Source organism: Engystomops pustulosus, chromosome 6 (genome assembly GCF_040894005.1).
Source record: "Engystomops pustulosus chromosome 6, aEngPut4.maternal, whole genome shotgun sequence".
In the NCBI taxonomy this organism is placed as follows: domain Eukaryota; kingdom Metazoa; phylum Chordata; class Amphibia; order Anura; family Leptodactylidae; genus Engystomops; species Engystomops pustulosus.
Genome location: NC_092416.1, coordinates 184,818,057 through 185,096,342, shown reverse-complemented (window position 1 = coordinate 185,096,342; position 278,286 = coordinate 184,818,057). Strand labels below are relative to the sequence as shown.

Sequence of the window (278,286 nt, the reverse complement as noted above, 5' to 3'; positions counted from 1 at the left end):
CATATACTGCAATACTTCTGTATTGCAATATATGGCATTTTTGCAGCACATTCATTACAATGAGCCACTGGCAGATGCCAGATAGTCTCGGGTCAAACGAAGACCCGAGGCTACCATGGCAACCGATCGCCGCCCCCTGATGACGTTCGGGGCGCGGCGATTGTAATAAAGATGGCGGCGCCCGCGCGCCGCTGTCTTTTAAACGCCGGCGGCGACTTTGCCGGCGGCGTTGAAAGGGTTAATAGCCGCGATCGGTGCAAGCACCGACCGCGGTTATTAGCGGTGGGGGTTTGCTGCAATATGCAACAACCCCCACCTCTGTATGAAGAGGACTCAGCCCGTGAGCCCTCTTCACACATCCCTTATACCTCTGCGCCGTAGAGCTACGGCGCAGAGCGTTAAGGGGTTAAGGGCGCATTCACACGATGCGCTGTGTTGCGTTTTTGAATAGTTTTTGACGCATTCCAAAGGGTTCAGCCTGGATCACATGTTAAAGTAACATTGCGTTTCCATTGCATTTGCTAAAACACAATGTTACTTCAACATGTGATCAACGCTGAACCCTTTGGAATGCGTCAAAAAAGCATAAAAAAAATGTGATGCAAGGCATTGTGTGAATTCAAATGTATGAGGAAGAGATTAACAAATTTAGCAAGTATTATGATTCAACAGATTTACCAAATAATTTTCAAAGATTTAATTAGATTTAAATTAATTGACATTAAAAACACTATTTTTTAACACTGGGTGGATATGTGGACTGGGTGACTTTTGTGGATGTGTTTAAGGCCAGAGATGGATATTTCAACCCAAAAGTTGGGATCATTATCCCAAATTGTAATAAAAGTAGTGATGAACATGCTGGAAGAGGTTTTTCAAGTAAAAAAAAAAATCTGAATACAGATTCCAAAATGGCAATAGAAAAGGGGTAAAATGTTAAGACAAAGAAAAAAAGTTTTGTGGAAAAAATAGCGGCTCACCTCGGCTCTACGTCGTGCTCCTGGAGTACGTCTGGACCTTGACGTGGTATCACATAGGGAAAAAAAACAAATTCACTCCGGCACCGGCGTGGCTCGTTTAAAATCTTGTTCAGTCTTTATTTTCTTTTGTTTAAAATATAAAAGATGACAACCCAATGGCAACACCGGTCATTACAAAAGTGCCTACGCGTTTCAGGTGCTGTACGCACCCTTAGTCATGGCACAAATGCAACTGTAAAGAAGTTAGGAGGATATACCAAAACCCCAGTGACGTGGTCGGTATGTTTCCGGTAAACGCCCTTGTATTTGGTTAACCCTAAAATTACCAACATATAAAATAAATGCATAACGTTTTTGTAAAAGATCTCTAAACATAAACTCATATAAGAGGACAATATTCATGCGACTAATAATTATGAGGTTATAAGAGGAAATAGAGATAGAAGATAGAAAATAGAACTCAGATACTAAGTCGGATCTCGAACTGTCATGTGATACCGGCATGTAATACTGTCATGTAATACTGCCGCGATCATGCCGTAACGGCCTTCCATGACGTCGAGGCGAGAGTCACGAAGGATCAACTCACCGCGACATCATGGCTGGACAACATAGGTGAGTTATACCCCAATTAATAATTATATCGTTTAAGACGATATAAGACATAAAATGTTGATGGAAATATGTGTTAGGAGGAAGGGGGGAGAAACATAGTTGTCTTCCATTGCAAATTGCCCAATAGGTATGTGAATGTATATTACATATCATATGGAATGTAAATTTAAATTTAAATAATGCAAAGGAGGGATTTATTCAATTTATTTGCTTACATTATTATATTTTGATTTTGAGATTTATTTTTTTTATTTTTTATATTTTTTATATTTTATTTCTTATTATCATGTAATAGTAAGTATTTTAATTTTGAGATTTATTCTTTGTTTTTTATTATTATTGTGTAATAGTAAGTGTGGGGGGGAGCACGATCTGCATTCAATAATGAAACAAGAATTCATGTTTATAGTTTAATCCTCTAGGTACTCGTGTGTCCAGATAAAAGATCCAAAAAGCTTCTCTATCTCTTAATGCTCTATGTCTATCTCCACCTCTTTTTGGTCCCTGGACTTGTTCAATAGCATATGTTTCTAGGCTTGATGTGTTTCCCTGATGTTTTTCCAGAAAATGTCTAACTGCACCAGAGATATTTTTTTTATACAATTCTTTCTTGTTGATATCTCTGAGATGCTCAGTAAATCTCTCCTTAAATTTCCTAATAGTGCACCCTATATACATCAAATAGAAAAAGTGAAATAAATCCAGCTCACCAATCCTATGGTCTGTGACCAGCGCACGGGTACAAGAGAATCCCCATAGACACAAGGCAGCGATGCAAAATGTGGAAAGACCAGCGCTTCAGGAAACAGTAGTGGTATATGGATAAAAAGATTCCTTTATTCGTTCCTCTTTAAAATCCTGTCACGGCAGTGTGCACATACAAGGATACACGGGGTAAATCCAACGCGTTTCGCTCAGATGAGCTTAGTCATGGATACATTAACAAGAAGATCTTACCTCTATTTAAACCTCGCGGGGCTATCGGGCGTGTGACGTCACGACCACGTGACCGGACCACATGACGGGCACAAACCGTGACAGCCACGTGACCAGATCATATGATCGGGACGATTGACATCCCAGCAAAAGAACCGCGAGGTAAGTAAAAACATGATCAAGTTAATTAAAACCAACCTAGAAAGGGGAAAGTAAGGAGAAACAACAACGTGTGCTTGTATTACACTAATACATATTGTCTAATATCAAACGTAAGAAAAAGTATATGTGTATATACATAACACATTACCTCCTGGAACCTCATAACATATATGCTGTAACTGAACATAGATCGCTCTCAGTGCCCTATTACTTGTTGTTTAAAGAAAAACATATATGCAATGGAATGTGTGTATGATTGATGTTTTTGCTCTAGAAGGCACCGTCTCATGCTCAAATATTCAAAAAAGAAGGGGATTACAATGGATAGCACCACAAATATTACAACAGCGACCTAGTGACGGGGATTATGATGAATGCCATTATAGAATGTAACCCATTGAAACCAGATATAATGCAACATTAATATGTGTAGACAAGTTTTAACTCTGAATTACATTTAACATGTATGATGCTGATTATCGGGATAGTACATTGTGAATACTTGCATCCAAACCCAGACACCCGCAGCTTAGTACTTTACCGATCCTGTTATAACATTAAGCTAACATTCAAAGAATTATGGTTAGCAAAAAGAGATATGAAAAGATACCAAATGATATTTCTGGACCTTTTAATAGTACAGGATTAGATCCTGTCTTAGGTTCAGTCCGAACGGTTGTGTGGTTTTTAAAATAAACATCCAATAGGTTTCCCTATTCATCAGTTTTTTCTTATGATCTCCACCCCTGGTCGGTCTTTTCACCTTTTCTATACCCATCCATTTAAAGGAACTAGTGTCCCCATGGTGAGTATCTCGGAAATGTTTGGAAGCCGCAGAGATATTAGTTAGATTAACATTTCTAATGTCCGAAAGATGTTTTCTGATCCTTACTTTAAGTGGGTTTGTAGTGCATCCTACATACTGTTTCTTGCAAATGATGCATGTAATGAGATATACCATGTAGGAAGTATTGCAATTAATGTATGTTTGTATTTTGTAACTTGTATTCGTTACACATGATGAAAACGTGTCAGTTGTTGATAAAAAGCCACATGATAGGCATCGCGTGTGACCACATTTGTGGTTACCCACATGGTGCAGCCAAGAATAATTGTTAGCATTTTTCTCAATGTATGTAAAGAGGCTTGGGGACACCATTGACCCAATAGTGGGGGCTTTTTTGGAGATGAACCGTACTCCTCGATCAAGACAGGTTTTTAGATCATTATCCTGTTCTAAAATGGGCAGGTATTTGTTAACAACTTTTTTGATTTGATGGAACTGATTGCTGTATGTGGTAATAAATGAAATAGGGGTCACAACCTCTCCTCTTTTTTGCAATGCATTGTGTGGTTTGTCTTTTAAGAGTGTGGACCTTTGTATGTTGTTTAATCTTTTTTTAGCAGAGGACAGGATCTTGGGTCTGTACCTTCTTTCTGACAACCTACGTTCCCAATCGATTAAATGTTGATTAAATGTGGTATCTGTGGAACTGTTTCTCCGGATACGAATCAATTCCCCAAACGGAATGTTGTCCACAACGTGTTTCGGATGGCACGACGTGGACAACAAAATAGTGTTCCCTGATACCTGTTTGCGGAAGGGGGATATTAGAACTGTATCCTCTCCTGCTTCCAAAGTGACATCCAAAAAATCTATGCTTTTACCCCCGAAATGGTGTGTGAATTTTAAATTCATCTCGTTTGAGTTCAAGTAGGAGGCAAAACTTTCAAATTCTGAGGAGGTATCATTCCAGATCCACAGCAGGTCGTCTATGTAGCGGCCAAACCACTCCACAGACGACCTGTGTGGATTACTGTCACAAAAAATATAATGTTTTTCCCATTGAATCATATATATGTTCGCAAGGGAGGGGGAAAATTTGGCCCCCATGGGGGCCCCCTCCACTTGCAAATAATATTGATTATTGAACATAAAGAAATTGTTTTCCAAAAGGAACTCAGTAGTCATTAAAATGTATTCCTTTAGTTCTAAAGAGTACGTGCTAAATTCATTCAAATGTTTCGCCAAGAAACTAAGGGCTTTTTTATGTGGAATAGATGAGTATAGAGCACAAACATCACAGGATGTCCAGCTATAAGTGCTCTTCCACTTAAAATTTTCGATTTTTTGGAGTAGGTTTTTAGTGTCTCGAAGGTAGCTGGGTGTGACCCAGGTTAAAGGTTGCAAGTAATGGTCAAGCCAATCTCCCAGTCTCTCCCCAAGGCTCCCTATGCCGGCAACAATAGGTCGGCACGGCGGGGGAAAAACCCCTTTATGAACCTTGGGGAGAGAGTGGAAGATGGGCATGACTGGAAACTCAACATAAAGAAAATCCCTAAGTTTTTCATTCAAAACTCCTAATGCCAAACCCTCCTCTAAATGTTTCATCATGCTAGCTTGGCAGCTTTTAGTCGGATTTTAAAGAGGAACGAATAAAGGAATCTTTTTATCCATATACCACTACTGTTTCCTGAAGCGCTGGTCTTTCCACATTTTGCACCCTATATACATCACATTGCAAATATTGCATTTGATAATGTATATAATGTATTTACTGTTGCAATTGAGATGTTTTTTGATATGAAATGTCGAGGAACCGTCCGTATTTGTGAATATTTTCGTATTTTTCACGTAGCCACATGTTATACACGGATGGGTACCACATTTATAAAAACCCTTGGTATTAAGCCATGCGTGGGTTCTATTTGTTGAGGGGTCACGCAACATACTGGGAGATATATGATTACCCAGTGTTGGTGATCTCCTTGACACTACCCTACATCCTTGTTGCAAAATGTTGGCCAATTTTTCATCTTCCATCAAAATCGGTAGATTTTTTTCTATGATATGTTTGATCTTGAAATATTGGTTACTAAATTGCAGTATCACATAAGGAATATCTGTGGATGTATTGGGTGGAGTGTCCGTGGGTTTGCTATATAAGAGTTGTTAACGGTTTCTTTTATTTGTTATATCTCTAGCTCTACCCAACATCCATCCCGGGTAGTTTCTCTGTTTTAGTCTACGTATGATGTTATCGGCTTCGATATCGTAATAGTGGGTGGTACTGCAGTTTCTTTTGGCTCTAATAAGTTCCCCCACCGGAATGCTTTTGACGGTGTGTAGTGGGTGAGAACTATGAGCATGGAGGATGGTGTTGCCAGACGTCTCCTTACGATGTGTATGTGTCTCAATGTCCCCCATCTCACCAATAGTCAAATGTAGGTCAAGAAAAACCATCTCACTGTCATTGACACAGTGGGTAAACTGTAAATTGAGGGGATTGTTGTTAATATACTCGATAAACACCGGTATGGCAGACACATCGCCCCTCCAGATAATCAGGAGGTCATCGATGTATCTGCCATACCAGTGCATCGAGCCTAAAAACGGATTGTTATCGGTATAGATATATCTCTCCTCCCAATAAGCCATGACCAAATTGGCCAGCGAAGGGGAATATTTAGCCCCCATTGAAACCCCACAAATCTGTAAATAATAAGAATTATTGAAAGAAAAAAAATTATGGGTCATAAGATACCATGTTAATTCCTTGATGATTAATTTGTGATTGGGTTCATACGAGGTATATCTATCCAAATGATGATTTAATGCCTCCATAGCAACCAGATGAGGTATGCTGGTATATAAGGAGACAACGTCACATCCCACCCAGGAAAATTCAGGGGACCATTCCATCATATCCATTGATCTCAAGACATCTCTTGTGTCCTGGATATATCCCGGTATTCTCTTGACTAGTGGCTGGAGTTGTAAATCCAGCCATTCACAGGCATGTTCATTCAAGGATCCTATGCCCGATATAATTGGGCGCATAGGAGGGGGATTAATTTTTTTATGTACCTTAGGGAGGGCATGTAATATGGGCATAGTGGGATGGGAAACCTCCAGAAATTCTCTTTCTTTAACGGGAAGCACACCCAGTCCAACCCCATCCTCCAAAATTTGTATTAACAACTTGGAATACATTTTAGTAGGGTCCCCCGACAGTTTGACATACGATGTCTGGTCATCCAGCAAAATTTGGACTTGGTTTATATATGTTTCCAAATCCATTACCACCACACAGCCGCCCTTATCTGCCATTTTTATGACACGGGACGTGTCCTCCTCGAGTTCTTTTAGGGCCAGACGCTGTTTGTGGTTAAGATTAGATTTGATTTTAGAATTGCTGGAGGAGCAGGCATCATGCAATTTTTTTAGGTCTCGTTCGATAACCTCTTGATATCGGTCCATAGATAAAGTTCTGGACTGGGCGGGATAAAACTGGGAATTAGGAATGTTAAATTTTTTTACATTTTGTTGTTCAATTTTTTGACCCAGTTCATCCAGCTCAGCCAGAGCTAATATTGACAATTGTTCAGAGAATTTAAAGCCTGTGAACATGTTATCCTGATTAGGTGTAACGGATGTTCCTGGTTCATGACTTGAAACAGTGTCTCGTTCAGATACAAAGAAATGTCTTTTCACAGTGAGACCCCTAATAAATTTATTTATATCCTTCAGTGTACTGAATAGATCGAAGTCTCTGCTAGGAGAGAAACTAAGTCCGAGAGATAGTACACTAATCTGATTTTCTGTGAGGGGTTTACTGGAAAGATTCAAGACATCTATTTCTTCTTTGTGTTTGCAGTTTGTTGACTGCGGAGTGACCACTGCGGTGGTGGGGGTGGATGCTTTACTTTTCCTTCGTCCGTAAAATCGTAAAATGTTAAGGCTGAGTAAAATAGGCCCAGGACACACAAAGATAATTTCAACCAAAGAAATCTGGATAGCAATCCCAACATGTCATCAGACAAGTGTTAAATTTGATGGCTGTCAGACAAGGGACCACCCTACACTTAAAGGGGGGGAGGACAGAAACGGACAAAAACAGACAAAGCAGAAAACCTAAAATATGTGTGAGCCACACCCTGAGTGCATGTCGTGAGACTAAAATTGTGTCATAGTACATGAAAAAAGTACAGGGTCACACAAAAAAAACTCCAAAAACACCACAGTAAGGTGACCCATAAAAAATGCAAAATGTAATGTGAAGAGATAAATATATTTAAATATAGCTTAGTGCTTATAGAAGCCTGAGAAGAGCATTAATACTATATGGAGCCTTGGATGCCAGATGGTGTCACGGGTGCTCCTGTGACCCATGTCCTGGGTCGTAGGTGCACCCGTGCCCCTCTCTGTGCCGCAGCATTCTCCTAGGCTCACTCACCAGTCTGCACTCCTGCTCTGCTTCCGGGGGTCCAGCGCGTGCGTCCCCGTCTCCTAGGGTCTGCGCGCCGGCCCCTGAAAATTTAAAGGGCCAGCGCACCTTTAATTGGTTGGCCACTCCTGGGCTTCTAATAAAGCCTGACCTCTCCCTTCACTCCCTGCCAAATCTTTGTGCTCTGTGCCTTTGAGAAAGTGTTACCTGTCTGCTTGTGTGGTTCCCGTTGTGACCTCTTGCTACGTTCCTGACTTTGATCCATTGCCCCCTGTCCTGACCTACCGCTACGTCCCCAATTCTGATCCCGTGCTGCCCGTCTTGACCTTCTGCCTGACAATGACTCCAATTTTGCCTGCTGACTCTGTACCTCGCCTTCGTTGCCACCACGGGCAAAGTCACGCCTGTGGAGCAACCTGGTGGTGCAACGCCGCAGCAAGTCCAACCCACTTTGTAGCGGGCTCTGGTGAAAACCAAGTGCCACTTAGACTCCGCTCCCAGGTGTTGGCTTACGTCATTGTCTGTCGTGGTCCTGTGGATCCACAACCCCTGGTTCCTGACAGATGGAATATACACAGTGGACACAGGAGAATGACCCCCACCAATCTCTGTCCATGTGCTAGCGCCCATATTTATCATACGCCAGTGCTCTTGAAATATTCGGAAGGTGGCTGCACCATGTTTTATTTCTATGCCAGGTAGGACATAGACGCAGCCAAGGACTATTCATCTGTGTAAAGTCACTGGCTGCAGCGAGCTCGCCGACCCACTCCCTTGCCATGTGCTCTATAGAAAACAGCCCCAGGATGAATTTATCAGGCAGAGGAACATATATAAAACAATTACTATGGCTACAATATATGTAAGGTAATAATAAGTGTCATAAGTACACAAAAAGGTTAAATGCACACATGTTTTTTGGCCGGGCAGAGCAGTTGTGCTGCAAATCGGGGCAGGAATAGGACCTGCTCTATAATTTGTGGTCGCCCAAGCACACCATTTCTCCCTGCACCGTGCATAATAGAAGTCAATGGGGCTGTGAGCTAGCTGCGTTTTTGAGGCTAACCCATGGACGTGGTATATACGGTCGTGTGCATGAGGCCAAACACAGACATTGAAGCCATATAAATAATAGCAGACTCCATGTACAGGGAGGGGCCATAGGATGAGATCAGTGACCGGCAGTGATGTGCTGATTATATCAGGATCGGTAGACTCAGAGGTGACTAGTAGAGATGAGGACCCGCTGTTCAAGTTTGAGGTTTGGCCACCTGACCCAGACATATTGGTGGCCGAACAGTCAGCCCGATAAATGAACTCCTCTAGCAACTAGCCATGACTACGATTGTTTAGGGGTGTTGCAGGGTCACTACATAAGACTTCATACAGAGGAAGGATGGAGGTGACAAACCCAACCTGGTCAATACATTGTTCTAACATGGAGGACATATACACTGAGAGATTAGATTATTAGAGAATATTAGAAATAATGCAGACAGATTACTTATCATCATTTCATCATGTGACCTCCCTGCCTGCACTTCTCCTCTCTCACCAGTGTGTGGCGTACATGTCCACCCAGTAATGGCTGATATCTGTCCTCAGACACTGTCCTCCCTATCACACAGCTCCAGCACACCGGGAGCCATGAAGAAGCTGCACTATAGAGGAGTTATATGTGATGTATCCGCCATGTCTACAGTCAGTGCATGGTATCACAAGCCCCACCGATACTAATGCTAAATAAATACACAACGACTTTTTGGAACAATTTTGGCTGCGGCGTTAATTATGAGTTACATAAATAACTTAATAAATAATCAATTCATAAATAAATACTCATTTAAATAAATAAATAATCAATTAAATAAATATTCTTTAAAAACCACCATAACAATTCCAACTCATGTAATAACTCTCAAGTTAAAATTAATAAACCAGTCCACCCAGCAATGACTGGGTGACTAAATCCCACTACTAATTACATAATACATAAAATAAAGGGAGGGGGGGGGGGGGCGGGATGATAACTGTTTCTTCTTTTCTAGCTGGACTTGAAGAACTCTCTCCAGCTTCACCTGATGAACTGCTGGACCAGGCAGAACTCCTTTCATTTATCACCTTCTGTGTTTCCCGCCTGAAAACAATTGCCAATCAGCTGTTCAGTTCCAGATGTTTTGCCCAGCAACTGGGAGCTTCCAAAGAAGACTGTACCAACTACTGTACTAGGGAAATAAAACTTCACATTTACCACAGCAACAGCACATACCATTCTTATACTATCTCTATTAACCCTATACATACCTAACTCCTACAAATCACTGAAGCTATAACTCACATATACTAGCTAATGACAGAAGGGGGGAGGGGGGGCTGTGATACCATGCGTCCCCCAGCTTACAACTGGGGGCCCCTTATCAGGAGATGGAGCCAATGCATGAGAAGACAAGGTGACTACAGGAAGTCATGAGGTAAGATTTCAGCCATGTCTACAGTGTGTGAGGTAAAAATATCCCCATATAAGATTTATCAGCCATGTCTACAGTGTGTGAGGTAATAATACCCCCATATAAGATTTATCAGCCATATGTACAGTGTGTGAGGTAATAATACCCCCATATAAGATTTATCAGCCATATATACAGTGTGTGAGGTAATAATACCCCCATATAAGATTTATCAGCCATGTCTACAGTGTGTGAGGTAATAATACCCCCATATAAGATTTATCAGCCATGTCTACAGTGTGTGAGGTAATAATACCCCCATATAAGATTTATCAGCCATATGTACAGTGTGTGAGGTAATAATACCCCCATATAAGATTTATCAGCCATATATACAGTGTGTGAGGTGATAATATCCCCATATAAGATTTATCAGCCATATATACAGTGTGTGAGGTAATAATATCCCCATATAAGATTTATCAGCCATATATACAGTGCGTGAGGTAATAATACCCCCATATAAGATTTATCAGCCATATATACAGTGTGTGATGTAATAATATCCCCATATAAGATTTATCAGCCATATATACAGTGTGTGAGGTAATAATATCCCCATATAAGATTTATCAGCCATATATACAGTGTGTGAGGTAATAATATCCCCATATAAGATTTATCAGCCATGTCTACAGTGTGTGAGGTAATAATACCCCCATATAAGATTTATCAGCCATATGTACAGTGTGTGAGGTAATAATATCCCCATATAAGATTTATCAGCCATGTCTACAGTATGTGAGGTAATAATACCCCCATATAAGATTTATCAGCCGTGTCTACAGTGTGTGAGGTAATAATACCCCCATATAAGATTTATCAGCCATATCTACAGTGTGTGAGGTAATAATATCCCCATATAAAATTTATCAGCCATATATACAGTGTGTGAGGTAATAATACCCCCATATAAGATTTATCAGCCATATCTACAGTGTGTGAGGTAATAATATCCCCATATAAGATTTATCAGCTATATATACAGTGTGTGAGGGAATAATACCCCCATATAAGATTTATCAGCCATATCTACAGTGTGTGAGGTATTAATACCCCCATATAAGATTTATCAGCCATATATACTGTGTGTGAGGTAATAATACCCCCATATAAGATTTATCAGCCATATATACTGTGTGTGAGGTAATAATACCCCCATATAAGATTTATCAGCCATATATACTGTGTGTGAGGTAATAATATCCCCATATAAGATTTATCAGCCATATATACAGTGTGTGAGGTAATAATATCCCCATATAAGATTTATCAGCCATATATACAGTATGTGAGGTAATAATATCCCCATATAAGATGTATCAGCCATATATACAGTGTGTGAGGTAATAATATCCCTATATAAGATTTATCAGCCATATATACAGTGTGTGAGGTAATAATATCCCCATATAAGATTTATCAGCCATATATACAGTGTGTGAGGTAATAATATCCCCATATAAGATTTATCAGCCATATATACAGTGTGTGAGGTAATAATATCTCCATATAAGATTTATCAGCCATATATACAGTGTGTGAGGTAATAATACCCCCATATAAGATTTATCAGCCATATATACAGTGTGTGAGGTAATAATACCCCCATATAAGATTTATCAGCCAAATATACAGTGTGTGAGGTAATAATATCCCCATATAAGATTTATCAGCCATATATATAGTGTGTGAGGTAATAATACCCCCATATAAGATTTATCAGCCATGTCAACTGTAAAGTGTAAAGTAATAATAACTCATAGGCTACATGCACACGATCGTGTGACCTGGCCGTGGCCAAGCAGCCACATGTACGGTGCATCCCATCCCCTCTCCATAGAGATACACTGCGCACGGCGGCGTTACATGGGGAAAGATTGGACATGTCCTGTCTTTTCCCCTTGTACAGAGTGGTACTCGTGCGACACCTTAATGCTCTGCGCGGCCATTCCCATCTATGGGGGATGTACATACGCCCCCCAACAGTCCTGTGCATGGGGCATATACTGTAAGATAATTTCTCCAATTTATGGGAAGAGATGATAGATTGTTGCTGCAAAAGCATGAGGGTGCATCAAGATTATTGTCCTGCTCTTCAAATGTATCTTGTGTTATATAAGGATCGCTCATTTTAAACTGTGAAGATATCAGATGTCTCTCTCAGCTCCTGGAATGGTCATCTGCAAAGAATACAATAGATTGTATAATATAATCTTAACCATGGCTCTGGTTAGAAAGTTGAAATGTACTCACCTGGGCGGTTACCTGTAGTCAAGACTACTTTACGTCTCTCTCTTCTCTCATACATCTCTGGAGCAGTAATATTCCTAAAATCTTCACCCTGATACAAGAGCTGAGAAACAAATATTATAAAAGGTCCCCAAATGGAGGGAAATAAATATCATGAAAACCTAATATGACCTCAAAGGAAGAGTTGCCTGACACTGAATAGACTGCCATAGCTGAAGGTCTCCATCATAAATCCATCATTTTATTTATTACAAACAGCAACCCCTAAAGTCAGAAACTTACAGAATTAATGTTTTTTCTACTTTTCTGTAGCTCATGAAATGGCTCCATTGGAGAAACAAAAAACAATGGGGCAGATTTACTTACCCGGTCCAGTCGCGATCCAGTGGCGCGTTCTCCGACGCTGATTCGGGTTCTGCCGAGATTCACTAAGGTCGTGCGCCCGATGTCCACTAGGTGTCCGGCGGAATTCACTTCCTCCATCCCGGTGTATGTGAGTGCTATTTTTACGGAAAAATCTGATCGCGTGCGCCAAAATCCCGGGGCAAATCGGAAAAATTCGGAAAAACGAGATTCGGACCCTTTGTAAATGTGCCCCAATATATCCTGTAGGACAAAACTGGCTGTACAAGGGAGGAATAACACATTTTAAGATGGGTTTTCTCCTTTTATCGTTTGTGAAAGTGTGAATTTATTATTTATCACTGACAAAATTAGACGATTTAAAATTTTAATTCCATTTTTCAAAAAAATATTTTGAAGCTCTCAAAGGGTTAACAAGCTTCCTAAAAGCAGGTAATAAACTTGGGACTGCCTGTATCTAATGTGGGATGTGGTTATTGCTAGTATACAGTCTTGAGGGTCGCAGGGGAGAACGCTGGGACTTGTGGTCCTTCCTCCCATGCTTCTGGTGCTGCTAGCAGCGTTCTGCACATCTTCACCTCTCATCCACTACCAGCGGTCTCTGGCTCACTCTCCAGGCAGCGACTGCTAAGAGCTTGCGCTGTTTAGGGGTTGTGTTCTGGACTTCTGGGAGTTGTGGTACCTCTGCATGGTGCATGCTATTGTGCTTTGTTGTTTTGCACCATGAGGGGTTAATTCCCAGAAGTTGTCCAACTCCTATCAGGTTCTGGTTCTGGCTGCATAAATTGCAGCTTCACTAGTCACCTGTGCCAGTGTTTGAAGTCCCTTAATCGCTTGCTCTCGGCTTATAGGTTCGACTTGCTCTGTGTTCTGTATTGTTGTGATCTCTAGTTTTTGAAGTTGACCCTTTTGCTTCCTGATTTTGCTCTTGACGTTCCTTCTCGTTGTGACTCCGGCTAGTTAACTACTCTTTTGTGTTTTATGTTTGTTAGTCTGTTCGTGTTGTTCCCTTCCCGCACTTAACTAGTGTATTCCGAGTCTTCAAGTAGTTGCCCCACGGTTTGGGGGAGAGCTCAGGGCACACTATCCCCTGTCTTCAGTGTTACCCAACCCTAACAATAAGTTTATTGTAAAATTACGGCAAGATTCCAGACGGATACCACGTGCCTGTTAAAAATAGTAAAACAATGTAAAAATGAAGCCAAACTGATGGAAGTTGGACTTGAAAAAATATCACTTTACACGTTCATGTGCATCAAGCCTTTTCTGTTTAACAGGTTTTAAAAACGCTGTAGGATGTTTTAGAAATGTCAATGCTTTTAAGAACTTGTTAATCTCTCGTAAGGATTGTTCTAATTGCTTGAGTATATACAGTACTTAATTTTTATAAAAGAAGGAGCGAAGAAGCTAATACATTACAGAAACATTCACAATGGAAGCTGGTTTTTAATTTTTTAGTTTTCTCTGTACTATATTAAATGATGCACATAAATCCCATTGTTTTACATAATGTTTGGCTAAGACAGAAGTGTTTCACGTAAAGCTTCTCCAGCAGCAACACTTGACTCCTCCCACACATGGGGCTGGTCACATGACTATGACATCATCACAGGTCCTGTCACATATATCTAGGGCACAGCTCTGCAGGGGGAGGTGGGTGTGTAGTCACCGGTGTCTGTCAGGATAACCGGGGGGCACATTCATCGGAGCTGTGCAAAGTTTTCCACTTATTCCTTATCCACAGGAAAGAGAATAACTGGCTGATCAGTGGAGGTACAACAGCAACTGCATCACGAGAACAGTGGTAGTGCCAGTAATCTGGGGAATGGGGATCCCGTTCTCACTAACGGGAGATTTATCGATTCCTGGAAGCCCCCATCTCTTGATAGGTGGGGGTCTAGCAGTTTGATCCTCATGTGATAGGGAATAACTTGTCATCTTGGTTCAGCTTTCGAATCTTATAACTGTTGCAGCGCTGCCTAATCCGTGTGCGCTATAAAAATAATAATAATTATTATTATTATTATTATTTTGAGGTCAAAGTTGGTAATAATTTGTAGGTCACAGATTATGTCTGTGCTCATTAGTCACCCGCCACCAGAAGCCGATTCAGCCCTCTAGACCAGCAGGAGGGATTTTGGCCCTGAAGGCAGATCGACACGAACATTAAAGCTCTTGATGTAATTCAGTTTTATGATCATGGAAGAGGATGAGTAAAGGAACAGGAGCTGCCATACTCTAGTCCTCCTACAACAGTCTTCTCTGACATCATGGAGACTACAAATGTTTACAAATTACCCAGTCATCGCCGTATGGCCTAGATGTGCTCATGGTGCCATTAAAGTGTTGCAAGACACCTTTTCACAGTTTTTTTTAAAACATCAGCGACTGGTTATTTCCAACTATCGTTTACATGGAATTTACCACTGGCTAATTTTTTTTGCATTCAGGTTCAGACAATGGACAAAGACAGTAACAAGATGGTGGAGAGAATCTTCCAGCTCACCCTAGAGATTCTCTTCTATATTACTGGAGAGGTGAGAGATTGTGATGAGGTCACATTACATCATTATCTATGGGAATAACAGATGATAGGACTGGAGAGGTGAGAGATTCTGGAAATGTATGGAGGGAGATTTATCACTGTGTCTCTCCATAACCAGGATTACACAGTAGTGAAGAAGACCTCTAGTGGGCGCTGTCAGGCCCCTGTGTATGAAGGACGGGGGAGAACCCTGAGCCCAATCCCGGCTCCTCCACCTCACCCCCTGATACATGATGACATCAATGAGCAGAAGATCCTAGAAGTCACCCACAAGATGATGGAGCTGCTGACTGGAGAGGTGACACTGCTGGGAATGCTGGGACATTATACAGTAACGCTATGAAGGGATCTGGGTGATGACGGGATCATTGTGTGTGTCAGGTTCCTATAAGGTGTCAGGATGTGGCTGTCTATTTCTCCATGGAGGAGTGGGAGTATTTAGAAGGACACAAAGATGTGTACAAGGACGTCATGATGGAGGACCACCAGCCCCTCACATCAGCAGGTAATAGACAGGACTAAATCCACACGTACTTTCATTATCTGTATGGAAAGAAGGAATTCAGTCTCTGGATGTTTCCTACAGGTAGATCCAGTAAGAGAACATCACCGGAGAGATGTCCCAGTCCTCTTCTTCTACCACAGGATTGTTCAGAGGAGAAATATGTCCCACAGGATCATCAGGTAGATGGAGATAAGAAGTAATGACATCTTCTCTGATCAGTAGTTTTTTTCTGCCAGGTCATATTTGGTTATTTTGATAAATTATTGATCTTTTCTTATCTAAGATCTTCAGTGTGACTTCTTTTAACATTTTATTCAGGGTGAAGATGTGAAGAATATTACTGCCCCAGAGACATATGTGAGGGGCGATGAGCGATGTAAGGAGGAGATTCCTACAGGTAACTGCCCAGGTGAGTAGTAACCACTAGATAAAGCAGAGACGAGTGATAACACAATACAGAACATGGAGACATAGACTAAGAAAAGCTGGAAGGTGGGAGCTATGAGGGTCAGGAATACTGCTCACCAGGACCTCGGAGGAGGAGACTGAGATGTTACATCAGTAATAATACAGAACCTTATGGTAAGCAGGAAAGTCATAGCCACCATGGGCAGACAAGAAATGCTGCATGTACCCGGATTGCTGAACTACAGTGTTCAGAGTTTTCTTACCACCATCAATGTTGCATTATATAATGTGTTTTATCCTTCACAGATGGCAACACCAGGAGCTCAGAGGAACATCTGATATCATCACATGTTACAGCAGGTGATGGTTGTATCACACCAGATACATCTGAAGATCATGAGAATATCCCAGATGTATCCTCCGACCTTCACACACAAGATCCACCATCTGATGCTATAAGTTGTGTCCTTTCTACTGAATCATCAGGAATGGATAAGAACACAAAGTCATGTTTAGAAAGTGGGGAACATTTTGTTCTTAAAGATCTTGTTATACATCAGAGAAGTCACACAGGAGAGAAACCATTTTCTTGCGTAGAATGCGGCAAATGTTTTAGTCAAAGTTCTTATCTTGTTAGACATCTTAAAATTCACATAGGGGAAAAGAAATTTTCATGTTCAGAATGTGGGAAATTTTTTTCCCGCAAGTCGGCTCTTGTTGTACATCTGCGAAGACACACGGGGGAGAAGCCATTTACATGTACAGAATGTGGGAAATGTTATAGTGTTAAATCAGCGCTTACTATACATCAAAGACTTCATACTGGGGACAAGCAATATTCATGTTCAGAATGTGGGAAATTTTTTTACCAAAACTCAGATCTTGTTATACATCAGAGAAGTCACACAGGAGAGAAGCCATTTTCATGTTCAGAATGTGGGAAAAGTTTTAACAAGAAAACAGCTCTTGTAATACACCAGAGAAGTCACAAAGGGGAGCTATTTAAATGCCCTGAATGTGGTAGATGTTTTTACCAGAAATCGGATCTTGTAAGACATCAGAGAACTCACACAGGAGAAACTCCATTTTCATGTTCAGAATGTGGGAAAAGTTTTGGATCCAATGCAAATCTTGTGAGACATCAAAGAACTCACACAGGAGAGAAGCCATTTTTATGTACAGATTGTGGGAAATGGTTTGCTCGGAAATCAAATCTTCTTAACCATCAGAAGTCCTCACACAGTGGAGAAGCTGAATTCATGTTATGAATCTGGGAAAATTTTACCCATCAGATCGTATCATTTTAATAATCAAAAAAGTCACCCAGGACAAGTATGATGTCATACAAGAAGAAGGACAGTTCCATTTTAGGACATCTACCACCAGGATGAAGGATTATAGACCAAGCACACTTACATGCTGGTTTGTGCCCCCTCTGTCAGGTTCTGCTCTTATTTTAGGTTTTTAGGACCTTGTTTTTACGAAAAAAAAAAAGATTAAAAAAATTAAGCAAACGAGCTGATGGGGTTCAGGCTGTATAGATGTCAATAAAGTCTGGAGCCCCTGGCAGAATTTTTAAAACCATTAAAATAATACTTCATCTTGGTGTTATATTTCCTTTAACTCAAGTATTGATGTTTTGCCTTAAACTGAATTGTAATCCACTCCATGAATATTATGACACATGATGGTGATTTTAAAGGAAATCTACCATCATGGATCTATCTATTAAGGTAGATCCGGTGGCAGGTCTATCTAAAGTATAGTAGGATAGCCCTTTTAATGGCTAATCCTTTAGTGAGCCAGGACACAAAACATGCATTCATGTAGACTTGTGTGGGAACATGACATTAGGTTTAATATTCCCACAAAGGCAAAATTCCTAGAAAATTTACATATTTTGTAATTTAATGTTTTTTTAAAGTCTCCATCAGTTCTTCTTATGTATAATTTGGTTGCCTGTGGTTTCGACCATAAACTCATCCTGACTATGGTTGTGTTGGTCTTCCTGTCTTGTTGGAAATTTCTTAATTGAAATTCACAATTTGATCTTCCGAAACATAAAGACATTTGGATAAATGTGGGTTTTCTGTTCGTGGAAAAAATAAATAAGATGTTCTCTTAAAATAAAACCTTACCTATTTTTGAAGACCCTAACGAGGACTAGTCATCTGCCACCCCAGCAGTAGAGCATCCAGATGATAGCGGCACATGAGTAACATATAAGTCCATTGCAATATTTCTCCCCATCAATGTGGAACATCGAAATTGATTTAAATGGGTTGTCCACCTGGTCAATCACAGCCATGCCTAGTTGCTTGGGGCATAAAGCTACCTGATTGGCTTTGGAGCCCATCGATCAACATATCCGAGTTGGGTGGAGCTGCCTGAACAGAGGACACCTTACCTTAAGTTCACGTCTGCTCATCTCTAGGTATAACAGAGAATTTTATCAGCAGATTTTTTCGTAGAAATGTTTGCTGATCACTCGTCCCTTTTGCTTCTTGGTAGAGTAAACTACTTGTTCTTTCGTCTTCCTTTCTTTCTTTAGACCTTGTTTTCTTATCTTTTATCTAAAGATTATTATCTTTCCCTTTTCTCTCAAAAACCGAACTTGCCTTTGTAATTTTCTCACTTCTCTCCCCATTGGCCAGTTTGTCCAGAGGGGAGGAATAATGAGCATGACCTACCAAGATTGACGGCTCCTCTTAGCTAAGGTTGGTTGTGCTGTGGTAAAATTACAATCAATGAAACAGAATACAAAGGTTAACAAAACCAACTCGATATACACAGAAGATGGAACTAAAAATAATTTTTTTGAAATAGCAATACTGTTTAAAAAGGGGACACTCCATTCCAGCAGAAGACCATGCAAGTGGAAAAAATGCTGAATAGCCAAAACTGTTTTTTTGGCACAGCTGGAATTAGTGGAAAACTATTTAAGAAAAACATGCTAGAACAACCGTGACACGGGTGTGCTCACTGTGCTGAAACTGGGCGCCATAGGACTAAATGTTTGTGTGAAAGAGGTATAACAGGGTTGACCACCAGAATTGAATGGAAATAAATTTTTGAGTCTTATGAGAGACCAGTCTGCATTTCATGTACTTTTGGTAAACCAGAGCGACAGTCACCAAACAAGACAGGTCTTTGATACGTTGTCCAACTGGTCTGTAATTCTGAATGATGGTGATAAGGCACATCCTTCACATTTTTCATATCCAGTCTGAAGTGTAGCAAGAAGTCAGAGCACAGAATTCATCTTACTTTGCCTTAAGAAACTTATTTCCCTTCAGGGTTGAACTGAGACAATGTGACACCAGCACGAACAATACATGCACGTGTAATGACATCAGGTAACTATATCAGGATGTCATCAAGATGCATCACCACGAAGAGGAATTTCACACAGTTTCGGGATTTTACCATCACTATAGAGTCAGTTCTACCATTGCCAAAGACAGGAGGCATCCTGTACACCTAGAGGAGAGGAGGTTTTACCATCACCATAGACAGGGGGCATCCACTGCACCAAGAGGGAAGGTGGTTCTACCATCACCATAGACAGGGGGTGTCCTCTATACCTGGAGGAGAGGAGGTTTTACCATCACCATAGACAGAGGGCATCCTCTGCACCGACGGGAGAGGAGGTTCTACCATCACCATAGACAGGGGGCGTCCTCTACACCTAGAGTAGAGGAGTTTCTACCATCTCCGTAGACGGAGGGCATTCTCCACACTTACAGGAGAGGTGGTTCTACAATTACCATAGACAGGGGGAATCTCCTACACCTACGGGAGAGATGGTTCTACCATCACCATAAATGGGCATCCTCTGCACCTGGAGGAGAGGAGGTTTTACCATTGCCATAGACAGGGGGCATCCTCTGCAGACCCGTGCCTCTGTGCCCCCCCCCAGCTTCCCTCCCTGCATTACCTGCCCCCATTCCTGCTCCAGCAGCCCGGCGTGTGCGTCCCTGTATCGAAGATTTAAAAGGCCAGCGCACTGCTAATCGGTACAGGCCATTTCCAGGAATTTGATAAAAGCCAGCCTCTCCCAGCATTCCCAGCCAGATCTTTGTGCCTAGTGCCACTGAGAAAGCTATTCCATGTGTTTTGCTGTGTTTCTGCTGTGTTTCTGACCCCGGTTCCGTTATTGACTCTGATCCCGTGCTGCTTGTCTTGATCTTCCGTTAAGTCCCCGACTCTGATCCTGTGCTTCCTGTTTCGACCTCCTTCCTGTCCCGACCACGACCTTGCCTTATGATTCTGTACTTCGTTTTGGCTGCCACCGCTGACAAAGTCGCGCCTGTGGAACAACATGATGGTACCATGCAGCAACAAGTCCAACCTGTTTTGCAGCGGGCTCTGGTGAAAACCGGGTACAGACTCCGGTCCTAGGTGTCGGCTTACGTCATCGTCCCTGGTGTTAAAGAGGATCCATGTCAGGGCTCGGGGTGAGTGGACCCTCTGGACCACCGCGGAACATGGTACTAGCTGACACCTGGGACCAGAATCTAAGTGGCACCTGGTCTTCACCAGAGCTGCGGCAGGGTGCAACCAGGTCGTTCCACAGCCTGTGGTGGCAGCCAAGTTTACAGTACTGAATCGTAGTCCAGGCTTGTTGTCAGAAGCAGGCTTGTAGTCAAGGCAGGCGGCAAAGATGCAAGATCAGTGTACAGGTCCGAAGTCAGCAAATAGGATAGGAATGGGAACACAAGAACGCAAGACAATGGAAACACAGGAACACAGAGGGAGGTTTCGCTTCTTGAAAAACAGCTCAAAGATTCGGCAGGGAATCATGGGAACAGCCGGCGTTTATGGAAACCCAGAAGTGCCAGCGGCAATCAGTGGTGCGCTAACCCGGATGGGAGCAGGCGCGTGGAGAGGTGATTGCAGGCCGGGGGGAGCCGCACAACGGAGAGGGGCACGGGTTTGCCTGCAATCCGTGACATGGATCGCGAGGGCACCAGTGACAGAACACACGCCCCCCCTTCGGCCTCTCCCTCTTCTTTGTCCCAAGAAACCTCCGGTCCAGAATATTCTCTTTTGGCTCCCAGGATCTCTCCTCAGGCCTGAACCCCTTCCAATCTACAAGGAAGAACTGTTTACCTCTCATGGTCTTCATGTCCAGCACCTCCTTAACCTCAGAGACATCTGGGGAGTCAGCCTCAGGAGGAGGAGATTGCAAAGAGAAGCGGTTCAAGATAACAGGCTTCAGGAGGGAAACAAGGAGTTTGGGATGCGCATGGATGAAGGAATGTGGAGTTTGAAGGCCACTGGGTTGATGCGCTTGATAACTTCAAAGGGACCGAGGAAGCGGGGGCCAAGCTCGTAGCTTGGTATCTTCAGCCAAACATATCTGGAAGATAACCACACCTTGTCACCCAAAGAGAAGACAGGCGTGCGTCGCTTCTTGTCAGCTGAGTCTTGGTGCAGTCTGTGGCACGGAGAAGAGACTGGCAGGTCTTGCACCAGATACTCTACCGCCGGGACATCGGAAGGAGTAGACAGCGGAATAGGAGGCTGAGGGATTCATCCGTAGACCACAAAGAAAGCAGCTGCACCAGCAGACCAAGAGACCAAGGAGTTATAGGAAAACTCAGCCCAAGGAAGCAAATCAGCCCAGTTAACTTGACAGGCAGAGACAAAGTGGTGGAGGTAAAACCCCAAAGTCTGATTCACCCTTTCTACTTGACCATTCGACTGAGGGTGGTAGGCAGAAGAAAAGCAAATTAACTTGCAGCTGGTTACACAAGGAACGCCAGAACTTGGACACAAACTGGACCACTCAGTCAGATACAATGTGCAGCGAAAGTCCAAGCAGTCAGAAGATATGCTTGAAGAACAAACTGGCAAGCCGTGGAAAAGACGGAAGACCTGCAAGGGGAACAAAATGGGCCATCTTGGAAAACTGGTCCGTCACCACCTAGATGACAGTATTGCCAGAGGCAATAGTGGCAGATCAGTGACAAAGTCCATTGCCACGTGGGACCATGGGCGACTGGGTATCGGCAACGGAAGTAACAGTCCAGCCGGTTTGAGACGAGAGGCTTTGTTGCGGGCACTGAAAGAGCAGGATCCCACAAAATCCTGAACATCTTGGACCAGACCTGGCCACCAGTAGTAGCGGGAGATGAGAGCCATGGAGCATTGCCCAACCTTCGTGAAGAATGTCCCAAAGACAGGAGTGCAGGTCTGACATACGTCTTGTCAGAAGGTAACTGACGAAGATTCATGGGAGCGGCTTCAAAAAGTTGTTCAGGAGAGATGATATGCTGAGGAACAGGCTCCTCTCAAATGACATCCGAAGCATGGGACAGTGCATTAGTCTTGATATTCTTGTCCACAGGGTGGAAATGGATCAGCAGGGATTTAGGCGCTGGGCTGTTTGGAGGTAAAGAAGGTTCTTGTGGTCTGTGTACACACAAATGGGATGGAGAGCTCCCTCCAGCAGATACCGCTACTCCTACAGAGCCAAGTTTAATAGCCAACAGTTCTCTGTCCCCAATAAAATAATTCCTCTCTGCGGAAGAAAAGGTCCTAGAAACGAAACCGCATGTGAGAGTGTGGCGCATAGGCCATTTCTGGGTGAGCACAGCTCCAGCTCCTACGGAGGAGGCATCCACCTCAAGATGAAAGGGTTTCTGTCTCAGGCCTAGTGAGAACAGGAGCCGAGGCAAAAGCGGACTTCAACCTGGAGAACACCTCTTCTGCTGCAGGAGACCAGTCACGGGGATTGACACCTTTCTTGGTAAGTTCCACGATGGTAGACACCAGCATGGAAAAGTGTGGAATACACTGCCGATAATAGTTTGCAAAACCCAGGAACCTCTTCATGGCTCACAGGCCTTCTGGGCATGGCCCCTGTAGAATTGCAGACAATTTTTACCAGAGCCCGCCACAAAGCAGGTTGGACTTGTTGCGGCGTGGTACTACCATGTCATTCCACAGGCACAACTTTGTATGGTAAGGCAAGGTCGGGGATAGGGAGGAGGTCAAGACAGGCAGTACAGGATCAGAGTCGGGACGTAGCGGCAGGTCAGGACAGGCAGCACAGGAGCGAGGTCAGGAACGGAATCGAGGTCACAACGGGAAATCAAGATAATCGCACTGGGCAACAGACAAGCTTACTCTAAGGCTATGAGACACAAAGATCCAGCAGGGTGTGCAGGGATAGGCTGGAATATAAAGGATTATGGGAAGTCGCCAGCACCAATTAACGATGTGCTGGCCCTTGAAAGCTCCTGAAGACCTCACGCAGATGCCCTAGGAGACGGGGATGTGCGCACACAGATGCCGGACCGGAGGCAGGAACGAGGACACATGGGTATGAGATCTGGGATGTTGGAGCACACCGTGACCCACAACAGTACCCCCCCCCCCTTCGGCCTCCCCCACTACTTGGGCTGGAGGAATCTCTGTAGGAGCTCATGGTCCAGGATATTGTTCTCGGGCTCCCAAGATCTCTCCTCCAGCCCGGACCCCTTCCAGTCAACCAAGAAGAACCGCTTACCTCTCACCGTCTTCATGTCTAGGATCTCCTTTATTTCAAAGATGTCGGTGGAGTCAGGAGCAGGAGGAGGTACTTGCCAGGAGAGGGGGTTCAGGATGACAGGCTTGAGTAACGATACATGGAAGTAGTTTGGGATGTGCACGGTGGGAGGAAGGCGCAACTTGTAGGCCACTGAATTGATGCGCCTCAGCACCTCGAAGCGACCCAGGTAGTGAGGACCAAGCTTGAAGCTGTGAATCTTCAGCCGGACGTATTTAGAAGACAGCCACACCTTATCACCTGGAGAGAAGACTAGAGGAGACCTGCCTCTCTTGCCTGCCTGGGTTTGGGTGCGGGCGGACCCGAAGTATAGACTGCCATTTTTGCTCCCAGATGGACTTGAGATCTTGAACCAATTCCTCCACGGTAGGAGCATTAGAAAGTTCAGACAGAGGAAGAGTTGGGTGTGGATGTTGTCCAAAGAAAACAAAGGGAGCGGCGCCGGCAGATTCTGAGGAAGACCTTGCATGCATGTATAGGATATAACAGATACACAGAGTCCAGAGAATTGTATGAGAATTCAGCCCAAAGTCTGGTTGACATCCTCCACTTGACCATTAGTCTGCGGATGATATGCAGAAGAGAAGTCCAGTTTAACTTGCAGTTGACCTCAAAGAGAAATGGAAAACAAACTGGACTCCATGTTCCGAAACAATGTGCAGGGGAACTCCATGAAGCCAGAAGATGTGCCGGAAGAACAGGCTGGCAGGGCAGACCTGGTTGAGGAACAAAGTGGCACATCTTAGAGAAGGGATCCGTTACCACCCAGATGACTGTATTAACGGAAGAAGATGGGAGATCATAATAAAGTCCATGGCTATGTGAGTCCCCCGGCAACTGAGTATAGGCAATGGCAGGAGCAGACCTGCTGGCTTGAGACGTGATGACTTGTTAAAGGCACATGAAGCGCAGGAACCCACAAAATCTTGAACGTCCTTGACCAGATCTAGCCACCAGTAGTAACAAGCAATAGATCTCTGCACCCCAGGGTGCCCAGCCACACGAGAGCAATGTCCCCAAGTTAGTATCCTCTTCCAAAGAGCAGGTCGGACATAGGTCTTGCCAGGAGGAAGCTGCTGTATGTCCACAGGAGCAGCAACAACCAGTCTTTTCAACGGAACGATATGATGAGGAGCCGATTCTTCCCCAACAAAATCAGAGGCATGAGAGTGGGTATCAGCTTTGATGTTCTTCTCGGCTGGACGGAAGTGAATCAGGAAGTTGAATCGAGAATGGAAGAGGGACCCTCGAGCCTGATGAAGATTGAGACACTGAGCAGTCTGGAGATACAGGAGATTCTTGTGGTCAGTATAGATATAGACCGGATGATGAGCTCCTTACAGAAGATAGCACCATTCCTTCAAAACTAGCTTTATGGCCAGAAGTTCCTGATTACCAATGAAATAATTCCTCTCTGCAGCTGTGAAGGTCTTAGCGAAGAAGCTGCGGGTGAGGGTTCGGCTTTTGGGCCGTCTCTGGGTGAGAACGGCTGCAGCACGAACGGATGAGGCGACAACCTCCAGCTGGAATGGCTTCTCCATATCAGGCCGTGTGAGAACTGGGGCAGAGGCAAAGGCATTTTGATCTGGGGCTTAAAATTGCATCATGGCTTTTTTGTGACCAATAATATTCCCAGGGTAATTTGAGTGAATTGTGGGGTTTTCAAATCTCTGTGACCACAGCAACATGAGGTAATGTACAGGAATTCTCTTAGTAGGACTATGGTCTGAGGAAGACCTTGCATGCATGTATAGGATATAGCAATCTCCAAAAGAGCAATTGAAACAGAGATGGAGAAATGTTCCAAACTCCTCTAAGTGAAATTTAAAGTAAACCTGTAACTGGTACTGAATATACAAAACCTACTTAAAGAAAGGAAACCAGATTTGCACAGCAACTTATTACCAAAAAGATTTATTAAGTATGTACTAAAAATTCATACAGAAATTAATTTGTACAAAACAGACATTAACACACTGGGAGATGACCAGCTGACACTGGAAAGGAGGTAAAAACATCAAGGAGGCATGGAAGATAACGGGATATTGAGGTAAGTAGAATCAATCTAAAGTGCCAGCATAAACATTGTAATATAAAGGTAGTAGTAATTGATGAAATCATCTATAGCGATTACCTGGGCACTAGGAATATACAGCCTCCAAGGTGGATGCATACAGCGTATCACCATGTAATATAAAATGCATGCAGCATACTGCCATGTAGTATATAATGCATACAGCGTATCACCATGTAATATAAAATGTATGCAGCATACTGCCATGTAGTATAAAATGCATCGAGCGTGCCACCAAGTAGTATAAAAGATACAGAATACCACCATGTAGTACAAATGCTGCATATACATACAGCATATATACACATAAACAAACAGTAGATACAGCATATACACACACAAACATATATACACATATATATATAAACATATTACACATATATATACACATATTACATATATACACACATTATACATATATAAACACATATTACACATATATATATATATATATACACACGACGTGCGGCCCGGGAGCTCAGTGCTGGCCGGTGCCGCCCCCTCGTTGAGCGGGAAGCACGTGAAAATGGTTGTGCGTGAAAATCCCAGTAGATCAGCAGATTCTGAAATACTCAGACCAGCCCTTCTGGCACCAACAACCATGCCACATTCTAAGGCACTCAAATCACCTTTCTTCCCCATACTGATGCTCGGTTTGAACTGCAGGAGATTGTCTTGACCATGTCTACATGCCTAAAGTTGTCGCCATGTGATTGGCTGATTAGAAATTAAGTGTTAACTAATTGCCGCTGGTCTTTCCCCCTCAAACTATTTAACCCTGCCTCTTCCTGTTACCCTTGCCGGATCTTTGTGCCTTGTGCCTTTGAGAAAGCTGTTTCTGATGCCTAGTGCTGTTCTTGAGATTTCCCGTTGTGACCCTGGTTCCGTGTCTGACTACGCTACTTTGCCGCCTGTCCTGACCTGTTGCTACGACTCTGACTACGATCCTGTGCTGCCCGTCCTGACCTCCTGCCTGTCCCCGACTACGAGTTTTCCTGCCGATTCTGTACCCCGACCTTGGCTGCCACTGCGGACAAGTCACGCCTGTGGAACGACCTGGTGGTACCACGCCGCAGCAAGTCCAACCCACTTTGCGGCAGGCTCTGGTGAAAACCGGGTGCCACTTAGACTCCGGTCCCAGGTAGTGGCTTGTGCCATCGTCCGCAGTGGTTCAGAGGATCCACAACCTCTAAGCCTGACACTATTTTTTAGGCCTTTTAAAGTCACTTGAAAGCTGAGCAGGTCCCGCAAACACAAGAAAACTATTTCAAAATCCCCAGGATACATCAAAGCATCCAAAGTTATAACCACTTACAGCGACACAAGGCAGATTTGAAAAAATGGGACGTTTCAGGAAGGTGAAAAATAACCAAGTCATTAAGGGTTACAGACCCCTCTATTACTGTAGAGGAAGCTAATTGAGAGAACACCCTAGAAAGGAAGGAAAGTTGGGACAGTATGAGGTGCACATATGTTACGTATATGATACAAATAGTGTCTTGTTGACACATTCTCAGGATACAGCAGGAAGGTGAAAATGCGTTAACCATCTAGTGATGAACGACATCTTCCACCCATCACCTCTTCTCACTTGTATAAGATTACAACAGAAATCTGAACTTTAGCAACATGTCCTGGAAAATGACTCCTCCCACACATGTGACTAATCACATGACTATGACATAATCACAGGTCCTACCTGTAGCCTTTCCAACAGCGAAGCCAGAAGCTTGACTCCTCCCACACCTTGGGCTGATCACATGATTATGACATCATCACAGGTCCTTTCTGCTCTCACATATTTATGCTGCACAGCTCTGCAGGTGGAGGTAAGTGTATAGTCACCAGTGTTGTCACAGGATTACTGGGGGACATTTATTGTTAAAGTTTTCCATGTGACCTCCATTCACAAGGGGGGGGGGGATTGGGGTTCTGAGAAAGAGAGAAATTATTTTCTGTGTATAATCTCCGCCTCCTCGACTCCCGTGGATAGGACCTAAGTTTAGTTTGTGGGAAACCCCCTTTAAAGGCTTAACAAAAACATCACACATAGACTAAAGTCTAGTAGAGATTGATGCAATTGAGGATACTTTAGACCCAGACTTATTGGGGCACATTTACTAAGGTTCCGCGGAGCGCATTTTCTTCGGATTTCCTGATGATTTCCATTTTGCGCCGCATCGCTGGGGATTGTGTCACAGGCGATCGGATTTTGGCGCATCGGCACCGGATTGCACGAGACAGAAATCGGGGGGCAGGCCGCCGGACAACCCGATGGATTCGAACAATGCGCAAGATTTAACATTTGGAAATGTGTCGCAAGACACGCACTTACAAGCACCGGGAAGAAGAAGGTGAACTCCGGCGGACCTCGGCGGTGAAGCAACGGATGCAGGAACTGGGGCGCACGATCTTCATGAATCGCGCCAGACTTCATCCTCGTCGGACTGTCCGAATCGGGGATCGCGACAGGACCGGGTAAGTAAATTTGCCCCAATGTCTAATGCTGGTATAGACACTAACATCTTCAAAGCACATTCAGTCAGAGGTCCTGCTGCAACTAAGGTACTAGCAAAAAAGGTACCGTTGGACATGATACTGACAGAAGCTATATGGTCATACAAACATACATTTTCTTAAGTATTATTAGAGATTTTCCTAATGGGAAAGACTGGAGTTTACGAGAGCCACTACCAGGTGTGTGCTAATCAGCTGGTGCTGGGTGGCTGCTTCCCGAAGAACAAAGATCAGTCTGCAGGAATCTATGATCTGCAAACTACATTTGTTTTAGGGACAAAGGGTAAGAGTTCTGCAATTAATTCCCTAGAACAAATGCAAGTCATATATTTCCTGCAAACTGAGATTATTTTACAGTAACTTCAGAGTAAGAAAGTATTGTTTATGTTGGAGTTTGTCAAATTAACTATATGCTTATTTTCATTAAGGTTCAGACAATGGACAGAGACGGGGACACGAGGGTGGAAAGAATATTCCAGCTCACCCTAGAGATTCTCTTCTATATTACTGGAGAGGTGAGAGATTGTGATGAGGTCACATGACATCATTATCTATGGGAATAACAGATGATAGGACTGGAGAGGTGAGAGATTCTGGAAATGTATGGAGGGAGATTTATCAATGTGTCTCTCCATAACCAGGATTACACAGTAGTGAAGAAGACCTCTAGTGGGCGCTGTCAGGCCCCTGTGTATGAAGGACGGGGGAGAACCCTGAGCCCAATCCCGGCTCCTCCACCTCACCCCCTGATACATGATGACATCAATGAGCAGAAGATCCTAGAAGTCACCCACAAGATGATGGAGCTGCTGACTGGAGAGGTGACACTGCTGGGAATGCTGGGACATTATACAGTAACGCTATGAAGGGATCTGGGTGATGACGGGATCATTGTGTGTGTCAGGTTCCTATAAGGTGTCAGGATGTGGCTGTCTATTTCTCCATGGAGGAGTGGGAGTATTTAGAAGGACACAAAGATGTGTACAAGGACGTCATGATGGAGGACCACCAGCCCCTCACATCAGCAGGTAATAGACAGGACTAAATCCACACGTCCTTACATTAACTGTATGGAAAGAAGGAATTCAGTCTCTGGATGTTTCCTACAGGTAGATCCAGTAAGAGAACATCACCGGAGAGATGTCCCAGTCCTCTTCTTCTACCACAGGATTGTTCAGAGGAGAAATATGTCCCACAGGATCATCAGGTAGATGGAGATAAGACTTCAGGACATCATGATATTGCATCTCCATCGTCTGGTGACGTCTTACAATATTTGTTCCTCAGTTTGTGTATCAGGATGAAGATGTGAAGAATATTACTGCCCCAGAGACATATGTGAGGGGCGATGAGCGATGTAAGGAGGAGATTACTACAGGTAACTGCCCAGGTGAGTAGTAACCACTAGATAAAGCAGAGACGAGTGATAACACAATACAGAACATGGAGACATAGACTAAGAAAAGCTGGAAGGTGGGAGCTATGAGGGTCAGGAATACTGCTCACCAGGACCTCGGAGGAGGAGACTGAGATGTTACATCAGTAATAATACAGAACCTTATGGTAAGCAGGAAAGTCATAGCCACCATGGGCAGACAAGAAATGCTGCATGTACCCGGATTGCTGATATCACACAAATGTCCTGTGATACATCTTCATATTATATAATTATTTATCCTTCACAGATGACAACACCAGGAGCTCAGAGAAACATCTGATATCATCACATGTTACAGCAGGTGATGGTTGTATCACACCAGATACATCTGAAGATCGTGACAATATCCCGGATGCATCCTCGGGCCTTCAGCAAAGTCACACAGGGGAGAAGCCATTTTCTTGTGTAGAATGTGGGAAATGTTTTGCTCGGAAACCAAATCTCGATGGACATTTGAAAATTCACACATTGGAGAAGAAATATCCATGTTCAGATTGTGGGGAATGGTTTTTTGACAAGCCGGCTCTTATTGTACATCTGCAATCTCACACGAGGCTGAAGCCATATTTGTGTGTAGAATGTGGAAAATGTTTTTGTTCAAAAAAAAAACTTTCAAGACATCAGAGGATTCATAAAGCAGAGAAGCCATTTGTATGTTCAGAATGTGGGAAAGGTTATAGTGCTAATTCAGATCTCATACAACATCAGAGAACTCACACTGGAGAGAAGCCATATGCTTGTTTAGAATGTGGGAAATGTTTCACCTGGGAATCAGGTCTTGTTATGCATCAGAGAATTCACACAGGAGAGAAGACATATCCATGCTCCGAGTGTGGGAAACGGTTTATCAAGAGATCAGCTCTTCTAATACACCAGAGAAATCACACAGGAGAGAAACCATATTCATGTTCAGAATGTGGAAAAGGTTTTACTTTGAAAGCAAATTTTGATAAACATCTGCTAATTCACACAGGAGAGAAGCCATTTTCATGTTCAGAATGTGGGAAATGTTTTACCCAGAAAACAAATCTTAAACAACATCTGAGAAGTCACACAGGAGAGAAACCATATTCATGTTCTGAATGTGGGAAATGTTTTAGCAGTAAAACACAGGTTAAAAAACATTTGAAAAGTCACACAGGGGAGAAGCCATTTTCATGTTCAGATTGCGGGAAATGTTTTTCGGAGAAAGGTAATCTTCTTAGACATCAGAAGTCCTTACACAGTGGTAAAGCTAAATCCATATTATGAATCTGGGAAATGTTTTAGACACTAAGTTATATAAAAAAAAAAAAGTTATTTTAGTTTTATTTTAGCCTTCACCAATGACCCTTTTAAGCACGAAATCAAATGATAACAAGCACCTTGTTACTTGTTTTAGCTACAGATCACATTATGTTACACAATCAAAAAAACTTGCCCAGGTCAAGTATGATGTCCTACAAGAAGAAGAGACAGAAATGTGTATTATAAGTCTATATAATAACTGTGAGATCTGAGAACTTGGCACCAATCATCAGCAGACATTTACTTCTAAAATGTATATTTGTGTTTGAGCTGATCTGTAAAGCCTTAAGTGATATTAATTCTGTGTGTGTATAATATGCTGTGTGTGTCTCTCACCTGCTATTTCTGTATATTACACTGTAATGGCGGCTCAGCCATGGGTCCATAGTCGTGTTTAAACCCCGGAACTATACCTTGAGTGTAGATTTTTGCCCTTTTACCTTCCACCAGCTGTGGCACTTCCTTGAGTGGCATCAACTCCACCTCCTGCTCTGACCTGTGTCTGGACTGCTAGTGTCAGGACTTGGGATCAGTGAACCCCCTAGACCGTGGGGGATGACCCTATCCGGCACCTAGGACTGGAATCTAAGTGGCACCCGGTCTTCACCAGAGCCCGCCGCTAAGCAGGATTGTCACAATCCAGGCTCGAGGTTAGTGATAGGGAGGCGGCAGAGATGCAAGGTCTAAGGTCAGGTCCGGGGTCACGACAGGAGCTCAACGGATAATAGGAACAGGAACGAGGAACAAACAACACTGGGAGACTTTCACTAAGGCAATGAGCTCAAAGATCTGGCGTGGAAAGTTGGGAGCAGCCGGCTAAAATAGAAAACACGGAAGTGCCAGCACCAATCACTTCTTAGTCTGAAAATATCTTTGGAGGAGACTTCAGTCCAGGATATTCTCTTCAGGCTCACAGGATCTCTCCTCAGACTCGAACCCCTTATATTCTAGACGGAAGAACCGCTTACCGCTCACGTTCTTCATGTCCAATAGCTCCTTGACCTCATAGATATCAGTGGAGTCAGCCTCAGGAGGAGGAGATAGCTGAGAGAAGCGGTTCAAGATGACGGGTTTCAGGAGGGAGACTTGTAAGGAGTTCAGGATGCACATAGTGGGAGGAAGGCAGAGTTTGTATGCCACTGGATTGGTGCGCTGAATTACCTCAAAGGGAAAAGGAAAGCGAGGACCAAGCTTGTAACTGGGGATTTTCAGCCCCACATAACTGGAGGATAACCACAACTTGTCACCTGGCGAGAAGATGGAGACAGGTGGCAGAGGTAACATCCCAAAGTCTGATTCACCCTTTATACTTGACCATTTGACTGTGGGTAATAGGCAGAAGAAAAGTCTAGATTAACTTGCAGCTGGTTGCACAAGGAACGCCAGAAGTTGTTCAGGAGAGATGATATGCCGAGGGAATCGCTCTTCTCTAATGACATCAGAGGCATGGGAAAGGCCATCAGCTTTGATGTTCTTTTCTGCAGGACCGAAATGAATCAACAGGTTGAAGCGAGAGAAGAACAGCGACCAACGGGCTTGCCTGGGATTCAGGCGTTCAGCTGTCTGGAGATACATAAGGTTCTTGTGGTCTGTATACACACAAACAGGATGGAGAGCTCCCCCCAGTAGATATCACCATTTCTCCAGAGCAAGTTTCATGGCCAACAGTTCTCTGTCTCCAATAGAATAATTTCTCTCAGCAGAGGAAAAAAATTTGGAAAAGAAACCGCACGTGAGGGTTCGGCCCTTAGGGCCTTTCTGGGTGAGGACCGCTCCAGCACGTACGGAGGATGCACCCACTTCAAGATGAATGTCAGGCCTAAATAGAACTGGAGCAGAGGCAAATTCCGACTTCAACCTGGGGGAGAGGGGGAGCCTTTTCAGCCACTGGGGGCCAGGCACTGGGATTGGCACCCTATTTTTTGAGTGCCACTATTGGAGATACCAGAGTAGAAAAATGCGGAATAAACTGCTGATAGTAGTTCCCAAATCCCAGGAATCTCTGTATGGTTCATAGACCCTCTGGGCGTGGCCACTGTAGAACTGCAGATAGTTTAGCAGGATCCATCTGGAGATCAAAATATCCATCACTAGTGTTAAATGCTGTTTTCCATTAGTTTCCCTTGCGGATACGGTTGAGGTTGTAGGCTCTATGAAGGTCCAGCTCAGAAAAAACCTTGGAGCAGCGCAGGCGATTAAAAAAACTCAGTAGTCAAAATCAACGGCAGGGGGTAGCGGTCTTTAACCGTGACCTTATTCATCCCGCTATAATCAATACAAGGGCGGTGGGAGCTGTCTTTCTTGGTCAAGAAAAAGAGACCTGTGCCAGCCAGAGAGGAGGACTTGTGTATGACTCTGCAGGTTCTCTTTAATATACTCGGAAATGGCAGCTGTCTCTGGAACTGAAAGAGGATAGACACGACTTCTAAGAGGAGAGGCACCTGTCAGGCGATCCACAGGGCAATCACATGGATAATGCAGTGGCAAAGTCTCTTTGGCAAAGTCTTGTTTTTTGGAAAAATCATCAGCAAAGTCCCAGTAGCATGCAGGTAGACACTCCAAGGATTTGGAAGTCACAGAGGAAGTTAAGATGGCTAGAAATGCTACCATGCAGCGTGACTAGCATTTTGGTCCCCAACGCAGGAGCTCCCCCGTTTTCCAATTAAGGACTGGAGCGTGGGGTTGTAGCTATGGAAGACCCAGGAGAAGAGATGAGGTGGAGCGTGGCAAAACATAGGACAGTCTTTCCTTGTGAAGAGCTCCAATTTGCAGAGAAATGGGCTCAGTGCGGTACTGGACCGGACAGGATTTGTCCATTGACTAAAGATATGACAAGAGAGGAACCACAGGATTATGATGCTGGGAGACCAGGGAGGCATCCACAAAGTTCCTTGCACAACCAGAGTCCAAAAAGGCTGACACCTGCATAGGAGTGTGGGTTCTGATGCTGAGGAGTACAGGAACTGTTAGGCTTGGAGAAGCTATATTCTTACCTAGGGACGCTTCTCCCAACATTGGGGGCGGACAGGACAAGCCCCAATGAAGTCCTTAGGACTGGCACAGTACAGGCATTCTCCTGACAACTTCTGGAATGTTCCCGGATGGAGAGTCGGGCTTTGTTCACTTGCATAGGCTCTTCTGCAGACAATGTGCCGGTGGCTGAAGCAGCCTTTGGAAGCCAGGAGCCTAGTGAGTTAGATGTCGAAGCAGGGCTTGTGGATGCTCATGATGTAACTACTCGGCATGCTCCATGAACCGCACGTCAATCCGAGTGGCCAGGGTGAGGAGATCACTCAGAGCAACTGGCAGGTTTCAAGTGGCCAATGCATCCTTAATTTGAGGAGACAGTCGCCAGTTAAATGTTGCAGACAGGACCGCATCATTCCATGAGAGCTCGGAAGCCAAGGTACAGAAATGAACAGCATACTCGCCTACGGTCGAGTCTCCTTGACGTAGGTTCAGCAGCGCCGTTCCTGCTGAGAAGGCTCAAACAGGTTCCTCAAACACGGACCGAAATTCCACCAGAAATGCAGTATTTGTAGCCGTGACTGGATCGCCTCTGTCCCATAGAGGAGTAGCCCAGGCCAGAGCTTTCCCGGAGAGGAGACTGAGGATGAATGCCACTGTGGAGCATTCTGTGACAAACTTGGAAGGCATCAGTTCTATGTTTGGCGTTGGTTAAACTGCTGGTAGACAAGCCAGGTTAGCAGAAGTAGTCGCAGGAGCTGTTGCTGGAGTAGTCGCTGGAGCCTGACGCAGGTGCTGAGTAGCAAGCAGCTGTTGCAGAATGGCGGTAACTTGGCCAAGAAGCTCTCCTTGTGAAGCAATCTCCTTGTGACTGCTGGGCTACAACGCTGGTAAAATCAGCCAGTATCGGAAGTGGCGCCTTGGCAGGGTCCATGGCCAGATCTTACTGTCAGGACTCGGGGTCAGTGAACCCCCTGCACCACCGTGGGAGATGACCCTAGCTGGCACCTGGGACCGGAATCTAAATGGCACCCGGTCTTCAGCAGAGCCCGCCACAAAGCAGGATGCGTGGTGCCACCAGGATGTTCCACAGGTGCGACTAGCCCACAATGGCAGCCAAGGTCGAAGTACAGAGTCACAATCCAGGCTCAAGGTCAGTGACACGCAAGCAGTCAGGGCAGGCAGCAAAGATGCAAAGTCTAAGGTCAGGTCTGGGGTCATGACAGGAGATCAACGGAGAATAGGAACGGGAAAGAGGAACAAACAACGCTGGGAGACTTTCACTAAGGCAATGAGTTGAAAGATCTGGCGGGGAATGTTGGGAACTTTTGATATGTTGTAGGGCATGTAATTTTAAGCCCTTTTGCAATTGGATTAGTTACCCAAATCTTGCTCCTTCCTCTTGTATTCTGCAGCCTTCCCCCTGTTGTTAGTGACACCTTAGATTGCTGTTGCTAGGCACATTCTGAGCTGCTGACTACGGAGGGAGAATGAGACACGCCCCCCTCTCCCTGCTCACAGCTGATTACCTCATAGCTCAGTACTCCAGCACTCAGTAACTGTGCTGACAGGAGCTCTAACTAATGTAATAACCAAACACCTACACTTATCTCTCCCTCAGCACAAGGTGCAGATCAATCACAATCCCCCCTCACCTCACACTCCACAGCAGGAAATGGCAGGGGAGACTTTGCAAGCCTTCCAGCTGTCCCCTCATGTGCTGTGCTGAAGTTTTACTTAGGTAGATAGATAGGATATACATAAATACATAGATCGATATGACTAGATAATAGATAGATATGGGATAAATAGATATGATATAGTGTGATTGGTCAGCAGCGTGTGCTTGTGATGAGGTGACAGGAGTCACGTCCCGCCCCTCCATTTTGCTGTTTGTAGTATTTTGAGAGCTGGAAACCACAGTGTCTATGGGCCAAAAAAGGTACTAAATGAGGACCGAGAGGCAAAATACTTTGAGGAATAATTCCCAGGGATACCTGGAGCAGAATTATGTTTTTTAGTTTTTTTTGCTCAGAATGACAGTTACACTATAACTATCTTTAGCCCAGCATGTAAGGTCTGAAACATTGGTGCAGCATTGTGCCCCCACCTAAACTTTAAGGTTGCCAGCCTGTCAGCTCTTTAAGATGAGATAACAAAACTCTCCCTCTCATCTACGCTACAAACTCTAAAACAGCATACATAAACTTTTCACTCTAAGATTTCTCTCAACAGAAATCTGAAATCGATGGAAATATACACCTTTGCCGGCTTTTATTTCAGACATCTATCAAGATTCTTCAGGGGTGTTCAGCTACTACAAAAACCAGTTGTTTTCTACAACTATTATCTTCAACCAGCCATTATGGCTGCCAACAGTGTAGTTATAGGCAATTAACTTCAGGGACTTGAAAAAATCACATTCTCCACGTTATTGCACCAGGGCTCAGACAAAAGTAAACTGTTCTAAGTTGTCCACCGCTGAAGGATGATTGTGTCATCTCTAACCACCAGGTACAGGGTTGTGACTAGTGACATGGTGTGGGGAGAAACTGGGGGCACCTGAATCCACCCCTCTGCTGATATGGAGTTTAAGAGGGTGCTGGTCTGTTTCCTAGACGCCATATTTTTTTCATTTTTTACAGGGAGGAAAATACATAGGGGCACATTTACTAAGGGTCCTTCAGACGCGATCGGATTGTGGCGCCGGCTTTCATGCGACACAAGCCGTGGCCGTCAGACAACCCGACTGATTCGGACAAACCTCTGAATCTAACTTTAAAAATTGTGTCGTAAGACACGCACTTACATGCACCGGTAGAAGATGGTGCACTCCGGCGGACCTCAGCGGGGGAAGCGACACATGCATGAAATTGGACGCACGATCTTAGTGAATCACGGCAGCTCTGAATCCTCGTCGGACATTCCAGATCGGCTGTGTCAATGGGACGGGTAAGTTAATGTGCCCCATAAAATCTCTTTTTCTCAAATTCTCTCCACATCAAAAACTTTGAAATGTCCCTTATCACCCGTCTCTCTCTTCCACGGGCCCTCTGAAGGATTACTGTCACTATGTCCTGGTACATCAAACCCAGAGCCTATAAGTGTCTGTTGAAAATCTAATCAGCTTTCTCACTTGTACATTCAAGGGATCATCTGATATATCCAAAGCCTTTAAAACTTACTAGTTCTTTCTTTTCACCACAATGCTACCAGTCCTTATGTTCCATTATGTCAACTTTGCACTTTTCCATCAGTCCTAATTAACTCTCAACAACCAACTGTCTACTTACATCAAGCCAACATTCTGTCTTCTGTCCCTTCATGTGAGAAACAATCTGAGTCCCTTGTCCGCAGCACACTTGAATCAATTTACTCTGTTCATTACCTGTGTCTAAAACTACAATACCGTTACAGGGATGCATCCCCAAAGACTCAGCAGATGCTGACACCTCGATTTATTGAACAAGAAACAAAGAAACTATATACCAGAGATTTTCTCACAAAGGACGCTACACCAGGTGACTACCTGACTAGACTGACTCTATGCCAAGTCACTGTCTTTCAGACTCTGATTAAAACATGTTGAAGTCCTTCACTAGTTCTCACAGTCACAATCCAACAAGGGAGTGGAAAGCAGACCTGGCCAGGGCAGGTCTCTCACAATCTATGGGCAAAACCAGTCCCAAAAAAACACTATCCCAGACACTATGATAATCTGACAATCACCAACAGAATACCTCCCACTCTAGCACTGCAGACATGTAAGGGCTACTCCTTCCCGTCTCACAGCTTCAGCTAACATCACAGATTGTCTGACTGTCCGTTACTGTCTAATCACCTTACAAGTGGTCCTTTGCCACAATTAGGGAGAAAATATCAAGGACACTTGAGCTTGTAGCACTCTCTCCTATTCAACAGGTACAGCTTTTATTTGGACAACTGGAAGGTCCAGCTGCTGAGGAAGTACATTCCTGGCTATCTGCAGACAAAACCAAAGTATAACAGACTTTGTTTCTATGAGTGACGACAGAAACCAGGTGAGACCCTTAGAGACTATACTTTGGCCCTCCAAACTGCTTTTAGTGGCCTGCGCCAAGTGGATTCCCTAGCCATGTATTCATGAGGGGGCGGGATTAGGGGCGGTGACTGTCTGCCATTTCTGTACCTCGCCTTGGCCACTACTGCGAGCAAGTAGTGCCTGTGGAGCGACCTGGTGGTATCCAGCCGCAGCAAGTCCAACCCACTTCGCGGCGGGCTCTGGTGAATACTGGGTGCCAAATAGACTCCTCTCCCAGGTGTTGGCTTATGTCATCACTTGTGGTGAATTCGTGGATCCACCACCACCGACCCTGACAGTAAGATCTGTCAAGGTACCTCTGCCTGAAGAAGCTGACCTCGGCACCATCGTGGCTCTGCAGACCCAGCAGATTACCAGCAGCTTAACCAGCTCACTGCCATGATGCAGCAGCTCTTAGCCGCCCAGCAGCAGCGAGCAGTCCCTGCTGCACCTCCCACTACAGCTGCTTCCACACTGCATTTGTCTATACCATCCAAATATGGCGGAGACGCCAAGTCATGCAGTGAACGCAGAAATACTCATAAATGTTGCAGGGAAGCTTTCTCAATGGCGTAGGCACAAAGATCCGGCAGGGTTTGCAGGAAGAGGCAGGCTTATATAGAATTAGTGGAGATGACTAGCACCAATTAATGGCGTGCTGGCCCTTTAAATATAGAGAAGCCGGCATGCGCGTCCTAGGAGACGGTCCACGTCCTCCATCATGTTGGGTCTACCATGGTTGCAGCTCCATGCACCCATTCTTAACTGGAGGATGGGGAGATCCTTCGGTGGTGTCCTGATTGCCAGTCTCGATGTGTAGAGATACCACATCCAGTGCCAAACTTGGTTTCTTCTGTGGCTCCCAAGCCCCTGGAGGATCTTCCCATCTGCTATAAGGACTTTTTTGACGTCTTCTCGAAGAAGCAAGCCGAGACGTTGCCGCCTCACTGTCCCTACAACTGTCCTGTGGATATGCTGCCGGGTATGTCCCCCTCACTCTCAATTCCAGAAACCACAGCCATGTCGGACTATATCAAAGAATACCTGCAGAGGGGATTCACAAGTAGTCCCGGTGCAGGTTTTCTCGTTGTGATCAAAATGGACGGGTCACTCCATCCATGTATTGACTACCGCGGTCTTAACAAGGTCACAGTTAAGAAGTTAGCCCTTGCCGTTGATCATGGAGCTGTTTGACCGACTTCGTGGGGCCAAGATCTTCTCCAAATTGGAGCTATGTGGGGTCTTCAACTAATCCGGATCCGCAAGGGTGATGAATGGAAGACAGCGTTTAATACTCGTGATTGGCATTTTAAGTACTTAGTGATGCCTTTTGGAGTCTGTAATGCTCCCGAAGTCTTCCAGAAATTCCTCAATGTGTAGTGGTCTACCTAGACGACATCTTGGTGTTTTCTCCAGACCTCGAGACCCACCAGTCTCACGTACGGCACGTTCTTGGCTGCCTACGGACTAATTGTCTCTGCATCAAGCTAGAGAAGTGTCTATTTCACCAGCATACCCTTCCTGTTCTCGGTTACATTATCTCAAACAAAGGTCTCCAGATGGATCCTGCTAAATTTTCTGCAGTGGCAGCGTCCAGAAGGTCTACGTACCATCCAGAGGTTCCTAGGTTTTGAAAATTACTACCCACACTTCTCTACTCTGGTGTCTCCTATCGTGGCGCTCACCAAGAAGGGCACCAAACCCCGCCAACTGGCCCTTAGTGGCTGAAGAGGCCTGCTCAAGGTTGAAGTCCTCCTGTTCTTGCTAGGCCTGATACGGAAAAGCCCTTTCATCTAGAGATGGATGCATCTTCCGTAGGTGCTGGAGCGGTGCTCACCCAGAAAGGGGCCAAGGGTCGGACACTTACCTGCAGCTTCTTTTCCAAGACTTTTTCTCCCGCAGAGAGAAATTATTCTATTGGAGGGAGCTCACATGTGGCCTGCGTGTATACGGAGCATAAGAATCTCTTGTATCTCCAGACAGCCAAGCCCATTGATCCACTTTCATCCTGCAGAGAAGAATTTCAAGGCAGATGCTCTCTCTTGTGAATCTGATGTTAGTGGGGAAGAATCGACTCCTCAGCATATCATCTCTCCTGAACGATTGGTTGTGGCCGCTCCAGTGGACCTCCGGCAGCTCCCACCGGGCAAGACGTATGTCCAACCTGCCCTTCGAAATCTTGACTTGGGGACATTGCTCTCGTGTGGCTGGGCACCCTGGGGTGCAGCGCTCTGTAGCCCTCATTTCCCGTTACTATTGGTGGCCAGATCTGGTCAAAGACTTGCAGGATTTTGTGGGTTCCTGCACTTCCTGTGCTCGTAATAAGCCATCATGCCTCAAACCCGCTGGTCTCCTGATGCCGTTGCCGATACCCAGCTGCCAGTGGACTCACGTGGCCATGGACTTTGTCACAGACCTTCCATCTTCCACTGGAAATACCGTCATCTGGGTGGTAACCAACCGGTTCTCTAAGATGTCCCATTTTTTCCCGCTACCAGGTCTGCCACCTGCTCCTTGCCTCGCCAGCCTGTTCTTCACCCACATCTTTCGGCTGCATGGACTTCCATTGCACATCTGGCACCTCGCCTGCTGCCACGGGCTATTCGCACCTGTGGAATGACCTGGTATTACCCTGCCGCAGCAAGACCATCCCACTTTGCGCCAGGCTCTGGTGAAGACCAGGTGCCACTTAGACTCCGGTCCCAGGTGTCGAATAGTACCACCTCCTGCGGTGGTCCAGAGGATCCATGCATCCAGAATCCTGATCACGCAGATCAGGAATCGGCATCTGGAGTCCTGGTTCTTGGGAGAAGCGTCCCTAGGTGAGAATAAAGCTTTTCCACGACTGAACATACCTGTCCTACTTAGCTCTGGAAGTTTAGTGCTTCTGCCCTCCTGCATTCTGGTTCTGCAGGAAACTTTGTGGATGCTGACCTGGTCTGCCAGCATCATATTCCTGTGATCCATCTCAGTGGGCAGATCCTCTGTAATCCGGTCCGATACCACACTGAGCCCCTGTGCCTGAAAGTTGGGGAGTTGCACAAGGAAAGACTGTCGTTTTATGTGCTACCTCGGCCTATGTCCTCCGTTCTACTCGGCCTTCTGTGATTGCAACGTCACGCTCCTGTGCTCAACTGGCAGATTGGAGAAGTTCTTAGTTGGGGACCGGAATGCCCATCACGCTATCTGGTGGCACTTCATCCTCTTTCCACCATGTCTTCTCTGGTGTTCTCCAAGCTTCTGGTGGGTCTCCCCGTTTCTTATATGGACTTTGCTGATGTCCTCTCAGAGAAGCAAGCAAAGACGCTGCCACCGCACCGTTCCTACAACTGCACTATAGAACTGTTGCTGGGTACATCTATTCCACGCTGTCGGGTGTACCCACTTTCTGTGCCTGAAACAGTAGCTATGTCAACCTATGTGAAGGAGAATCTGCAGAAGGAGTTCATACTGTCAGGATCGGAGGAAATGGATCCTCTGTACCACCGCGGACGAGGATGTAAGCTGACACCTGGGACGGGAGTCCCGTTTTTAACCAAAGCCTGCCGCAAAGCAGTTTGGTACTACCAGGTTGTTCCACAGGTGCAACTTTGTCCATGGTGGCGGCCAAGGCGTAGTACATAAACGTAAGGAAAACTCGTGGTGGGGGACAGGCAGGAAGTTGATATAGGCAGCACAGGATCAGAGTCGGGGACGTAGTGGTAGTTTGGGACAGGAAGCGCGGAATCGGTGTCAGGAACAGAATCGAGATCACAATGGGAAATCAGGATAATCTGGAACAGGTAGGAGGAGTGAAATGAAACCGCAAAAACGATAAAGGGCTGTGACAGGAAGCGGTTAAAGGGGAGATCCTTCTCCTTTTTAATTTGTGTTTCTAAATGCCAGTGTTCAGGAGATGTATAAATACGTTTGAAGTTGACCACTGTCATGACGTAAAAGAACATCCTTGCGGCAATCTGCCACAGTAAAAGCTGCCATATATTTACGTGGAGCGCTACAGGTTAAACCCTGTGGAGGTTCCCATAGATATTACCATTTTTTCTATGAGAACAGTTGCATCAATAGCTCATGGTCTATTATCCCAGTCTTCATAACACAACTGAAAGTATGCAGGAAATGTCCCTATGGTAACAGTATTTTTCCAGTGTTCACTTCAATGTTGCATAAATATAACATATGGCCAAATAGTAAAAAAAATATTGCATAGCCTCTTTTCTCCTCCTACCATTTAATCTTTGGCGCGCAGCTCCTCGTAGCTCCGGGATGCGCAGAGCACCGGGGACTCGGACGCCGGGGGACTCCTCGTAGCTGCACGCCGAAGATTAAATGGTAGGAAGAGAAAAGAGGCTACTATAGCCGCGATGTGTAGCCTCATGTCCGGCTACTCCACGCCCCAGTAGCCGCTTAAAAAAAATTTACATATCCCAGGATTAAAGTTTTCTAAAAGATAGCCGGGACGTCAGGATTAGCCCAAAAAAGGGCTATCCTCACGTCCCATTCATCCACCTACCACCCGATCTACCTTTATAGGTAGAATCGTGGTGGTAGGTTCCATTTAAAGGGTTGAAAAACTTCATAAAAGTTGTTTTACATACGTTGAGGGGTGAGGTTTCTATAATTTAAATTTATAGGGTGTTACTATTATTTAGGCCTCTCAAACTCACTTGAAAGCTGAGCAGGTCCCTCAAACACAAGAAGACAATTTCAAAATCAACAATCAACAATTTGAAAAATAACCAAGTCATTAAGGGTTAAAGACCCCTCTATTACCATAGAGGAAGCTAATTGATAGAACACCCTAGAAAGGAGAAAAAGTTGGTACAGTATTAGGTGCACATATGTTACGTATATGATACAAATAGTGTCTTGTTGACACATTGTCAGGATACAGCAGGAAGGTGAAGATGCGTTAACCATCTAGAGATGAACAACATCTTCCACTCATCACCTCTTCTCACTTGTATAAGATTAAAGGAAGATCTATCCTGGTCACAACAGAAATCTGAACTTTAGCAACATGTCCTGGAGAGTGACTCCTCCCACACATGTGACTAATCACATGACTATGACATAATCACAGGTCCTATTGCATCCCCAGCAGTGAAGCCAGAAGCTTGACTCCTCCCACACATAGGGATGATCACATGATTATGACATCATCTCAGGTCCTTTCTGCTCTCACATATTTATGCTGCACAGCTCTGCAGGTGGAGGTAGGTGTGTAGTCACTGGGACATTTATTGTTAAAGTTTTCCATGTGTCCTCTATTCACAAGATAGAGAATAACTGGTTAATCCTTGAGGGTGCAACTGCTGGCACTGACCGCTCACAAGAATTTTTGGGGTGCCAGCAGGGGTGACCCTAAACTTTCTGGAGGTAGCTGAGCATTATTCTCAGCAAAATACACTTGAATTGTTGGGGGTCCTATTTTATTGAATGGGGAAGGGGTCCCAGCAGTCTGACCCTCACAGGTTAGGGAATAACTTTGAGGGAACTTTAATATTGGGGGGCTGAAACAAGATGACAACTTTCTGACCTGGAGTGACCTCCTGACCGGTATTCACCTTCTGAGGTCAGAGTTCGTAATAAGTTTTAGGTCACAGATTATGTCCGCTCATTAGTAAGGCTGGGTGTCATTCGCAACCCGAAGCGAATCCAGCCCTGCGTAGCCGCCCACTAGGCAAGAACATGAAAGCTCTGTATGTAATTCGCTGCTTCTGTCATAGACATAGGAGGAGGATGAATGCAGGAACAGGAGCTGTCTTGCTCTAGGCTTTCTACACCAATCTTCAATGACATCATGGAGTGTAGACTGTTTATAAATTATCCATCCTTTGTTGCCTAAATTTATTTTGTAATGGAATCATTAACAGTTGCCAGATTTTGTGGCAAATGGGGCTGTAACCAGGGCGAATACAAGGTCAGGTGGATCAGAATGAAGGGGGATGTGTGTGCTCCTCCCATCTCCATAGAAAACTGAGCGGCCATGAACCTCCCAGCTCGGTCATGGTGCAGTGAAACACCATGTGACTTGGTGCCATAGATCTCTATGGGGGCCTTGATCCAGTCAAAAAAGATCCATCTCAAACATGGCAAAACTGCCTCCAAATAAATTAATATACAAAATAATTACAGAGAAATCAGTAACTGTTGGAATATGCAAAATTATGTTGCGACAATGTAAGGATCTCTGTGGAGAAAATGAGAGCAGATTCAGGACTTTTGGAGAACATTCAAATGTCTTGAAATGGCTCTTGAGTACATGTGTTTTAAGAACAGGAACAGATTATGAGAATTTCGTGGGTGAAGGTCTTTTTCTCTATAAAATTCAGTGGGTCGTTTGGGTGGCCATGGGCCCCCTAGAAGCCTTGACTATGGGCTACCGCCCAAACCGCCTACATTATAATCCACTACTGCACGTATTGACTCTACACCACAGTAGGATTGGCCAAGACGGTAGTGGAGGTGGTATGGGGATGGGTTTTGTGTTTGTGTATATAAAATTGTATATAGAGAATAGTTCCTTTCGTACCCTCTAAATGTACACTTCCTTTTAGTTCTTCGTGAGGCAGCCATCCAGCACCAGCTAATGGGTGCCAGCGGCTGCCTCCTGTTGATTCCATCGACGCACTGAAAGTGGCAGGTTAATGCACTTCAGCACCTCTTATGGACCCAAGAGGACCAAATTTGTAGCTTGAAATCTTCAGCTGGACGTACCTAGAAGACAGCCACACTTTATCACCTGGGGAGAAGACTGAAGGGGACCTGGGTTTCTTGTCAGCCTGGGTTTTGGTGCAGGCGGATGCCAGTAGTAGAGATTGATGCGTTTGCTCCCAGATGGACTTCGTCAGATGGAGATTTTGAACCGAATCTTCCACCACAGGAACAACAGAACGAACAGACAGTGGGAAAGGTTGGCATGGATGTTGTCCATAGATAATTAAGTAGGGGGAGGCCCTGTCAGAATAAGAGTCCAGAGAATTGTATGAGAATTCCGCCCAATATAAGAGGTTAGACCAATTGTCTTGTCGAGTGGAAACAAAGTGCCGTAGATAGCAGCACAAAGTGTGGTTGACCCTCCCACTTGCTTGTTAGACTGTGGATGATAAGCCGAGGGGAAGTCCAGCTAAACTTGCAGTTGGCTGCAAAACGAATGCCATAACTTGGAAACAGAATTGACACCTCGGTCTGCAATGATAAGCTAAGGAAGTCCATGAAGCTGGAAGATGTGGAGGAAGATCAGATTGGCAAGATGAGGAGCTGATGGCAGACATGGCAAAGGAACGAAGTGGGACATCTTAGAGAACTGATCAGTGACCATCCAGGTGACGGTATTACCGGAAGATGGTGGAAGATCCGTAAGTCCATAGCCACGTGAGTCCATGGGCAGTTATCGGCAGTAGCAGGAGCAGGCCTGCTGGATTGGGACGTGATGAATTATTTTGGGCACAGGAAGTTTAGGAACTCAAAAATCTCATACATCCTTGATCAGACCTGGCCACCAGTAGAAACGAGAGATGAGAAACAGATTGTTGCACCCCAGGGTGCCCAGCCACGTGAGATCAATGTCCCTAAGTTAATATCCTCTTCCGAGGAGCAGGTTGGACGATATGTCGAGGATCCAGTTCTTCCCCAATTACATCAGAGGCACAAGAGACGGCATCAGCCTTAACATTCTTCTCAGCTGGACGAAAATGGATCAGGAAATTAAAACAAGAGAAGACAAGCGAGCCTGCTGTGGGTTGAGACGCTGAGCAGTCTGGAGATGTAGGAGGTTCTGGTGGTGTGCATAGTTACAGACTGGATGGCAAGCTCCTTCCAAAAGATAATGCCACTCCTCTAAGGCAAGCTTTATGGCCAAAAGATCCCCTATGGAGTATTTCCTCTCTGAGAAGGCTGAGAAGATTTTGAAGAAGAAACTGCTAGTGAGAGTTGCCTTTCTGGGTGAGAACAGCTCCAGCTCCTACCAAGGAAGCGTCAACCTCTAGCAGGAACGGTTTCTCCGTATCAGGCTGTGTAAGAACAGGTGCAGAGGAAAAAGTAGACTTCAACTTGGCGAATGCTTTTTCAGTTGCCTGAGGCCAGAGTTTAGGATCGGTGTTCTTCTTTGTCAGTGTCACAATGGGAGACAAGAGACTCTTTTGGTGGAATTAGGTGATTGGCCTTAGACGCCTGAGAGCTTGCTTTACATGGGCCTGATGGGACTTGAGGTCCATGGAGAACACCAGGATATCGTCTAGATATACCATGACACAGGTATAAAGCAAACAAGCAAATGTCATTGACAAAATCCTGCCATGTCCATATGGCATGACAAGGTACTCAAAGTGCCCGTCACGAGCATTGAAGGCGGTCTTCCATACATCACCTTCACAAATGCGGATGAGTTTATACGCCCCATGTAGGTCTTATTTGGTGAAGACGTTGGCGTTGCTAATGCGGCAAAGAGTTCCATGATCAGAGTTAGTGGGTAGCAATTCTTCACCGTAATCTTGTTAGGGCTGCGATAGTCAATACACGGATGGAGTGAACCATCCTTCTTGTCCACGAAGAAGAATCCAGCACGAGCAGGGGAAGAGGACTTGTGAATGAAACCCTTTAGCAGATTCTCCTTCACATAGGCTGACATCGCTGCGGTTTCAGGCACAGACAATGGGTACATCCAACCTCATGGAGGAGATGAGCCCGGCAGCAGCTCTATAGGACGGTGCGGCAGCAGTGTCTCTGCTTGCTTCTCTGAGAAGACATCAGTAAAGTCCATATAAGAAGCTGGGAGGTCCACTAGTGGCTTAGAGGACTAAGAAGAAGACATAGTAGCTACAGGATGGAGTCTCAGGAGATATCGAGACTGATATTCTGGTCCCCAACAAAAAATTTTTCCCAGTCTGCAAGTTGAGCACCGGTGCTAGATGCTGTAACCACGGAAGACCCAAAAGCACGGAGGACGTAGACCAGGAGAGCACATAAAATGACAATCTCTCCTTTTGCAACGCCCCAACTTGCAGACATAGAGGCTCGGTGTGGTACCGGACCGAATCACAGAGTATCTGCCCACTGGCGGACAAGATGACCAGGGCAGCATCCACGAAGTTTCCTGCAGAGCCGGAATCCAGGAAGGCAGAAACTTGAAATTAGTTACCTGTCCCAGAGCTGAGTAGAACAGGTATATTCAGGCGTGGAGAAGCTTTGCCGGTCATTTCTGTCCCAGAGGAAAGTGACCCAGAGCTTTCCCCGAAAGAAGACTGACCATGAAGGCCACCTTAGACCATTCCGTGGCGAACTGCGAAGGCATCAATTCAATGTGAAAGGAGCACTGTCTGATGAAACCACGACACAACTTGACGTCTGTCATACTTGGGCAACATGGATAATCGCAGTCTAGGTTCTGCAGTAGGTAGGGTTGCCGCAGTAGCGGGAGGTGACGCAGGAACCAGATGCAGCTGCTGGGTAGCCAACAATTGCTGCAAGACGGTGGTTAGCTGTCCTAGTTTCTGGCCCTGCATGACAATTTGTTGGGACTACTTGGCCGCAATGGTGGAGAAATCAGCCAATTCAGGTTGCGGAACCTTGGCGGGATCCATGGCTGGACCCACTGAAGCACCACAAGCAATAACGGGAGTATAAATGGCACCCGGTTTTCACCAGAGCCCATCACAAAGCGGGTTGGACTTGCTGCGGCTGGATATCTCCAGCTTGCTCCACAGGCACGACTTTGCTCGCAGTGGTGGCCGAGGCGAGGTGCAAAATTGTAAGGCAGAGACGGAGTCGTGGACAAGCAGGTGAGGACAAGCAGCACGGGATCAGAGTCGGGGATATAGTGAAAGGTCAAGACAGGCAGCAAAGGATCAAAGTCAGGAACGTAGCAGGAGATCACAATGGAAATCAAACAGGCAGAAGGGAACAGATTTCTCACAGGAATAGAGCACAAAGATCAGGCGGGGTTTGCAGGAAATGGCTGGCTATTTATTATTCCAGGGACCAGGCTGCCGTGGCCGTGCTTGTGGTTAGAGGGGTGCATTTGAGCTCTTTAGAGCTGTAGACACTGTCTCTCAGGACAGCGGGTATAAAGTTGGCGTGCCTAATGGCGCTAGCCCTGGCAGCAAGAACGATGGAGTAAGCATTGATCCATATTAACGAACCGTGGTTGTCACAGACACCGGGAGGTTTCCATGTGATCCTTAAAGGCAGAACACAAACATCACACATAGACTAAAGTCTAGCATAGATGGACTTAATTGAGGATACTCTAGACCCAGACTTATGCATAGTCCTTGCAATGAAGAAATATCTAGAACTGACAAAGCCCTCAAGGGGAAGTATTACAGAACTGTTTATCACATCTAGAACCCCCGATTAGCAGATCATCTCCGAACACTATTAGGGGTTAGGTTCTTGAAGCAATGTCTAAGGCTGGTATAGACACCAACATCTTCAGAGCACATTCAGTAAGGTGATGTGCAACCAAGGCACAAGCAAAAAAGATACCATTGGACATGGTACTGACAGCAGCTAGATGGTCATCCAAACATACATTTGTAAAGTATTATTGAAGATCTTCCGAACGGGAAAGACTGGATTTTATGAGAGCCACTACCAGGTGACCAGGTGTGTGCTAATCTGGTTGGTTGCCTCCCGAAGAACAAAGCTCAGTTTACAAGAATCTACGATCTGCAAACTGCATTTGTTCTAGGGATAGAAGGTAAGAGTTCTCCTTACGGAGAGTCACTTTCACTTTCAGTGCGCCAACGGAATCAACAGGAGACAGCCGCTTGCACACATTAGCTGTTGCTGGGTGGCTGACCTATTCCCTAGAACAAATGCAGTTTGAGATTATAGATTCCTGCACACTGAGCTGTCTCTGTCCCTTACACTCAACCAAAACATTAGAACTAATGGTGAATATAGTTTATATATGCATAAATATTATTGCACAGTCTTTTGCTTTGCTACTATTGTCTCTGTCCCTTAGTTTATCTTTTATGTATATTTCCCTGTATTGTATCCTTAATAAATTCCCTTTCAAAGATCCAATAATTATTGTTAATTTAATATTAACTAGTGCCTCAAAGCCAAGTAGTAATGTTCACATTTAGAAAGTATTATTTATATTGGAGTTTGTCAAATTAACTATTAGCTCATTTTCTTTGCATTTAGGATCAGACAATGAACAGAGACACGGACAAGATGGAGAGAATCTTCCAGCTCACCCTAGAGATTCTCTTCTATATTACTGGAGAGGTGAGAGATTGTGATGAGGTCACATGACATCATTATCTATGGGAATAACAGATGATAGGACTGGAGAGGTGAGAGATTCTGGAAATGTATGGAGGGAGATTTATCACTGTGTCTCTCCATAACCAGGATTACACAGTAGTGAAGAAGACCTCTAGTGGGCGCTGTCAGGCCCCTGTGTATGAAGGACGGGGGAGAACCCTGAGCCCAATCCCGGCTCCTCCACCTCACCCCCTGATACATGATGACATCAATGAGCAGAAGATCCTAGAAGTCACCCACAAGATGATGGAGCTGCTGACTGGAGAGGTGACACTGCTGGGAATGCTGGGACATTATACAGTAACGCTATGAAGGGATCTGGGTGATGACGGGATCATTGTGTGTTTCAGGTTCCTATAAGGTGTCAGGATGTGGCTGTCTATTTCTCCATGGAGGAGTGGGAGTATTTAGAAGGACACAAAGATGTGTACAAGGACGTCATGATGGAGGACCACCAGCCCCTCACATCAGCAGGTAATAGACAGGACTAAATCCACACGTCCTTTCATTATCTGTATGGAAAGAAGGAATTCAGTCTCTGGATGTTTCCTACAGGTAGATCCAGTAAGAGAACATCACCGGAGAGATGTCCCAGTCCTCTTCTTCTACCACAGGATTGTTCAGAGGAGAAATATGTCCCACAGGATCATCAGGTAGATGGAGATAAGACTTCATGACATCTTCTCTGATCTGTGGAAGTTTTTTAGAGCCATAGAAAATTTTATAAAATTGTCTTATTATAATATCCCATCTCCATCGTCTGGGGACTTCATAAGTGATTTCTCTCTCAGTTTTTGTATCAGGATGAAGATATAAAGAACATTACTGTCCCAGAGACATATGTGAGGGGCGATGAGCGATGTAAGGAGGAGATTCCTACAGGTAACTGCGCAGGTGAGTAGTAACCACTAGATAAAGCAGAGACGAGTGATAACACAATACAGAACATGGAGACATAGGGGGTCATTTACTAAGGGCCGGAATCGCTATTTGTCGTCGGGTTTTCCGAATATTACCGATTTGCACCATTTTTCCCTGAATTGCCCCAGGTTTTTGGCGCATGCGATCGGATTGTGGCGCACCGGCGCCGGCATGCATGCGACGGAAATCAGGGGGAATGGACGTCAGAAAACCCAACGGATTCGGAAAAACCGCCGTATTTTTTAAAAAAAATGTGTCGCTTGACACGCGCTTACTTGCACCCAGCATAGGATGATGAACTCCGGCGGACTTCAGCGCAGCAGCGACACCTGGTGGACATGGGGTGCACTACCTTAGTGAGTCGCCGGAAGGCCTGAATCCTCAACGGAAAATGCGCCGCCGGAGCACGACAGGACCGGGTAAGTAAATGTGCCCCATAGACTAAGAAAAGCTGGAAGGTGGGAGCTATGAGGGTCAGGAATACTGCTCACCAGGACCTCGGAGGAGGAGACTGAGATGTTACATCAGTAATAATACAGAACCTTATGGTAAGCAGGAAAGTCATAGCCACCATGGGCAGACAAGAAATGCTGCATGTACCCGGATTGCTGATATCACACAAATGTCCTGTGATACATCTTCAGAGTTTTCTTACCACAACCAATGATAAGGTTATATTTTACAATCTGTTTTATCCTTCACAGATGACAACACCAGGAGCTCAGAGGAACATCTGATATCATCACATGTTACAGCAGGTGATGGTTGTATCACACCAGATCCATCTGAAGATCATGACAATATCCCAGATGCCTCCTCAGACCTTCAGCAAAGTCACAAAGGGGAGAAGCCATTTTCTTGTGTAGAATGTGGGAAATGTTTTGCTTGGAAACCAAATCTTGATCGACATTTGAAAATTCACACATTGGAGAAGAAATATCCATGTTCTGATTGTGGGGAATGGTTTCTTGACAAGCCGGCTCTCATTGTACATCTGCAATCTCACACGTGGCAGAAGCCATATTTGTGTGTAGAATGTGGAAGATGTTTAAGTTCAAAAGAAGATCTTGTAAGACATCAGAGGATTCATAAAGCAGAGAAGCCATTTTTATGTTCAGAATGTGGAAAAGGTTTTAGTGCCAATTCAGATCTCAGAAAACATCAGAGAACTCACACTGGAGAGAAGCCATATGCTTGTTTAGAATGTGGGAAATGTTTCACCTGGGAATCAGCTCTTGTTATGCATCAGAGAATTCACACAGGAGAGAAGCCATATCTATGCTCCGAGTGTGGGAAACGGTTTATCAAGAGATCAGCTCTGGTATCACACCAGAAGAGTCACACAGGAGAGAAACAATATCTATGCTCCGAGTGTGGGAAAGGGTTTATGAAAAGATCAGCTCTTGTATCACACCAGAAATGTCACACAGGGGAGAAACCATATGTATGCTCTGAGTGTGGGAAACAATTTATCAAGAGAGCAGCTCTGGAAGCACACCAGAGAAACCACACCGGAGAGAAACCATATTCATGTTCCGAATGTGGAAAAGGTTTTACTTTGAAACAAAATCTAGATAAACATCTGCTAATTCACACGGGGGAGAAGCCATTTTCATGTTCAGAATGTGGGAAATGTTTTAACCAGAAATCAAATCTTAAACAACATCTGATAATTCACACAGGGGAGAAACCGTATTCATGTTCCGAATGTGGGAAATGTTTAAGCAGTAAAGCACAGGTAGCAAAACATCGGAGAAGTCACACAGGGGAGAAGCCATTTTCATGTTCAGAATGTGGGAAATGTTTTTCTGGGAAAAGTAACCTTGTTAGACACCAGAAGTCCTTACACAGCGGTAAAGCTAAATCCATGTTATGATTCTGGGAAATGTTTTAGACATCGAGTTATTTTAAGTTTTATTTTAGCCTTTACCGTAATAAATAATTTAATGGAAAACATTTTTTGAATGTAATCTTTTTTTAAAACTTAATGAGAACTAGAAAGGATTTAGTTTTGGTGAAGCTTTATTTTTGGATTACACTTTTAAGCACGAAATCAAATGATAACAAGCTCCTCGGTGTGCCCCAGGTTAAGATTTGTCGGCATATTGGATGTAGAATCGGACAATGATCTCCACCCATCGCTGAGACTGCGACACATGTGGCCGGATCACATTGGGGCAGATTTACTTACCCGGTCCATTCGCGATCCAGCGGCGCGTTCTCTGCGGTGGATTCGGGTCCGGCCGGGATTCACTAAGGTAGTTCCTCCCACGTCCACCAGGTGGCGCTGCTGCGCTGAAGTTCCCAGAGGCCCGCCGGAATGCACTGAAGTTCACCGGCCTATTCCTAGTGAAGGTAAGCGCGAGTCCCGCGACACTTTTTTTTTTTAAATTGGCGGTTTTTCCGAATCCGTTGGGTTTTTGTTCGGCCACGCCCCCCCCCAATTTCCGTCGCGTGCATGCCAGCGCCGATGCGCCACAATCCGATCGCGTGCGCCAAAATCCCGGGGCAATTCAGGGAAAATCGGCGCAAATCGGAAATATTCGGGTAACACGTCGGGAAAACGCGAATCGGGCCCTTAGTAAATGACCCCCATTATGTTACACAATCTAAAGACTTGTGGCCAGTCTGGTGTCATACAAGAAGAAGAGATAGAAATGTATATAATAAGTTGTATATATATATATATATATATATAATAATTGTGAGAACTTGTTACCAATCACCAGCAGACGTTTACTTCTAAAATGTATATTTGTGTTTGAGCCGATCTGTAAAGCCTTAAGTGATATTATTCTGTCTGTCTCTCACCTGATGTCTCTGTATATTACGTTGTGATGGCGGCTCGGCGGGCGTGTGACTCTTCCTCTGGTGTTTGCCCTTTCTATGTGACTCCGGATCTTTCTGTATCATTAGCAGTGCTGTCATTATATTGACATTGTACCTTTTTCTACATATGATTTTATCAGCATGGCATAGACTGAAGTTTTGTTGTTTGGTCCCAACCGTTCGCTGGGGACATGATTCATTTTAGTTTTCAGAGTGTCTTAAGGGGTGCAGGAGGAACTGTTATGACGACACAAACTCGTTAGCACATTTGAAGAATGCTAAGCTCGTTGCCCTTGATCGGAGAAGGAAGGCTCGCCATTCAACGAAAGCAATACCACATCCAGGGTCTGGGAGGGAGAACAACAACGCTGATGCTCTTTCCCAAAACCCTGTAAGATTACCGACCCATAGTGGTGACAAAGGGCTAGAAGACATTCAAATCTCGAACCTCAGTAGAGCACTATCCTTGAAGAACGGGGATAGAGTTGGGGAAGATACTGGAAGATTATGGTTCAATAAAGGTTTATTGTCAAAGGACACTGGAAGATTAGGAGAATGTCCAAAATAGCTGCCTAGACATATGGAAAGTGAAAGATTCAGAACTAAAATCTGTCCAAAAGCTACTAAGCCATGCTTAACTCAAGGTCAGAAGCTACTGCAATTGTGGCATAGTCTAAGTGTTACCCAGGTACTCCTGTGCCTGTCTGTACATGTTACACTCCTTCCCCTAGGCCAGGTTCTCTACAAACAGGGGCCACCAGATATAGTGCTCAGAAGGGGGGAAGGGACTTGTAGGGGAATAGTTTGTGATGCCAGTCGGCATATTCGACTAGGATGATGAATAGAGGAGTGTCGGCATCCACGAATCCTGTCGGGAGTGGCTTCAAGCAACATTATATCACTAATTCTCTACAGTTGCTGAACCTCTGGGCATTAGGTCTAGGGTTGTTCGCCATGGAGGCCAAACAACCAACTCAGTTTGCCACTGGCCATACAAGCTACTCAGGGCCTACGGACTGATACCCTGTTCTGCAGCTGGTCCGGGTAAGAACATCCCATGCCTATACCAACGACCCTCCTTCCTATCACTCAACAGAATTTTTGGTTTCGTTAAATTACATTTAGATATTTTGGAAAGGGGCTACTTCTGAGGATAGAGAGTAAACCACGTTGTGGATGACAGCGAAAAACCACCAAGCTAACTTGGTCTCTGGGCACAGTGCAGAGCTCTCAGACCATATTTTTTCCTGTGTCAGCTGCTTTTTAAACACTGTTTTAAACACTGTCTTACTGCCATTCTTGTGAATGATTAACTATCTTCAAAGGAGTGAAGACATAGGGTTTACTTACTAAGGGATGCGGCCGCACTTTAGTTGGATTTACAGACATTTTCGGGGATTGCATGGCTGTGACAGGTACTTAGCAGGCGATTGTATTTTGGCGCAGCCGAGCCGGCTTTCATGCGACAGAAATTCGGGGGGCGGGCCATCAGACGATCCGACTGAATCGGACTGAGTGCGGGATTTAACATTCAAGTTGTGTCGCAAGTCCAAGCACAAACATGCACCAGGAAGAAGAAGGTGAACTCCGGCAGACCTGAGCGGGGAAGCGACACATGCAGGATATCGGCTGCACAATCTTAGTGAATTGCGGCACAATGCATTATGCACGGACAATGCACTTTTATTGAACTCCTCCGGACGGGTAAGTTAATGTGCCCCATAGTTCTTTGCACTCTTCTGGGGGCCCAGTCTTTTGCTAACATATTATAGTACACTAAACATAGTTCATAACCAAAGAACATTATTTGTAATAAATATTATGGTACACAATAATCATTACTCTGTTATTAATATATCAGAACTTAAGAGTGTGTATAGCGAACTGGGGTTTGTTCCTGTGTGCTACACCGGGGTCTGCGCAATACTGGAAGGCCAGAAGACTTGCTAGTACTCTTATGACTCACCACAGGCCTGGCAGGCTTGCTGCTAGAGAGAATCACAAGTCTTGTAGTTGCGAATCTTCCCAATCTGGCATAGGTAGTCTGTCCTCTTTGGATGGTTCTGGGGTGTCAGGTAAGGATGGCGGTGGAAACCACATCAATGGCACTACTACAGTATTTTTAACTTGTGTCCAGGAGCTTTGCAAAATCACCTAATACAGTCATAATTCTTTTTTCAGGCTCCATTTCCTGAAAGACTTTTCTTCTTCTTCGATATCTCCACACAACAGGGCTGGACAAAACTTTAAATTATTAAATTGTGACACTGTAGTACATGTCTTGCCTCCATCTTTAAAAATAGAACTCTTATTGTCACGATTGGAGGGTACAATGGTATACAGATGAGCTTCCCACTGATCATCCAACCTATCGTATCTTCTTTTGTTGCTAAACTGTGGGGACTGCTCAAGAGAGGACCCCCATACATGTACCTTGCTGAACTCCCATTTCACTCCTTGGTTCTTAAAACCATAAAACATCCAAAGCTGCAGAGAACCTGGCACACTTTAAAAGGCTTGAAGCATCTGCCTCATCCTCCTGTAACCAGACGGCAGTCACCTACACAGACCTCGGCTCCTAATTTAGAAACACAAAATGTCCTTCTGGGTATTGAGCAGTGCCAAACGGCCCTTAAAGTAAAGATTGATGAGGTTAAGGTGGACATTGCTCTGATTAGGCAAGATGCCTGTCAAGAATGCCAGTCACGCCGGCACTCACAGATTTAAAGGGCCAGCGCACCGCTGATTGGCACTGGCCACTTCCAAGTTTTCCGTAAAGGCTGGCTTGTCCCAGCAACTCCTGAACTCAGATCTTTGCACTCATATGCCTCAGAGAAAGCTCTCCCTGTGATTCCCCTATGTTTCCTGCGTTCCGCCGCGGACAAGTCGCACGTGTGGAACGACCTGGTGACACCACGCCGCAGAAAAACCATCCTGCTTTGCGGAGGGCTCTGGTGAAGACCTGGTGCCACTTAGATTCCGGTGACAAATGTCGGCTTGTGTCATTGTCTGCGGTGGTCCAGTGGGTTCACTGACCCTGAGCCTTGACAATGACATCTGGCCCGGGACCCCGTCAAGGTGCAGCTTCCGAAACTGGCTGATCTTACCACAGTTGAGGTCCAGCAGTCCCAGAGAACAGGTAGGACATGTTATCTCCATGCTGCAACAGTTGCTTGTCACTCGGCATCAGATTGCTGCAACCACTCCTGGGACTACGCCTGCTACCCCGGCTTGTCTTCCTGCCATTGAACCTAGGCTAACAAGTATGCCTGACAAGTATGATGGGGACCACAAGTTGTGCAGGGGCTTAATTACCCAGTGCTTCTTGCACATAAAACTCATGCCATCTCAGTTTGTCACTGAGCGATCCCAGGTGGCATTTGTGGTCAGCTTACTCTCCGGGAAGGCCCTGGCCTGGGCTAATCCTCTTTGGGATAGAGTCGATCAGGTCATGGCTATGCACACAGCTTTACTAGCGGAATTCCGGGCTGTGTTTGAATAACCTGCACAAGCCTCCTCAGCTGAGACTCCGCTGCTGAACCTGCGCCAAGGGGACTCGTCTGTTGGAGAGTATGCAGTTCAGTTCTGCATTCTGGCTTCTCAACTCTCCTGGAATGATGCAGCTTTGTCAGCGACCTTTAAGAAAGGACTCTCTTCTCAAGTAAAGGACGCATTGATTTCTCGTGACCTGCCGTCCACCATGAGTGGTCTCATCACCTTAGCCACTTGGATTGACGTGGTTTATAGAACGTGCCGAGGAATTGCGTTACGAGCTTCCCCAAGTCTGTCACTGACATGTACCTCGCCTGGCTCCTGCCTTCCAAAAGCCGCACTAGCCTCTGTTCGTACAATCTATGCCTATGCAGGAGGACAGAGCCAGACTATCCTCCCAGGAATGCTCCAGAGAGAATCAGGAGAATCTTTGCCTGTACTGTGCCTAAATACATCATTGGTGCTTGTCCAATCCATCCCCAGCGTCCGGGAAACGCCAGCATCTAGGGTTTTTGGGATAAGCGTCCCTAGGTGTGAACACAGCTTCTTCACGCCTGACTATTCCTGTTCTCCTTAGCTTCAGTTCCTGCACTCCAATTCATGTTCAGCTTTCTTGGACTCTGGTTCTGCAGGGAACTTTGTGGATGCCGCTCTTTTCTTCCAGGATCATATTCCGGTGGTTCTTCTGGATAAGCCTCTTGTCATATCCTCAGTCAGCGGACAAATCCTGTCCGATCCGGTCCAGTACCACACTGAGCCTGTTTCTCTGCAAATCGGAGGAGGAAAAACTGTCCTTTTACGTGCTGCCACGCTCCACCTCGTCTCTCTTGCTGGGTCTCCCATGGCTGCAACTCCACACACCGGTCCTTAACTGGAAGACCTTCATTGGAGACTAGAATGTCAGTCCTGCTGCATGGTGGTACCTCTACCTGTCCAGGCTTCCTCCCTGACTCCAAGGCACTTGGCAGGTCTGCCTACATGTTACTTTGTCAATGTTTTTTCCAAAACACAAGCAGAGACTTTGCCACCCCACTGCCCTATGATTGTCCTGTAGATTTCCTGCCAGGTGCCTCTCCTCTAAGAGGTCGAGTGTATCCTCTTTCTGTTCCACAGACTCTTTCTATGTCGGAGTATATTAAAGAGAACCTGCAGAGAGGCTTCATACAAAAAATCCTCCTCTCCTGCTGGCAAAGGCTTCTTTTTCATGACTAAGAAGGACGGCTCCCTCCGTCCTTGCATAGACTACCGCAGGCTTAAAAAGGTCAAGGTTAAGAACCGCTACACCCCTGCAGTTGATCACGGAGCTCTTTGACCATCTACGCGGTTAGAAGGTGTTCTCCAAGCTGGATCTTTGTGGGGCCTACAATCTCATCCGGATTCGCAAGGGTGACGAATGGAAGACAACATTTAACACTTGTGATGGACATTTCGAGTACCTTCTGATGCCATTTGGACTGTTTGATGCTCTAGCTGTCTGCCAGGTGCCTCTCCTCCCAGAGGTTGAGTGTATCCTCGTTTTGTTCCACAGACTGTTTCTATGTCGGAGTATATTAAATCTATATATAGGTCCTTTTGAGGTGATTAGTTGCATAAACCCCGTGGCATACAAGCTCCGCCTTCCTCCTACTATGGGCATCCTCAAGCATACCTAACTACTAATAGAGTCAGTAGAATACATCCTGGGTTTCTGGACCTCTGTCCTAAACACTTATACTCAATAACTCATCTCATAAATGTATACTTTTCAAATGTTATATAGGTGATATACTCATTATCTGGAAAGGTGCAAAAGATGAAGCCCAAGAATGTATTAAAGAAATCAACAACAATACGTGTAGCCTGGATTTCACCAGTAACATAACAGATCATTTTGCATTGTTCCTACACCTTGCCATTTACCACACCATTATGACTAAGACTTATATCAAAAAAGCAAACAAACATTGGAAAATCCTACTTCACGATCCTGATCTCAGCAATATCATTCCAAGCCACCTCAAACTCATTTTCAGGAGATCCAAAACCCTAAAAAAATATTTTGCCACCCAGTCGCCCAAGAGCATACACCAAAAAGTCTTTCATGTCCCTCTTTCCCAAAACAGTTTAGATCTAGTCGAGCCCGCTGTAAATGCTGCGAGACCATTTCTCACAGGAAACACAACCCAAGAATCGTTCAACATCGAATCATTCATGAACTGCAGTTTCAAGTACATTATATACAGTACCTTTTGGAGTGTACCTGTAAACTCCAGTATATTGGCCGTACCATTCGCCCCCTCAGAGAGAGACTAAACAAACATAGAAGTTATATCGAAAATGGCTTTCCACTTCACAGTCCCGTCATGCCTCGACACATCATGAGTGCGACTACAACCATTTCAGCATCACCCCCATAGAACACATCACGTCTTCCACTCCACAAAAGTACAAAGTTCTCAAACAGCGAGAAATGTACTGGATTTATAAATTACACTGTTTAGTCTCAGCCGGTCTCAATAATATCCATATAGTTAGCATTTATCCATTACTTCTAGTATACTTTTTTTTATACGGCTACCAATGCCTTATACGGGTTTGGTTTTGGGTTAATTTAATGTGTTTTCTGACATCATTTGATCGATGTGTGTTCCATAATTTTATATATTTAATTGTCATTTGTACATATGTCCAATCTTCCTAAATTCACTGCTGTAGAGGCCATCTCATCTAAGCGTTACAGCGTTCTATTTCACCTCCCTCCAAGCGCTCGCTTAGCTCTCCTATATTCTTATAATAGAGCAATACGCACAACGCATGCGCCAGTCCCCAGCTCGCCCCATGACTCCGGAGACGCTGCCAAATCCTGGACGTACTACGATCGTGCATGCGCCACCCACGGCTCCAGTCCTTGGCAACAGGAACGCCTGACATGATAGGCAAGCGCACTACCCTGCCATGCAGGAGCCTGAGATGCTGCTGCGCACGTGCCGGCGTCTAATCTCAGACTCCTGCGCCGTTCATATAAATCGGCGCACACACATGCGCCCCATGTATTAGCTTATGCAACTGACAGTATCTTATAACCCAACAAATGTGCATGGCCTCTTGTTTTAATATATACCATAAGTTACAAAACCATGATTCATTTATACATATTTTTATATATTTGTTCCAGCTCACTCACAAGCTTTTTGACTGCGAATGTAAGTACTTTTATAACTCCAACAAATATGCATGATCTCAACTTTCTGCACTAACATCGCATACAAGCTAACAATCATAGCCCTTTTTTTAACATATTGGGGCACCTTTATGAAGCTGTCTGAAAGTCAGAATATTTCTAGTTGCCAATGGCAACCAATCACAGCTCCCCTTTAAAATATTCATGAGCACTGGTAAAATGAAAGATGAGCTGTGATCGGTTGCCATGGGCAACTAGGAATATTCTGGCTTTCAGACGGCGTTAATAAATCTGCCCCATTGTGTTTTTTCTCATTCATGCCCCATTGTGTTTTAATGATTGTTTATACTGTTATATAGAAGTATCTATGTATGTATCTGCGCAAAATATGGACCTATACAGAATCTAAACGAGCATCTAAATATGTACTTATATAGATAGCATTTGTACATAGTCTTAGAATATACACTCACCGGCCACTTTATTAGGTACACCATGCTAGTAACGGGTTGGACCCCGTTTTGCCTTCAGAACTGCCTCAATTCTTTGTGGCATAGATACAACAAGGTGCTGGAAGCTCCTCAGAGATTTTGCTCCATATTGACATGATGGCATCACACAGTTGCCGCAGATTTGTCGGCTGCACATTCATGATGCGAATCTCCCGTTCCACCACATCCCAAAGATGCTCTATTGGATTGAGATCTGGTGACTGTGGAGGCCATTTGAGTCCAGTGACCTCATTGTCATGTTCAAGAAACCAGTCTGAGATGATTCCAGCTTTATGACATGGCGCATTATCCTGCTGAAAGTAGCCATCAGATGTTACAGGGTACATTGTGCTCATAAAGGGATGGACATGGGCAGCAACAATACTCAGGTAGCCTGTGGCGTTGTACCAAGGGGCCCAAAGAGTGCCAAGAAAATATTCCCCACACCATGACACCACCACCACCAGCCTGAACCGTTGATACAAGGCAGGATGGATCCATGCTTTCATGTTGTTGACGCCCAATTCTGACCCTACCATCCGAATGTCGCAGCAGAAATCGAGACTCATCAGACCAGGCAACATTTTTCCAATCTTCTACTGTCCAATTTCGATGAGCTTGTGCAAATTGTAGCCTCAATTTCCTGTTCTTAGCTGAAAGGAGTGGCATCCGGTGTGGTCTTCTGCTGCTGTAGCCCATCTGCCTCAAAGTTCGATGTACTGTGCGTTCAGAGATGCTCTTCTGCCTACCTTGGTTGTAACGGGTGGCGATTTGAGTCACTGTTGCCTTTCTATCAGCTCAAACCAGTCTGCCCATTCTCCTCTGACCTCTGGCATCAACAAGGCATTTCCGCCCACAGAACTGCCGCTCACTGGATGTTTTTTCTTTTTCGGACCATTCTCTGTAAACCCTAGAGATGGTTGTGCGTGAAAATCCCAGTAGATCAGCAGTTTCTGAAATACTCAGACCAGCCCTTCTGGCATAAAAACAATAACATTAACACCTTCGCGACTGAGGACGAACTATATCGTGGCACCTAACTTACCGTTACATGGGCGCTGCCATCTTGGATGGCCAATCGCTGCCCCCTGTGACGTCATCGGAGGGCGGCGATCGGTTGGCATGGAAGCCTACAGTCTCATTGAGACTTGTAGGCTTGCCATGTGCAATGATCTCTAATAGCCAGCAGATGTTGGAGGTGTGACGCGCCTAATGGTTCACATTTACACATATTCTGGTCCTGTCCAGGAATTCAGAAATTTTGGAAGGACGTCGCTAAAATAACAAATCAGATTACTTCGCAGGCTTTGCTTCTCTCTCCAGCAAGTGTTCTACTTTGGTTACCCAGCAAAACTTGGTCCCCTTCATAAAGGAACCTAGCCACAGCTTTAATACAAGCAGCAAAACTACTTATTCCTATATACTGGCTGAGTAAGACACTCCCAACAATTCCTGAGTGGCTCAACAAAGTGGACCAAATGTGCCGGTTGGAGGAACTCACTAGTTGGTCGGATAGGAAACATGATACATGCATTAAAATGTGGGCCCCCTGGTTCACATACAAAGATCAGTCCATGCAAACCACTTCTCTAGTCAATATTAAAACATAAGGCTATCTGTCAGGTCTTTAATAATCTTCTCAGAGCTAAGAATTAATTAGAGTTAAGAAGCAAGTTGAAATCCTGCCTATGATTGCAGTATATAGTATTAACAAATGGAGGGCTGGCGTTAGATGCGTTAATGTGGGGATCCACAGGTATGCATCAACGTGGCCAATAGGAGGGGGAGACAAAAAGCGCAAAGGATTCAAGTGTATTGTTTGATAAGGAAAATATATAATAGAATGTCTCTCACCTGGTTCAGTGAAAAATAGAGCATGTCATAAAATAGATTGAGGGACTGCTGCCGACGGGACCCGTTCTAGAAGGCGCTGTCACACTCAGAGAATAGACTGGGATGGTATATCCATAAAAGCAATTTTAATAAAAAGTAAAGGGTAAAACACTACGCGTTTCGGCTCCGGGCTGGAGCCTTCGTCAGGTGGATAATTACATATGTATGTATGGTATGTATGGTATTTATGTATGTATGGTATGTATGGTATTTATGTATGTATGGTATGTATGGTATATCCATAAAAGCAATATTAATAAAAAGTAAAAGGGTAAAACACTACGCGTTTCGGCTCCGGGCTGGAGCCTTCGTCAGGTGGATAATTACATATGTATGTAATTATCCACCTGACGAAGGCTCCAGCCCGGAGCCGAAACGCGTAGTGTTTTACCCTTTTACTTTTTATTAAAATTGCTTTTATGGATATACTATCCCAGCCCGGAGCCAAAACGCGTAGTGTTTTACCCTTTACTTTTTATTAAAATTGCTTTTATGGATATACCATCCCAGTCTATTCTCTGAGTGTGACAGCGCCTTCTAGAACGGGACGACTCCTCGTGGTTCTTCAGTATATAGTATTAGCAATCGGACCCTGCAGGGTTCAATTACCCTGAAGGATCTGAAATAATGGTAGAAAAAATGTAACCTTTTTTTAAAAAAAATATGAAAAAGTAGTAAAAAAAAGTAAAAGTTTAAAGAGAGATTATATGAACGGGGCTATGGAAAATTTGTGAGTGAAGCAGAGCACAGAATTAAACATACAGGACAACATGCGTTTTTGGTAGGTAAGGAAAGAACAAGTGAGATATCTAGTGTTAGTGAAAATAAATGTGATGACATTATAACTCAGCATTCTCCTATAGCTTTTTTTCAACAGCTTACAGCAGACAATTTAGAGCTATTTCCAGAATACTACACAAATACATTCCTATTTTGTTACAAGATCAATCTCTTTCCAGAGTTTTAGATGGAGGAGTTAAATGTGTAGCTAAGAAAGCCCCAACTTTGGGTAGCGTGTTATCACCGAGCCTTTTCAATAGACATATTTAAAATCACTCCTGGCTAAACAAAGCATGTGCATACATTTCAGTAGGAGAGAATTTCACCTCTTGTGTCACCAACGTCAACCACCCTATTAAATCTTACCTCTTACTGTAACACTTGTAACGCTATTTACTTAACCCCTAGGCGCACCAGGACGTTATAGTACGTCCCCGTGGCTACATGTTAAGCGCACGGGGACGTGCTATAACGTCCTGCTTCTGGCATCGGCTCACGAACGGAGCCGGCACCAGAAGCAGCGGCTGCCAGCTGTCTATCACAGCTGACAGCCTGCGCTAACACCCGCGATCGGAGCCGACTCCGATCGCGGGTGTTAACCCCTTACACGCCGCGGTCAAGCATGACCGCGGCGTGTAAGGGTGTTTGCGTTGTGGATCGGATCCCCCGGGGGATCTGATCCACTTCTGGGCAGCTCCGAGGACTGGCATGTGCCCTGGAGCTGCCCGGTTTCCATGGCAGCCAGACCCCTTCCGGGTCTGACTGTAAAGTGCCTGAGCATGCGCAAGCATGCTCAGACAGTTTACACTGCTCCACAATAAAATAGTATTGTAGAGCAGTGTATTGAACTTGAACCAGTGATCAGAGCATCACTGGTTCAAGTTCAAGTAAGTATAAGTAAAAAAAGTGAAAAGCACTAAACACTACACATTATAATAAATAAAAAATAAATACATTAAAATATAAGCCCCTAAAATGTCACTTTCCCATAAAAACACTTAATAAAGTATAAAAACCACAAAAACGCAAAACCCCCCGCATATTTGGTATTGCCGCGTCCGTAACAATCTGTATAATAAAACAGAATCATTACTGGACCCGCACGGTAAACGCCAGAGGAAAAAACCCGCAAAAACGTTCCGAAAAAAGATCATTTTTAATTAATACCCTATAAAAAATGCTCTAAAAAGTGATTTACAAAATTTTATGCACTCTAAAATAAGCCCACTAAAAAGAACAACTCTTCTCGCAAAAAATAGGCCCCTAACCAGATTTGTCAGCCAAAAAATAAAAAAGTTATGCATACAAAAAGATGGTGATGCTAAAATGAATAAGATTTTCTCCAAATTGGTTTTTATTCAGTACAATTGAATAAAATACACAAAACCCCCACATATTTGGTACCCCTGCGTCCGTAACAATCTGCATAATAAAACAGAATCGTTATTAGATCCGCAAAGTAAAAAAAACAACCCAAAAAAACTCCAAAAAAAAGATAATTTTCAATTAATACCCTATAAAAAATGCTATAAAAAGTAATTTAAAAAATGTTATGCACTCTAAAATAAGACCACTTAAAAGAACAATCCTTCTCGCAAAAAATAAGCCCTTAACCAGATTTGTGAGGCGAAAAATAAAAAAGTTATGCATATGAAAGACGGTGATGCTAAAATTAACAACATTTTTGCCAAATTACTTTTTATCCAGTAAAAATGGGAAAAAATAAAAAATCTATATAAATGAGGTCTTTTCGTAATCGTGGCGACCCATAGAATAAAAATAATATACTATTTTCATGGTATGGTCAACGGACAAAAAAAAAACATTCCCAAAAATTGATGATTTTCATTTCCTCCACCAACAAAGAGTTAATAAAATCTCACCAATTAGCCTATAGATTCCCCAAGATTACGTACCAGAAAAGTGCATCTCATGTGGCAAAAGAAATAAGCCCCTATAGGTCCACATTAAACAAAGAAAAAAATTATAGCCTGTACAATGTGACATAGCAAATCTGATATGGATGGCGCCTCCTTCCCTTCTCTGCCCGGCCGTGCGCCCATACATCAGGATACCACCACATGTAGGGTATCCGTGTACTCGGGAGAAATTGGGTATCAAACTTTGTGGAGCCTTTTTTCATTTAATCCATTGTAAATGTTTAATTTTCCACCCAAAATGAGTGTATTGTGAAAAAATATTACAATTTGGAGACTGCACCTCCATTTTGTTTTAACCCCTATAAAACACCTAAAGGGTTAACAAACTTCTTAAAAGTGGTTTTTCATACGTTGAGGGGTGTAGTTTCCACAATGGGGTAATTTATGAGTCTAGCTATTATTTAGGCCTCTCAGTGTCAATTAGAAGTAGAGCAGGTCCATCTAAATACAGGTTTTGGTGATTTTACAAAAAATGTGAAAAATGATACCTAAATTCTGAGCCTCATAGCATTCTAGTAAAATATGTGGAATCTTAAAAAACCATGCCAACCTAAAGCAGACATTTGGGAAATGTAAGTTATGAATTAATTTGGGTGCTATGACTATCTGCATCAAAAGTAGAGAATTTAGAACATTGAAAATAAAGAATTTTTCCAAATTTTTCCCAATTTTTGTTTTTTTTCATAACTAAACGCAAAAGATTTCATCCAAATTTTTAAACTAATTTGAAGTACAATGTGTCACGAGAAAACAATCTCAAAATCCCCTGGATATCTCATAGCGTTCCAAAGCTATAACCACTTATAGTGACACAGGCCAGATTTGAAAAATGGGAGCGCGTCCTTAAGGCCAAAAGAGGCCGAGTCCCGTAGGGGTTAATAGAATGTTCTGAGTGTCGTAAACAATACATAGGACACACTACAGGCCCTTTAAAGGTCAGAATCAGACGCCATTTGTCTGACATTACAAAAGATGGAATTGGTATTTCGGCAGAGTCGAGATATTTTAGGGACTTTCACAACAAATCAACTCGCCACTTTAAATGAACAGGAATAGAAAAAGTCATGCGCCCAATGAAAGCTTCTCACCGAGAAACCTTTTGTAATGGAAAGTAGGGCACCGCAGGGTCTGAACAAGAGGCTAGATCTTATACTTACATATTAGCTGGATAGCGGGTGTGTCAAGATAGATGTTCAGGTTACTTAAGGTATACATTACATCACCCCAACTTTTTCTTCTGAGATTGCAGTGCATACAATCCCTGGGTCGTGTCTCGCATTAGTTGGTCCAGGTTATTAGGTCTTTACCTTTTTGGTATGAGTATGTTCATTGTAATTGTTTACCATATGGGTTTACACTTTGGGTCATAAATTTATAATTTACTCATATCCTTCCCCAGTTCTCCGAGTCATGTGACTTGGAGACCGGGGCTTTGAGGTCCCTCCCCAGGTCTTCTAAGTCACATGGCCGGGAGGCCGATGAGTGAGACCCCTTCCTTGGTCCGCTCAGCTGTTCCAGTTATAAGGTGAGCTTGTAGCAAGCGTGTGCAGGTTATGATTAAGACGTTTATCCTCGAAACGCGTTAACAAGTCTTTCAGCATTTTTATTTAATAAAGAAGACATTGTTTTGGCATAAACACAGCCGTGGACCACCTTTTGTTGTGCTGGTTCGTATTTTTTCTTTTTTACCAGACGGCTATAGATGGAACCTGTTTCGTGCACTGGGAGGTGTCTGTGAGACGTGCAGCCTAGAGTGAATCGAAGGTTGGGTTGAGCTGGCTTTTTGTTTTTCACTTTTTTCTACTGATATGTAGTGTAAGTGTAATTTGTACCCAGCAGCTTATACGGGACAATACACCCAGTATTGAGACCCCAGAGGATCTAATGGCCACAGTGCATAGTAGGTCTACTCAAGCAGCATAGTGACCCACCAGGAATCCTCCACCTCCTGGCACCCACGCCCCACTGTCAAATTTCGAGAGTATGAAAGACCTAATACAGGTTCTCATCACCACAGGGGATTTGGATGAAGAAGTAAAATGACCACTAACTTCCTCTCATGAGCATTTCCAGGATTTACTTCTACAACTTGATGATCAGGAAATCAGTGGTCACCACAGCAACGTGTGGATAAAGGGGATACCAGAAAGTGGCACCCATGATGACCTTTTGCTTAGGATCTCTGTGATCTTTATTTTAATTACTGACTGCCCCCTTATGACATTATAACTGGTGGACACGGTAGACTATATACGGCCTGCCGGACCTCAGGATGTTCTATGGACATCTTGGTCACATAGTCCATTTTTGAGGGGACCGAGGTCCTGACACAAATCGTTGGACGATCCGACAGATTTGGACAAAGTGCGGGATTTAACTTAAAAATTGGGTTGCAAGACAATGCACTTACGTTCACCGAGGGGAAGATGGTGAACTCCGGCGGACCTGACCGGGAAAGCAACACATTCAGGAAATCAGGTGCACGATGTTAGTGACGTCGGACAATGCACTTTCAGGAACTCCTCCGGACCGGGTAAGTAAATGTGCCCCTATGTGTCCTGGGCTGTGGAAAAAGGATTTACAACCAGAGAGCTCCGGAATACCGTCCAGTCAAATCCAACTGATAGAATTTGACCCGTTCCAAGACGACCGTCCACTACGGACAACCATCGATCTGTTAGCCAATAGTCTGCACATGATAGCGATTTGTTCTTTTCTATTTCTCTCTACTATACACAATAATCAAATCAGGAAAATTATAATGATATCATCACGATACACAACGAGCAGAGTAATAAGAGATTACAATGCGTCTTCTGGGTTCTGTCAGTGTCCATTATATCACTAGAGGCTTCATACAGAGGAAAAGACCAACACAAGTCTCAGCGCTGGTCACAACTTCTCCTCACATGACCCCGCCCCTAGGAACACTTCCTGAAGCTTGACTCCTCCCACACGTGGGCTGATCACATGACTATGACATCATCACAGGTCCTGTCACATATATCTGGAGCTCTGCAGGAGGAGGTAGGTGTGTAGTCACCGGGGACATTTATCAGTGACCCCTCACTTCCAGCAGAATCTCATCCATCCCTGAGTATGCGCTCACTATACAGAGGAGGGATGTGGGTGGTGAAGGGAGATCTGTATGAAGCCGCGACCAGTGCAGACTGCAATGTGCTGCAGATGGTTATAGGAAAGTTACAGCCTAATAATAGACTGATATCATCATAGAGAAACTCCTATATAATCCATTATTATCCCAACCACACGACATCCACCACCGAGTCACCGGCATCTCCTCATTGTACTTCTACTCATTACAGGAACTGCATTTCTCTACATAATGTTACTTTACCTTATCTTCTTTCTATTCAGGATCAGACAATGGAGAGAGACACGAGGGTGGAGAGAATATTCCAGCTCACCCTAGAGATTCTCTTCTATATTACTGGAGAGGTGAGAGATTGTGATGAGGTCACATGACATCATTATCTATGGGAATAACAGATGATAGGACTGGAGAGGTGAGAGATTCTGGAAATGTATGGAGGGAGATTTATCAATGTGTCTCTCCATAACCAGGATTACACAGTAGTGAAGAAGACCTCTAGTGGGCGCTGTCAGGCCCCTGTGTATGAAGGACGGGGGAGAACCCTGAGCCCAATCCCGGCTCCTCCACCTCACCCCCTGATACATGATGACATCAATGAGCAGAAGATCCTAGAAGTCACCCACAAGATGATGGAGCTGCTGACTGGAGAGGTGACACTGCTGGGAATGCTGGGACATTATACAGTAACGCTATGAAGGGATCTGGGTGATGACGGGATCATTGTGTGTGTCAGGTTCCTATAAGGTGTCAGGATGTGGCTGTCTATTTCTCCATGGAGGAGTGGGAGTATTTAGAAGGACACAAAGATGTGTACAAGGACGTCATGATGGAGGACCACCAGCCCCTCACATCAGCAGGTAATAGACAGGACTAAATCCACACGTCCTTTCATTATCTGTATGGAAAGAAGGAATTCAGTCTCTGGATGTGTTTCCTACAGGTAGATCCAGTAAGAGAACATCACCGGAGAGATGTCCCAGTCCTCTTCTTCTACCACAGGATTGTTCAGAGGAGAAATATGTCCCACAGGATCATCAGGTAGATGGAGATAAGACTTCATGATATATTTTCAGTTGTTGATCTGGGGAGTTTATTCCATTTTTTAAAATATTTACCATTGACCATTTTGAGGCATATTTACCAGGACCTCTGCGGCAGTGGGGGGGGGCACCAGTCGAGCGGAGGGCACGGCTGGCCGGAAGTGGGCCGATGCGGGGCATTACTGTAAATCACCTAAAAAAGAATCTTCTAAGTAGCAGCCTGGACCATGGGGACAAGATGGCTGGCACTCCAGGCAGCTAATTATTCACGTCTCTTTCGTGACGTCATCTTCCTCTCCAACATGTATAATTAGCAGCCCAGAGTGCCGGACATCTTGTCCCCACGCTCCGGGATGCTAATTGTAAAATTCTTTTTCAGGTGATCCCAGCGAGGCAACATTAAAGAAGACCACTGTCGGCGGTCTTTTCAAATTATAGATTTTCTTTAAACCTTCTTTGTGACTTCTTACAATATTTGTTCCTCAGTTTGTGTATCAGGATGAAGATGTGAAGAATATTCCTGCTCCAGAGACATATGTGAGGGGCGATGAGCGATGTAAGGAGGAGATTCCTACAGGTAACTGCCCAGGTGAGTAGTAACCACTAGATAAAGCACAGAGGATTGATAACACAAAACAAAACGTGTCACGGGTGTCCCTGCGACCCATGTCTCGGGTCACAGGCGCACCCATGTGCCTCCATCTGCCCCTCTGCTTCACTCACCTCGCCGGGTTCCAGTGGTGCCTCCCACGGCTCTTAGGGCGTGCACGCCAGCTCTTTACAATTTAAAGGGGAAGTATGCCGCTCATTGCCATTGCGTTGTTTAATAGCCAGCCCCTTCCTGTGTTCTCTGCCGGATCTTTGTGCCTCACAGACCTAGAGAAAGCTTTGTCTGATGCCCTGTGCTTGCATTGTGAAATCCTGTTGTGACTCTGGTTCCTTTATTGACTCTGATCCTGTACTGCTTGTCTTGACCTCCTGCCTATCCCCGACCACGAGTTTTCCTTACTATTCTGTACTTCGCCTTGACCGCCGCCAGTGGAACAACCTGGTGGTACCACGCCACAACAAGTCCAGTTTGCGGCGGGCTCTGGTGAAAACCAAGTACCACTTAGACTCCGGTACTAGGTGTTGGCTTGCATCATCGTCCATAGTGGTACAGAGGATCCACTACCACTGATCCTGACAACATGGAGACAAAGGGACACATGTATCAAACTTTTGGCTTGCCTTTTTCTTTAATTTTTGAGACTTTTCTTGGGTCCATGTGCTCATTTGCGACATTTCTTGTCTCCGTTTCAAAGTTCAGCATTGTCTAGTTCTCTGCCGTGTTCCCAGAATTATAACCTGAATTTAGATGTAAAAGTTGTGATTTTTAAAAAAAGTCGCAAAAAAAAAACACAAGCTTTGGTGCAAATCTCCTGCTGCCGCTGACCAGGCATAGTAATTAGCTTAGAACCGATTGCAACTTATGGAGACTTTTTTGCAACTTTTTAAAGCGTTTTTAAAAAGTTGCAAATTCGCTAAAGACCAAACGCCACATGTACCAATAAGAAAAACCACTAAGATACATCTGACCAGCAGAGAAGCAAAGAAAAGTTCCAAAAACAGACGGACAAAGCCAAACATGGGAGCTGGAATGATCCACCCCACTACCAGCCTGTGAATCAATTCCATATAAACCCAACCCAGGAGAGTTTTATATAACTGCTCCAACAAATAACTTGTTCATACTTCCCGTAATTGCAGTGTTTGCAGCTGGACTAAGACATCCTCCGCATTAAAGGTGTTTTCCCACAAATACAAGTGATGAGACCCCCACGGATCACGAGCGCCGCGCTCGGCAATATGCGTCAGCTCCATAGACTCTCCAGAACTCTCATGGAGCAACGCGGGCTCCGATGGAGGTATGTGGGACCCCATCAGACCCCTAGTTTTCGTGATCTGTGCGGTCTCATCACAGAGACCCCCACTGATCAGCAACTTTGGCCATCAGACAGTGGGTACAAGACAGGGCATCAGACTTCCCATGTAGCTTTCCTGCCCTGCTTGAAATTCTGGAACCACTTTGTGAACCTGGCATTCCTCTCTTTAGACTGACACAGGTGAGGGGAGAATGATTTGTAACCCAATCAAGTAATATCACAGGGATTCCAGGGCCCATTTGATCGCTAAGCACTCCTTCTTAACTATACTATAGTTCTTCTCAGGGGAAGTGAGCTTGCGACTAAGGAATGTTACAGGATGTTCCTCACCCTAGAGTCAGTCTGCACAACAAAGGTCTTGATGAAGATAGGGGTATGAGTACTGGCTCTTCGCACAAAACCATCTTAAGTTGCTGAAACACCCCCTCAGCCTCTTCACTTCACCATCACCGGCCCGCTACCCTTGGTCAGGTCAGTCAGGGGTTCTGCTATTGTCTCAAAGTCAGAATAAATTGGTGATAATAGCCCACTTTGCCTAGGAAAGCCCTCACCTACTTCTTGGTGGTGGGTCCTTTCTTGTTCCCAGGTCTCCTTTGCTACATCCAGCAGCCCACGTGGGGAACGGTCATATAACAGATCAAAGGTTGAGAAACCTGTGGAAGACTGGGGTACATCACGAATGGCAAACGGTCCCAGTCATGGCAAACGGTCCCAGTCCTTCCCATCTTTGCTGACCACCATCTTTAGCATCCCCCTTCAAGGTCTTGTTGAACCTCTCGACCAGGCCTTCTGTCTGGGGATGATATACAGAGGTGTGGAGCTATTGAACCTGCAGTATGACTGACCAGGGGATCCCATTCAAGATTTCCATGGGGAGGACCGTTCAGGAAAACCTGGAATAGCTTCCTAGCTATGTTTTTGGATGTGTTTTTTAACGGAATTGCCTCTGGAAACCTCGTAGCGTAGTCTACGATAACAAGGATATACTGGTGCCCCCTTGTGGATTTTACTTTAGGGGCACACCAAATTTATTGAGATACGTTCAAACGGCACCTCTAAGATAGATAACGGGACCAGAGGACTCCTAAAGTGGGACACAAGGGCAGTTAGCTGACACTTGTGGCAGGAGCTACAATACCGGTTTACATCCTCCCACTTCCCGGGCCAGTAAAATCTCTGCAGGATCCTCTTTCAGGCTTTCTCAGCACCTAAGTGACCTCCTAGAACATGATTATGTGCCAAGTCTAGCATCACCCTATGGTGAGATTGGGGACCTACATGTTGCTCAACCTCCTCACCCCAAATCTAGTCAACGCTGTACAACAGATCCCCAACAATCACCATTCAGGGGTATATTTTGTCAGCCCCTGGTATTTGGAGCACCCCATTTATCACTTTAACATTCTCTCGTACTTTACATAAGGTGGGGTCCAGGAACTGTGCAGCCCCAAAATTATCATGGGAAATCTCAAGGTCCGGCATGTCGACCACCCCCTCTTGATCCTCGGCCTCACCAGCTAGGACCTCTATGGGTGAAAATTCATCACCTGGGGTCACCCCTACTGCTGATAAGGATACTTTGGCCTCAAAGGGATCAGGGGACAAGGTCGGTCTTACACCATGTCATTCATCCACAATAGCACCTAAGGTGGGTCATCGTCTCCAGAGGTCCCAGAACACCGGTAAGTCTCTACCAATAATAGGGTCCCCACCACCCTCACTTCATGGATGATAGTACAACAAGATCTATGTAAGTTGATGACGGCAGTGGGATATCGTGAGTGTCCCCGTGTATAACTAACACTCCCACTTTACGCCCACCGCATACTCCGGGATCAACCAAAGTGACCAGGCTACCCGAGTCTAGCAGGAGTTCCACAGTGCAAACACCGATTGTGAGCTCAAACCCTTGAGGTGTGAATCCGTGACAACCCGGCTGCCACAACAGGCCGTACAAACAGCAACATTCACCGGGGTTGGTTGCAGTCCATTGGCTTCACTGACAGGGGACAGTTGGCGGCGGTACAACTCATTTCACGGCATCACCAGCACTAAATACGGCCGTGACCTCTGCCACGAGCCTCCTTGGATGTCCGTGTATCCGAGGCCCCCTCGGAACAACCTCCCAACCTGACCTGGTTCCCCTTTTCTGTAGTAGCAGTACTACCAGATGGTCTGGTACCTTGTCACCGGTACTGCTTCGTCCGGAAGAGCTAAGTAGATGATCCTCTGTAGCCCAATATCTCTCTACCAGGGTCATTTGTTGGTCGGCATCTGTGAGACTGGCATGTCCAAACCACGGCTGGGTCCATGGGGGTAAAGAGTGGGTGAACTTATCAAGTATGACTCTCTCGACCATCTGCGCTGGGGTGCATTCCTCCGGTTGTAGCCACTTCCAGACAAGATGGATCAGGTCATGCATTTGGGAGCCAACTGGTGGACTTGACTGGCACAAACTTGCATGGTGGCCCTGCCCAGCAGCTTTATGCAGCCTGATTAGGCTGCTACCACCACCTGTGTCCGAAGTGCTAGACGACACAAAACCTGACTTAACAGGGAGGTCGAATGGTCTGCCCCACTACTAGCCTGCCAATCTATTCCATTCCAACTGCTCCAAAAATAGCTTGTTTAAGCCATTCTTCCCGGATTTACAGTGTTTGCAGTGGGACAAATACAACTTCTGCATTAAGGCCTCAGATAATAAGAAAACCCAGGGGAAACATATCAGACATCCACAGTTAACCCCTTCAGTGTCTCACATAACGTTATGGTAGGCAGGAAAGTCATAGCACCACCATGGGCAGACAAGAAATGCTGCATGTACCCTGATTGCTGATATCATACAAATGTTCTGATACAGTTTTCTTACCACAACCAACGTCAAGTTTATATCTTGTAATCCTTTTTTCTCCCCACAGATGACAATACCTGGAGCTCAGAGGAACATCTGATATCATCACATTTTACACCAGGTTATGGTTGTATCACACCAGATACATCTCAAGATCATGACAATATCCCAGATGCATCCTCAGATCTTCTCACACAAGATCCGTCATCTGCTCCTATTAAATGGGTCCTTTCTATTGAATCATCAGAAACTGATAAGAATATCAAGCCATATTTAGAAGGTCAAAGTTCTTGTCTTGTTAGACATTCTAAAATTTGCACAGAAGACAAGAATTTTCCATGTTCAGAATGTGGGAAATGTTTCTACTACAAGTCGGCTCTTGTTGTACATCAGAGAAGTCACACAGGGGAGAAGCCATTTACATGTACAGAATGTGGGAAATGTTTTAGCGTAAAATCAGATCTTATAAGACATCAAAGAAGTCACACTGGAGAGAAACCATTTCCATGTTTAGAATGTGGAAGATATTTCAACCAGAAATCAGATCTTGTTATTCACCAGAGAATTCACACAGGAGAGAAGCCATTTTCATGTTCAAAATGTGGGAAATGCTTTAGCAGGAAACCAGCTCTTGTAATACACCAGAGAAGTCACACAGGAGAACTTTTTTCATGCCCAGAATGTGGGAAATCTTTTAACCAGAAATCAGATCTTGTAAAACATCAGATAAGGCACAGAGGGGATTTTCCATTTTCCTGCTCACATTGTGGGAAATCCTTTAAAGACAACACAAATCTTGTTCGACATCAGAGAATTCACACAGGGGAGAAGCCATTTCCATGTTCAAAATGTGGGAAATGTTTTACCCAGAAATCACATCTTGATCGACATCTAATAAGTCACACGGGGGAGAAGCCATTTTCATGTTCGAATTGTGGGAAATGTTTTACCCAGAAATCACATCTCGATCAACATGTAATAAGTCACACAGGAGAGAAGCCATTTTCTTGTTCACATTGTGGGAAATGTTTTGCTCGGAAATCAAATCTTGTTAACCATCAGTGGTCCTCTCACAGTATAGTCAAATTCATTTTATGAATCTGGAAAAGTTTGAAACCACAAATCACATAATTGTCCAAAAGTACAAGACTCACCCAGGACAAGTAGGTTGTTTAAGCCATGGCACCCAGTCCCCTCTGTCAGATTTAGAGAGTCTGAAAGACCTAATACAGGTTCTCCTCATTGCGGTGGATTTGGAAGCAGCAGTAAAACAACCACTGGGCAAGCTCACTTAACTTACTCTCATCAGCATCTTCAGGATTTACTTCTACAACTCGATGATCAGGAAATTAGTGGTCACCACAGCAATATATGGATAAAGGGAATACCAGAAAGTGGCACCCATGATGACCTTTTGCTTAGGATCTCGGTGATCTTTATTTTAATTACTGACAGCCCCCTTATGACCTTATAACTGGTGGATACGGTAGGCTATATACGGCCTGCCGGACCTCAGGATGTTCTATGGACATCTTGGTCACGTGTTCCAATTTTACTTGAGGGCACCCAGGTCAAGCTCCTTCCTGACATCTCTGCCTGTACCCTAATGAATTCTCCAACCAGCTTGATCCGGCTTTGTTCCTTCTTTGGCATGGTAAGATCTTCTCCCAGTGTATAAATGTTCTCTCCTACAGTAGCATCTTCTGTTTGTGGCCGCTTGCTTGTATTTCACATGTCTATGATGCCAGACAGTGGCGCTAGCAGTGTCCCTCAGGTCTTTGAGGATCAATGATATAATTTATATAGAGGATCTCACCGCTTCAGACTCCTGAAAAGTTTTATTCCACCTGGACTTCATTCAGACAATCCAATGCATACAGAGGTCTCCTGACTCCTGGAGGCCGAATGGGGCCCTGACGTTCAGTATCTCATTTTAGCTGTAACTCTTTGACGTGAAGGATTTTGCTCAGTTGGAGTCTCTGCGTCTTAGTGAATCTATAGTTGCCATACCACCTCAGTTGCTATGGAAGAGTCCATTACGGACTTGAAATGCGTATCGTCCACATTTTTTTTATCAATTGTTTGTTATTTTCTTTTCTTATGTGTTTTGAAGTGTAACCAATGCTTTGAAGGTCAGTTTGACTATTTCTTAAAAATAAAAACTACAAGAATAAACTCTTTGTGTCCTGGGCTGTGGAAAAAGGATTTGCAACCTACCGGAGAGCTCTGGAATACCGCCTGTGCAACACTGCCCACTGGCGCCTAGCCTTTTCTTGGGGCCTGGAGGCAGCCAGGGCCCAAAACACCGGAGTGGCAGGCAATTGCGGCCTAGGGCATGCTAGTGTCACGGTGCTTGGTATGGGGGCCGGAGGGCTGTCCTACAGCCTGGCAGGTCTCCAGCAGGTGGTGTGCGCAAGAAATATGGAGGGAGAGGCTGCTGTACTGGTTCTCCCTGGGGAAACCCCAGAGTGACTGTAGGATGAGTCCCTGGGTAATCGATTGGGAAGCCCGTAGTGGTAGACAGCCGTATCCAGGGATCAGATGAAGGCCACGTCATGCAAATCAACTCACCGTTCTCAATTGAACAACAGGTAGCAAGCAACTGGCCTAAATGGTCAACAGCAGATTCGGATTCTGGTACTGGAGTGGCCGTGGAGAGTGGTCCTCAGGAATAAAGCAGCAGCCTGGTAGTAGATGAAGCCTGGGATAATTGAGATGGAGCTGTGTCCAAACTGTGGAAGCTGCAGCTCTGGATTAGAGTCTCCTGACTCTGGTTCTAGGATTGGGTTCTGTGTCAGCACTGAAGGTGTACTGAACACTGCCTCTCTCTTCACTCAGACCATGTGGTCTGGACTGCTGGCAGACTCTAAAGAGCAGACTCCTGAGAAGGAGTGAGAGGTCTGGACCATGTGCTCCCACTGCACAAGGGTTTTATACTCCCCTGGTCAGGTGGTAGCTCCTCTCCAATCACACTCCAGTTCACAATACAGCCAACTCATTGGTTAATATGTTATACCCATTTTACTATTGCCTGTTCAGGCAGAATCTACAGCTGCTATTACATAATGCCCAGGTTCTAGAACCTTCATAGAGGGTTCATGACTCCCTCCGTCAGCTCCTAACCTGGAGAGGGCGCTATTCACAACTACCAGCCATGTATTGGCAGGGGGGTTACATCTATTTTACAGTCAAATCCAACTGATAGAATTTGACCCGTACTTCCTAGACACAATAATCAAATCAGGCAAATATATAATGATATCATAACGACACACAACGAGCAGAGTAATAAGAGATTACAATGCGTCTTCTGGGTTCTGTCGGTGTCCATTATATCACTAGAGGCTTCATACAGAGGAAGAGACCAACACAACTTCTCCTCACATGGCCCCGCCCCTAGCAACACTTCCTGGAGTCTGACTCCTCCCACACATGTGACTTATCACATGACTATGACATCATCACAGGTCCTATAGCTTCTCCAGAAGCCCAGAGCCTGACTCCTCCCACACATGGGGCTGGTCACATGACTATGACATCATCACAGGTCCTGTCACATATATCTGGAGCTCTGCAGGTGGAGGTAGGTGTGTAGTCACCGGGGACATTTATCAGTGACCCCTCACTTCCAGCAGAATCTCATCCATCCCTGAGTATCCGCTCACTATACAGAGGAGGGATGTGGGTGGTGAAGGGAGATCTGTATGAAGCCGCGACCAGTGCAGACTGCAATGTGCTGCAGATGGTTATAGGAAAGTTACAGCCTAATAATAGACTGATATCACCATAGAGAAACTCCTATATAATCCATTATTATCCCAACCACACGACATCCACCACCGAGTCACCGGCATCTCCTCATTGTACTTCTACTCATCACAGGAACTGCATTTCTCTACATGATGTTACTTTATCTTATCTTCTTCCTCTTCAGGATCAGACAATGGAGAGAGACACGAGGGTGGAGAGAATCTTCCAGCTCACCCTAGAGATTCTCTTCTATATTACTGGAGAGGTGAGAGATTGTGATGAGGTCACATGACATCATTATCTATGGGAATAACAGATGATAGGACTGGAGAGGTGAGAGATTCTGGAAATGTATGGAGGGAGATTTATCAATGTGTCTCTCCATAACCAGGATTACACAGTAGTGAAGAAGACCTCTAGTGGGCGCTGTCAGGCCCCTGTGTATGAAGGACGGGGGAGAACCCTGAGCCCAATCCCGGCTCCTCCACCTCACCCCCTGATACATGATGACATCAATGAGCAGAAGATCCTAGAAGTCACCCACAAGATGATGGAGCTGCTGACTGGAGAGGTGACACTGCTGGGAATGCTGGGACATTATACAGTAACGCTATGAAGGGATCTGGGTGATGACGGGATCATTGTGTGTGTCAGGTTCCTATAAGGTGTCAGGATGTGGCTGTCTATTTCTCCATGGAGGAGAGGGAGTATTTAGAAGGACACAAAGATGTGTACAAGGACATCATGATGGAGGACCACCAGCCCCTCACATCAGCAGGTAATAGACAGGACTAAATCCACACGTCCTTTCATTATCTGTATGGAAAGAAGGAATTCAGTCTCTGGATGTTTCCTACAGGTAGATCCCGTAAGAGAACATCACCGGAGAGATGTCCCAGTCCTCTTCTTCTACCACAGGAGTGTTCAGAGGAGAAATATGTCCCACAGGATCATCAGGTAGATGGAGATAAGACTTCATGATATAGTTTCAGTTGTCAATCAGCTGAGAGAGCTGGAGATTGTGAATTACAGAATAAAATCAAAACACAATGGATTTATGGTAGAGACCTGCAGCTATGTGTCTCAGATAACTCCTCCCGTCTGGTCATATTTGGTAATCATGATAATTAAAGATATTTTTTATCATCTTAAAGTAAATCTACCAGTTAAAAAAAAAGTAAAAAAAAAAACAGATGCGGATACTCGCCCTATGCTCCTCTTTATTCCAATCCCATCGGTGGTCTTCTTTAATGTTGACACGCCGGGATTTTATAAACATTCTATTCACTTCTTGGAGATATAACCTTGTCAAGGATGACTATAGACCCTTCATTATCCGATTTCCTTATGATAATATGTGAATTACATTGTAGACTTAGGATAGCATCAGACTCTTGTTTGGTAAGATTGTGTGTTTTTTATTCATATTATCTTGTAGCATAGAAAGATCCATTTCTACTGCATGTTGAAACTGGTCCATTACTGATACTTTGGTTTGAATTGGGTAGAACGACGTATTTCTTGTCTTGATCAGTTTTGAAGTGTCCGTAATTTTGTAATCCGGATCCATGTCAGTTTTGACGACTCATTAATTGCAACAATGTGACTTGTTCTGAAAAGTTGAAATGTTCGGTAAAATCCTCAAAATCTCTTTTTGTGTTGTCTTAGATATCATTACATTAGGCGTCTTGTTCATCTACAGAGAAAAAATGTTCCTTAAGCGTTAACAGTCTGATGAATTTATTTGCGTTTTGATGGTGTCAAAAAGGTTCATATCTTGCATTGGTATAAAATTAAGACCTTTTGATAGAGTAGACATTTCTGTTTGACTTAAAGTACATGTAGAGAGATTGATAAAGCTTTTGTCGGTTGTTGTGTCAATTATTTCTTGCGCCGGTTCACCTACGATCTGGTTATACTGGTGTTTTCCTTAAAGAAGTCCATGGGATAGGGTTGCGATCGGGTGAAGAGGAGCATAGGTGAGTATCTGCATCTGTTTACTATTTTTAAATGGTAGATTTGCTTCAAGATGATGAAAAACCCTTTAAACCTCCTCTGTGACTTCTCCATCGTCTGGTGACGTCTTACAATATTTCTTTCTCAGTTTGTGTACCAGGATGAAGATGTGAAGAATATTCCTGCCCCAGAGACATATGTGAGGGGCGATGAGCGATGTAAGGAGGAGATTCCTACAGGTAACTGCCCAGGTGAGTAGTAACCACTAGATAAAGCAGAGACGAGTAATAACACAATACAGAACATGGAGACATAGACTAAGAAAAGCTGGAAGGTGGGAGCTATGAGGGTCAGGAATACTGCTCACCAGGACCTCGGAGGAAGAGACTGAGATGTTACATCAGTAATAATACAGAACCTTATGGTAAGCAGGAAAGTCATAGCCACCATGGGCAGACAAGAAATGCTGCATGTACCCGGATTGCTGATATCACACAAGTGTTCTGTGATACATCTTCAGTTTTCTTACCACGAACAAGGTAAAGGGGTTGTCCAAGACTAATTAAAAAAACAAAAGTTGGCCGGGAGGGGCTGTTTAAAAATATAACGATGTACTTACCTTCCAGTGCCCTCCGGGTGTCAAGCGGTGTAAACAAACATGGCAGTGCTGGACTCTGCTTCCGGCCCGGCCGTGGCCAGCCACGCCCACCCGTCCCTATTCATAGCATTGTATATGCAGGATGGATGGTTGTCAGGTCCGGCTGGAAGCTGAATCCAGCACTGCTCCCAGGCTCAGACAACCCCTTTAAGCTCATAGTTTGTAATCCTTTTTTCTCTCCACAGATGACAACACCAGGAGCTCAGAGGAACATCTGATATCATCACATGTTACAGCAGGTGATGGTTGTATCACACCAGATACATCGGAAGATCATGACAATGTCCTAGATGCATCCTCAGATCTTCTCACACAAGATCCGTCATCTGCTCCTATTAAATGGGTCCTTTCTACCGAATCATCAGGAACTGACAAGAACATTAAGCCATATTTAGAAGGTCAAAGTTCTTGTCTTGTTAGACATTCTAAAATTTGCACAGAAGACAAGAAATTTCCATGTTCAGAATGTGGGAAATGTTTCTACTACAAGTCGGCTCTTGTTGTACATCTGAGAAGTCACACGGGGGAGAAGCCATTTTTATGTGCAGAATGTGGCAAATGTTTTAGTGTAAAATCAGATCTTATAAGACATCAAAGAAGTCACACTGGAGAGAAACCATTTCAATGTTTAGAATGTGGAAGATATTTCAACCAGAAATCAGATCTTGTTATTCACCAGAGAATTCACACAGGAGAGAAGCCATTTTCATGTTCAAAATGTGGGAAATGTTTTAGCAGGAAAACGGCTCTTGTAAGACACCAGAGAAGTCATACAGGAGAACTTTTTTCATGCCCAGAATGTGGGAAATTTTTTAACCAGAAATCAGATCTTCAAAAACATCAGCTAAGTCACAGAGAGGATTTTCCATTTTCCTGTTCACAATGTGATAAATCCTTTAAACACAACACAAATCTTGTTCGACATCAAAGAATTCACACAGGGGAGAAGCCATATCCATGTTCAAAATGTGGGAAATGTTTTGCCCAGAAATCACATCTTGATCGACATGTAATAAGTCACTCGGGGGAGAAGCCATTTTCATGTTCAAATTGTGGGAAATGTTTTGCTCGGAAATCAAATCTTATTAACCATCAGTGGTCCTCTCACAGTATAGTCAAATTCATTTTATGAATCTGGGAAAGTTTTTAGCCTCAGACCACATAATTGTCCAAAACTCACCCAGGACAAGTAGGCCATTTAAGAAAAGTGGATAATAATCTATAGTACTAACTCCGTGCCATCAGATCCAGAAAACACATTTGGATCCCAAACATGACCCTACTCTTCTGCTTACATTAGGACTTCTGCATATCTTCCTACCTCAAGATCTTAGAATAAACTGGGACTGAAAATGTAGCCAATACCTGGCTCGGACATACAAGTTATGTCTACGGGAGCTCCTTTGACGTTGGGCTGTCTCTGGAGAATCTACTGAAGATGAGAAATTCTCCTCCAGAGCTTACGACAAAGGACGCTCTTGCTGTGACCAAATGTGCTGTAACAAGGCCGTATCTCCTGACCTGCAACTGCACTGTAATATTCTCCACAATCACTATTAAAGGGGCTGTCTGGGTTCAAACAAAACCCTTCAACCTCCCAGGGGAGTCCCGAAAACAAAAAAGAACTCATACTTGCCTTCTCTGATGCTGCCATTGTCCTGCGCCATGTCTCTTCAGGGCCTCTGTTTGTGTACAGAGGCAGGGCACGCCAACTCGACCACTGCTGCACGCCGGACACAGCATTCGATTGAAAGGGGTTATCCGAGATTAATAAATAACTTACTGGGCTGGACTGGGCTTTTTAAAAAAATAAAGTTGTATTCACCTCCTCCATCGCTGCTGATGTCCTGCCCCGCCGTCCGTCTGATCCTTGCCTCTGTTTACAGGGGCACTGAAGCAACGCCTACGTTATTAATCTCGGATAACACCTTTAATGGTGTAGCGGGCAACCAAAAGTTGTTGCATTGAACCGTGTGCCTCTGTAAACAAACAGAGACCTGGCATTGAGGGGAGACTGTCAAGACAATGGGTGCGTCAGTGAATGTTAAGTATAAAGTCTTTTTTTGTGTTTTGTAGTTTGTAGTCTGTTTTTGTGCTTGTTTATGTCTTAACCTGGACAACCCCTATAATTTTTCTTTATGCATGTTAATTAGGGGGCACTGTATACAAGTCTACACCTGCTATTGTATTTACATATACATGTTGACAACCCCCAAACCTCTATAATTCATAAAATAATACTTAACTAACTGGCACTTCCATGGCATTCTCCTGCCTGCCTCCTGCTGTGGGCACGGCTCATCATGCGCCTGAGGGAGCCGTGCAGGGGCTCAGAGAAGTTTTGTGCAGCGGTTTTGTAATCATTGGAAAACAGGACTTTTCTGATATCTCCCTATACAAAATAAAGACATAACACATTTCATACCATAGATACATGTGTATAAACTTACAGATATAATGTTTACATACAGAACACATTGGCTCAGGTCTATTATTCTGGCTGTGCCAGTTTTCTGTCTGACTATGCACTTTTAAGCGCGTCTTTGGATCTTGCACATGTAGTGTGTCTGTGGCTGCATTACATCTGATAAGACAAAATAAATGTGCACCTAAAGAAGCTGTTAGTGCTTAGTTGGAGTTTGCAGTAGATTTACCACAGCAATTCCATAAAATTTTGTCACATGCTATATGGTAAAGGTGCACCTTAAAAAAAAAGATGGTTCACACTTCCCGAGCAGTGCAAGGGGTGCCAGATTACTGAAAACCTGGTCATCTCCTCTGTCAGTGGCCAAATCAGTCAGTGTACCGCACTGAGCCTTTGTTTCTGCAAGTCTGAGAATTACACAAAGAGAGACTGTCTTTCTATGTGCTATCTCAGTCCACGTCTTCCATCCTGTTGAGTCTTCCATGGTTGCAGCTCCACGCACCCAATGAGCAAGCAGACTTTACCACCGCACCATCCCTACAACTGCCCTGCCACCTGCTGCCGGGCACGTCACCTCCACGGGGTGTGGTGTACCCACTCTCTGTGTTCAAAACCGGAGCAATGCCAGCCTACGTCAAAGAGAACCTGCAACGTAAAACCTCTTCTCCGGCCGGTGCAGGCTTCTTCTTTGTGACCAAAAAGGATGGGTCACTCCGTCCATGTAAAGACTATCGTGGTCTTAACAAGGTTTCCATTAAGAACCGCTATCTATTGCCATTGATCACTGAATTGTTCAACCGCCTACGTAGAGCCAAGGTCTTCTCCAAACTGGGCCTACATGGAGCCTATAACCTCATCCGTATCTGTGAAGGTGACGAGTGGAAGACCGCCTTCTATACTCGCGATGGACACTTTGAGTACCTGGTTATGCCATTTGGACTCTGTAACGCAACATTCGTCTTTCAGGAATTAGTCAATGACATCTTCAGAGACTTGCTATATACCTGTGTCATGGTCTATTTTGATGGTATCCTGGTGTTCTCTATGGACCTTTAATCCCACTGGTCCCACGTACGGCAAGTCCTTAGTCAATTAAGAGCCAATCGCCTTTACACCAAACTTGAGAAATGTCAGCTCCATCAGAAGAGTCTTCCCTTCCTTGGTTATATTATCTCTGACAAGGGCCTACAGATGGATCCTGCTAAGCTGTCTGCAGTTCGTCAATGGCCACGCCCAGTAGGACCCATTGGGGGTCATTTCCCTGTATTGCCCCAGGATTTTGGCGCACGTGATCGGATTTTGGCATATCGGCGCCGGCATGCACGCGACGGAAATGGGGGGGCGTGGCCGAACGAAAACCCGACGGATTCGGAAAAACCGCCGCATTTTTTTAAAAAAATGTGTCGCGAAAATTGCACTTACCTTCACCAAGTATAGGCCGGTGAATTTCAGGGCATTCCAGCGGACCGCGGCGGACTTCAGCGCAGCAGCGACATCTGGTGGACAGCGGAGGAACTGCCTTAGTGAATCCCGGCCGGACCCGAATCCACCGCAGAGAACACGCTGCTGGATCGCGAATGGGCCGGGTAAGTAAATCTTACGTAAGTCAATCCCCGACTCTGGCCTCTGGCGGCTGAAGAAGCCTTCTCTAAATTAAAGTCTGTCTCAACCCCAGTTCTCACACAGCCTGATACAGAGAAGCCTTTTCACCTGGAAGTTGATGCCTCCTCAGTAGGTGCTGGGGGGGTACTCACCCAGAAAGAGCCCAAAGGCTGAACTCTCACTTGCAGGTTTTTAAGACTTTCTCCTCCGCAGACAGGAATTACTCCATAGGGGACAGAGAACTTTTGGCGATTAAACTTGTCTTTGAAGAGTGGCGTTATCTCCTGGAAGGAGCTCATTTTCCGGTCTACATATACACAGATCACAAGAACCTCCTCTGTCTCCAGACTGCTCAGCAACTCAATCAATGACAACCTCGCTGGTCACTCTTCCTTTCCAATTTCAATTTCCTTATCCACTTCCATCCAGCGGAAAAGAACATTAAGGCTAACGCTCTCTCTCATGTCTCGGATGTCATTGGGGAAGAACTGGCTCGGCATGTCATCTCTCCTGAGCGACTGGTTGTGACCGCTCGAGTGGACCTTTCGGCAGCTACCTCCTGGCAAGACCTACATCCGACTTGCTCTTTGGAAGAGGATTCTGACTAGGGGACATTGCTCACATGTTGCTGGGCACCCTGGGGTGCAGCGCTCTGTTGTCCTCATTTCCCGTTTCTATTGATAGCCAAATCTGGTCAAGGATGTACGGGACTTTGTGGGCTCCTGCGCTTCCTGTGCCCGAAATAAGCTGTCTCGTCTCAAACCTGCTGGTCTTCGGCAGTCATTGCCTATACCCAGCTTCCCGTGGACTCACGTGGCTATGGACCTTATCACGGACCTTCCGCCTTCCTCTGGCAGTACCGTCATCTGGGTGGTAACTGACCGGTTTTCCAAAATGTCCCATTTCGTTCCTCTGCCAGGTCTGCCATCTGCTCCACGCCTTCTTCCATCACATCTTCCGGCTTTATGGACTTCCCCAGCACATCATTTCTGACCGGGGTTTCAGTTTGTTTCTAAATTCTGGCGATCCCTATGCAACCAGCTTCAAGTAAAATTGGACTTTTCTTCTTCCTATCATCCACAGTCTAAAGGTCAAGTGGATAGAGTTAATCAGACTCTGGGCTGCTATCTCCACCATTTTGTTTCTACCCGTCAGGACGACTGGTCCACTCTCTTCCCATGGGCGGAGTTTTCTTATAACTCCCTGTATACAGCATCTGCCAGCTCTGCACCATTTTTCATCATTTATGGATTGCATCCACGCCCTCCTCTTCCTCTACCTGTGTCCTCGGATGTTCCTGCAGTTGAGGATCTGGATCTGAAGTCCACTTGGGAGCAGACCCACTTTTCCTTGCTACTGGCTTCTGTCTGAACCAAGCTCTAGCCTAATAATAAACACAGGCCTCCTCCTATCTTCTCTCCAGATGACAAAGTCTGGTTGTCCTCCAGGTATGTCCAGTTAAATATCCCTGGCACAAAGGATTCTGTCAGGGTGCAAGGTAAGTTATAACACACAATTATATTGTAATGCAAATGCTTAGAGAAGGCAGAAAGGCATATTTGCAATACAGCTGTAATAGGCTGCTGCAGCCTGTCTCTAGTGAAAATTAGGTCCCTGATGACAGATTCCCTTTAAGCAATAGAGGCCTGTATTCAGAGTCACCCACAAAATGAACAAACACACTACAGGCTGATCTTTGATTTAATGTCCATAAAACAAGACAAAATAAGGCTCAGTATTGTGTGTGGCCTCCATGTGCCTGTATGAGCTCCCTATAACACCTCGGCATTCTCCTGATGAGGCACAGTATTGTGTGTGGCGTCATCCAGGATGGCACATCAATGCAAGCTGTGGCAAGAAGGTTTGCTGTGTCTGTGTCTGCAGTGTAGGGTCCAGAGCCTGGAGGCACTACCAGAAGACAGGCCAGTACACCAAGAGCTGTGGAGGGGGCCGTAGCAGGGCAACAACCCAGCAGAAGGGCCGCAACCTCCGCCTTTGTGCAAGAAGGCATAGGAGGAGCACTGCCAGAGCCCTACAAAATGAACTCCAGCAGGCCATAAATCTGCATGTGTGCACAAACGGTTAGAAACCGACTTTATGAGGATGGTATGAGGGCCCGACGTCTACAGATGGGGGTTGTGCTCACAGCCCATCACCGTGCAGGACGCTTGGGGTTTGCCAGAGAACACCAGCATTGGCTAATTCGCCTTTGGCGTCCTGTGCTCTTCACAGATGAAAGCAGGATACTATAAAGACCCAATTCGTTCCCATTTTACCTCCAGCCTGTTGATCCTAAACCACATTTTTTCATAATTCTTTACCTGCAATGAAAGTCTAAACCAAGACTCAACATCAGGAGAATTCGTTAAGCCCCATTTCCGGACAATGGATACTTTTGCCAAATTCATCAGTTTAGTAATCACGGTACCACATTGATTTTCTATCCTCACATCTTCTACCAACCCAAAAAAAGCAACGAGGGGGATACATTTACATTATTGATTACCTCATCTCTACTGAAGACCCTTTTCCAAACATTTAATACAACCGGATCAAACCCAATGGAAGAAATCTGCATCTAAAGAACGACACTTTCAACCAGGGTCGGGTTGAAGATTATCCTTCAAATAGGAGCTGCGCGCGAAGAATACATGGTAGGTGGAGGAACGAGGCTACTGGGGCGTGGAGTAGCCGCGTTTAGTAAAGTTTACTAAAGCATAGCCGGGACGTGAGGATTAGCCCAAAAAGGGCTATCCTCACGTCCCATTCATCAACCTACCACCCGATCTACCTTTATAGGTAGAATCGTGGTGGTAGGTTCCCTTTAACCCAATCCCACTTTATGTATAGTGTTCTGTGACAACTTATCCTTCAAATACCTATATATTCTAGAAGACATTTAAAGGGGTTTTTCCATTTACCAAAGTTAGGCCCTATCAACAGGTCACAGCAACAACATGCGGATAAAGGGGATCTGAGAAATTGGCACCCATGGACCTTTTGCTTAAGATCTCTGTGATCTTGCTCTCCATCTTCAAAAATCCATAACTTTTTCATTTTTCCGTGTGCAGAGCTGTGTGAGGGCTTATTTTGTGCTTAACAAATTTTACTTTCTCGTGATGTTATTTACTATTCCCTGCCATGTACTGGGAAGCCGGAAAAAAAATTCCAAATGTGGAAAAATTTAAAAAAAAACGTGCCTGCGTCACGTTCTTGTGGGCTCAGTTTTTAAGACTTTTACTCTGCGCTCCAAATAACACCTCTACTCTGTTCTATTGTTCGGTACGATCGCGGTGATACCAAATTTATGCAGGTTTTTATTGCGTTTTAATACATTTTCAAAAATTAAAAGTTCCTTGGTTGAACTTGATGGACAAGTGTCTTTTTTCAACCGTATAAACTATGAAATGAATGTGTAGAAAAAACAAAAGAAAATTTTTGTCTGACGCTAATAACTTTTTCATACTTTGGTGCAGGGAGCTGCGGGTGGTGTCATGTTTTGCGAAATGAGCCAAAGTTTTCATTGCTACCATTTTGAGGACTGTGCAACATTTTGATAATTTTTTATTACATTTTTTATGTCTTGTTTTGGTGCCAATTGCCGCCGGCCATAACCATTTTTATATTTTGATAGATCGGGCATTTTGGGACGCGGCGATACCTAATGTGTCTTTGATTTTTACTGTTTATTATGTTTTATATCAGTTCTAGGGAAAGGGGGGTGATTTGAACTTTTAATATTTTATAAATTTTTTAAACTTTTTGTTTCACCCGAGGCTGTCATGTCAACCGATTGCCGCCCCCCGATGACGTTCAGGGGAGCGACGATCGGAGGTAAGATGGCGAAGGCAAACAACAGCACCGATCGCGGGTGTTAGGGATGGGTCTTTGCTGCGATATGCAGCAAAGCCCATCCCTGTATGAAGAGGGCTCAGCCCGTGAGCCCTCTTCATACACTCTTCATAGCTCTGCGGAGGATATATCCGTCACGGAGCATGAAGGTGTTAAGGGTCAATGATATAATTTATAGAGGATCTGACCGCTTCAGAGTCCTGAAGATTTATTCTACCTGGATTTTCCTCAGGCCTGAGGAGGTGTCACATCTCTGCTGTATAATAAAATCAGGCCAATATATAAGGATATCACGATACACAACGAGCAGAGTAATAAGAGATTACAATGCGTCTTCTGGGTTCTGTCGGTGTCCATTATATCACTAGAGGCTTCATACAGAGGAAGAGACCAACACAACTTCTCCTCACATGGCCCCGCCCCTAGCAACACTTCCTGGAGCATGACTCCTCCCACACATGTGACTAATCACATGACTATGACATCATCACAGGTCCTATAGCTTCTCCAGCAGCCCAGAGCCTGGCTCCTCCCACACATGGGGCTGATCACATGACTATGACATCATCAAAGGTCCTGTCACATATATCTGGAGCTCTGCAGGTGGAGGTAGGTGTGTAGTCACCGGGGACATTTATCAGTGACCCCTCACTTCCAGCAGAATCTCATCCATCCCTGAGTATCCGCTCACTATACAGAGGAGGGATGTGGGTGGTGAAGGGAGATCTGTATGAAGCCGCGACCAGTGCAGACTGCAATGTGCTGCAGATGGTTATAGGAAAGTTACAGCCTAATAATAGACTGATATCATCATAGAGAAACTCCTATATAATCCATTATTATCCCAACCACACGACATCCACCACCGAGTCACCGGCATCTCCTCATTGTACTTCTACTCATTACAGGAACTGCATTTCTCTACATGATGTTACTTTATCTTATCTTCTTTCTCTTCAGGATCAGACAATGGACAGAGACAGGAGGGTGGAGAGAATCTTCCAGCTCACCCTAGAGATTCTCTTCTATATTACTGGAGAGGTGAGAGATTGTGATGAGGTCACATGACATCATTATCTATGGGAATAACAGATGATAGGACTGGAGAGGTGAGAGATTCTGGAAATGTATGGAGGGAGATTTATCAATGTGTCTCTCCATAACCAGGATTACACAGTAGTGAAGAAGACCTCTAGTGGGCGCTGTCAGGCCCCTGTGTATGAAGGACGGGGGAGAACCCTGAGCCCAATCCCGGCTCCTCCACCTCACCCCCTGATACATGATGACATCAATGAGCAGAAGATCCTAGAAGTCACCCACAAGATGATGGAGCTGCTGACTGGAGAGGTGACACTGCTGGGAATGCTGGGACATTATACAGTAACGCTATGAAGGGATCTGGGTGATGACGGGATCATTGTGTGTGTCAGGTTCCTATAAGGTGTCAGGATGTGGCTGTCTATTTCTCCATGGAGGAGTGGGAGTATTTAGAAGGACACAAAGATGTGTACAAGGACGTCATGATGGAGGACCACCAGCCCCTCACATCAGCAGGTAATAGACAGGACTAAATCCACACGTCCTTTCATTATCTGTATGGAAAGAAGGAATTCAGTCTCTGGATGTTTCCTACAGGTAGATCCAGTAAGAGAACATCACCGGAGAGATGTCCCAGTCCTCTTCTTCTACCACAGGATTGTTCAGAGGAGAAACATGTCCCACAGGATCATCAGGTAGATGGAGATAAGACTCCATGACATCTTCTCTGATCTGTGGGGGTTTATTTTTATTATAGAAAACTTAATAAAACTTTATTATTGTAAAATCACATGTAGTTTCTATTATTTTTATATTATAAAGTGTAATTCTTTGTTGATGAGAAAGATGGAGATTGCTCTTTATAATAAGAAAACAAAAATGATTTCTTATCATCTAAATCCTCCTCTGTGACTTCTCCATCGTCTGGTGACGTCTTACAATATTTGTTCCTCAGTTTGTGTACCAGGATGAAGATGTGAAGAATATTCCTGTCCCAGAGACATATGTGAGGGGCGATGAGCGATGTAAGGAGGAGATTCCTACAGGTAACTGCCCAGGTGAGTAGTAACCACTAGATAAAGCAGAGACGAGTGATAACACAATACACAACATGGAGACATAGACTAAGAAAAGCTGGAAGGTGGGAGCTATGAGGGTCAGGAATACTGCTCACCGGGACCTCGGAGGAGGAGACTGAGATGTTACATCAGTAATAATACAGAACCTTATGGTAAGCAGGAAAGTCATAGCCACCATGGGCAGACAAGAAATGCTGCATGTACCCGGATTGCTGATATCACACAAATGTCCTGTGATACATCTTCAGAGTTTTCTTACCACAACCAATGATAAGGTTATATTTTATAATCTGTTTTATCCTTCACAGATGACAACACCAGGAGCTCAGAGGAACATCTGATATCATCACATGTTACAGCAGGTGATGGTTGTATCACACCAGATACATCTGAAGAGGACAACATTCAGGATGCTTCCTCAGGCCTTTACATGCAAAATGTATCATCTGCTCCTATTAAATGGGTCCTTTCTAATGAATCATCAGGAACGCTTACAGGCATTGGGTCATTTATAGAAAGTGGAAATCATTTTGTTGTTACGGCAGATCTGCAGCAAGAGAAGCCATTTTCCTGTTTAGAATGTGGAAAATGTTTTAATAGGAAAGCAGCTCTTGTAATACATGAGAGAATTCACACAGGGGAGAAGCCATTTTCATGTTCAGAGTGTGGGAAATGTTTTAACCAGAAATCAATTCTTTTAGTACACCGGAGAAGTCACACTGGGGGGATTTTTTCATGCTCAGAATGTGGTAAATTTTTTACCCAGAGATCAGTTCTTATAAGACATCAGAGAACTCACACAGGAGAGAAGCCATTTTCATGCACAGAATGTGAGAAATGTTTTACTCAAAAAAGCCATCTTCTTAAACATCAGAGAATTCACACAGGGGAGAAGCCATTTTCGTGTTCAGATTGTGGAAAATGTTTTACTTCCAATGAAAATCTTGTGAGACATTTAAGAACTCACACAGAGAACAAACTATTTTCATGTACAGAATGTGGAAAATGTTTTAACCAAAAATCTGATCTTGTATTACACCAGAGAACTCACACAGGTGGAAATCCATATATGTGTTACGAATGTGGGAAATGTTTTAAACAGAAACAAACGCTTGAGCGACACCTGACAAGTCACACGGGGGAGAAACCTTTTTTATGTTCAGATTGTGGAAAATGTTTCTCTCGGAAATCACATCTTGATCGACATAAGATAATTCACACTGGGGAAAAGCCATTTTCTTGTTCAGATTGTGGGAAAGGTTTTACTCGGAAGTATAAGCTCGTTAATCATCAGAAGACCTTACACATTCGTGAAGCCGAAACAGTGTAAATTTGTACTTTTTTTTAGCCTCACAGGTTTTTAGTCTGTTTATTACCATTCTATTGTAAATAAAATGTTTGTGTGTATACATCATTCTGTTGTTTTTACCCAATCGAGCACCAGGACATACTATTACGTGGCAACATAGTTGCCAATGGGCGCCGCTATCTCCTTGACGATCGATGGCAATTGGTTGCCATGGCAGCCAACAGTCTCATAGAGACCCGTAGACTTGCTATGTATACTGACCTCTAATAGCCAGCAGATGGTAGGCCATTAGAGATCATTAGTAAAATTGCAATATTCTGCAATACAATATGCGATTGTCCCACAACATGTCATTCCCAGCCACCACTACTTTTCTAAACAGGTTATCCCTACCATGCACCAACATATTGTAGACAAAATAAAGTGTGCGCTAAGCAATGCTATTGGTCCCGAGGTGCACCTCACAAGTGACATGTAGAGATTGACGATTTAGGATCCAAGCTTTTTGCCATTGTGCAGGGGTAAATGATTTGTTGACATTCATTTCCCAGGCACTTGCACATTTGGGTATGAGTCTACCATATCTACTTGTGTTAATATTGGTTAGACCAAGAAGACCGTATGAGAGGGTGCAGGTGTGCACAAAGTGGGGCTAGTCAGTAATTTTTCTGACAATCCCAGGGAGGCAGCATAGTTATATATTTGGAAATATAGGAGCTATCTAGACGACAGAAGGCCCAGCAAAGTTGTTACTTCAGTCAGGGATTTACCTCCCATGTCCGAAATGACGTCTCTTGGCCTAGTCATAGGTGTGTTGGCGTCGTTTGGTAATGTCAGGAGTCCTGGTATGCCAGGGTTACCCAGTAATGGTGTGAGTGGGCCTGGGGCTCTGATCAGCCCGGATGTTTGTACAATCTTGTACCATGATAATAAGAGAAGGGCTAAGAATGGTGAGATGTCTGTGTCTCCCAATGCGTGTGTGGGGTTGTGTTTCAGTTCCGGCTCCACCCAAAGCTTTTCTGAAACATGTCTAAGATATAGGTGGCCATTGTTTGTAACAGAAAAAGTTGGGGAGCCTCGGTCCGCCATCCAGTTTATGTGATGCCAGAAACGTATGCTTAATGCGGGGTTGTGAGTTGTGCCAAACAAAACTTTGAGTTATACGCCGGAGTTTATTGAAATATGACCTAGGGAGCGGTACTAGTATGGTTTGGAACAGGTATCGGAGGGGTGGGAGCATGTCCATTTTTAGACCATTTATCCTCCCATACCAGGATAAAGGCAGTTGTGACTGGATCTCAGGCACACCCATGCCCCTTTTCATGGTGGCACCCTGCCCCGAACGAACGTACCTCTCCGCGTTCCTGCTCCCGTCACGGCTGGCCTATGAGAAAGCTTCCCCTGTGTGTCTTCGGTATTCTGCTCTCCCGTTGTAACCCCGGACCTGAACCTTACCTTGCTCCTTCGCTGCCAGCACTGCTCTGTTTCTGTTTGTGCATCATTGCCTCCTACCTTGACCATCTGCCTGTTCCTGACCACAAGACTGCCCAGTGATTTTGTACCTCAAACTTGGCTGCTACTGCGGGCAAGTTGCACTTGTGGAATGACCTGGTGGCATCAGGCCGCAGCAGGACCATCCTGCTTAGTGGCAGGCTCTGGTGAAGACTGGTTGCCACATAGATTCTGGTGCCAGGTGTCGGCTTGTGTCATCATCTGTGATGGTCCAGGGGTTCACTAACCCTGAAGCCTGACAGTAAGATCTGGCCATGGACCCCGCCAAGGTGCCACTTCTGAAACTGGCTGATCTTACCACCGTTGTGGTCCAGCAGTCTCAGCAGTTTGCTTTGCAAGGAGAACAGCTAGGACAAGTCACCACTGTGCAAGCAACAGTTGATTGCCACTCAGCATCAGATTCCTTCTCCTGATACTTCCTGCTGCTGAACCAAGGCTAAGACTGTCTAAGCACGACAAGTATGATGGGGACCCCAAGCTGTGCAGGGGCTTTATTACTCAATGCTCCTTGCACTTAGAACTCATGCCATCTCAGTTTGTCACTGAGCGATCTAAGGTGGCATTCATCGTCAGCCTCCTCTCCAGAAAGGCCTTGGCCTGGGCTACCCCTATTTGGGAGAGAGGAGATCCGGTCACTGCTTCGCACACAGCTTTCCTGGCCAAATTTCGGGCTGTGTTTGAAGAACCTGCACAAGCCTCCTCAGCTAAGACTGCGCTGCTAAACCTGCAGCAAGGGGACTTGTCTGTTGGAGAGTATGCAGATCAGTTCTGCGCCCTGGCCTCTGAACTCTCCTGGAATGATGCGGCTCTGTCAGCGACCTTTAAGAAAGGACTTTCGCTTTAAGTTAAGGACGCATGGCCGCTCGTGACCTGCCAACTACCATGAGTGGTCTCATTACATTAGCCACTTGGATTGATGTGCGGTTTATGGAGCGTGCCGAGGAGTTACGTCACGAGCATCCCCAAGTCTGTCCTCGACATCTACCTTGCCTGGCTCCTGCCTTCCAAAGGCCGCTCCAGCTTCCGGCTGTACCATCTGTAGAGGAGCCTGTACAGGTGGACAGAAACTCTCCTCCCAGGAAAGCTCCAGACGATGTCAGGAGAATCTTTGCCTGTACTGTGCCAGTCTGAAGCACTTCATTGGGGGTTGTCCAGGCCATCCCCAGCGTCCGGGAAACGCCAGCACCTAGAGTTCTTGGGAGAAGCGTCCCTAGGTATGAACAAAGTTTCTTCACGCCTGTCAATTCCTGTGTGCCTCCATTTCAGCTCCCGCACTCCAATTCAGGTTTCAGCTTTCTTGGACGCCGATTCTGCGGGGAACTTTGTAGATGCTGCTCTGGTCACCCGGCATCACATTCCGGTGGTTCCTCTTGAAAAGCCTCTCATCATCTCCTCAGTCAGCAGACAAATTCTTCCCGGTCCGATACTGCTCTAAGCCTATCTCTTTGCAAGTAGGAGCCCTTCATAAGGAAGGACTGTCCTTTTATGTGCTGCCACGCTCAACCTCATCTCTCTTGTTGGATCTCCCGTGGCTACAACTCTACGCACCGCTCCTTAACTGGAAGACAGGGGAGGACCTTTGTTGGGGACCAGATTGTCAGTCCCCCTGCATGGTGGGGCCTCTGCCTGTCCTGGCTTCCTCCGTGACTCCAAAGCCCTTGGAAGGCCTACCTACATGTTAGAGAATGGATGCCAGCACACCTCACCGATAGTGTCAAGTCCAGCACGGGCCACCCCTCTGCTAGAGTACAACGATCATAGGGCAATGAATTCACGGTCCAGCCAGGCTCCAAACAGTGAAGATTTCTCGGAAGACACCCTGTCCTTAGTCATGGATCCTGGCCTCGACCGTGAATTCATTACCCTACCTACATGTTACCAGGACTTTGCCAATGTTTTTTCCAAAAAACAAGCAAAGACTTTGCCACTGCGCCATCCCTATTATTGTCTTGTAGATCTCCTTCCAGGTGCCTCTTCCCCCAGAGGTTGTGTGTATCCTCTTTCAGTTCCAGAGACTGTTGCTATGTCAGAGTATATAAAAGAAAACCTGCCGAGAGGCTTCATATGCAAATCCTCACCAGCTGGCGCAGGCTTCTTTTTCGTGACTAAGAAGGATGGCTTCCTCCATCCTTGCATAGACTATCGTGGGCTTAACAAGGTCACGGTTAAGAACCGCTACCCCTGCCATTGATCACAGAGCTCTTTCACAAGTTTCAAGGTGTTCTCCAAGCTGGATCTTCGTGGGGCCTACGATCTCATCCGGATCCGCAAGGGTGATGAATGGAAGACAGCATTTAACACTTGTGATGGACATTTCAAGTACCTTGTGATGCCATTTGGACTGTGTAATGCTCCAGGAATTCAATGACATCTTCAGAGACCTGCTGTATACAAGTGTCATGGTCTACCTAGATAACATCTTGGTGTTCTCCCCAGACCTTGAGACCCACCAGTCCCACGTACGGCAAGTTCTTGGCCATCTTCGGGCTAATGCTTGAGAAATGTCAGTTTCATCAACGGAGCCTCCCATTCCTCGGCTATATAATCTCCATCAGAGGTCTCCAGATGGACCTTGCTAAACTGTCTGCAGTTCTACAGTGGCCACGCTCAGAAGGTCTACGTGGCATTCAGAGGTTTCTGGGTTTTTGTGAACAATTATTGGCAGTTTATTCCGCATTTCTCCACTCTAGTGTCTCCCATCGTGTCGCTCACCAATAAGGGCGCCAATCCCCGCCTCTGGTCTCCGGTGGCTGAAGAAGCCTTCTCAAGGTTGAAGCCCGCCTTTGCCTCTGCTGCAGTTCTCTCCAGGCCTGACACAGAGAAGCCCTTTCATCTTGAGGTTGACGCATCCTCCGTAGATGCTGGGGCGGTGCTCACCCAGAAAGGGCCTAAAGGCCAAACTCTCACTTTTTTTTCTCTAAGACTTTTTCCCCCGCAGAGAGGAATTACTCTATTGGAGATAGAGAACTGTTAGCCATCAAGCTTTCTCTGGAAGAATGGCAATATCTACTGAAAGGAGCTCACCATCTGGTTTGTGTATATACAGACCATAAGAACCTGCTGTATCTCCAGACTACCCAGAGCCTTAATCCCAGGCAAGCCCGTATGCCACTCTTCTTTTCACACTTGTTTTCACAATATCAAGGCAGATGCCCTTTCCCATGCCTCCGAAGTCATTGTCGAAGAGCCGGTCCCTATTATCTCCCATATTATCTCTCCTGAACAACTGGTTGTTGCCGCTCCAGTGCACCTTCAGCAGCTTCCTCCCAGCAAGACGTATGTTCGACCTGCACTCCAGAAGAGGATTCTGTCTTGGGGACATTCTTCGCGTCTGGCTGGGCACCCTGGGGTGCAATGCTCCGTGGCCTTGATTTCCAGCTACTACTGGTGGGGTCCTGAGCTTCCTGTGCCCGTAATAAGCCTTCTCGCCTAAAAACGTCTGGCCTCTTGCTTCCATTGCCGATACCCAGTCGCCCATGGTCTCACGCGGCTATAGACTTTGTCACAGATCTTCCTCCTTCCTTTGGCAATACCGTCATCTGGGTGGTGACTGACCGGTTTTCCAAGATGTCCTATTTTGTTTCCCTTCCACATCTTCTGTCTGCTCCACGTCTTGCCAGTTTGTTCTTTCAACATATCTTCCAGCTGCATGGACTTCCTCAACACAATGTGTCCGAGCGAGGGGTCCAGGTTGTCTCCAAGTACTGGCATTCCTTGTGTAACCAGCTTCAAGTAAATCTGGACTTTTCTTCTGCGTACCACCCACAGTTGAATGGTCAAGTTGGAAGGGTGAATCAGACTTTGAGTTGTTGCCTCCACTACTTCGTCTCTACCTGTCAAGATGACTGGTCTTATCTGCTACCATGGGCTGAGTTCTCCTATAACTCCCTAGACTCTGGATCTGCAGGGGCAGCTCCTTTCTTCGTGGTTTATCAACAAATTCCTCACCCTCCTCTTCCTTTTTCTGTTCCCTCGGATGTCCCTGTGGTAGAGGAACTGGTAAAGGACCTCAAATCTATTTGGGAGCAAACCCGTCAGTCTCTGGGCCACTGACCGCACGAAAACCCAGGCTGTCTTCTCTCCGGGTGACAAGGAAGATACCCAGCTACAAGCTTGCTCCACGCTTCCTAGGTCCCTTTGAGTAGATTAGATGCATAAATCCGGTGGCGTACAAGCTCCGACTTCCTTCTGCGATGCGCATCTTGAACTCCTTCCATGTCTCCCTCCAGAAGCCTGTCATCTTGAACCGCTTCTCTAAGCAATCTCCTGCTCCAGAGGCTGATTCCACAGATATCTATGAGGTTAAGGAGGTACTGGACATGAAGACCGTGAAAGGTAAGCGCCTCTTCCTTGTTGACTGGAACGGGTTCGGGCCAGAGGAGAGATCCTGGGAGCCTGAAGAGAATATTCTGGACCATAGTCTCCTCCAAAGATTTCTTCACACCAAGAAGAGGGGGAGGCTGAGGGGGAGGGGGTAATGTCACGGGTGCCCTTGCGATCCATGTCTTTGATCGCAGGCACACCCATGTCCCTCTCAGTAGCGGCACCCCGTCCTGAACTAACCTACCTTTCCGCTTTCCTGCTCCCGGCTGGCCAGCGCGCGTGTGGGGCACGTGCGCGCCAGCACTCGCAGATTTAGAGGGCCAGCACACAGCTGATCCACTTCCGGGTTTCCTTAAAAGCTGGCTTCTCCCAGCAACCTTGCTGGATCTTAATGCTCCAAGCCCATGAGAATGCTTCCCCTATGTGTCTTCTGTATTCTGCTCTTCCGTTGTGACCTCGGACCTGAACCTGACCTTGCTCCTTCGCTGCCAGCTCTGACTTCCTGCTCTGTTCTCGTTTGTGCATGATTGCCACCTGACTTGACCATCTCCCTGTTCCTGACCACGAGACGGCCCAGTCATTCTCTACCTCAACCTTGGCTGCCATCGTAGGCAAGTCGCACCTGTGGAACGATCTGGTGGCATCACGCTGCAGCAAGACCATCCTGCTTTGCGCGGGCTGTGGTGAAGACCGGAAGCCACTTAGATTCCGGTCCCAAGTGTCGGCTTGTGTCATCGACCTCGGTGGTCCAAGGGGTTCACTAACCCTGAAGCCTGACAGTGACCACTTCTCTAGGTCCCTTTCAATAGTTTGAAGCATGTGGATATAGGTAAGATCAAATAGTGGGCTGGGGTTAGCAGGTATGTGGGTGCCTAGATGGGGGTTAATACACAATGATGTCACAGCACAGGTGGTTATTACATACACTGATGTTGATCTGTTTATAGCCTAGAGAGGTCTCCTGACTTCTGGAGGCTGAATGGGACGTTCAGTATCTCACTTTAGCTGTAACTCTTTGACGGGATGGATTTTCCTGAGTTGTAGCTTCTGTGTCATAGTGAATATATAGTGACCATAAACCCTTCCTGCAGGGGGCGGCCTGAGGAGGTGTCACATCTCTGCTGTATCATCAAATCAGGCAACTATAAAGATATCATCACGATACACAACGAACAGAGTAATAAGAGATTACAATGCGTCTTCTGGGTTCTGTCGGTGTCCATTATATCACTAGAGGAAGAGACCAACACAACTTCTCCTCACATGGCCCCGCCCCTAGCAACACTTCCTGGAGCCTGACTCCTCCCACACATGGGGCTGATCACATGACTATGACATCATCACAGGTCCTGTCACATAAATCTGGAGCTCTGCAGGTGGAGGTAGGTGTGTAGTCACCCGGGGGACATTTATCAGTGACCCCTCACGTCCATCTCTCTGGTACTTTCCACGAGAATCTCATCCATCCCTGAGTATCCGCTCACTATACAGAGGAGGGATGTGGGTGGTGAAGGGAGATCTGTATGAAGCCGCGACCAGTGCAGACTGCAATGTGCTGACGATGGTTATAGGAAAGTTACAGCCTAATAATAGACTGATATCATCATAGAGAAACTCCTATATAATCCATTATTATCCCAACCACACGACATCCACCACCGAGTCACCGGCATCTCCTCATTGTACTTCTACTCATTACAGGAACTGCATTTCTCTACATGATGTTACTTTATCTTATTTTCTTTCTATTCAGGATCAGACAATGGACAGAGACACGAGGGTGGAGAGAATCTTCCAGCTCACCCTAGAGATTCTCTTCTATATTACTGGAGAGGTGAGAGATTGTGATGAGGTCACATTACATCATTATCTATGGGAATAACAGATGATAGGACTGGAGAGGTGAGAGATTCTGGAAATGTTTGGAGGGAGATTTATCAATGTGTCTCTCCATAACCAGGATTACACAGTAGTGAAGAAGACCTCTAGTGGGCGCTGTCAGGCCCCTGTGTATGAAGGACGGGGGAGAACCCTGAGCCCAATCCCGGCTCCTCCACCTCACCCCCTGATACATGATGACATCAATGAGCAGAAGATCCTAGAAGTCACCCACAAGATGATGGAGCTGCTGACTGGAGAGGTGACACTGCTGGGAATGCTGGGACATTATACAGTAACGCTATGAAGGGATCTGGGTGATGACGGGATCATTGTGTGTGTCAGGTTCCTATAAGGTGTCAGGATGTGGCTGTCTATTTCTCCATGGAGGAGTGGGAGTATTTAGAAGGACACAAAGATGTGTACAAGGACGTCATGATGGAGGACCACCAGCCCCTCACATCAGCAGGTAATAGACAGGACTAAATCCACACGTCCTTTCATTATCTGTATGGAAAGAAGGAATTCAGTCTCTGGATGTTTCCTACAGGTAGATCCAGTAAGAGAACATCACCGGAGAGATGTCCCAGTCCTCTTCTTCTACCACAGGATTGTTCAGAGGAGAAATATGTCCCACAGGATCATCAGGTAGATGGAGATAAGACTTCATGACATCTTCTCTGATCTGAGGAGGTTTATTTTTATTACAGAAAACTATATAAAACTGTATTATTGTAAAATCACACGTCCATATAGTTTCTATGTGAATGACTCCAGTTTGCTTTTCTGTAACTATTAGAAAGTTTAATTCTTTGTTGATGAGAAAGATGGAGATTGCTCTTTATAATAAGAAAACAATGATTGAGTGGTGACCTGCAGCTATGTGTCTCAGATAATTACAGATGATTTCATCTAAATCCTCCTCTGTGACTTCTCCATCGTCTGGTGACGTCTTACAATATTTGTTCCTCAGTTTGTGTACCAGGATGAAGATGTGAAGAATATTCCTGCTCCAGAGACATATGTGAGGGGCGATGAGCGATGTAAGGAGGAGATTCCTACAGGTAACTGCCCAGGTGAGTAGTAACCACTAGATAAAGCAGAGACGAGTGATAACACAATACAGAACATGGAGACATAGACTAAGAAAAGCTGGAAGGTGGGAGCTATGAGGGTCAGGAATACTGCTCACCAGGACCTCGGAGGAGGAGACTGAGATGTTACATCAGTAATAATACAGAACCTTATGGTAAGCAGGAAAGTCATAGCCACCATGGGCAGACAAGAAATGCTGCATGTACCCGGATTGCTGATATCACACAAATGTCCTGTGATACATCTTCAGAGTTTTCTTACCACAACCAATGATATGGTTATATTTTATAATCTGTTTTATCCTTCACAGATGACAACACCAGGAGCTCAGAGGAACATCTGATATCATCACATGTTACAGCAGGTGATGGTTGTATCACACCAGATACATGTGAAGAGGACAACATTCAGGATGCTTCCTCAGGCCTTTACATGCAAAATGTATCATCTGCTCCTATTAAATGGGTCCTTTCTAATGAATCAGCAGGAACGATTAAAAACATTGAGTCATTTATAGAAAGTGGAAATCATTATGTTGTTACGGAACATTTTCACCAAGAAAAGCTATTTTACTGTTTAGAATGTGGAAAATGTTTTAATAGGAAAACGGCTCTTGTAATACATGAGAGAATTCACACAGGGGAGAAGCCATTTTCATGTTCAGAATGTGGGAAATGTTTTAACAGGAAACCGGCTCTTGTAATACACCAGAGAAGTCACATGGGGGGGATTTTTTCATGCCCAGAATGTGGGAAACGTTTTAACCAGAAATCAGATCTTGCAAGACATAAGAGAACTCACACAGGAGAGAAGCCATTTTCATGCACAGAATGTGAGAAATGTTTTACTCAAAAAAGCCATCTTCTTAAACATCAACGAACTCACACTGGGGAGAAGCCATTTTCGTGTTCAGATTGTGGGAAATGTTTTATTTCCAATGAAAATCTTGTTAGACATTTAAGAACTCACACAGAGGAGAAACTATTTTCATGTACAGAATGTGGAAAATGTTTTAACCAAAAATCTGATCTTGTATTACACCAGAGAACTCACACAGGTGGAAATCCATATATGTGTTCGGAATGTGGGAAATGTTTTAAACAGAAACAACAGCTTGAGCGACACCTGACAAGTCACACGGGGGAGAAGCCTTTTTTATGTTCAGATTGTGGAAAATGTTTCTCTCGGAAATCACATCTGGACCGACATCAGATAAGTCACACAGGGGAGAAGCCATTTTCTTGTTTAGATTGTGGGAAATGTTTTACTCGGAAGTATAAGCTCGTTAACCATCAGAAGACCTTACACATTCGTGAAGCCAAAATGGAAAATGTCGAAGCAGCAAGTCACATCTTTTTACTAAGTCAAAAAACAATCCACGGACAAGAATGATGTCGCACAAGAAACTAACAGTAGAATCTTGTACTGTGTAGCCATAGAGAGCAGAAGAAGAGTGAAGATGTCAGGCGATACCTTTTTGAGGATAACTGAGTATATTTGATGATGAGCTTTCGAGAATTCTAGTTCTCTTTGTCAAACAGATTCCACCCCAAACACACAAGAAAATGCTTCTATACAATACAACTAGAGATGAGCGAGCACTAAAATGCTCAAGTGCTCATTACTCGGGTTGAGCTTTTCCCGATGCTCGAGTGCTCGTCTCGAATAACGAGCCCCATTGAAGTCAATGGGAGACTCGAGCATTTTTCACTGAAAGAACACATTAAAAGAACACAGTGAAGAACACATTGCAGATGTTTCCATACATCTGCAATGTGTTCTTCACACATATTGTTCTTCACATACTATTGTGAAGAATACCGTTCGGCACGCGTGTCTTCGGATAAGTGAGCAGATGTACGGAACAACTGCAATGTGTTCTTCACTGTGTTCTTTACTGTGTTTTTCACTTAAATGATCCTGTGTTCACTGTTTTCATTGTGTTCTTCACTGTTCTTCACTGTGTTTCGTTAAGTAAATGCTCGATCTCAAGCCGGCGAGATACTCGTCCGAGCAACGAGCCGTTTCGAGTATGCTAATCTAAGCTAAGCATCAAGCTCGGACGAGTATACTCGCTCATCTCTAGATACAACCTGTATCTGCTCAGACAAGACAGATCTGGAGCAACACCTTCTGGAGCTAATTTCTCCATTGACCAACAATCAAATAAGCAAAGCAGCAGCCACAAATAGAGACAGCTGACTTGCATATGAGGACCATATGTGGTCACCTACAGCTGGAGATCCTGCATCGTATTATGAGAGAAATATTTTTCTATAGACGCCATTTTGGTCCAATCGGATGCCATCTTCTCTTAGCCGGGGGTCATCCGAACCACTGTCCATCCATGTCATGATTCACACATCATTTTGTGGTAACTGTTTAGAAATTACTGGGTCCTCGCTCTTCTCTGCAGCTTCTCTGCTTGAAGGCCATGTTGTGACTTATACAAACCTAACACAAGGACAATTAGTATAAACATTCTGTTCATATGAGATCAAGGCCTCTGGAAGAAACGGTACATAGTTCATCAACATTATGGAAGAATGTCTTAAAGGGGATGTTATGGTATATTCAGCTGGCCTATAGCATTGCACTATTTCACCTATATCACCTTTTCACACCCTTATGCAAAGGATTTTCAGTGTTTTATATATGCGGCTGTGTGCTAATAAACTTTGTGAGTCTGCACTTTCTAAGAGACTGGTGTGTCGTAGTGTGTACTCTCATCCCGATACCGGTAGCCAATTTTTGACTATAAAGGTTAATACAGAAGTCACTTTACAACTGATAAGGGCTGTTTTAGCCCTGGATAACAATATTTTACAGCATTGGCAGGGAACTCCAACTGATTCTTCATAAAGATCTGAGACTAAAATAAATATGCCCAGTTCCGCATCCCATTTCCTTCTGCACTGATCTAACATTAAAAACAGAAGGAATGATCTCTCAGTGGCCGCATGTTTGTCCAGAGAGGACACTATGGAAATACTTTGCTTATTACCGTTTTAATGGGTGATTTCAAGACGCAAAGGGAAAGGAAAGGATGGGAGTATAAATTAATGCAGAAATTTAACACCTGGCAAAGTGGTCTTAATCTCCATTCAGGCTTCATGACCCCCGACCTCTGACCTGGAGGCCACAAGCAGATGAACCAGAGCTTTTATCTTTGGCCTCACAGGTTTTTAGTCTGTTTATTATAATCCTATTGTAAATAAAATGTCTGTGTATACATCATTCTGTTATTTTAACCCCTTTGAAAACCATCACATACTATTACGTGGCTGCATAGCTGCCAATGGGCGCCACCATCTCAGATGGCCGATTGCCACCCCCTTGATGCCATCGGAGAGTGGCGATCGTCAGCTATGGCAGCCTACAGTCTCATAGAGACTCGTAGACTTGCCATGTACACTGATCTCTAATGGCCAGCAGATTTTTACGGGTGGCTTCAAGAAGATGCCGGCACATGGGCGGTGGCGATCGGTCGCCACAACAGCCTCGGGTCTTCCCATTCATTACAATGTGCGATTTGAACATTGTAATGAATGAGGAGTAAAATCCCCATATACTGCCATACTATAGTATGGCAGTATATGATAAGATCGATCAGACAACCTAGGGTTAAAGTACCCTAGGGAGTCTGGAAAATAGTAAAAGTAAAAAAAAAAATTATATAAAAAAAAACCCTAAAAATTCAAAATCACCCCCCTTTCCCTAGAACTGATATAAATAAACAGTAAAAGTCATAAACACATTAGATATCACCACGTCCGAAAATATCCGATCTATCAAAATATAATAACAGTTTTTTCACTGCGTTTAACTCAGTAACGGAAAATGGCGCCCAAAGTCGAAAATGCCACTTAATATAAAAAATTTAAAAAAAAGGTTGTACTCTCCGAAAAATCGTAGCATTGAAAAGGTAATAAAAATTCGCAAAAAATGATACCACCCACAGCTCTGTGCACCGAAGTATGAAAAAGTTATTGGCGCCAGAAGACGACAAAAGAGGTTTTAATTTTTGTAAATGTATGACATTATAAAACCTATACAAATGTGATATCCCTGTGATCGCACCGGCCCAGAGAATAAAGTAGACATGTCATTTGGGGCGCTCAGTGAAAGCCGTTAAATCCAAGTCCACAAGAAAATGGCGCAAATGCCTTTTTTTCACCAATTTCACTGCATTTAGAATTTTTTCCCCCTTCCCAGTACACGGCAGGGAAGAAAAAATACCATCACTATGAAGTGAAAGCCCTGACACAGCTCTATACGTGTAAAAAAAAAAGTTATAGATTTTTGATTGTGGGGAGTGAAAAATGGAAATGAAAACTCCAAAAAACGTCATCACAGGTCCTATAGCTTCTCCGGCAACGAAGCCTGGAGCCTGACTCCTCCCACACATGGGGCTGGTCACATGGCTATGACATCATCACAGGTCCTGTCACATATATATGGAGTACAGCTCTGCAGGTGGAGGTAGGTGTGTAGTTACTGTCCACAGTCTTCTCTTGGTAGGTGGGGGTCTCAGCAGTCTGATCCTCATGGGATAGGGAACAACTTTCCATCTTGGTTCAATCTTATAACTTTCTGACCTGGGTGACCTGGTATTCACCTTCTGAGGTCAGAGTTGGTAATAATTTGTAGGTCACAGATTTTGTCTGCGCCCATCAGTCACCCATCACCAGAAGCCGATCCAGCCCTGCGTAGCCACCCACCAGACTGGCAAGAGAGATTTCTACCCAGAAGGAAGGTCTTAGGCCTCCTACACCAGACTTCTCTGACATCATGGAGACCAGAAATGTTTACAAATTATCGAGTCATCACCAGATCCTTCTACACTCAAACTTAGATGGCTGCATAACTCCTAATGAATGTATATACAAAACCATTACAGAGACATCAGTATCTGTTCAATTTTACTTTACTAATTTCAGAAACTGTTGTTTATATGGGATTTTGTTGGATTTAACAAAATCTCTTTTTCTCTGCATTTAGATTCAGACAATGGACAGAGACACGAGGGTGGAGAGAATCTTCCAGCTCACCCTAGAGATTCTCTTCTATATTACTGGAGAGGTGAGAGATTGTGATGAGGTCACATGACATCATTATCTATGGGAATAACAGATGATAGGACTGGAGAGGTGAGAGATTCTGGAAATGTATGGAGGGAGATTTATCAATGTGTCTCTCCATAACCAGGATTACACAGTAGTGAAGAAGACCTCTAGTGGGCGCTGTCAGGCCCCTGTGTATGAAGGACGGGGGAGAACCCTGAGCCCAATCCCGGCTCCTCCACCTCACCCCCTGATACATGATGACATCAATGAGCAGAAGATCCTAGAAGTCACCCACAAGATGATGGAGCTGCTGACTGGAGAGGTGACACTGCTGGGAATGCTGGGACATTATACAGTAACGCTATGAAGGGATCTGGGTGATGACGGGATCATTGTGTGTGTCAGGTTCCTATAAGGTGTCAGGATGTGGCTGTCTATTTCTCCATGGAGGAGTGGGAGTATTTAGAAGGACACAAAGATGTGTACAAGGACGTCATGATGGAGGACCACCAGCCCCTCACATCAGCAGGTAATAGACAGGACTAAATCCACACGTCCTTTCATTATCTGTATGGAAAGAAGGAATTCAGTCTCTGGATGTTTCCTACAGGTAGATCCAGTAAGAGAACATCACCGGAGAGATGTCCCAGTCCTCTTCTTCTACCACAGGATTGTTCAGAGGAGAAATATGTCCCACAGGATCATCAGGTAGATGGAGATGAGACTTCATGACATCTTCTCTGATCTGTGGAAGTTTATTGTAAAATCCCATGTCTAGTCTATGTGTCTGACTGCTGGAGATTGCAGTATGATGTAAGGACACAACATGGAGGATTTATGGTGGAGACCTGCAGATATTTGCGCTGCGCCTCCCGTCAGGTCATATTTGGTTGTTATGATTAATTACAGATCTTACATTATCTTCTAAATTCTCCATCGTCTGGTGACTTCTTACAATATTTGTTCCTCAGTTTGTGTATCAGGATGAAGATGTGAAGAATATTCCTGCCCCAGAGACATATGTGAGGGGCGATGAGCGATGTAAGGAGGAGATTCCTACAGGTAACTGCCCAGGTGAGTAGTAACCACTAGAAAAAGCAGAGACGAGTGATAACACAATACAGAACATGAAGACATAGACTAAGAAAAGCTGGAAGGTGGGAGCTATGAGGGTCAGGAATACTGCTCACCAGGACCTCGGAGGAAGAGGCTGAGATGTTACATCAGTAATAATACAGAACCTTATGGTAAGCAGGAAAGTCATAGCCACCATGGGCAGACAAGAAATGCTGCATGTACCCGGATTGCTGATATCACACAAATGTCCTGTGATACATCTTCAGAGTTTTCTTACCACAACCAATGATAAGGTTATATTTTATATTCTGTTTTATCCTTCACAGATGACAACACCAGGAGCTCAGAGGAACATCTGATATCATCACATGTTACAGCAGGTGATGGTTGTATCACACCAGATACATCTGAAGATCATTACAATATCCCAGATGTATCCTCAGACCTTCACACACAAGATCCGTCATCTGCTCCTGTTACATGGGTCCTTTCTACTGAATCATCAGGAACAGATAAGAACATGAAGTCCGGTTTGGAAAGTGGGAACTATTTTAACGATAAAGATCTTCTTATACATCAAATTCACACAGGAGAGAAACAATTTTTTTGTGTAGAATGTGGTAAATCTTTTACTCAAAGTTCTTCTCTAAATAGACATCTTAAAATTCACACGGGGGACAAGAAATTTCCATGTTCAGAATGTGGGAAATGTTTTTACCAAAAGTCGGCTCTTGTTAGACATCAGCGAATACACACGGGGGAGAAGCCATTTTCATGTACAGAATGTGGGAAATGTTTTAGTGCTAAATCAGCGCTTATTGTGCATAAAAGAATTCACACAGAGGAGAAGCCATATTCATGTTCGGAATGCGGAAAATGTTATTATAAAAAATCAGATCTTGTTATACATCAGAGAACTCACACAGGGGAGAAGCCATTTTCATGTTCGGAATGTGGGAAAAGTTTTAAGACGAAACCGGCTCTTGTAAAACACCAGAGAATTCACACAGGGGAACTTTTTTCATGTTCAGAATGTGGAAAATGTTTTAACCGGGAATCAGATCTTGAAAGACACCAAAAAAGTCACACGGGGGAATATCCATTTTCATGTTCGGAATGTGGGAAATGTTTTATTGCCAACGCAAATCTTCTTGTACATCGAAAAACTCACACAGGCCAGAAGCCATTTTCATGTAGGGATTGTGGGAGATGTTTTTCTCGGAAAGCAACTCTTCATGAACATCAGAGAAGTCACACAGGGGAGAAGCCGTTCTTATGTGCAGGTTGTGGGAATTTTTTTACCCGGAAATCAAATCTTAAGCATCATCAGAAGACGTCACGCTGTGGTAAAGCCGAACTGAAACGCGTTGTTGTTCTCTGCTCAATGGGTTGTGAATAGCCCTTCCCTAAAATATCACAGGTATATCTCTTATATATAGCAGAACTAGAAAGGGATGTCCATGGAATAATCAACAAAGTCCAAAGACCAAATAGTAGATGACTTTCAGCGACTTCCCCTGGGTCATAAATTCACAAGTCTCGATGTCTTCAGTCTCGATGTCAAGACTTCACAAACCCGACTCTGGAGAAGAGACGGCAATGAAGTCACAGATTCCTCTGATTCCCAAACACTTCTGTGTGTGCTCCACCCACAGGTCCCTCCGGAAACGTGATACCCTCTCCCGGCGTTCTCCTGCTCCATGTTCAGGTGAAAACAAAGGAACCACCACCAGGGCAATTCTGTAAAAAATAATCATGTGATTTCATTACACCCATAATAACAATTTGAAAAAAAAAGTCTTGAAAATTAAAACCATGGTTTGGTATACTGTATTACTGTATTTTTCGGATTATAAGGCACACCGGATTATAAGGCGCACCTTCATTAAATGGCTGCTAAAACGTCTATGTCTAGGTTCATATATAAGGCGCACCGGATTATAAGGCGCACCTGATTATAAGGCTGAATGACCAGCAGGTGGCAGACCCGTGCACAGTTCAAGGCAGCTGTAGTCTGTAAGTACGGTTCATATATAAGGCGCACTGGACTATAAGGCTGTAGTATGGCAGTATATGATAGGATCGTACAGACACCCTAGGGTTAAAGTACCCTAGGGAGTCTGAAAAATAGTAAAAATGAAAAAAATGTATAATAAAAAAAACTAAAAATTCAAATCACCCCCCTTTCCCTAGAACGGATTTAAATAAAAATAAACAGTAAAAATCATAAACACATCAGGTATCGCGGCGTCCGATCTATCAAAATATAATAACGTTTTTTCACTGCGTTTAACCTTGTAACGGAAAATAGCGCCCAAAGTCGAAAATGACACTTTTTTGCCATCTTGAAAAATATTAAAAAATCAAAAAGTGATCAAAAGGTCGCACAGTCCTAAAAAATGGTAGCATTGAAAACATCATCAAAAGTTGCAAAAAATGACACCACCCACAGCTCCAGGCACCGAAGTATAAAAAAGTTATTGGCGCCAGAAGATGGCAAAATCTGAAGAAAAAAAAAACTATTTTTAATTTTTGTAAATGTATGAAAACATTATAGAACCTATACAACTTTGTTATCCCCGTGATCGTACCGAACCAAAGAATAAAGTAGACATGTCATTTGTGGCGCAAAGTGAAATCTGTAAATTCCAAGCCCACAAGAAAACGCAGCAAATGCGTTTTTTCAGCAATTTCACTGCATTTTGAATTTTATTTCCCGCTTCCCAGTACACAGCATGGAATAATAAATACCATCACTATGAAGTGCAATTTTTTACGCAGAAAACAAGCCGTCACACAGCTTTTTACATGTAAAAAAAAGTTATAGATTTTTGATTGTGGGGAGTGAAAAATAAAAATGAAAAAACAAAAAAGGGCCAGGTCCTTAAAGGGTTAAGCTTCTCCAGGAGCCTGACTCCTCCCACACATGTAAATAATCACATGGTCATGACATCGCAAGGTCCTATCGCTTTTCCAGTGATGAAGCCAGGAGCTTAACTCCTCCCACATGTTACTGGTCACATGACTATGACATCATCACAGGTCCTTTCTCCTCTCACACTCATGGTGTACAACTTTGCAGGTGGAGGTAGGTGTGTAGTCACCGGTGTTGCCAGTCAGAATTCCTGGGGGTAACGGTGCCAGTAATCCGGAGAATGGAGATCCCGTTCTCACTAATGGGGGGAGCAATGGGTAGAGATCGCATCCTGCTATCAAGAATGTAAACTTTACTTAATGCATGTAAAAATATTAAAACACGGGCACATACCAGACGAGGAACAAGCGCGCTCCGTATCCCACAAGACCCAATGTAAACCTCTTCCAAAATATACATCATTGCTCATCTCCCTTATCAGCCTAAATAGAGGTTATGACCCCCGGAAAGGGCCTAAGAGCAGGACACGTGTCCCTCATTACTCGTATCGTAGCCGGGTATTGTATTCCCCTCTGCTCTTACATGTACATTTTGTCTCTTTCCATAAGATGTAATATATTTAAGGTTATAACCTCTATTTAGGCTGAAACAATGGGGCACATTTACTTACCCGGTCCATTTGCGATCCAGCGGCGCGTTCTCCAATGAGGATTCGGGTTTTCCGGCGATTCACTAAGGTTGTGCGCCCGATATCCACTAGGTGTCGCTGCTGCGCCGAGGCCGCCAGAGTTCATCCTATGCTGGGTGCATGTAAGTGTGAGGGTCAAGCGACACTTTTTAATTTTTCAAATAGCACGATTTTCCCGAATCCGTCGGGTTTTCTAATGGTCATGACCCCCTTTTTTCGTCGCATGCAACCCAGCGCCGATTTAACAATTTGGCCCAAAATCGAAAAATTCGGAAGTCCCGACGGAAAAAAAACGCAATTCGGACCCTTAGTAAATGTCCCCCATTGTCTTTATTGGTAGGGGTTTACATTGGGTCTTGTGGGATACGGAGCGCGCTAGTTCCTTGGTCTGGTGTGCGCCCATGTTTAAATATTTTAACATGCATTAAGTAAAGTTGACATTTTTGTTATTTCTGTGACTTGTTCGCTCGCCTTGGTGAGTGTTTGTTATACAGAGAGGGGAGTGGGGCTTTCTCTGTTCCCCTTTGTTGAGCTGAGGTGCTTAACATTAGGCCCTATTTCTTTGTAGGTATTTACATTGCCTAAATGTAATCTAAAATCCATTTCAACCCCACGTGTGAGTGCGGCGCGAGCCCCAGAATAACATAATCAAAATACCAGCGCAGCTTCTGAGCGTAATCGGCATTAAACTTCACAAACACAATTCCTCCCTCCATATAAGCGCCTACAACTACTCCTCTATTGACAACGGTGCGGTCAGATGTTGGCTTTTGCAACGTGAAAGTTCCCTTCCTGCTAGTGAGACTCTTCTTAGGGTGCGTTTACATGTGCTGTTTTTGACTCAGTTTTGGAAGCTAAAGCAATTGTGGATCATAATTGGAGAGAAGATCTCCTTGAGAGAAGCTCCTCCTCCTATTTTTACACTTCACTCCTGGTTTGGACGCCGGAAACTGCATCTGAAACGTGAAGGCAGCATCAGGCAGATTTTTCTATGCAAATGAATATTCAAAAGAAACCACCCCTTATCGGGGTGGGGGTTTCACCGTTTTAGGCTTAATTCCAAGCCTTTCTCAAATCCCAAGTATAAACTGCCCATCAGTCACTTACCGTGTGTGGAAGTCACTGAGCGATAGCAGAAGATTTTCACCAAAGAATTGTGACTGTAATGGGGGCTTGTCGGGATGGTAGTAGTTCATAGGTAAGTAGGAGATGTCTACATACCATAAGTCTTTTTGTAGGTTATGTTTGTGTTTTTCGGAGACTGTCACCTCCGGATCCAGGGCTTTCCGGACGCAGTGATTCATGTGGAACTACTACCCTACCGGCAAGGGCAGTTCCAGTCACGTTTCTTTGATTCCGATTCTCTTATACTTCCTACTGGTGGGCACCGCCTCAGAATTAAAGGAAACAAAGGAATGTTAGGTGATCAGTGGGGGACTCAGTGCTAAGACCCCCCCAGATCGCGAAAACAAAGGGTCTATCGCTCTGTCAGATTAATGGAGCCATAGCTCCCAGCCGTCCCAATTTTGCCGGGAAAGTCCCATTTTTCTTACCTCTGCCCCGCGTCATGGGCAGCTATGAGATTGTCACGGATTTTCCCCCCAGGTCCCGGCATGTCCCGCGCTGTGTCCGCAGAGTAAATACTTTGAAAGCCAGAACTGATAGCACAGAATAGCTTCTACAGACATCGGGCAGGGAAATCTTTTCAGAGAAGTGTCGGGTTAGCGGAGAGCAGGGACCACGTCATCAGGTTCAGATCTCTATCCATATATGGTCATTGCATCTCCTAGGCTTCCCCAGAGCAGACATCGGGCAGGGAATCCTTTTCAGAGAATTGTCGGCTTAGTGGAGAGCAGGAATCACGTCATCAGGTTCATATCAGTATCTGTCCATATATGGTCTCCAGGGCTTCCCCAGACACAAGCTCTTAAATTAAATTAAGTTTTGCCAAGGCTGAGATTCGAACCTGGAACCCTCTGCACTATAGACAGGAGCCTTAACTAACTGAGCTATAAGCCCAGTGATACTTATCAGAGGATTTCTGGTAACTAAGAAGTGTTATCTGCCACTGTTACACTGTGACACAGACTAATGCACTGATAGAGAGGGATCTTCTCACAGGTTATTATTGTAATTATTGAGACTTATTATTATTATAAATTTTATTATTTTTATTATGGAGACGATTATTAATAATAGTAAAAATAATAATCTCCATAATAATAGTCTCAATAATTACAATAATCTCTGAGAAGATCCCTCTCTATATACCAAGGCATTAAATCTGTGTCAGTGTAACAGTAGTCATAGTTCTTAGCTACGCGTGCCGCCATTTTGTCCCTCTTTCCTTTTCACAAATGTTGGGAGGTATGATGGAGCAGATGGAGTTAGGCCCTATCCCAACTGTTTTTTACATAAATTTTGTGGGATTTACCTTTCACTGATTTTTCTTTGCATTTAGGTTTAGACAATGGACAGAGACAGGAGGGTGGAGAGAATCTTCCAGCTCACCCTAGAGATTCTCTTCTATATTACTGGAGAGGTGAGAGATTGTGATGAGGTCACATTACATCATTATCTATGGGAATAACAGATGATAGGACTGGAGAGGTGAGAGATTCTGGAAATGTATGGAGGGAGATTTATCAATGTGTCTCTCCATAACCAGGATTACACAGTAGTGAAGAAGACCTCTAGTGGGCGCTGTCAGGCCCCTGTGTATGAAGGACGGGGGAGAACCCTGAGCCCAATCCCGGCTCCTCCACCTCACCCCCTGATACATGATGACATCAATGAGCAGAAGATCCTAGAAGTCACCCACAAGATGATGGAGCTGCTGACTGGAGAGGTGACACTGCTGGGAATGCTGGGACATTATACAGTAACGCTATGAAGGGATCTGGGTGATGACGGGATCATTGTGTGTGTCAGGTTCCTATAAGGTGTCAGGATGTGGCTGTCTATTTCTCCATGGAGGAGTGGGAGTATTTAGAAGGACACAAAGATGTGTACAAGGACGTCATGATGGAGGACCACCAGCCCCTCACATCAGCAGGTAATAGACAGGACTAAATCCACACGTCCTTTCATTATCTGTATGGAAAGAAGGAATTCAGTCTCTGGATGTTTCCTACAGGTAGATCCAGTAAGAGAACATCACCGGAGAGATGTCCCAGTCCTCTTCTTCTACCACAGGATTGTTCAGAGGAGAAATATGTCCCACGGGATCATCAGGTAGATGGAGATAAGACTTTGTTATATCTTCTCTGATCTGAGGAAGTTTATTATAGTCATAAAATTGTCTTTTAGGATAATCCTATCTTCTTATAGTCTATATGGGGTAGATTTATGAAGCTGTCTAAGAGTTTGAATGTTTTTAGTTGCCCTTTCAAATATTCATGAGCAATAAAAGCTGAACTGTAATTGGTTGCCATGAGCATCTAAGAACATTCTAACTCTTAGACAGCTTCATAAATCTCCCCCTATGTGAGTGACTCCAGTTTCACCGTTTGATATTTCTGGAACATTTAATTCTATTTTAAAGAGAAAGCTGGACATTGTTCTAGTAAGGAAACAACATGATGTATTTATGGTGGAGACCTGCAGTTGTGTGTCTCAGATAACTCCTCCTGTCAGGTCATATCTGGTCTTCATGATACTAACTGATTATTTGTTTGTGACTTCTCCATCGTCTGGTGACGTCTTACAATATTTGTTCCTCAGTTTGTGTATCAGGGTGAAGATGTGAAGAATATTCCTGCCCCAGAGACATATGTGAGGGGCGATGAGCGATGTAAGGAGGAGATTCCTACAGGTAACTGCCCAGGTGAGTAGTAACCACTAGATAAAGCAGAGACGAGTGATAACACAATACAGAACATGGAGACATAGACTAAGAAAAGCTGGAAGGTGGGAGCTATGAGGGTCAGGAATACTGCTCACCAGGACCTCGGAGGAGGAGACTGAGATGTTACATCAGTAATAATACAGAACCTTATGGTAAGCAGGAAAGTCATAGCCACCATGGGCAGACAAGAAATGCTGCATGTACCCGGATTGCTGATATCACACAAATGTTCAATCGAGTGGTTTTGCTGAAAAAAACAATTATAAAATTCAGGTTAATAAGGTTCTGTCACTCCTTTGCCTGACTCGGCGCTTCTCCTCTTGCCCTTATTATGCACTGCTTCAGAGAACACTGTTTTTACTGTGTTGTGACTGGCAGGCAGAAGTAATCAATCGCTGCACCATCCTGGGTATAAGTCATCCAGATCAGGGTGATAAGTCCTGTCTGGACAGTTCAGGAAGCTCCGTGTAATGTGTTTATGAACAGCAAGCAGCATGCAACCTAGATCTCCCAAGGTCCTGAATTTTATAATTTATTTTTTTAGCAAAACCACTTGGATCAGGGATTAAACAAGATATGTTTCTGCATCAGTGTAGCTACAGCATTCTCAATTTATGCATGAAATTAAATTGTAGATTTCCTTTAAGGTTATAGTTTGTAATCCTTTTTTCTCTCCGCAGATGACAACACCAGGAGCTCAGAGGAACATCTGATATCATCACATGTTACAGCAGGTGATGGTTGTATCACACCAGATACATTTGAAGACCATGACAATATCCCAGATGCATCCTCAGACCTTCACACACAAGATCCACCATCTTATCCTATTAAATGGGTCCTTTCCACCAAATCATTAGGAAGGGAAAAGAACATGAAGTCCGGTTTAGAAAGAGGAAAACCTTTAAACGATAAAGATCTTATCCATCAGAGAAGTCACACAGGAGAGAAACCATTTTCTTGTTTAGAATGTGGCAAATCTTTTATGAAAAGTTCTAATCTTGTTAGACATCTTAAAATTCACACAGGGGACAAGAAATTTCCATGTTCAGAATGTGCGAAATGTTTTTACCACAAGTCGGCTCTTGCGATACATCTGAGAAGTCACACAGGGGAGAAGCCATTTACGTGTACAGAATGTGGGAAATGTTACAGTGTTAAATCTGAGCTTATAAGACATCAAAAACTTCACACAGAAGAGAAGCAATTTCCATGTTCAGAATGTGGGAAATGTTTTTACCACAAATCAGATCTTGTTACACATCAGAGAACTCACACAGGGGAGAAGCCATTTATTTGTTCCGAATGTGGCAAATGTTATAGTGTTAAATCAGATCTTAGAAGACATCAAAGAAGCCACACAGGGGAGAAGCCTTTTCCATGTTTAGAATGTGGGAAACATTTCAACCAGAAATCAACTCTTGTTATACACCAGAGAATTCACACAGGGGAGAAGCCATATTCATGTCCAGAATGTGGGAAAAGTTTTAACAAGAAACCGGCTCTTGTAATACACCAGAGAATTCACACAGGGGAGCGTTTCTCATGCCCAGAATGTGGGAAATGTTTTCACCAGAAATCAGATCTTGTTACACATCAGAGAAGTCACACAGGGGAGAAGCCATTTTCATGCCTAGAGTGCATGAAATGTTTTCACCAGAAATCAGAACTTGTTAAACATCTGAGAAGTCACACAGGGGAGAAACCATTTTCATGTACAGAATGTGGGAAATGTTTTGCTCAGAAATCGCATCTTGATCAACATCTGAGAACTCACACAGGGGAGAAGCCGTTTTCGTGTTCAGATTGCGGGAAATGTTTTTCTCGGAAGTCAAATCTCATTAACCATCAGAAGTCCTCACACAGTGGTAAAGCCAAATTTATTTTATGAATCTGGGAAATGCTTTGGCCACAGAGATCACATAATTTACAAAATAAAAGAGTTAATCCATTTAGCCTATCGGCAATTGCTTCCTTCCACTATCTTCAGCTGAGCCATACCTTTCAGGCTCAGTTCAGCTCCATCAGACTGACTGTGAAATTCACTTCCCTGGAGAAGCTATTAGGTGCTTCGCAGCTTTCTAGATCGCTCACTTAATCCTATGCTCTTTTAAAGTTGCAACATCCCCCACCAGGGTCAAGCCTTTTCTTGGGGCCTGGAGGCACACGGGGCCTAGAATACCGGAGTGGCTGATGGTTGCAGCCTAGGGCGCGCTGATGTCACGGTGCTTGGTAAGGGGACATGAGGGCTGTCCTACAGCCTGGCAGGTCTCCGACAGGTGGAGTGTGCAAGAAACATGGAGGCAGAGGCTGATGTACTGGCTGTCCGTAAGATATGTTCCTCAGCCTTATCCAGGGAACAGACGCAGACAACGTTGTGCAAAATAACTCATGGTTCTTTATTAGAACAACTGCAGGCAAACAGCCAAACAATCTTGGAACAGATTCCGGATTATTGGAGTGGTCAGGGAGAGTGGTTCTCAGGAATTGGTTCACCAGCCTGGTAGCAGATGCAGGCTGGGATGGAGCTGTTATGGATGCTGCAGCTCTTGTCCCGGGAATTAGCTGAGTGTCAGTGCTGATGGTACACAGACACTATCCCTCTCTTCACTCTGTAACAGGATGTGTTCTCTGGTAAGAGCTTGTGCTCTCAGATCTCTCTGGAAAGACCTGGGCCTAAGAGATCTAGCCTCTCCCTGTCCAGGGTTTTTTTTATCCTGGTCAGGTGGTAACTAACTCTCCAATCACACTCCAGTGTACATGGTGGAATACAATTGGTTAGAATTCACATACCATTAACCATAGCAGCTGTAGATCCTGCCTGTACAGGCAAAGTACCTAACAACCCAGTGCTAGAACCTTCTAGACAGTTCATGACTCCCTCAGATGGCTCATGGCAAGGGGAGGGCTCTGTTCGCAACTGCCCCTTGCCTGTTGTATTGGCAGGGGTGTTGCATACCCCCTAGGTATTTGAAAGAGCCGCCCACGGCTCGGCAATGGACCGCATGGGGAAAAAGACAATTAAAGTTGGCCAGCAGCATATGGCCTCCAGATGGTCCATTCACACTACAGTATGAAGGGGTGCGGATGATAAAGGTGCACTTAATGAGAAGTGCTGGCAATGTGCAGTGTAGGGGAGACAAACCGCCCACGGTCCTGGCTATAGGCACTGGGATTGGTGTCGGACTGGGTACACAAAATGAAATTAATGTTGTACAGTTGGTAGCTAACGCCCTTAAACCGACTGTTTGTTAGGGAATGGTGTGGTGTCATGTCCTGTAATCCACTCCTTGCACCAAGGCCTGACAATTTGTTTGAAAACTCCTGGGTGACAATGTAATACACATAAATGGTATACAGAGTACATACATTATACCTTGTACCTGCCATCTGACGGTCTTACCCTGGTGTTTGGCGACTAAATGCTACTATGTGACCAACCCGAGTCCCCTAAGAACCTGCAGTTTACAGAAGCCATACTAATACGAAGCTTCGGTTAGAGGTGTAAGCCTGTGGTCAGGATTTAACATACAAAGGACGGTCCGACACAGCCTTAGCTACTTCCTGCAAAGCTTGAGAAAGGGGTAATTGCAAACTTACTGATAGCATTACCACTACAGTTGTGCAAAACATAAGAAAACTTACATTGGCATTATCAGCCCAATGGGTAAATAACTTAAACGTTGCATAACGTTACATGATTAATAGCTACTCGTGGTAGCAAAGAGAGTTATACCCGTCTCCTGAAAATGAAAGGCATAAATACTGCAAACAAAATGTCCGTTTCTGAAAAAGAAAGGGATTTAGTGCAAAAACAGTAGGTCAAAACTTTTTCCTTTTAGTATATGGCTAAAAGTCTCTCAGGAGGCTCTGGTAAGGAGAGTCCATTTCCTGGGCACAGCCCTTATCGTGGGAAAGAGTGCAGTAGCAAAGAGTCCTTTGGAAGTCGTAGTGTGATGAGGTGGGTGCTATCATAGCACATATAGGAGTAAGTTCAAGGATAGACTCTTCACTTATAATAAATAGGGGAAAGAGTCTCAGGAAAGTCTCTGGCTCTGTAGGGTATATGGGTCCACCCAACTGGGAGTAATAGCAACAAAAAGAATATACACAATATGTACATAGTACCTGTTAGGGGCTACAGCCCATCAGGGATTATTCTTTATCACTGTCAGCAACAGGGGTGAGGACCTCATGGTCTGAGAAGCGTACCATTTTCGGCTTACGACCATCGTGCTGGGACAGCCAGTACTCCTGCAGGTATGCAGGAGCCTTCCCTCTCGTCTCCCTTTGAGACCTCCGTAGTTTCTGTTGAGAAAAAATTCACAGTCTCCTCGTCGTCATCTCCTGAATCAGGCACTGGTGCTGGAGTCGCCTCATATTCGATGGGGGCAACAGGTTCTGGAATTGGGTCATCCTCCGAGGGCAGCAGTTTTGGGGACTGCGGCAGGGATGGTGACCTCTCTGGAGTAGCTCTCACTGGGGTGGAAACAATCACACAAAACTGAGGTACAGTCACTAGTTCAAGAAAACTGGGGGTGGATGAACACAAAGGCCTCTTAGAACGGGAGTTGGGTCAGAGGACTTGACACAGGGGCAAAGGATCATAGACATCTCTTCAGCCGGTTCCTGTGTTCCCGGAGTGGTGGACGGTCTCCTCTTGAAATCTCATAGACTTCAGGAGAGAGACTGTCCCTAACTAGATATGGCTCATGCTTCGAACGTCCATCTAATTTACTGGTGGGATGGTTGTTTTGCAGCCACACTAATTTCCTCATTGGAAGTCAGGGAGCTTCCATGTCCAATGCCATATCAACGGGGAGATGGCCATGTCTCCCGAACATAAGGTAGTAGGGAGTGTATCCGGTGGAGAAATGGGTAGTTGTTGCTGGTAGAAGCTTCGGCCAGTAAGCCCTTTTTGAAGGGGTCAGGGTCCTCAGCATGTTGATGAGAGTCTGGTTCTTTTTTTCGCAAAGTCCATTACCCTGTGGGTGGCATGCTGTGGTCCTCAGCTTTTTATAGCCATAGAGGGTACACAGCTCTTGGAACACTTGAGACTCAAACGCTATTCCCTGGTCAGTGAGGATTTTATCCAGACAGCCATAGGGGAGGATGAAGCTGCGGTGGTCCTGGCGGACAAGTCTCTGACTGGTACTGCGACCACGAACTTAGTATAGTAGTCTATTATTGTCATGGCGTAAGTATGACCAGACCTGCTGGGCTCCAACTTCATATGGTCCAGGGCCAGGATCTCCAGAGGACGTTGGCTCAAAATGGGATGTAGAGGAGCCCTTTGATTGTGTTGCTCTCCCTGAGCGATGACACAGGCTGGGCACACTGGACAATAGGCCTCGACGTCGGGCTTCATGTTCACCCAGTAGGAGTTCTTCCGGATGATGGCTTCAGTCTTCTGAGCGCCAAAGTGTCCGGACTGGCCGTGATACATAGCCCGCACTATCTTGGCATCTCTCCTGGGGATCACCATCTGGTATGGGATGATGGGATCCGAGTTCTCCTTTTTAACAGGCCCTGATGCATACTCAGAGTCTTCCCCTGGTGCTACAATTTGGACAATTCACCGTCAGCCCTTCACTAGAAGACTCATCCAAAGGTCCTTTTCTGCGGGTGGTGCGGACTCTTCTTATTGCATAGCAGGCTCTGCTTCAGATGGCAAGGTGTAAGCTCTCTGCGCATCTTGACGCACAAAAAGGGCATAGAAGACTGTCATTTCAACTACTTCCCACTGAGCATTCGTGGAGGGTCCCTCCCACTGGTCAGGGAGACGGGACAGAGCATCGGTGTTGTCATTGGTCTTGCCTGCCCGGTACTTGATCTGGAACACAGCTTCTCGTTCTGCTGTCCATTAAATGGGTGCTCGGGACCGTTGGACAGCTTTAGGAAGACCCTTAGGAGTTCTTGCAGGGGGGGCGCTAGCTCGGCAAACTTCAAGACAAACCGCTTGTAGTAGCTGGCAAATCCCAGGAAGCTTTTGATGTCCCGGATGGTAGACGGGGTAGGCCAGTCGTGGACAGCTGCAACCTTCTCTGGGTCTGGCTCAATTCCATCAGCCCTCACCACATTAGCATATTCAAGCTGTCCAGCTTATTCATGAGTGGGAGGCACAGCCACACCCCCAGTGCTTGAGTGACAGCCTGTATAATTCTGTAAAGGCTGCTCCATGTGCTAGCGCCCCCTGCAGCCTGTGTGTGTATAGGAGAGATACAACAGCTCCAGGCAGTCATGTTATAGCAGAACATGTCAGGTACATGTGTAGCTGATGTCTGATGTCACATATGTATTAGGAGGATGCAGCATGTCAGCAGATGCAGCACACACACTAGCAATGCTTTACTATACATTACACACAGACCTGAGCAGGGGGAGGAGAGGGGAGGGGTAACAGGGGTGACATCACTGCCTGTGACCATGTGACCAGCCTCATTTACATAATAAAGAATAGATGATTTTATAAAAATTAATGTATGAATTGACTAGATAAAGGTTTGGATGGGATCCTTGTGAGCTGCTCCAACAGGTAGTAGTGACAGGACAAGTGACACAGACCTGATGACAGGTGTCCTTTAACCTTCAATCCATGCTGGACCAGGATTTGGAAGACTTCAGCCAGATGTTGGTGGTGATCCTCATAGGTCTTGGAGTAGATGATGATGTCGTCCAAGTATAGTATCGAAGTTTCGATGACCCAAACATCTCTCCATTAACCGCTGGAACGTGCCTGGGGCACTGCATAGGCCGAAAGGCATGTTGTTGAACTCAAACAGGCCCATTGGGGTTGTAAAAGCCATCTTCTCCCTGTCTTCCGGCGCCATGGCCACTTGCCAGTAGCCACTGGTCAGATCCAGGGTGGAGAAGTAGGCAGTCGACTCTAAGGCTGTGAGGGATTCCTCGATTCGAGGCAGCGGATAGGCGTCCTTGTAGGTGATATTGTTGATCTTCTTATAGTCAACACATAAGCGAAGGATCACATCCTTCTTCTTCACAAGGACTAGCAGGGCAGCTGTGACTCTCCCGGATAACATTGGTAGTCTTCATTTCTTGCAGCAGATTCTTCACCTCCTGGTAACGGCACCATACTGACGTTTCAGTCCCAGGTTGTGGATCTTTGCTCTGGACTCTGCAAATTTCTCTGTTGGGACCAGCAAACTTCTGCTATGCCGCTAGGACTTGCATGGTCTCTTGAATCACCTTCTGAGAATCACTGGGCACCGTTAGTATGGAGTTCTTGAGAGCCTTCAGCACTTCAGGATAGCAGCTGTGGAGGACATTGGTACCCAATACCAGGGAGAAGGTAATGTCTTCAGGCACTTGTGTCACCACTATGCCCTGTCTGGTTAACTTGGTATCTCCGATGCTTAGTGTGGGTTCCCAGTAGCCGCTGATGGGTACAGTTTTCCCATTAGTAGCAATAATGTTCAAATAAGCCTTTGGAAGCTGCATCAAAGATTCTCCTCTTTCGGTGTGCCAACTTTCCTTCATAGTGGGGTAACCAGGGGGCCCAAAGATAGTGGGGCATAGTCAGGGGCATAACTGTGGTGGCCCCAGCTGGGCTCTCTGGGGTGTTTGGTATGCTCCTATACCCTGAGGAGGGCCCAGGTGACAGGAGTCACTCCAGCTCAGTGTCCTCTTCTTGGGCTGACATGTTTGGGCTGAGTCTGAGGGGTTAAACAATGTCCGTTGCTATGGGTGATGGCTGGAAATGGGGATATGGTACCTTTAAGACACAGTCACTATTCCATGGGAGGTGAGCCAACTACACCTAGCTTCGGAAACAATCTTTCCCCCCTTTAACTTCCCCAGCGGTACTTACTCAGGATCAGCTGCAATGACAGGACAGCTCAGGTCCGCAAAGATCTCCCTTCCCGATGTCCGGCAGGCAGCAGGTGCTCAGTGAGGATCAGAGACTCTTTCTCCTGGTGGCAGTACATGTGCCTCGGCACTCCGAATGAGGCGCATGCAGTCAGCAGGTTCAAGCGCGGCCTGCACCGAAATCCAAGATGGCCGATTAACCCTCTTCGTTGCTGGGCCGCAGCCACTCCGGCTCCTCCTCCAAGGTACTTCGCGCCACACGCGCAGGGAGCAGAGTTTCGCAAGTCACCTGGGTTTCCCGCCAGTGAGGATTTTGGTGGCCTGGTACTCCTTGCTGCGCCACACAGACTTCCAGAGGTTAACTCTTCAGGCGCTGCAGCACCAGATGTAGCAGAACTGACAAAATTCTTTAGCAGCGATTAACTTCCACAGCGATGTAATAACACGGTCTATGTTGTAGAACACAAATCAGCAGGGTTAGGCAGCACAATCTTTCCATAAAAGGACAGTCTATAGTGCCAGTATAAGGCACAGAAGTAAATATCCTGTTCGTGGCGCCACTTGCAACAGCCTTTTCTTGGGGCCTAGCCTTTTCTTGGGGTCTGGAGGCACACGGGGCCCGGAATACCGGAGTGGCTGGCGGTTGGGGCCTAGGCACGCTGTGGTCACGGTGCTTGGTAAAGGGGCCCAGACACTAGAGAGTGTCATAGCGACATACCCTAAATGGACTCAGGCTTCAAACCAAAGGAATCAAAGGAGAGGAACCAAAGGAGGTGAGCAAGAAGCGCTGAAATAAATTTCCAATGTGAACAAAAGGTTGACGGTATATTTAGTCGATAACACAGCATGGTGGCGACATAGTGACCAAGTTCCATAACATATCTGGTGAAACACCCGAAAAATGAGCATGACACAGCTCGTTTGATAAGGGGACGACATGTGGAGGCAGCCATGGAGACGACTTCCATGATTAAGAGTGACAGTATGGGGCATCCATATTGCTTCTATGATTGAAACTTGAGGTCTCCCGCATGGCGGCGACAGTTCCATTATGTATCTGGTGAAACACCCGAAAAATTCTGCCTGACACAGCTCGTTTGCTAAGGGGACGATGTATGGAGGCAGCTATATGGACGACTTTGGGAGGTAGCTATGGAGATGATGTGTGGATGTAGCAATGGAGACAACGTGTGGAGACAGCTATAAAGATGACGTGTGGAGGCTGCTATGGAGACAATTAAATTTGGATAGTGCCTGTATGTGGCAGTCCAAAAAAGTTTTTAAACCAGAGGAGCAGGTAGGTGGTCCTCCAGAAAAATTAAATACATTGAGTACTATAGCTAGAGCCAGTTGGCCCTGGCAAAAAATAGCCAGTTTCCTCTGCTTTAGTGTACAAAGAGGAGGAGAAGGAGGAAAATGAGGAGGATCTAGCGGCAGGGCAGGCAAGAACCTCCAAGGCGTACAGCGCCAGTTCGTGCCACATGTCCAGCTTTGAAACCCAGTAGTTGTAGGGAGCTGTGTGATCATTTAGGACGATGGTATGGTCAGCTACGTACTCCCTCACCATCTTTCTGTAAAGATCAGCCCTACTCTGCCGAGACTGGGGACAGGTGACAGTGTCTTGCTGGGGTGACATAAAACTGGCAAAGGCCTTGTAAAGCTTACCCCTGCCAGTGTTGGACAAGCTGCTTGCTCGCCTACTCTCCCTCGCTACTTGTCCCGCAGAAGTACGCACTCTGCCGCTAGCGCTGTCAGAAGGGAAATAATGTTTCAGCTTGTGCACCAGGGCCTGCTGGTATTCATGCATTCTCACACTCCTTTCCTCTCCAGGGATTAGAGTGGAAAGATTTTGCTTGTACCGTGGGTCCAGGAGAGTGAATACCCAGTAATTGGTGCTGGAATAAATTCTTTGAACGCAAGGGTCACGGGATAGGCAGCCTAGCATGAAATCTGCCATATGCGCCAGAGTCCCAACGCGCAAGAATTTACTCCCCTCACTGGCCTGACTGTCCATTTCCTCCTCCTCCACCTCCTCTTCTTCTGCCCATACACGCTGAACAGTGAAGGACTGAGCAATGTTCCCCTCTTCTGTCTTGCCAACATTCTCCTCCTCTTCCTCCTCATCCTCCTCCACCTCCTCCGATATGCGCTGAGAAACAGACCTGAGGGTGCTTTGGCTATCAACAAGGGAATCTTCTTCCCCCATCTCTTGTGACGAGCGCAAAGCTTCTGACTTCATGCTGACCAGAGAGTTTTTCAACAAGCCAAGCAGCGGGATGGTGAGGCTGATGATGGCGGCATCTGGCAGTCTACAATCGCTCTGCGCTGCTGGTAAACTGTGGATAACATTATTAATGTTGAATTCCACCTCGTGGGCACGTCGCACAACAGTCGGTGAGCGGGCAGTTGGAGGCGGCGCTGCGCTGCCCTGAGAGTGGCAGCATCTGCGCTGGACTTCCTGAAATGTGCACAGATGCGGCGCACCTTCGTGAGCAAATCAGACAGATTGGGGTATGTCTTGAGGAACCGCTGAACTATGAGATTTAACACATGGGCCAGGCATGGCACATGTGTCAGTCTGCCGAGTTGCAGAGCCGCCACCAGGTTACGGCCGTTGTCACACACAACCATGCCTGGCTTCAGGTTCAGCGGTGCCAGCCACAGATCGGTCTGCGCCGTGATGCCCTGTAATAGCTCTTGGGTGGTGTGCCTTTTATCGCTTAGGCTCAGCAGTTTGAGCACCACCTGCTGTCGCTAGAGCTACCGACTGATGGCGCCATGCCCACGGATGGTAGTTCGGAGGAGGAGGTGGAGGAGGGGTGGGAGGAGGAGGAGGAATAGTAGGCCTGAGAGACCTGGACCGAGGTAGGTCCCGCAATCCTCGGCGTCGGCAGTATATGACCAGCCCCAGGGTCACACTCGTTCCCAGCCTCCACCAAGTTAACCCAATGTGTCGTCAGCGATATATAGTGGCCCTGCCCGGCAGCACTCGTCCACGTGTCCGTGGTCAGGTGGACCTTGTCAGAAACGGCGTTGGTCAGGGCACGGATGATGTTGCCTGACACGTGCTGGTGCAGGGCTGGGTCGGCACATCGGGAAAAGTAGTGGTGGCTGGGGACCGAATACCAAGGGGTGGCGGCCGCCATTAGGTTGCGAAAGGCCTCGGTCTCTACCAGCCTATAGGGCAGCATCTCCAGGCTAAGCAATTTGGAGATGTGGAAGTTGAGGGCTTGGGCGTGTGGGTGGGTTGCACTGTACTTCCTGGGGTATGGAGAGCTGAACGCTGCGCATGGAGACATTCGTGGATGCTGTTAAAAGACGTCTTTCACTCATCACCTCTCCTCACACGTATGAGATTACATTACGGTTCGACTTGGTGACAACAGAAGTCTCAACGCTGCTCAGAACTTCTCCTCACATTAGGCGCAGGGATGGCCCCACCCCGCTAGTGTACGGCCTGGAACCTGACTCCTCCCACACATGTGACTAATCACATGGTCATGACATTATCACAGGTCCTATAGCTTCTCCAGTAGCCCAGAACCTAAATCTTCCCACACTGCTCACATGACTATGACATCATCACAGGTCCTGTCACATTTATCTGGGGCACAGCTCTGCAGGTGGAGGTAGGTTTGTAGTGACTGGTGTTGTCTGTCAGGATTACCAGGGGGCACATTTATTGTTAGACGACAGTTGTACAAAGTTTTCCACTTATCCCTTATCCACAGGATAAAAAATAACTGATCGTTGACGGTCCGACTACAGGCACGATCACGAGAATGGTGGAGTTCTGTTCTCACTAATGGTGCGAGTATCCTGCCTTCCATTCAACTGTATCTAAGTGTCGGAAATACAGATCTCAGTGCTCTATTTCCCCCACTGACTGAGACAGTATATAGGAGTGCCATAGATCCCATAGTATTGGGCTCAGCGATTTAAACTGAATTGTTGAAGGTCCCTTCTCTTGATCGGTTATGGCCTGAAGGCAGATCTACAAGAACATGAAAGCTCTTGATTGATTCACTGCTTCAATTCTGGTCATAGGAAAAGGTGAATACAGGAACAGGAACTCTTATGCTTTAGGCCTCCTACACCAGTCTTCTCTGGTATCATGGAGTCTAGAAATATTAACAAATTATCCAGTCATTGCCATGTGGCCTAGGTGGGCCACAAAGTATTGCTAGATCCTTCTACACTGATTTGATCTCAAATATGACAAAACTTCCCTGTCAGCTTAACTTCAACATCAGTATCTGTTCATATTTACTTGATTGATTTCAGAAACTATCGATAATATGGGATTTTGTAGGATTTATCATCAACTCTTTTTCTCTGCATTTAGGTTCAATGGACAGAGACAGGGACAAGATGGTGGAGAGAATCTTCCAGCTCACCCTAGAGATTCTCTTCTATATTACTGGAGAGGTGAGAGATTGTGATGAGGTCACATGACATCATTATCTATGGGAATAACAGATGATAGGACTGGAGAGGTGAGAGATTCTGGAAATGTATGGAGGGAGATTTATCAATGTGTCTCTCCATAACCAGGATTACACAGTAGTGAGGAAGACCTCTAGTGGGCGCTGTCAGGCCCCTGTGTATGAAGGACGGGGGAGAACCCTGAGCCCAATCCCGGCTCCTCCACCTCACCCCCTGATACATGATGACATCAATGAGCAGAAGATCCTAGAAGTCACCCACAAGATGATGGAGCTGCTGACTGGAGAGGTGACACTGCTGGGAATGCTGGGACATTATACAGTAACGCTATGAAGGGATCTGGGTGATGACGGGATCATTGTGTGTGTCAGGTTCCTATAAGGTGTCAGGATGTGGCTGTCTATTTCTCCATGGAGGAGTGGGAGTATTTAGAAGGACACAAAGATGTGTACAAGGACGTCATGATGGAGGACCACCAGCCCCTCACATCAGCAGGTAATAGACAGGACTAAATCCACACGTCCTTTCATTATCTGTATGGAAAGAAGGAATTCAGTCTCTGGATGTTTCCTACAGGTAGATCCAGTAAGAGAACATCACCGGAGAGATGTCCCAGTCCTCTTCTTCTACCACAGGATTGTTCAGAGGAGAAATATGTCCCACAGGATCATCAGGTAGATGGAGATGAGACTTCATGATATATTCTCTGATCTGCGGAGGTTTATTATAGTCATAAACAGGGGCGTTGCTAGGGTGGTAAAAGATCCGGGGCATGGGCTCCAGTGCATGTGTATGGCACTTCTAGTAATGCTCGCTCCTGTACATATCCTCCTCACATTTGGTTGTGCCAATAACAACTTTACTGATGGTATATACAGCTACAGAAACCACAGAAATCCCTTCTTGTTCCATTCATTGACTGCAGGTGACGTGTCCTTCATCTTCTACCTTAGGCCCGGCATCACCACGTCTCCTCTTCAGCCACCTTTCCTTCCTGTGGAGTTCACCACACTAATTTCCTTCATTGTCCCAAAATCTTGGTTCTCCGAAGGTGCAGTCACATGTTGCAGATGCATCACAATCAGCTTTGAGGTGGTTTTAGGTGCAGTTTTGTTATTTTTACAGGTGAACGACATTTGTGGATCAGGTTTCTCATTCAAACTTAAATTCACCTGTTCAGTTCACGTCTCCCTGTTAAATTAACAAAACTGCACCTAATACCACCTAATAACTGATTTTGATGCAGTTGTAACTGCAACATGTGACTGCACCCTGACAGTGTTATTCTGCTGCTGCCCCTAGCACTCTCCCAAAATACTTTAAGGCTGCGCTCACACGTTTGTCTTGCGATACAAGACTCATTATCGATCACTTGCGTTTCACTGGAAACTCATGAGAGATCAAACTGAGGCCCGTTCTAGTGCCAGGTGTAAACACGCCCCAAGAAATGTGTCCCACAGCCCCCCCAGTGATGTCCTCACACAGCCCCCAAGCAATGTCCTTACACAGACCCCAGTACTGTCCTTCACAAATCCCCCCAGTAATGTCTCCCCCACAAGCCCCAAGTAATGTGCCCCACACATCTCTCTAGTATTGTGCCCCACACATCTCTCTAGTATTGTGCACCACACATCCCCCCAGTAATGTCCTCCACACAGCTACCCCCAGTAATGTCCCTCACACAGCTACCCCCAGTAATGTCCCTCACACAGCTACCCCCAGTAATGTCCCTCACACAGCTACCCCCAGTAATGTCCCTCACACAGCTACCCCCAGTAATGTCCCTCACACAGCTACCCCCAGTAATGTCCCTCACACATCCCCCAGTAATGTCCCCACAAATGCCCTCAGTAATGTCCCTCACTCATCCGCTCAGTAATGTCCCCCACACAGATCCCCCCTATGTTCTCTCTCTGACCTCACTCATGCAGCGAGCTCTGTGCACTACTTTCCCCTGCAGGTCATGTGATCATGACATCATCACAGGTCCTGCAGCCTGAGACCTGCAGCTATGTGTCTCAGATAAGTCCTCTTGTCAGGTCATAATAATTATTGATTGTGACTTCTTACAATATTTGTTTCCCAGTTTGTGTATCAGGATGAAGATGTGAAGAATATTCCTGCCCCAGAGACATATGTGAGGGGCGATGAGCGATGTAAGGAGGAGATTCCTACAGGTAACTGCCCAGGTGAGTAGTAACCACTAGATAAAGCAGAGACGAGTGATAACACAATACAGAACATGGAGACATAGACTAAGAAAAGCTGGAAGGTGGGAGCTATGAGGGTCAGGAATACTGCTCACCAGGACCTCGGAGGAGGAGACTGAGATGTTACATCAGTAATAATACAGAACCTTATGGTAAGCAGGAAAGTCATAGCCACCATGGGCAGACAAGAAATGCTGCATGTACCCGGATTGCTGATATCACACAAATGTCTTGTGCTAAAGATACATATCTGTTGGCATCTTATCCCTGATCCCGACACATATCTTCATATATATATATATATATATAATGACTACCATGTAAGTGGTAGATTTCCTTTAAGACTCAATTTTATAGCCTGTTTTAATCTCCACAGATGACAACACCAGGAGCTCAGAGGAACATCTGATATCATCACATGTTACAGCAGGTGATGGTTGTATCACACCAGATACATCTGAAGATCATGACGATATCCCTGATGCTTCCTCAGACCTTCACACACAAGATCCGTCATCTGATGCTCTTAAATGGGTCCTTTCTACTGAATCATCAGGAATGGTTAACATCAACTCAAGTATAGAAAGTGGGAAGCCTTATAGTGTTAAAGATCTTCTTATACGTCAGCAAAGTCACACAGAGGAGAAGACATTTTCTTGTTTAGAATGTGGTAAATATTTTAGTCAAAGTTCTTATCTGGTTAAACATCTTGAAATTCACACAAGGGAGAAGAAATTTCCATGTTCAGAATGTGGGAAATGTTTTTACCGCAAGTCGACTCTTGTTGTGCATCTGCGAAGACACACGGGGGAGAAGCCATTTTTATGTACAGAATGTGGGAAATGTTATAGTACGAAATCAGATCTCATTAGACATCAAAGACTTCACACAGAGGAAAAGCAATATTCATGTTCAGAATGTGGAAAATGTTTTTATCAAAAATCATCTCTTGCTGTTCATCTGCGAAGTCACACGGGGGAGAAGCCATTTTTATGCTCAGAATGTGGGAAATGTTATAGTGCAAAATCAGATCTTAGAAGACATCAACGAAGTCACACAGGGGAGAAACCATTTCAATGTTTAGAATGTGGAAAATATTTCAATCAGAAATCAGCTCTTGTCAGACACCAGATAATTCACACAGGGGAGAAGCCAGTTTCATATTCGGAATGTGACAAAAGTTTTAACAAGAAATCGGCTCTTGTAATACACCAGAGAAGTCACACAGGGGAGCTTCTTTCATGCCCAGAATGTGGGAAATGTTTTAACGAGAAATCAGCTCTTGTTAGACATCTAAGAAGTCACACGGGGGAGAAGCCATTTTCATGCTCCGATTGTGGGAAATGTTTTACTCAGAAATCACATCTTGATCAACATCGGAGAAGTCACACAGGGGAGAAGCCATTTTCATGTTCAGAATGTGGGAAATGTTTTACCCAGAAAACACATCTTGATCGACATCTGATGAGTCACACAGGGGAGAAGCCATTTTCATGTTCCGATTGTGGAAAATGTTTTGTACGGAAATCAAATCTTATTAACCATCACAAGTCCTCACACAGTGGTAAAGCCGAATTGATTTTATGAATCTGTGAAATGCTTTAGCCACAGAGATCACATCATTTTACAAAGATTTAATCCGGGACAAGTATGATGTCATACAAGAAAATCGGAGAGTTGTATTTCATCGTTACTTTTGCAGCTTGCGTACCTCCGCTCTGCCTAGTTGCATGGCACTGGAACGAGACGCACGAGCAGTGAGGGAGCAGCGAGATAGAAGGCTCACCGTGCAAGCGGGAGGTTTGCTTGTTAGACGTCATCATCAGGGGGTGGGATGGCCAGAGGAAGGATGTGGGAATATAGACGAACGAGGCGCCTAGGGGAACAAAATATTAGAATGCATACATTAATTTTAAAATTCAGCCACGCCCAGGACTTACAGGAAGAGGCTGGCAGGGAGCCAGGTAAAGTTTAAGAAGGCTTATCAAATGAACAACTGAAGACCAAGGTATTATAAAAGTCTGTCTGCGCTGCACTTAACAGTGTGTATGGGAACTTGTACCCAGTGTAATATAGCCCTTTTGTGACAGGTTCCCTTTATGGAATTGTAATCTACTCCATGAATACTGTGCAATATGATATTAAAAGAAATCAACCACAGGTATTAAGCAACCTAAAATGGGATCCACACTTCATTAGGCTGTTAATGGCTAATTTTTTGTAAAAATGAACTATAAAAATATATGCAAACAAGCCTCAGGGGGCGCTGTGTACAGTGCAGAAGCCCCTTCTGGCTCCATTGGCTGTCATCGACTCTCTGGCAGGGGAAGGGAGGAAGGAGGATTCAGGTGACAACTCGGGAAACACTGTAGAAAAGTAGACAATGGCAAAAACGTAGGGAGACTGTCCTACTCATAGGGAGACTGTTGGAAACATGTGCCTGTTGGAAACATGTGCCATCACCAGGGCCAGATTAAGGGTCTCAGTGGTATGGAGCACCTCATTTAGGATGGGGCCCCCCAGCTATGCAGCCGACGTGGGGCCCCCTACCACAACAATATAAGTAAAAAGATACCACATAGTTATACTGTTTCGAAGCTCTAGAGATATTAGAAACCAAAAAATACTATTATAAAATAATGATACCACAATACTGTTACCAATTAAAAGTACCATAAGACCAGTATTCCAAACAATAGCGCTACAATATCCAAATAATCGCTCCAAACTGCGACCCACAGCATCACCACAACATGAAGAAAATACCAACATCCTGATAATGAGCACGAGACTCTATACACAGACCAGTATTACCAATAATTTACCACATAGAAACTCCATTTACTGATGATCTTTACCGCCATATTGTTATTATACAAACACCACCGAGCACAGGACAATATCACTAATAGCACCTCTTACCAGGCCCAAATAATAACATTACATCATGATTATTACCACTACATAATAACTGGATAATACTGCAATACTATATAATAACCTACACACACAGACCAGTATGTACCACCATATAGTGACCATATAGTAGTATATACCAGTCCTGCACAGAGGCCGCAGTGTGATCCAATCACTTACAGGTGACGTCCCTGATGTTGTCTCTTCCCTTCTTTGAGATCTTCCATGAGGCTTCTTCCATCCATAACTCATCTCTGCAGGTTTATAAAACAGACATGGTTGGCATCATCCTATATACTCCTCACACCTGACCCTCAAATACAAAAATGACCACACTGTACCCCCACATTTATCATATATACCCCTCACACCACAACTGACCACACTGTGCCCCCACATATATAATATATACCCCTCACACCACAACTGATCACACTGTGCCCCCACATATATCATATATACTCCTCACACTACTGACCACACTGTGCCCCCACATATATCATATATACTCCTCACACTACTGACCACACTGTGCCCCCACATATATCATATATACTCCTCACACTACTGACCACACTGTGCCCCCACATATATCATATATACCCCTCACACCATTACTGACCATACTGTACCCCCACATATATCATATACACCCCTCACATCACAACTGACCACACTGTGCCCCCACATATATCATATATACAGTATATAGTATACAGCCAGCCCCCATGTAGTATACATCCAGCCAACTACCTGTATTATACAGCCAGCCAGCCCCCAGTAGTATATAGCCAGTCCCCATGTAGTATACATCCAGCCAACTACCTGTAGTATACATCCAGCCCCCTGTAGTATACAGCCAGCCCCCTGTAGTATACAGCCAGCCCCATGTAGTATCGCAGCCAGTCCCCATGTAGTATCGCAGCCAGTCCCCATGTAGTATACATCCAGCCAACCCCCTGTAGTATAGAGCCAGCCCCCTGTAGTATACAACCAGCCCCATGTAGTATACAGCCTGCGCCATGTAGTATACAGCCAGCCCCATGTAGTATACAACCAGCCCCATGTAGTATACAGCCAGCCCCATGTAGTATACAGCCAGCAAGCCCCATATAGTATACAGCCAGCCCCCTGTATGCCAAGCACATAAAAAAAAAAAACGTAATTCTCACCGTCCGGCGATACTCACTCACTCCCAATCCTTGGCGCGGCTCCTCTTTTTTCTTCTATTTGCTGTAACAGCCGTCAGAGTCGTGTCCATGCGATCTGCTGGCCGGTGCACACTATGATGCAGCGACACTGCCGCATCATAGTTTGCGCCAGCCGGCAGGTCGCATGGTCGCGACTCTGATGGATAGAGAAGAAATAGAGAAGAAAGAAGAGGAGCCGCGCTGAGGATCAGGAGCTGCGCCAAGGATCTGGGCGCTGGAAGGTGAGTATTACGTTTATTTCTTTGAATTGACTCATGCACAAGCCGAGGTGAGGTTTTTCAGCACATTTTTTGTGCTGGAAAAACTCGGCTTATACACGAGTATATGCAGTATATATGTTGCCCCCCCAATTAATGACTTAATTTTTATTGCCCCCTTTAATTAATTAATTTACCTATTTATAGCCCTCTCTATTATACGGTGGTGCCCCATGAATTTTAGATGCTGGTTACCTCAAGTAATTATTTAAAATACATTTACTTAATGTACTGCCCCCATCAATGAATTATCTAATATACTGCCCCCCCCCCCTCGCCTTGTGAACTATTTGTGATCCCTCTTGATAACTAAGAATCTAATATACTAGAATGAATACTGGAATACTAATGCTAAATTATTTGATATGTCCCCCCACAATGAATATTTGATATGCTGCCCCCCCCCCCCACAATGAATTACATGATATGCTGCCCCCCCCACACAATGAATTATATGATATGCTGCCCCCCCCACAATGAATTATATGATATGCTGCCCCCCCCCACACAATGAATTATATGATATGCTGCCCCCCACACAATGAATTATATGATATGCTGCCCCCCCCACACAATGAATTATATGATATGCTGCCCCCCCCACACAATGAATTATATGATATGCTGCCCCCCACACAATGAATTATATGATATGCTGCCCCCCACACAATGAATTATATGATATGCTGCCCCCCACAATGAATTATATGATATGCTGCCCCCCCACACAATGAAGTATATGATATGCTGCCCCCCACACAATGAAGTATATGATATGCTGCCCCCCACACAATGAATTATATGATATGCTGCCCCCCACACAATGAATTATATGATATGCTGCCCCCCCACACAATGAATTATATGATATGCTGCCCCCCACACAATGAATTATATGATATGCTGCCCCCCCACACAATGAATTATATGATATGCTGCCCCCCCCCCCACACAATGAATTATATGATATGCTGCCCCCCCCCCCCCACACAATGAATTATATGATATGCTGCCCCCCCCCCCACACAATGAATTATATGATATGCTGCCCCCCCACACAATGAATTATATGATATGCTGCCCCCCCACACAATGAATTATATATTATATGATATGCTGCCCCCCACAATGAATTATATGATATGCTGCCCCCCCACACAATGAATTATATGATATGCTGCCCCCCCACACAATGAATTAAATGATATGCTGCCCCCCCACACAATGAATTAAATGATATGCTTCCCCCCCCCCCACAATGAATTATATGATATGCTTCCCCCCCCCACAATGAATTATATGATATGCTGCCCCCCCACAATGAATTATATGATATGCTTCCCCCCCCACAATGAATTATATGATATGCTGCCCCCCCACACAATGAATTATATGATATGCTGCCCCCCCCACACAATGAATTATATATTATATGATATGCTGCCCCCCACACAATGAATTATATATTATATGATATGCTGCCCCCCCACACAATGAATTATATGATATGCTGCCCCCCCCACAATGAATTATATAATATGCTGCCCCCCCACAATGAATTATATGATATGCTGCCCCCCCCACACAATGAATTATATGATATGCTTCCCCCCCCCCCCCACAATGAATTATATGATATGTCCGGGCAGGAAGGGGCGCGCGGCCGCGTGATGACGTCATCCCTTCCCGCGCAGCCTAGTTCCTGGAGCGATGTGCGCCGGGGTTGTTCTTCCGGCCACATCGCTCCAGTAATAGTGCTCGAGCGGCCGGAAACGGCCGCATCGAGCACTATACAGGGACGGGCAGGAGCTTCCTGTCCGGACGGACGGAGGCCCCTGCCCGACTGCCGAATACAGGGTCGGGGCCCGTCGGTAGGCCCATCAGGAGACTGAACATTGGCGCTATTGGAGCGCCAGGCCGGGGGCCCCCAAACAACAAATCCGGATCCGGGGGCCCGGCGCTAGCGCTCCAATAGCGCCAATGATGATCCGGCTCTGGCCATCACAAATGGAAGGCCTGTTTCTCAGGGCTCCCTTCAGCAAGTACAATAATAATTTCTCCTCTGCTGTATGGGAGATTATTGTGCCCAGGAGGTGACAGTATTATTCGTTGATGTCAGGATCAGTGGTGAACTGACGGAAATTGGAGGTGGTGGACCCACTGAACCACCACGAGAGATGACGTAAGCCGACACCTGAGAGCAGAGTCTAAGTGGCTCTAGGTACTCACCAAAGCCCAGCGCTGACTTTCTGTGGCGGGATACTACCAGGTTGCTGCACAGCCGCAACTTGCTTGTGGTAGTGACCAAGGCGGGGTATAGAAACAGCAGGCAAAATCATAAATCAAGCAAAGGTAAGAACAGGCGGCACAGGATTGGAGATCAGGAAACAAAGCAGAGGTCCCCACGGATAGATCACAATAATCTTAATATAGTGCTTTCTCTCAGGCAACAGGGCACAAAGATCCGTCAGGGACGACAGGAAGAGGCAGGCTGTATATCATGGCAGTAATCAGCTGACACCAATTAGCGGCACTATGAGCCTTTAGATTTCACAGAGCCGACACGCACACGCCCTAGGGGGCGGAGACACATATGCCGGACCACTGGAGCGCGGACAGGTGGGTACCGATGCAGCTGCCATGATGGGGCGCCGCCACACGGGGGCACACAGGTGCATCTGTGACCCAAGATGTGGGTAAAGAAGGATATCTTCCAGGTAGACTACAACACAAGTATATAGCAGGTCTCTGAAAATGTAATTTACAAACTCCTGAAACACGGCTGGTGTGTTACAAAGTTCAAACGACATGAAAAGATACTCGACGTGTCCATCACGAGTATTGAAGGAGGTCTTCCATTCATTGCCTTCACGGATGCGGATGATATTATACGCCCCACGTAGGTCTAATTTGGTAAAGTCCTCGGGTAGCACAGTGATCTTGTTAAGACCGCGATAATCTATGCATGAACGGAGCGAGCCATCCATCTTGCCCATGAAGAAGAACCCATCAGAGGACTTGCGTATAAACCCCTTCTGTAGATTCTCCTTCACATAGGCTGACATAGCAGTGGAGACATCCGACCCCATAGAAAAGAGGTGCCTGGGTAAAGTTCTATAGGGCAGTCGTAGGGTCGGTGTGGAGGTAGTCTCCTACTTCTATGAGAAGACATCAGCTTAGTCCATATAAGAAGTGGAAAGACTTACTAGGGGCTTGAAAGACACTGGAGAAGTCATGGTATATACAGGATGAAGTGTCACCATACAGCGTGATTAGCATTCAGGTTCCCAACTAAAAACTTCCTGGTCTGCACAGGAGCATGACGTTGCAGCCACGGAAGACCCAGGAGAACAGAAGACCAGGGTAGCACATAAAACGACATTCTTTCTTGGTGCAATGCCCCAGCTTGCAGGCACAGAGGCTTGGTACGATACTGGAACAGATCACAGAGAATCTGCCCACTGACGGGCGAGATGACCAGCGGCTTCTCAAGATGGACCACAGGAACATGATGCTGGGAGACCAGGACAGCATCCAAGAAGTTTCCTGCAGAGCCGGAATGCAGGATGGCAGAAACTCTAAACTGGCTAACTATCCCAGAGCTGAGTATGACAGGTATTGTTAGAAGTGGAGAAGCTTTGCTGTCACATAGGGACGCTTCTCCCAGGAACCCTAGGTGCGTGCATTTCCTGGAAGCTGTGGATGGAGAGGACATGTCCCGAGAAAGTGTTCCGGGAGTAGAGACACATGGGTTTCAGACAAGCTTTATCCACCTAAAAAAACAATGTTAGTGCTCTAACTCCACAATAAAACGTTAAGGTTGAGAATTCCACAGAACGGTCTCACCCAGTTCCTAATAGATCGAAGATTGAAGAAATTTCCTCAGTAATTCCTCCTGTCACGATGTTCACTTCTCTATACTGGATCCTGTGGGAGATGGTGGGATCACAGCACCGGTCCTGTATCAGGAAGAATGTGGACAGATGGTGCAGATCACCAGGAATGAGAGTAAAATGAATTTTATTCCAGCATACTCACAAACAGAATATTAAAAGCGTGCATATCAAAATGGTTAAAACCACCAGAGGACCTCATGCCCGACCTAGGTTTCGCGCTTTCGCTTCATCTGGGGCCTGTCTCCCACAGGATCCAGTATAGAGAGGTGAACATCGTGACAGGAGGAATTACCGAGGACATTTCTTCAATCTTCGATCTATAAGGAACTGGGTGAGACCGTTCTGTGGAATTCTCAACCTTAACGATTTATTGTGGAGTTAGAGTATTAACAAAATTGTTTTTTTATGTGTTTTTTTCTGGCTAATTCGGGAGTGTGCCAAGGTAGTAACTCCTCCAGTATTTGCCTCCCTTTTTCCGGACACTGCAACACAGTATTTGAAGCCTTATCCACCTGCATGGCCTCCTCTGCAGCAGACATTGAGACCGGCTGGGGTGGTCTTTGAAAGAGTGGAGCCAAGCGGGGCAGACGACGAGTCCTCATCTGCACTTGTTCAAGGCGCTGCTCCTCCAGATGCTCCAAGGTGATGAGGTTGTTCAGTGAAGATGGCAGTTCCTGTGCAGACAGCACATCTTTGATACTACTAGCCAGTCCTTTCTTTAAGGTGGGAACCAAACCCACTTCGTTCCAAGAGAGCTCGGAGGCAAGTGTGCGAAATTGAACCATATAGCTGCCAACTGACAAGTCCCCTTGACGTAAATTCGGCAGGGCAGTCTCAGCAAAATTCTGCGAGGGACATGTTGATGGTGGCAGTGACTGGGTCGTTCCTGTCACATAGAGGGGTAGACTATGCCAGGGCTTTCCTGGAGAGTAGGCTGACCACGAATGCCACCTTAGACCTCTCCGGGGTGAACTGTGTAGGCATTAGCTCAATGTGCAGTGAGCACTGGGTGATGAAGCCCCTGCACGACTTTGCGTCTTCGTCATATTTGGATGCCATAGACAAACGCAGTCTGGATTCTGCAGAAGGTGCTGTAGCGAAAGGTGCCGCAGGAATAATTGCCTCATGATGGTGGTAAGCTAGTTAAGCTGCTTGCACTTACTACCGCGAGATACCACAAGGTTGCTCCACAGGTGCGACATGCTCGCAGTAATGGCCAAGGCGAGGTACAGAAACGGAAGACAAAAGCAAAATCAGAGTCGTAGTCCGGCAAGAGGTCAAAACAGACGGCACAGAATCGAGGTCAGGAAACGAAGCAGAGGTCACAACGGATAGATCACAATAGTCTCAATGCAGCAATTTCTCTCAGACAACAGGGCACAAAGATCCGGCAGGGGTCACAGGAAGAGCCAGGCTATATTTTATGGCAGCGATCGAATAAGCGGCACGCTGGCCCTTTTAAATTCACAGAGCTGACGCGTACATGCCGTTGGGGAACCGTCAGGAACAACAGGAACCGTCGCTGGAGTGCGGACAGGTGAGTACCATTGCAGCTGCCATGCTGGGGCACCGTCATACAAGGGCACATGGATGCACCTGTGACCTGAGACATGGGTCGTAAGCGCACCTGTGACAATTGACCTGACTACAGAGGACAGAGAAGAGGAGGAGGAGGGAATTCCACTCACATATTCCCTGCTTCCCTCCCTAGAAGAGGCTGCTGGGCTCCTGTGGATCAGACCCTTAAAAAGTTCAGTGTATATGACTAGGAGAGCTGGGGATTATAAGCTGCAGTAGCTGCTGCCTTTTACTCAATTTACCCTTATGGCCCTACCCCAAATCACACCTACTTCTTCCACTTATGACCAACAGGCATCTTTCTGCTATTGTCTCATCTGCAGCCCACTAATTGACTACCCCCCACATACAACCAGGACACAGAGAAGATTGATGCCCGGAGCACAGAAGAAACGGTAGTGTGGCAAGTGGTATGATAAGAGGAGCCAGGAAAGGTGAGTTATTTGTCTGGTCTGAGGATCTCCAGTATTTGCCTGAATTGGGGGGTCTTTTGTATACTCCCTATCTCAGAGCCCTTTTCTCTGGGGGTATTTGGTATTTGCAATCTACTCTAGGGGGTCCCCCATATTTTCCGTCTTCTGGGGGTCTCCAGTGTTATTAGTCTGATCTGGGGGATTTGCCTGCTCTGGTGTCTCTTGTTTCTTATCCGGAGAACATCGGGCCAGTCTGCATTTCATGTACTTTTGGTAAACCGGAGCAGCAGTCACCATACACGAAAGGTACATGATATGCTGTACAACTTGTCTGTAGTCATGAATGATGGTGAGAAGGCACCACCTTCACATCCGGTCTGAAGTGTAACAAGAAGTCAGAGCACAGAGCTCCTCTTTCTTTGCTTTAAGGGACCTGCGCTCGGAGCCCGAGGATGCGCGATCTCGGGAACGAGGCCGGAGTTACTGCGCATGCGCAGAACTCCGGCTTCTCGGACGAGGGCGCGCAGCTGCCAGGAGCTGCGCGCCGAAGATCACAGGGTAGGCGGGGAAAGCGGCTACTGGGGCGTGGAGTAGCCGCGCCGTGTAGCCTCGTGTCCGGCTACTCCACGCCCCAGTAGCCGCTTAATAAAATTTACATATTAGGTTAATAAAGTTTATGCTACGCTAGCGGGGACGTGAGGATTAGCTCTAAAAAGGGCTATCCTCACGTCCCATACATCCACCTACCACCCGATCTACCTTTATAGGTAGATTCATGGTGGTAGGTGCCCTTTAAGGAGCCTTGAGGGCTGATCCGAGACAACGTGACACCAGCACGGACAATACATGCGTGAGTATTCTGTGTAATCACATCAGGTAACTATATCAGGATCTCTTCAAGATGCAACATCACAAATCTGTTGCCAAATTCACAGAAACCAGCGGGAGGGTGATGAGTATGAGGGATCGATCTCTAGTAATGAAAGACGTCTTCCACTCGTCACATTTTTTCACACGTAGGAGATTACAGGAAGGTTCATCCTGGTCTCCTGACTCCTCCCACACATGTGACCAATCACATGGTCATTACATCATCACAGGTCCTATAGCTTCTCCGGCAGCCCAGAGCCTGACTCCTCCCACACATGGTGCTGGTCACATGACTATGACATCATCACAGGTCCTGTCACATACATCTGGAGCTCTGCAGGTGGAGGTAGGTGTGTAGTCACCGGTGTTGTCTGCCAGGTTTACCGGGGGCACATTTAATACTAACACGAAGTTGAACAAAATTTTCCAAATGAATTCATATACTAAACCATTTAAGAGACATCAGTGTCTGTTCAATGTTTCTTTATTAATTGTGGCAACTATTGTTTATATGAGATTTTGTAGGATTTTACCTTGACAATTCTTCTCTACATTCAGGATCAGACAATGGAAAGAGACTGGGGCAAGATGTCAGAGAGAATCTTCCAGCTCACCCTAGAGATTCTCTTCTATATTACTGGAGAGGTGAGAGATTGTGATGAGGTCACATGACATCATTATCTATGGGAATAACAGATGATAGGACTGGAGAGGTGAGAGATTCTGGAAATGTATGGAGGGAGATTTATCAATGTGTCTCTCCATAACCAGGATTACACAGTAGTGAAGAATACCTCTAGTGGGCGCTGTCAGGCCCCTGTGTATGAAGGACGGGGGAGAACCCTGAGCCCAATCCCGGCTCCTCCACCTCACCCCCTGATACATGATGACATCAATGAGCAGAAGATCCTAGAAGTCACCCACAAGATGATGGAGCTGCTGACTGGAGAGGTGACACTGCTGGGAATGCTGGGACATTATACAGTAACGCTATGAAGGGATCTGGGTGATGACGGGATCATTGTGTGTGTCAGGTTCCTATAAGGTGTCAGGATTTGGCTGTCTATTTCTCCATGGAGGAGTGGGAGTATTTAGAAGGACACAAAGATGTGTACAAGGACGTCATGATGGAGGACCACCAGCCCCTCACATCAGCAGGTAATAGACAGGACTAAATCCACACGTCCTTTCATTATCTGTATGGAAAGAAGGAATTCAGTCTCTGGATGTTTCCTACAGGTAGATCCAGTAAGAGAACATCACCGGAGAGATGTCCCAGTCCTCTTCTTCTACCACAGGATTGTTCAGAGGAGAAATATGTCCCACAGGATCATCAGGTAGATGGAGATGAGACTTCATGACATCTTCTCTGATCTGTGGGGGTTTATTGTAGACAAAAAAGTTTCTTAAAAAATAGCAATTGAAAAATCCAGTTTCCATACAAAAAAAAGTTAACTGTATATACTCATGTATAAGCCACGTTCTTCAGCCTTATTTTTGTACTGAGAAGCTCCACTCAGCTTATACACGGGTATATAAAAATAATTCAACTGATACTCTTTTTGCTCCCCACAGCTCCTCTACTCTGCTACTCCTGGCAGTGCCGGCATTGGCCTATGTCTATGTGGTGTAGCCACCATTTTATTTGTAGTAGTTGCTCTAGGCTTGAACTTGAGTGAGTAAATTTTTCCAGTTATTTCTGATAAAATGAAGTACCTCAGCTTATACTCGAGTATGTAATTCATGTTAATGAGAAAGCTGTAGATTGAGGTTTGCAACAGGGAACCCATAAGGTCGATTTATGGTGGAGACCTTCAGCTATGTATCTCAGATAAGTCCTTAATTCAGGTCATATTTGGTTGTTGTGATAATTAGAGATTATTTGTTATCATCTAAAACCTTTTTGCGTCTGGTGACTTCTTACAATATCTGTTTCTCAGTTTGTGTATCAGGGTGAAGCTGTGAAGAATATTACTGCTCCAGAGACATATGTGAGGGGCGATGAGCGATGTAAGGAGGAGATTCCTACAGGTAACTGCCCAGGTGAGTAGTAACCACTAGATAAAGCAGAGACGAGTGATAACACAATACAGAACATGGAGACATAGACTAAGAAAAGCTGGAAGGTGGGAGCTATGAGGGTCAGGAATACTGCTCACCAGGACCTCGGAGGAGGAGACTGAGATGTTACATCAGTAATAATACAGAACCTTATGGCCATGCCAAACCGTCCATCACAGGGAACATGACTACCAGTATCTAGGCAACATGCCAGCTGAGAAAGACAACCAATACTGGAACCTGGAAGGTAAGTAAGGAGGTTAAAAAGGGGAATGATAATAGATAAAGGGGGATAGATAACTAATGGTGAAATGAGAACAGCTATAGAATAATAGCAAAAAAGAGAATTACGAGGAGAGACAAATGTAGATAATGGGTAAAAGAATAAAATCAGAAAGTGAAAAAAAAAGAAAAAAGGACACAGAATGTGAGGAATACGATTAGAAAAAATGCGGAAACAAAAAATCTAGAAGGCAGAAATCGTGTCCCCAGTACTGGATCTTTACCGCATCGAAAACAATTAAGTAAATGATGTGGTTGAGGCCAAACAGAATAAAGAAATACCTTATAAAAGCATAAATATTACACCAACCTTGTACCTATAAAAACAATGTAAAAATGTATCATGCAATACACCATGGTGGCTCATCTCATGGAATAATGTAGTGTATGCCCAGTGTGTGGCTGTGGTATCCATTTATAGGAAACCTCGGACCTCATACTCCCTATCGAGGGTAATCTATACGATTTATGTATCCAATAAGCTTAGCTGCGAGATGTTGTGGGAGGGTTAGTAATGACTGATGACCTCTAATATCTAATATCCTTGACACATTGAATGGTTTCCCCTACATAGAGGAAGCCACAAGGAAGCCCCTCATTTTTCAGCCTTTACTAAAACATGGTTACATTGGGAGCATGTAAGGGAAGGGAAAGTGCCGAATCTAGGAGTACTGAGGAACCTCTGTTTGGCACCGGGATTGCTGGGACCCTGATCCGTTTGAACTAAATTGTCCCTAAGGCTAGGGACTTTCTTGAAGCATGGTAGAAAGGGTTAAGCCAACTCTGGAACCTCAGGGTGTGCCTTTTGTAATAATGGCCAATGTGTCTTTGTAGCTTTATTTGATCTAAAAATGTTCGGGTGGTATTGATGGACATAGGCAATGCGAGTGGAGTTGGAACTTGTGTCTCGCGTCCTGTGTTGTGTGAACGACTGTAGAATCCTGACAGGGTAAACCCTTTCCCTTAATTTCATGGTCATCTCCTCTGTACAAAGTTTTAAGACAGCGTGGTCAGTGACTATGAATTGAAGCCTAGCCATTTGGGATTTTGGTAAGGACATTTTGCAGGCAGTAGCGTGTGTGTTCTCATAGAGCAGTAGACTGTTTTTGTCCTTGGATTTAACATCTCCATCTGTGGAGAAGTCACCATCAGGAGCCTTGATAAGAGTAATGTCCAGAAAATAAATCATGGTCATAATTTATGGTCAAAGTAAGTCCTGGCCAAATATGTTCATAGAAAAGAAGCAATGAGTAGAGTGCCCCCCCCCCCAAAACATACATACCATGGTATCAATGTAGCAACACCATGTAGTGGCATAGGACTACAAGAGAGAATGTTGGTAAACATTGGGGCACATTTACTTACCCGGCCCATTCGCGAACCAGCGGCGCGTTCTCTGCGCTGGATTCGGGTCCGGCTGGGATTTATGAAGGTAGTTCCTCCATCCGCCGTCCACCAGGTGGCGCTGCTGCGCTGAAGTTCCCGGAGGCCCGCCGGATTGCCCTGAAATTCACCGGCCTATCCTGGATGAAGGTAAGCGCAATTTTCGCGACACATTTTTTTTTTTTAAATGCGGCGGTTTTTACGAATCCGTCGGGTTTTCGTTCGGCCACGCCCCCCGATTTCCGTCGCGCGGATGCCGGCGCCGATGCGCCACAATCCGATTGCGTGCGCCAAAATCCCAAGGCAATTCAGGTACAATCGGCGCAAATCGGAAATATTCGGGTAACACGTCGGGGAAAACGTGAATCGGGCCCTTAGTAAATGACCCCCATTGTGTTCTTCAAAGAGCGAAAATTACGCATTAGCTTATGGGGTGGGGGGGCCATATTTGACCCCATCGCTGTTCCCATGATCTGCAAATAAAAGTCATCCTGAAAAAAAAAATTTAATTGAGAATCAACGTTAATAAATCAATTCAAAACTGGTTAACTTGCGGAGGATGTTGCTTGGTACTTAGTTATTCCGATTACTGCATTAATACCTTTGTGGTGACTCCCCCAGTTACTGACAATGTATGAGTGCGGATTGGGTTGATAACCTTCATCACGTTCAAGACATCATTAGTGTCCAGGAGAAAATAGGTGGTCTTTTTATTAAGAGATGTTAGGATTTTTTCTAAGAAAATCACTAGTGGTGATAGTAAAGAATCTGTCGATGTTGCCCCCACTTCTTTGGGGGGGTTTCTAATCTTTTGTGAATTTTGGGTAATATAAATATATTAAATATAAAGATCACACAAATGTCCTGTGATACATCTTCAGAGTTTTCTTACCACAACCAATGATAAGGTTATATTTTATAATCTGTTTTATCCTTCACAGATGACAACACCAGGAGCTCAGAGGAACATCTGATATCATCACATGTTACAGCAGGTGATGGTTGTATCACACCAGACACATCTGAAGACCATGACAATATCCCCGATGTATCCTCAGACCTTCACACACAAGATCCGTCATCTGCTCCTGTTACATGGGTCCTTTCTACTGAGTCATCAGGAACAGATAAGAACATGAAGTCGGGTTTTGAAAAAGGGAAACATTTTACAGTTGAAGATCTTCTTGTCCATCAGCGAAGTCACACAGGAGAGAAGCCATTTCCATGTTTAGAATGTGGGAAACATTTCAACCAGAAATCAGCTCTTGCTGTACATCAGAGAATCCACACAGGGGAGAAGCCATATTCATGTCCAGAATGTGGGAAATGTTTTACCAAGAAACCGGCTCTTGTAATACACCAGAGAAGTCACACAGGGGAGCTTTTTTCATGCTCAGAATGTGGAAAATATTTTAATCAGAAATCAGATCTAGTAAGACATCAGAGAAGTCACACAGGAGATTATCCATTTTCATGTTTAGATTGTGGGAAATGTTTCACAGACAACGCAAATCTTGTTAGACATCAAAGAATTCACACAGGAGAGAAGCCATTTTCATGTTCAGATTGTGGGAAATGCTTTACCCAGAAACCACATCTTGATCGACATCTGAAAGTTCACACAGGGGAGAAGCCATTTTCTTGTCCAGATTGTGGGAAATGTTTTGCTCGGAAGTATAAGCTCGTTAACCATCAGAAGACCTTACACATTCGTGAAGCCGAAATGGAAAATGTTGAAGCCACGGGTCACATCTTTTTACTAAGTCAAAAAACAATCTAAGGACAAGAACGATGCCACACAAGAAACTAATAGTAGAGATTTTGTATATTTGATGAGGAGCTTTCGAGAATTCTAGTTCTCTTCGTCAATCTCATTGATCATCAGAAGTCCTCACACAGTGGTAAAGCCAAATTTATTTTAGGAATCTGGGAAATTTTTAGCTATAAATGACATCACTTTACAAAATCAAAAAACTCAATGAGCGTGATGTCATAAAAGAAGAACTTAGAGGTCCACTTTATCCTAACTGATGTATTGGTCTTTTGCTTTAAATGGAATTGTAATCTACTCCGTGACTACTATGACATATGATGTTAAAGTCTTCTTTTTCTTTAAATAAACTAAAAAAGAACATAAATCTATAGTTCTAAGTCATATAATGGGGCACATCTACTTACCCGTCCCTGCACGTTCCCCGATTCGGAGTGTCCGACAAGAATGCACCTCCGCACTCAGGTCGCTCCCTACTCAGGTCTGCTGGAGTTCACCTTCTTCTTCCTGGTGTATGTAAATGCATGGCTTGCGACACAATTTTATTGTTAAATCCCGCGATCTGTCCGACGGCCCGCCCCCCCCCCCCCATTTCTGTCGCATGAAAGCACAAAATCTGATCGCATTCAACACAATCCCCTTCTAAAACCCTGTCCCAGCGGCGCGGTCCCCAGAAAACATTGGAAAACCCAACGGAGATGCGGCCGTAGGACCCTTAGTAAATGAGCCACAATGAATTGATTGTGAGATCTGATAACTTGCTACCAGTCATCAGTTGAAATTTACTTTTAAAATGTATATTTGCGTTTGAGCAAAAAAATATGCGCCGTTAAGACGTTTGAAAAGGGCTCATGGGCTGATGGCTCGGTGGATGATGACCATGTCCTAGACCCAGCATGGATCAAAGGCAATGAAAATTCATTGGAAGAGGTGATGGTCACAGGGCTCCAGATGGCCAGAAGATACGAAAGGGTGCAAAGGCGCATTGGGTAGCCCATAGCTATGACGTCACCTACCATGCCAAGGGACTGAGCACGTAAAGGCCCGGCGCAGAGGATCTCCATGGCATGGCAATTTTCCAAGCATTGTTCAAAAGAAAAAACAAAGTGTCTTTATCTGAACTCCAGTGTCTCCAGCAATCTGAGCACCATGTACATGACCAGACCCCCAGCAAACAAAAAACAGCTGCAGTCTCTCTACAAAAGGGAGGATATGACACAACCATCACCAAGCTGCCATCTCATTTGGCTCATAACACCAACAAGCCCTGATCCTGACCGGGAGCAGTGCAAATGACCCTAGAAACGCTACCATTGCCGATGCCTGTACAAGGCTTATGCTTACGACTGTCCCATAACATGTCATCCCCTGCTGCCACTACTTTTCTGGGCAGGCCATCCCCTTCCTGCAAAATCAAGTGTTAGTTCCCATGGGGAGAAAAGAAATTTCGGAGGAGCAATTTAGGCAGAGCACGCTTTCTCTTATGCTCCAGATTACAAAGCAAGAAAAACCAAAAAGAAGTCCAATGCTCTACTCCTTTGTTATAAAAACTGTTTCAGCTTGTTGAATGTCCTTATTACCACTCCACCATATTCGAGAATAGACCACTCTTAAGCGATCCTCTCAACACTGATCCTCCCACACGAGGTCTACCCCGCCAGCGTCCAACAAACTCCATGTCACACTCCAGTTGGGAATCCTACATAATGAGAGGTATACAACATTGCATAGGCCACGCAGGTGTCGGGATAAAACGTATTTTATTGATAGACTCACGAACCAATCTTAAAACAGCGCATAAAATGTTAAAAACGCAAAGACACCTCGTCCGACCTCAGGTTTCGTCTCTTCAGGCTTCTTCCGGGGCGTGGTGTCTGACGTAGCAGAAGGCGTTTACATACACAAACAGTATCAGGTTAGCAAGAGGAAGTCATCCACATCATCAGCGCATCTTCATTATTCGTAAAATCTTTTTATTGTTCAATAAAAGATTTTATGTATAACGAAGATGCGCTGATGATGTGGTTGACTTCCTCTTGCTAACCTGATACATCCATGACTACGGGATAGACCGGTCGACGCCGATTCCTCGTGGCTTTTCCCTTCCACAAGCAGCTCTTCTCAAAGCTTCTATACTACGGGCTACGCTACCAAGACACACCTAAGGTGAGCACCCCAACCTTTTTCTTCCACTTGATAGATCTTAAACGCTACACTTGAGCTAAAAAGTATATAAAATAGTGATATTGGTTAATATCTAAAAATTGGAATTTAATACATGATTATATTAAGCACAAGAGGATGTTTGGTTCAATATAAGGATAAATACATAATGCCTCCAGAGGACATTAACATAAATTTAATGAATTCTGAGTTTCCAAATTTATATGACACTGTGTTTGTGTATTTAACCCCTTAAGGACGCGTTTGCATGTTAAGGCTCGGCCCTTTTTTTTAGAAATTTGACCAGTGTCTCTTCCTGTGGTAATAACTTTTCAATTCTTTAAGATACCCCTGTGATTTTGAGATTGCTTTCTCGTGAGACATTGTAGTTTATGTTGGTAATATCATTTCTGTGATCCATTCCTTTTTTGGGGGGGTAAAAATTGACACATTTAGGAAAAATTTGAAAAAAATTACAATTTTCAAAGTTTCAAATGTTATACTTTTTAGACAAAACGTCACACCACAATTTTTTTGGGGTAGAAACCTTTTGCCATTGGTCTTCTTTTTATCTCCATTATTTGTTTTACGTCTCCATTTTTTTTATGAATGTGAGAAGTTTTAGTAGCAACTTCTCAGATTTTCTTGAAATTTGAAAAATGCGAAATTTTTGGTGATCAATTCAGTTTGGAAGTGCCCTATAAAGACTTATGTACTATATACCCCCACAAGTAACACCATTTTATGAACTTAACATTTCAATCTATTCAAATAAGCATTTAAGAAGTCTGTTAACCCTTTTATTATTTTTCCGGAAGCATATGAAAATGGATTGGAAATTCTGAAATTTCAATTTTTCATTACGATTTTTCTCATTTAGCCCTAAAATGGACACACTCAGAAGAAATTTGAGGTAAATATACATCCCAAAATTATTGCCCTGCTTCTTCCGAGTACGGCAATACCAGACATGTGGATGTCAATTGCTGCTTTGTCGCACAGCGATGTCCAGAACAGAGTTCGTTTTTGGAAGGCCAATTTGGCTTCAAATGTTTTGTGGTGCCACAGTGTAATTGAAGAGCCCCTGAAGTAACAGTACAATAGAAAACCCCCAAAGATGTCACCATTTTGGAAACTAGACCCCTCAAAGAATTTATCTGAGGCTGTGGTGATCATTTTAACTCCCAACATGCTGGCCAAAATCTAATGTAAAGTAAATGGTGCAGAGTAAAAACTGTGTTTTTATCTCAAAAATGTCATTTTAGTGCCTGATATATTGTGCCCAACCCATGCCACTTTAGACAAACACCCCAAAAATCATTCTGCGGGTTGTCCCGAGTACGGCAATACAACACGTGCCAATAATTGACAGGCTGGGCACACAGCAGGGCTGAGAAGGGATGGAGTAAGATTTTGCTTTTCGAGCACCCTTTTCACTAGAATGTTATTGGGGTGCCCCTGAGGTACCAGTGCAATAGGAACCCCCGAGTAGTGACCCCATTTTTGGAAAGGGCACACCTCAAAGAATTGATCTAGGGTTGTATGAGCATTTTAACCCCTGAGATGCTGGCCTAAATGTAATACAAAGTGAATGGGTCAGTGTAGAAATTGCATTGTTTTCTCAAATGTGCCATTGTAGTGACAAATGAAAACAGCCCAACTCATGCCACTGTGGATAAACACCCCAAAAATCTTTCTGCGGGTTATTACGGGTATGGCAATACCCCATGTGTGGCAATAGTCTACAGGCTGGGCACACAGCAGGGATGAGAAGAGACAAGCAATATTTAGCTTTTGGAGCACCCTTTTCACTAGAATGTTATTGGGGTGCCCCTGAGGTACTAGTGCAATAGAAACCCCCGAGTAGTGACCCTGTTTTTGGAAAGGGCACACCTCAAACAATTGATCTAGGGTTGTATGAGCATTTTAACCCCTGAGATGCTGGCCGAAATGTAGAAATTGCATTGTTTTCTCAAATGTGCCATTGTAGTGACAAATGAAAACAGCCCTACTCATGCCACTGTGGATAAACACCCCAAAAATCTTTCTGTGGGTTATTACGGGTATGGTAATACCCCATGTGTGGCAATAGGCTACAAGATGGAGACACGGCAGAGCTCGGAATAGAATGGTATTTGGAGCACAGACATTTCATTTTTTTTTTACATCATAAAACATTTGTAGATGCCCTTAGGGATCAGTACAGTAGAAACCCCTAAAATCTGACCCTATTTAGAAACGACACCCCTCCATGAATAAATCTAGGGGTGTAGTGAGCATTTTAACCCCACAGGTGGACCCCAAGGATGATGCATAATGGATAGAGCATAGTACAAAATATCCATTGTGTCATCTTGTGCCCAGCTCCTGCCACGGGAGACAAACACCCCAAAAATCATGATGTGGGTTCTCCCGGGTACAGCAATACCCCATATGTGGCAGTAATATACAGGCTGGGCACACGGCAGAGCTCAGCAGGGAAGGTGTGGCATGCGGGATGATGTATAAGCTGTGTGCATCAGGGTACAATTATACATCCAGTGTGATATATCCTAAAATACTCCTTCATGCATAACCCTGGTTGGTCGGGGCATGTGTCACACTGGTAGATAGTTTGTTTTTTTGAGCACACCCTGCATCTCTTCTGTGTCCTTCCCTTGCTGGCTGTTTGGGGAAATTCTCCTGGAAAGTTCTGCCCTGGTACAATCCGTGATGTGGCCCGCTTCCAGACGTACTCCGCCCTTCCTGGTCTCTAAAAATCAACTGCTTCACTACCACCTCTTGAAATTCCAGGAAAGTTCCCCTCTGGCCGCATGGCATTGTATGGCTGAAGCACCTGGTCCGACAAATCCACCCCTCCCATGTACTTATTGTAATTCAGAATACAGTCTGGCTTGGGGGCTTCTGCACTGGTACCTCGTACATGGGCAGGGATGGTGATGTGCCCATGTATTGTTGTTAGTACAAGGATATCCCTCTTGTCCTTGTACCTAACACACAATACTGAGTCGCTGCTTAGTGCTCGGCTCTCGTGCCTTCTGAGCTTTTCCCCTAGCAGCGACTTAGGGAGACCTCTCTAATTTTTCCTAACAGTGCCGCAGTTTGTCTGGAAGCGAGGCACTTGAACAGGGCAATACTCGTTTAAAAATTATCCAGGTAGAGGTGGTAGCTCTGGTCCAATAGTGGGTGCATGAAATCCCAAACTATCCTTCAGGGAATTCCCAGGAAGGGGGGGCATTCAGGGGACAGTATCCTAGAGTCCTTCCCTTCATATACCCTGAACCTAAAAGTGTACCCTGATGCACTCTCACACAGCTTATACATCTTCACGCCATACCGTGTCCTCTTATTGGGCAGGTACTGGCGGAACTGAAGTCTTCCTTTTGAAATGTACCAGGGACTCGTCCACTGATATCTGCCTCTTTGCAGTATACACATCCATAAATTGGGCACTTAGGTAGTCTAATATGGATTGGACCTTATTCAACCTATCATAACTGGGGTCATCTCTGGGTGGGCACTGTGAATTGTCAGCAAAATGCAGAAACCTATGGATGGCTTCAAAGCGCATCCTATTCATTGCCATGCGCAACATCTGGGTGTGGTACAGTATGTCTGTGCTCCAATAGTCCCTGATAGAGGGCTTTTTGACGAGTCCCATGAGAAGTACTATGCCCCAATACTTCTCCATCTCTGCTGCACTAACAGGGGTCCACCTGTGGGGTTGCGCACAAAAAGAAGTGGGGTTTTGGGTAATATACTGTGCTGTGTAGAGATTGGTCTGGGAAACCATCAGACCAATTAGGTACTCACTGAAAAAGAACTTTAAAAAGTCTGAGCCCTGCCGTGTCTCTGCGTATCCCAGGACTGGCCGTAAAATCAGGAACCTGAGGGGCATAACTACTGGGGGTCACCCATGTGGGGTCTGAAGTCCTGGCCACTCCAGGCAAAGTCCCTGGTACTCCAGAAGAAATCCCGGCACTTCGGCACTACTACATAAGCGCCTTCTCGGGGGTTCCTCAGAGACGCTTTGTGAGGATGAGGTAGACAAATAAAACGGACACTCGTCCCCACTAGCTGACTCCGTATCGGAGGCCATATAATTATACACCTCCAAATCAGTATATGTCTTCTGGGACATGATGGGACACTACACTACACCTACTCCACTACACCACACAACGCCTTCTCCTCCTCACACGCCTTCTCCTCCACTAAATGCCTTCTCCACACAATTCGCACTTGGGGGGAAAGGGAATACAGAGGATGGGTGGGATAGTACAGGGAAGTGGGATTACACTGGGAGGGGATGGAGAATGGGTGTAGTGATTTTTGCACACTCTCTACAGGACAGATCCCAAGACACTCTGCTCTCCAACACTACCAAATGCAGAATGGCGGCTTGGAGAGCATGAAGGGTCTTGGATCTGACCTCCACAGTCACTGATCGCTACGATTGGCCAGTCTGTACAGACAGCCAAATCGCAGCGATCAACATCACAGGACCAATCAGATCGGTCCTGTGATGTCAGAGGGGGACGTCCTCTCGCAATCCTGGTATGCTCTGGGGGTATGTCATCCCATCTCGCGACCCCGGTGCCGCTAGCCCGCAGCCTCCAATCACTGCAATTTGCTGTCTGTACAGAAGGGCCAATCGCAGCGATCGACATCAAAGAACCGACATGAGAGGTCCTGTGATGTCAGAGGGGGGATGTCCCCTCTCGATTCCGCCAGGTATCGGGGTCTGTTATCCAGTCTTGGGACGAGATGACCTAATATTTCCATGTCGTGCCTCTGGTGGATATATCCACTGGCACATTGTAATAAATCCTGTGAAACTACACAGCCTCCGGTCTTTAAGTCGATCGACGCTCCTCGATGACGTCACAAGGAGCGATGATCTTAGCCAAGATGGTAGGGCCCATGTGCCACCTTATTTTGACTGCCGACGGTCAAGGGGTTAACACCTGTACATACCTCCCAACTTTTGGAGAAGAGAAAGAGGGACACAAAGCCACGCCCATTGTCCCACCCTCAAGCATAGTATAATATCGAACTTGATGGTCCCCAAATGCTACAACGCCCCTTAATTTTCCCCCCTTCCCATGGACCAATACAATATCCCCTAATGCAACTCTGTAACATGTAAAACATATAAAACACCTCTTTAATTTTATCCTGCCGTTACATTTGGTTTTGCACTTTTATTTATCTCCCCAAACTTACACATAATATTATCTGTACTCCTACCCCCACCCCTCCTCACATGGTGTGGTCCCTGTTCTCTATCCTCCTCCTGCCCTCCAACCTCCTCCTGTATCCCCCTGTCCTCCAGCCTCCTCCTGTATCCCCCTGTCCTCCAGCCTCCTCCTGTATCCCCCTGTCCTCCAGCCTCCTGTATCCCCCTGTCCTCCAGCCTCCTCCTGTATCCTCCTGTCCTCCAGCCTCCTCCTGTATCCCCCTGTCCTTCAGCCTCCTCCTGTATCCCCCTGTCCTCCAGCCTCCTCCTGTCCTCCAGCCTCCTCCTGTATCCCCCTGTCCCCCAGCCTCCTCCTGTATCCCCGTCCTCCAGCCTCCTCCTGTATCCCCCTGTTCTCCAGCCTCCTCCTGTAGCCTCCAGCCTCCTGTCCTCCAGCCTCCTCCTGTCCTCCAGCCTCCTGTCCTCCAGCCTCCTGTCCTCCAGCCTCCTCCTGTATCCACCTGTCCTCCAGCCTCCTCCTGTAGCCTCCAGCCTCCTCCTGTCCTCCAGCCTCCTCCTGTCCTCCAGCCTCCTCCAGCCTCCTCCTGTAGCCTCCTGCCTCCTTCTGTAACCCCCTGTCCTCCAGCCTCCTCCTGTAGTCTCCTGTCCTCCAGCCTCTTCCTGTATCCCCCTGTCCTCCAGCCTCCTCCTGTAGCATCCTGTCCTCCAGCCTTCTCCTGTAGCCTCCTATCCTCCAGCCTTCTCCTGTAGCCTCCTGTCCTCCAGCCTTCTCCTGTAGCCTCCTGTCCTCCAGCCTTCTCCTGTAGCCTCCTGTCCTCCAGCCTCCTCCTGTATCCCCCTGTCCTCCAGCCTCCTCCTGTATCCCCCTGTCCTCCAGCCTCCTCCTGTCCTCCAGCCTTCTCCTGTAGCCTGTTGTCCTCCAGCCTTCTCCTGTAGCCTCCTGTCCTCCAGCCTTCTCTTGTAGCCTCCTGTCCTCCAGCCTCCTCCTGTAGCCTCCAGCCCCCTATCCTCTTCCTGTAGCCTCCTGTCCTCCAGCCTCCTCCTGTCCTCCAGCCTCCACTGTATCCCCCTTTCCTCCAGCCTCCTCCTGTATCCCCCTGTCCCCCAGCCTCCTCCTGTAGCCTCCTGTCCTCCAGCCTCCTCCTGTATCCCCCTGTCCTCCTCCTGTATCCCCCTGTCCTCCAGCCTCCTCCTGTATCCCCCTGTCCTCCAGCCTCCTCCTGTATCCCCCTGTCCTCCAGCCTCCTCCTGTATCCCCCTGTCCTCCAGCCTCCTCCTGTATCCCCCTGTCCTCCAGCCTCCTCCTGTATCCCCCTGTCCTCCAGCCTCCTCCTGTATCCCCATCCTCCAGCCTCCTGTCCTCCATCCTGCTCCTGTAGCTCCTGCCCTCCATCCTCCTCCTGTAGCCTCCTGTCCTCCAGCCTCCTCCTGTAGCCTCCAGCCCCCTGTCCTCTTCCTGTAGCCTCCTGTCCTCCAGCCTCCACTGTATCCCCCTGTCCTCCAGCCTCCTCCTGTATCCCCCTGTCCTCCAGCCTTCTCCTGTATCCCCCTGTCCTCCAGCCTCCTCCTGTAGCCTCCTGTCCTCCAGCCTCCTCCTGTAGCCTCCTGTCCTCCAGCCTCCTCCTGTAGCCTCCTGTCCTCCAGCCTCCTCCTGTATCCCCCTGTCCTCCAGCCTCCTACTGTATCCCCCTGTTCTCCAGCCTCCTCCTGTATCCCCCTGTCCTCCAGCCTCCTCCTGAATCCCCCTGTCCTCCAGCCTCCTCCCGTTTCCCCCTGCCCTCCAGCCTCCTCCCGTATCCCCCTGCCCTCCAGCCTCCTCCCGTATCCCCCTGCCCTCCAGCCTCCTCCCGTATCCCCCTGCCCTCCAGCCTCCTCCTGTATCCCCCTGTCCTCCAGCCTCCTCCTGTATCCCCATCCTCCAGCCTCCTGTCCTCCATCCTCCTCCTGTAGCCTCCTGTCCTCCAGCCTCCTCCTGTAGCCTCCAGCCCCCCTGTCCTCTTTCTGTAGCCTCCTGTCCTCCAGCCTCCACTGTATCCCCCTGTCCTCCAGCCTTCTCCTGTATCCCCCTGTCCTCCAGCCTCCTCCTGTAGCCTCCTGTCCTCCAGCCTCCTCCTGTATCCCCCTGTCCTCCAGCCTCCTCCTGTATCCCCCTGTCCTCCAGCCTCCTCCTGTAGCCTCCTGTCCTCCAGCCTCCTCCTGTAGCCTCCTGTCCTCCAGCCTCCTCCTGTAGCCTCCTGTCCTCCAGCCTCCTCCTGTAGCCTCCTGTCCTCCAGCCTCCTCCTGTAGCCTCCTGTCCTCCAGCCTCCTCCTGTATCCCCCTGTCCTCCTCCTGTATCCCCCTGCCCTCCAGCCTCCTCCTGTATCCCCCTGTCCTCCAGCCTCCTCCTGTATCCCCATCCTCCAGCCTCCTGTCCTCCATCCTCCTCCTGTAGCTCCTGCCCTCCATCCTCCTCCTGTAGCCTCCTGTCCTCCAGCCTCCTCCTGTAGCCTCCAGCCCCCTGTCCTCTTCCTGTAGCCTCCTGTCCTCCAACCTCCTCCTGTCCTCCAGCCTCCACTGTATCCCCCTGTCCTCCAGCCTCCTCCTGTATCCCCCTGTCCTCCAGCCTTCTCCTGTATCCCCCTGTCCTCCAGCCGCCTCCTGTAGCCTCCTGTCCTCCAGCCTCCTCCTGTAGCCTCCTGTCCTCCAGCCTCCTCCTGTAGCCTCCTGTCCTCCAGCCTCCTCCTGTAGCCTCCTGTCCTCCAGCCTCCTCCTGTAGCCTCCTGTCCTCCAGCCTCCTCCTGTATCCCCCTGTCCTCCAGCCTCCTCCTGTATCCCCCTGTTCTCCAGCCTCATCCTGTATCCCCCTGTCCTCCAGCCTCCTCCTGAATCCCCCTGTCCTCCAGCCTCCTCCTGTTTCCCCCTGCCCTCCAGCCTCCTCCTGTATCCCCCTGTCCTCCAGCCTCCTCCTGTATCCCCATCCTCCAGCCTCCTGTCCTCCATCCTCCTCCTGTAGCTCCTGCCCTCCATCCTCCTCCTGTAGCCTCCTGTCCTCCAGCCTCCTCCTGTAGCCTCCAGCCCCCTGTCCTCTTCCTGTAGCCTCCTGTCCTCCAGCCTCCTCCTGTCCTCCAGCCTCCACTGTATCCCCCTGTCCTCCAGCCTCCTCCTGTATCCCCCTGTCCTCCAGCCTCCTCCTGTATCCCCCTGTCCTCCAGCCTTCTCCTGTCCTCCAGCCTCCTCCTGTAGCCTCCTGTCCTCCAGCCTCCTCCTGTAGCCTCCTGTCCTCCAGCCTCCTCCTGTATCCCCCTGTCCTCCAGCCTCCTCCTGTATCCCCCTGTCCTCCAGCCTCCTCCTGTATCCCCCTGTCCTCCAGCCTCCTCCTGTAGCCTCCTGTCCTCCAGCCTCCTCCTGTAGCCTCCTGTCCTCCAGCCTCCTCCTGTAGCCTCCTGTCCTCCAGCCTCCTCCTGTAGCCTCCTGTCCTCCAGCCTCCTCCTGTATCCCCCTGTCCTCCTCCTGTATCCCCCTGTCCTCCAGCCTCCTCCTGTATCCTCCTGTCCTCCAGGCTCCTCCTGTATCCCCCTGTCCTCCAGCCTCCTCCTGTATCCCCCTGTCCTCCAGCCTCCTCCTGTATCCCCCTGTCCTCCAGCCTCCTCCTGTATCCCCCTGTCCTCCAGCCTCCTCCTGTATCCCCCTGTTCTCCAGCCTCCTCCTGTATCCCCCTGTCCTCCAGCCTCCTCCTGAATCCCCCTGTCCTCCAGCCTCCTCCTGAATCCCCCTGCCCTCCAGCCTCCTCCTGTATCCCCCTGCCCTCCAGCCTCCTCCTGTATCCCCCTGCCCTCCAGCCTCCTCCTGTATCCCCCTGTCCTCCAGCCTCCTCCTGTATCCCCATCCTCCAGCCTCCTGTCCTCCATCCTCCTCCTGTAGCTCTTGTCCTAAATCCTCCTCCTGTAGCTCCCTGTCCTTAATCCTCCTCCTGTAGCTCTTGTCCTAAATCATCCTCCTGTAGCTCCCTGTCCTCAATCCTCCTGTCCTCCAGCCTCCTCCTGTATCCCCCTGTCCTCCAGCCTCCTCCTGTATCCCCCTGTCCTCCAGCCTCCTCCTGTAGCCTCCAGCCTCCTCCTGTCCTCCAGCCTCCTCCTGTAGTCTCCTGTCCTCCAGCCTCTTCCTGTATCCCCCTGTCTTCCAGCCTCCTCCTGTAACCCCCTGTCCTCCAGCCTCCTCCTGTAGTCTCCTGTCCTCCAGCCTCCTCCTGTATCCCCCTGTCCTCCAGCCTCCTCCTGTAGCCTCCTGTCCTCCAGCCTTCTCCTGTCCTCCAGCCTTCTCCTGTCCTCCAGCCTTCTCCTGTAGCCTTCTGTCCTCCAGCCTCCTCCTGTAGTCTCCTGTCCTCCAGCCTCTTCCTGTATCCCCCTGTCCTCCAGCCTCCTCCTGTAGCCTCCTGTCCTCCAGCCTTCTCCTGTAGCCTCCTGTCCTCCAGCCTTCTCCTGTAGCCTCCTGTCCTCCAGCCTCCTCCTGTAGCCTCCTGTCCTCCAGCCTCCTCCTGTAGCCTCCTGTCCTCCAGCCTCCTCCTGTAGCCTCCTGTCCTCCAGCATCCTCCTGTATCCCCCTGTCCTCCAGCATCCTCCTGTATCCCCCTGTCCTCCAGCCTCCTCCTGTATCCCCCTGTCCTCCAGCCTCCTCCTGTATCCCCCTGTCCTCCAGCCTCCTCCTGTCCTCCAGCCTCCTCCTGTATCCCCCTGTCCTCCAGCCTCCTCCTGTATCCCCCTGTCCTCCAGCCTCCTCCTGTATTCCCCTGTCCTCCAGCCTCCTCCTGTATTCCCCTGTCCTCCAGCCTCCTCCTGTATTCCCCTGTCCTCCAGCCTCCTCCTGTATCCCCCTGTCCTCCAGCCTCCTCCTGTATCCCCCTGTCCTCCAGCCTCCTCCTGTATCCCCCTGTCCTCCAGCCTCCTCCTGTATCCCCCTGTCCTCCAGCCTCCTCCTGTATCCCCCTGTCCTCCAGCCTCCTCCTGTATCCCCCTGTCCTCCAGCCTCCTCCTGTATCCCCCTGTCCTCCAGCCTCCTCCTGTATCCCCCTGTCCTCCAGCCTCCTCCTGTATCCCCCTGTCCTCCAGCCTCCTCCTGAATCCCCCTGTCCTCCAGCCTCCTCCTGTTTCCCCCTGCCCTCCAGCCTCCTCCTGTATCCCCCTGTCCTCCAGCCTCCTCCTGTATCCCCGTCCTCCAGCCTCCTGCCCTCCATCCTCCTCCTGTAGCTCTTGTCCTAAATCCTCCTCCTGTAGCTCCCTGTCCTCAATCCTCCTCCTGTAGCTCTTGTCCTAAATCCTCCTCCTGTAGCTCCCTGTCCTCCAGCCTCCTCCTGTATCCCCCTGTCCTCCAGCCTCCTCCTGTATCCCCCTGTCCTCCAGCCTCCTCCTGTAGCCTCCTGTCCTCCAGCCTCCTCCTGTAGCCTCCTGTCCTCCAGCCTCCTCCTGTAGCTCCATCCACAGCCTCCTCCTGTGCTCCATCCTCAGCCTCCTGTCCCCCAGCCACCTCCTGTCCCCCAGCCGCCTCCATGTGTCCCCCAGCCCCTCCATCCTCTATCTTCCTGCTGTCCCCCAGCCTCCTCCTTCTGCTCCAGCTTCCTCCTGTCCTCCAGCCTCCTCCTGATTTCCCAAACTCCTTCTCGTGTCCCCCAGCCTCCGCCTCCTCCTCCAGCATACTCCTTCTGTCCCCCAGCCGCCTCTAGCATCCTCCTGTCCTCCAGCCTCATCCTGTCCCCCAGCCTCCTCCATCCTCTATCTTCCTGCTGTCCTCCAGCCTCCTCCTTCTGCTCCCCAGCCTGCTCCAGCCTCCTCCTGTCCTCCAGCCTCCTCCTGATTTCCCAAACTCCTTCTCGTGTCCCCTAGCCTCCTCCTCCTGTCCCCCAGCCTCCTCCTCCAGCATACTCCTCCTGTCTCCCAGCCGCCTCTAGCATCCTCCTGTCCTCCAGCCTCATCCTGTCCCCCAGCCTCATCCTGTCCCGGAGCCTCCTCCATCCTCTATCTTCCTGCTGTCCTCCAGCCTCCTCCTTCTGCTCCCCAGCCTGCTCCAGCCTCCTCCTGTCCCCCAGCCTCCTCCTCCTGTACCCTCCTGTCCTCCAGCCTCCTCCTCCTGTCCCCCAGCGCCCCGGGAGGATAAGGGAATGTCACGCTGTTCCCCGCATTGTACCTGTCACACTGCCCCCCCACACATTATATACCTGTCACACTGCCCCCCCACACATTATATACCTGTCACACTGCCCCCCACACATTATATACCTGTCACACTGCCCCCCCACACATTATATACCTGTCACACTGCCCCCCCACACATTATATACCTGTCACACTGCCCCCCCACACATTATATACCTGTCACACTGCCCCCCCACACATTATATACCTGTCACACTGCCCCCCCACACATTATATACCTGTCACACTGCCCCCCCACACATTATATACCTGTCACACTGCCCCCCCACACATTATATACCTGTCACACTGCCCCCCCACACATTATATACCTGTCACACTGCCCCCCCACACATTATATACCTGTCACACTGCCCCCCCACACATTATATACCTGTCACACTGCCCCCCCACACATTATATACCTGTCACACTGCCCCCCCACACATTATATACCTGTCACACTGCCCCCCCCCACACATTATATACCTGTCACACTGCCCCCCCCCCACACATTATATACCTGTCACACTGCCCCCCCCCACACATTATATACCTGTCACACTGCCCCCCCACACATTATATACCTGTCACACTGCCCCCCCCCCCCACACATTATATACCTGTCACACTGCCCCCCACCCCCACATTATATACCTGTCACACTGCCCCCCACCCCCACATTATATACCTGTCACACTGCCCCCCACACATTATATACCTGTCACACTGGCCCCCCCACATTATATACCTGTCACACTGCCCCCCCCCACACATTATATACCTGTCACACTGCCCCCCCCACACATTATATACCTGTCACACTGCCCCCCCACACATTATATACCTGTCACACTGCCCCCCCACACATTATATACCTGTCACACTGCCCCCCCCCACACATTATATACCTGTCACACTGCCCCCCACCCCCACATTATATACCTGTCACACTGCCCCCCCCACACATTATATACCTGTCACACTGCCCCCCCACACATTATATACCTGTCACACTGCCCCCCCACACATTATATACCTGTCACACTGCCCCCCCACACATTATATACCTGTCACACTGCCCCCCCACACATTATATACCTGTCACACTGCCCCCCCACACATTATATACCTGTCACACTGCCCCCCACCCCCACATTATATACCTGTCACACTGCCCCCCCCACACATTATATACCTGTCACACTGCCTCCCCCACACATTATATACCTGTCACACTGCCCCCCCACACATTATATACCTGTCACACTGCCCCCCCACACATTATATACCTGTCACACTGCCCCCACACACATTATATACCTGTCACACTGCCCCCACACACATTATATACCTGTCACACTGCCCCCCCACACATTATATACCTGTCACACTGCCCCCCCACACATTATATACCTGTCACACTGCCCCCCCACACATTATATACCTGTTTCACCCTCCTTGCACTGCTTCTGTATAACTTCACATAATACCTCGGCATGCATGGCAGCAACCTCTACCCGGCCCTTCAGTAGCTCCTCCCACACAGGTGTCACATGGTCATGACCTCATTCACTGCTGTGATGATCCCCAGACGTACTGGGGCACATTTATCAAGCAGTCTGAAAGTCAGAATATTTCCAGTTGCCCATGGCAACCAATCACAGCTCAGCTTTCATTTTACCAGTGCTCATGAATATTTTAAAGGGGAGCTGTGATTGGTTTCCATGGGCAACTAGAAATATTCTGACTTTCAGACTGCTTGATAAATCTGCCCCACTGTGTTCTATGTGTGCTGCAGCCAGTAGGTGTGCCCTGTCCACCCGAACCCCCCGACCCCCCCCCCCTCGCGGTTATTCTCAGCCAGGCCAGTCCGACCCTGGTCCCGGGGCCAGGAGACGGGACTCAGTCTCCTGGCCCGGGACAATGCGGGGAACAGCGTGACATTCCCTTATCCTCCCGGGGCGGCGGGACTTGGGTTAAAAAGCGTGACAGTCCCGCTGAAAGCGGGACGGTTGGGAGGTATGCCTGTAATCGGTGCTAGCACCTTGTAAGGAGAGGGCTCAGCCAGTCACACCTGAATCTAAGATGTGACATACAGGGATTAAGGAACCTATTTCTTCTCAGGCAACGTGACACCAGTAATGACAAAATGTCCGAAAAATGTCAAATTCTTGGAAGACAGAGGGAGGGTGATGAGTATGAGGGAGCGATCTCAGTGACCGTCTTCCACTCATCACCTCTTCTCACACGTAGAAGATTACAGGAAGGTCCATCCTGGTGGAAACACAAGTCTCATCGCTGGTCACAACTTCTCCTCACATGGTCCTGCCCCTAGCAACACTTCCTGGAGCCTGACTCTTCCCACACATGTGACTAATCACATGACTATGACATCATCACAGGTCCTATAGCTTCTCCAGCAGCCCAGAGCCTGACTCCTCCCACACATGGGGCTGATCACATGACTATGACATCATCACAGGTCCTATAGCTTCTCCAGCAGCCCAGAGCCTGACTCCTCCCACACATGGGGCTGATCACATGACTATGACATCATCACAGGTCCTGTCACATATATCTGGAGCTCTGCAGGTGGAGGTAGGTGTGTAGTCACCGGGGACATTTATCAGTGACCCCTCACTTCCAGCAGAATCTCATCCATCCCTGAGTATCCGCTCACTATACAGAGGAGGGATGTGGGTGGTGAAGGGAGATCTGTATGAAGCCGCGACCAGTGCAGACTGCAATGTGCTGCAGATGGTTATAGGGAAGTTACAGCCTAATAATAGACTGATATCATCATAGAGAAACTCATATATAATCCATTATTATCCCAACCACACGACCTCCACCACCGAGTCACCGGCATCTCCTCATTGTACTTCTACTCATTACAGGAAGTGCATTTCTCTACATGATGTTACTTTATCTTATCTTCTTTCTCTTCAGGATCAGACAATGGACAGAGACAGGAGGGTGGAGAGAATGTTCCAGCTCACCCTAGAGATTCTCTTCTATATTACTGGAGAGGTGAGAGATTGGGATGAGGTCACATGACATCATTATCTATGGGAATAACAGATGATAGGACTGGAGAGGTGAGAGATTCTGGAAATGTATGGAGGGAGATTTATCACTGTGTCTCTCCATAACCAGGATTACACAGTAGTGAAGAAGACCTCTAGTGGGCGCTGTCAGGCCCCTGTGTATGAAGGACGGGGGAGAACCCTGAGCCCAATCCCGGCTCCTCCCCCTCACCCCCTGATACATGATGACATCAATGAGCAGAAGATCCTAGAAGTCACCCACAAGATGATGGAGCTGCTGACTGGAGAGGTGACACTGCTGGGAATGCTGGGACATTATACAGTAACGCTATGAAGGGATCTGGGTGATGACGGGATCATTGTGTGTGTCAGGTTCCTATAAGGTGTCAGGATGTGGCTGTCTATTTCTCCATGGAGGAGTGGGAGTATTTAGAAGGACACAAAGATGTGTACAAGGACGTCATGATGGAGGACCACCAGCCCCTCACATCAGCAGGTAATAGACAGGACTAAATCCACACGTCCTTTCATTATCTGTATGGAAAGAAGGAATTCAGTCTCTGGATGTTTCCTACAGGTAGATCCAGTAAGAGAACATCACCGGAGAGATGTCCCAGTCCTCTTCTTCTACTACAGGATTGTAAAGAAGAAACATATGACCCAGAGTATTATCAGGTAGATGGAGATGACATATTCTCTGATATATGGAGGATTATTCTAGAAATAAAAGTTTCTTAAAATTGACTTATTGTAAAATCCCATGTCTAGTCTATGTGCCGGACTCTGGTGACTTCTTACAATATTTGTTTCTCAGTTTGTGTATCAGGGTGAAGATGTGAAGAATATTACTGCCCCAGAGACATATGTGAGGGGCGATGAGCGATGTAAGGAGGAGATTCCTACAGGTAACTGCCCAGGTGAGTAGTAACCACTAGATAAAGCAGAGACGAGTGATAACACAATACAGAACATGGAGACATAGACTAAGAAAAGCTGGAAGGTGGGAGCTATGAGGGTCAGGAATACTGCTCACCAGGACCTCGGAGGAGGAGACTGAGATGTTACATCAGTAATAATACAGAACCTTATGGTAAGCAGGAAAGTCATAGCCACCATGGGCAGACAAGAAATGCTGCATGTACCCGGATTGCTGATATCACACAAATGTCCTGTGATACATCTTCAGAGTTTTCTTACCACAACCAATGATAAGGTTATATTTTATAATCTGTTTTATCCTTTACAGATGACAACACCAGGAGCTCAGAGGAACATCTGATATCATCACATGTTACAGCAGGTGATGGTTGTATCACACCAGATACATCTGAAGATCATGACAATGTCCCAGATGTATCCTCAGACCTTCACACAGAAGATCTGCCATCTGATGCTTTTACATGGGTCATTCCTTCCGAATCATTAGGAACGGATGACAACACGAAGTCTGGTTTAGAAAGTGGGAAAAAAACTTTTAGAGGTAAAGCAGATCTTCAACAAAGTCACACAGGAGAGAAGCCATTTCCTTGTGTAGAATGTGGCAAAAGTTTTGGTCAAAGGTCTTCTCTTGTCAAACATCTGAAAATTCACACGGGGGACAAGAAATTTTTATGTGCTGAATGTGGGAAATGTTTCAACCACAAATCGGAGATCATTGTACATCAGCGAAGTCACACAGGGGAGAGGCCGTTTCCGTGTGCACAATGTGGGAAATGCTTTTATCAAAAATCGGACCTTGTTGTACATCATCGAAGTCACACGGGGGAGAGGCCGTTTCCGTGTGCAGAATGTGGGAAACATTTTAACAAGAAATCCACTCTGGTGAGGCACCAGAAAATTCACACAGGGCTGAAACCGTACGCGTGTTCCGAATGTACGAAATGTTTCACTCTGAAACAACATCTTGTTCGACATCTGATAAGTCACACAAGGAAAAAAAACAGGGAAATTCACGGCCGTGTGCACGAGCCCTTAGAAGCAGATTGGAACATGTACCAGCTGTAGAAAATACAGAGAGCACACGTCCTCATTTCCAGGGATCCTTATAGACCCGTACAGGTCTTCCTCCTCCAGGCTTCATTGATCTTTCACCGATACTTTACTGAACCAGACTTTTCAATTCACTTTTTCACACTTTAATTTCTTTCTACTGATCCAATGTTGCCAGTGAATAAAAAACGGACGGAGTCCTAAATTTCTTTCTCTGACCATGGTAAAAACTTAAGCCAGAATGTCTTCAGGGAACATCACTAATTTTTAAAAAAATGCCAATGTGAATCCACCATAAGGCCACTTTCAGTATTTTGCATTAGTGTTTGGGCTCCAGAGCCTTCCATTACCTTTTCTCTTTGCAGGTCCAATCTCTGGTTTTGCCTTCAAAAATTAATCCAGAATACTGAAGAATTACTGACCAGGTGAAAGTGGCCTAGGGCTGGGTTTGCATTACGTTTTCTGTATACGCTCAGCTTGTATGTTGGGGAAGCTCCTGAACTATATGCTGAGTGTAGGGGTGGGGTGGGGGGGAGGATGTAGCATGGTCCATCCTACTGAGCGACGTGTACGCTCAGCGGAGGCAATAGAAGCCTATGCGGAGCGGATGTAAAATATTGCACCCCCCTTTTAGGCTCGCTAAGACCATACGTTGCTCAGAAAGGGTGGGGATCTGGTGATGTCACTGTCCATATAAGTACAGTGACATTACTGGGGAAACACCTCGTATATCACCGTATGCTGCCGCTATGTGCCCGACGTGTCCTTAAAACATATGGCAATAACGAGGCGTGAACCCAGCCTGTCATTTAACTATATATAATAATTGTGAGATCTGAGAACTTGTTACCAGTTATCAGCAGATGAATATTTGGCCATCTTTAAAGCCTTACATTATATTACTCTGTGCCTCTCATCTGCTGCTTGTTTTTTTATATATCACATATATGTACAGTATTTTGTGTTTTAAAAAATAAACTCCTCAGTCTCCCAAAGCTCAATTTTCTCCCAAATGCAAACGTCTCTTTTAAGGAAAGTTTTTATTCCTAATGTATATGCATGAGCTGTCCATAGAGCTGTGTAGCTCAGATGGTAGAGTTGCAGCCTGAGACACAGAAGTCATTAGGTTCAGGTCCTGACCACGGATGCACCACCCATGAAGCGACTTGAGCCTCTCACCTCAGGCAACAGCACCTGAAGCAAAGTAGGAGGCACCATCAGGAGTGCAGTCACCTGCTAAATCAGGTGCTAACACATAACACACTTCACACCCACTGTCAATACTGGTGTAAGACCATGCATGAAGAACCCGCCTAGAAGAATAAAAAACTGATATATTTCTACTGCATGGGGTGGAGTGGGGCACCATTCTATAGCTCACATCAGGAAGCCTTGAGTTTAGGTTCACCCCTTGTATAGTATATAAAGTTATTTAGAAATAAAAAACTGGACCGATGACTATTCACCTCAACACCAGAGATGGCTTGTCCATGACAGGTTATGTGAAGCTGTGCTAAGGCGTTTCTACATTTTATTCAATAGCTCTTGGGATGTAGAAGAACTTTATCTATTATCTTTGTTACATGGAGTCCAGTTGTGTTTAATTAAACTAATTGGACTTGATTAGGAAAGACACACACCTGTCTATATAAGACCTTACAGTGCTTGTCAAAGCACAATGAGAATCAGGAGGTATAAGGAACTGCCAAAGGAGCCCAGAAGCAGAATTGTGGCAAGGCACAGATCTGGCCAAGGTCACAAAACAGTTTCTGCAACACCTAAGAGCACAGTGGCCTCCATAATCATTGAATTGAAGAAGTTTGGGACCACCACAACTCTTTCTTGACCTGGCCATCCAGACAAACTAAGAAGAGAAGTGGTAGAAGAGCTTTGGTGAGAGAGGTAAAGAAGATCCCCAAGATCACTGTGTCTGAGCTCCAGAGATACAGTAGGGAGATAGGAGGAAGTTCCACAAAGTCAAGTATCACTGCAGCGTCCACCAGTCAGGGCTTTATAGCAGAGTCTGCCGACAGAAGCCTCTCCTCAGCGCAAGCCATAAGAAAGCTGTATACAGTGTGCAAAACACACGAAGGACTCCTGGACTATGAGAAATAAGATTTGTTGCTCTGATGAGACCAAGATTAAACTTTTTTTATGTTAATTCTATGTGGTGGAGAAAACCAGGCCCTGCTTATCACCTGACTAATACAATCATGTAATTGAAGGAAAGATGAATGCGGACAAATACAGAGATATCCTGGATGAAAACCTCTTCCATAGGGCTTTTGACCTCCGACTGGACCGAACCTTCCAACAAGGCAATACCCTAAACACACAGCTAAAATAACACAGCAGAGGCTTCAGAACATCTCGGTGACCATTCCTGACCGGCCCAACCAGAGCCTGGACCTGAACCCAATTGAGCATCTCTGGAGAGACCTGAAAATGGCCTCCACCAATGTTCACCATTCAACCTGAGGGAATTGTAGAGGATCTGCAAGGCAGAGGATCCCCAAATCCAGGAACGAGTGACTTGAAACATCTTCCAAAGAAGACTCATGGCTGTACCAGCTCCAAAGCTGCTTCTACTCAACACTGAGCAAAGTGGCTTAATTCTTATCACCGGGGGCTGAACACTTATCACCAGGTGAAATTTCCGGTTTTCTTGTTTAAAAAAATAGCAAAAATATCTACATTTCTGGTTTCTTTTCTGTAAAAATGGATGCAGAGCAGGGGCATCGCTAGGACATTTGTGGGTTGCGTTCACACGTGGCACTAGGACTGGCCTGGGTTTGTTTGCATATGCATTTCCAGTGAATCGCATGAGATCGGTAACAAGCACCTGGTGTCTTGTAGTGTTTAATGCATGGCAAATGTGTGAACACAGCCCATAACATATACACTATTTTGCGGACAGTCTTAACCACTTAATGACCGCCGTATCGGCTTTTTACGGTGGTCATTAGGGGAACTTCTTCTGACGTGACGCCTTACTACGGCGGCGCGTCAGAAGAAGATTTCGGGACATCGGGTCAGTATGGGTCCCGGTCTGGGCTGTGACACAGCCCGGACCCGGCACTAACACCAGGGATCGGAAGCATGACCGCGGTGTGTAAGTGTCCCCACCGTTAATCGGACCCCTCCCCCCCCCCCCGATCCCCCAGTGAGCTTACCGGTGGATCCGACCCCTCCTGCTGCAGCCCCGGGTTCCGACGAGTGACCCGAGGCTGCTGGCTTCTGTCCCCGCCGGGTTCCGCCTCCTGGCAGGACACGGCTGTATGTAACTGAACATGCTCAGTTACTTACAGTATACACTGCAATACAAGTGTATTGCAGTGTAAGGGCTTGAACAAGTGATCGTATGAACGCTTGTTCAAGCCAAGAAGTAGAAAATGTAAAAAAGTTAAAAAAAAAAAAAAAAAGTCATTTTATAATATGAGTAAATAAATAAAATAAAAGTCCCATAATCTCTCCAGTTACACATAAAATGCAAATAAAGTATATAAAACACATTTGGTATCATCCATAATAATCTGTAAAATAAATCTAAATCAATATTGAACCCGCTCGAAAAACTTCCCGTAATATACAATTTTTCATCAAACACCATCACTAAAAATGTTCTAAAAAGTGATCAAAAAAAGTTACGTTCCCTAATATCATACTACTGAAAAGAACAAATCTTTTTGCAAAAAATAAGCTCTCAACCAGATCTGCCAACAGAAAAATACAGAAGTTGCATTGTTGTCAATAGTAAAACAATGCGATTTTCTCCAATATTGGTTTTGATCAGAAAAATTGAGCAAAGATAAGAAAAACGATATACATGAGGTATCACCGCAATCATAGTGAACGAGAGAATAAAGATAACATATTATTTTTACGCTACGGTGAGCGGGGGGGGGGGGGGGAATGCTAAAAATCCAAAATAAAAACTGATGAGTTTGTTTGTGTCCCCCTTGAAATAGTTAATAAAATCTCATCAATAAGCTTTAGACTCCCAAAATGAATTATATATACATTGTATCTCACCACGCAAATAATAAGCCTCATATGTTCGCATTGCCAAAAAAATAAAAATTTATAGGTCGTACAATGTGACAATACAAATCTGCTGTGAATGGCTCCTCCATTCATTCTATACTCAGCCGTGCGCCTGTACAGAAGTTTACCACCACATATGGGGTATCAGTACTCGGGAGGAATTGGGCATCAAACGTTGCAGTAATTTATTATGAAACTGTCAGTTTTGGCCTAAATTAACATATTTTCCAAAAAAATTCTAAAGTTTCTAAATCGCAGGTCCATATTGTTTTAACCCATGTGAAACACTTAAAGGGTTAATAGAAGTTGTTGTACATACGTTGAGGGGTGAAGTTTCTATAGTGGGGTGATTTGTGGGGTTTTACTATTATTTAGGACTTTCAGAGTCACTTGGAAGCTGAGTTGTCCCTCAAAATGTGAGTTTTGTCAATTTTCATGAAAATGAGAAAAATCGCACCTAAAGTTCTGCGCCTCCTAACATCCTAGAAAAAAGAGAGGACGCATAAAATATCATCCCAAGATAAGGAAGACATTCCGTAAATGTTAATTATGAAGCTTTTTGGGTAGTTTTACTCCCTGTCTGGAAAGCAAAACATTTCGAACTTGGAAAATGAAGAATTTTTACACACTTTTGCCAAATTTTCAATTTTTTTCGGAACGAATCGCAAAACTTATCACTTAAATTTTATAACTAACATGAAGTACAATGTGTCACGAGAAAACAGTCTCAAAATCACCGGGATATGTTAAAGCGTTCCGAAGTTATAACCAATTATCGTGAGACATGTCAGATTTGAAAAATCGAGTCTGGTCATTGAGCTGAAAACTAGTGTCGGTGATAAGGGGTTAAGGGTTGCAGCAGGATGACACTGTCAGAGTACCAAGATTTTCGGGACAATGAAGGACATAACATATCTTTGTGGTGAACTCCACAGGCAGGAAAAGTGGCTGAAGAGGAGACGTGGTGATGTGGGGCCTAATTGAGAAGGTAGAGGACACGTCACCTGCAGTCAATGAATGGAACAAGAAGGGATTTCTGTGGTTTCTGTAGCTGTATATACCATCAGTAAAGTTGTTATTGGCACTGCCAAATGTGAGGAGGATATGTACAGGAGCGAGCATTACAAGAGGTGCCCTACACATGCACTGGAGCCCGTGCCCCGGATCTTTTACCACCCTAGCAATGCCCCTGGCGCAGAGTGTACATTAATGAGAGGTTTTTTTCCCAGCTGGCTGCAATGAAACAAAGAGTAAAAAATTTTCCATCGTCACTGAGACAACGAGACACCAGCACGGACAATACATGCGCGTGTCTTCTGTGTAATCACAGGTAACTATATCAGGATCTCATCAAGATGCACCACCACGAAGAGGAATTTCACACAATTTTGTTGCCGAATTCTTGGAAGACAGCGGGAGGGTGATGAGTATGCGGGAGCGATCTCAGTGACCGTCTCTGGTGATGAAAGGCGTCTTCCACTTATCACCTCTTCTCACATGTAGGAGATTACAGGAAGGTCCATCCTGGTGGTAACACAAGTCTCAGCACTGGTCAGAACTTCTCCTCACATGAGAAGCAGGGATGGCCCCGCCCCGAGCAACACGTCCTGGAGCCTGACTCCTCCCACACATGTGACTAATCACATGGTCATGACATCATCACAGGTCCTATAGCTTCTCCAGCAGCCCAGAGCCTGACTCCTCCCACACATGGGGCTGGTCACATGACTATGACATCATCACAGGTCCTGTCACATATATTTGGAGCGCTGCAGGTGGAGGTAGGTGTGTAGTCACTCCCGTCTCTCTAGATTGGGGTTTGCTCCTGGTCGGGGGTCACATAAGGAGGTTGGTGGTTCCTGGTTTCCTCCTCGCTCCTCATTTAAAATAAGTGGAAATAAAATATATGTAAAGGCTTACTGGTCGGGCATTAGAAACTAAACCTTCTGCCTTTAGCTTCCAGTTTTGATGGGTACAGCTCGATCACCTCTGTACATCGTCTAAGGGATAATTAACTATATTCAGAAATCTATTCCTTAGTCTACTGGTGATTTATGGTACTGCGGCCCCTATTTCCATCTGCCTGTGAAGGAAGGGTTAAAGTTTCTATATGATAATGATATCTTATTTGTATACCTTCTGCAAGGAGGTCAGCCAATGGGTGGTAATCCCAGCATGTCTTGTAATGAGTTCCTGCTATTGTTGTGAGCTACAACCCAATCATCAGCTACTTTGTGGCCCAAGCTCTGAAGGACCTTTCTGCCTGAACCTGTTACCTGTTGCAGTATTGGAGTCTATGAATAAATAGACTCTTGGTTTTATGTTCATAACCTCTGCATTCCTGTGTGATCCCTGGCTGCCACTAACACCATGGGCCTCCACTTCACTATCTTTCTGGGGATCCCTTCCCCACATATACATCAGGAGTGCCCCTGGGAACATTCCATCATATTGCAGTCGTCTTCTCTTCTTGCATCCCCTCGGTGGCCCTGCCAGGTGTAGAAGAGGCACCTGGACCAAACTATCCGTGACACAACTAGCGCTAGGCTGTACATCAAGCCAGCCACTTAGGCACCACTGGTGGGAAAAACCCAGTCGCCAAGCTCCTACCCCAAGAGGAGAGGGCCAGTGCTGCAGTGATCCGACAAGGGAAGGGTTAAGTGCCCATCTTTGATTCACTGCACACTGCTGTAGGATATGACGACAGTGTGCACATCAGTCGCAGTGCTGACCTCGCTTACCTCCACTGGCTGTCCGACTGCCTGTCAGAAGCAAGGATTGTCCATCACCGCGACTGATCCTGAGTGAGTACCTCTGGGGAAGTTAGCTGTTTCTTAAGCTAGCTCTATATTGGAACAGTGCCAAATCCTATAAAGGCTGTGTACTTCCTTTGAAAATAGCATGGCCTCTGAGCTAAAGCAGCAGTTTTTTTTGGAAGCCTTAAGAATCCCTCAGAGACGTAGCCTTTCCTGTAAAGAAAGGGCAATCATCTACCTCAACCATAAAGAGGGTGAAAATCCAGACCGAGTCCGGCATAATTTAGAGATGGCCATTGAATTGTTCCTACTGAGCCTCAAGAGGAGTAGGAGCAAGTGAGTCTGCTCTAGCTGCTAACCAGTCTATCAAGCTACACAGCTGCCAATGTCAAAAAAAAGGTCCCTGGACACCTGGACACCTGGAACCTGAAGAAACTGAGACAACAATCCAGTTTGTCGTCAATTTGGATATGAAGAAGCTGACTGACGTCAGATAAACAACAAACCCTTAAGGTTGCGGGATGCCCTTCAGGGGAAGAACCACCACAGATTCTGCCTGGATGCCAAGGTTTGTGGGCGCTTGCCCCATGTCAACATCAATTTTAACCCAACTGGCTTTAATTGATTGTGGTTCATAGGTAACCTCTATCAGCAGCTTAACCTTGGAGAAATTCCAAAGAGGAGCACCATTGTTACAGCCTTCAAAGACCCATTTGAACATTATTGAAACTAATGGCAAGACTGTTCACAACCGAGACCACTTTAATCATCAGGAATACTGAGTTACCAAGACAGGGCATAGTAATAACCCAAGTGCCTGAAGACAGTAATTTTTCTTTGGTGTTGGGTACCATTGTACTCAGCTACTGTTACCAAGAAGTGTCCTACATAACTTCCTACTGTCCGTGACTACCAGAACGTAATACAAGAGACCATGCAAGTACTGGCAGCACAGATAAAGTTTACTGGCCCCAAGAGTGAAATATGTCAAGGTCCTTATCGAGGATCCCCAGCCTTTCTGTCTGCAACCTTGGACTGAGATGAAAATCCTGCTGAGTCTGCATTAGAGTCCAGGATCACAACTACAAGGTCCTGGCAGAGCCTCTTCCAGTGAATGAAGATCCACCCATCATGGCCGCCAGGTCACTGTATCCCGAAGACAAGTCCCTATTTGGCTGATAAATGTGGAAGATTCTTCAGTAGATCTGAGGAGATATCCAGCCATTGCTACTCTCTTTAATGTACACCCAGAAGATTTGTTGGAAACCTCATTGTCTGCCTCTTGTCGTTCACCTGGAATACTGAAGGAGAGTCCGCTGACCAGTCTTGGTGCCTGATGATCGGTAAAAGAGGGCCACTTCCATGGGCCTCTTCCAATTTAATAACATGCCCTTCAGGATGTGCAACACCCCGGACACCTTTAAACTGTTAATGGAGAGATGTTCTAGACATAAGTACTTTGAAAGTGTCCTATTATATCTTGACAACCTCTTTTATCCACTCTAAAAGCTACCAGTGCCATCTCCAAGATCTGGCTAAAATATTTTATATTCTAATCCAGCATGAATTAAAAGTGAAGCCGACCAACTGCACCTGCTGAACCCAAGCATCAAATATCTAGGGCATGTGATGAATGCTGCTGGAATACAGCCAGATTATTAGAAGATTGCAGCTGTCTACAACTGGTCTACCCTGACTACGATCTGGGATGTCAAAAGCTTCATTGGCTTTGCCAGCTATTACAAGTGGTTTATCCAAAAGTTTGGCTTGCTAGCTACAGCTCTGCAAAAACTTAGAAGAGACTCCCTAGGGACAACCAGCATTCCCAAGTACCCATAGACTGGATGGAAGAACGAGAAGCTTTGTACTGAAGCAAACGTTGACATAGCCCCCGATGTTTGGATATCTGGATTACCACCTATCCTTCATGCTTTACACCCATCCCAGTTAAAGGGGCCTTATAGCTTTGGTCGACCAAAACTACAGCTCATTCCAGCTGTAGTTCCTGGCAGTACCCTGGGCAGTGACCAAAACATTTAAAGATTATCTGGCTGCTCCCTTACAGTCTTCATGGACAGTAACCTGCTTACTGCTCAACTGCTGGGCAGTGGAAAGACATTAAGATGCCCGACTCTCCATGTGTTTACTCTATGCCTTCCAAAGTGGCCACTGCTCCTCAACCAGTCTCTAAGCCGAAATTCACTGAGAGCACTGAGCCGCGAGCTGTCCCAACCGTGGTGCCAGAAGAAGTCATTGACCCTTCAACAGGTTATGAGGAGGACCCTCGACCCTATTACCTGTACTAGATTGTGATTCGCAGATAATGTTGGACAACAACCAGTCAGGACACTTCAGGACTCACAAGACTGAGGCTACCATTATATGGCAGTTCTATAACTGAACATAAAAAATACATTGAAACCTGGTGCCAAGAGTTCCCCATTGTGAGCTATCGTCCCCTGGAAATTGTGGCTATCGACCAAGCTGGTTAAGTTTAGGTGGTATAGTGGTCTACAATGTTCATTGCAGATGTCTCTGCAATGACCATTGTAGACCACTACACCAAAGTCAGGGTAGTTGTTCATGTCAAGGACCTCACAGCCAGAACCACCACTGCGGCCCTGTGGAAAAGCTTTACTCTACCCTACAAGTGTCAGAACAAGATACTAATAGACCAAGGGTCTGCATTCCCAGCTGTTCCATGAATTGTGTGCCAACTGAGGACTATTGCTACTGAGGACTACTGCTTACCACCCGCAGGGAAAAAGGTTCAACTGGGAAACATCAAAATGTTCAAAACCTTACCACCTCTGAAAAGGGCTGACTGGCCTAAACTTCTACCTGAGCTAGTGTACCTATACAACAACAACACTCAATGCTCCACCCCTTACTACATACTATGTTGTATGTCACTATGTTAGGGAGGTACGTCAACCTGGAAGTCAATATGGCTCCGGATGTTGAAGCACTTGACTCCCAATCTCTGCTTCCCCAGATGTATTGGGTCCAAGAACACCAGTCTGAAATCAGAGGTTGTGGACCCAATGTTCGAAAGCCTAGCAAAAAGCCTGTGTGGACCCCCTGTTCCCGGGAGAGTGATTGTGGCTACGGAGTAATACCTAGTTAGGGACAGTCTCTATGAGATCCCTAACGGCCTTTCGTGTTCACAGGAACTACCGTAATTAGAGATGTGTCTATGTACACCACTTCCCGTGTCTCCTGTAATCCTGTGTTTTTTCTTCCTGGTTGGGCCAAGCTCTCTCTTCTCAAAATTATTTTTAAAAAAAACAGAAACATTGCTAGACTTTTTCGTAGTTCTTCAGTCAATGGAATCCTTAAACTTTCTCTAGTTGTGATAAAAGTACAACTCGCTACTGAAATCAGAGAACTGCTTCTACTAACTACAAAAAGAACTTTGCTGCTCTCTGCTGAGGCTTATTCATCGCCCTTGTTTCTTACAACCTGTGATTCTAGGTGGCGCCCCTTTTCCCAACAAAGGCTGTACCAAGAAAATAGACTTTATCACCACAGACCTCTCTGAGAGACTTTTAGACAAAATTTTGCTGCTTTTTGTGGTGCAGCTGCGCTGTTTCCAAGCATCGCAAATTAGGGGACTGAACGCGGTATTTAACTTTTAAATTGTGTCGCAAGCCCTATGTTTAAAATACACCACAAAAAAGATGGTGAACTCAGTTGGACCTGAGCGGGGAAGCGACACATTCATGATTTCAGGCGTACGATCTTAGTGAATAGCCACACGCAGCATTATAGAAGGACAATGGACTTTCAGTGAACTCCGGTGACCCTGTGGGGCACAGGGTCCGAACACCACATTTTAGTCAGGTTTCCCGACTTTTTACCGCTTTGCCCTGAGTTGCCCTGGGTTTTTGGCGCACGCAATCGGCTTGTGGCGCATCGGCATCGGCTTGCATCGGGGGGCATGGACTTCAGACAACCTGACTGATTTGGACAAACCGCGGAATTTAAAAACCAAATTGTGTCACAAGATCAACACTCGCAAGAAGAAGGTGAACTCCGGCGGACCTCAGCGGGGAAGCGACACATGCAGGAAATTGGACGCACGATCTTAGTGAATCACGGCAGACCTGAATCCTCGTTGGACATTCCGGATCGGTGCCGTCAACGGGACTGGTAAGTAAATGTGCCCCAATTTTCATACTCACGTCACTTTGCGGCATGTGACCCTGTGCTCCCAAATGGTGGCCATAAACATCTCCGAGGCCTATGACTTGGCTTCTGAAGCTTCTATTCTAATCCAAACTAAAACCCAACACCTAACAATGTGTCTTCTACATTGATTTTAGACATCATATTTTGTTTTTATATTATCATTTATATACTTCCCTTTGGCTTATCTTCTTTTTATTCAGTTTCAGACAATGGAGAGAGACACGAGGGTGGAGAGAATAATAAACCTCACACTAGAGATTCTCTTCTATATTACTGGAGAGGTGAGAGATTGTGATGAGGTCACATGACATCATTATCTATGGGAATAACAGATGATAGGACTGGAGAGGTGAGAGATTCTGGAAATGTATGGAGGGAGATTTATCAATGTGTCTCTCCATAACCAGGATTACATAGTGCTGAAGAAGACCTCTAGTGGGCGCTGTCAGGCCCCTGTGTATGAAGGACGGGAGAGAACCCTGAGCCCAATCCCGGCTCCTCCACCTCACCCCCTGATACATGATGACATCAATGAGCAGAAGATTCTAGAAGTCACCCACAAGATGATTGAGCTGCTGACTGGAGAGGTGACACTGCCGGGAATGCTGGGACATTATACAGTAACGCTATTAAGGGATCTGGGTGATGACGGGATCATTGTGTGTGTCAGGTTCCTATAAGGTGTCAGGATGTGGCTGTCTATTTCTCCATGGAGGAGTGGGAGTATTTAGAAGGACACAAAGATGTGTACAAGGACGTCATGATGGAGGACCACCAGCCCCTCACATCAGCAGGTAATAGACAGGACTAAATCCACACGTCCTTTCATTATCTGTATGGAAAGAAGGAATTCAGTCTCTGGATGTTTCCTACAGGTAGATCCAGTAAGAGAACATCACCGGAGAGATGTCCCAGTCCTCTTCTTCTACCACAGGATTGTTCAGAGGAGAAATATGTCCCACAGGATCATCAGGTAGATGGAGAGAAGACTTCATGACGTATTCTCTGATCTAAGGTTTATTCTAATCATAGAAAACTTCCTAAAATGTTGTTGTTATAAAATCGGATGTCCCTATATTCTCTATTAGACTGATTCCAGTTTGCTTTTTCTGGAACTATTAAAAATTTTAATTCCAAAGTAAAATTTCTTTTTAATAAGAAAGCTTCGGAATGTTCTTTTCAGTAAGGAAACCACATGGTGGAAACCTGAAGCTATGTGTACAAGATAACTATTCCAGTCAGGACATCATGATAATAATTGATCTTTTCTTATCATCGAAAACCTCCTCTGTGACTTCTTCATCGTCTGGTGACTTCTTACAATATTTGTTTCTCAGTTCTTGTATCAGGGTGAAGATGTGAAGAATATTCCTGCTCCAGAGACATATGTGAGGGGCGATGAGCGATGTAAGGAGGAGATTCCTACAGGTAACTGCCCAGGTGAGTAGTAACCACTAGATAAAGCAGAGACGAGTGATAACACAATACAGAACATGGAGACATAGACTAAGAAAAGCTGGAAGGTGGGAGCTATGAGGGTCAGGAATACTGCTCACCAGGACCTCGGAGGAAGAGACTGAGATGTTACATCAGTGACCGTGGGTGTAAAACCCTTAAGTGCCGATATCAAATGCAATGGCAAGACTTAAGTTACCGCGTTGCATGGGTGCCGTCATTTTGGATCTGGCCAGCGCCCCAACCGACGTCATTGCAGCCAGGACCGTATAAAACTTCTTTCTCCAACCAATGGTAAGGTTATAGTTTGTAATCCTTTTTTCTCTCCGCAGATGACAACACCAGGAGCTCAGAGGAACATCTGATATCATTACATGTTACAGCAGGTGACGGTTGTATCACACCAGATACATCTGAAGATCATGACAATATCCCAGATGCATCCTCAGACCTTCACACACAAGATCTGTCATCTTATCCTATTAAATGGGATCTTCAGCAAAGTCACAGAGAGGAGAATCCATATTCATGTGTAGAATGTGGAAAATGTTTTCGTAAAAATTCTTATCTTGTCAGACATCTTAAAATTCACACAGGAGAGAAGCCATTTTCTTGTGTAGAATGTGGCAAATGTTTTTGTAAACATTCTTATCTTGTCAGACATCTTAAAATTCACACGGCGGACAAGAGATATTCATGTTCTGAATGTGAGAAATGTTTCTACACCAAATCAGATCTTATTGTACATCTGCGAAGTCACACAGGGGAGAAGCCATTTCGATGCTCAGAATGTGGTAGAAATTTTAACAAGAAACAATGTCTTCTAATACACCAGAGAAGTCACACCGGGGAGAAGCCATTTAAATGTTCAGAATGTGGAAAATGTTATAGCGTTAAATCGGTGCTTAATAGACATCAAAAAATTCACACAGGGGTGAAACCATTTCTATGTTCCGAATGTGGGAAATGTTTCAACCAGAAATCAGATCTTGTTGTACATCTGCGAAGACACACAGGGGAGAAGCCATTTATGTGTTCGGAATGTGGAAGAAGTTATAGCGATGCATCAGAATTTATTAGACACCAGAGAAGTCACACTGGAGAGAAACCATTTCCATGTTCGGAATGTGGGAAACGTTACCACCGTAAATCAGATCTTGTAGTACATCAACAAATTCATACAGGGGAGAAGTCAATTTTGGATGGAAAATGTCATAATGATAAATCGGAGTTTGTTACAGACCAAGGAGGTCACATACGTGAGAAACCATTCTCAAGCTCGGAATGTGGATAGCATTGTAACAAGAAACCATCTCTTCTAATATACCAGTAATAACACAGGAGAGAAGCTATTTTAGCGTTCAGAATGTGGTAAACCTTTTCATCGGAAAGCGGAGTAACATCTTGAGTAACATCTCATTTGCAACACCCCTACCGATGCAAGGTAGAGGGGTGTTGCTAATACGTCCCAATATGTAGCTTGCAACCTGTGTGGAGTCTGATCAACCCCACAGCAGGCCACTACACGGCACGGGGGAACACTGCAGCGGTAGATCCTGCCTGGTAAGGCAGGAGTTAATTGTTTAATGTGATGTCATTCCATCGGCCAATCACATCTGTTTCAACATTGTATTGTAAGCTGGGATGCAATTGGAGGAGTAATCACCACCTGACCAGTGGGAGTAATAAAACCCCTGGTCAGGAAAGTTCTAGAGACTCAGACCAGTCTGACTCAGTCAGACCAGAGCTGGAGAGCTCAGCTCCCTGTCTGAGCAGCTCTGAGGAGTTAGTGAGAGTAAAGGGGTATCATCCTACTTTCAAGGGTGATATCTGAAGCATCCTACTAGGACACAGCTACCTCCCAGCCTGCCCTTGCATCCAGGCTGGTGATCAATCCCTGTGGTTCCCTCTCCAACTGCACCCCCAGCATTCTACCATTGTCAAGATTCGTTTGGCACGTTATCCACTGTTCCTGTCAGTTCCAATAAAGAACTGTAAGTTACTTTTGTGCAATGTCTGCCTCCGTCTGGTCCCTGCTACCACGGCTGTCACCATCACGGTCACCCTATCCACCACACAGGGACTCATACTCCGGACCCTAAAAGGGTTGCCCCAGGGAGAACTTCTATAGCAGCCTCTCCCTCATCATTTCTTGCCAACAGCCCTCCGGTCCCCATACCAAGCACCGTGACACTAGCGTGCCTTGGCCGCAACCGCCAGCCACTCAGGTATTCCGGGCCCCGGCTGCCTCCAGGCCCCAAGAAAAGCCTAGGCCCCGGTGGGGGATGTGGGGGATGTTCATAACAAGCCGGCTCTTGTGGTACATCTGCAAAGTCACAAAGGGTAAAATTTTATAGTTCTAAATCAGAACTTAAAAGGCATCAAAGATATCACACAGGCTAGAACCTGTTTCCATGTTGAGAATTTGGAAAATGTTTTTACGGCAAGATGGCTCTTGTTGTACAGCTGCCAAGTCACACGGGGAAGAAACCAAAAAATGTGGGAAATGTTTTAATACAAAATCAGATGTTATAGGACGTTAAAGAATTCACACAGGGGGGAATCCATTTTCATTTAGGTATTGTTTTAATGAAAAATCAGCTCTTGTAATACACCAGAGAAGTCACACAGGAGAGAAACCATTTTCTTGTTAACGATCAGATGTTCTCACACAGTGGTAAAGCCAAATTCATGTCATGAATCTGTAAAATGATGCTGCCTGTGACTTCAACATTGCCCAAATTAAAAAAACTCACTAAGGACAAGAGTGATATAATACAACAAAAATGATGGTGATGCCACATGCTTCTCCTTCTCAGGAAAGCTCCCCTAGGCGCAAGGAGGCAGCACAGGTCTCGGGCTCGAGTGAGGTATTGGGGCACATTTACTAAGGGTCCGCGGACCACATTTTCGACGGGTTTCCCGACTTTTTCCATTTTGCGTCGCATTTAACTGGGGTTTTTGGCGCACGCAATCGGATTTAGCCGCAATCACAACAACTTTCATGCGACACAAATCAAGGGGCGTGGCCTCAATCGGACTAAGCGCGGGATTTAAAATTCAAATTGTGTTGCAAGACATGCACTCACATACATCGGGAAGAAGATGGTGAACTCCAGTGGACCTCAGCGGGGAAGTGACACATGCAGGATATCGGGCGCACGATCTTGGTGAATCGTGCCGGACTTCCTTCTCGTCGGACAACGCACCTCGGGGATAGCAACAGGACCGGGTAAGTAAATGTGCCCCATTGTCTCAACAGCCTCTGTCTTCTCAGAGCCCCCTGGCTGACTTGTTTAGCAAAGAAAGACAATCTGGATCTCAAATGGATGATATCATGGCGGACAAGTCACTGAGTCAGGCCTCTGGCCTGTTGGGCCCTAGCATGGATCCAAGACCCCCATTTCCTCAATATTCTCCAGACAAGGTACTGCTTAACTGTTTTTCTCTATTAGGAATTGGAATCTCCAACAGGAATTGGAGAAAGCAGCCCTACATATAATTGGGGAGCTTAAACAGGACTTTTCCAACTTGGGGGATAGAATCAGGGCTATTGAAACTAAGCTGGACCAAATGGTCTCTGCAGTGAACCAACAGTAGGCCAAAATGGAGGACGTTTCCTCTCGGAAGTAATCCAGTCCAAATTGGAAGATATCGAGAATCGTTTTTGTAGGGAAAACTTCAGAATTAGAGGTCTACCTGAGACTAATCTTCTGATAATGACTGCACCCCAACCTTATGGTGAAACCTCACTATTTTTCAACTGTGGCGAAGGTAGTGCAGGTGGCTCAGGACATTCCACATCTCAAATTGGGAGATATAGTGCTGCAAATGTTCACAGATCTCCAACTACCATTCAGAAGAGATAATTAAGAGGAGTTAATTAAAGCTCTGTGCTCTGAGCGTATGTGTTCTATCAGTTATACATAAAGATTTAGTTGAATTAAATCAACTATGTATATGAACTAAATCCTGATCCTGATCCTAAATGACCTGATTTTTTTTTCTATAGTTCCTGGCATAAATCCGGAGGTTTCAGATGGAAGATGAATGCTTCTCTCCTTTCTGATGCAGAGATTGAATCTGGATTGCGTACCTTCTTTAGGGATGGAGCATCAGACGACCCTACTAATTCCATTCAACCCGGTTATACACAAGTCAACGTTGTGGGGGCGCTTTATTGAGATTAGCTCAAGACTGAACAAGGCTAGGAAGGCACAGCTAGCTCAAAAGGAAAGCTTTACTTAAGGCAGCCCTAGAACGTCATAAACAGACCCGCCTCCCTTGATCTGAGAAAAGAGATGGATGACCTGCGGTTGGATCTGAACTTGTGTCAGACTAGTCAGTGGTCCTTTCGGTCCTTGTGTAGGAGAAGTCAGTGGTCCTTTTGGCTCATAAACTTGCCCCTCGGGAGCATCCAGGGGCTCTCCCCAAGCTTAGATTATCTAATGGCTACCTGTCTCGATCATCTCACACAGTTTTGAGGGTCTTTTTCCCCCCAGTTCATCCTAGTACATTGGAAGAACCTTCCCCCCTGGAGGAAATTATGTTAGTATAATAATATACTTAATAGAGTTAAAACCTCCTCAGCTCCTAGGCCAGATGGGCGAATTACTGCCCTATATTGCTTATTAATACCGGTTTTAAACTCCTCACTAAGATGTTAGCTATGAGGCTGAATAGTTTTATTGCTAAGTATATCCATGGGGACCAGGTCATGTTTTTGCCAGGACACCAGGATTCAGATATCACTAGAAGAGCTTTTGATCTCCTCTTAATAATGTGCTCCAACTGGGATGGAAGGGTCAATGGATGGGCTTATGGCAGACCCCAGGTACATATGTGAGATATGATTAGCATTATTGAATCTGAAACCACTGGATATCTTGAACTGATTCACTATATGTACCTTTATCTGTTCCATTAGAGTGATAGAATTATTGGCAATGATAGGCCTTATGTTTTTTTTTTGTTTTTTTTTAACTGCTTTATTGAATAGAATCATGAAATAAATGTACAGCTGCATTATACACAATTATTGGTACACAAAAAGAAAAGGATTGTGACAGTAATTGAAACACTTTCTTCCAGTAGTTGCTCAATCATTCTACCACCCGCCTACCCTACAGCATGTGTGTCTCCATAGCTGTGGTTTATTGTGTTACAGTAGTATCATATGTATACGCCATGTCATAATACAATGCAACCATATGAACATTGCAAAGCAATAGAGATGAGCGAACATGCTCGTCCGAGCTTGATGCTCGGTCGAGCATTAGGGTACTCGAAACTGCTCGTTACTCGGACGAATACTTCGCCCGCTCGAGAAAATGGCAGCTCCCGCCGTTTTGCTTTTTGGCGGCCAGAAACAGAGCCAATCACAAGCCAGGAGACTCTGCACTCCACCCAGCATGACGTGGTACCCTTACACGTCGATAGCAGTGGTTGGCTGGCCAGATCAGGTGACCCTGGGATAGACTAGCCGCTGCCCGCGCTGCTCGGATCATTCTGTGTCTGGATGCCGCTAGGGAGAGAGCTGCTGCTGGTCAGGGAAAGCGTTAGGGTGTTCTATTAGCTTACTGTTAGGCAGGAGTGATTCTCAAAGAACCCAACAGCCCTTCTTAGGGCTACAATAACGTTCTACTTTTTTTATTTTAATTTGCATCTTTTACCATTTTGTGAGGAATTAGCAGGGGGACTTGCTACCGTTGTGTTTAGCTCTTAGTGGCACACATATCCATAGCAAAGACCGAAGTGGCAAAATTCAGTAGGGGTTGGATTTCTATTAGGCAATAACTCAGTGTCATCTCATCTGGCATAGTAGTGTGCTTCCTTTGATACTTGGCTAGAAAATAGCCATAGGAGAATACAAACAGCTTCTTGAAGCCTACAGTAGCGTTCTATATATTTGATTTCTGGTTGATCTGCTGGTGGCTGTAGTTTCTGCAGTGCATGTACTTGCCAATTCTGAGCAATTTGTAGTGAGACTTGCGACCGCTGTGTTCTGCGCTTAGTGGCGCACATATCCATAGCAAAGGCCGAAGTGGGAAAATTCAGTAGGGGTTGGATTTCTATTAGGCAATAACTCGGTGTCATCTCATCTGGCATAGTAGTGTGCTTCCTTTGATACTTGGCTAGAAAATAGCCATAGGAGAATACAAACAGCTTCTTGAAGCCTACAGTAGCGTTCTATATATTTGATTTCTGGTTGATCTGCTGGTGGCTGTAGTTTCTGCAGTGCATGTACTTGCCAATTCTGAGCAATTTGTAGTGAGACTTGCGACCGCTGTGTTCTGCGCTTAGTGGCGCACATATCCATAGCAAAGGCCGAAGTGGCAAAATTCAGTAGGGGTTGGATTTCTATTAGGCAATAACTCAGTGTCATCTCATCTGGCATAGTAGTGTGCTTCCTTTGATACTTGGCTAGAAAATAGCCATAGGAGAATACAAACAGCTTCTTGAAGCCTACAGTAGCGTTCTATATATTTGATTTCTGGTTGATCTGCTGGTGGCTGTAGTTTCTGCAGTGCATGTACTTGCCAATTCTGAGCAATTTGTAGTGAGACTTGCGACCGCTGTGTTCTGCGCTTAGTGGCGCACATATCCATAGCAAAGGCCGAAGTGGCAAAATTCAGTAGGGGTTGGATTTCTATTAGGCAATAACTCGGTGTCATCTCATCTGGCATAGTAGTGTGCTTCCTTTGATACTTGGCTAGAAAATAGCCATAGGAGAATACAAACAGCTTCTTGAAGCCTACAGTAGCGTTCTATATATTTGATTTCTGGTTGATCTGCTGGTGGCTGTAGTTTCTGCAGTGCATGTACTTGCCAATTCTGAGCAATTTGTAGTGAGACTTGCGACCGCTGTGTTCTGCGCTTAGTGGCGCACATATCCATAGCAAAGGCCGAAGTGGCAAAATTCAGTAGGGGTTGGATTTCTATTAGGCAATAACTCAGTGTCATCTCATCTGGCATAGTAGTGTGCTTCCTTTGATACTTGGCTAGAAAATAGCCATAGGAGAATACAAACAGCTTCTTGAAGCCTACAGTAGCGTTCTATATATTTGATTTCTGGTTGATCTGCTGGTGGCTGTAGTTTCTGCAGTGCATGTACTTGCCAATTCTGAGCAATTTGTAGTGAGACTTGCGACCGCTGTGTTCTGCGCTTAGTGGCGCACATATCCATAGCAAAGGCCGAAGTGGCAAAATTCAGTAGGGGTTGGATTTCTATTAGGCAATAACTCAGTGTCATCTCATCTGGCATAGTAGTGTGCTTCCTTTGATACTTGGCTAGAAAATAGCCATAGGAGAATACAAACAGCTTCTTGAAGCCTACAGTAGCGTTCTATATATTTGATTTCTGGTTGATCTGCTGGTGGCTGTAGTTTCTGCAGTGCATGTACTTGCCAATTCTGAGCAATTTGTAGTGAGACTTGCGACCGCTGTGTTCTGCGCTTAGTGGCGCACATATCCATAGCAAAGGCCGAAGTGGCAAAATTCAGTAGGGGTTGGATTTCTATTAGGCAATAACTCAGTGTCATCTCATCTGGCATAGTAGTGTGCTTCCTTTGATACTTGGCTAGAAAATAGCCATAGGAGAATACAAACAGCTTCTTGAAGCCTACAGTAGCGTTCTATATATTTGATTTCTGGTTGATCTGCTGGTGGCTGTAGTTTCTGCAGTGCATGTACTTGCCAATTCTGAGCAATTTGTAGTGAGACTTGCGACCGCTGTGTTCTGCGCTTAGTGGCACACATATCCATAGCAAAGGCCGAAGTGGGAAAATTCAGTAGGGGTTGGATTTCTATTAGGCAATAACTCGGTGTCATCTCATCTGGCATAGTAGTGTGCTTCCTTTGATACTTGGCTAGAAAATAGCCATAGGAGAATACAAACAGCTTCTTGAAGCCTACAGTAGCGTTCTATATATTTGATTTCTGGTTGATCTGCTGGTGGCTGTAGTTTCTGCAGTGCATGTACTTGCCAATTCTGAGCAATTTGTAGTGAGACTTGCGACCGCTGTGTTCTGCGCTTAGTGGCGCACATATCCATAGCAAAGGCCGAAGTGGCAAAATTCAGTAGGGGTTGGATTTCTATTAGGCAATAACTCAGTGTCATCTCATCTGGCATAGTAGTGTGCTTCCTTTGATACTTGGCTAGAAAATAGCCATAGCAATAGGATAGGATTGTTTGGTTTTAAAAACACAAAAAAAAAAAAAAAACACAAAAAAACACAAAAAAAAAACAAAAAGAAGTAAAAAAAAAAAAAAAGTTATAACTCTCATTTTAAAAATGTTTAACCCGAGGGCTAGGGGTAGAGGACGAGGGCGGGGACGTGGGCGTCCAACTACTGCAGGGGTCAGAGGCCGTGGTCCTGGGCGGGGTGAGACACCACCTGCTGATGAGGGAGCAGGGGAACGCCGCAGAGCTACACTCCCTAGGTTCATGTCTGAAGTTACTGGGACTCGTGGTAGAGCACTGTTGAGGCCAGAACAGTGCGAACAGGTGATGTCGTGGATTGCTGACAATGCTTCGAGCAATTTGTCCACCACCAGTCAGTCTTCCACGCAGTCCACCCATGTCACCGAAATCCCCACTCCTCCAGCTCCTGCACCTCAGCCTCCTCCCCCCCAGTCTGCCCCCTCCCAGGAAAATTTGCCATTTGAACCGGCATACTCTGAGGAACTGTTTTCTGGACCCTTCCCACAGTCACAAACCACTTGTCCGGTTGCTGCTGAGCAATTTTCCGATGCCCAGGTTTTCCACCAGTCACAGTCTGTGGGTGATGATGACCTTCTTGACGTAGTGGAAGTGTGTAAAGAGGTGTCCGACGATGAGGAGACACGGTTGTCAGACAGTGGGGAAGTTGTTGTCAGGGCAGGAAGTCCGAGGGGGGAGCAGACTGAGGGATCGGAGGATGATGAGGTGACAGACCCAAGCTGGGTTGAGAGGCCGGGTGAACACAGTGCTTCTGAGACGGAGGAGAGTCCTCGACCTGAACAGGTTGGAAGAGGCAGTGGTGGGGCCAGACGGAGAGGCAGGGCCAGAGCTGGTGCATCAGCGCCACTGTCAACTAGTGAAGCTCCCGTGGTGAGGGCTCTTGCGGCGAGGGCTAGATCTTCAGAAGTGTGGAGGTTCTTTAAGGAAACACCGGATGACCGACGGACTGTGGTGTGCAACATTTGCCAAACCAGGCTCAGCAGGGGTTCCACCACTACTAGCTTAACTACCACCAGTATGCGCAGGCATATGAATGCTAAGTACCCCACTCAGTGGCAACAAGCCCGTTCACCTCCGGCCGTGCACACCACTGCTCCTTCCCCTGTGTCAGCTGCTAGTCAGCCCCCTGCCCAGGACCCTGGCACAAAAACCCCATCGTCGCCTCCACGATCCTCCACAGCATCCACCAGCGTTCAGCTCTCCATACCCCAGACGCTGGAGCGGAAACGCAAATATAGTGCAACCCACCCGCACGCCCAAGCCCTTAATGTGCACATCTCCAGATTGCTTAGCCTGGAGATGCTGCCCTATAGGCTAGTAGAGACCGAGGCCTTTCGCAACCTCATGGCGGCGGCCGCCCCTCGGTATTCGGTCCCCAGCCGCCACTACTTTTCCCGATGTGCCGTCCCAGCCCTGCACCAGCACGTGTCAGACAACATCATCCGTGCCCTGACCAACGCCGTTTCTGACAAGGTCCACCTGACCACGGACACGTGGACGAGTGCTGCCGGGCAGGGCCACTATATATCGCTGACGGCACATTGGGTTAACTTGGTGGAGGCTGGGACCGAGTCTGACCCTGGGGCTGCTCATATACTGCCGACGCCGAGGATTGCGGGGCCTACCTCGGTCCAGGTGTTTCAGGCCTACTATGCCTCCTCCTCCTCCCACCCCTCCTCCGAACTACCATCCGTGGGCACGGCGCCATCAGTCGGTAGCTCTAGGCACAGCAGCAGTGCCGTCGCTAAGCGACAGCAGGCGGTGCTCAAACTGCTGAGCCTAGGCGACAAAAGGCACACCGCCCAAGAGCTATTACAGGGCATCACGGCGCAGACTGATCTGTGGCTGGCACCGCTGAACCTCAAGCCGGGAATGGTTGTGTGTGACAACGGCCGTAACCTGGTGGCGGCTCTGCAACTCGGCAGACTGACACATGTGCCATGCCTGGCCCATGTGTTAAATCTGATAGTGCAGCGTTTCCTCAAGACATACCCCAATCTGTCTGATTTGCTCACGAAGGTGCGCCGCATCTGTGCGCATTTCAGGAAGTCCAGCCCAGATGCTGCCACTCTCAGGGCAGCGCAGCGCCGCCTCCAACTGCCCGCTCACCGACTGTTGTGCGACGTGCCCACGAGGTGGAATTCAACACTGACCATGTTATCCAGAGTTTACCAGCAGCGCAGAGCGATTGTAGACTGCCAGATGTCAACTTCCACCAGAACTGGTAGTCAGGTCAGTCAGCTTCCTCAAGTCTACAATGAGGAGTGGACGTGGATGTCTGATATCTGTCAGGTGCTGAGTAACTTTGAGGAGTCAACACAGATGGTCAGTGGCGATGCCGCCATCATCAGCCTCACCATCCCGCTGCTTGGCCTGTTGAAAAACTCTCTGGTCAGCATGAAGTCGGAAGCTTTGCGCTCGTCACAAGAGACGGGGGAAGAATATTCCCTTGTTGATAGCCAAAGCACCCTGAGGTCTGTTTCTCAGCGCATATTGGAGGAGGTGGAGGTGGAGGAGGATGAGGAGGAAGAGGAGGAGAATGTTGGCGAGACACAAGAGGGGACCATTGTTGAGTCCTTCACTGTTCAGCGTGTATGGGCAGAAGAAGAGGAGTTGGAGGAGTTGGAGGAGGAGGAAATGGACAGTCAGGCCAGTGAGGGGAGTGAATTCTTACGCGTTGGTACTCTGGCGCATATGGCAGATTTCATGCTAGGCTGCCTATCCCGTGACCCTCGCGTTCAAAGAATTTATTCCAGCACCGATTACTGGGTGTTCACTCTCCTGGACCCACGGTACAAGCAAAATCTTTCCACTCTCATCCCTGCAGAGGAAAGGAGTGTGAGAATGCATGAATACCAGCAGGCCCTGGTGCACAAGCTGAAACAGTATTTCCCTTCTGACAGCGCTAGCGGCAGAGTGCGTAGTTCTGCGGGACAAGTAGCGAGGGAGAGTAGGCGAGCAGGCAGCTTGTCCAGCACTGGCAAGGGTACGCTTTACAAGGCTTTTGCCAGCTTTATGTCACCCCAGCAAGACACTGTCACCTGTCCCCAGTCTCGGCAGAGTAGGGCTGATCTTTACAGAAAGATGGTGAGGGAGTACGTAGCTGACCATACCATCGTCCTAAATGATCACACAGCTCCCTACAACTACTGGGTTTCAAAGCTGGACATGTGGCACGAACTGGCGCTGTACGCCTTGGAGGTTCTTGCCTGCCCTGCCGCTAGCGTCTTGTCCGAGCGGGTTTTCAGTGCAGCTGGTGGCATCATCACCGATAAGCGTACACGCCTGTCGACTGACAGCGCTGACAGGCTGACGCTTATTAAAATGAATAAAGGCTGGATTTCTCAGAATTTCCAATCTCCACCAGGTGAAGGAAGCTCAACCTGAATAATTGATCCACTCCTCCTCCTCCTCCTCATTTTCCTCCTTCTCCTCCTCTTTGTACAGTAAAGCAGAGGAAAATGGCTATTTTTTGACAGGGCCCACTGGCTCTTGCTATAGTACTTCATGCATTTAATTTTTCTGGAGGGCCACCTACCCGGTCCTCTGTTTGAAACAATTTTTGTGAGTGCCACATACAGGCACTCAATCTATTCCATTTTTCTGGAGGGCCACCTACCCGGTCCTCTGTTTTAAAAAATTTTTGGGACTGCCACATACAGGCACTCAATCTATTCCATTTTACTGGAGGGCCACCTACCTGCTCCTCTGGTTTGAAACATTTTTGGGACTGCCACATACAGGCACTCAATCTATTCCATTTTACTGGAGGGCCACCTACCTGCTCCTCTGGTTTGAACAATTTTTGGGACTGCCACATACAGGCACTCAATCTATTCCATTTTACTGGAGGGCCACCTACCTGCTCCTCTGGTTTGAAACATTTTTGGGACTGCCACATACAGGCACTCAATCTATTCCATTTTACTGCAGGGCCACCTACCTGCTCCTCTGGTTTGAACAATTTTTGGGACTGCCACATACAGGCACTCAATCTATTCCATTTTACTGGAGGGCCACCTACCTGCTCCTCTGGTTTGAAGAATTTTTGGGACTGCCACATACAGGCACTCAATCTATTCCATTTTACTGGAGGGCCACCTACCTGCTCCTCTGGTTTGAAACATTTTTGGGACTGCCACATACAGGCACTCAATCTATCCCATTTTACTGGAGGGCCACCTACCTGCTCCTCTGGTTTGAAACATTTTTGGGACTGCCACATACAGGCACTCAATCTATTCCATTTTACTGCAGGGCCACCTACCTGCTCCTCTGGTTTGAACAATTTTTGGGACTGCCACATACAGGCACTCAATCTATTCCATTTTACTGGAGGGCCACCTACCTGCTCCTCTGGTTTGAAGAATTTTTGGGACTGCCACATACAGGCACTCAATCTATTCCATTTTACTGGAGGGCCACCTACCTGCTCCTCTGGTTTGAAACATTTTTGGGACTGCCACATACAGGCACTCAATCTATTCCATTTTACTGCAGGGCCACCTACCTGCTCCTCTGGTTTGAACAATTTTTGGGACTGCCACATACAGGCACTCAATCTATTCCATTTTACTGGAGGGCCACCTACCTGCTCCTCTGTTTTAAAAAATTTTTGGGACTGCCACATACAGGCACTCAATCTATTCCATTTTACTGGAGGGCCACCTACCTGCTCCTCTGGTTTGAAACATTTTTGGGACTGCCACATACAGGCACTCAATCTATCCCATTTTACTGGAGGGCCACCTACCTGCTCCTCTGGTTTGAAAAATGTTTGGGACTGCCACATACAGGCACTATCCAAATTAAATTGTCTCCATAGCAGCCTCCACACGTTGTCTCCATTGCTACCTCCAAAAGTCGTCCATATAGCTGCCTCCATACATCGTCCCTTTATCAAACGAGGTGTGTCAGGCAGAAATTTGGGTTGTTTTCATGGATTCCACATCAAAGTTGTTAACTTTGTCGCCACCCTGCTGTGTTATCCACAAAATATACTGGCAAACTTTTACCATTTAGGGATATTATTTCAGCGCTTCTTGCGCATCTGTTTACATTCCCCTCACCCGGCATATCCTAAACTTATAAGAACGCTACTACACTTGATCTTATACAAAAGGTTCTTAGAAGTGCTGTTTGGGGAGTAGCCTAGAGACAGGGGCTTGGATTGGCGAAAGCTCGTCTGGCAGCGGAACGCCAGCTCCATGCGCATCATGCGCTTCTTGCGCATCTGTTTACATTCCCCTCACCCGCCATATCCCAAACTTATAAGAACGCTACTACACTTAACTTGGTGCAGGCTGGGACCGAGTCTGACCCTGGGGCTGGTCATATACTGCCGACGCAGAGAATTGCGGGGCCTACCTCGGTCCAGGTCTCAAAGGCCTACTATACCTCCTCCCACCCCTCCTCCACCTCCTCCTCCTCCGAATTACCATCCGTGGGCATGGCGCCATCAGTCGGTAGCTCTAGGCACAGCAGCAGTGCCGTCGCTAAGCGACAGCAGGCGGTGCTGAAACTGCTGAGCCTAGGCGATAAAAGGCACACCGCCCAAGAGCTATTACAGGGCATTCCACATCAAAGTTGTTAACTTTGTCGCCACCCTGCTGTGTAATCCACAAAATATACTTGCAAACTTTTACCATTTAGGGATATTATTTCAGCGCTTCTTGCGCATCTGTTTACATTCCCCTCACCCGCCATATCCTAAACTTATAAGAACGCTACTACACTTGATCTTATACAAAAGGTTCTTAGAAGTGCTGTTTGGGGAGTAGCCTATAGACAGGGGCTTGGATTGGCGAAAGCTCGCCTGGCAGCAGAGCGCCAGCTCCATGCCAAGATCCAACTAACATAGTTTTAACTGCAGCACCTTTAATCTACTACTAGTTCACTGCCTCCATACATGGTCCCCTTATCAAACGAGCTGTGTCAGGCAGAATTTTGGGTTGTTTTCATGGCTTCCATGTTAACTTTGTCGCCACCCTGCTGTGTAATCCACAAAATATACTGGCAAACTTTTATCATGTACCGATATTATTTGAGCGCTTCTTGCTCACCTCCTTTGGTTCCTCTCTGCCACCCATTGGTTTGAAGCCTGAGTCCATTTAGGGTATGTCGCCATGCCACTCTCTAGCCTTCCGCTGCTGCCGCTGCCTCTGCATGCCGTCCCCTATAGTGTCAGGGTCAATTATTGGATGTTTTAGATGCTATCTAGCTTCATTCTGTCACTCTGTCATGGCCATGCTGTTGCCCATAATTTTGGCATAATGGTGCGATTAGGCAGCCTCAGAGGCATCCATGCATGCTGCCCCTGCTGTTTCCTGTCCATTTCCGTGGTGTTTCCATCCTTTTCTGAGGTTCCCAGGTGTTTGGCCAAGCTTCCCTGTGCAGAGCCTTGGTCCCCTTGAAAAATGCTCGAGTCTCCCATTGACTTCAATGGGGTTCGTTATTCGAGACGAGCACTCGAGCATCGGGAAAAGTTCGTCTCGAATAACGAGTACCCGAGCATTTTAGTGTTCGCTCATCTCTACAAAGCAAACAAAACATTACTTGCGGGTGATTCTGATAACTCTGGATCTGTAGGTGCCGTTAAAGTATCCTTATCTTATGGCCGTTTAGTTAATAAGGTTTGAGCCCCTTGAGTGAGTTCTAGCCTGAGTGCCCCTGATCTATTCCCCAGGGTCCGGGGTGTAGTGGGCCCACACCTTTCGCTTCACGCCCAAGTAACTTATCAGCGATGGGATAGACATTGTCAACCTGCAGATTGTGCTTCTGCAAGTATTGCCCTGAGTCAATGAGAAGAATAGTGTGTCTCACCCGAGTCACACCAAGTACCCCAGATTTGGCTGAATTTATCTGGACAATTCCTGTGTTTGTATAAAACTGCCTCATAGGGAAGCATTTGATTGATTTATGCTTTCCACATTCGTATTGTCGGGGTGTTGGGGTCATACCACCGGAGCGCTATACATTTTCTTGCTATGAATAATGTTTCCCGTAGGAAAATGCGGTGATAATGTGTCCAGTCTTCTTCTGAAAAGACCCCCAAGAGGCACACCTCAGGTACACATGGGACCGTCAGGGTAATAAGTCTAGTGAGAAAATCTGTAACATGTTTCCAAAATCTTGCTATTGGGGTACATTCCCATATCATATGTATGAAGTCAGCTTCCAAGGAGCCACATCTAGGACAGGCAGTGGAATGTACCCGGCCCATTTTCTGCATGCGGACCGGAGTGAGGTATGCGTGATGGAAAATATATAATTGTGTCATACGGTTATTTATGGACGGGGACACTTTGGTGTGAGAAGATAATAATTCTGAGTCAATCTCCTCCGAGGATGATTGCATGAGTTGTTTCCATCTGTGCAAAGTGCGCGGTGGGCAATGCTCCACCTTTTGCGTAATCAGATGGGTGTATACAGCCGACACAAAACCCCGTGGACCCTGAGTTCTATATATACCTATGAGTGGATATTTAGATATCTGTGGTGGACCGTGTGGAAATTGTGATTCTAGGGCGTGCCGGAGTTGAAGGTACCTGTAGAACCTTCTCTGGTCCAGTTCAAATTTTGTTTTCAAGTCTGAGAAAGAAGCCAGCACCCCATCAGTGTATGAGTCTGCTAAAGTTTGTATTCCTGCTTGTCTCCACCCCTCTGTGTCTTCCAGAGATGTTAAATGTGATAGCGCAGAGTTCCCCCATAAAACCATTTTGGCTATGGTGTCATTAAAGTGTGTAAGTTGCCTTGCCCTTTTCCAGACTTGTATGGCTAGCCTGTGGATGGGTAGTAGGGAAGTTTGTAATCTGGCAGTACCCTCCAATATAGACCAGAAGGAAGTGAGCCCTAAATAATGACTTAAGTGGTGTTCTGAATTAGGCAACGAGCCTGGGATTACCCAATGATATAGATATTGCAGTTGACCTGCTAAATAATAAAGATAAAAGTCAGGGAGCGCCATACCGGCCATCTCTTTAGGCCTTTGCAGTGTTTGTAAACTGAGTTTTGATCTGGAGTTCCCCCATATGAATTTGGCGGTGTTGGAGTGTCGTTCAGAGAAAAACCTCTTTGGAACTGGGACTGCAGCGTGCTGTAGGATATACAAACATTTTGGTAATATGATCATTTTCACTAAGTTTATGCGGCCAGCTACTGAGAGGGGTAAGGACTTCCACGCATTGTACTTCATTCTAATGAATGCCAGTAAGGGGTCAGTAATATGCCGTAGGGTGTGTTGGTGAATTTTAGAAACTATTATTCCTAGATATTTAAACTGGTTAACTACTTTGAGTCCTGACTAGGCCTTATGTTTAGTTATTATGGATCCGCCCGCTGTACACCGATGTCTGCATTTTTTTATTTTTTGCTAATAAAAACCTTTAGAAGTGAAAAAAAAAACTTCAGCCTCGTGTTATATTATTCGGTTTGTCTATAATATACTATTTTTCCTACCTGCTTTTTACCTTGCTGTTTCTCTTTCTATAGCTCACATTGGGAAATATGTGAATATGAATTCCATCCTGGAAAACTCATTTGCATATTTCTTAGAATCCTCTTGTGGAGCATCAATGGCTATAAGTCTCCACACACCTGCAAGGCGGCCTTAATTGGCGAAGATTCCGTAAGGAAAGTTCATACTTCTGAATCCTATATATCACATTGTGATGGTGGGTTCCCTCTGCTCTGAGTATAGGTATAGTTTGATCCAGTAGTGGTCATGGGGGGGGGTTGGGGGGGAGGTTCTGTGAATGTGTTCAGAGGATCAATCTCACAGAACAAGCGTGAAGACACACTCCATTCTTAGCACCCCCATAAATAGAATTTGTAGAAGTGAGAATTTTTTTTTTCTCTTACTAAAGCATTATGGACGCAACAATTCCAAATATGTAGCGTTTTTTGTAGTGTTCACTTTTTATTTTATTTGTGATTTTTATATTTGATGGGGTCATTGGGGGATTTCATTTTTTTTCCCATGTTTTTTTTATGTGTACATTTCACAATTTTTTTTGCAGTTTCATTTTGTCACATTGTGGGACTTTCATAAGAGCTCATCTGTTATACTACAATACTCATGTATCATTTCAGATCATCTTAGTATCTTCAACCTGCACATTGGTTGGTGATAAAGAGACAAGTGAAGAAGAAATGTGACCCAGGCTTTGATGGTTCCGTCCAGGTTCTACTGACCACAAAAACTTCATTAACGTTAGATGGAAGACCTAAATGTATTAATTTAAGCCAACTTTTGTTGCTTTTATGCCAGATTAAAGATATGATGAGGGCTAATACACCTTATTGGGAAGCCAATAAACTCTAGTATTGACCACCTATGGAATTATTTAGTTTTAGTTTTTTTAATGATTGGAAGATAGCCCTTAACCCCTTAAGGACGCAGCCATTTTGTAGCTTAAGGCTCAGTCCCATTTTTTGGATTCTGACCTGCGTCGCTTTATATGGTTATAACTTTTGAACTCTGTTACTTATTTAAACGACCTAAATAAGTTGCTGAATAACATTTCCCCATTTGTCTGCTTTACATTTTCATAATTTTTGAAATGTTTGGATAATTTATTTTGATGTCGCGCGGCTACAAATAGAATAGCGATTTTCTGTATTTTCAGAATTGACTATTTTGGGGATAAATACTGTTTTGAATGAAATTTTACATATTTAGCATCAAAAACCCCTATATACCCAACCCATTTTCAAATCTGCACCCCTCAAGCTATAAGAAACAGCTTTTACGAAGATTGTTAACCCCTTGAGATCTTCATAGTAATTGAATCAAAATGGAGGTGAAATTTAGACTGGTCAAATTGTTCATTTAGCACTAAAATTTACACATTTCCAAAAGATAAAAAGAGAAAACCCACCATACAATTTGTTCTGCAGTTTCTCCCGAGTACAAAGACCCCCCACATGTGGCCGTGACTTGTTTTATCGGGACACAGCGAGGCTCAGAAGGGAAGGAGCGCCCTGCAGCTGCCAGGATTTTAGTTTCCTCATTTGCCCCTTTTGTAGGCTGTAAAATTTTTGCTTTTTCGTTATTGGGGTCATGTGACGGCATTTTTTTTGCGGGACAAGATGCTTTTTCAAGTGTTACCATTTTGGGGTAGGTATCTCCTATTCTTGAAAAATTAGGAACTTTTTCTTTGAGGGCAGGAGGAGAAAAGCATCAATTCTGTACTGCATTTTTTACTTTTTTTTGGTGTTATCTTTATTCTATGGGTCGATACGATTACGGGGACCAGACTTGAATATATTTTCTTACGTTTTACGCCATCTTACTGGCAGTTCATGCAGGTAACTCTGGGGTCCAGATCAGACCCCAGAGTTGCTATAGCAACGATCGGCACCCCCCGAAAACGGTTCAGGGGCGCGCTCGTGGAGGAACGACCCCCCAAGATGCATGTTAGATGCCGCGGTGGTGCTGACCACGGCATTTAACGGGTTAGGCACCCGCGATCGGGAAACACGGGGTGCCGGCTGAGACTGATAGCCGGCACCCCGTGTTTCCCGATGCCGGTTCGGCTCAGATCTTGAGCTGAACTGGCATCGGCTCAGCGTCCGATATATCGGACGCTGAGCGTTAAGGGGTTAAATGATTTGCATTGTTTATTTTGTGTGTCCTTATTAGTCTTTCTATTATTCTGTCTTTCGAAGCATGTTAAGTGATACTTGTGCTAAGAGGTTCATGTCTAAGACCATTGTTGGGGCAGTCCCTTCGATGTATACAGAAGTCATACCTGTAGGTGGTGAAGAAGAAGATTTGGGGTTAAAAGACCAAAGACAGGTACTAAACCTCCCAACCAACGTATGTGTACCCCTGAATCTGACTTCCCTTTGAGTAAGTCAAGTAAGTAGGAGGTGATCCATAAGGAAAAGGTTGTTTCCAACCTGGTGAAGAGGAAGCCCACACATTGGGACAGATTGTTAGTAGATCTGATTTGGAGCGGAGATCGGTACATTCAGAATGGTGCACAGGTTTTAGTGTCCAATCCAAAAGTAGTCATGAATGATGATGATAAGGCACCACCTTCACATTTTTCACATCCAGTCTGAAACATTACAGAGCACGGAACTCATCTTACTTGTTAGGGTGTTCAGGGTTGATCTGAGACAATGTGACACCAGCACGGACAATACATGCGCGTGTCTTCTGTGTAATCACATCAGGTAACTATATCAGGATCTCATCAAGATGCAATTTGTTGCCAAATTCTCGGAAGACAGTGGGAAAATTTCAACAGGAGTGTGAGGAGTATGAGGGAGCAATCTCTGGTGGCGAAAGACGTCTTCCACTCATCGCCTCTTCTCACACGATCACGGGAAGGTCCATCCTGGTGACAACAGTCTCAGCGCTGGTCAGAACTTCTTCTCACATGAGGAACAGGGATGGCCACGCCCCTAGCAACACATCCTGGAGCCTGACTCCTCCCACACATGTGACTAATCACATGGTCATTACATCATTACAGGTCCTATAGCTTCTCCAGCAGCCCAGAGCTTGACTCTTCCCACACATGGGACTGGTCACATGACTATGACATCATCACAAGTCCTTTAGTTACTCCAGCAGCCCAGGACCTGACTCCTCTCACACATGGGGCTGATCACATGACTATGACATCATCACAGGTCTTGTCACATATATCTGGAGCTCTGCAGGTGGAGGTAGGTGTGTAGTCACTCCCATCTCTCTGGCTTGGGGTCACATAAGGAGGTTGGTGGTTTCTAGTTTCCTCCTAGCTTTGCGGAGCACCACAAGCTCATTAGCATACTTTAGAAAGTAGGGGTTTTTTTTGGCCACAATCTTCCGTTCTAAGTTATAACAAAAGGAGCTGCCAGGAAACGGTGCCGGGACGGGGAGGTGAGTGATAGACATCTTCCATCGGGTAAAATGATGGTAGATGTCCTTTAAAGGAAACCTACCATTAAGAGAGATCTGATGGTAGTTTCCCACTTACATTTCAAACCCTAATCTATCTTAAGTTAATCCCAGAATACTCTCTACACTAACCTACAATTTAACTAATATGCTAATTTCTGGCAGAGGCCACAAAAAAAAGGAAATTCACCCCATAGGTTGTTCGATAATATCTGAGTATGGCAGTACCTGATATGTGGTGGTAAATTGGATTGGGGCACAGGAGGGTAGGAACGCCATTGGGATTTTAGAAGGCAGATTTAGACACTTATGTTTTTAGATGACGTAACGCCTTTGAGGAGCCTTTGAAGATCCAGGAAAATGCAGATCCTACACCCCGGGGGCAGTAGGTGCTCAGGGGGTTAGAGGCTTTTCCATTGATGTTATACACGGGGTTTACCCTTATGTCGTCTTCCCCGGCAGATATATTCCGTCTACATTCCTCCCCTCTATCGGATATGGTGGTTTTCAGGTTTTTCATTGTCACTCTGTACAGGTTATAACGTTTGTATTCTTCTATTAATGTTTGGGCTTATGAGGCATTTTTCAGATTCATCATTTTCAGCAATTTTTTTGGCTGTTCACAATTCCACAAACATAACATGTTATCTCTGTGATATGGCTCACGATACAGCGATGCCTCATTTATATAGTTTTGTTTTTATTTACCCGTTTTTATACTGGATAAAAAAAAATTTTCATTTAAGGATCTTTTCAGAGAAATAATTTTTGTATTTTTTTGGTTGGCTATGTCAATTAAGGACTTATTTTTTGTGAGAAGACTTGGATACAGTGGTATCATTTTGGGGCATGGATCTTTTTTGATAACTTCAATTCCAACAATTCTTGTGAAGGGAATTGATAAATTCATAAATTGTGGGAATTTTTTGTGACACTGTTAACCATGCGGTTCCGATAATGCTTTAGATTTAATAGACATATTATAACAGATGTGGTGATACCATTTATACATGTACTAGTGGTTTTTTGGGGACTTTCACTTTATTTATTTTTTTTAATTTTTAACTTTTATTTGACAGGTAGGCATGAAAAAGAGATAATTTGATCAAGCTCATAGACTGTAATACTAATGTTTTGCAATTTGTTCTGTAACGACAGGATCGGACTTTGCTGAGCATTGTGCATCAGACCACAGGGCTACCCTCGGAAGGATCGGGTGGGGGCGGTTGATCCACCTAGGAAGCAGGTAGACCCTGCACACCCTGGTCATGCTTGACCGCAAGAGATAAGGAATTAATGTGACTACCGGTATATGCGACCGCAGGTGTTATCTGCTATAGAGCTAGAGAGATCTGCCAATATGTCTGAGGTTGGGTTCCTTTTATGTTGGGTGGTTAAAGGGAACCTGTCACCAGGAGACCCATTTTTAGCCCTCCCCCAGTCCCCACAGAGCATAGTACATACACTGCTAAAGTGTTTTTGTATAAAAAATAGCTTTTACAGAAAAAAAGATATGTTATATTGTACCTTTCATTAGCATCTGCTGTGTGACTAGGCAGTTGCCAATTGGGAGGGGCTGGAAAGGAGGAGTCCCCCCCCACCCTTGGGAAACATGTGACCTTTTCAAATATATGAATAACTTCCAACACTCGGGATTGGCTGTAGAAGAGCGGGGGCGTCGCTAAGCCATGTGATGGGTGTTTTCATATACTTGAAAAGGTCACATGGAGTAGCTGTTTCCCAAGGGTGGGGGGGAACTGCTCCTTTCCAGCCCCTCCCAATTGGCAACTGCCTAGTCACACAGCAGATGCTAATGAAAGGTACAATATAACATATCTTTTTTTCTGTAAAACCAATTTTTAATACAAAAACACTTTGGCAGTGTATGTACTATGCTCTGTGGGGACTGGGGGAGTGCTAAAAATGGGTCTCCTGGTGACAGGTTCCCTTTAAGGCATTAATTTGGTCGATGAGAGAAGGGACCTGGGCCAACGTCTCCTTTTTTAATTTTAACTTGTGCTGTATCAAAACACCTCTCAACAGGCATGATGTCACGTAAATGATGGACTGGGAAGGAGCTTTGGCTAGAAGGCATGGCCAAGGGTGGTGCAATTACCCAAATATCCCAGCTTAGGAAAGTCCCGGGTTTCCACCTGACCACCTCTATATTGAAGAGTTAAGACAAACGCAGGGTCCTGGGACAAACAAAAGATATCAAGGCAGAGATACTCCATCCTGGCTGTGGAGGGGCACAATCTCCATACTCGCGTTACTGTGCAGCAGGAGACCCTGTGCTCCCGAATAGTGGGGATCAACAGAACATCTCCGAGGCCTGTGACTTGGCTTCTGATCTAAAACTCAAACCCAACATTTACCACTGAGTCTTCAGTATAACTTCATTGATTTTAGTAATTGTATTTTTTAAACTTTGTCCTTTTTTAATATATTTTACTTTATCTTCTTCCTCTTCAGGATCAGACAATGGACAGAGACACGAGGGTGGAGAGAATCTTCCAGCTCACCCTAGAGATTCTCTTCTATATTACTGGAGAGGTGAGAGATTGTGATGAGGTCACATGACATCATTATCTATGGGAATAACAGATGATAGGACTGGAGAGGTGAGAGATTCTGGAAATGTATGGAGGGAGATTTATCAATGTGTCTCTCCATAACCAGGATTACACAGTAGTGAAGAAGACCTCTAGTGGGCGCTGTCAGGCCCCTGTGTATGAAGGACGGGGGAGAACCCTGAGCCCAATCCCGGCTCCTCCACCTCACCCCCTGATACATGATGACATCAATGAGCAGAAGATCCTAGAAGTCACCCACAAGATGATGGAGCTGCTGACTGGAGAGGTGACACTGCTGGGAATGCTGGGACATTATACAGTAACGCTATGAAGGGATCTGGGTGATGACGGGATCATTGTGTGTGTCAGGTTCCTATAAGGTGTCAGGATGTGGCTGTCTATTTCTCCATGGAGGAGTGGGAGTATTTAGAAGGACACAAAGATGTGTACAAGGATGTCATGATGGAGGACCACCAGCCCCTCACATCAGCAGGTAATAGACAGGACTAAATCCACACGTCCTTTCATTATCTGTATGGAAAGAAGGAATTCAGTCTCTGGATGTTTCCTACAGGTAGATCCAGTAAGAGAACATCACCGGAGAGATGTCCCAGTCCTCTTCTTCTACCACAGGATTGTTCAGAGGAGAAATATGTCCCACAGGATCATCAGGTAGATGGAGATAAGAAGTAATGGCATCTTCTCTGATCTGTGGAAGATTATTATAGTCCTAAAATTGTCTTTTAGTATAATCCTATCTTCTTATAGTCTATATGGGGCAGATTTATCAAGCTAAGAGTTTGAATGTTTTTAGTTGCCCATGGGAACCAATTACAGCTCTCCTTTAAAATATTCATGAGCACCAAAAGCAATAAAAGCTGAGCTGTAATTGGTTGCCATGAGCAACTAAACATTCTAACTCTTAGACAGCTTGATAAATCTCCCCCTATGTGATTGACTGCAGTTTCACTGTTTGCTATATCTGGAACGTTTAATTCTTTGTTAAAGGGAAAACTGAACATTGTTCCGTCTGTGTCTCAGATGTCTCCTCCTGTCAGGACATATTTGGTTGTTATGATAATTACTTATTATTCGTTATCAGCAGAAACCTCCTCTGTGACTTCTCCATTGTCTGGTGACTTCTTACAATATTTGTCTCTCAGTTTGTGTATCAGGATGAAGATGTGAAGAATATTCCTGCCCCAGAGACATATGTGAGGGGCGATGAGCGATGTAAGGAGGAGATTCCTACAGGTAACTGCCCAGGTGAGTAGTAACCACTAGATAAAGCAGAGACGAGTGATAACACAATACAGAAGATGGAGACATAGACTAAGAAAAGCTGGAAGGTGGGAGCTATGAGGGTCAGGAATACTGCTCACCAGGACCTCGGAGGAGGAGACTGAGATGCTACATCAGTAATAATACAGAACCTTATGGTAAGCAGGAAAGTCATAGCCACCATGGGCAGACAAGAAATGCTGCATGTACCCGGATTGCTGATATCACACAAATGTCCTGCGATACATCTTCAGAGTTTTCTTACCACAACCAATGATAAGGTTATAGTTTATAATCTGTTTTATTCCCTGCAGATGACAACACCAGGAGCTCAGAGGAACATCTGATATCATCACATGTTACAGCAGGTGATGGTTGTATCACACCAGATACATCTGAAGACCATGACAATATCCCAGATGTATCCTCAGACCTTCACACACAAGATCCGTCATCTGATGCTATTAGAAGGGATCTTCAGAGAAGTCGCACAGCGGAGAAGCCATTTTCTTGTGTAGAATGTGGCAAATGTTTTAGTCAAAGTTCTTATCTTGTTAGACATCTCAAAATTCACACAGAGGACAAGAAATTTCCGTGCTCGGAGTGTGAGAAATCTTTCTACCAAAAATCAGATCTTGCTGTACATCTGAGAAGTCACACGGGGGAGAAGCCATTCATGTGTTCAGAATGTGGGAAATGTTACAGCATTAAATCAGAGCTTAGTATACATCAAAGAAGTCACACGGGGGAGAAGCCTTTTCCATGTTCCCAATGTGGTAAACATTTTTACAAGAAACATGCTCTTCTAATGCATCAGCGCAGTCACACGGGAGAGAAGAAATTTTCATGTTCAGAATGTGAGAAATGCTTTTATCAAAAGTCAGATCTTGTGATACATCTGAGAAGTCACACAGGGGAGAAGCCATTTACATGCTCAGATTGTGGGAAATGTTATAGTATTAAATCGGTGCTTAAAAGACATCAGAGAATTCACACTGGAAAGAAGCCATTTCTATGTTCAGAATGTGGGAAATTTTTCAACCAGAAATCAGATCTTGTTATACATCTGCGAAGACACACGGGGGAGAAGCCATTTATGTGTCCAGAATGTGGGAAATGTTATAGCGATAGATCAGATCTTGTTAGACACCAGAGAAGTCACACAGGGGAGAAACTATTTCCATGTTCGGAATGTGGGAAATGTTTCAACCACAAAATAGACCTTGTAGTACATCAGCGAATTCATACAGGGGAGACGCCATTTTTTTGTGGAAATTGTTATAGTGATAAATCAGAGCTTGTTACAGACCAAAGAAGTCACGAAGGGGAGAAGCCATTCTCATGCTCAGAATGCGGGAAGCCTTGTAGCGGGAAACCAGCTCCTCTGATACACCAAAGTCACAACACAGGAGAGAAGCTATTTTCGTGTTCAGAATGTGGGAAACTTTTTCTTCGGAAAGTGGATCTTGATCGACATCTGATAATACACACAGGGGAGAAGCCGTTTTCATGTACAGAATGTGGGAAAGGTTTTACCCAGAAAACGCATCTTGATCAACATTTGGTAATTCACACGGGGGAGAAGCCATTTTCATGTTCAGAATGCGGGAAATGTTTTGCTCGGAAATCAAATCTTGATAGACATCACATTATTCACACAGGGTAGAAGCAATATCCATGTATTGAATGTGGGAAATATCTTGTTGTACATCAGCAAAGTCACACGGGAAAATGTAATAGTCCTAAATCAGAACTACATCAAAGGAGTCACAAAGAGTAGAACAAATTTTGATGTTTGGAACATTTAGAACACGAGAAGCCATTTTGAAAATTTGCTAAATTTTTTTTTACGGCAAGAGGGCACTTGTCGTACATCTGCAAAGTCACACCGGGGAGAAAACACAAGAGAAGTCAGGAGAGAAACCATTTTCTTTTCTCGTTATCCATCATAATTTCTCGGTAAAGCCGAATCCATGTTATGAATCCGTTGACATGTTGAAGCCACAGGTGACGTAATTTTACAAATGTAATAAACTCACTTAAGACAAGTATGATGTAATACAACATAAATGGACATTAAAGAGAACCTACCATTTAAATTAAGCCACCAAAAATAAATACTGGTTCCTTTCCAGGGCTACAATGTTAAAAAGTATGTTTATAAACTTATATGCAACTTACCTGAGGTGAGTCCAATCACACTAAGTGAGTGCTGCGTATTAAATTTTACTTGTATAGCCCCGCCTCCATATCCCTGACTGACAGGTTTTACTGCTAGGACATGCTGCTGTGTAGAACACAGAGAGTGAGCTCAGTTACATCATTGGGCACTTCATGTTATGTGACCAAAGTGATGTCATCTAAAGTCCTGTTACATTTGCAAAGTCTAACCCAGTGGTGGCGAACCTATGGCACGGGTGCCAGAGATGGCACTCATAGCCCTTTCTGTGGACACTCAGGCCATCACCCCATGACAGAGTCACCAAACAGGACCAAATCCACTTAATCTTCCGGGAGTCCCAGGCAACTTAAGAGATGCTGCTCTCAGCGCTATTTTAAAGTGTCACTTCATTAGCTGTTTGGAACTGCGGTAAAAGTGAAAAGGTTAGGACAGGGCTGCATTATTTTTGGAGATCCTCCTGCTGGACCCATTATTCTTCCTGTACACAGAGACCCTGGAAAGAAGCTACAATGAGATTCTGAATTTGTCACTTTCTTTCAACTATATTGGTGGCCTCAGGGGCTGATACAATTGAAAGATGTGGAAGGACAGGTAGCAATAAGTTACTGCTTAAAATACCATGTTGGCACTTTGTGAAATATAAGTGGGTTTTGGTATTAGTTTGGGCACTCTGTAAAAGGTTCGCCATCACTGGTCTAACCCATGGAGCCATGCTGTGATTTCATGTGATCGGATACACACATGGTATAAACACTGCAAATGTAACTGGGATAAAGGCCCTAAGAGTACATCACCCTGGTCACATGACATCAAGGGCTGAAAAGAGGCATGGGACATGGGGAGGAGTAGATGGGAGGGGCTGACCAAGCAGCAAACAGCCTCTTAATGCCAGGTAATATAAGATAAAGTTGATTGATGTGAGGGAAACAATTTTTAACTTAAAGAAGAGTCAGTTAGTTAATAGGGCTCCATAGGAACCTGTCACCAGCTGTAGTTATATATATCTAACATATAAAGCTGAGTGTACAGTATGTAGTGTATGTGTGTGGGTGTGTATGTATTTTTACACACTTACCATACAAGATTTTGCACAGCAGCACTCAGGGAACATCATCGAGAAGGTTTTGAGTAAAAATTTGCACCCATGTGCACCATATACAGGAGCCATGGTCTGCTGCTGTTGTGGCAGTTACAAGGTAAGCTGTGATTGGTTGCTGTTTTGCCACAGGCCATTCATATGAGCTCTGAGCTTTGATTGGTTACTATAGTCAATGAGTATAAGACGCTTCTGTGTGAGGTAAGATGGATACGGAGAGAGAAAAAGAGAGGCAGAACATAGAGAGAAAGAGAGAGAAACAAGGAGAGACATATAGATAGATAGAGAGTAATAGATAGAAAATATGTTTTGTTAACCCATTCTTTTATAGCTAGTTTATAATAATTGTGAAATCTGAGAACTTTTTTTACCAATCAACAGCAGACGTTTAGTTTGTGTTTGAGCCCATATTTAAAGGAATAGTCCAGCCTCATGTTATATTATTCGGTTGTCTGTAATGTACTTTGTCTCCTACCTGCTGTTTACATGTTGTCAGGGCTCGGGGTCAGTGAACCCCCTGGATCACCGCGGACGATGACACAAGCCGACACCTGGGACCAAAGTCTAAGTGGCACCCGGTCTTCACCAGAGCCCGCCCCAAGGCAGGATGGTCTTGCTGCGGCGTGGTGCCACCAGGTCGTTTCACAGCTGCGACTTCTCCGCGGTGGCAGCCAAGGTCGAGGTAGAGAATTGGAATGCAGGCTCGAGGTCGGGGACAGGCAGATAGTCAGGGCTGGCGGCAATGGAGCAAAGTCAGGATCAGGTCTGGGGTCAAAACAGGAGATCAGAGTAGGCACGAGGAACGCAGGAGGAAGCTTTCTCGATGGCATGTAGCACAAAGATCCGGTGGAGATTGGTGGAAGCTGCTGGTTTACATAACAAACTCGGAAGTGGCCAGCGCCAATCAGCGGTGCGCTGTCCCTTTAAATCTTCGAGAGCCAGCACACGCCCTAGTGGGTGGGGATGCGCATGCCAACCATCCAGCCTGTAAGCAGGGAACGCGGAGAGGTAAGTTAGGGCCGGGACGGGCACCATCACTGAGAGGGGCACAGGACACATGACTGTTTCTCTTTCTCTATATCACACGGGTCATATGATGCTGAGGCAGGAAGGGAATGATAGCAGATAGGATGAAACGTTAGGGGAAATGTGAAACTCACGATTGGTAATACACATGGGTTAAAGGGAGTATTGACCATTATAAACTGCAGTGTAAAGTATGGGCCCTGGTGATCCGTGTACACATACAGCAATCTGCTATACTGTAAGATCCCTGCATTACATTGCTCCTCAGCCCCTCCTCTCTGCTCTTAGTAAAGCTTCTGGTTGGAAAGCAGTCACTCAGAGCATGTGTAATGTTCTGTAAAGTTGTTCAGTGGATGAATCTCACAAAACAGCAGTGTGAAGACACACATGGCGCCTTCTCCCCAAGCCTCCACTCGCCCTTCCCTGTGAAGCATCGCACCACGAATTCCAGCACCAGAAGCTGAAGATTTAACTCCTTAATGCACATGGTCTGCAGTGCATAAAGGCACCAAGACACTTTGGAATGTCATGACTTCTGACTCTCACTCTGATAAAACACAGGGTGACCGGATCAAAAGTCCAGTTGTTTCTGAGAGACAAGGCTCTCAGCAATACGTCAATTTAGGAATGGAAGTCCCCCTTCAAGCGATCGCTGTGAGTGGTCAGTTAGTACAGACTGACCAATCACGGCAGAAAGTAGGCTTTCCCTGTTTGAACTTCTAATATGTGTCCAATCTCTTCATTCTCCTTCCCAGAGAGAGGAGATAAGATGCCTACAGTGACCCTCCACACCATAAATCACTTGCACACCTACAGTGCCCAGCTCCATACCTCTTCCCTCCGCGCTCTCCTTTCCATTTTTATTTAACGTTGACAACAACCTACAGGGCTAATAAAAGCTATTTTAAATAATTTAAGTAGCATAGTTTGTTAAATGTGGTAATTTTTGTGGGTTTTCTGTTTTCCCTTAAAATCACTTGAGAAGCTCCACGATCAGGAGAATAGGGCCACCACAAAAACGAGTGAATAAAGGGGACCCAGATCCTTTGATGACTTTTTGCTTAAGGTCTGTAAGGGGATCTTGAATATCGTGACCGACAGCCTCCGTGAGACATTATAACTAGTGCGTAAGGTCCAACGTGGATGGCCTGCCTGATCCGGAGGCTCCCCGGGATGCCCTATAGACATTTTTGCTACAAGATCCAATTCTATTTCTGGGAACTTCCAGGTTAAGCTGCTTCCTGATGTCTCTGCCTGTACCCTAAATATGAGATGAACTCTCTGACCAGCTTGATCCGGCTTTGTTCATTCTACACCACAGCGAGATCTCCCCTCCCCCCTCGGGTGTTGTTAAGGAGGTCGCACTGGTTTCGGACGCCATCTTGCGTACTGTCAGCCATTTTAGATCAAGCAAACATTTTAGCTGACCTCTGTCCAGCTAATGTCATGATTCAGATATTTTTGTGAGTTTTCTGTTTGCCTTTTAGATTCTCCTCGGCATTTTACTGGAGACAATTGTTATGTGCTTTCTTTTTATCTGTTTTGGTTAGTGAGGAGCATTTGGAACCATTCTGTAACGAGGATAATATAAACATGTCTGGGAAGACAGTGCACAATTCATTAACCGTTTGTCTTAGAGAATTTCCTGGTAAAATGCATTATAGCCAATAGCATCTCAGTATTCTATATCCTTGTCATGCCCACCAATGCTGAATTTTTAGTTTTTTATATATGCGCTTGTGTGTGAATAAACAGGGGAGATTTCTACACACACTAGAGACTGATGTGTCTAGTTTTGTTCACATCCTGGTACCAGGGAGCCATTTTTGGCCATAAAAGAGTTAATTTGAAAGTCACCTGTACAACTGAAGTAAGGGCGGTTAAGCCCCAGATAAAAATACCTAACAGGTGTATAAATGCACTCTCTCGTGTAGTGGCTCCTGCGGAGTCTGGCCTGAAGGGGTGTTACATCTCTGTTGTGTATTCAATCAGGCAAATATATAGGAATCATCACAATACAACACCAAGCAAAATAACAATAGAATAATAATAGATTTTGAACAATAATATTGCAAAAATCTTGGACTGAATTTATCCTCACAATAGGAGCAGGGATGGCTCCGCTTCGAGCCCCGAGCCTGACTCCTCCCACACACTGGTCTGATCACATGACTATGACATCATCACAGGTCCTGTCACATATATCTGGAGCTCTGCAGACGGAGGTAGGTGTGTAGTCACTGGTGTCTGTCAGGGTTACCGGGGGACATTTATCAGTGACCCCTCACTTCTATCACTGTGAATCTACTTGCAGATGAGGGATGTTGGAAGGGAGATCTGAGCTCTGTATGACCAGTGTGGAGGAGGGGACACCCAGGATCTGCCCGGTAACTGCCACCACAAGTTAGAAACAATGTTATTATGTATCCAGTGCAATGTTACAGCCTAATAATAGACTGATATCATCATAGAGAAACTCCTATACAATCCATTATTATCCCAACCACACGACATCCACCACCGAGTCACCGGCATCTCCTCATTGTACTTCTACTCATTACAGGAACTGCATTTCTCTACATGATGTTACTTTATCTTATCTTCTTTCTATTCAGGATCAGACGATGGAGAGAGACACGAGGGTGGAGAGAATCTTCCAGCTCACCCTAGAGATTCTCTTCTATATTACTGGAGAGGTGAGAGATTGTGATGAGGTCACATGACATCATTATCTATGGGAATAACAGATGATAGGACTGGAGAGGTGAGAGATTCTGGAAATGTATGGAGGGAGATTTATCAATGTGTCTCTCCATAACCAGGATTACACAGTAGTGAAGAAGACCTCTAGTGGGCGCTGTCAGGCCCCTGTGTATGAAGGACGGGGGAGAACCCTGAGCCCAATCCCGGCTCCTCCACCTCACCCCCGGATACATGATGACATCAATGAGCAGAAGATCCTAGAAGTCACCCACAAGATGATGGAGCTGCTGACTGGAGAGGTGACACTGCTGGGAATGCTGGGACATTATACAGTAACGCTATGAAGGGATGTGGGTGATGACGGGATCATTGTGTGTGTCAGGTTCCTATAAGGTGTCAGGATGTGGCTGTCTATTTCTCCATGGAGGAGTGGGAGTATTTAGAAGGACACAAAGATGTGTACAAGGACGTCATGATGGAGGACCACCAGCCCCTCACATCAGCAGGTAATAGACAGGACTAAATCCACACGTCCTTTCATTATCTGTATGGAAAGAAGGAATTCAGTCTCTGGATGTTTCCTACAGGTAGATCCAGTAAGAGAACATCATCGGAGAGATGTCCCAGTCCTCTTCTTCTACCACAGGATTGTTCAGAGGAGAAATATGTCCCACAGGATCATCAGGTAGATGGAGAGAAGACTTCATGACATCTTCTCTGATCTGAGGAGGTTTATTATAGTCATAAAAGCTTCTTAAAATTATCTCATTGTATAATCCCATGTCCCATGACTCCAGGGAAACAGCATGATGAACACATACAGTTATGTGTCTCAGATATCTCCTCCTTTCAGTTGTTATCTGGTTGTCCTGATAATTACAGATAATTTGTTATCATCTAAATCCTCCTCTGTGACTTCTCCATCGTCTGGTGACTTCTTACAATATTTGTTCCTCAGTTTGTGTATCAGGGTGAAGATGTGAAGAATATTCCTGCCCCAGAGACATATGTGAGGGGCGATGAGCGATGTAAGGAGGAGATTCCTACAGGTAACTGCCCAGGTGAGTAGTAACCGCTAGATAAAGCAGAGACGAGTGATAACACAATACAGAACATGGAGACATAGACTAAGAAAAGCTGGAAGGTGGGAGCTATGAGGGTCAGGAATACTGCTCACCAGGACCTCGGAGGAAGAGGCTGAGATGTTACATCAGTAATTATACAGAACCTTATGGTAAGCAGGAAAGTCATAGCCACCATGGGCAGACAAGAAATGCTGCATGTACCCGGATTGCTGATATCACACAAATGTCCTGTGATACATCTTCAGAGTTTTCTTACCACAACCAATGATAAGGTTATATTTTATAATCTGTTTTATCCTTCACAGATGACAACACCAGGAGCTCAGAGGAACATCTGATATCATCACATGTTACAGCAGGTGATGGTTGTATCACACCAGATACATCTCAAGATCATGACAATATCCCCGATGCTTCCTCAGACCTTCACACACAAGATCCATCATCTGATCCTGTTAAATGGGTCCTTTCTACCGAATCATCGGAAACAGTTAAGAACATTAAGTCAAGTTTAGAAAGTGGGAAATATCTAAGCGTTAAAGCAGATAATCAGCAAAAGAAGCAATTTTCATGTTTAGAATGTGGGAAATGTTTTAAAGGGAAAACAGCTTTTGAAATACATCAGAGAAGTCACACAGGAGAGAAGCCATTTTCATGTTCCGAATGTGGGAAATGTTTTAACAGAAAATCAGCTCTTGTAATACACCAGAGAATTCACACAGGGGAGCTTTTTTCATGTACAAAATGTGGTAAATGTTTTACAAAAAAATCAGATCTTGTAAGACATCAGAGAAGTCACACGGGGGAGAAGCCATTTTCGTGTTCAGATTGTGGGAAATGTTTCACAGCCAAATCAAGTCTTGTTATACATCAAAAAACACACACAGGGGAGAAGCCATTTTCATGCACAGAATGTGAGAAATGTTTTGCCACCCATGACAAACTTGTTAGACATCAGAGAACTCACACAGGGGAGAAGCCATTTTCTTGTTCGGATTGTGGGAAATGTTTTTTGGCCAATGACAATCTTGTTAGACATCAAAGAACTCATGCAATGGAGAAGTCATTTTCATGTTCACAATGTAAAGACCGTTTTAACCAAAAATCAGATCTTGTAAGACATCAGAGAAGTCACACAGGGGGAGATCCATATATATGTTCGGAATGTGGGAAAGGTTTTTCCCAGAAATCACATCTAGATGCACATCTGAGAAGTCACACAGGGGAGAAGCCATTTTTATGTTCAGATTGTGGGAAATGTTTTTCTCGGAAATCGCATCTTGATCGACATCGGAGAAGTCACACGGGGGAGAAGCCGTTTTCTTGTTCAGAATGTGGGAAAAGTTTTGCTCGGAAATCAAGGCTTGTTAATCATCAGAAAACCTTACACATTGGTAAAGGGGAGATGGTAAATGTTGAAGCCACATATCACATTGTTTTACCATGTTACATGAATCAAGTATGATGTCATACAAGGAAAGAGGACCTGTATATATTGTACTAGGTCCTACATCTTTACTAACGAGTGAGATTTGAGACATGGTACCAATCAGATGTTAGATGTTTGATTCTAACGTGAACGTCTCATAAAAATAAATGGAACACTCAAACAACACAATGTAACTCCAAGTCTAACTTCTGTGAAATCAACCTGTCCAGTTATAAATTCCTCCAATTTTTTCTGTTGTTATGCAAATGGAACAGACAACAAGGGTCCTCTAGGTGGTAACCACAAAGCCTTTCGCTATTCTCATCCATTTTGGCTGTTGTTTTGGACACTTTTGCATTTTGTCATTGTTCTCACCCTTAGCCCTGCCCCTGCCCGGCCCCACGGACTGCACACCATGCACTGGACAGAAGTCCTTGCTTAATATCAAAATATCATGCAAGGACCTCTGCTACCACTGTATCAACCGTTGGAGTGTCAATCCTGTAGACCAGCCAGCAGACGAGATGATCTTGCATCGTATTTTGATGTATCTATCTAATGCTAAGCCTGATTAACAGGTAATGTACCTAATGCTTAAAGTGGTAATAAAATTGAACTTTTATATGATATTAAAAATCTAAAATATTAAAGTGGAGTGTTTTCTCTATATCTATTTAGATAAATTGCATGGAATTCTGTCCTCTGCAAAGTATGCAGTCGACAACATACAGGCCCCTATCCACAGACTGCACATGATCGTGTAGCTTAGCCAGGATGACACATCAGTACGAGCTGCAGCAAGGAGGTTAGTGTCCCCGGTATGCAGCTGATACCCGGAGACAGGCCAGTACCCCAGGAGATGTGGAGGGGGCCTTCCGAGGGCAAAAACCCAGCAGCAAGACCACTACCTCCTCCTGTGTACTAGAAGCAACAGAATGAGGGTGCAATGAAGGTCACTTATATCCAACCGACTCTCTCCCTAAGTGATGTATGTGGGCCAAATGCCCACAAGTCGGAGTTGGGCATACAGCCTAACACCATGCAATGGGATTGGCATTTGCCAGAAAACCACAAGATTGGTAAATTCGACATACAGAGCATCTGACAGAGTTTGGAGACGCTGTGGAGGAGATATATAGGTCAGCATTCCTTTTGGGGGCTGCACACCGCTTCATGTGCGAGGCAGAGGTAGTCTGACTGCCTTTAGGTCCTGAGGGGAGTTTCTTAGACCATTGTGAGACCATATGCAGATGCAATTGGGTCCTGGGTTTCTTCTGATGCAGGACAACACTAGGCCTTGTGGTTGTAGTGAAAAAGAAAATTTTTGTTAAAAATACTCACAGATGTACCCTGAGGGAACTACGGCTTTCAGCAAGTCGAATCCAAAAAAGAGCAAATACAAAACAAACAGAGCGCCAAGCTGCTACCTCAAATCAAAGATGTGGAATTTCTTTTGAAGATATCAATAAAAGCACTTTTTGAGTGCTCCGAATAAACAACTTTTCTTTCATCCACCAAGACTGTTGGTGTCGGTACACACTGGGACTTATTTACTAAGGGTCCGTGGTTTGCGCCGCTGGGACAAGTATTTAGAAGGGGATTGTGTCGCACGCGATCGGATTTTGGAGCAGATCGGCTTTCATGCGATCCAACTGATTCGGAATGAGCGCGGGATTTAAGATTAAAATTGTGTTGCAACCAATGCACTTACATAGAAGAAGATGGTGAGCTCCGGCAGACCTGAGCGGGGAAGCGACAGATGCAGGATATCGGGCGCATGATGTTAGTGGTTCACAATGTTTTTATTAATTTTTTCCATAAATTTTTTTTTGGGGGGTGAAGGGTACAGAAACGAAAAAGAAAGGGGGGATTGGGGGGTATCATATACAAGCATCGCACATTTCAATAGTTGAACCACGGCAGGTTAGGCAACGTTTCCATATGAAAACAAAAGATAAAAAAGACCTGCCAAATGCTTTGTATTTCTATAATAACAGTTATCATTTTTTAAGACAGAAGGGAAAGGGAAGGACATCAAGGAACAGAGGAAATAGGAAGACCAGGGGGGGATGGGGGGATCCTATCGAGTGCATTTTATCATCATTGAGGTTAAACTCTTGATTGGTATGTTATCCACATCTGCCATGTTTCATTGAATAATGTCATTTTATCCTGTACTGAGCAATAAAGGTTATCGTTTACCATTATCCACATTAGTTTATGTTTGATCAGATCTATAGGGACTGTGGCTTTCTTCCAGGAGAATGCAATCGCAATTTTAGCTGCTAGAAAAAAAAATGATATAAACCTCCTTATAGAAGCTGAAATTCCCGGGATTTTTTCATTCAACAGTGCCTGGCTGGGTGACAGAGTCAGGTTTATCATTGTTATGGAATATAACATATTATAAAGTCTCCTCCAGTATCTTCGAATTTTAGGACATTCCCACCATATATGAAAATGGGTACCCCTACTACCACAGCCTCTGAAACACAACGGAGAATAGGTAGGAACTGCTTGCGCTATGCGAGCTGGGACCATATACCATCGGAGTAGTACTTTATAATTAGCTTCCACTAGCGCCATATTAATAGAAATTTTTGCTGTGTTTTCTGCCATGTCTTGCCATTCTCTTAAAGAAAAAGACATATGTAAATCTTTTTCCCATGCTAACATATAACCCAATTTCTCTGACTGGTCATTAAGAATTTTATAAATGGTAGAAAGAGTATGGGGAAGTCCAGCTTGCGTCAGACATATACCTTCAAAAACCGTATGTATGGTGATGTCAGGGCATGAGTCTTTCAACTTCTGTAGGAAATGGTGGATCTGCTGGAATCTGAACACTTCTTTTTCAGGTATATCATATTTGGATTTATAAAATTCCAGCGACCTAAGGCCTAGTCTATCATAAAAGTCCCCTATACGGTATAAACCTTTATCTGTCCACCATTTGAATTGCCGGGGTTGTTGACCAGGGATAAATCTAGGATTATTCAGTATTCTAGCAACTGGACTGTGAGGTGACTGTAGCCTAAAGCTACGTTTGACTCTATCCCAGAGTGAAAGCATAGAAGAGAGGAGTGGGCTCATGATCAAGGGTCTCTCCCTGGGTCTCATCCAAGGCAAAGCATCGATCGGCAGCTGTGGACAAGCTGACTGTTCGATTTGTATCCAATGGGGTAAATTTCCTTTCTTATGCAGAGTTACCAGGTGAGACAATCTAGATGCATAATAATATCTAATTAAGTTAACCGCTCCTAGACCTCCTTGTGTTTTGGACGTGTATAGTGTGTTTGACGAGATTCTACTCCTTCTTGGTCCCCATATAAATTTATTTATATCTCTCTGTAACGCTTTTAGACTAGCAGTAGGTATATCGATCGGAACCGTCTGAAAGCAATAAAGCAATTTCGGTAGTAAAGTCATCTTTATAGCCGCTATACGGCCCAGCCACGAAAGGTTCAAATTCGCCCACCTATTCATGTCTCTTCTCAGCATGTGAAATAATGGTTTAAAGTTAGCCAAAAATAGATTATCTATGGAAGTGGTCAAAAACATACCCAAATATGGAAGTTTATCTTCTTTCCATTGAAACTTAAAATTTGTCTGCAACAATTTAGCCATTGGGGGAGGTACGGAGATGTTTAAGGCCACGGATTTACTATGATTAACTTTCAAGCCCGATATTGCCGAAAACTTACTTAGTATCTGAAATAAGTTGGGGAGCGAGGTAAGGGGGGAAGATAGCGTCAATAAAATATCATCTGCGAATAAAGCACATTTGTGTGACACACCATCGACCTCAACTCCCTTCACGTTCTCATTTGATCTAATCATATGGGCTAAGGGTTCTATTGCAAAAATAAAAAGTATGGGGGATAAAGGGCATCCTTGCCGTGTACCTCTCTGGATCTGGAAAGGAGATGAAAGATATCCCGCCACATTGACCCTTGCAGATGGGGAGGAGTATAGGACATCAAGCAGACCTAGGACCTTATTGCCAAACCCCCATTTACTTAACGTGAATTGTAAGTATTCCCAGTCAATAGAATCAAAGGCCTTATGTATATCGAGCGACAGACACATAATATTATTTAAAGGCTTCTTTCCCCATCCATATTTTGCTAGGGATATTAGATCGATTAATCTACGTGTTTGGTCTCCCGCTTGCCTACCAGGAATAAAGCCCACCTGGTCTGGGTGTATATAGTGTGCTATGAATGTGTTAATCCTTGTAGCTATAATCTTTGTCAATATTTTGATGTCAACATTAATTAATGATATAGGCCTAAAATTTTGGCAAGAGGAGTGGTCTCTATCTGGCTTCGGTATTACGGAAATTGTCGCTTGTAGCGACTCCGGTAATGGTAGCCGGCCTTCAAATAGTTGGTTATAGTACCTTGCCAGATGAGGACTCAAAATTGCCCCATATTTTTTAAAATATAACCCCGAAAATCCGTCTGGGCCCGGTGCCTTAGAAGGTTTGAGCGCTTTAATTGCCTCTTCTACTTCCTGTACTGTGATTGGGCTATCTATTTTCTCTCTATGGACTTCCGACAACGAGGGGATCGAGATATTTCTAAACATTTCCTCAGCTTTCAGGACATCAAATTTCTTATTTTTATCATAAAGTTTAGAATAAAACTTTGCGAATTCTGCTGTCACTATATTCGGGTGTTGGGACATTTCTCCCGAAGGAAGGCGCAACCTCGGTACTGTGTATGTTCGAGGCAATGGGTTGAGGTTTCTGGCTAAAAGCGTCCCTGGTTTATTACTTTGAGAAAAGAAACGGAATTGGGACCATCTCAGGCTCCTTTCTGCTGAAGCAGTGAGACAGAGGTTCAACTCCGTTCTTGCCGCTTCTATTTCCTTATTATAATCCCCCTTAGGATCAGCTTTACTTTTTTGAATTAAGTCAATATAGGCTTTTTCTTTATCTTTCAGTACGGCATCTTTTTGTTTTTTAAATCTCGCACCCATCTCCATTAGTTTCCCTCTAATAATTAATTTATGGGATTCCCAATAGGACACCCTGGATGACTCATCTGATACTTTTTCCTTAAAGTATGTTTTAACTGCTTCCATCAATTCTTCTCCCTTCGAAGGATCAGTCAACATATATTCATTTAATCTCCATATAAAGTGAGGAGATCTAAACCAAATAGGGTCCATTGATATTACTACTGGATCATGGTCAGACCATGAGGTAGGGGCTATATTGGCTTTTCTAATCTTAGGAATCAGATGAGGGCCAAAAAATAAATGGTCTATTCTAGAATAGGTACCATGTGATACCGAGAAGTACGTGTAGTCACGTTCATTTGGGTGACTAGATCTCCATGAATCTATTAGATTGTATGAATGTAGTAAGGTGGCAAAATCAGTGCTATGCTGAGAAGGAGCACGAAATGTAGACCTAGGAGTGGATCTATCTAGGACTTCATCTAGGGCTAAATTAGAATCTCCCCCCACAAATACAGCTCCCTGTAGGTGAGCCGACAGTTTTGAAAACATTCCCTGGAAAAACCGCACCTGTTCCACATTAGGGGCATAGTAGTTAAGGAACGATACCTTTTGCTCATGGATGGTACCTGCGACCAAGATGTATCGACCTTCAGAGTCCGCTATTGTGATACGATGGATAAATGGCACCGCTTTTGACATGAAAATTCCCACTCCTCTCTTCTTTTCTTTGGCCAGTGCTAGATACGAAATAGGATAATTAGCTGCAATATATTTTGGACATGATGACCTTGAGAAATGTAGTTCCTGTAAAAATAAAACATCTGCTTTCAGGGTCTTATAGGACCTGAAAGCCATTTTTCTCTTGGTTGGTGCATTTAGCCCCTGTACATTATGAGTAAGAATAGTAAATAACTCTTTAGCCATTACCTCTCAAGGTGGATAAAGCTGAATAACATCTCTCAGGGTCCCTCCATTTGTGGGTGATGGGGAGGAGTAAGAAAGGGAGGAACACGGGGTAGGAAAGAAACAAACATTGCTTACAATTGCTAATAATAAACACCCGTTAAGGCAACCATTCCGAATAATCATCCGGAATTTTTTGAGGTCAGGGGAGTCCAGGCTCAGAACCAGCTTAAAGCCAAGAGACCCTTCTGACATCTTAAGAGAGAGCATGCGGCCCTCTGAGGCCCAGCGGCAGATTTTCCACGCCTAGGCCGAACAGAAAATTCAAAATTTCACAAACTAACATATCAATTTAACTTTTTGTTTAACGCCCTTATTTCCCTAAGGGTAGGGTATTCATTTTTCTAAACTACACTGAACGTTACTATTTCAATATGGTTTTAACTGAAACATTACCGTTTCAACCTTCTACAATATAGCATCACCTATCAGGAGAAAACACCTTAAGTACTGGGTATTTTATCTCAATTATCACAAGATACTGTCATTTTTTCTTCTTTGCCCTCGTCCGCCATAGCGGTTGGAGAGGTGGATCTGAGTCTGCATCAATTGACGAAGAGGAGGATGGCTTCTGCTGATCTTTCATGAGTAGGCCCAATTTCTTTAGAAGAGATTCTCCTTCTGGAAAGGTGGCGAATCCATATGGTTTATTCTGGTGATGAAATATCAATCGAAAAGGGAAAGCCCAGCGGTATTTCACATCTTTTTCTTGTAGTACCCTCAATAACGGTTTAAGTGATCTGCGCCTTTGAATGGTATGCGGGGCAAGATCCGCAAAAATTTGAATATCTGATTCGTATAACTGTAGAGATTCTGCATCTCGAGCTGCCAACATCACTTTTTCTTTTATTGAAAAATAATGGGGTTTTACTACAATGTCTCTTGGGAGGCCATCTGCCCTCAGCGCCGTCAGAGCGCGATGTGCTCTATCCACTTCGTAGTAAGTGTCAGTCAAGTCAGGAATAAGCAATTTAAATAGATCTTGGACCACCTTGGATGCATCGGTGTAAGTTTCTGGGATTCCTCTAATGCGAAAATTGCCCCTTCTAGATCTATTTTCTAGGTCCTCTATTTTAAGTTGCGCTTCTTCCAGTTGGGCATAAATATCAGTGATGCGATCACTATTCTGGTTCACCTTTGTCCCAGTTTCGTCAACCTTGCTTTCAATTGCCTCTATTCTGGAACCAATGGATTGGAAATCCCCTTTAAGATCAGAAGTAATTTGCAGGCAAGCTTTTGCAAGTTCACTTTGTAGCATATGTGAGAAACGAGCGAGTAGCACGTTATCTGCAGAGTACAGTCTAGCTTGCATGCCTGCAGGAGCTTGCTGGCTTTCCCCCATAGCTTCAGAGGATTGTTGGCTAAAAATGGCTGTTGCCATCGCATGATCCAGGGAGGATGTTTCTGAGGCAGGGGAGGCTATATATAATTCTGGGGTGCCCAAAATACCTTGAGGGTCCGGGGTTTCTCCGGTCCCTGACAGGATCTCTTCCTCCTGATGTGGCGCGGCCGCGTGGAGTGTGTCGCACTGTGATGGCTGCAGCCCCGTCTTCCCGCTCTGGCGGGGGCGCTGGGCTTCTTCCCGCGCTGGAGTCGGCGGCACCGTCCCGGCTCCCTGCTCTTTTCTTCTGCCTCCCCCGGGCATAATGTTAGGCCCGCTCCACTCCTACCCCTATGTGGGCGCCTCCGGTCTCCGTTCGGCGCTTCTGCTGGCTCGTGTACGCCGCGGGCTTTCAGAGGTTGCGGAGCTCAGAAATCTGCGTCCGCCATCAAGCCCGCGCGCATGCGCTCTCCTCGCATGATGTTAGTGAATCGCGGCAGAGTGCATTATCATCAGACTAAGCACTCTCGGGAACTTTTCCAGACGGGTAGGTTAATGTGCTCCAATTTGTTCAGGAAACAGCACTGCGGTTTTCGGGTGGACCTTGTGTGGCCTTAACGGCTTTCATATGTGGACTAGATAGAGAACACATCCATCTATTCTATTGGCGACTTGTGGTTGTAGCGTCAGCAAGTCCTGCATGATGAAGGAATTGATGTTAAGGACTGACCTGCCTGTTCCCCAGACCTGAATCCAAATTATTGCATCTGGGACATCATACCTGATGAGGTGTTATGTCTTTTTTGTGTAAAGAAAGGCAAATATATCATAATTTCACCACAAAACACCACCAAGCAGAATAATATAAAATTTCGAACAATCGTATTGCCAAATTCTCGCATTGAACTTCTCACAGCAGGGATAGCCCCGCCTCTAGCAACATGTCCTGGCGCCTGACTCCTCCCACACATGTGACTAATCACCAGGCGCAACAAGACACTAGTGGGCCCTGATGCAAACAAAATCTTGATAGACATCTAATAAGTGACAACGGGGAAGAAGCCATTTTCTTGTTCAGGTTTTGGAAAATGTTTTGCTCGGAAATCAAGGCTTGTAAGCCATCAAAAAACCCTACACACTGATAAGGCTGAAATGGTAAATGTTGAAGCCACAGGTCACATCCTTTTGCCAAGTTAAACAAACCAAGGACACAAATGATGCCATACAAATTTGTAGTACCAAGTTGTGCATCTTTGATAACTGAGATCATCAGAGGTTTCATACAAAGCTCATAAAAATAAAGGGAACACTTATACAACACAATGTAACCCAAAGTCAATGAAATGTGAAATCAACCTGTCCAGGTAATGAAACCAAACTGATTGTGGGTCAATTTCTCTCGTTGCAATGCAAATGAAACACACAATAGGTAAAATGATTAGCAATTAGCAAGACAACCCCTAAAGGTAACAAGGTAGCATGACTTGGTGTTTACAACCCACAGAAGTTTCTCATGTAGTGAAGCTCATCCATGATGACACATCAATTCGAGCTGCGGAAAGAGGGTTAGCTGTGTCCACAGCATGGTGCAAATACCAGGAGACACCCCAGTATACCAGGAGGTATTTGGAGGGCAACTAACCACCTTAAGACTGCTACCTCCTTCTGTGTGCAAAGAGAAAGGCTAGAGGTAGGGGCATCAAAGCCCCCCATTGTGGGTAGACAGATGGCCTTGTGACTTGAGAGGCAGTGGAACAGGCTGGGCCAACTGAATGAGCAGGGGGAGCCGCCTTATGTGTTCCCAGTAGAAGGTGACAACATGACTATGTGCTGACTGCTGTTCCTTGGCCCCCTATTGCTTGTTCTTGCCATTGCTCGGGTCTTCCTGACCACCACCTCTTCATCCGAAGTATCTTCGTCCAGGTATTCCTACAGAGGACATGTCATTGGTTGGTAAGGGGTTGCAATCTACTTGATTGCCTGCTCAGCAGTCAATCAAGCAACTCAGGGCTTTTTCCCAATTACGGACCTTATGGACTATTTACTGAAAGGAGCAGCTTTACATTTTTGGTATTAATGTTCACTAACAGTAACTAATTTTATTGACGATGAATTCTAAACAGAGACAGGACCTTCAAGATCTTGCTGGATAATGCAGTAAATGCTATTGTTCCTGTCTGGTCTTTCAAAGCATTGCTGTATAATTCTCCATAAGAAGTAAGAATATTCCTGCACTACAATAGCCTATAAGTAGCCTAATGCAGTTCTTCAGTGTTACAGCACAAGTCACAGCTTCGTCAAAGCACCTGAAATGTAAGTGATCACAACCATAGCTGTACCGCAAGTCAGGAGGAACCGGCACCAAGGATCCAGTGGTAGCTAGAAACAGGGAGCCTAAGTGCCAGTACTTGGCAAAAGTAGAGCTACAGAAAATGTCTCTTCTGCCATACCAACAGCAGCAGCACAACAGTGTATGACCACAACACTGCTAGCCCCGCAAAGTAACCCCCCCCCCCCAGTATCCCCTTTACATGTCTGACTAGTCCATGTCTATGTGTTATTGTGACTGGTATATTCTCGTACTCTAATTGCTTCCCCATATGTAATGTATGTTATGTATCGTGCTGTATCACAATGTCCTGTAACTGTGTTTGTATGCAACCACCTAACTAGCAACATGTAAGAACGCGCCTCTCAAGGTATGTATCTGTAAAGTTAGACCTGTCTCTAACCGCGTAACAATCGCCGAAACATTGGGGCACATTTACTTACCCGGTCCATTCGCGTTCCAGCGGCGGCTTCTCGGACGAGCGTTCGGGTCTTCCGGCGATTCATGAAGGTCCTGCGCCCGATGTCCACCAGGTGTCGCTGCTGCGCCGAGGTCCGCGAGTTGCGTCGGAGTTCAATGATCTCTTCCTGTGGCATGTAAGTATGGCCCGTGCGACCAATTTTTTGTTTTAAATGCGGTGGTTTTTCCGAATCCGTCGGGTTTTCGTTCGGCCACGCCCCCCCGATTTCCGTCGCGTGCATGCCAGCGCCGATCGCGTGCGCCAAAAACCTGGGGCAATTCATGGAAAATCGACGCAAATCGCAAATATTCGGGTAACACGTCGGGAAAACGCGAATCGGGCCCTTAGTAAATGACCCCCATTATGTACAAAATAATCCCCCCCCCCAGGGAATCAATAAAGTTGTATTGTATCATATTTTAGATTTCCACCTGTCTCTAATTATAATAGCCCCCTCTCTTTAGCAAAAAAGGGCAATAGAAAAGGGGCATTGCTGGCTTTTGAGAAGTCTCTGTCTATCTGACTGACCCTATGAGGAGCAGAAACCTGTCTCTGGCTATGTCTCCTGTGTGTAATGGTGTCTGAACATGTGACCCTGTTCTTATACTGCAGAGTCACATGTCCATCCCGGTCCAATCACAGGTATTCCTACAGAGGACATGTCATTGGTTTGTAAGGGGCTGCAATCTACTTGATTGGCTGCTCAGTAGTCAATCAAGCAACTCAGTGCTTTTTCCCTATTACGAACCTAGATACCGAACAGCAGCATTCGTTCCATCTCCGAGTCCATGTGTGCTAAATCCACAAAAATATTAGTACCCTTCCAAGAGAGTAAGTACAAATAACTATCCTGCTGGTAGTGTATGCCAACATGATTACACACTATTTGCCTTAACCTGGACCCAAATTGTCGGGCTCCTTCATATTTTTCGGTCTTGTACAGTATTGCCTCCATCCTGGATTGATGTTTGCCCTCTGATCTGGCAGATAGTAGACTTTTCTCCGACACTCGATCCGGCTATGCGACTTTTTCAGCATTCTTAGATTTTCACTCCAGAGTATAAAAGCTCTCTCCTATGTCGTTTATCTTTTGAATCGATCGATTTTGCCAGATATCAACTCCTGAAGTTCTACCTCCGATCTTCGGAGGTTAATAAAATGACTGCCTCAGATTTCTAAGGAGTTTTCCTCTACCTGACCTCATTCAGACAATGCAATGCCTACAGAGGTCTCCTGACTTCCGGAAGCCGAATGGGGCCCTGACGTTCAGTATCTCACTATAGCTGTAACTCTTTGACGGGATGGATTTTTCTGAGTTGTAGCCTCTGCGTCATAGTGAATCTATAGTTGCCATAAACCCTTCCTGCAGGGGGCGGCCTGAGGAGGTGTCACATCTCTGCTGTATCATCAAATCAGGCAAATATATAATGATATCCTCACGACACACAACGAGCAGAGTAATAAGAGATTACAATGCGTCTTCTGGGTTCTGTCGGTGTCCATTATATCACTAGAGGCTTCATACAGAGGAAGAGACCAACACAAGTCTCAGCGCTGGTCACAACTTCTCCTCACATGGCCCCGCCCCAAGCAACACTTCCTGGAGCCTGACTCCTCCCACACATGTGACTAATCACATGGTCATTAAATCATCACAGGTCCTATAGCTTCTCCAGCAGCCCAATGCCTGACTCCTCCCACACATGGGGCTGGTCACATGACTATGACATCATTGCAGGTCCTGTCACGTATATCTGGAGCTCTGCAGGTGGAGGTAGGTGTGTAGTCACCGGTGTCTATCAGGAGGTTTGTGCCACTCAGATCTTGACATGTTTATATAATGTTTAAATCTCTTACATCTTCTCGACTCTTCATGCGTAGTGTAAAGTCACAAGGTATTTTCTGGATGGAGGTCTCCTCATATTTTTAACCAACCAAATTGATAGCAAATTCCAAGAAAAGAAAAGAAATCTGATCATGTCCATTGTGTTCTTCAGGGAGTTTTAAGGTGGGAAAAATCTGCCGAATTTACAAAGTTTTAACTTCACAGTCATTCAGCAAGCGACAGAATCCAGACGTAATCAACCGGCTTCCGATGAAGTATTATTCCGGTACTTATATTCACTGTCCATGATAGTAATGGAGGTAGCCCATCCCCATAGTATTCATAGTATAGAAGGTCGGAAAAAGACTAAGGTCTGTCAAATCCAACCTATAACATTAACACGTACTTTTCAATGGCGTCATTTAGTATTCCATGCAATGTAATGGAAAGCTGGAAAAAAAATTTCATGAAATTGACAAAAAATACACATTTGCAGCGTTTTCTTGTGGGCTCTTTTTTTACAGGCTTTATTCTGCGCTCCAAATGACTTTTTCTTTATTCTTTGGGTCGCTAGGATCACAGGGATATCAGATTTGTAGAGGTTTTATTAAGTTTTTATATTCAAATCTTTTGTACATAAAAAATATTTTCCATTTTGCCAAATTCTGAGGCCAATAACTCTTTCACACTTTGGGGCACAGACCTGTGTAAGGTATAATTTTTTGCGGTATGTGCTGGCGTATTAATTTATATCCACTTGGAAACTAAATGACTGTTTGATTATTTTTAGATTCAAATATTCATGGATGGAAAAATGAGGGGGAAAAGCGGCGATTCAGACATTTAGATGCTATTTTCCGTTACGGTGTTCACAGGCAACAAATAATCGTTTTTATATTTTGATGGAAAGGGCATTTTTGGGATCATGTTTATGATTTTTACTGTTTATTTACTTTTATATGTGATATAGGGAAAGGGGGGTAATTTAAACTTTTACTTTTTTTAAAAATTTTTTAATATATATATATTTTTTTATATTTTTTTTACCATTATTTCAGACCCACTAGGGTACTTTAACCATGCAGGGTCTGATTGCTAATACTATATATTGCAATAATACTGTCAACTTGAATTCCTACTTACATGACTCCACTAGTGTTCTCCTAACGCTACAAGAGATACACTGGGAGACAACCTGTATTTGGCTCACTCTCACTGTTACTGCACTGTTACCCCATAGAAAAGGGTTAGAAGCAATAAAACACTTCCTTAGTAATGATCCAACTCTGCCTCCACAACAAAGGGAATTTGTGCTAGAGGCGACACTCTTCATCCTAACGCATAACTACTTTATATTTGAACACTCAATCTATAGACAGAAAAAAGGCACAGCCATGGGGACATGCTTCACCCCAAGCTATGCGAACCTATACATGGGGAATTTTGAAGAAGACTTCATCTACAATAATGATCTCTGGAGGCCCAAACTGATTCTGTTCAAACGCTACATAGACAATCTCATTATTATATGGTACGGACCTAAATCTGAGATTCCAGACTTCATTAACCATCTTAACACGAATAACTGGGGCTTGTCCTTCACAGCAGCAGCATCCCCAAGTGAACTTCAATTTTTAGATCTCCACTTGTCCGTTCTGGATAACAAAATTTCCACAATGACCTATTTCAAACCGGTCGATACAAACAGCTATTTACTTTTCAAAAGTGCAAAATGGAAGTCTAACATTCCATTTAGCCAGTTGACGAGGATCCGGAAGAACTGCTCAGATACTAACACCTTTAAAAAGCAGAGCTACATCCTAAAGCAACGTTTCAAGGAAAAGGGTTTCCCTGAACATTTAGTGCTTACCTGAGAGCTGCCGACCTAACCCAGGTGGATTGCCTAAAACCTTCCCTTAAGATGAAACACCAGACCTACAACACATTCCTCAGCTTCATAACCAAATACAATTGTAACCACCACACACTCAACGACATTCTAAAGAAACACTGGCCAATCCTCTTAAACGACTGAAAACTACTGAAAATTATTTACAGACGCTCACAAACACTGAAAGGGATGCCGGCCCCCAGCCAACTGCGCAAAATTAGAGAACCGAATATTAACTCTTCTCACTTCCCCAAGATTGTGGGCAGTTTTAGATGTGGCCGCAAATGCTGCTCCACTATCCGGCATCGCATTTTGGCAGGTCATTCACCGGTACCCAAACGGGAGAAGAGTTAAAAATTAACCACTTTATGAATTGCTCTTCAAGCTTTCTGATATATCTATTGGAAGGTAACTTTGGCCTTCAATACGTGGGTTGGACTTGCCTCAGTCTACGGATGAATGGCCACCGGAGCAAAGTAACTAACGTCTACCTGAAACGTAGACGTTTCATAAATGCTCCTAGGTACAGGGCTAACGGTAATAAAACTCTAAAAATTACATGAGGACATAAATTGATACATACATAGATAGTTGCTTGCAACGGAACCGGAAAAAGGGAGACCGTACAATATTGTGTAATAAAGGCTGTTACATGGGAGATGATAGGTAAGAAGGACGTATCGGGCTCCTGGTTTTTGTCCTGCATGTATCCAGAAGACTGAATCGGGTGCCGTGTACAGCTAACTAATTGTCCGCGCATTCGCAGTGTGGTTAGAGGTGCGCAATGAGATGAAGGATCCAGAAAGATGTCGTCGTCCTCCGTAGAGGCGTCGTTCAGGGCTAAGTATCATGAAGAGCCATCGGGGAGGGGCAGCACGGAGACACCGGGGAGCAGCAGCACGGATCCCGACAAGTAAGCAGATGTACCGAACATCTGCAATCTATTCTTCACTGTGTTTTTCACTTAAATGATCCTGTGGTCACTGTTTTTATTCTATTCTTCACTGTTCTTCACATCTGCTAACTTGTCGGGAGATAATATACGCGCGGAACAGTGAAGAATAGATTGCAGATGTTTGCATACATCTGATCACTTATCAGAAGACATTCTTTTTCAATTAAATAACACATTTTATTCCCGAACCATGGTCCCTTTGAAAAATGCTCGAGTCTCCCATTGACTTCAATGGGGCTCGTTATTCGAGACGAGCACTCGAGCATCAGGAAAAGTTTGTCTCGAATAACGAGCACTCGAGCATTTTAGTGCTCGCTCAACTCTAGTTATCTATTATTATGCTTTATTATTATTTATATCATCCTGCTGTTGTTTTTTCTATATTTGTATTATTTTACTGTATTAGAGAAATTCCACTTGAGAAAGGTGTATCTTTCAATCCCTGAAACGCGTTGTGCTCCCTTCATCTATGTTCAATAAACTGCCCTTGGCTAATAACCAAAACTTACCCTACACAATCCTATACATTGGTGTGCGCTAGCCCATCCCTCTAACTTGCTTCATCTCAGAGGAGCCGCAGTAGTGCCGGGAAATGTCACATATGGGTCATGTTTTCCATCCTGAATATTTCTCTATGCATTTGCCCCAAACACTAATTCATGAAGTTCTCTACTAGATGTCAGGATGTTACACTGATTTCATCTCCGTCATAGAGAAACTAGTATTGTAATCCAAGCTAACACCAGGGACACAATACCATATATGTTCTATATTGTACTTTGTCTTATTTTCTTTCTTTTCAGGATCAGACGATGGACAGAGACACGAGGGTGGAGAGAATCTTCCAGCTCACCCTAGAGATTCTCTTCTATATTACTGGAGAGGTGAGAGATTGTGATGAGGTCACATGACATCATTATCTATGGGAATAACAGATGATAGGACTGGAGAGGTGAGAGATTCTGGAAATGTATGGAGGGAGATTTATCAATGTGTCTCTCCATAACCAGGATTACACAGTAGTGAAGAAGACCTCTAGTGGGCGCTGTCAGGCCCCTGTGTATGAAGGACGGGGGAGAACCCTGAGCCCAATCCCGGCTCCTCCACCTCACCCCCTGATACATGATGACATCAATGAGCAGAAGATCCTAGAAGTCACCCACAAGATGATGGAGCTGCTGACTGGAGAGGTGACACTGCCGGGAATGCTGGGACATTATACAGTAACGCTATGAAGGGATCTGGGTGATGACGGGATCATTGTGTGTGTCAGGTTCCTATAAGGTGTCAGGATGTGGCTGTCTATTTCTCCATGGAGGAGTGGGAGTATTTAGAAGGACACAAAGATGTGTACAAGGACGTCATGATGGAGGACCACCAGCCCCTCACATCAGCAGGTAATAGACAGGACTAAATCCACACGCCCTTTCATTATGTGTATGGAAAGAAGGAATTCAGTCTCTGGATGTTTCCTACAGGTAGATCCAGTAAGAGAACATCACCGGAGAGATGTCCCAGTCCTCTTCTTCTACCACAGGATTGTTCAGAGGAGAAATATGTCCCACAGGATCATCAGGTAGATGGAGAGAAGACTTGTCTTATTGTAAAATCCATATAGTCTCTATGTGCTGGACTCCAGTTTACTTTTTCTGGAACAGTTAAAAAGTTTAATTCTTTGTTAATTAGAAAGCTGGAGATTGTTCTTTGCAGTAAGGAAACAACATGGTGGAGACCTGCAGTTGTGTGTCTCAGATATTTCCTCCTGTCAGGTTATATTTGGTCTTTATGATACTAACTGATTATTTATTTAATCTAAATCCTCCTCTGTGACTTCTCCATCGTCTGGTGACTTCTTACAATATTTGTCTCTCAGTTTGTGTATCAGGGTGAAGATGTGAAGAATATTCCTGCCCCAGAGACATATGTGAGGGGCGATGAGCGATGTAAGGAGGAGATTCCTACAGGTAACTGCCCAGGTGAGTAGTAACCACTAGATAAAGCAGAGACGAGTGATAACACAAGACAGAACATGGAGACATAGACTAAGAAAAGCTGGAAGGTGGGAGCTATGAGGGTCAGGAATACTGCTCACCAGGACCTCGGAGGAGAAGACTGAGATGTTACATCAGTAATAATACAGAACCTTATGGTAAGCAGGAAAGTCATAGCCACCATGGGCAGACAAGAAATGCTGCATGTACCCGGATTGCTGATATCACACAAATGTCCTGATACAGAGTTTTCTTACCACAACCAATGTTAAGGGGTGTTCAGCGAATAGGAATTTCTGATACAAAAACACCTAATGCTATAAATAAATGTATATAACAAAACTCAATGTCATTGAGTACCATTGGGTACCAATGACAGAATAGATGGTAGGTGGAGGAGCCTGAAGAATAATTTTAAAGAACTAGGTTCAAAGCTTAAGGAAAGGACCTCCAAGGTAGTATTCTCCGGAATCCTACCTGTGCCATGCGCTACACAGAGCAGACAGCGGGAGCTCAGGGAGTTAAATGCATGGCTCAGATCCTGGTGTAGAGCAGAGGGATTTGGGTTCCTAGAGCATTGGGCTGACTTTTCACTGGGGTGCAACCTGTTTTCTGCAGATAACTTGCACCTAAGTGGAAGGGGGGCTGCTGTGCTGGGGGAGAGACTTAAAAGCGATTGTGAATGAGTCAGTGGTCTCAGAGTGTGCGGAGGCTGAAACTTTGTGGGTTGAAATTCAAAGCCAAGCGAGCTTTGAGAAAATTATTTTTGGTGTAATTTATAGACCCCCTAACATCTCTGAGGAAATAGAGGGTCACCTACATAAACAGATGGAGCGGGCTGCACAGGAGGGGACCGTAGTGATAATGGGAGACTTTAACTTTCCAAATATAAATTGGGGTCAGGGCTCGTCTTCATCTCTGAAGGGGAGACTTTTTATGAACATTCTTCAGGATAATTTTATGGTGCAGCTTGTAGAAGATCCCACAAGAGGTGACGCATTGTTGGACCTTGTGATTTCTAACAATGAGGAGATTGTCCATAATGTCAGTGTCCGGGAACCCCTTGGGAACAGCGATCATAATATAATTATTTTCCTCTTAAACTTTAAAAAGCAGAAACAGGTGGGAAAATCGAAAACTTTGAATTTTAAGAGGCTAATTTCCAAAAATTCAGGGCTGCAATACAGGATATAGACTGGGATCAGATACTGTCACATGGTGATACTAATGTTAAATGGGAGAAATTCAAATCTATCCTGGGTTTTTATACTTCTAAATTTATTCCAATAGGTAACAAGTATAGACGGGCTAGATTACACCCCGCGTGGCTTACAGCTACAGTTAAAAGGGCAATTAATGAGAAAAAGAGGGCATTTAAAAAATATAAATCTGACGGGTCACCAGAGGCTTTCAATACTTACAAAAAACTTACCAAAATCTGTAAAAAAGAAATCAAATCAGCCAAAATACAAAATGAAAGACAGGTAGCTAAAGATAGCAAAACAAATCCCAAGAAATTTTTTAGGTATATCAATGCAAAAAAAAATGGGTCACAATAGGTTGGACCCCTTTATTCTGAAAATGGGGCATCGGTGACTGGAGACCAGGAGAAGGCGGAGATACTTAATAGATTTTTTAGCTCCGTTTATACAATAGAAGAGAGAACTTCTGACTTGGGTGGTGCCAGTGCGGGTCATGGATCCTGTGATATACTAGGCTGGCTAAATGTAGACATTATCCAATCTAAGCTCAATAAAATCAATGTGTACAAAGCTCCTGGACCAGATGGGTTACACCCCAGAGTTCTTAAAGAACTCAGTTCTGTTATTGCTGTACCGCTGGCTAAAATCTTCAGGGATTCTGTAATGTCTGGTGTGGTGCCAAGTGACTGGCGCAAGGCAAATGTGGTGCCAATATATAAAAAGGGCGCTAGAACTTCGCCTGGCAATTACAGGCCTGTAAGCTTAACTTCCATTGTGGGGAAAGTATTGGAAGGGTTAGTAAAAGACTATATACTGGAGTATGTGACATCAAATAGTATAATAAGTGACAGCCAGCGAGGGGTTACTAAGAATAGAAGTTGTCAAACTAACCTTATCTGCTTTTATGAAGAGGTGAGCAGATGCCTGGATGGAGGAGCAGCTGTGGATATTGTGTTCTTGGACTTTGCAAAGGCATTTGACACTGTCCCTCATAGACGCCTGATGGGTAAAATTAGGGCTATTGGTTTGGCAGAAATCATTTGCAATTGGATTGAAAACTGGCTGAAGGATCGTATCCAGAGAGTTGTGGTCAATGATTCCTACTCGGAATGGTCACCAGTTATGAGTGGTGGACCCCAGGGTTCTGTGCTTGGCCCACTACTATTTAATATATTTATTAATGATATAGAGGTAGGAATTAATAGCACTGTGTCTATTTTTGCAGATGACACCTAACTGTGTAGTGTAATACAGTCTATGGAGGATGTTCATAGGCTGCAGGGTGACTTGGACAAACTGAATGTTTGGTCATCCACTTGGCAAATGAGGTTTAATGTGGATAAATGTAAGGTTATGCACCTGGGGGCCAATAATCCAAAGGCAAAATATGTCCTTGGGGGAGTAAATCTGGGAGAGTCCCTTGTTGAGAAGGACCTGGGGGTACTAGTAGATCATAAATTGAATAACAGCATGCAATGTCAATCAGCTGCCTCTAAAGCCAGTAGGATCTTGTCATGTATCAAAAGTGGTATGGACTCTCGTGATAGGGATGTAATATTACCACTATACAAGGCACTGGTTCGGCCACACCTGGAATATGCTGTCCAGTTCTGGGCACCGGTCCATAAAAAGGATGCCCTGGAGCTGGAGAGGGTTCAACGTAGAGCCACAAAAATGATAAGGGGTATGGAGGGTCTCAGTTATGAGGAAAGATTAAAACAACTAGATTTATTTAGTCTGGAAAAGAGACGACTACGAGGGGACATGATTAATTTATTTAAATATATGAATGGTCCATACAAAAAATATGGTGGTAAGTTGTTTCAGATTAGATCAAATCAAAAGACGAGGGGGCACTGTCTCCGTTTGGAGAAATCAAGGTTTAATCACCGGAGGCGACAGGGCTTTTTTACTATGAGAACGGTCAATCTGTGGAATAGCCTGCCTCAGGCGCTGGTCACAGCAGGGGCAGCAGAGAGCTTCAAGAAGGGTCTAGATGCCTTTTTACACCTAAATAACATTGATGGTTATGTTATATAGAATTGTTTCCCCTAAATCCCTTCCTCATCCAATCCCTTCCCTTCCTTGGTTGAACTTGATGGACAAGTGTCTTTTTTCAACCGTAGAAACTATTAATCACATAAAGGAGCTTCCACAGTTTAATTTTATGATTCACAAAATGTTATGGTCTTTCTAAAGTAGGCGAAGTTATCACCAAGATTGGTGCCACTGGAAACTACAAGTCCCATGATCCTTTAGTTAGCAGTAACTCCTCCTCCCTCTTATGTTCAGCTCCCACTGATGATGTAACAGACTGTTCTGCTCTGTTACCATAATAATCATGTATAACTGCCATCATTGCACATAATCTCACTGGGATGACGTCTCACCAGAACATGGGCCATACTGAATACACTGCAGCCATCCGACTACAGCCAAACATAGTGATGATTACATGACCTGCCCAGGTGGTCATGTGACCAGTGGCCATCTTCTGTCCCGTGTCTGCTCCAAGCGGAAAAATGAATTCATTACAGGGTATTTCACAACATTTTTCTGCTAAGGAGAGAAAAATTCTAAATAACTAATTACATATTAACTTATAACTTTATATTTTAATGACCCATTTGTATGTGAATTATGCTTATTCCTGGAATACCCATTTATGGTTATATTTTAAAATCTCCTTTATTGCCTGCAGATGACAACACCAGGAGCTCAGAGGAACATCTGATACCATCACATGTTACAGCAGGTGATGGTTGTATCACACCAGATACATCTGAAGATCATGACAATATCCCAGATGCTTCCTCAGACCTTCACACACAAGATCCGTCATCTGCTCCTATAAAATGGGATCTTTGGGAAAATCACACGGGGGAAAAGCAATTTTCTTGCATAGAATGTGGCAGATGTTTTAGTCAAAGTTCTCAACTTCTTAGACATCTGAAACTTCACACAGAAAAAAAGAAGATTGTAGATCTTAGTCACACATGGGAGAAGCCATTTATATGCTCAGAATGTGGAAAATGTTATCGCAATATATCAGAGCTTGTTTCACACCAGAGAACTCACACAGGGGAGAAACTATATCCATGCTTAGAATGTGGGAAATGTTTTAACAAGAAACCATCTCTTGTAATACACCAGAGAACTCACACAGGGGAGAAGCCTTTTTCATGTTCAGAATGTGGAAAACATTTTATAGACAAAGCAGCTGTTGTAAAACACCAGAGAATTCACACAGGGGAGAAGCCATTTGTATGTTCGGAGTGTGGAAAATGTTTTAATCAGAAATCAATTCTTGTAATTCATCAGAGAAGTCACACAGGGGAGAAACCATTTTCATGTTCAGAATGTGGGAAATGTTTTGCTCGGGCATCGTACCTTGATCAACATCTAAAATTTCACACTGGGGAGAAGCCATTTTCATGTTCAGAATGTGGGAAATGTTTTTACGGCAAGACGGCTCTTGTTGTACATCTGCGAAGTCACACGGGGGAGAAGCCATTTTTGTGTTCAGAATGTGGGAAATGTTATAGTTCTAAATCAAGACTTACAAGACATCAAACAAGTCACACGGGGGAGAAGCCATTTCCGTGTTTAGAATGTGGGAAATTGTTCAATCAGAAATCATCTCTTGTTTATCATCAGAGACTTCACACTGGAGAGAAACCGTTTTCATGTTCAGAATGTGGGAAATATTTTAACCAGAAATCACGTCTTGTTATACACCAGAGAAGTCACACAGACGCGGAGCCATTTTCATGTACAGAATGTGGTAAAGATTTTTATGAGAAAGGTGGTCTTGTAAGACACCAGAGAATTCACACAGGGGAGAAGCCATTTTCATGTACAGAATGTGGGAAATGCTTCAACACTAAAACCCATCTTAAACAACATCAGAGAAGTCACACGGGGGAGAAGCCATTTTCCTGTTCGGAATGTGGGAAATGTTTCACTAGGAAATCGATTCTTGTGAACCATCAGAAGTCTTCACACAGCGGTAAAGCTGAATTCATGTTATGAATCTGGGAGATATTTTGTAAGTTTTTCTTTTGAGACCATCCTTACAGGAAACCTACCACTTCGGATAGGGCTTCTAAGCAGCACATGCCGTGCACCAGCTCGCGCGCGACCACTTCCTATTCAGGCGCACGCACGGACCATGGTGCAGGAAAGCTAGTTCGGATATAAAGATTAATAAAGTGTTAAAACGCTTTAAAAACGTTTAAAAACATAACGAAGATAAGCGCCGTCACCAGCTCATCCCAACCTGGTGCACGGCATGTGCTTAGAAGCCTTATCCGAAGTGGTAGGTTTCCTTTAAAGGAATGCTCCACCTTTATGTTATATTATTCTGTGTGTTTTTTATATCCACTATGTCTCTCACCTGCTGTTTACCTTGATGTTTCTCTCTATAAATAGCGCCTTGTGATGGTGGCTCGGCAGCCGTGTGAGTCTTCCTCGGTGTCGCACTTTCTCTGTGTCTAAGGCATTAGATCTTTCTTTATAATGGGCAGTAACCACGCAGACTGTTCACAGAGGGACAGAAACACGCCACACGTACTCCTATTGATCAGACAGGTTCCTGTGGCGGATATACTGGTATGAGGGATCTGTGGCGGTCGTACTGGTATGAGGGATCTGTGCGGGACGTACTGATATGAGGGATCGTTGGCGGACACACACTGGTATGAGAGATTTGTGGTGGACGTATTGGTATGAGGGATCTGTGCGGGACGTACTGATATGAGGGATCGTTGGCGGACACACACTGGTATGAGAGATTTGTGGTGGACGTATTGGTATGAGGGATCTGTGCGGGACGCATACTGGTATGAAAGATCTGTGGCGGATATACTGGTACGAGAGATCTGTGGCGGATATACTGGTATGAGAGATCTGTGGCGGATATACTGGTACGAGGGATCTGTGGCGGATATACTGGTACGAGGGATCTGTGGCAGATACACTGGTACAAGGGATCTGTGGCAGACACACAATGGTATGTGGGATCTGTGGTGGACGCATACTGGTATGAGAGATCTGTGGCGGGTACACTGGTACGAGGGATCTGTGGCAGACACACAATGGTATGTGGGATCTGTGGTGGACGCATACTGGTGTGAGAGATCTGTGGCGGATATACTGGTATGAGAGATCTGTGGCGGTTACACTGGTACGAGGGATCTGTGGAAGACACACAATGGTATATGGGATCTGTGGTGGACGCATACTGGTATAAGAGATCTGTGGTGGACGCATACTGGTGTGAGAGATCTGTGGCGGATATACTGGTATGAGAGATCTGTGGCGGATATACTGGTACGAGGGATCTGTGGAAGACACACAATGGTATGTGGGATCTGTGTTGGACGCATACTGGTATGAAAGATCTGTGGTGGACGCATACTGGTATGAAAGATCTTTGGTGGACGCATCCTGGTATGAGAGATCTGTGGTGGACGCATACTGGTACGAGGGATCTGTGGCAGACACACAATGGTATGTGGGATCTATGAAGTGCTGGATGAACAATCTCTTCAGAAATTCTTCACAGAGATAAATCAGAATGAATACCACCTAGAATTCACTCCCACATACAGCCAGGAGAGCATTAACTTCTTAGACCTAACTATTTACATCGAAGACCAAACCATCAAAACAAAAACTTTTTCTAAACCCACCGATAGTAATAGCTTAATTTTGAAGACGAGCTGTCATTTACCAATTTGGCTAGAAAATATACCGAAAAGTCAATTTTTACGCCATCGAAGAAACTGCACAGATCTAGCCGTTTATAGAAAAGAAGCTCAAGCAGTACATCAAAAGTTTCTACAAAAGGGATATGATGCAATCCCCTTGAAAACTACAGAAGATGTCATCGGTGAACTACCAAGAGCCGACATTTTAGTTGAAAAGAAAAATATCAGGGAAACTCCCAAGGATGAAAAACACATACAAATAGAAACAAAAATAGAAGTACCGATCGTCACTCAATATACACAGGACAGCGTAGTTTTAAAACGTATAATTCACCGTCACTGGAACATCCTAACACAGGATAAAATAATTGGCCCATATCTGTCAAAAAAACCCAGATTTATATTTAAAAAAGCCCGTAACATTGGAATGATAGTAGCTCCAACTATAAAAAACAATAAAACTACTATACCTCGCCAAAAAAACTTTTTAGAAATTGACGGTTTTTATCCCTGCACTCGTTGTGCCTCGTGCAAAATTACACATATAAAACAAGCTACTAAAACATTTGGTCCCCAAACATGCAAGGAGAAATATAAAATTACAAACCACATAAACTGCCACACAAAAGGAGTAATTTATTGCATTAAATGTCCATGCAATAAACTTTATGTTGGTCGTACTAAAAGAGCCTTAAAAGACCGAATTAGTGAACATAGACGGAACATTAAAAAAGGACTAGAAGATCATCCGTTGTCCAAACACTATAAAATGTTTCACCATGAATGCTTCTCCGGATCACAGTTTTTTGCCATAGAAAAAATCCACCGAAATTGGAGAGGTGGAAATTATATTGCTCAAATGTCGCGTGCAGAGAGCAAATGGATATTTCTACTGGACACATTGGCCCCAAAAGGGTTAAATCAGGAAATAGAACTCTTTGGGTTTATGTAAATATAAATAAAGATTTTTACAATATATTAGCTAATGACAACTTGGATGCACTTAATTTTAATTTTGAATAATTTTTATGGTTCCTCTATGAAATATAATTTTAAGAAATAAAATAAAGTTTAATCAAGTTTTAAGTAAATAGTTACCACTTTTACGATAGTATAATATCACCATTGTATCACATATCATCATCATCGTATTATATATCATTACTATGGTATTCAATCATACAAAGTTCACGAACCTGGTTCCGGGCTATAAAACTACGTCCAATCCGGAGCAACAAGATTCCCTGACGAAGGAGGAAGTATCCTCCGAAACGCGTAGGAGATTGTGTCCTTCCGGACTTGCCGTAACTTCTGGTGACGTCACCACACGAAGAACTGCCGGAACCTAGTGTAGAGGTATAGCCACCGGCCGGGGCTTTCCTCCACAGGTCCCAAACAACGCGGACACCAGTGAACGATTGGAAATCTAGCCAGGATATTCAGATTATCGGAACACTGTTTTATTGAAGAAATATCGCAAAATTGATAAATAAACCGCAGGAACCAGGTAACCATCATACCAATATTAAGTCTTACTGTAGAGCAACACATTTATGTTATCCCATTTAATAGCGAAACATGGTAAAACTACAATATCGATAAAGTGTATCTATTTTGCGCTTCTCCAGCACTTCATAGATATTTTGTATTTATGTCCACAATTGGCGCAGGTATCTGAAATCCTTTTGTTTTTATGTTTCTGTGGCTTTTTCCTGCTGTGAAAACCACTTGGTAGTTTGGGTGCAGGCCACCTTGCTAAAAGATACCAGCGACATTTTCATTTAAAGTTTCTAACCTAGTGCGCCAATCCAAAAAGTATATATACGGTATGTGGGATCTGTGGTGGACACATACTAGTATGTGAGATCTGTGGTGGACGCATACTGGTATGAGAGATCTGTGGCGGATACACTGGTACGAGGGATCTGTGGCAGACACACAATGGTATGTGGGATCTGTGGTGGACGCATACTGGTGTGAGAGATCTGTGGCGGATATACTGGTATGAGAGATCTGTGGCGGATACACTGGTACAAGGGATCTGTGGCAGACACACAATGGTATGTGGGATCTGTGGTGGACGCATACTGGTATGTGGGATCTGTGGTGGACGCATACTGGTATAAGAGATCTGTGGTGGACGCATACTGGTATAAGAGATCTGTGGTGGACGCATACTGGTATAAGAGATCTGTGGTGGACGCATACTGGTATGAGAGATCTGTGGTGGACGCATACTGGTATGAGAGATCTGTGGTGGACGCATACTAGTACGAGGGATCTGTGGCAGACACACAATGGTATATGGGATCTGTGGTGGACGCATACTGGTATGAAAGATCTGTGGTGGACGCATACTGGTATGAGAGATCTGTGGTGGATACACTGGTACGAGGGATCTGTGGCAGACACACAATGGTATGTGGGATCTGTGGTGGTGGCATACTGGTATGAGAGATCTGTGGTGGACGCATACTGGTACGAGAGATCTGTGGCGGATGCACTGGTACGAGGGATCTGTGGCAGACACACAATGGTACGAGGGATCTGTGGTGGACGCATACTGGTATGAGAGATCTGTGGTGGACGCACACTGGTATGAGAGATCTATGGCGGATATGCTGGTACGAGGGATCTGTGGCAATAACACTGGTATGAGAGATCTGTGGCAAACACACACTGGTATGAGGGATCTGTGGCAGACGCATACTTGTATGGGGGATCCGTGGCGGGCACACACTGGTATGGGGGATTTTTGGTGGATGCACATTGGTATGAGGAATCTGTGGCGGATGTACTGGTATGGGGGATCTGCGGAGGATGAGGAATCTGTTTCAATGTACAGATGTCTTTTGATTAACAGCAGTACATAGCACTAGTACCCCCAGTGCCAGCTTTGTCTCGGCACTTCTAGCATATCACTGACCACGCTACTTAGAATTGTTAATGGAGAGCTGGCTGTGTGCAGCTCTGCTGTTCCAGCCCGCGACTTCTGCTCTGCATCAGACATTGCACTCAGCAGTCACGCCCAGGACATAGTGTTACATGCGCGGCTCTACTATCCCCGAACGAATTGTTTTTTGATACTTGCCTTTTTTAGTGACTATTCTTCTGTATTTTCGAATCTGTTCCTTGTATACTCTCTCATTTGTGACATGGACTGTTTACTACCTCTTATTCTATTTTTCAGTTTGTTTCTATTATTATGTGGCTGCACATTAGCCTAGGGAGGGATTGTCTGTGTAGTTGTCTTTGAAGGGCTGGAGTTTAGGGCTTACCGTCTGGTTTGAATCTAGAGACCCCATTAAATTTTGATCAGCCCAAAAACTCTATTTACCTTTTGCTATGTTTGGAACATGAAGGTAACCAGATACAGGGCCCAGTTCGGATTGTGCAGAACTTTGCTGAGCAACTTCAATTGCAAGGACAGCGCTCATCTCCTCTTTCAGGTTTGTCTGTGTCAGAACCGAAGGTAAAGTTACTCAATTTCTTCAGTGAAGATATAGAACTTTTTTCCCTTTAGGGAGAGTTGTAAGGGAAATTTCTTCCTTAGACCCCAGTCTTCAGGTAATGATGCCCAGAGAGAGCAGGCATTATCATTTCACTCCCATGTGGAAGCCCTCAGGAAAAGGCGTTTTCTGTAGCCCCTGATGCTCTAGATATGTCCTCAGTAGAATTGTTTTCTTCCGCTTTCGTATTTTTATATGGGGAACCTGACAAAACTAACTATGCAAAGGGTGAGGAAACTGCATTAAGCCCGGACAAACGAGCTCTGGATATCTATTGCTAGTTCAGGAGGTGGTCCATTCCTTCTGGGTGGAATGACCGTGCTCTTAGCTACCGGTTGAGATTGAGACTGTCAGATGCGCTGAAAGAACTTGGACCAGGCAATGTCTTTCGCAGTCAGAGTAGACAGGCGTTTTTGAGAACGTAGCAGTGAATTTGCAATCTGTTTTACCTGTAGACTCCTCTCAGTTTTCTTCTTCTGTCTCATCTACACCATCTAAGGAGACTTTGGGAAATACTGAAGAACCCATTCAGGTTGGAGCCATGCTATCTCGTGGCCTTAAGGAGCATCATAGAAAGATGCTTTCTACTACAGAAAAAATTGTCACCAGAAAAGATGCGGTGGGGAGGCTGATCTGATCCATGCTTCATACACCCTTGACATCATGTTGTTAAGGGGTTAATGCCATATTTCACAGATACCCCCTTGATGCAAAGAATCAGAGAGGCACAGGAAGCGAGAGTGCACTACATGACATCCAGTGTGGCACAACTACTGACAACCCAGACAGGTTGAGAGACCCACGGAGAGCCCCAGTGAAATATAGCCCTGTCAGCAGATAGGACTGCCACCATTTGTGGATTACAATATAGATTGTGTGAGGGCGGTAGCCCAGGGCCCAAGCCTTTTAGGGGACCTTTGGCCACCCAAAAAACACCCCAAATTATATACTGAAAAGGACCTTTACTATAAAATCCTCTTACATATGCTCCTACTTCCAATACAATCTACACAAGAACCATTCTAGGACCTATGGAGGTCCGGAAACCACGGAATAGTAGCAGACAGAATTGATGCAGCATCCATTTCCCAAGAAGCTTATGTACATCTAGTATATATGTAGGGAGTGAATTCCAGACTTGTAGGGACTATAATATTTATACAGCCCAGGGCCCATGACGGTGTTAATCTGCCACCTGTTACTTGTGAGATAGCCCCCCATCACATTTGTGGAGACTTATAACCATAGATGCTCCAGTAGGGGATCCTGGGAAATATGCAAATACATTTTCCAGGATGGAAGAAGGAAAACCACGCCTCTTTTTGCTACCTTGAAATGAAGCCCCATTACTATGAAGCATGACGCACAGAAGTTGCCAAATCAGCCCCTGTCCCCAGTGGGGCTCACAATCTAATCATCCCACCAGTATGTTTTGGAGTGTGGGAGGAAACCCACACAGACACGAACAGAACATACAAACTCTTTGCAGATGTTGAACCTGGGACTTGAACCCAGAACCCCAGCGCTGCAAGGCTGTAAAGCTCATCAAATGTCTTCGTGCTCTACTCTGTAAGGTGTCTTTGCATAGTGGTTCCAAAGAACAATCTCACCAAGTCCCTGGTAGGTTGAAAATTGAAGAGTTCCTCGGTAATTCTTCTTGTTTTTCTGTCTGTTTCCCATACCGGATTCAGGTGAGGACCTCATTTCACTTCCGTGCCCGAGGTCAATTGGAGATCCTATACTTTTTAATGAAGAACAAAGTCTTCATTAAAAAGCTGTGGTAGATGCTCGGACAGGGCGCCCCGAAGAGGGTGGCGACTGGTGTACAGATGAGAGCATCGCTTACAAGGCCCTGGGGGGAGGGGAGAGAATCGGAGTTGGGTTTCAAGGGTAACAAGACTGTTGGGCGGAGATTGTGGCGCAGTTCACTTTTATTAAAGCTCCGCTGGGATAGGTGTTTGGTCACGACTATGCTTAGGTCTGAGTTACCCTCCAAGTATGACGGCACCCTTACCACTGCGAATGAATTAATCTCTCTCCGGGTTGTGTTTGACGAGAAGAGATGCAGGTTTTTATATATAAAAAGAGAGAGATATAAATATTTATTCAGTGCGGACTCCTCCTTTTAACTGTTCCCTTGGGATTTTTTCACCCGTTTCCTGTTGTCCGTAATATAGAAATTTATAAATAAATATATAGAGAGAGAGAGAGGCCCCGAAAAAAAAGCCGGAGAGGGCGGAAACTAGGTCGGGCAAGGTGTTTGACGTTTTTAGGAACGATTTTGTGATGCGTGCGATTTTAATTCTACCTGTGAGTACATGAAAATTAAATATATTTCAGTATTTACCTTGGTGATCCGCACGATCTGTTCACAAATTTGCAGTGTAGGATCTCCGATTGACCTCGGGCACGAAAGTGAAATGAGGTTCTCAGTAGAATCCGGTACGGGAAACAGACAGAAAAACAAGAGGAATTACTGAGGAACTCTTAAATTTTCAACCTACCAGGGACTTGATGAGATTGTTCTTTGCAAAGACACTTTGCAGAGTAGAGCGCTAAGACATTTGATGATTTTCTTGTGAATTGTTGGCTAATTTTGGGAGTGTGCCTAATTAGTAGCTCCTGTGGCTCTAAACCCTATTTTCCGGATATCAAACAGTTTGAAGGCTGTAATGCTGACCACTAAGCCACCGTGTTACCCACTGTTTCGATCTGGTTGCGATTTTTCAGTACAAAGTAGGGAACTGGTTTGGCTAAGTGAGCACATTTACTTACTCGGTCCTGTCGCGATCCCCGATCCGGACGGTCCGACGAAGATGAAGTCCAGTGCGAATCACCAACATCGTGTACCCGTGATCCTGCATGTGTCGCTTCCCCGCTCAGGTCCGCTGGAGTTCACCTTCTTCTTCCCGGTGTATGTGAGTGCTTGGCTTGCGACGCAATTTGTGATGTTAAATCCCGCGCGTTGTCCGGCCCACCCCCCGATTTGTGTTGCGTTAAAGCCGCCGCTGATGCGCCAAAATCTGATCAAGTGCACCAAATACCCCTGTTAAATGCGCAACACATCGGAAATCGACGGTAAACCCGACGAAAATGCGGTCCGCCGACCCTTAGTAAATGTGCCCCAATATCGCCACATTCTCCACCCAGGGCTCATAGAGGAAGGACACAAACTGGTTAAAGGGTTTTTTTCTGACATACCTGACTACCTACCTCCTGTTCCACCTATTATGTGGCATTGCACCTATTCTCCATTATTTCTATACAGTGGAGATTCAAAACCGGCACAAACCATGGTCATGTGCGGCAATTATTTTAGGAGAAAGCAGCCATGTTTTTTTCCACCCCAGAACAATCCGGTTACACAGCACATAACTCAGATATCCATCCTTAGAGGGTCTGACCGGAGATGTAATTTCTAGAGATGAGCGAGCACTAAAATGCTCAATGAAGTCAATGGGAGACTCGAGCATTTTTCAAGGGGACCAAGGCTCTGCACAGGGAAGCTTGGCCAAACACCTGGGAACCTCAGAAAAGGATGGAAACACCACGGAAATGGACAGGAAACAGCAGGGGCAGCATGCATGGATGCCTCTGAGGCTGCTTAATCGCACCATTATGCCAAAATTAGGGGCAACAGCATGGCCATGACAGAGTGACAGAATGAAGCTAGATAGCATCTAAAACATGCAATAATTGACCCTGACACTATAGGGGACGGCATGCAGAGGCAGCGGCAGCAGGCTAGAGAGTGGCATGGCGACATACCCTAAATGGACTCAGGCTTCAAACCAATGGGTGGCAGAGAGGAACCAAAGGAGGTGAGCAAGAAGCGCTCAAATAATATCGGTACATGATAAAAGTTTGCCAGTATATTTTGTGGATTACACAGCAGGGTGGCGACAAAGTTAACATGGAAGCCATGAAAACAACCCAAAATTCTGCCTGACACAGCTCGTTTGATAAGGGGACCATGTATGGAGGCAGTGAACTAGTAGTAGATTAAAGGTTCTGCAGTTAAAACTATGTTAGTTGGATCTTGGCATGGAGTTGGCGCTCCGCTGCCAGGCGAGCTTTCACCAATCCAAGCCCCTGTCTCTAGGCTACTCCCCAAACAGCACTTCTAAGAACCTTTTGTATAAGATCAAGTGTAGTAGCGTTCTTATAAGTTTAGGATATGGCGGGTGAGGGGAATGTAAACAGATGCGCAAGAAGCGCTGAAATAATATTGGTAAATGATAAAAGTTTATTAGTATATTTTGTGGATAACACAGCAGGGTGGCGACAAAGTTAACAACTTTGATGTGGAATCCATGAAAACAACCCAAATTTCTGCCTGACACACCTCGTTTGATAAAGGGACGATGTATGGAGGCAGCTATATGGACGACTTTTGGAGGTAGCAATGGAGACAACGTGTGGAGGCTGCTATGGAGACAATTTAATTTGGATAGTGCCTGTATGTGGCAGTCCCAAAAATTTTTCAAACCAGAGGAGCAGGTAGGTGGCCCTCCAGAAAAATAGAATAGATTGAGTGCCTGTATGTGGCAGTCCCAAAAAGTTTTCAAACCAGAGGAGCAGGTAGGTGGCCCTCCAGAAAAATTGAATAGATTGAGTGCCTGTATGTGGCAGTCCCAAAAAGTTTTCAAACCAGAGGAGCAGGTAGGTGGCCCTCCAGAAAAATTGAATAGATTGAGTGCCTGTATGTGGCAGTCCCAAAAAGTTTTCAAACCAGAGGAGCAGGTAGGTGGCCCTCCAGAAAAATAGAATAGATTGAGTGCCTGTATGTGGCAGTCCCAAAAAGTTTTCAAACCAGAGGAGCAGGTAGGTGGCCCTCCAGAAAAATGGAATCGATTGAGTGCCTGTATGTGGCAGTCCCAAAAAGTTTTCAAACCAGAGGAGCAGGTAGGTGGCCCTCCAGAAAAATAGAATAGATTGAGTGCCTGTATGTGGCACTCCCAAAAATTGTTTAAAACAGAGGAACGGGTCGGTGGCCCTCCAGAAAAATTGAATAGATTGAGTGCCTGTATGTGGCACTCCCAAAAATTGTTTAAAACAGAGGACCGGGTCGGTGGCCCTCCAGAAAAATTAAATGCATAAAGTACTATAGCAAGAGCCAGTGGGCCCTGTCAAAAAATAGCCAGTTTCCTCTGCTTTACTGTACAAAGAGGAGGAGAAGGAGGAAAATGAGGAGGAGGAGGAGTGGATCAATTATTCAGGTTGAGCTTCCTTCACCTGGTGGAGATTGGAAATTATGAGAAATCCAGGCTTTATTCATCTTAATAAGCGTCAGCCTGTCAGCGCTGTCAGTCGACAGGCGTGTACGCTTATCGGTGATGATGCCACCAGCTGCACTGAAAACCCGCTCGGACAAGACGCTAGCGGCAGGGCAGGCAAGAACCTCCAAGGCGTACAGCGCCAGTTCGTGCCACATGTCCAGCTTTGAAACCCAGTAGTTGTAGGGAGCTGTGTGATCATTTAGGACGATGGTATGGTCAGCTACGTACTCCCTCACCATCTTTCTGTAAAGATCAGCCCTACTCTGCCGAGACTGGGGACAGGTGACAGTGTCTTGCTGGGGTGACATAAAGCTGGCAAAAGCCTTGTAAAGCGTACCATTGCCAGTGCTGGACAAGCTGCCTGCTCGCCTACTCTCCCTCGCTACTTGTCCCGCAGAACTACGCACTCTGCCGCTAGCGCTGTCAGAAGGGAAATACTGTTTCAGCTTGTGCACCAGGGCCTGCTGGTATTCATGCATTCTCACACTCCTTTCCTCTGCAGGGATGAGAGTGGAAAGATTTTGCTTGTACCGTGGGTCCAGGAGAGTGAACACCCAGTAATCGGTGCTGGAATAAATTCTTTGAACGCGAGGGTCACGGGATAGGCAGCCTAGCATGAAATCTGCCATATGCGCCAGAGTACCAACGCGTAAGAATTCACTCCCCTCACTGGCCTGACTGTCCATTTCCTCCTCCTCCAACTCCTCCAACTCCTCTTCTTCTGCCCATACACGCTGAACAGTAAAGGACTCAACAATGGTCCCCTCTTGTGTCTCGCCAACATTCTCCTCCTCTTCCTCCTCATCCTCCTCCACCTCCACCTCCTCCGATATGCGCTGAGAAACAGACCTAAGGGTGCTTTGGCTATCAACAAGGGAATCTTCTTCCCCCGTCTCTTGTGACGAGCGCAAAGCTTCCGACTTCATGCTGATCAGAGAGTTTTTCAACAGGCCAAGCAGCGGGATGGTGAGGCTGATGATGGCGGCATCGCCACTGACCATCTGTGTTGACTCCTCAAAGTTACTCAGCACCTGACAGATATCAGACATCCACGTCCACTCCTCATTGTAGACTTGAGGAAGCTGACTGACCTGACTACCAGTTCTGGTGGAAGTTGACATCTGGCAGTCTACAATGGCTCGGCGCTGCTGGTAAACTCTGGATAACATGGTCAGTGTTGAATTCCACCTCGTGGGCACGTCGCACAACAGTCGGTGAGCGGGCAGTTGGAGGCGGCGCTGCGCTGCCCTGAGAGTGGCAGCATCTGTGCTGGACTTCCTGAAATGCGCACAGATGCGGCGCACCTTCGTGAGCAAATCTGACAGATTGGGGTATGTCTTGAGGAAACGCTGAACTATCAGATTTAACACATGGGCCAGGCATGGCACATGTGTCAGTCTGCCGAGTTGCAGAGCCGCCACCAGGTTACGGCCGTTGTCACACACAACGATGCCTGGCTTCAGGTTCAGCGGTGCCAGCCACAGATCAGTCTGCGCCGTGATGCCCTGTAATAGCTCTTGGGCGGTGTGCCTCTTATCGCCTAGGCTCAGCAGTTTGAGCACCGCCTGCTGTCGCTTAGCAACGGCACTGCTGCTGTGCCTAGAGCTACCGACTGATGGCGCCGTGCCCACGGATGGTAGTTCGGAGGAGGAGGTGGAGGAGGGGTGGGAAGAGGAGGAGGCATAATAGGCCTGAAACACCTGGACCGAGGTAGGCCCTGCAATCCTCGGCGTCGGCAGTATATGACCAGCCCCAGGGTCAGACTCGGTCCCAGCCTCCACCAAGTTAACCCAATGTGCCGTCAGCGATATATAGTGGCCCTGCCCGGCAGCACTCGTCCACGTGTCCGTGGTCAGGTGGACCTTGTCAGAAACGGCGTTGGTCAGGGCACGGGTGATGTTGTCTGACACGTGCTGGTGCAGGGCTGGGACGGCACATCGGGAAAAGTAGTGGCGGCTGGGGACCGAATACCGAGGGGCGGCCGCCGCCATGAGGTTGCGAAAGGCCTCGGTCTCTACTAGCCTATAGGGCAGCATCTCCAGGCTAAGCAATCTGGAGATGTGCACATTAAGGGCTTGGGCGTGCGGGTGGGTTGCATTATATTTGCGTTTCCGCTCCAGCGTCTGGGGTATGGAGAGCTGAACGCTGGTGGATGCTGTGGAGGATCGTGGAGGCGACGATGGGGTTTTTGTGGCAGGGTCCTGGGCAGGGGGCTGACTATCAGCTGACACAGGGGAAGGAGCAGTGGTGTGCACGGCCGGAGGTGAACGGGCTTGTTGCCACTGAGTGGGGTGTTTAGCATTCATATGCCTGCGCATACTGGTGGTAGTTAAGCTTGTAGTGGTGGACCCCCTGCTGAGCCTGGTATGGCAAATGTTGCACACCACAGTCCGTCGGTCATCCGGTGTTTCCTTAAAGAACCTCCAGACTTCTGAAGATCTAGCCCTCGCCGCAAGAGCCCTCGCCACGGGAGCTTCACTAGTTGACACATTTGGCGCTGATGCACCAGCTCTGGCCCTGCCTCTCCGTCTGGCCCCACCACTGCCTCTTCCAACCTGTTCTGGTCGAGGACTCTCCTCCGTCTCAGAAGCACTGTGTTCACCCGGCCTCTCAACCCAGCTTGGGTCTGTCACCTCATCATCCTCCGATCCCTCAGTCTGCTCCCCCCTCGGACTTCCTGCCCTGACAACAACTTCCCCACTGTCTGACAACCGTGTCTCCTCATCGTCGGACACCTCTTTACACACTTCCACTACGTCAAGAAGGTCATCATCACCAGGGCCGGATTATAGGCGGGGCTCCCGGGGCTCGAGCCCCGGGGCCCCCACCATCTTGCCCCCCCAGGGGGCCCCCACCATCTGACAAAGTTTGCCGACTCATACGTGCCGGAGATTCAAGTACGCGAGCGGAGTTATGGCTGTCCGGGGGTCGGGGGGTTCGGAAGGGGTTGTGCCGCCTGCCGCTGGCTATTCTAGTGTCTCCACTCTGCGGCGTTCTGTATCGGAGAAGCTCCGATGCTGCTTAGAGCTGTGACAGAGTAGAAAGTGACACACGCTGACACTTCCTGCTCTGTCACACTAATGACTGAAGCAGCGCAGCGCACGGGACGGTAAGCGTCACAGCGCTGGAAGCGTAATGACGTCTTTACGCTGGCAGCGCTGGGCGCGTTACACTGTGCGCAGAAGATAGAAGCCAGGAGGAACCCTCCCTCCACCTCACCGACACAGCGGCAGAGCCGGCAACTTTCCCTTCTGCCGGCTTACAACGCTGGCCGCGCTTCCCCAAGCTCTGCGCTCACTCCCTGCCCCCCCCCTCGGACGACAGAACCCACCGACACACTCGGGAGCCCCCGCCGGCGGGATCCTCCACTCCACGGGATCCTCCACTCCACCCGATCCTCTGCTCCTCCTGCCGAATACAGCCAGCCGACTGTAAGTGACTCTATGTATTTGCTGTTTCCATGAATGTGCTATGTGAGTGTGTGTATGTACTGTGTGTGTATGTGCTGTGTGTGTGATTGTATGTGCTGTGAGTGTGTGTATGTACTGTGATTGTGTGTGTGTGCTGTGTGTGTGATTGTATGTGCTGTGTATGTGCTGTGTGTGTGTGTATGTGCGTGTATGTGCAGTGTGTGTGTGTGTATGTGCTGTGTGTGCGTGCTGTGTGTGTGATTGTATGTGCTGTGTGTGTGTGTGCGTGTGTATGTGCTGTGTGTGTGATTGTGCGTGCTGTGTGTGTAATTGTGTGTGCTGTGTGTATGTGCGTGCTGTGTGTGTAATTGTGTGTGCTGTGTGTATGTGCGTGCTGTGTGTGTAATTGTGTGTGCTGTGCTGTGTGCTGTATGTGCTGTGTTTGTGTGCTGTATGTGCTGTGTGTGTATGTGCTGTGTGTATGCTGTGTGTGTTGTATGTGCTGTGTGTGTGTGTGCTGTATGTACTGCGTGTATGTGCTGTGTGTGTGCGATTGTATGTGTTGTGTGATTGTATGTGCTGTGTGAGTGTATGGTGTGTGCGGGTGCGCTGAATGTATGAATATGGTATGTGTGCATATGCTGTATATATTGTACATATGCATATATGTTTTATGTGTATGCATATGCAGCGTGTCTTTTATATACTGTATGTACGTGTGTACATAAATGTGTAGGTATAAGTGTATACATGCATGTATGTGTGTACAAGTATAGAATGTGTGTATATGAAAGTGTATAAATGTGTGTAAATGTATAAACGTCTCAAATATGTATGAATATATTTTTTTAAGGCTACATTCACTCGGCCACTGGGGGACGTATATATACGCTCAGTGTTAGGTTGCTTCACAGATCACTTGGCCCGCCTTCTCCCCACACCGAGTGATCTGTGAGCTCACTAAAAGAGAAGTGGCAGTGTGAAGTCCTTCTTTTAGTAACTGTACAAAAAAGAACTTTGAGTAAAAAGACACCCTACACATGGCCCTCCCCATGCCACCTATAACTGAAGGTCTCACCTCACCAAAATAAAGAAGGTGCTCAGTTACGGGTGGCCTTAGATAATAAGCCCCTTTTACACAAACATTATGGGGACGTATATTTGGCCGCACAATTTGCAGCAGGATATGTTTCCCCATAGATGCCTATGGCAATAATACAGTGAACACAAGGTGTGTCTCTGTCCCATAATGTTCACAGAAAAAGAGCTTGCTCTGTCTTTTCCTGTAAGGGTGATGGCACACGTGGCGTTTTTGGCCTGTTTTTAAGAAGTCCTTTAAAAAAACGCATGTGTTTTTGACAGGTTTGACCATTTAATTTAATTCAAACTGGTCAAAAACACATGCGTTTTTTGACGGACTACTTAAAACACGCATTCAAAACGCCACGTGTGCCATCACCCTAAGTATGGTCAGGTGTCCCTATGGAAAGGGGTGAGCACTGCTAATCCGTCCGCCTCTAAAGCCGAATGTGTGCTACACTTGGGCATGAACACATTGTATATAGTGATTGCTTGGGTAGCTGTATACAGTGATTGCTGGGGGAGCTGTATATAGTGATAGCTGGGGGAGCTGTATATAGTGATAGCTGGGGGAGCTGTATATAGTGATAGCTGGGGGAGCTGTATACAGTGATAACTGGGGGAGCTGTATACAGTGATTGCTGGGGGAGCTGTATACAGTGATAGCTGGGGGAGCTGTATACAGTGATAGCTGGGGGAGCTGTATACAGTGATTGCTGGGGGAGCTGTATACAGTGATAGCTGAGGGAGCTGTATATAGTGATTGCTGGGGGAGCTGTATACAGTGATTGCTGGGGGAGCTGTATATAGTGATTGCTGGGGGAGCTGTATACAGTGATTGCTGGGGGAGCTGTATACAGTGATTGCTGGCGGAGCTGTATACAGTGATTGCTGGGGGAGCTGTATGTAGTGATTGCTGGGGGAGCTGTATACAGTGATTGCTGAAGGGGCTGTATATAGTGATTGCTGGGGGAGCTGTATACAGTGATTGCTGGGGGAGCTGTATATAGTGATTGCTGGGGGAGCTGTATACAGTGATTGCTGGGGGAGCTGTATATAGTGATTGTTGGCGGAGCTGTATATAGTGATTGCTGGGGGAGCTGTATATAGTGATAGCTGGGGGAGCTGTATACAGTGATTGCTAGGGGGGGTTTATAGTGATTGCTGGGGGAGCTGTATATAGTGATTGGGGGAGCTGTATATAGTGGTTGCTGGGGGAGCTGTATACAGTGATTGCTGGGGGAGCTGTATACAGTGATTGCTGGGGGAGCTGTATACAGTGATTGCTGGGGGAGCTGTATATAGTGATTGCTGGGGGAGCTGTATATAGTGATAGCTGGGGGAGCTGTATACAGTGATTGCTGGGGGAGCTGTATATAGTGGTTGCTGGGGGAGCTGTATATAGTGATTACTGGGGGAGCTGTATATAGTGATTATTGGGGACGCTGTATATAGTTATTGCTGAGGAGCAGTATATAGTGATTGCTGTTCCAAGGACTACATTCATTGGGGGGCCCCCACCATATTTTCCACCCAGGGGCCCCCACCAACCTTAATCCGGCCCTGATCATCACCCACAGACTGTGACTGGTGGAAAACCTGGGCATCGGAAAATTGCTCAGCAGCAACCGGACAAGTGGTTTGTGACTGTGGGAAGGGTCCAGAAAACAGTTCCTCAGAGTATGCCGGTTCAAATGGCAAATTTTCCTGGGAGGGGGCAGACTGGGGGGGAGGAGGCTGAGGTGCAGGAGCTGGAGGAGTGGCGATTTCGGTGACATGGGTGGATTGCGTGGAAGACTGACTGGTGGACAAATTGCTCGAAGCATTGTCAGCAATCCACGACATCACCTGTTCGCACTGTTCTGGCCTCAACAGTGCTCTACCACGAGTCCCAGTAACTTGAGACATGAACCTAGGGAGTGTAGCTCTGCGGCGTTCCCCTGCTCCCTCATAAGCAGGTGGTGTCTCACCCCGGCCAGGACCACGGCCTCTGACCCCTGCAGTAGTTGGACGCCCACGTCCCCGCCCTCGTCCTCTACCCCTAGCCCTCGGGTTAAACATTTTTAAAATGAGAGTTATAGCTTTAATTTTTTTTTTACTTTTTTTTGTGTTTTTTTTTTTTTTTTGTGTTTTTGAGTTTTTAAAACCAAACAATGCTATCCTATTGCTATGGCTATTTTCTAGCCAAGTATGAAAGCACACTACTATGCCAGATGAGATGACGCTGAGTTATTAAACAAAATAAACGTAAAATAAAAAAGGACAAATGGCAGACTGTGCCTAATTGAAATCCAACCCCTACTAAATTTTCCCACTTCGGTCTTTGCAATGGATATGTGCGTCACTAAGCGCAAAACACAGCGGTCGCAAGTCTCACTACAAATTGCTCACAATTGGCTAGTAGATGCACTGCAGCAAGTACAGCCACCAGCAGATCAACCAGAAATCAAATATATAACGCTACTGTAGGCGTAAGCCGTTTGGATTCTCCTATGGCTATTTTCTAGCCAAGTATGAAAGCACACTACTATGCCAGATGAGATGACACTGAGTTATTGCCTAATTGAAATCCAACCCCTACTAAATTTTCCCACTTCGGTCTTTGCAATGGATATGTGCGTCACTAAGCGCAAAACACAGCGGTCGCAAGTCTCACTACAAATTGCTCACAATTGGCTAGTAGATGCACTGCAGCAAGTACAGCCACCAGCAGATCAACCAGAAATCAAATATATAACGCTACTGTAGGCGTAAGCCGTTTGGATTCTCCTATGGCTATTTTCTAGCCAAGTATGAAAGCACACTACTATGCCAGATGAGATGACACTGAGTTATTAAACAAAATAAACGTAAAATAAAAAAGGAAAAATGGCAGACTGTGCCTAATTGAAATCCAACCCCTACTAAATTTTCCCACTTTGGTGTTTGAGGTGGATATGTGTGCCACTAAGAGCTAAACACAACGGTAGCAAGTCCCCCTGCTAATTCCTCACAAAATGGTACTAGATGCAAATAAAAAAAAGTAGAACGTTATTGTAGCCCTAAGAAGGGCTGTTGGGTTCTTGGAGAATCACTCCTGCCTAACACTATTCTAATAGAACAGCCTAACGCTTTCCCTGACCAGCAGCAGCTCTCTCCCTAGCGGCATCCAGACACAGAATGATCCGAGCAGCGCGGGCAGCGGCTAGTCTATCCCAGGGTCACCTGATCTGGCCAGCCAACCACTGCTATCGACGTGTAAGGGTACCACGTCATGCTGGGTGGAGTGCAGAGTCTCCTGGCTTGTGATTGGCTCTGTTTCTGGCCGCCAAAAAGCAAAACGGCGGGAGCTGCCATTTTCTCGAGCGGGCGAAGTATTCGTCCGAGCAACGAGCAGTTTCGAGTACGCTAATGCTCGAACGAGCATCAAGCTCGGACGAGCATGTTCGCTCATCTCTAGTAATTTCCAATGTACAGAAAGACGTCGCCGAGCTTCATACCGAAGTAATGGAGTAACACAAACTGTGTGTATGACTCCTCCTCAGCACAGCCTAACTCCTCCCAGTCATGTGACTAATCACATGACCATGCCATCATCACAGGTCCTATAGCTTATCTGGCAGCAGAACCTGGAGCTTGACTCCTCCCACTCATGGAGCTGATCACATGACTATGACATCACCACAGGTCCTTTAGCTTTTAGAACTCAGCTGTGGTATATGTGGAGCACAGCTCTTCAGGTGGCGGTATGTATGTGTTTGTGTATATATGTATGTATATATATGTGTGTGTGTATGTATATATGTATCTATGTGTGAGGTCACATGTATAATTAACCCTTCACTTCCATCTATCTGACTGGTGTTCACACTAGGAGGTCAGTGTCATCGACAACTGATGTAACCCTGCGTAGCCGACAACTTGACTGACAAGAGGGATGTTGGTCGGGAAATTTGTAATTTCTCACCTGTAATTTTGCTTCCTTGAACCACGACAGCGCCCAACCCGAGAGAGGGGTCCTCCTCCAGGGACAGGAAACCCAGGTCTATAAAGCTCTGCACCTCCTTCAGTGGATTACAGAGACTGTAAGGCTCCATCATACAGAATACCATAATTTCTGTTTAAGTAAATCTACATAATACTTACCAAAAATGTTTGGTTTTTTTTGCAACACAGGTAAAGGAAGAAAGTGAGAAGAAATAATAACCACTTAAAGGTGGGGGACCTCGGATGCTGTCGTGGTTGAAGGAAAGAGAATTACCTGTGAGTAATTACCGATTTCCCCCTTTGACTATGACAGCACCCAACCAGAGAGAATAGCATAGGAATAAGGGAGGAATCACTGAAGAAAGTTCTCTTCACCCGAAATATAATTTGTGTGCACCCACCACATCCAACCTGCAGTGTTTATAGAAGGTGTGCGGGGAAGACCGGGGGGCAGCCTGGCAAATGTTATTTGCAGAAACTTCCCTAAACTCTGCCCAGGAAGAGGAGACTGCTCTAGTCGAATGAGCTCTAAGAACTGGAAGATCAGCAGCTTTGTAGGCTGAACTAATAGATAAACTATTCTACCTGGAGATTAGCGAAGGCTATTACTATAAGTAAAGAATTATTATTGTTATGGTTTGTCACAAAATAATGGAAGTCTAATCTCCTACGAACGATGAAACCTAGAGGCCACCTCAGGGAGGAAGGCTGGATCCGTAAGAGGGACTACCCTATCCTCCAAGATCTTGGTATATGGGGGCCTACAAGACAGGGCAGAAATCTTCCCTACTCTATGGTCTGAGTTGATAGCCACCAAAAAATGTCTTAATTGTCAACCATTTTAAAGAACAGGTTTCTATGGGCTTAAAAAGATCTCTAATGAGATAGTTCAAAACTATGTGAGGAGGGCCGAGCATCCTTTAAATTGTGACATCAGAGAGGCTACTTTAATGAATTTGAACTATCCAGCGATGGGAAGTTAAAGATCTCTGAAACAAGGAGCTATGAAGGAAAACTTGACCCTTGCAGGTGATTGGCTTTAATCCAGTCCTTCCTGCAAAAAAATCAAGAATTTTAGATATTTTTTGGTGATTAAGATCTGGTCTGATCCAGTTGCTCACAAATTCTAGAAAATGCCTTCCAGACCCTAAAATACACTCACCGGCCACTTTATTAGGTACACCATGCTAGTAACGGGTTGGACCCCCTTTTGCCTTCAGAACTGCCTCAATTCTTCGTGGCATAGATTCAACAAGGTGCTGGAAGCTCCTCAGAGATTTTGCTCCATAGTGACATGATGGCATCACACAGTTGCCGCAGATTTGTCGGCTGCACATCCATGATGCGAATCTCCCGTTCCAATCTGGTGACTGTGGAGGCCATTTGAGTACAGTGACCTCATTGTCATGTTCAAGAAACCAGTCTGAGATGATTCCAGCTTTATGACATGGCGCATTATCCTGCTGAAAGTAGCCATCAGATGTTACAGGGTACATTGTGCTCATAAAGGGATGGACATGGTCAGCAACAATACTCAGGTAGGCTGTGGCATTGTACCAAGGGGCCCAAAGAGTGCCAAGAAAATATTCCCCACACCATGACACCACCAGCCTGAACCGTTATACAAGGCAGGATGGATCCATGCTTTCATGTTGTTGACGCCAAATTCTGACCCTACCATCTGAATGTCGCAGCAGAAATCGAGACTCATCAGACCAGGCAACGTTTTTCCAATCTTCTACTGTCCAATTTCGATGAGCTTGTGCAAATTGTAGCCTCAGTTTCCTGTTCTTAGCTGAAAGGAGTGGCACCCGGTGTGGTCTTCTGCTGCTGTAGCCCATCTGCCTCAAATTTCGACGTACTGTGCGTTCAGAGATGCTCTTCTGCCTGCCTTGGTTGTAACGAGTGGCGATTTGAGTCACTGCTGCCTTTCTATCAGCTCGAACCAATCTGCCCATTCTCCTCTGACCTCTGGCATCAACAAGGCATTTCCGCCCACAGAACTGCCGCTCACTGGATGTTTTTTCTTTTTCGGACCATTCTCTGTAAACCCTAGAGATTGTTGTGCGTGAAAATCCCAGTAGATCAGCAGTTTCTGAAATGCTCAGACCAGCCCTTCTGGCACCAACAACCATGCCAAGTTCAAAGGCCACAAATCACCTTTCTTCCCCATACTGATGCTCGGGAGAACTGCAGGAGATTGTCTTGACCATGTCTACATGCCTAAATGCACTGAGTTGCCGCCATGTGATTGGCTGATTAGAAATTAAGTGTTAACGAGCAGTTGGACAGGTGTACCTAATAAAGTGGCCGGTGAGTGTAGGGAGAAAAGATGTTTTGGCAACTCAAGTCTAGATGTATCCCTAATAATATGTTTGACCTGGATGGTGTCACAAAAGATTTCCTAAAAGTTACTTGCCAACCGAGCCGACTTAAGAGGTCTTGTACTTGAATCAGTTGATGATCTACCACTTCCACTTATTTCCCCACTAGTAGTAAATCATTGGAAGTTAAAAGAAGAGCACAGCCTGACAGAGGGGGTATACACCAGCATATAAGTGTTCTTGGTTTACAGTCCTTCATCCTGGTGATAGATTCCCTTTAATAAAGGAGATTTATGGAGGACTTCGGTAGAAACCTGTTCAATGGTTTTAAATTTATGATGATACCGAGGGGTCTATCTGGCTTCTCTATGAAAAGAGTTGAATAGAATCCTGTTCCCCGTTCTTCCAGAGGAAATCTTTTCTGGATATTCTTTGCCAATTACTTCCAATTCTAGGGCTTGTTGTGCCTGTAGACTAGACGTCCTTGTTATCTTGAAACTCTTTTATAGTCAAAGAAAGCCCCCCCCCCAACTGGACTTCTGGTGTCATTGCTGACTTGGTCTTTTATTAGAGCCATAAAGCCTCTAGATCTTTTAGTACTCTTCCATCTTTTTTTATCTCTTGGATGCTGGGATGTCGATTAAAAAGGCAAAGTTCCTCTGAGCAGTCATAACCTCCAAGATCAGCTAACCCCTGGGGGTGCCCTCCCTTATTTTTCTTCTTTACACAAAGCCGCAATGTTAGTTTTAAACGTTCTTGTCGAGGCCTCCCAGGAACGGCACAGAAAACTGAAATACTCTTACTGGAAGGTCCGGTCTTATGGACATCATGGATATAGCAATGTTCGCTTTAGGAACTGTATCCCATGAATCTGTTTCCTTCTCGGAAAAGAGATATTTCCTCTCCATAGCCCTAGGAGCAAAAATTTTCTTTTCAGGCTAAGTTCATTCCGAGTTTATCAATCGAGTTAGATTTTTTTGAATAGGGAAAACCTTCCTCTTATTTTACCTAAGCCCCTGAAACATAACGTCTCTTACAGAGTGTTCTTCTCTTTTATCTTCTAATCTGAATTACTAGAAGTCCCCGGTAGTCAGGGGATCTAATAGACAGCTTTTTCGCACTTCCTGCTGTATAAAGGAAAGCATGGACTCAAATAAGGCTGATTCTTCCTGTTATATCATACGCTGAATACAAGAATCACATGATGGCTTAGAATATGAAGCAGGAGAACTATCCCTGCAGATCCTACATTCCCGATTATTTTAGTTTTACAAGCGCATTTCACACTAGGGGTCTCTTCTCTCTAAAGAAAGGATCATCTAAGAAACCATCAGAACCAGTTTAAAGACTTGGTAAAAGCCTCACGCGCCACAAACCGAAACCAATCCTGGATCAATCTCCATAGGAGTGTCTGTTGAATCTCTTCCACCTACTTCTTTAGTTATAAAAGCATCGGTGGAAAATACAGGTAGTAACAAGGACCTCAGAATGTCAAAAGGACTAAAACACAGCAGGAACTGGAGCTGAGAAGATCATGTGGCCGTGTGAAGGTCTAGAATACACACAGAGACTACTGTGTGGGGTTTCCTATATAAAATGACTGCCCTCTGACGTCACCAGACACGTGGGACGCCCATAAGTTCCCCACTCTCCGCCAGAAGATGATAGATCTGTCAGAGTTGACATCTGGGAGAGGTGACACAACATCAACCACTGAGTCATCAGTATCTCTAAATTGTTTTTCCTATATTGATTTCAATAATTGTAATTTTTTGCATGATACTTTATATATTTTACTGTGGCTTATTTTTTTTTCTATTCAGGGTCAGACAATGGACAGAGACAGGAGGGTGGAGAGAATCTTCCAGCTCACCCTAGAGATTCTCTTCTATATTACTGGAGAGGTGAGAGATTGTGATGAGGTCACATGACATCATTATCTATGGGAATAACAGATGATAGGACTGGAGAGGTGAGAGATTCTGGAAATGTATGGAGGGAGATTTATCAATGTGTCTCTCCATAACCAGGATTACACAGTAGTGAAGAAGACCTCTAGTGGGCGCTGTCAGGCCCCTGTGTATGAAGGACGGGGGAGAACCCTGAGCCCAATCCCGGCTCCTCCACCTCACCCCCTGATACATGATGACATCAATGAGCAGAAGATCCTAGAAGTCACCCACAAGATGATGGAGCTGCTGACTGGAGAGGTGACACTGCTGGGAATGCTGGGACATTATACAGTAACGCTATGAAGGGATCTGGGTGATGACGGGATCATTGTGTGTGTCAGGTTCCTATAAGGTGTCAGGATGTGGCTGTCTATTTCTCCATGGAGGAGTGGGAGTATTTAGAAGGACACAAAGATGTGTACAAGGACGTCATGATGGAGGACCACCAGCCCCTCACATCAGCAGGTAATAGACAGGACTAAATCCACACGTCCTTTCATTATCTGTATGGAAAGAAGGAATTCAGTCTCTGGATGTGTTTCCTACAGGTAGATCCAGTAAGAGAACATCACCGGAGAGATGTCCCAGTCCTCTTCTTCTACCACAGGATTGTTCAGAGGAGAAATATGTCCCACAGGATCATCAGGTACCTATTTAGTATTGGGCAATTTAATTTCAAGGGGAATTTTTGGACACTCCTTTATTGGCATCTGTATTGATCTGGTGACTTCTTACAATATTTGTTCCTCAGTTTGTGTATCAGGGTGAAGATGTGAAGAATATTCCTGCCCCAGAGACATATGTGAGGGGCGATGAGCGATGTAAGGAGGAGATTCCTACAGGTAACTGCCCAGGTGAGTAGTAACCACTAGATAAAGCAGAGACGAGTGATAACACAATACAGAACATTTTTACATCTCAAAAGTTTATCAGATAAGTAAAGGCATTTATCAATGTTTTATGGGACAAGAAAAAATTAGTGATGAGAGGGGACACAGCATGAGGAGGAGTTGAGATGGGTCACAGTTAGAGCTGGCAGAGGCACAGAATACTTTTAGTAATTGTTGCAACGTAATGGTAGAGTTTACGCCCATTACGGTCACAATATTGTATTACATTTTAAGCCTCTAGAGTATCAGTAGCATGTGATGGGCCCCCAGAATCTATTTTAGTGATGAGCTCTAGGCTACACTATTAATACATAACTGTATGGTAAGCAGGAAAGTCATAGCCACCATGGGCAAATATCAAACTAATGTTCTGTGTTACATCTTGAGCGTTTTCTTACCACAACCAATGTTGGAGATTGTGAAGTTATCACCAAGATGGCCACCACTGGAAACTACAAGTCCCATGATCCTTTAGTTATCAGTAACCCCACCTCCCTCTTATGCTCTGCTCCCAGTGATGATGTAACAGACTGTCCTGTTCTGTTACCATAGTAATGATGTGTAACTGCCATCACGGCACATCACTGAGATGACGTCTCACCACAACATGATGGTCACATGACCTGCCCAGGCAGGTGCAGGACATGTGATGTGGTCATGTGACCAGCCGCCATCTTCTGTCCTGTGTCTGCTCCACGCGGAGTAAATCAATGAACTGATTAAAGGGCCAGTAGCATTTTAATTCTTCATTACAGGGTATTTCCCAACATTTTTCTGCTAAGGGGAGCAAAATTCTAAATAACAACTAATTACATATTAAGTGATATTTTAATGACCCATTTGTATGTGAATTATGCTTATTCCTGGAATACCCCTTTAAGGTTATATTTTATAATATTCTTTATTTTCCTCAGATGACAACACCAGGAGCTCAGAGGAACATCTGATATCATCACATGTTACAGCAGGTGATGGTTGTATCACACCAGATACATCTGAAGATCATGACAATATCCCAGATGTATCCTCAGACCTTCACACACAAGATCTGACATCTGATCTGATTAGAAGGGATCTTCACGAAAATCCCACAGGGGAGAAGCCATTTTCTTGCGTAGAATGTGGCAAATGTTTTAGTCAAAATTCTCAACTTCTTAGACACCTGAAACTCCACACAGGGGAAAAGAAATTTCCATGTTCAGAATGTGGAAAATGCTTTTATCAAAAATCAGATCTAGTTGTACATCTACGAAGTCACACAGGGGAGAAGCCATTTAAGTGTTCGGAATGTGGAATAGGTTACAGCGTTAAATCAATGCTTCTAAGACATCTGCGAAGTCACACGGGGGAGAAGCCATTTAAGTGTACAGAATGTGGGAAATGTTATAGCAATAAATCAGATCTTGTAACACACCAGAGAAGCCACACTGGGGAGAAGCCATTTTCGTGTTCAGAATGTGGAAAATGTTTTAGCAAGAAACCCTCTCTTGTAATACATCAGCGAAGTCACACAGGCGAGAAGCCGTTTTCGTGTGCACAATGTGGGAAATGTTTTACAAGGAAAACATGTCTTGATCAACATCTGATAATTCACACAGGGAAGAAGCCGTTTCTATGTTCAGAATGTGGGAAATGTTTTAACCGCAAATCAGGTCTTGTGGCACATCAGAGACAACACACAGAGGAGAAGACATTTTTTTGTTCAGAATGTGGAAAATGTTATCGCAATATATCAGAGCTTGTTTCACACCAGAGAACTCACACAGGGGAGAAACTATTTCCATGCTTAGAATGTGGGAAATGTTTTAACAAGAAACCATCTCTTATAATACACCAGAGAACTCACACAGGGGAGAAGCCGTTTTCATGTTCAGAATGTGGGAAACATTTTAAAGAAAAAGCAGCTGTTGTAAGACACCAGAGAATTCACACAGGGGAGAAGCCATTTCTATGTTCTGAGTGTGGAAAATGTTTTAACCAGAAATCAATTCTTGTTATACATCAGAGAAGTCACACAGGGGAGAAACCATTTTCGTGTTCAGAATGTGGGAAATGTTTTGCTCGGACATCGCATCTTGACCAACATCTAAAATTTCACACTGGGGAGAAGCCATTTTCATGTTCAGAATGTGGGAAATGTTTTTACGGCAAGACGGCTCTTGTTGTTCATCTGCGAAGTCACACGGGGGAGAAGCCATTTAAGTGTTCAGAATGTGGAAAATGTTATGGTTCTAAATCAGAACTTACAAGACATCAAACAAGTCACACAGGGGAGAAGCCATTTCCGTGTTTAGAATGTGGGAAATTTTTCAATCAAAAATCATCTCTTGTTAATCATCAGAGAATTCACACTGGAGAGAAACCGTTTTCATGTTCAGAATGTGGGAAATATTTTAACCAGAAAACACATCTTGTTATACACCAGAGAAGTCACACAGACGCGGAGCCATTTTCATGTTCCGAATGTGGAAAACATTTTCATGAGAAAGCAGCTCTTGTAAGACACCAGAGAATTCACACAGGGGAGAAGCCATTTTCATGTACAGAATGTGGCAAATGCTTTACCAGTAAAACCCATCTTAAACAACATCTGATAAGTCACACGGGGGAGAAGCCATTTTCATGTTCCGAATGTGGAAAATCTTTCACTAGGAAATCGATTCTTGTTAACCATCAGAAGTCCTCACACAGTGGTAAAGGCGAATCCATGTTATGAATCTGGGAAATATTTCAGCCGAAGATCACATTATTTTACACATCAAAAAAACCATTGAGGAAAAGTATGATGTCATATTAGAAAAATGGACAGGAATTGATTGTACTACTATATAATTGTGAAAATATCAATAACATCAGCTGTAAGTTTTTCATTTGAGTCCATCCTTAAAGGAATCCTCCACCTTTGTTATATTATTCTGTGTGTTTTTTATATCCACTATGTCTCTCACCTGCTGTTTACCTTGATGTTTACTCTCTATAAATAGCGCCTTGTGATGGCGGCTCGGCAGCCGTGCGAGTCTTCCTCGGTGTCACACTTTCTCTGTGTCTCAGGCATTAGATCTTTCTTTATAATGGGCAGTAACCATACAGACTGTTTACGGAGGGACAGAAACACGCCACACATACTCCTATTGATCAGACAGGTTCATGTCCTATAGTTATAATCTGCTGTGCTCTCTGCTCTGCTGCTTAGTCTCCTGACTTGCCCAAGGTGTCAGGCAGCTGGCCTGAGACACCTCTGCTTCCTGGTAGTGTGGCTGGTAATGTAGGAGCTGCACGCTGTCTTGGCTACTCACTCTGCTACCAGGCAGGTGCTTCTCAGCTACCAGGCAGTAGATCCAGCTGCAATTACTAAGTTCTCCACTTTGTGGAGAACTAGAGAGGTGATCACCTAGAGAGGTGATCAGTCTACCTAACAGCTCCTACCATGGAGAGGGCGCTATCCGCAACGACTACCCACCCTCTGCATTGACAGGGTTGTTGCATACTCCTTGGTAATTTAACGAGCCGCCAATGGCTCGGTTATGGACTGGATCTGGAGATAGACTGGGGCTGGCTAGTAGTACACAGCCTCTAGAAGGTCCATGCACACTACAAACTGGTGGTACGAAAACTAAAATGCACATTGGGTGAAGTGCTAAGGCTATGTGCAGTGTAGGGGAGACAAACCGACCCCGGTCCTGGCTATTAGAACTGGGTTGGTGTCAGACTACATTAAAATGTACATTACGGTTGGTAGCTACCGCTCTTAAACCAACCGTTTACATGAGATAGGCATGGTGTCATGTCCTGTATCCACTCCTTGCACCAAGGCCTGAAATTTGTCCAAGGACACATCACTTAGGAGGTATAATCATAAACATATGCAATATAGTATAACTGCCGTCTTGCGGTGTTACCGTAAGCTTGCAACGTCTAGGTATCACTACTTAGATACCCCTGGTTCCCTAAAGACCCGCGGTTTACAGAGGCCACACAAGTATGGAGATCCGATTTGAGGCGTAAGCCTATGGTTAGGATTTTACATAAAAGATACAGATATAGACGGTCCAACACAGTCTTTTCTACCGGACTGCAAAGCCTATCAAAGGGTTAATGCAAACCAACATAAAGTAATTGGTACTATAGTTGTGCAAATATCTCTTTGGCATCACAAGGTACAAAGGGTACATGACTTAAAAAAAGTTACATAACGTTACATAATAAGCCTACTTTTAGTAGCAAATAGAGCAATGTCCAATCCCTGCAAAAGAAAGGAAAGCATGGTATGCATAATAGCATACATATCAATACAGGGTGTCCTTTTGACCTGAAAGGGAGGGCATAAAATGCATAGCAATAGACTTTTTCCTAGCAGAAGAAAAATGACTGTCACTGTCTCAGAGAGCTCAATACATCCATTCCAGTCCATTCTCTAGGTAGAGTCATTGAACAAGGAAATATATGAAGAAATCTATTCTGTGATGAGAGGCATAGTCCTTAGTAGCCATAAGAAAGTAGTGTCTGTTTTCAGCAGAGAGGGGCACAACTGGGGATAAGTCCAGGAGAGTCTCTGGCTTATAGAACAAGGGGGAAAGAGTCCCAGAAAACTCTCTGGCTCTGAGCAAGGATATTATGGGTTCAGCTCAACTGGGAGAAAGCAAAAAACACCATACCTACAAAAAGTACCTGATTGTGGGGTTCAGCACATCAGAGAATTATTTGCTGTCTGGAACCTCATAATGTACCTGTTTAGGGCTACACCCTTTATGGAGAGAGAGCTAGCACCCCTGCAGGTATGCAGGGACCTTTTGTCTCCTGCTGAGATATGTGAAGATTCAGTTGTGTGGAGACCTCTGCCTGTCCGTCATCGTCCTCAACGGCAGGCACTGAAATTAGGGGTGCAGTTGCCTCGGGATCGATGGTGGCAACAGGCTCAGGAACGGAGTCTTCTTCCAGGGGCAGCAGCATCAAAGACTGCTGTGGAGAAAACAGCCTCTCAGGGCCAGATGTCACTGGAGTGGAAACAAGTACACATAATTGAGGCACATTCAGAAGATCAACAAAACTGGGAGTTGATGAACAGAGAGGATCCCTAGGGCTAAATGCAGAGGGGCAAAGATCTTGGCACAGATGTAAAGGAACAAAGACATCTCTTCAGACGGTCTCCTCTTGAAATCTCATAGACTTCAGGGGAGACACTGTCCCTAACTAGGTATGTCTCACGCTCCAACCACCCATCTAACTTACTGGTAGGGTGGTTATTCTGCTGCCACACTCGTTCCCCAGGGACAAGAATCTTTGCACTTGCATGGTGGAAGTCCCGCTTCTATTTGCTCTGGGCCTCTTCGATCCTTAGATCCATGATCTCTCTGGCGTCCACCAAGCGTCTCTGGTGCTCTTGGACCCAGTCAGTTTGGGGAAGCAGAGACTGGGAGTCCGTAGCCTCCATGTCCAAGGCCATATTCGCTGGTAAATGGCTATGCCTCCCGAACATTAAGTAGTAGGGAGTGTACCCAGTAGAGCAGTGAGTGGTGTTGTTGTATAGGTACACCAACTCAGGTAAAAGCTTTGGGCAGTGAGTCCTTTTGGCAAAGGGCAGAGTCCTCCGCATATTGCTGAAGGCCTGATGATGATGGGGAGTTATAGGTTCATCCCTTGAAGGTTGTCCTGCAGCTTCAAGGATTAGTCGTTAAACCAACAGAATCGTGCTTGTCATGCCCGTATCGGCAGCAGTATCCACACCTTAGTGTCAGTTCTTTTCGACTCCAGGTGTTCCATGACTTTGTCGGAATTGGAGCCTGACTGGCCCGGAGTCACAGGGGGGAGGTTGTCTGTAAGGAAGTACTTTTTGAGGAAGAAGTCAGTTCCAACCATGCCAGTCGCTCTAGCATTTTGCTAGCAGTAGTGGCTCAAGTGCCAGCTGTGCTCGGGCCACGGCTTCTGCTCTGCATCAGACAGGCCAATAAGCAGCTATGGCCCGGAACGTAGTGTTACATGCACAGCTCTACTATCCCCGAACAAATTTTTTTTTTCATACTTGGCTTTTTTTTAGTAACTATTCTTCTGTATTTTCCAATCTGTTACTTGTATGCTCTCTCAGTTGTGACCTGGACTGTTTGCTACCTCTTATAGCATTTTTTTGTTGGTTTCTGTTATTACATGGCTGCACAGCAGCCTGGGAGGGGGATTGTCTTTGTGGTTGTCCTTTATAAATAAGATATGCAGAGTCAAGGAGACAGGGTTGTTGAAAGGCTGGAGTTTACGACTCAATGTCGGGTCTGAATCTAAAGCCCTATTACATTTTGACCAGTTTAAAAACTCTGTTTACCTCTTGCTGTGTTTGCAACATGGAGGTAAAAGGCAACCAGATAAAGGGCCTAGTTAACCGTATGTCCACAGTGGATTTGTTTTCTTCAGCTTCAGGATTTTTATATGGGAAACCTGGCAAAACTAGCTATGCAAAGTGAGGTAACTGCATTAAGCCCGGGCAAACATACTGCAGATGACTATTTCTCGGAGTTCAGGTGGTGGTCCATTCTTTCTAGGTGGAATGATCGAGCTCTTAGCTACCGATTCAGATTGAGATTGTCAGATGCACCGAAAGATTTGTTAGTGGGGCTTCATGAGCCTAAGACATTGGACCAGGTAATGTCTTTTGCAGTAAAGGTAGACTTAGAGAACATAGGCGTCAATGTGTGTCTGCTTTAGCTGTAAACACCTTTCTGTCTTCTTCTACTCTTCTACTACACCAACTAAAGAGACTTTGTGAAATACCGAAAAACTCAAGCATGTTGGAGCCATGTTATCTCTTGGCCTTAAGGAACATCATAGAAAGAATTCTCTCTGCTTCTTCTATGAAGAAAATCGTCACCGGATAAGATGCTGTCCCATAAGACCAGTAACCGAAAACTTCAACGACTAATGGTCGTTTGGGAGCACATGTATTTACCGAGCCAGTTTTGAAAATGTTGTTACCTGTAATTTTCTATTTTAAATGAGAGATCTGTTTCTGGCAAGGCAGGTAGGCATATGCATTCTTCATACACCCTTGGCAGCATTAGGACATACTACTATACATCATCAAATACCTTGGGGCAGATTTATCAAGTGTCTGAAAGGCAGAATATTTCTAGTTGCCCATGGCAACCAATCACAGCTCAGCTTTCATTTTACAAGTGCTCATTAATATTTTAAAGGGGAGCTGTGGTGATTGGTTGCCATGGGTAACTAGACATATTCTGACTTTCAGACACTTGATAAATCGCCCCTTGTCTCCATTATGCTACATTATGGGACCAGGTATATACCGTATTTTCCGGACTATAAGGCGCACATAAAAGCCTTGGATTTCCTTGGAAATCCAAAGTGCGCCTTATAGTCCGGTGCGCCCTATATGAGGACAGCGGACATAGGTCCCCGCTACCGGAGACAGCAGATCTCCAGCGGGAACTGCAGACCACGCGGCACGAACAACTTCTGCCGCGTCGGTCTGCAGTTCCCGCTGGAGATCTGCTGTCTCCGGTAGCGGGGACCTATGTAAGTATGGTCCGCTGCCCTCCTCCACCTCCCCCTCACCTTCCCCGCTCACCTTCCCCGCGTCGCCGCATCTCGTCGGGTCTCGTCTTCGGGTCGCGTCGCGTCTCTTCTCGTCGGGTCTCCGCTCCGCCCCCGGACCTCCGCCACGCCCGCGGACCCTGCGCCTTATAGTCCAATGCGCCTTATATATGGAATTATTACATATATAAGGCGCATCGGACTGATGCGCCTTATATTCCGGTGCGCCTAATGGCCCGGAAAATACGGTAACCTTTCACCATCAAAAATTATAGAACTACTCTTAAGACGTAATTATACTTCCAAAAGGATACAAGAGTTACACTGTTCAAAATATACCAATTCATCAACCTTTACTGAATATGTTAAAAATAAAACAGACACAATTGATGTAAGCAGAGAATCCAATATTGTGGTCCGACTGGGCCAAGTCACATATACAGGCGGTCCCCTACTTAAGTACACCCGACTTACAGACAACCCATAGTTACAGACCCCTCTGCCCACTGTGACCTCTAGTGAAGTCTCTGGATGTTACTATAGTCCCAGACTGCAATAATTAGCTTGAAAGTGTCTGTTATGAAGCTTTATTGATAATCCTTGATCCCATTACAGCAAAAAATTTTGAAACTCCAATTGTCACAGGGGCAAAAAAAAAAAAAAAATGTCTGGATCTATAATTATGAAATATACAGTTTCGACATACATACAAATTCAATTTAAGAACCAACCTATGGACCCCATCTTGTACGTAACCCAGGGACTGCCTGTACAACAAATCTGGTAAATCAGCCACCTATAAAAAATCTCCCATAGTGACCCTCTCACATCCAAAGTTGCATCGCAATTCACCGTGGCTAATATACAAGTGTCTTACCCACATTGTTGCTATGTGGTCGCCCGCGGACTTCCCAACGCACGTTTCACCCACGCTTCCTTAGGGGGTACTTCCGCTAGTATGTATATGAGACACGGTGAAATGCAATACAGCTTTGGATGTGAGAGAGTCATTATGGGAGATTTTTTTGTAGTGTAACTCCTGTATCCTTTTGGTAGTATATCTATTATACATCATGTTGTTAAGGGATTATTTCCATATTTCACAGACACCCCCTTGATGCCATGGCTCAGAGAGGCACAGGAAGTGAGAGTGCACTACATGACATCCAGTGTAGAATAAAAACCACTCACAACCCTTACAGGTTGAGAGACCCACAGAGAAACTTTCACTAGCACTAAAGAAACATAGCCCTGTCAGCAGATAGGACTGCCACCAATAGCAGATTATAATATAGGTGGTGTGGATGCGGTAGCCCAGGGTCCAAGCCATTTAGGGGGACCATGGCCTGCCAAACCACACTTCAAATTTTATACTGAGAAAGACCTTTACACATAAAATCCCCATACAGATGTTCCTGCTCTCAGTACACAAGAAGCATTTCAGGACCTGGAAGGTCCTGAAATTGCAGATTAATTGCATATAAATTGTCACAATAATAACATGATTTGGGATTAAAACCAAAATATCCATTTCAGCTGTAGACAGCGCTGTTTCGACCTGGTTGCCTGGTTACCCATATTCTCCACACAAGGCTAATAGGGGCCGGTCATAAACCGGTTAAAGGTTTATTTTTCTGGATTGAAATACCTGACTACCTACCTCCTGTTCCACCTTTACCATTACGTGGTATTGCACCTAAGCTCCATTATTTTTATACAGCTGAGATCCAAAACCAGCACAAACCATGGTCATGTGCAGCAATTGTTTTAGGAAAAAGCAGCCATGTTTTTTCCACCCCAGAATAATCCCGTTACACAGCACATAACTCTGATATCCATCCTTATGACGGTCTGACCGGAGATGTAATTTCCAATGTACAGAAAGACGTCGCCGAGCTTCATACCGAAGTAATGGAGTAACACAAACTGTGTGTATGACTCCTCCTCAGCACAGCCTGACTCCTCCCAGTCATGTGACTAATCACACAACCATGACATCATCACAGGTCCTATATCTTCTCCAGCAGCAGAACCTGGAGCCTGACTCCTCCCACACATGGGGCTGATCACATGACTATGACATCACCACAGGTCCTTGAGCCTTCAGAATTCAGCATCTGTGGTATATGTGGAGCACAGCTCTTCAGGTGGCGGTATGTATGTGTGTGTGTATGTATGTATGTATGTGTGTGGTCACATGTATCATTAACCCCTCACTTCCATCTTTCTGACTGGTGTTCACAATAAGAGGTCAGTGCTATCGACAACCGATGTAGCCCTGCGTAGCCGACAACTTGACTGAAAAGAGGGATGATTGTCGGGAAATTTGTAATTACCCACCTGTAATTTTGCTTCCTTGAATCACGACAGCGCCCAACCCGAGAGAGGGGTCCTCCTCCAGGGACAGGTCTTTAAAGCTCAGCACCTCCTTCAGTGGATTAGAGACTGTATAGGACTCATTATTTGGTTAGTACTAGCCGAAATTATACGGAATACCATACTTTCTGGTACATGCTTACCAAAAATTTTTTTTTTTTTGCAACAGGAAAAGGAAGAAAGTGTCAAGCAACAATAACTAGATAAGGGTGGTGAATACCGGTGAGTATTTAAATTAGGGAGGATTCACTGAAGAAAGTTCTCTTCACCCGAAATATAATTTGTGTGCACCCACCACATCCAACCTGCAGTGTTTATACAAGGTGCGGGGAAGACCAGGGGGCAGCCTGGTAAATCTAGTATTCTAAGGGCTCAAAAGTTCAACTTTAATGTGAGGTTCTCCAAGGGGGAGAGAGAACAACTTTTAAATGGTGACATTGGGGAGGAGACATTAATAAAAAACTTTTTCCTTGAGAGACGGTACTAGGAAAGCCCTTCTTCCTATCTGACGCTTTTTTAAAAATTTTATCCAGAGAGGATCCGAATAGGAGGTCACCATCAAAGGTGGCTCTTGGATACAAAGTCGTCTTTAGCCATAAGGCTCTGCAGGCGGAGTTTGATAAGGCCGAGGATCTCGCAGATAACCTGAGGGCATTGACTGATGCATCGGCTAAAAAGGAAAAGTTCTTCTGAGCAGTCATAACCTCCAAGATCAGCTGATCCCTTGGGGTGCCCTCCCTTAATTATTCTTCTGTGTTAGCCACATTTAATAAAGATCTTGACTCAAAGCCGCATTATTAGTTTCAAATGTTCTTGTCGAAGCCTCCCAGGAACGGCACAGAAAACTGTAAACTTGTCCATGGGGTCTTTAAGTATCTTGGAATCATCTACTGGAAGGTCCGATCTTATGGACACCGTGGATATAGCAATGTTCGCTTTAGGAACTGTATCCCATGACTCTGTTTCCTTATTGGAAAAGGGATATTTCCTCTCCATAGCCCTAGGAATAAACATTTTTTTTTTCAGGCTAACTCCATTCTCAGTTTATCAATCAAGTTATATTTTTGTGAATAGGGAAAACCTTCCTCTTATTTTACTCAAGTCCCTGAAACGTAACGTCTCTTACAGAGTGTCCTTCTCTTTCATCCTCTAATTCTAGCCTCACTAAGTGATCTCCCTAATTTGTCCTCCGACAAATTACGCAGCACTGCACAGAGCTTGCCAAATCGGTCCCTGTCCCCATTACCAGTACCAGTATGTTTTGGAGTGTGGGAGGAAACCCATGCAAACACGGAGAGAACATACAAACTCTTTGCAGAGCTTGACCCTGGGGCTTGAACCCAGGTCCCCAGCGCTGCAAGGCTGTAGTGCTAATCACTAAGCCATTGTGCTGCCCCTAGACCTCTTAACAGCTTTAGGCTATATTCACATGAATGTATGCCCGTCGTACTATAGCATGGCGGGCACACGTCGGTGCCCGGGAGAGGAAGAGTGGGTGAGCGCTGCCCCTCTTCATAGAGAAACATGGTGCACGGCGCCGTATTGCGGGAAAAGATAGGACATGTCCTATCTTTTCCCTGAATACGGAACGTTACGATGCTGCATGTTGTGCTGCACCATCCCACTCAGTACGGCACTGTGCACCCATTGCCAGCCTATGGGGGACGTATATATATTAATTTCAATAATTGTATTTTTTACATGATACTTTATATTTTTTATTGTGGCTTATTTTCTTTCTATTTAGGATCAGACAATGGAGAGAGACACGAGGGTGGAGAGAATCTTCCAGCTCACCCTAGAGATTCTCTTCTATATTACTGGAGAGGTGAGAGATTGTGATGAGGTCACATGACATCATTATCTATGGGAATAACAGATGATAGGACTGGAGAGGTGAGAGATTCTGGAAATGTATGGAGGGAGATTTATCAATGTGTCTCTCCATAACCAGGATTACACAGTAGTGAAGAAGACCTCTAGTGGGCGCTGTCAGGCCCCTGTGTATGAAGGACGGGGGAGAACCCTGAGCCCAATCCCGGCTCCTCCACCTCACCCCCTGATACATGATGACATCAATGAGCAGAAGATCCTAGAAGTCACCCACAAGATGATGGAGCTGCTGACTGGAGAGGTGACACTGCTGGGAATGCTGGGACATTATACAGTAACGCTATGAAGGGATCTGGGTGATGACGGGATCATTGTGTGTGTCAGGTTCCTATAAGGTGTCAGGATGTGGCTGTCTATTTCTCCATGGAGGAGTGGGAGTATTTAGAAGGACACAAAGATGTGTACAAGGACGTCATGATGGAGGACCACCAGCCCCTCACATCAGCAGGTAATAGACAGGACTAAATCCACACGTCCTTTCATTATCTGTATGGAAAGAAGGAATTCAGTCTCTGGATGTTTCCTACAGGTAGATCCAGTAAGAGAACATCACCGGAGAGATGTCCCAGTCCTCTTCTTCTACTACAGGATTGTAAAGAAGAAAAATATGACCCAGAGCATAATCAGGTAAATGAAGATAAGATTTCATGACATATTCTTTTATCTATGTGAAGTTTTATGCTTATCATGGAAACCCTCATGGTCATGGTTGCATTGTGACCCACATCTCGGGTTGCGGGCTCACCCGTGCCCCAGCTCCCTGCAGCTCCAACTCATTGCATTACTGTTTTGTGTCTGCCGATCAGGTGCACTCGTACCCTCCTCCTGGGGTGTGTGCGCCGGCCCCTGAAGATTTAAAGGGCCAGCACACTATTGATTGGTGCAGGCTATTCCCAAGATTTCTCATAAGCCAGCCTCTTCCCGCACACCCTGCCAGATCTTTGTGCCTTGTGCCCTAGAGAAAGCTTTGTTCTTATGCTCTGTGCTGATATTGCGATTTCCTGTTATGAAACCGGTTCCGTTATTGACTTAGATCCCAAGCTGCCTGTCCTGCCTTCCGCTACGTCCCCGTCTCCGATAATGTGCTGCCTGTCCTGACCTCCTGCCTGTCCCTGACTATGATTCTGCTCAGCGTCCCTGTACCTCGCCTTGGCCGCCACCACAGACAAAGTCGCGCTTGTGGTACCACGCTGCAACAAGTCCAACATGCTTTGTGGCAAGCTCTGGTGAAAACCGTTTACCGTTTATGTCATTGTCCATGGTGGTCCAGTGGACACACTCCCCCTGGAGCCTGACACTCATAAAATTGTCTTATTGTTGTCTCTAAATACCAAACTCCTGTTTTACTGTTTGTTTTTTTTCTTGAACAACTAAAAAGTTTATTATTTTTATAATTTTTTTTTTTTGAATAAGAAAACTGGAGAGGGGTTTGGGGTCAGTGAACCCCCTGGACCACCGCGGGAGATGGTACTAGCCGACACTTGGGACCAGAATCTAAGTGCCACCTGGTCTTCACCAGAGCCCGCCGCAAAGTGGGATGGCCTTGCTGCCACAGGGTGTGCCACCAGGTCGTTCCACAGGTGCGGCTAGTACACGATGGCAGCCAAGGTCGGTTACAGGCAGTTAGTTAGGGCTTGAGGCAGAGATGCAGGGTTCAGAGTTCAGGTCTGGATCGACAACAGAAGATCAAGGCAAGGCAGGTATAGGAACACAGGGAACAAGGCAAGGCAGCTTTCACTTACGGAAAACCGGAAGTGGCCAGCGCCAATCAGTTCTGGCCCTTTAAATCTTTGAGTGCCGGCACACGCGTGCCCTATCCAGGATGGGAGCCAGATCATGGAGAGGTAAGTGGGCGCCGGGGGGAGGGGGGCGCCGCGGATAGGGGCACAGGTGTGCCTGCGATCTTTGACATGGATCGCGGGGGTACCCGTGACAGTACCCCCCTCGTCCTCCCCTTCTTCTTGGTCCCAAGAAACCTCTGAAGGAGGCTTTGATCCAAAATATTCTTTTCAGGCTCCCAGGAACTCTCCTCAGGATCAAACCCCTTCCAGTCTACAAGGAAGAACCGCTTACCTCTGGCTAACACCCCCTTGACTTCGTAGACATCAATAGAGTCAGCCTCAGGAGGAGGAGAATGTTGAGAGAAGCGGTTCAAGATGACACGCTTCAGGAGGGAGACATGGAAGGAGTTTGGGATGCGCATAGATGGAGGAAGGTGGAGCCAATGGATTGATGCACTGAATCACCTCAAAGGGACCAAGGAAGTGGGGACCAAGCTTGTAGCTAGGTATCTTCAGCCGGACGTATCTAAAAGATAACCACAGGTTGTCACCTGGAGAGAAGTGGCTCGGAGGAGAAACTGGCAGGTTTGTTCCCAAATGGATTTGAGGTCCTGGACTAGAGTCTCTACCGCAGGAACATCGGAGGAAGTGGGTAGCGGAAGAGGAGGACGAGGGATTCTTCCATAGACCACATAAAACAGAGCTGCCCCAGCAGACCCAGAGTCCAGGGAGTTATAGGAAAACTCAGCCCATTGTAGCAGATCAGCTCAGTTATCTTGACAGGCTGAGACAAAATGGCGGAGATAACAGCCCAACTTGCCCATTCGACTGAGGGTGGTAGGAAGAGATTAACTTGCAGCTGGTTACACAAGGAGCACCAAACTTGGACACAAACTGGACCCCTTGGTCGGAAGCAATGTGCAGTGGAAGTCCATGCAGCCGGAAGATATGCTGGAGGAACAAACTGCTAAGCCGTGGAGAAGACGGAAGACCTGGAAGGGGAAAATGGAGAAGGGAAAATCAGTGACATAGCCATAGCCACGTGAGACCACAGGCAACTGGGTATCGGCAACAGAAGTAACAGTCACGTCGGTTTGAGACGAGAGGCTTTTGGCCCAAGAGGAGCAGGATCCCACGAAATCCCATACATCTTTGACCAGCTCTGGCCACCAGTAGTAGCAGGAGATGAGGGCCACGGAATGTTGCACCCCTGGGTGCACAGCCACTCATGAAGAATGTCCCCAAGACAAAATCCTCTTCTAGAGGGCAGGACTGACATACATATTGCCGTGAGGTAGCTGCCGAAGATCAACCGCAGCTGCATCAACAAGTTGTTCAGGACAGATGATTTGCCGAGGAATTGATTCCTCTACAAGGACAGCCCTGACATTCTTCTCCGCAGGATGGAAATGGATTAACAGGTTGAAGCATGAGAAGAACAACGACCAAAGGGCTTGTCTGGGATTCAGGCGCTGGGCTGTCTGGAGGTACAGTAAGTTCTTGTGGTCTGTGTACACACAAACGGGATGGAGAGCTCCCTCCAGTAGATATCGCCACTCCTCCAGAGCAAGTTTGATGGCTATCAGTTCCCCAATTGAGAAATTTCTCTCGGTGGAGGAGAAAGCCCTGGAAAAGAAACCGCATGTGACAGTTCGGCCTTTAGGCCCTTTCTGGGTGAGCACTGCTCCAGCTCCAATGGATGATGCATACACCTCAAGATAAAGGAGTTTCTCAGAGTCTGGCCTGGTGAGAACAGGAGCCGAGGCAAAGGCGGACTTCAACCTGGAGAAGGCCTCTTCAGCCGCAGAGGGCCAGGCACGGGGATTGGCACCTTGCCACGATGGGAGACACCAGAGTGCAAAAATGCGGAATAAACTGCCGATAATAGTTTGCAAAGCCCAGGAACCTCTGTATGGCTCGTAGACCTTCTGGGTGTGGCCACTGAAGAACTGCACACAGTTTAGAAGGATTCATCTGGAGGCCTCTGTCAGGGATTATGTAACCGAGGAATTGAAGGCTGCATTGGTTAAACTGACATTTTTCAAGCTTGGCGTAGAGATGATTAGCCCGTAGTCATCCAAGAACTTGATGTATGTGTGATTCAAGGGTCTTGAGGTCTGGAGAACACACCAAGATGTCGTCCAAATAGACCACGACACGCATATACAGAAAGTCCCTGAAAATGTCATTCACTAACTCCTGAAAGACCGCAGGAGCATTACACAGTCCAAACAGCATCACTAGTTATTCGAAGTGGCCATCTTGGGTGTTAAATTACGTCTTCCACTCATCACCCTTGCCGGTCCGTATCAGATTATAAGCACCACAGAGATCCAGCTTGGAGAACACCCTGGAATCGCACAGGTGATCAAAAAGTTCTGTATTCAATGGCAGGGGGTAGCGGTTTTTAACCCTTGCCTTGTTTAACCCAGGATAGTCTATGCAGGGACGTAAGGAGCCATCCTTCTTGGAAACAAGAATCCTGCGCTAGCTGGAGAGGAGGACTTCCGTATGAAACCTCTCTGCAGGTTCTCATTGATGTAGTCGGACATGGCAACCATCTTGGGAACAGAAAGAGGTGCCTCTAGGAGGAGAGGCACCTGGCAGAAGATCCACATGGCAATCATAGGGACAATGCAGTGGCAAAGTGGCTGCTTGTTTTTTGGAGAAAACATCTGCAAAGTCCCGGTAGCAAGCTGGCAGACCCTCCAGAGACTTGGGAGACACCGAAGAACCAGTGGTACCAGAGTCCAAAGATGCAGAGACTTGCCACCGACACTGAGGAGCACAGGAACTGTCAGGCGTGGAGAAGCTGTATTCACACTGAGGGACACTTCGCCTAGAAGCCCTAGGTGCTGGTGTTTCACGGCTGTTGGGGGACGGACAGGACAAGCCCCAATGAATTGCTTGGGACTGGCACAGTACAAGCAGAGGTTTTCCTGACAAGCTCTGGAACATTCTTTGACTTTGAGTCGGACTCTGTCGACTTGCATAAGCTCCACTGCAGACCGTGCGGCCGGAGGCTGAAACGGCTTTGGGAAACCAGAGCCAAGCGAGGTAGACATGGAAGCTGGACTTGCGGTTGTTTGTCACTCTTCAGCATGCTCCATGAACCGCATTGCAATCCAAGTGGCCAGGGTGATGAGACCACTCAAAGTAGCCGACAGGACACGAGTAGCCAATGCATCTCCTTGGCGGAAATTCAGCAGCGCCGTTTCAGCTGAGGAGGCACGTGCGAAAACCGAACGGAATTCAGCCAAGAATACAGTATGGGTAGCCGTGACTGGATCGCCTCTGCCCCATAGAGGAGTGGCACAGGCCAAGGCTTTCCCAGAAAGAAGAATGACAATGCATGCCACCTTGGAGCGTTAGGTGACAAACTGGGAAGGTATCAGTTCAATGTGCAGCAAGCACTGTGTAATGGAACAAGGTAAGGAAGCTTTCACTTAGGCAATGAGCTCAATGATCCGGCGGGGAATGATGGGAGCCGCCAGTCTTTATGGAAACCCGGAAGTGGCCAACGCCAATCAGCGGTGTGCTGGCCCTTGAAGATTTAAAGTGCTGGCGTGAGCGCCCTAGGGAGTGGGGACGCAGGTCGCCTAGCCAGGATGGGAGCCGGATCGTGGAGAGGTAAGCAAGGGCTGGGGGGCGCAGCGGAGAGGGGCACAGGTGTGCCCGTGATGGATCTCGGGGGCACCTGTGACATCCAGTCAGGTCATATTTGCTCATTATTTTGATTTCTTCATCACCTGGTGACTTGTTAAAATATTTGTTTCTCAGGTTTTGTATCAGTATAAAGATGCGAAGAACATTACTGCCCCAGAGACATATGTGAGGGACGATGTGCGATGTAAGGAGGAGATTCCTACAGGTAACTGCCCAGGTGAGTAGTAACCACTAAAGCAGAGACAAGTGATAACATAATACATAAAATGGAGAAACAGAATAAGAAAAGCTGGAAGGTGGGAGCTATGAGGGTCAGGAATACTGCTCATCAGGACCTCGGGGGAAGAGACTGAGATGTTACATCAGTAATAATACAGAACCTTATGGTAAGCAGGAAATTCACAGCGCCACCATGGGCAGACAAGAAATGCTGCATGCTGCACGCAAATGTTCTGAGATGCAATTTCTTCCTGCAACCAATGTTAAGGTTATATTTCATAATCTGTTTTAATCTTCACAGATGATAATACCAGGAGCTCAGAGGAACATCAAATATCATCACATGTTACAGCAGGTGATGGTTGTATCACACCACTTTCATCAGAAGATCATGACAATATCCCAGATGCATCCTCAGGCCTTCACACACAAGATCCGTCATCTGATCCTATTAGAAGCGATCTTCAACAGAGTCACACGGGGGAAAAGCCATTTCCATATTCAGATAAAATACAAGCTCTTTTAAAATACAAAATCTGTAACCCAGGAGAGAAGCGATTTTCATGTTCAGAATGCGGGAGATGTTTTGCTCGGAAAAAAGAGCTTGTTAGCCATCTGACAATTCACACGGGGGAGAAGCGATTTTCATGTTCAGAATGCGGGAAATGTTTCGCTCGGAAAGAATATCTTGTTAGCCATCTGATGACTCACACAGGGGAGAAGCCATTTTCATGTTCGGCATGCGGGAAATGTTTTTCTCGGAAAGAAAGTCTTGTTAGACACCAGAAAAGTCACACAGGGGAGAAGCCATTTCAATGTTCAGAATGTGGGAAACATTTCAACCAGAAATGGTATCTTGTAAAACATCTGAGAAGTCACACCGGGGAGAAGCCATTTTCCTGTTCACATTGTGGGAAATGTTTTACTGGAAAACCAAACCTTGTTAAACATCAGAAGTCCTCACACAGCGATAAGCAAAACTCATGTTTAAAATCTGGGGAATGTTGAAGTCACATCTCACACAATTCAGAAAACTCAATAAGGTCAAATATGATGTCATATATGGAAAATGAGCAGAAATTGAGAGAACTAAGTCCTATATACTGTATATAATAGTTGTAAAATCTGAGAACTGCGTTTACTTCTAAAATGTATGTTTGTGCTTAAGCCCATCCTTAAAGGAATACTCTAGCCCAGTGGTGGCGAACCTATGGCACGGGTGCCAGAGGTGGCACTCAACGTCCTCTCATTTAACCAGCACAGAGTTCACCAAACAAATTCAAAGAATCTTCCTGCAGTCCCAGGAGACTCAGGTTGCTCTCAGCACTACACATATTTGTCTACTTGGGACTGCAGGAATAGTGAGAGTTGTCTAAAGGGCTGCATTATTTTTGGTGGTCCTCCTGCTGGCCCAACATTTCTTCCTTGTACAGGGGGACCCTGAAGAGAAGCTACAATGATAGTCCAAATATGCCTTTCTTCTTTCAACTGTATTGGTGTCGTCAAGAGGCCAAAACGATTTGAAAGTTGTGGCAGAACAACTCAAACTACTTTGATGGCACTTTGTGATAAATAATTGGGTTTTGGTTGAAATTTGGGCACTTGGTCTCCAAAAGGTTCACCATCACTGCTCTAGACTTTCCTTATATTATGCTTTGTATCTATAATATTTAGTGACTCTTTCACCTGCTGTTTCTCTCTCTATATAAAGGATGGACCAAAAAGGTCAGGACATATGGACAAGACATAAAATGCACATAGGATCAAAAAGCTAAAAATATGTGTCAAATATTTTTCCAAAATAGAACCAATGACACTAAACTTGGCCCCTGCCCCCACCACCAGGAAAAAATACATTGATTTGACCTTTGGTCTTTTTCAATCTTGGTGACCAATGGATCAATAATTAGCAAAAATCTAAATGTGTGCACAAAAGTTGGAAAGGGGGATATTTCGATAAACCCAAATATAAAGATATAGATCCAAAATGTACAGCATTCAAAATTTTAAAACTTCTAATCCTCATCTCTGATGTGTGAGAAGCAGGGACTCACATTACAACAGCCCCCGAAGAAAATGGAAAACGTAGATTTTAAATAAAAGATTAGATTCCACTGTGGGGTTCGGCAAAGCATTCAATATTCCCATCGGTACAGTTGCTGGCACTGTACACAAGCTGAGGGTACCATGACTCATCTTTGGTGGGAATGTCCTCTGATTGGAGATTTTTAGAACAAGAATCTTGACCTGGTCCATAAGCTATTGTTTTGCTCTCCATCGCTGTCAGACCGGTTTGCAATGGTTGCCCGTATCCAAAGAATGGAGGACCTAACAGCAGATCTAATTAACACAGTGTGTCCATTATGACTGTTGGGCCCTATGGTTGCACTTCCAGAAGTCTCTCTCTTAGATCTCTCTCTTAGTGTACGAGGACCACTCGTGTACTTCCTTGCCTACCCCCTCCCTGTGTCTGCTGATCGTTCACCTCCAAATTTAGACAGAGTTAATTAGTGGACCTGAAGATCTGCATGCACATACCTCTGTGCCGTTGGATAGATTTATTGTCAGCCCCAGTTATTGTGGGGTTTTATACACCTGTAGCACTTTATGGGAAAAATACATAGGCATATTACCTGAATGTAGAGCCAGTCCACAGACTTCGGCATGACTGGCATTAACTTCCGGGTACGCCTTATAAGTTCAGTCCTATTAGGACATATAGAGTATCGAATGGAGACCTGCGACTTGATGCGACACTGTCATTCTTTTGACACTGTTTGCTCATTCTTGCTACTCCCCTGATACCACTAGAGGCTGGGTTTGTATGCTTTGTATGACAGTATGTACCTCCTAATGCACAATAACTCTTTATTAATATCTCTTTTGTATGAGGTCTGAGAAATACTTCTTTTCTCTAGTGGGTATCCTCCCAGATATTCTTGGTTGCACTTTTGTCCCCAGCCCTCATTAGATCGGGAAAAGTCCTAGTCTGCTGTATAACTTTTTGCATCCTTGCCTATGCCGTCTAACTTCTTTTTCCTTTGAATGAGATATACTGATTGTTTTATGGTTATGGTTCTACTTACCGAGTATGTTCAAGGTGTCACTGCTTCTCTTGAAATGTATATCCATGGAAACAATAAAGGTATCACATGATTGGAACAGATGATGAAGTCAGAGTCCGGGATGATCATGTGACTAACCGGGTTGCTACGTCAACTAGAGCAACTACACATGTGGGATTGACGCTCTGCGAAAGAGGATATGGGCTTGTTAAATTAATTTTGAACACATGAGGGGGGTGTTTTGACTTTTGTAACTACTGGTCGTGAAATATTGATATGTACACTAGACTTATGTTCCTACTTACCAGATTACTATGTACTCTTCCAAACATGAATTTTTGTAAGAGGTAACAAATGTGAATTTGTAAATAACGTCACGATAGGGAAATGATGTCACTCTGCACTTTTGTATATATATGTTTGCACTCGTCATGTTTTTATGCTTGATAAAGATTCAGTGTGACTCGAAACGTTGTGTTTTTATGCCTGAATTTTATGTGAATAAAGCCTTTTGGAACTTAAACTCCTGGGTGCTGTGGCTTCCTCCATAGAAACTGCAGCCTTCAGCCACTCAATAGCTCCACAATCATTGTGTCCCCATGCAGCCAGGAACCTTACACCAGCCACATGGTGAACCCAAGATGGCACCATCATCTCCACTTCTTGAAACCACACAGCATTCCCCCCAGTACTTGATTGCCTGCTGTGCCAATGACTAAGCCGCACTGCATAGACTTACCCACCACCGGTCCAACTAAACAAAACAAAAATATGCAGAGCATTAATGACATGGATAACAGGGGAAACACACACAGCTTGGATAGGTTTGCTGAATTCCAAACTACAGATAGAGCAGTAGGTCATGCTTGAAGCTTTTAGATTTTCATTGCACAAGGACCTTGCATGTCTCATTAAGCCACTACACTCTGCAATTCCCGAAGAGTCTCACTCATAGGAAACCATATAGAACAAATTGCATCTGCTCAAAAATGACCTTTGTTGATTTGCACAATTTTGGGCAAAATGCACGAAATACAAGGGAAACTCCTAGACTCTGAAGATAGGGACAGATAAATTAATGCATTGCTACATGGGATTCCTGAACTTGTTCAGGGTCCCCAGCTCAAAGTCTAAGCACAGAAACCTACCAAATCCCTAGTACTGGACTCTACAGAACTATGAATTAAGCATCAACAGAACTCTCAGAATTCTTAAACCGACTGTCCTTCGAGAAGTCTTGGCTCACTTCACCCAGCCTATACAGATGGGGATTTTCAACAAAAATACTAGTCGAACGCAAGACAATTATACCCATCCAGACCTTAGAAGAAGGCATCAGGCTACTGGACACATGGTAGATCTTAAGAGATGAAGATGATGCCTCATCTGGAGTACAAGGTATGGAACCTCTTGACGAGACTAGGCGCATCAACATCCCTAGCGGTACCCATCTTCTTTTCTCAGCACCGAGCTTTTTTTAATGAACAAGAAGAGAACAATGGACACTTCTAGAATCTATAACATTACCATGATAATGTGTTTGGGTGAACTAGGTGAGTGCACAATCATTGAGACATACTTCTTGTGAAATGTATTATCAATTCCAATGGTTCAAGGAAGAAGTAAATGGAAAGTAACAAGGTTAATAATAGACGGAATCTTTTAAGGGCTTTTTTTTTTTAACTTTTGGGTCAAATTCCCTGAAGGAATGTATAATTCTATATCTTTGGTAAAAGGCAAACCTTATCCCCAACAGCAAAATCTGGACCAGCAATTCGTGGGTGGAGTGCCATTAAGGATAACATAACCAGCTCCATAGACAAAAAAGTAAAAATGTTATGCCACTTAGAAGACGGCGATGCAAAAATGATAGATTTTTCCCCACATTAGGGTTTTATTTGGCAAATTTAGTAAACCTTTATTAATATTCATGTCTGGTCCCCGTAATCGTATCGAC

General features: G+C 45.3%; 11 protein-coding genes and 1 long non-coding RNA gene across 18 annotated transcripts; all 12 read left to right on the top strand.

The window, feature by feature from the left end:
• Nucleotides 1-14,686: 14,686 nt before the first annotated feature.
• On the top strand, nt 14,687-16,282 carry LOC140065418 (gastrula zinc finger protein XlCGF66.1-like). Of its 2 annotated transcripts, XM_072113039.1 has the most exons (4): nt 14,687-14,817; nt 15,495-15,581; nt 15,708-15,887; nt 15,971-16,282. In XM_072113039.1, the coding sequence occupies exons 2-4, from the start codon at nt 15,504-15,506 to the stop codon at nt 16,109-16,111; spliced, it is 399 nt and encodes a 132-aa protein (XP_071969140.1). In that variant the 5' UTR covers nt 14,687-14,817; nt 15,495-15,503; the 3' UTR covers nt 16,112-16,282. The 2 variants fall into 2 exon arrangements, with proteins under 2 accessions (XP_071969140.1, XP_071969141.1); XM_072113040.1 differs by having other exon boundaries at nt 14,687-15,581.
• A 517-nt stretch (nt 16,283-16,799) lies between these two features.
• Nucleotides 16,800-19,642, top strand: LOC140065413 (uncharacterized). Its single transcript, XM_072113033.1, has one exon. It carries the CDS (start codon nt 16,991-16,993, stop codon nt 17,768-17,770), a length of 780 nt encoding a protein of 259 aa, XP_071969134.1. The 5' UTR covers nt 16,800-16,990; the 3' UTR covers nt 17,771-19,642.
• A 10,278-nt stretch (nt 19,643-29,920) lies between these two features.
• On the top strand, nt 29,921-52,858 carry LOC140066032 (uncharacterized; the record flags this gene model as incomplete). Its single annotated transcript, XM_072113596.1, has 4 exons — nt 29,921-30,038; nt 30,334-31,334; nt 50,469-50,571; nt 51,303-52,858. Coding segments are annotated over 4 exons (2,394 nt in total), but the record flags the coding sequence as incomplete, so codon positions are not given.
• A 4,141-nt stretch (nt 52,859-56,999) lies between these two features.
• On the top strand, nt 57,000-82,727 carry LOC140066031 (uncharacterized). Its single transcript, XM_072113595.1, has 7 exons — nt 57,000-57,088; nt 59,022-59,126; nt 60,074-60,101; nt 66,583-66,665; nt 69,812-69,927; nt 74,182-75,203; nt 80,651-82,727. Exons 1-7 carry the CDS (start codon nt 57,000-57,002, stop codon nt 81,608-81,610), a joined length of 2,403 nt encoding a protein of 800 aa, XP_071969696.1. The 3' UTR covers nt 81,611-82,727.
• On the top strand, nt 77,614-80,103 carry LOC140065421 (oocyte zinc finger protein XlCOF29-like). Its single transcript, XM_072113043.1, has 5 exons — nt 77,614-77,697; nt 78,049-78,129; nt 78,256-78,642; nt 78,724-78,821; nt 79,969-80,103. Exons 1-3 carry the CDS (start codon nt 77,641-77,643, stop codon nt 78,478-78,480), a joined length of 363 nt encoding a protein of 120 aa, XP_071969144.1. The 5' UTR covers nt 77,614-77,640; the 3' UTR covers nt 78,481-78,642; nt 78,724-78,821; nt 79,969-80,103.
• Nucleotides 82,728-89,979: 7,252 nt separating the features above from the next.
• On the top strand, nt 89,980-108,146 carry LOC140066030 (uncharacterized). Its single transcript, XM_072113594.1, has 7 exons — nt 89,980-90,090; nt 90,351-90,453; nt 90,783-91,800; nt 95,894-96,149; nt 96,941-97,084; nt 100,901-101,981; nt 107,028-108,146. Exons 1-7 carry the CDS (start codon nt 89,980-89,982, stop codon nt 108,131-108,133), a joined length of 3,819 nt encoding a protein of 1,272 aa, XP_071969695.1. The 3' UTR covers nt 108,134-108,146.
• Nucleotides 108,147-109,621: 1,475 nt separating this feature from the next.
• On the top strand, nt 109,622-126,909 carry LOC140065456 (uncharacterized). Of its 2 annotated transcripts, none has more exons than XR_011847923.1 (3): nt 109,622-109,822; nt 112,759-112,839; nt 112,966-113,195. It is a non-coding gene; the product is annotated as an uncharacterized lncRNA (long non-coding RNA). The 2 variants fall into 2 exon arrangements; XR_011847922.1 differs by lacking the exon at nt 112,966-113,195 and adding an exon at nt 126,526-126,909 and having other exon boundaries at nt 109,623-109,822.
• Nucleotides 126,910-128,388: 1,479 nt separating this feature from the next.
• LOC140066029 (uncharacterized) lies at nt 128,389-164,869 on the top strand. Its single transcript, XM_072113593.1, has 3 exons — nt 128,389-128,451; nt 128,504-128,594; nt 163,090-164,869. The coding sequence occupies exons 1-3, from the start codon at nt 128,389-128,391 to the stop codon at nt 163,845-163,847; spliced, it is 912 nt and encodes a 303-aa protein (XP_071969694.1). The 3' UTR covers nt 163,848-164,869.
• Nucleotides 129,002-267,879, top strand: LOC140065436 (uncharacterized). Of its 5 annotated transcripts, none has more exons than XM_072113057.1 (5): nt 129,002-130,145; nt 138,156-138,168; nt 144,673-146,978; nt 198,865-198,945; nt 199,072-199,288. In XM_072113057.1, the coding sequence occupies exons 1-3, from the start codon at nt 129,186-129,188 to the stop codon at nt 145,272-145,274; spliced, it is 1,575 nt and encodes a 524-aa protein (XP_071969158.1). In that variant the 5' UTR covers nt 129,002-129,185; the 3' UTR covers nt 145,275-146,978; nt 198,865-198,945; nt 199,072-199,288. The 5 variants fall into 5 exon arrangements, 1 of the variants encoding a protein (XP_071969158.1); XR_011847897.1 differs by lacking the exons at nt 129,002-130,145; nt 138,156-138,168; nt 144,673-146,978; nt 198,865-198,945; nt 199,072-199,288 and adding exons at nt 265,360-265,482; nt 265,700-265,795; nt 265,875-265,927; nt 267,453-267,533; nt 267,660-267,876; XR_011847898.1 differs by lacking the exons at nt 129,002-130,145; nt 138,156-138,168; nt 144,673-146,978; nt 198,865-198,945; nt 199,072-199,288 and adding exons at nt 265,493-265,579; nt 265,700-265,795; nt 265,875-265,927; nt 267,453-267,533; nt 267,660-267,878.
• On the top strand, nt 138,391-142,980 carry LOC140065241 (uncharacterized). Its single transcript, XM_072112840.1, has 6 exons — nt 138,391-138,444; nt 139,788-140,114; nt 140,327-140,413; nt 140,540-140,719; nt 140,803-140,926; nt 142,946-142,980. Exons 1-6 carry the CDS (start codon nt 138,391-138,393, stop codon nt 142,978-142,980), a joined length of 807 nt encoding a protein of 268 aa, XP_071968941.1.
• Nucleotides 170,778-179,267, top strand: LOC140066028 (uncharacterized). The gene is made up of 4 exons (XM_072113591.1): nt 170,778-170,968; nt 173,628-173,727; nt 176,161-176,263; nt 176,611-179,267. Exons 1-4 carry the CDS (start codon nt 170,778-170,780, stop codon nt 177,570-177,572), a joined length of 1,356 nt encoding a protein of 451 aa, XP_071969692.1. The 3' UTR covers nt 177,573-179,267.
• LOC140065424 (oocyte zinc finger protein XlCOF29-like) lies at nt 250,300-255,221 on the top strand. The gene is made up of 5 exons (XM_072113047.1): nt 250,300-250,386; nt 250,515-250,725; nt 250,817-250,903; nt 254,775-254,855; nt 254,982-255,221. The coding sequence occupies exons 3-5, from the start codon at nt 250,871-250,873 to the stop codon at nt 255,204-255,206; spliced, it is 339 nt and encodes a 112-aa protein (XP_071969148.1). The 5' UTR covers nt 250,300-250,386; nt 250,515-250,725; nt 250,817-250,870; the 3' UTR covers nt 255,207-255,221.
• Nucleotides 267,880-278,286: the final 10,407 nt, after the last annotated feature.

Bases quoted from the DNA above. Each gene is read 5' to 3' on its own strand.
- LOC140065418 (XM_072113039.1), top strand. From the start codon at position 15,504: ATGGACAAAGACAGTAACAAGATGGTGGAGAGAATCTTCCAGCTCACC. The intron at 15,582-15,707 runs GTGAGAGATTGT...CTCCATAACCAG, and splicing joins TCTTCTATATTACTGGAGAG to GATTACACAGTAGTGAAGAA. The intron at 15,888-15,970 runs GTGACACTGCTG...TGTGTGTGTCAG, and splicing joins TGGAGCTGCTGACTGGAGAG to GTTCCTATAAGGTGTCAGGA.
- LOC140065413 (XM_072113033.1), top strand. From the start codon at position 16,991: ATGGATAAGAACACAAAGTCATGTTTAGAAAGTGGGGAACATTTTGTT.
- LOC140066031 (XM_072113595.1), top strand. From the start codon at position 57,000: ATGCAGTTCAGTTCTGCATTCTGGCTTCTCAACTCTCCTGGAATGATG. The intron at 69,928-74,181 runs GTGAGTAGTAAC...TTCTCCCCACAG, and splicing joins TCCTACAGGTAACTGCCCAG to ATGACAATACCTGGAGCTCA. The intron at 75,204-80,650 runs ATTTTATGAATC...TTGTAATCCTTT, and splicing joins CTCACAGTATAGTCAAATTC to TTTCTCTCCACAGATGACAA.
- LOC140065421 (XM_072113043.1), top strand. From the start codon at position 77,641: ATGACTATGACATCATCACAGGTCCTGTCACATATATCTGGAGCTCTG. The intron at 77,698-78,048 runs GTAGGTGTGTAG...CTTCCTCTTCAG, and splicing joins CTGGAGCTCTGCAGGTGGAG to GATCAGACAATGGAGAGAGA. The intron at 78,130-78,255 runs GTGAGAGATTGT...CTCCATAACCAG, and splicing joins TCTTCTATATTACTGGAGAG to GATTACACAGTAGTGAAGAA.
- LOC140066030 (XM_072113594.1), top strand. From the start codon at position 89,980: ATGTTTCCTACAGGTAGATCCAGTAAGAGAACATCACCGGAGAGATGT. The intron at 97,085-100,900 runs GTGAATCAGACT...TTATCCTTCACA, and splicing joins TGAATGGTCAAGTTGGAAGG to GATGACAACACCAGGAGCTC. The intron at 101,982-107,027 runs GATGTCGCACAA...ACCAATGATAAG, and splicing joins AACAATCCACGGACAAGAAT to GTTATATTTTATATTCTGTT.
- LOC140066029 (XM_072113593.1), top strand. From the start codon at position 128,389: ATGACATCATCACAGGTCCTGCAGCCTGAGACCTGCAGCTATGTGTCT. The intron at 128,452-128,503 runs GTCAGGTCATAA...TTTGTTTCCCAG, and splicing joins TGTCTCAGATAAGTCCTCTT to TTTGTGTATCAGGATGAAGA. The intron at 128,595-163,089 runs GTAACTGCCCAG...TATCCTTTACAG, and splicing joins TAAGGAGGAGATTCCTACAG to ATGACAACACCAGGAGCTCA.
- LOC140065436 (XM_072113057.1), top strand. From the start codon at position 129,186: ATGGTTAACATCAACTCAAGTATAGAAAGTGGGAAGCCTTATAGTGTT.
- LOC140065241 (XM_072112840.1), top strand. From the start codon at position 138,391: ATGCCGTTGGGGAACCGTCAGGAACAACAGGAACCGTCGCTGGAGTGC. The intron at 138,445-139,787 runs GTGAGTACCATT...TAACTATATCAG, and splicing joins CGTCGCTGGAGTGCGGACAG to GATCTCTTCAAGATGCAACA. The intron at 140,115-140,326 runs GTAGGTGTGTAG...CTCTACATTCAG, and splicing joins CTGGAGCTCTGCAGGTGGAG to GATCAGACAATGGAAAGAGA.
- LOC140066028 (XM_072113591.1), top strand. From the start codon at position 170,778: ATGGCCTCTGAGCTAAAGCAGCAGTTTTTTTTGGAAGCCTTAAGAATC. The intron at 170,969-173,627 runs GTGAGTCTGCTC...CTGCTTCCCCAG, and splicing joins CTCAAGAGGAGTAGGAGCAA to ATGTATTGGGTCCAAGAACA. The intron at 173,728-176,160 runs GTGATTGTGGCT...TTTGTTTCTCAG, and splicing joins GACCCCCTGTTCCCGGGAGA to TTCTTGTATCAGGGTGAAGA.
- LOC140065424 (XM_072113047.1), top strand. From the start codon at position 250,871: ATGCTGTCGTGGTTGAAGGAAAGAGAATTACCT. The intron at 250,904-254,774 runs GTGAGTAATTAC...TTTTCTATTCAG, and splicing joins TGAAGGAAAGAGAATTACCT to GGTCAGACAATGGACAGAGA. The intron at 254,856-254,981 runs GTGAGAGATTGT...CTCCATAACCAG, and splicing joins TCTTCTATATTACTGGAGAG to GATTACACAGTAGTGAAGAA.